This window comes from Anabrus simplex, chromosome 3, assembly GCF_040414725.1.
Source record: "Anabrus simplex isolate iqAnaSimp1 chromosome 3, ASM4041472v1, whole genome shotgun sequence".
Classification (NCBI taxonomy): Eukaryota; Metazoa; Arthropoda; class Insecta; order Orthoptera; family Tettigoniidae; genus Anabrus; species Anabrus simplex.
In genome coordinates, this window is record NC_090267.1 from 477,422,424 (window position 1) to 477,710,781 (window position 288,358).

Genomic DNA, 288,358 nt, shown 5'->3' on the forward strand with positions numbered 1-288,358 from the left:
AATATGTTACTTCCCTGCTGGCAAGCAGAGACGTTGCCATTGTAACCTGTAGGTTCGTTGTCGGTCACTCAATGCAGAGCATGATACCCGCAGAAAATAGTAATTTTCTCCGTCATTTGAAGAGTAAGGTAAATTATGAACATAACAAATATTTATAATGAAGAGACGTTTCACATACAGTCCACTGAGTTTACAGAAAATCAATAGTATAAGAGAAAATGGAGGAAAACCGTTCTGATTTTCCTATAAACTCCCCGTCGGTTCAAAGATTTTAAAATGAAATGCATATCAAAACATTCCCCGGGATGAGTATATGCTAAATATGACGTTTGATCGAGATCTATCCAGCCGTTTCGCTGTGATGGTGGAACACAAACAGACACGAAAAATAAAAACCACCGATTCGGTTTTGAGTTGACCTAAAACGGATAAATATCTGAAAAAGTGGTAAAACAAACGAAATTACAGATAGCGGACCCCTACAACTTTATATATACAGGGGGAACTTTAATAAAACCGACAAACTGCAGCGACTTATTCCTGACTGGAAACGGAGGAAAAAAACATGTCCTATGAACATGTGTCCGGAAATGCATCGTTGCGACGGTAGATGGCACTGACGAATGAAATTTTCTGTGACTACTTGCAGTGTGTTTCTTCTGTTGCAGATAGTGTGATTGAAGCAGCGTACTGTCGGAAGCAGAATGGTCCGGTATTCATGTCGGAAACAAGCCGAGATGGTGTTTGTGTACGGACAAGCCAATGGAAACGGTCGAGAGGCAGCACGGCTATACCAAAACAAGTACTCTCACAGACACCAACCACATCACACAACGTTTCAACCCATTTTTGGGCGTTTGTGTGATCAGACAGACCAACGTGCTGGGAGGCGGTGGACTGTGCGTACACCAGATCTGGAGGAACAGATTCTACAGGATATTAAGACGAACCCTAGTACAAGCTCCAGGCAAGTGGCCATGGTGAAAGCCAGACTACGATTATGTGTATCTCTGCATGACAACCGCTATTATCCCTATCACCTGCAACGAGTGCAAGGATTATCAGCAGCGGATTTCCCTCTACGGGAAGGAATTTGCCGATGGTTTTTGCTCCAGGCCATCAAAGTTATGGCACTTCTGTCGCCAGTCCTCTTTATCGATGAAGAAATTTTTACCAGAAATGGCATCGTCAATCTGCATAATCTTCATGTGTTGGATACAGAAAATCCCCGGGGAATGGTTGAAGCGTCTCACCAGCATTGGTTCGGCATCAGTGTTTGGGCAGGGATTCTTGGCGACCACACACTTGGAGGAACGTACCTGGACTTCCTGCAGAATACTCTGCCTGGATTGCTTGAGAAAGCGCCTTTGGCAATAAGACAGGTTATGTGGTTTCTGCATGATGGAGCACCACCTCACTTCCGCATTACAGTTCAATAACACCTCAACAACATCTTCCTCAGGCGCTGGATAGGACGCGGAGGTTCTGTTGCATGGCCTCCTAGATCACCGGAATTAAACTCCCTGGATTTTTACCTCTGGGGACATCTGAAAAGCGTTGTGTATGCTGAACCATTTCCTGATGTGTAGACCCTTCAACAGCGTGTTCACGACGCCTGTGGCGATATTCGTCGAGAGGCCGGAATGTGAGAAAGAACGAGGCAATTCATTATACGACGTCTGAACGCGTGCATTGCATCCCATGGAGGCCACTTTGAACATCTGCTGTGACGTGGATGAGATTCAGCTATGTACTGTGTTCCGAAACTATTTGTTGTCATTGCACGCACACCGTCCATTTCCGGACACATGTTCGTAGGACATTGTTTCCTCCATTTCCAGTCAGGAATCAGTACCTGCAGTTTGTCGGTTTTATTAAAGTTCATCCTGTATATAAGCATGGAAACGTCTAGAAGTCCAAACATTTATTTCGAGAGTTACTGGTTTGAAAGTGTACGACATATCTACAAACGGACTTCACCATAAGACGCCTCCTTCAGTGTTCTACATGGTTGTTCCTATGATATCTTCTCGTATCTCCTATATTTTTGGGATAGATTGAGTTAGAGTCATTGAATGGGGTGAAATTACAGATAGCGAACCTCCTACAACTTTATTATATAGATAATCTCGCTGCTGTAGAATCCGGGAGCTGACGTTGCCATGGTTACGGCAGTTCATTTCCTTATCCGATTCCTAGAGCAGGGGTAGTGTGGTGCCAATATCTCCATAACGGTTGGTTTTCGGGCCCGTAGCACTTACCGTGTTTTGTTCTTTGCGTCAAGGGGCTTAAACTGAGCTTTGTCTCGTCCTTGTATGACAAATTCGATATTTCGCCTATATTAGCCTATTATTTTTTATCTTCCCCGTGCCCCCCGGGAATTGTTTTGAAAATAAAATAGAGTCCATTTCCCTCAGGGATAACGTATATTCACATTAGTAGAACAAATTTTAGAATCAATCCAGTAGTTCCTAAGATTAGCCATTACATACAAACAAACTTTACCACTATATAATAGTATAGATAATTCCACAATTATGTCAACAAAATGTTTTTTTTTAATACGTTTTACAAAATGTGCACAAACAATTCAAATTTAGACCTTCAGGAGCATTGCAACTACCTGAACTATCTGAAATGAACGTACCATAAGCAAACTAAGTATTGGTGTTAGGTTATCCACTCAATAATGATACATTCAAACATATTCACGATAAACTTTTAGGCTTTCAGTGTTCAATCTGCAAGCCTCTGTGAACTTCCTAAACTCTGCCACAATCCTGCCTTTTGGCCTCGTTTAGTTCCATACATCTGATCTTTAAATAATTAGAAACTGAGGCTAACCATCAGCGTCAAGGTCTCCCTGTACTAATCTTACCTTCTATGACCAAGCCCACTATTCTCCTAGGTAACCCATCCTCCTCCATTCACTTCACATGACCCCACCACCGAAGCCGATTTATGCGTACCGCTTCATCAATAGAGTTCATATCCTATTCAGAGTACCCTCCTGCCATTGTTCCCACCTGTTTGCAGCAGTGATCACTCCCGCTACTTTCATGCCTGTTACTTCTAAGTTACAAATAAGATCTCCTGAGCCCATCAAGTTTTCACTCCCGTGAGGCAAAGTTAGTCTGAAACAGACTGGTGTAAAGATAGTTTTGTTCGGGAACTGACTTCTCTCTTAAAGAATATTATTCATCGCAGCAGCAAATTCACTAAATTAGGTTTGCTGCACCTTGATTCAATCTCGCTTACTATACCACCATCCTGGAAGAAAACACATCCTAAATACTTGAAATGATATATTTGTTCCACCTTTGTATTCCCAACCATAAATTCAGTTCTCTTAGACTTCTTACTCACTGACATCAAATTAGTCTTGGAAGGGCTAATTTTCAAATCACACTCATTGCACCTATTTTCAAGTTCCAAGATATTAGACTGCAGGCATTCAGCACAATCTGAACAAGACCAAGTCATTGGCATAGGCCAACTTGCTTACTACATTTCCACCTAACTGAATCCCTCCCTGCAATGTTATAACTTTCAACAGATGATCCATGTAAACTATGAACAACAAATATGAACGTTTACAGCCTTGTCTAACCCCTGTAAGTACCTTAAACCAAGAACTCATTCTAACATCAATTCCCACCGCAACCCAATTCTCAAAATAAATGCCTTTGATTGTTTTTAATAATCTAGCTGCAGTCGCATAATCCCCCAGTATGCTTAACATCGTTTCACTCGGTACTCTGTCATATACTGTACCTTCTCCAGGTCTACGAAACAAACGTAACTGTATACTCTCTCGTAGCATTATTCAGTTACCTGGCACATACTGAAATTCCGATCCTGACAGCCCCTTTGTGGTCTGAAACCACACTAGTTTTCATACAGCTTACTCTCAACCACTGATCGCACCCCCCAGTGGCGGTTTCTGGTATAGCGCAATGGAGCAATGAACCTCCAGTTTATAACAAATTTTATTCAACTACTTAATATTCATAACTCCCTTGTCAATCTCGAAACTCTTGCTTAGCCCATCTATCCGTAATATACACGTACTGGCTTTCAATTAATGTGAACTGCGCACGTTCCGTGGCTGGATACTTGTCTGGAATGAACCCCCTTGGAAGGAAATTTCTCCGTCCGTACCTGGGCGAAGGGAGTGGCGAGGTGCGGGGGGGGGGGACATCGGCCGGCACGTAGACAAGACCATGATATCTCAGAAACAGATATCCGTGGTTTACGCATGCGCAATATGCCACTCTCTCTAGTCGTGTTGTCGTGGGGTGTTGGGGCAAGGTCTGTCCAGACTGACCTTGTGTTGGGGTAAGTATGTGCCTGCCATCTTTTGCCCTTACAGGAATCCAACTACGTAGCAGAAAATAGTACACGTAATTAGCGCTAGTGTTGTAGAGCATCATTACTGCCAGCAGTCCCATTAAACTGGCAAATTCCAATTTATGTATTTTCCCAAATACATCAATATTTACTAAACATCTGTTAATTTGCCTTCTTTGGAATAATTACTTTTTTGAGAGAAAATTAACTTAAAAATCACCGAGGCAAAGAGTAGCGGGAATGTAATACCAAAGAAAACGCTAATTGCCTAGCCACAGGAGTTCTTAAAATTAAGTTTCCAACATTGCGAACATACATCCCTAAAGTTTACTCTGTTTTTCAAGTGTGATGCTAGTGTTTACAACAGTTTGCAATAGTTATCATAATTCGTAATATTATTGTACGCTGTGCAAGCGTGTGAGTGTTTTTCTGCTGTGTTGTGCCGTTCAGAAACTTAATTCTTAGGACATAAAGAAGTTACAATATTTTCTCCGTGTGTGTATTTTTGTGCACTGTAGTTGCGTCCATATTTTTTGTTCCCGGGAAAGGTAAGGAGCTACATAATGAATTTGAACAGTGATATGATACTTAAGAAGACATACTTTTCCTCTCTCTCTCTCTCTCTCTCTGTCTCTCTCTTGAGCGTAAACTTAAGATTAAGTGATGCCGGACACTCATTGCCTGATCTTGATATGACGAAGCATCCTAAAGTAAAAGTAATGAAATCGTGCGTAAATTCAGAATGGATTTATACCGTTTATAAGAATCGAGTGGATCTGTGGGTGCGAAATTACTAACATGTTGATTTGATTTCCTTTTTTATAATTCATGAGTGATGAAAGCGAAGGGACTTGGACCAAAGTCGGAGTGGTAGATATAGGATATTTGTCCAAAAATAATAATAAAGAAACACAGAAGTTCTAAATCTCATATGCTTGACCAGTTACAATTCGATCTCCTGGGAAGACACGATAACCATCAGTAACTTGACTGTGCTTATAGGCAGTCTGTGGAAAGAGACAATGACCAAGTACGGAAAATTCGTTACGTGCTGTGTAAAGTTCTGTGGCGCGTTTGAGATGGCATTGCGTGGGCATGACGAAACAAGTGAATCATCCAATCCTGGCATATTTCGAGGCCTCGTCAATTTTAGTTCTGAAATTGACGTTGCATTAAGAGACCGTCTGTCCAAAGCTACTGTTTTCAAAGGCACCTCGAAAAAACATTCAGAATGATTTGCTTTCGTGCATGTATGAAATCTGTCGTGAGAAAAAAGAAATCACCACAGCGCACTTCATATCGGTAATCGCAGATGAGACCACCGATATATCAACTACAGCACAATTTGTTATCATTCTTCCCAACGGTAAGTCAGTTGAAAGATTCTGGGGTTTCCTCTACTCTCTAGTCATGATGCTAAGACAATAGCAGAGTTTTTAAAATTTTCTTTGAGTGAAGTTGTGGATAATAGAGATAAGATGATTTCACAAGATTACGATGGAGCAAATGTAATGAGTGGTCACCATTCAGGGTGCAAGTTCTCATCAGAGAAGATTTTAGCCATGCACATTATATACACCGTTATGCCCATTCTCTGAACTTAGTCATGGGGCAGGTGACAGGGGGGAGAGGAGATACTGAGGGGGGAGATTTTTCCTTCTGTTGAACCCCCAGTGACAAAAGTCACGCGCCGCCACTGGCACCCCCATTCCAAAATGCCAGTGAACAACTTACCTGTTATACTGATCAGTGAAATAATTCGCTTTCATCCAATATTCCATGTTAATCTTATTACTCTACGAAGCCACTCCATCCCCTCCTTCCCACTATATTTCACCATTTCAGGTCTAATTTCATATATTCCTGCCGATTTATGACAATGGAGCTCATTTACCATCCTCTCCACTTCCTCAAGTGTAATTTCACTAACATCATTGTTCGCTCCACATGAGCCTGGTTGTTTGTGATGTTACCAGAATGATTTTTACGATGAGAAGATAATCAAACTATTCCTTCCACCTGACCAGTGATTTCCTGTGATCTTTTACGAGTTACCTGATTTGCCCAAAACACAATTCATTTACTTCTTCCCTCCCTTTCTAAAATTCTTTATTCCTGTCCAGAAAGGTTCCCTACAACTTAACCGATCCTTTCCAGTTTATTACCAAAATCTCCCCAAGACTTCTTGGATTTAACAATTATTTTGATTGTCTAGAAATATTCCAACTACATTAATTTATCTAAACGCCATTTGAAAATATCTCATTGAGACTCAGCAGTGTTAACTTATGATGCTGGTTACCATTGTTATTCTGTTTTAAGGATGCTAAAGTGTCAAAACTGTTCTGGAAACTTAGTAGTGGGTAAGGAACTGGTGTGTGGTAAAGAGCACGGATTAATCACAGTTAGGGCAGGATTAAAATATCCTCAGGAGTTGGCAGTAATGATTCCTTTATAGAGGTTACATGTAAGTTCATGCAAAAGCTGTTAAGAGAATGTTGGGAACTTTCCAAAACTAAAAATTCTATAGCCGTCAGCGTTCAGCTAAAAGTCTGTAACTGGCGTTTCTTTCCTGAAGCAACACTTTCAGAATGGACCCTCTATTTGCAGTAATTATTTAACAAAATATTTATAACCGAACACACAATCATTTTAAGAATTGTTTCAGATTCATTGTCATGAACATACATAACAATATGCACTACCACAGGGGAAGGAATCAAAAGTTGACCTCTATCAAGGTTCATTGTAAATCGTGTGGCATCATCGTCTGCTTCACTGCAATCTTTGTCAATTTGCAATACAGATCTACAATCAACACAATTTATTTTTTCAAAACAGAATAAAATGTATAACCTCCAACATACACAATTACAGGTAACTTCTCTTTGGCTTGCTGAATATCAGCATCATCAATGATGACTGGGAAATCATTACATGATTCTAAATTTTTTATTAAAGTGAAATCAGTATCAGTGGACATATCCGTGATGTTTAAAGGTCCAGTCTTTGTTTGCAAGAAAAAACTAACAGTTGACTGCAATTTTTTCAGTCTCATAAATTTGAGGAAGTGAAACATGATATTGGCCACCCGATAACTTTATATATAGCCTAAGCTAAATCTACTTTCCAAATGATCTGTCTGAAATATGACTGAGGCCAAGTTCATTTTGACAGTAGGATACAATTTCTGTAATGGCATATGTTGTTTGCTTCAAAGCAGTGTGTGTTTCTTTTGAAAACAAGTAACACAGTTCATTTTCTCCCATGTATCTAGTCAGTGAAGAAACTTGTTCAAAAACAAATGTTACATCATCTTCAGAGTTAGTGAGAGGATAATTGTAAACATCATTCAGACGAGCACCCTTGTACTTCGACTTAACATTCATACACCATGTACAAATGATCTTGATGAAGGCAGCAGTTCCTGTGAAGTTTGGTATGTTATATTTAGGACCAAGTTCCAAAAGATCTTCAATAACAAAATGATTAAATGTTTTAAAAACAATATTAACATTCTGTTTTTCTGAATTTCAGGGGGAAAGTGATTTGAACGTTGATGAATAACTAAACTTCAGAAGACTACTGCCTTTACAATGAACACGTTTCCTCAATGCTGACAGAGAAGCTATTTAAAAATGTATTTACACTTCTCTCACATTTATCGGGAAAGTCAGGAAAATACATGGATTTTTCATCATTTTTGGTTTATCCAGTTATTTCTTATACTTTTCAGCAAGTGCACAGGGTCAATTACATAAAATAATGGTCTAGTAGGCTACTGTCAGCAGGATGTGAATACAATATCTGGCATGATTGTGGTGATGAAAATTGAGACATTGCTTTCCCATTAATGGTATTGTTATCGGTAATGACACTGATAACTTCGAAATCCAGATCTTCAAACCCTAAAATTACCTATTGGATTAAATAATGTACCGTAATTGAACATATGATATGCATTTCACTAGTAAGATGTGAACTACGTCTTTGTATGCTGATGTTACACTACTTATCATAAATACATGAGCACTTGAAGACATTTTTGAATTATCAAATGCCTTTCCAACTATGTCTCCACCTTTATAGTCACAAAATGGTGTGATATGTATTTCATCTAACATTAAGTTTACTATTTTATCCTGGTCTTTTAAGAATTTTGATTTATACTTAACATACTTAAGGAAATTTGTTTCACTCTGCTCTTCCCCTGGACTGAAATTGTAAGACAAACAGAGCCGCTCGATAGTCACTGCATGAGGTAACATGATATTACCGCTTGACCTGACATACCTATATGCATGTGGAGATAAAGTGTAAAATAATGTTGAAAACACAAGCATATCACGTGAATAACAGGGCTTTTTACATCCCAGCAGAGCTATCTTTTCTTCAGAAAACTAACCATCATATTATTGTCTTTGTTAAATAATGGGGAGGATTTCAGTGCATTCAGGACATCTGTGAAAAAATCATTGATACTTTCACTTTGGATAAGATTACAGACCTGAAACGTATCCAGATATTCTATAATATTATCAGTAGTGTAACGGTTCAAATCCCGTTTCAAGCATTCACCTGTATTATTATTATCTTCTTTATATTATTATTATTATTATTATTATTATTATTATTATTATTATTATTATTATTATTGTATTATTATTATTACTGCTATTATTGTAATTATTATTATTGTTTGATTCAATTCTATAATCTAATTTCGCTATGCATTAATCATCGCTTATTTCATTGTAGTTAATTTATTGTGTACTAGCAGTTTCCCGCTGGCTCGGCCCGCAATGTACAAAATATGGTGTTGTTCGTTACTATCCTCACGAATATATTTGGAAAGTATCGGTTTAATGAAATAAAGCGGTTTCCGGAAAAGTGCGACCACGGAAATTTGCGAACACATCATTAAAACGAACCGCATCAATCCCTTACAGTGACATGACTTTTTGCGTAAACATAGCCACGTAACAACACCTGCTTTTGTTTCTCTATACTTACGGTACGCGTAACCATTATAATGAGCGGAGGGCCTATCCCTGATCTTGGTAACAATTTCCATACTCAGTATTGCTAACACTATGAATGTTAAAAATAAAGTGAACAAAGTACCTATAAAATGATATATCTTGCTCTTTACTCTGTCTATTTGTGCAGCTATAGACACTGCATGATATAATCATCTTTTTAAAGTAAAAGTAAATCAAGACACATAACAGGCATATATAAGGCAAACTTTATTACGATATCTTACGCGCGGACTATTTCTTGCCGTACAGAATGGCAGGTAGCTGACTTCAGTCTGTTTACCGGAGTCATTCATCTAGCGGTATATAAAGATACTACATCATTGGACTCGACAGTTACTGTAAGAGTATTGCACCACGTGTTGCAATGTTTTAAAAGGTAGTATCACAATTAATTTATCCATATCTGATATTAGGCAGAAAGTCTCAATCTACATAATTTTGATGCTAATACACACACACACATATCTATATATATAAAAAATTTATGCAAACTGAAGTCAGTCAATCCGGCCATTCTATCCGGTCGATTTCCTTTATTTTATTTTTATTTTATTCATTGGGAAATTGGATGGGTTCTGTACAGTGCAGTCCTGGCTTCTTTTCTGATGTCCTCACTGGTATTAAAAAAGATCAAGGCTCTGAAGAAGTTGCATTAATAGTAGACAGCATGTATATAAAGGAAAGAACTGTGTATAATCCCTGTTTGGGTAAATATGACGGATTCGCAGACTATGGAAATATTGATATTGAAGAGCCTGACAGTTTGGCTATCCAAGCATTAGTTTTCCTGTTGGTTGGTTTGAGGAAGTTTTTGAAGTGTCCAATTGGTTATTTCCGTGTGAATAAATTGGCAGGGGCAAATCTAGCAAGTTTAATCAGGGTTCGCCTAACTTTAACAGCAGAACATGGTATCTCTGTCTTGTCACTTACTTGTGATTGTTGTAATGTTAATGTTAAAGGTCTGAAGCAACTAGGGTGTCGATTTGAGAATACCTCGATGGACAAAAACCATCTCTTCAGTCATCCTGTGTTAGAGTACAATGTATATGTATTTTTTATGCATGCCATGTTCTCAAGCTAGCACGCAATGCCCTTGGTGACTTAAAAGTGTTGCACGACTCAAATGGCAATGCCATAAAATGGGATCATATTGTAGGTGTGTTTGAGATCCAAGATTAAGAGCGATAGAAGTTAGCGAGCAAAATGGCTGTCAGGCACATTCACTTTCATAAACACAAGATGAATGTTAAAATAGCTGCACAAACCTTGAGCTCATCAGTTTCTGATGCAATGATTTTCTTAAAGAACATAGGTATGAAAACTTTTTTTAGATTCTGATGGTACCATTCGGTTCATATAGATTTTTGATAGGCTTTTTGACTTAATGAATTCCAAAAATCCCTATGCTACTGGCTTTAACATGCCCATTTCTGGAGATAATTTAATTATGATGATAAAGGTAATTGATGACTCAATTGAGTATCCCCTAGGTTTGAAGACCCCTGACAGTCATTTATTGATAACCCACAGAAGAAAATGTTTGTTCTTTGATTTGTTGTTTCTGCTCTGACTCTAAAATCGCTAGCAGTAGATTTAATGACTAGAGAAAATGATAGATTTAGCTACTTGCTAACTTACGGATTCTTACATGTTCATCTTGAACTATTGTTTTCACGTATCAGAGGCAAGAATGGTTTCAATAACAACCCCGATGTTGTTCAGCTGAAGACAAGTTTGAGAAGAATTTTAGTTAGCAATGCCATTTTGCCCTCAAGGTATTCCAACTGTTTGACTTTCGGTGCAGAATCGGTTAATGCTTTCATTCAGTTGAAATGGAGGAGGTCTTCAAATTTTTCAGAAACTCTATTCACTGAACAACCTCTGGAGGCATTTGAAATGCCCTGTAACTTAGACAGTTTACAAAGAAGCAATTTTGTGTTATGTTGGTGGTTATATAATAAGGCAGTTGTACTCTAAAGTGTAAAACCTATTTTTAAGTGCATTACTGTGGACAACTGTAACTCCTGAGTTGCAAGACCATTGTTATTGCTCAGTTTCTGCATGTTATTCTTTCTTGGAGTGGAAGAATAGAGGTGGGTTAATTAAATCATCTGAAGACGTAGTGAAAGTGCTTACTATTTGTGAAAACATTTTCAGGTTGTTTGTTTCTGGTACAGAGGGATATTCCATAAGTAATAGGAAGAAGCTCGACGTATTGTTGCTAAGTACTGCCATTAATCAGTGGCGGCCGGTCAGTACGTGCTACCGGGCTCCAGTACGTAGCTTGGAACTGTAAGGAATATTATTTATGTACAGTACAATTATCCTGGTGCCTTTTCGTTATTTTGAGTACGATATGAATTTGTGTTTTGTGAAAATCAGGACGAGTTCTGTCGAACACCTAGCGCCGTTCTCCCGGGGAACAAGGCTCGTGCTCATGTGAAGTGAGCCCTTGCCTGTAGCCTGAAGGAAGCAATACGCAGGCGCAGCCAAGCTTGCAACACTCCCCCTAGCCGGCGAAGTATACCGTAAACCGGGATCAACTTTCACTGATCCGGTCTATAGTTACTTCCTCTCCCGCAAGGGGGTAGAATTACTCGATGTCTCCTGCTACCCTTATGTTCACGGCCGACTTGATGCGTCGCTCTAGCTAGCTCCTTGGAGCGCAGCGAGGGATCCAGTCGGCCGTGCTTATGTTGAACGTGGTAAGCGAACCTGCCACTAGAGAGTAGCATCGTCTGGGCTCGAAAGTAAAGCGTAAGTGGAGGCAATCTATCTCATACATGCTTATTAAAATATCCATCTACCTTTTGTGTCAAAAATAAGGAATTCGTAGGTGAGTCAAAGAATCTTTGACTGACCCTAAATGTTATCCCGCATTACAATGTAATTTACTCTGGTGAAATGAAATAGCATATGGCTTTTAGTGCCGGAAGTATCCGAGGACATGTTCGACTCGCCAGATGCAGATCTTTTGATTAGACTCCCGTAGGCGACATGCGAGTCGTGATGAGGATGAAATGATGATGAAGACAACACGTACACCCAATGATGGTTAAAATTCCAGACCCTGCCGGGAATCGAACCCTGGATCCCTGTGACCAAAGGCCAGCGCGCTAACCATTTAGCCATGGAGCCGGACATTTACTCTGGTAATAGGGGAGGTCTCAATGAATCAGTTGGTGGCTCTTTCAGTTGCTTTGTGCGGTTTTTAATCTCGCGGTTATATTACTGGTGCGTGTTTTTTCTGTCATTGGGTTAGTGCTAAAGTTTATACGAAGATTTATCAAATTATTTATCCACTGCAGTGTATATAAAGTGAAATTAAATTAGTGTTCTTAGTGGGGATCTATATTCCCACGATTCTATTTGCACTGATGTAAGTTGCGCCATTAGGTCAGTAAAAACAATATTTCTCCAATGAATTATTTATCTCGTAGACAGTTGTCGAAGAATTCATCTGCTTCCAAATTGTTTTTGTTTGTTCTGAGTTATAAATCGTGGGAAAAGTTTTATTATTATTATTATTATTATTATTATTATTATTATTATTATTATTATTATTATTATTATTATTATTATTACCAAGTTTGAAGTATGCGCTGTTCATCATGGCAATATACAGATTTAAAACAGCGTATTTAGCTTGTTTTTTGTAGCACGTAGGACGATTTTTTCACGAGCCGCCACTGCCATTAATTACATTTTTTCTGAGAGGTTAGCAATATTTCGCACATTTGCAGATGACCATGTGACTGATATATCATGTGAAGATAGTCACATGGTTCAACTCGTCAAAGTGGTAAGTCATAAGAAGATGTACAATATTATAGGGAAGGATCCACCTTTCAATACTCCGTAGTAAAAAGTAGTTACAACCTGTTTATTGGGACCGGTTTCAACACATTTCAAGTGTCATCATCAGCCAATTAACGAAGATCTTAAAACAACTAATATATTGAACACAGGCAAAATAATAACATTGTATCATATTGTAGCAATTCAGTTAATGTTCAAAACACAATAATCAGAGTCAAGAGAGAAAACAGAACATCACTATCTTGCGCCGAAAACAAATATATTTGAAGTTCATAAGCAGATCAAGTATGCACTTATGTAAAGTCGTTGCTAGGCAGGTCTTGTAGGCATTTGTTTCTCTGGCCGAAGAGTAAAAGGTGACGTGAATGAAGTCTTAGGAAAATAGTGTAGGATTTAATTTCGTCAAAATCAAAGTGGATATATAGGTTTTAAAATAATTTAAAACGTTAAAAAAGAATAAAGCCAAATAAAAATATATTAAAAAATGGGAAGAAATAATGAAAGAAATACGAGGTTCAACTCGAAACAACTTGCCGTAGTAATTGATAAAGAAATGATAAATAGAGAAAGGGGGTAGGGAACGTTTATTAGAGGGTGGTGATGGTGGTTATTGTTATTAGAGGAAATACAATTGGGCAACAATCCTTTATATAACACTAATTCGAGGAAAAAAGAGGAAGAGAACCGACACTTCGAAAAATGAAGATATCGGTTAAAGGAAGACAAGGGCCACGAAGGGCGTGAAAATGAAAGACTCCCTAGCCCTCGCAAACCTAATAGCATCGGGGTCGGAAAAGAACAAGAGTTGACCAAGGGAGGTCGGACAGGATAGATGAAAGTGAGGAGCCTGGCACAAGTAAGTGGAAGCAATGCCAGGACTCAGCTAAGGGCCCCGTGGTCGCCAACCCACGCTCCGAAGTTCAGAGCCCCTGGGGGATGGAGGGTGGGAAGGAAAGAGAAATGGAAGGGATCCGATACTTCGAAAAATGAAGATATCAGCCAAAGGAAGACAAGGGCCACGAAGGGCATGAAAATGAAAGACTCCCTAGCCCTCGGAAACCTAAAAGTGTCGGGGTCGGAAAGGAACAAGAGTTGACCAAGGGAGGTCGGACAGGATAAATGATAGTGAGGAGCCTGGCACAAGTAAGTGGAAGCAATGCCAGGACTCAGCTAAGGGCCCCGTGGTCGCCAACCCACGCTCCGAAGTTCAGAGCCCCTGGGGGATGGAGGGTGGGAAGAAAAGAAAAATGGAAGGGATCCGATACTTCGAAAAATGAAGGTATCAGCCAAAGGAAGACAAGGGCCACGAAGGGCGTGAAAATGAAAGACTCCCTAGCCCTCGGAAACCTAAAAGTATCGGGGTCGGAAAGGAACAAGAGTTGACCAAGGGAGGTCGGACAGGATAGATGAAAGTGAGGTGCCTGGCACAAGTAAGTGGAAGCAATGCCAGGACTCAGCTAAGGGCCCCGTGGTCGCCAACCCACGCTCCGAAGTTCAGAGCCCCTTGGGTGGGGAGGGGGGAAATAAGGCGGATCAAGGGGGGTGTTGCGGAAGGGGGAAGTGGCATGAGAGGGTATTGTGTAAATTGTGAAAGATTGATTCCTTATTTGTTGACTTCAGGTTATTTAAAAAGGAGATGAGAAAATCGAAAAGGGCATTGGGTTTCTCAGAAATATCATTCAGATTAAGATTTGGATTGAAAAACTGGTCAAGGTGTATAAAACAGTTTTCGGTGATGTCTAGGAGAGGGCCTTTATTTAGAGTGCTGAGAATTTCAATATCCTGGTTTATTGTAGTGAAAGCATGTTTTGTGTCATGTATGTGTTGTCCCACTGCCGAAAATCTGTTGTGCTTTATTGCATTAACGTGTTCAAAGTACCTAATTTTGAAGTTGCGACCAGTTTGACCTATGTAAGAAGAATTACAGTTGTGGCACTTAAAACGGTATACACCTGATTTAGAAAAGACACCTGTTCTATTTAAGGAGTAGGAGTTATGTAAAAATTCAAGGTTTCTATTATTAGTTCGAAAAGAAATCATGGTATTGTGTTTTTTGAAGACATTAGCTATACTATAGGTGTTTGTATTGAATGTGAATGTGGTGTAAGCAGCTGGTTTGGGAATATCTTTTAAGAGTGTTGTGTTAAGGCGGTGTCTAAATTTGTTAATGATTTGTTCAATAAAATAAGAATTATAACCGTTAAATTTGGCAATAGAGCGGATGATGTTTAGTTCTTTATTTAAGTTTTCATTTGATAGCGGAATTTTGAAGGCGCGGTTAACCATACTGTTGTATGAAGCACGTTTATGTGACTGTGGGTGAAAAGAGTCTTGTGTTATGGTATTAGCTGTATGTGTGGGTGTTCTATAAATCATATATGATAATGAGGAAGGTAATCTGTTTATTGTTATGTCTAGAAAATTAATTGATTTGTTTGATTCTGTTTCAAGAGTGAATTTAATATGTGGATCAATTTTATTGAGGCTATTAAGAGTAGAAGCTGCATTGAAAACTCTATCATCCAGTATAACAAATGTGTCATCCACATATCTAGCCCAAAATAATACATGTTTAAAGTCGTCATTGTTATCAATGAAACTGTGTTCTAAAAAGTCTAGGTATATTTCTGCAAGGATCCCCGAGGCTGGAGAACCCATAGCCAAACCATCTTGTTGATAAATTATATTGTCGAAGATGAAGAAGTTGTTAGTAACTACTAATTTTAAGAGGGTCATAAAATCATTAATTTCAAGTTTGCTTAAGCAACTATATGTATTTAAGTTATTTTCAATAATAGGAAATAATTTTTTGATATTAATACTGGGATACATATTGACAATATCGAAAGAGTGTAGAGAATGGTGTGGTTGGATTTTAAAGTTATTTAGTTTCTCAACTAGTTCTATGGTGTTTTTTACAGACTTATTCGATAAAAATTTGTAATTATTCTTAAGAAATTTATGAATGAATTGTGCTAATTTGTAAAGTGGGCTGGGTCTGTAATTAATAATTGGTCGAATAGGGACGTCAGTCTTATGAATTTTAGGGAGAGATTTAGCGGTTGGTAGGCCTGGATTCATGCTTAATAATTTTGTTTTTTCATGTTCAGTAAATAAGAAAGAAGAGTTCTTAAGGGTTTGTTTTAGGAGACGTTGAATTTGTTGGGTAGGATCTTTCTTTGTTATAGAAAAGGAATTATTACTGAAGAAATTTTTTTTCGGAGCGTGGGTTGGCGACCACGGGGCCCTTAGCTGAGTCCTGGCATTGCTTCCACTTACTTGTGCCAGGCACCTCACTTTCATCTATCCTGTCCGACCTCCCTTGGTCAACTCTTGTTCCTTTCCGACCCCGACACTTTTAGGTTTCCGAGGGCTAGGGAGTCTTTCATTTTCACGCCCTTCGTGGCCCTTGTCTTCCTTTGGCTGATATCTTCATTTTTCGAAGTATCGGATCCCTTCCATTTTTCTTTTCTTCCCACCCTCCATCCCCCAGGGGCTCTGAACTTCGGAGCGTGGGTTGGCGACCACGGGGCCCTTAGCTGAGTCCTGGCATTGCTTCCACTTACTTGTGCCAGGCTCCTCACTTTCATCTATCCTGTCCGACCTCCCTTGGTCAACTCTTGTTCCTTTCCGACCCCGACGCTATTAGGTTTCCGAGGGCTAGGGAGTCTTTCATTTTCATGCCCTTCGTGGCCCTTGTCTTCCTTTGGCTGATATCTTCATTTTTCGAAGTATCGGATCCCTTCCATTTTTCTTTCCTTCCCACCCTCCATCCCCCAGGGGCTCTGAACTTCGGAGCGTGGGTTGGCGACCACGGGGCCCTTAGCTGAGTCCTGGCATTGCTTCCACTTACTTGTGCCAGGCTCCTCACTTTCATCTATCCTGTCCGACCTCCCTTGGTCAACTCTTGTTCTTTTCCGACCCCGATGCTATTAGGTTTGCGAGGGCTAGGGAGTCTTTCATTTTCACGCCCTTCGTGGCCCTTGTCTTCCTTTAACCGATATCTTCATTTTTCGAAGTGTCGGTTCTCTTCCTCTTTTTTCCTCGAATTAGTGTTATATAAAGGATTGTTGCCCAATTGTATTTCCTCTAATAACAATAACCACCATCACCACCCTCTAATAAACGTTCCCTACCCCCTTTCTCTATTTATCATTTCTTTATCAATTACTACGGCAAGTTGTTTCGAGTTGAACCTCGTATTTCTTTCATTATTTCTTCCCATTTTTTAATATATTTTTATTTGGCTTTATTCTTTTTTAACGTTTTAAATTATTTTAAAACCTATATATCCACTTTGATTTTGACGAAATTAAATCCTACACTATTTTCCTAAGACTTCATTCACGTCACCTTTTACTCTTCGGCCAGAGAAACAAATGCCTACAAGACCTGCCTAGCAACGACTTTACATAAGTGCATACTTGATCTGCTTATGAACTTCAAATATATTTGTTTTCGGCGCAAGATAGTGATGTTCTGTTTACTCTCTTGACTCTGATTATTGTGTTTTGAACATTAACTGAATTGCTACAATATGATACAATGTTAATATTTTGCCTGTGTTCAATATATTAGTTGTTTTAAGATCTTCGCTAATTGGCTGATGATGACACTTGAAATGTGTTGAAACCGGTCCCAATAAACAGGTTGTAACTACTTTTTACTACGGAGTATTGAAAGGTGGATCCTTCCCTATAATATTGTACATCTGCTTATTTCTCTATTCAATACGGAACAATCATGAAGTTTTTAACTTTAAATGGTAAGTCATATGTATTACCAAGTAAGACATAAAACATACGGCCATCTCACTCTACAGAAGTGATTCAAAGAAATGCATGTGGCTTCAGGCAACATAGTAATAAGACTGTATTGTTTAAAGGACTGTGATTTTATGTAAATGCTGCCCTATAATCTGTAAGACTATAAACTGTTGCTATTATACATTTAAAAATCCTATTCTGTATCTTATGCAAATGCTGCCCTTCATTATGATAAATGTACACTCTTCGTAAAATGGTCTTAAGTAACATATACATCAGTAAATGCATTAAGTGAAGTTAGAAATACACATTTTACATGAATAAAAACAATACACTTTAAGAACAGTACTCACAAGCGCAATTCTTGTGGAGCTTTGACAGCTTCCTCCGCTTAGTGTTTTTATCCTCACCGCTGACATAACTCGTGTTCTTCATCTGCTTTCAGCACTTATTTAACACGACATTGTAAAATGTAGACAATAAACAATCCATCGCACCATTATTGCTACGCCCACAATAACGGCATTTAAAGCAGAACTCTTGATTGTTATCTCTCCCTAAAGCAGCTCAGGATAGAGAGAACAGAAATTTTTCATGATTTTCACAATCTAGGTAGTCTTCATATACCACAGTTCTGCAGACACACACAACAGAAAGTGATGGCACCACTAACCCACCTCTGAATTTCTTCAAAATAGGGATCGCCTGTTTCATTACTCTGCAGGAGACCTGAAAAAGTGTCACAGCCTATCCTTCTGGATATTGTCCTTAGTGTATATTCCCCCTGTGGGTGGGGGCGGTAGAATAACACCCACGGTAACCCCTGCCTGTCGTAAGAGGCGACTAAAAGGGGCCCCAAGGGCTCTGAACTTTGGAGCGTGGGTTAGCGACCACGGGGCCCTCAGCTGAGTCATGACATTGCTTCCACTCACTTGTGCCAGGCTCCTCACTTTCATCTATGCTATCCGACCTCTCTTGGTCAACTCTTGTTCTTTTCCGACCCCGACGCTATTAGGTTTGCGAGGGCTAGGGAGTCTTTCATTTTCACGCCCTTCGTGGCCCTTGTCTTCCTTTGGCCGATATCTTCATTTTTCGAAGTGTCGGACACCTTCCATATTTTCCCTCTGATTAGTGTTATATAGAGGATGGTTGCCTAGTTGTACTTCCTCTTAAAACAATAATCACCACCACCACCTTAGTGTATACCCAGAAATGTACAGCATATTACCCCTGACATCTCAAAATGCTCACCAAAATAATTCACATGATAAAAGTGAGTCTTTTTAACTTGTTTATTAGTTCCATATTGAGCCCAATATCATCTGTCTTGATGGAATCAGACCTCTCTAATAGGCTACGGCCAATCCTCATTTTTCCATACCATCAGCACCTCCACCGCAACCCTAAAACACCCTTAATCCTCATTTTCATCTCACTTTCAAGGACTTGAAGTGTAGTAACATTGTATATACAACCAATAAACCATAAGTACTGACTAAACCTTTTATCTAAGTTATCACTTTGAAACTTTCTTGACAGTAAATAATTTGCTTTCACTGTTCCAAACGAAAATTTTTGAGTAGGGCTTAACTCTTCTCCCTTTTAGTGCAAATAATAATAATAATAATAATAATAATAATAATAATAATAATAATAATAATAATAATAATAATAATAATAATAATAACAATTGTACCGGGCGGTACACCTCCGCGCCGCTGATTTAAAATTTGCACCAGTTGAAACTCTCCTACTGGAGGAAGCCTGAGCTTTAACTACAGCGCTAATTCTCAAGTTTTTCAGAAGATGTCACTACTTGTAAATTTTGAAGTGTTCTGAACAGTGTCATTTTCGATGTATTTTTGTTTTGTAGTAAGAAGTGTGAACATTCTCTTCTAGAGGACACTACTGAAGAACTACAATGGTGCACCCTAGTACGAAGTGAAAGAACTGTTTTCTTGGAGAAATTTTGAATTCATAAGTTTGTTCTTTGTTAAATTTCTTTCAGTTATTGTTTAAGTTGGCAATATTAACCCTTTCTTTCTGCCAGTTTTGAAACTGGCCAATCATAATTTTCTGTAATTAATTTTCCACCAATAATGTGTTTCTTCTTCATCTTGTGTAGGGGTTTTCTTGGTTAGCCAATAAAATTCTTGTGGGAGGGTGTTCTCATTCTTGAAACGCCTCGAACTTTCCGCGAGAGTATATAAACTGCTGATTTTCGGGTCTCCGCGCCACTTCAGTAACAGCTATCAGTGTGTAAATTATGTAGCAGGGGGCGGGTAGCGCCTCTTTCTTCGGGCAGCAGTTCAACCACCAGGTAATGGCCGTTTAATAACTTCTTTTCTTGCTAGCTCAGCAGTTTAACTCTCGGGGCAGGTCCGAAGCGTTTTACCATGTAACTTTCCCCTAAAATGTAAAAACACTTGGTATCTATTCTATCTTTTTAAACTACCAATTGGGATAGAGAGTGCTTAACCCTCTCGAGCTCCCACTCATATTGCTTTGAGGTGAACTTATTTTCACAACCGTTTCTTCCCTTCTAATGTAATGTAAATCATTTTCTTATATAAGTCACCTCTTTAGTATGGGATTAGCCCTTGCATAAGCGGCCTAGTGCCAAGTAGGTTTTAGTAAAATATATTAGGAGTGCAGTTGTGCCTCCCCTCAAGTTGGTGTTGTCGAGGCCATGTAATATTTCTGTTTCTTCACTTAATAGGCCTCAGTAGATTGGGTATTTGTACCCCTGTGTCTATGTCCTTGGAGGGCAGCTTGAAGGTGGAATTTGGTGTGGCCTTTGATAGGCTAGAACTTTGAGAGCGGGTTGCTCTTTCCAAAATAAAAATTTGTTTTGCGTGCCTCGAGGAGGCTTTACTGTGTAAAGGGGAGCAAGTGCTCCTAGGCATGATTGGGGTTTTCTGCCCCTTTGTTGAACCTTGTATAGAAGGAAAGTTGGGCTCATTGCTCAAGAATTGTGTGCCTGGCTCTCGGAGCCCAAATCCTGTAACTCTGTAATTGTTCATTCTCGAATAGTTGCTTTGCTACTCTGTACCTGCCATTCTTGTTATTTCTTGATTTTGCAAAGAAAATATAACCTTGTTAAATTTTAAATTAACTTTAATTTCGTAGCTTGAGACCTGTTCATCCCAGCACCTTCTTTCACCTCTACCTACCACGGACAACTCCGTAACATAATAATAATAATAATAATAATAATAATAATAATAATAATAATAATAATAATAATAATAATGTTATTTGCTTTTCGTCCCACTAACTACTTTTACGGTTTTTGAAGAGGGAGAGGTGCCGGTATTTAGACCCTCAGGAGTTCTTGTACGTGCCAGTAAATCTATCGACACGAGGCTGACGTATTTGAGCACCTTCAAATACTACCGAACTGAGCCATGATCGAACCTGCCAAGTTGGGGTCAGAAAGCCAGCGCTTCAACCGTCTGAGCCACTCAGCCCGGCCATTTTACAGCAAAGTTCGAATTGTTCCATTAAAAATATTAGGCAAGACAAATAGTGTGCTTTCACTGCTTACCTCACGATACTCTATGAGATTGTGAAGCATTTTAATATATTTATTTGTACACATTTAACACAACACTTCAAGAAGTGGTTCCTATATAATTTAATAAATATGCATTTAGTTGAGACCACTTTGATATTTTACCATCTGATAAACATGTCATTTCTTTCACCAACACCTGATAACAAATACAGTGACATTCATATTTTGATGTATTTTGAGTAAATGGGTTACTTTTGGCATTTTCTTGTTTACCATACTCTACATTTCCAGGCTCCTACCTTCAGGATCTTCCCTTTTAACACTTTTCGATGACAAATATTTTGGAAAATTTGGGATAATAATTGGACATGCATCAGGGAGAAGCCCATTAGGTTTAGGTGGTAGTATAGTTACGCTGACTTTACCATCGCAAATGTTATTCCCTGCTTAAAAATTTTCGTGTTTGACATGTTTTATGCATACGGCTGAATCCTTCCCAGGTTCCCAATTATCCCGTTTAAAATGACAAATCCATTTTTGTTTTAATTTCTCATCTGAATGGAAACTGAACGAGGTAACAAAACCTTTTTTAATGCTATAGTTGTTACGATACATGGAAACACAACATTTTCTGGGCACCTGCAAGTACAGGAAACATTTTATTAATAAGCCAAATTCAGTCCGCAACTTCACGAATAATAACGTTATTGATTTAACGTCCCACACACTACTTTTACGGTTTTTTGGGAGACGCCGAGATGCCTGAATTTTGTCCAGGAGGAGTTCTTTAACGTGCCAGTAAATCTACCGACACGAGGCTGACGTATTCGAGCACCTTCAAATACCACCTGACTAAGCTGGGCTACTCAGCCCTGCTTAGGCTTCACATTATTTCGATAATGGGCTCTACGTATGCTTATTCTATCACTTATCTTGTTATATATCTCGAATATATCCCTAAAAAATTAAACAAAACACGAGACGAAGTTCACTAGACATCAACATACACGGAGAGATCCCGCGTTTTCACCTTGGCCTCCACTGGACGTTGCCAAACCTACATGACTCCGGATTGTAACTGTAGTCGGCTATGGTCTTTCACTTCAAACGGGAGTCGTTGAAAATAAACCAGTCCGTTCGTTCGTTCATTCACCACCATGGCTCGTTCGGCAGGGTTCGATTGGGGCGGGGTATTCTTCTCTCTCCACTCTCATCCAATGTCCACTTTATTCCTGTCTTTAACTAATAGCTTGAGGAGGTCTCGTATCAAGTGAACTCCGTTCTTCTCCTTGGTCACCGGGATGGGTAGTTCAGGTGGTAGACAGCTGGCCTTCTGAGCTCAAATTGGCGGGTTCGATCCAGGCTCAATCCGGTGATACTTCCTGGTGTTCAAATAAGTCAGCCTCGTCTCGGTACGTTTACTGTAACTGGCATGGTAAAGAGCACCTGCGGGGCAAACTTTCGGCTCCTCTACAAAAAAATCCGCCAAAGTAGTAAATGAAATGTAAAATTAATATTATTATTAAATCCTCAGTCCACTATTCAAATACTTGAAATGGCCTGGAAACGAAACTAGGGACATCGAATAATAGGCAGATACGCTAACTCTACTTCACGCAGCTGGCTAATAATAATAATAATAATAATAATAATAATAATAGAACCATGAGTTAAGCCTTCCTGGCTGTTTAAAACTACCGCCGATCGCCTACTGTGACGTTATCTATGTTCTAGTAACTGAACTGAAGTTTCATCTGCAGGGACCAGATATCCTTCTAGTGTCTACTTTTTTAGTGAATCCTTGTTTTCACGATTTAAAAATTATTCGTCTCAGGTTCGTCATTTAATCTGCCTTCATTTGTTTTACTGTTACTAGCCCCGTAATTAAAATGATCTATCAATCATTTGGCATGACACTTAAATCCTATCCTCCAATCACAACTCTGCTTACTTATTCTTTCTAGAATTCGCTGTGGGATTGCTGTATAAGGAGTAGCCCGCCTGGTGGCCATGATCGTTAAGGCGCTGAAGTCTAAAACGGTCTAACACCGAGGTTAGCCGGTTCGAGTCCCGTTGGTCGAAAAAAATTTCACCATCAGAATGTTGGCCGGCAGGGTAGAGGAGGTGGTGGTATACAATTTCTAATCATTAGATTGCGTGCCAAAAGCCTGGATTAAATTCCAAACCTCTCCGCAGTGCTCATATGGAGTGAGGGCATATGACGCTGTTGATGGTGATTCGTCCGTCGGATGGGGACGTTAAGCCTTGAGCAGACCCCTTGGTGCTATTCGACAGGAGTAGGCTATGTGCCGGCACCGGGTTTCACCCTCTCCCTACTATCATATATCACGTCATTCATTTCATCTCTCATTAACTCCTCTGATGAGGTTGACGTCAGGAAGGGCATCCGGTCATAAAAAACCGCCACGACAAATTCATCTCACCTCATACCCGACCCCGTAGGGAAACGGGAAAAGGGTTGGAAAAAAAATGCTGTATAAGGAGTGAGTACCGGTATTTCTGAGACTAAGGTCTTGCGGAAGTGGATTATTGAGTCGGCTACGTAAAGGAGATCGCCTGAGGAGGAGAGGTTCAGCCAGACAGCATGAGGGGGCAGTTTTAACAAGGTAAGGCAGAATATTAAAAGTGTGAACTACCTGCGTATGAACTTAGGGAAGATTTCTACGTCTACCTTTAGAATGTAATCGTCAGTTTGCGGCTTCTTTAAACATAAATGGTTTTCTCTTTTCTAACTTAAATTGAATGTAAGTCTCTTTTACTAGTCTTCGGACTTACAAATGGGTTTCTCCACTGGGAACTTGTAAGGAAGCATGAGTCGGTACCCTCGTTAACTTCCTTTCAACTACGTTTTAGGTGACTAGATTTTACTATCCTCTAAATTTATATTAATCTCTTCGGCCTTTAATATTTCCGCCACTTAGTAACCCTGTAGCATGGCTTAGTCTCTGTTTCGGTGGGCCTCATGCCCAATTAGGAATTGTACTGTTTGATATTGTTGTTAAGGGAACATTTCCCACTCATAGGTTCTTTGTCCATATCTCTGTCATCTTCGGAAAACATAGTGGAAAAAATAAGTACTTGAACTTCTAGGTATACGTTAAATATGGCCAAATATGAGGCAATTGATGTGCCTCAAATGTGATCTTCAGTGTACCTGTAGTACAAATTCTGTTTTCGTGTGCTTCCCTCAATTGTCCTCCTTAGGTTCATCCGTCTAACTTACAAAACTGGGTACAGGGATTCAATGAATTTTAGTAGCTCTCCATTTGTCAGCTCTGTATCAATACCCCTTACTATACCAGCTGGCTGAATGTTCAATGACAGGATGAAAACATTCATTTTTTTCCTTTAGGACATCATTGATGAGAAAACGATTTGCAGTTTTTAGTACGAAAAGTTATCTGCATTCGAGTTATGCCCTTTCTAATGATTGATTTAATGCCTTCTATTTCCTTTTCATATTTTTTTCCCAATGCCATGAGATGTAGAATCCCTGCTGTCTGGTGGAATCCTTAGATCCATCAAAAACTACATATCAACCGGTATGACTGCTGGAATGTAGATAATTTAGAAACTCTTTACCAATCCCACGTTTTTGCACTGCTCATTATGCGAATTGATAGCTTGACTCTTTTGTTTAATACTATTATCTTTCTATAATTCAATAACTACTGTGATATCCATTCAATAAGAATGTTAGACTCCAGCTCCATTTGAGAACCCTTATCGGGAGGATGAGTTCTACTTCTACCGCCACTATCAAGTGGCATTTTTTAACTCTTCTACTTTATTTTTATTGCTTTTATCACCCACCCTGAATGTGTGAGGCGGGCTACCCAGAGGGCACTACCCTCTCTCCGGCCAGGCGAGTGGGCATGTTAAAGGAGAAGATAGGAAAGGTGAGGTGGATGCAAGGTATTGTAATATATTAGAGGTAGTTTTATACTGTTTTGCGGTTAAAAGGGACATAATAAAAGGAGTATAGTTTATTTGTTAGCTGACAAGTGGTGGTGGGTGTGTTTTTCATCGTTTTTGTTTTCTTCTGTTATGTATATTAAATACATAATGTAGGACATTTTACAAGAGTTACTTCTGAATTATTAGTGCAATTTTACACTCTTAGAATCAGGGAATGAATTGGAACGATGATAGGCACAAATACGCGAATAGGTTGGATGAACTTACGTGAACACTGGCTTACTAACTACTTTTGAAAAGGACTTAATTGTGTATACAATATACATACAATGATAGATGATACGATTCTGAACTACAAACTACATTGAATATGGAGAAGAAGTAACAATAGGTGGTACATCTGAGTGGTTAATGGTGAGGACAGCCATCAGGTTGTCTGAGTGTATAATAGATGGCCATTACTGGGTGGTGTAGGGTAAGGGATAAGTATTAACCTCAATGCAGTCTATTCTTGTGGAGGTGGCCAGTCTGTGGGTTTGGTGAGGATGTGGTGGTAGTGAAGTAGTGATAGAGTGTATAGGGAGATTTTAGGGTGTTTTATAGGAATTGTGATGTGACAGGGTTGTTCGGATCTACAGCCTTGTTGAGGAATCTCCGGAAGAGAAGGGAGACGTGGGTATCAAATTTGGAGAAGGGAAGATGTCGTATAGGCCCTTGGTATGAAATAAGTTAGGGAGTCGGAGAGTAATTTGGACTATTCGGCATTTATTAGACTGAAGGGGACGATATAGGTTGGGCTTGGTCTGGGACACGGCTGCCCAGGCGGGTTGACCATAAGTGACGGCAGAGCGGATAAAGGGTTTGTAAGTTGGGAGAAATAGTTGGTCTTAAGACCCCAGGTGGTGCCGGTAAGCCGACAGCTTAAATAATATATTTTCGAGGATTTGGTTTGCAGGTTCTGGAATTGGGGGTGGAATGTAAGGTGCTGGTCTATAGTAACGCCAAGGTATTTGACGGAAGATTGAGGGCGGATAGTGGTATCGTCGGTGGTGAGTCGGAGGCTGGCAGTATTGAGGGTGTTGGAAAAGCTCCTTTTAGGAGATCGGATTAGGATGGATTGGGTTTTGAAAAGAGTGATTCGGAGGTACCATCGCACACACCAAGAAGTAAAGGTATCCAGAAGCTTTGCAGGTTTTTATTGATGTTCTGGACGGACGGGAGTGGGACTAGGATGGCGGTGTCATCGGATAATCGCAGTATTTGAATGGGTGGTAGTGGTTGGAGAATGTCAGCTACAAAGAGAATAAAGAGTAGTTGGGAGAGGGGAACCTTGAGGAACACTTTCGGGTAAGGGGAAAGGTGGCGATAGGTGACGTTGAGTGATATACAGGTTGTACGGTTAATGAGATAGGCAGCGAAGGACCGAGTATAGGTGGCTGGGTGTGTGAAGAAGTGGATCTTGAAAATAAGGGTAGGCTGCTAGACATATTCGAAGGCCTGTGGGGACGGTCGGGCCAAGTTGTTAGCTATAGATTGGATGAGGCGAAGGATTTATTGAGAGGTGGATATTCCTGGGCGCAATCGGCATTTTGACGGAGATAGTAAGTTAAGGGACTTCAGGTATGGGTGCAGCCGGCAGATGAGTATTTTATCTAGGATCTTAGCAAGGATTGTGCTGAGATAGATGGGGCGGTGCGAGTCTATTTTGGATCGATGTTTTCCGGGTTTGAGGAAAGGAGCATTGTGGATCTTTTCCAGGAGGTGGGATAGAAACCAGAGGTATGTATGAATGTATAGATGGATGCTAGGAGCGTGGAGAGTCAGATAAGGGCTTGACGAATGTGTCAGGTCCGGATTTGGTCGGGATCTGGAGTGGTGACGCGGGTGCGGACTAGGGCATTCATTAGTAATATCGAAGGCGGTGATCGGGATGTTTAGTACGTGGTGAGAGAGTGTTTGAGTGTGTGAGTAGGTAAGGTTGAAGGGAGGGGAAGAAAGGAGATTATGGAAAAGGGCGGTATCGGGCGAGGATGAATAATGCTGGGGAAAGGGAGTGAATCGTTTGAGGAATTGGAAAGTTGAAGTGAATACCTCCAACTTTTCCTGGATGTGCAGTGGAGATGTTCCGTTATGGACGATAGCGTATGAAGGGGTGTTGTTTTGTCCAAGGAGGGAAGATAGCTTGCGTCAGTATTGAGAAGGTAAGGTATGTAGGGAATTGAGGGACGTGCAGATTTTGGACCAGGTTATCCACCGGTGAGTTTTCATGTGGTTGGAATATGTCTGGATGGTCCGACGTTGGAGGCGAATGAAGCAAGGTCTAGTGTACGGGAGAATTCGGATGGGTAAGACTGAGAGAATTTCTGGAGGCGCAGGAGCTTAGGTGGGAGTCTGGGTTTGGAGGGCGTATGGAGTGAGATGTGGATGTGGGTCGTCGAGGCGTTAGTTATGGAGGTATGGATGAAATTGGATAGGGTGTCTACGGATTGGGCATCTGTAGGATGCGGAGGTGATTGTGCGAGTGATTATATAATGTGGTAACAGACCTTACGGAGAAGGATTAGGACGTGGTGAGTGTGAGTTATTTGGAGAAAACGAGGAGGTGATTACTGCCGATTCTAGGGCGATAGGAGATATTTAGAAGGATGATTATGGTGTTGTGAGAAATTACGGCGTCTGGGATTGTTTGGGAAGAAGAATTCGGACCCGGGAGTGGAATTAGAGAAGAGTCAGTATGGTTTAGGAAGTTGTGGATGCGTTGGATCTCGCACGATGAGCGGCTATGTAGGTCGAGTTCTGCTAAAATTATGAAATGACGGGAAGCGGTGTGAAGATAGGTTATGAGTTCTATGAGTAGGGGAGTTATGTTACGGGAGAAGACGGTGGCGAGATGCAGGAAACGGGAACGGAATTATATGGTAGCAACATTGGATTCACGACTGGAGTGTAGAGGTGGTGGAGTTTGGATGCGTGTGGGGAAGTAAGGGCGTACCATGATGGCGGCACCACCCACGACCAATGCCATCTGAGTGGTCCGCTCTGTGGTGGGTGAAGCCATGTATTTGAGTGGGCTGAGTGTCATGGAGCATGGTTTCTCATTGAGGAGAACTGTTTGGGCAGGGTGCTGTTGTTGGAGGGTCTTGAGGTGTAGACGTTTAGATGAAAAGGATTGGATATTCTCGAAAATAAAGGAGATGGGGTGGGAAGATCCCCTTCTGTTGGTTGTACTATCCATTATACAACGGTCTCCAGGCGGTGAAATTGAAAATGTGTATTTAATCCCGAGTGAGTGATCTGAGAATGGAGGTTGAGGACTTGATTGGCGGCTGCCTGGAGGTGGGTGAGGATGAGAGAGCTGTGATACGAAAAACTATTGAGAAGGGAGAGGATAAAAAATCGGACTATGTCCTCTATGGAGGGCGGTACGAACTGAGAGTTGGCAGGTGGTGTGGGTGAGTCCACGGTTTAGATGGCAGCAATCAAGTCTGGATGATTTTATGGAGGTCGGGAATGGGACTTGCATAGACGGGAGTATGTTGGGTGGAGTTGGCCACAGGTTTTACAACGGGGTGGTGGCTGGGTGTTTGGACACTGGTTGGTAGGGTGGGGTAGTGTGCAGTGCCCACAGACCGGGTGTTGGTCCCGGCAATGAGCGGTTTTGTGCTGATTGTATGTTAGATAATGTTCGCATCGAATGGGCTGTGGTGGAAGGGCCTTGGAGGGTTCCACTCTGTAATGCTCTTTAAATATGGAGACTCCGGTTTTCATCAAACGATCAACGTCAGCAGTGGTTAGTAGAAGTACAGAGACCACGAATGTCAGTCCGGACGCATTTCTGATGCGGATCACTTTTGCAGGGATATTCTCAGCGTTTAATTCATATAAAATAACCTCATCAGAAATATCCGGGTCGACACCCCTGATCACACGGCTGAACCGACTGTGTCTGGGGGGAAGTGGTGGAGTCTTACTCTAGGGTTGCTGGAGGCGCTGGAGCGGGGAGGAAGAACCAAGTTGTATGGCCCCGATGGAATTGACCAGCGTGTGAGTTGCCTCCTCACCATTTATCTTAATGACATAGCATTTGATGTGGGCCGTATATCTGCTATCTCTTCACGTTTCGTATGAAAATAAGGGAGAGTGGGAATGCCACTCTTCAATCTGTTTATCCATTTATCTAAATGTTTTCATAAGTGAAGGATTAAGGAGATGGGTAAAGGATGTGGACAGTGAGGAGGAGGAAAGTGGTATGTGGCCTCTTGGCTAAGTTTTTGTGTACTGTATTGGGTTAATTAAATGTAGTAAATTTTTACTTCTTTTTTAAATTAACTTTGTTGTTGTGGTGGTATTGAATTATTTGTTGGATGATAAGAGTATGGTATAAGCGATTGGAAGTGGAAAGTATGAAAGATACCCACTTTATTTAGAAAAGATATAAATGTATAAGTGTATGTATAAGTGGTTGAAAATATGCTGTAAATGGGGCGGGGCTGAGGGGAAGTATAGAGCTTCAATTATGGCAGAAGGGGCAGTGGTTCTCTGGAGGGGGGGGGGGGGGGGGGAATTGTTTATACCAGAGTTTCAAGTGGTCTGAAAGTGAAATGCGTATTCAGTCCTAGGTGCGATGTCCGAAAATGCTGATTCAAAGTTCGGTTAGCTGTACTCATAAGTGAGCGAGTATCAGGAGGTGTTGAAATGGATGGATGTTATAAATGGCAATTGTAATAAATCTTATCGTGTCCTCTATGGTCGGTGGAGAAACTAATGAGCGTGTTGAGGTGGTGGGTTTGTCAATAATACGCGTAGGCGTACGAGTTCTTGCCTGTTTCTGGGAGGGGTAGGGCAGGCTTTGCAACGCCTCGAGTAAGTTGCATGTTTGCTTCCGCACGTATTGCAACGGAGAGGCTGGGATACGTTAGGGCATTTAGAGTGTCACTCTTTTCCATAACTAAATGATCTTGTCTACCCTTTGTACACACAAGTATTAATAAAAACAAAAGTAATAATCACTATAACTAACGATACCGGTACTCATAACCTCTAGGTACTTGTGTCACTATGTAAGGCACTGGGACCAACACTTCCGTAGCCAGAATCAATGATGATGATGATGATGATGATGATGACGATGAGAGCTGTACTTGCAGTTGTTCACGTCAAGTAATATATTCATATGAACAGGACCACGTGATGCATGATTGGAAGCTGGTTCTATTTCTAATATTCCTTACTCTTCTGAGTGAGATGTTCGTTCCTCATTGGTGGAGAGAACTGCAAAGTATTCTGAAGAATATGGCAACAGCAACGGCTTACTGACGGCAGTAAATTCGAGAATTACTCGCGCTTGCACAGATACGATAAAGTATAGAATAGCTTCTGCCAGTCACTTATTGCAACCTACAATTCTCACTGACTGACCGATCCGCCATATAGGACAGCATGCACTGAATAGCGCCCCTGGTTCATCAATGGAGTTTACCTCTTGTCCAATCGACTAATCTCGACCTATCACGAATCGATGATCAATAACACATGTTGTAGTAAATAATAAGGTTTGGTCTGAAGGGCTGTGTCAAACAGGATGTGTTGAAACGAATGAAATGGGTGTATTTGACTTTGCAGTATGTTGTGGAATAGATCAGTGCTTTTATATACATACGGTTTTATAAATGGATGGAGTATACTCAGATGAGTATAATCAAGTAAATTTGTGTTTTTTCAACGATTGTCATTTATTACGTCCACGTGTTCCTGTGTGTTTCGGTGCATATGTTAGATTTACTCGTGTAATTATAGTTCACATTTCTTCTATGAAGAATCGTTTTATTTTTTTAACACAATGTCTTGTCAATGGGAAGATAATGAATACTTGGATTTCAAAGAACTGGAGGAACAAATAACCCAGATTGTTGATAATGGTAACTTGGACGAGATGCTCCGAATTCAGCTATCTGAGCTAGAAATGTTGCAGTCGATGTTTTCTAACCCTGGAGAATTTTGTGTTGACGACTACAGTGTTATAGCAGATATAAATGAATTCGTGGATGGGAGATGCAATCTTTATCCACCTCGGCTAGATTTTACAATAAATTTATTCATTGATAAGGTATGTTTTTTATATTTGTTTAGCTCTGTTTAGTGTATATTATTTCTTTGGTTTATTACATGGTCAGCTTGTTGATATTAAGAGATGGTGTGCCACTGTGACATGATCATTTTGTTACAGGTAAAATTAGAAGTTTGTGTGAACCTTCCCCACGATTACCCAGCAACTGAGCCAGACATTTTTGTACGAAGTGACAAACTAAGTCGCAATCAACAGCATACTTTAAATGATGATTTGGCTAATTATATATCCACCCTTGACAGAGGTGAAATATGTATCTGCTCAGCGATATCCTGGCTTCAAGAAAATTCATCTCGGTACATTGAAGCCAAACCTGAACCTTCTGCTGTTACTATATGTGAGGAAGATGACAATTTCTTTACCCGATACTGGATTTACTCTCATCACATTTTCAGCAAAATAAAGAGGAGAGAAATATTGGACCTTGCTAATGAATATAATATTACTGGGTTTTCTTTACCTGGAAGACCTGGTATAATATGTGGTGAGGGTGCAGCTAGAGACTGCAGTGAATGGTGGCAAAAGGTGAGATTGAACGTTATCATGATTTTAACCTTTAACTATTGCTTATTAGAACTTATAGATTTAAAATAGCAGTTTAATTACTATGGAGGCTGAAGTCCTTGTTATTTACTTCCACGTGCTAATATAAAAAGATATCAGTTGTGCTTGCTCGCTGTCCATCTATGCAGCACTACTTGTGCATGCATTGATAATTGGTGTTCTAATAACATTGATTTCATAGGTTGCTTCCAGTCCTCCACCCGGGCATCCTAAGGGACATCAGGACTGCCAACAAGTGGCGATACTCTTTGCATGAACCATACGTTGCCCTGTTACTAACGGTACTTTGTGGTAAACCAGAATTTAACCAGTCACTGCCAGTAATTCTGCCACAAACAGTAGTTTAACTGTCAGTATAAGTAATTTTGTCACCATCAGTAGACCTAGCCTAACCTTTCTTATCAGTAATTTTGACACTGACAGCAACAAGTGTTAAGGTCATTGCAACCGGCCGAGTTGGCTGTGCGGTTAGGGGTGCACAGCTGTGAGCTCACATCCGGGAGATAGTGGGTTCGAATCACACTGTCAGCAGTCCTGAAGATGGTTTTCCGTGGTTTCCCATTTTCACACCCAGCAAATGCTGGGGCTGTACCTTAATTAAGGACATGGCCGCTTCCTTCCCATTCCTAGGCTTTTCCTGTCCCATCATTGCCATTAGACCTATCTGTGTTGGTGCTTCCTGGTGAACCATAATACAACCTGTCATTAACAGTAACCATCGGGGTTCATTAGGGATGCTAATATCTACTCTGGAGACATGCAGAAAGTGAGAGGGAAGATGGCATGATGTCGACGTTGTTACCATGGCAACTACCCATGCACTGTTCTAAGCTGCCAGCACACTTACCTACTGTGTAATACCAAATACAGTAGAGACAATACGCAACACTCTGGGAGATATCGAGGGACAGCATTTAGAGCTCTGTCTAGCGGAGTGACCTGGAGTTAATGATTCTGTCATAAGAGCACATGTATTTGTTTATGAAGTTTTTGGTGATATTTATGCGTTTGCAGTAAGTTGACATAAGTAAATAGTAGCATGTGTTATTTTATATCTCCTCTCAACATGAGTGGAAATTTATGAGCTGTGTTTGGCTTCAATAACTATGAAGTGCAGAAGGATTCACGGTCTTTCTTCCGTTTTCCTCGTGACAAGAAAATGTAAGTAAATATTGTGTTTGCATATATATTTTTCAAGTGACACGAGGTTTTTATAGTACTTCCTAAACTTATGACCTGCACGACCCATATTTTAAATGGCTTAAAATATAATAAGCATATTTTATTCTATAGTGCAGCAGTTAACCTTCAATACCGATGTGTTGTTGTAGGTGCAATCTGTGGGTTTTGATTTAATTCAGGAAAATGCATACCGGTATGCATATGTGTATGGCTGCTTGTGTTCCAAGTTACCCCATTTGGAATGCCATAATGCGTTGTCGATCACTGAAGAAAATATGGGTGACTTAAGAAATGTACATATTTTGTTGAAACAAAATGATGATGCAAATTTGCTTTACACTAATGTAATGGCAAGTATTGCTTATAAGGAACTTTTGAATGTTTTTGAGGCTAAATTTATAGATTTTCTTTCTGTTAGCATGCTTCAAGTTAAGAGGAAAATTGTCCAGCTCTTAAATGTTAATTGAATCATGTGTGTAAGGAATGTGCCAATATCTTTATTGACGAGTGTCTTAATGTGATGGTGCATTGTTTTTAAATGAGAAAAAAGACATATCTAGCCGTAAAAGTTCAGGCAGGAATGCTAAAGCTAAAAAAGTAATGCATAAATGAAAGATCAAGCCCTTTCACATCAGTCCATTTCACATCTTGATTATATGTCTAATTTCAGTCTTTAAATAATAACCTGTTAATTAATTCTTGATTTGTTTATCCAGGATTGGTTTATCAACTTTGAAGTTAATATTTTAATAACGCTTTCTTTCTAGACGTAATTTATTTATCCATTTCCGTATATGCATTTCCATTAATATTTGAATTTAGTGTGAATTTGCAGGTCATGCCACTAGGAGTGCCACTTGAGAATTGTCTCCCATTTTTATAAAGCTAAATCCGGAATGTCGCGTATTGTCTTTACTGTATTTGGTAATACACTGACTAAGATTTAAGTAAAGTAGTTATTTGGCTAATTAAAACTAGCATAGGTTCTGTTTAAAATAAAGGTCATTTTCTAACATGGATGAAACCCTAGCAACATATAAACCAAAATCAAATCCCATGGTGCAACAGCTCCGAACGGCCATGGCTTACCAAGCGACCGCTGCTCGGCCCAAGTGTCTGAAGATTGCGAGGTGTTGTATGTTCGGCACAACAAATCCTCTCGGGCATTATTCCTGGCTTTCTAGACCGGGGCTGCTATCTTACCGTCAGATATCCTCGATTTTAATTACGTAATGTAAAAAAAAAAAAAAGAGCTAAAATGTTTCCACCTATTTGGTACTCATTTATTGAAACCTAAAAAGTTACATATATATGATACTAGTTTGTCTTGTTAGAGAACATCATCAGTCAAAGTTAGAAAGTTAAGCCAAGACATAAATAATAGATACAATTTATAAAATAAGAGTGTGTTGATGACATTCGGTGTAAGACAAGTGTAGAGTTGAATGATAATGTTTTCTTCTTTAAAGGACTATGTTAAACACTTAAAATATTAACACTTGGAGACTCTTAATGTTTTCTTCTAATTGAAGAACGCACTTCTTACCGAGCTCGATAGCTGCAGTCGCTTAAGTGCAGCCAGTATCCAGTATTCGGGAGATAGTGGGTTTGAACCCTATTGTCGGCAGCCCTGAAGATGGTTTTCCGTGGTTTCCCATTTTCACACCAGGCAAATGCTGGGGCTGTGCCGTAATTAAGGCCATGGTCACTTCGTTCCCAGTTGTGACCAGTTGTAGACCTTTCCTATCCCACCGTCATCATAAGACCAGTCTGTGTCGGTGCAATGTAGTTAGATAGCGAGCTAGAATTGCAAAGAGCTCTGAAAATTCCTGTGCTAATTCTGTGAGGGTCCAAGACAGGAACCGCATTTAAGTGGAACAAGCCTTGGAGGAGGGAGTAGTTGTTCTTATTCCATTACATTATTTTTAATTTATGTAGCTTTTATATCGCATGCCTGAAATATTGGGATATAATCTCTTTTGAATGTTATGCTGATAACCTAGACTTTAGGCACCTTTAAATAACAAGCATAATCTTTTGAATGTTGAAAAGTCCAACATCGAAATGATAGTTGATTTTTTCTCTAAATAAACTCTAAATTGTTTTCTGTAACACATAATTTTGACCTCTACCAGGCTATGAACTGGAAGAGAATAATGTGTAAGGAAAAAGAAGCTAGCAAGTTAGAATCGGCAACAGTAGATTCCCTTCTTAAGTTTTCCACCTTTCAGGAAATTTCCTTTGAATCTGGCAAGGGAACTGTCCGTACTGTCATATCGAAATAGACAATGATCAAACAAATTGAAAATCATCCCATGGGTGCCAGCATCGTCTCAGAGTCGTGTCTAGAGAGAAATAGTGACAGTGAAAGTGATAGTGGAAGCAGCGACAATTCATCTGCATTATCTGAAAGAGAAGGCAGTACACCATTGCCAGGAACAAGATGTGTTACGGATCCGATTTTGAGCCCCGAGTCGGATTCCCGTCTATCCAGTGAAGAGACACTGTAGTCACCTAGCAAATTTACTAGTTCAAGCTATGCTTCCGGTCCACAGAAGAAAGTGAAACAGACTGTAGACCTTGTGTACAAGAGAAGAGCTGTAAATTTATGGTTAAATAAGGGGGGTAAGAAGCGGCTTTCATTAACCACTGTTCGCAAAAGTTGTTGTGAGGTGACATCACTACAACAAATGTGCAGGTGGAAGAACCAATTAGAATTTACATCAGTAATCCCCATTGAATACAGGAAATTGATGCATACAAAACTAATTTCAGCACATGTGCTAGTTGGTTGAGTCGTTTTAAGAAAATGTACAGAATAAAAAGAAAAATTATGAAATTTTTATTCTGTACGTACCTGCAAGAAGATGAAGTGAAAGTCGCAAAGAAATTTGTGGAAACGGCTATAGAGCGATTTTTAGACTACACCCCTTCTTCAATATAAAGTACTGATAAGAGTTGTTTTGTTTGCGAAATGAAAGCGAAAAGGACTCTATCCTTTGTTGGTGAGAAACATACAGAAACAGTTGCACAATCAATTACTGCACTCACCCATTCGTACACAATTATGCCTACAGTTAGTATGGCCGGTACTCTTTTCCCGAAATTATTCATTGTGCTACTGGAGGCAACCAGAGGAGTGCGACAGGCCTTGGCAGCCGGCACAATTCCTATCCTCGCCGCAAGTTGGGGGCTTCATTCATTCCATCCCTGACCTGGTCATTGACTGGAAAACAGGTTGTAGGTTTTCACTACTGGAGGCAACTGGAACTTTCGGTCCAAGAGTTTCCAAAGAAATGTTTCATGCCAGAAATATACTTGTAACAGCCACAAAATCAGGAAAAATGGGCAAAAAGGAATTAAAGTATTGGTTTAAAGAGTCCTTCTTCCTATTTGTGGAAGAGAAGTGTTTGCTACTGCTAGATTCCTGGACTACTATGAGAGCTATCTTGAAGACATTCCTCCAAGCAACAGTATAGAAATTCTCCAGATTCCTCCCAGCGCTACAGGGAAAATACAGCCCTTGGACAAGTTTTTCTTCCAGCAGTGGAAGGCTTTGTATTGCTGCTTCATAGACATTGTTCCAACTTGTGAAGTTTATCAGAGAAACAGCATACTGAAAATGCAGTCCTTCATTCATTATCAATTTTCTTCCCCACGGTTCAAGGACACGATTAAATATTTGTGGTTCACAACCAATTATACAACAAAGAGACCTCCCAAGTTTGAATTGCCTGCAAAATATTGCCTTCAAACAAGTAAAGAAAACTGTGAAGAACAATGTGGCCTCAATGTTCATAGTCGCTGTGCATGGTGCCAAAAATATTTGTGTTTTTATCATGCGATTAATGCACCTCATCTATGTTTCACATTCATTCCGTAACAATAAAGTGACCTCGGCGCGTGGACAACTGCAACTCCGCTGTGCGCTGCGCGAGTCAGCAAGAAGCAAGGGTTGTCCAGTATGCTTCGCTGTCACACAGATTTTGTATCAAGATTTCAAAACCTTCCCGTTTGTAATGGCAGCTAAATTTTTATACATCGCTATTTTATGGGTCTCCTCATGGTCTCTGCGAAATTTCATTGTCGATTTTGATATGACACTATGGACAGTTCCCTTGTGGGGAAAGGAAATCCAGGGATTGTCACATGGGTATGGGAATAGTATTAATAACCATTCTGAGGACACTTACTACTCTTACGTTGCATTATAGGTGGATGAAGAAGCAGAAGTTTTACAGCTATTTGAATGATCATATATATATTATTCTAAATATGTATGGTTAGTTTTGGGTACATTTTAAAAAATTAAATTTTTGTGATAATTTTTATTTCTTTTTCTGAGAGCTGGGTTCTTATAGCAGATGTTTTGTTTATCTTTTCAGGTGAAGGCTATGAACTGGAAGAGAATAATGTGTAAGAAAAAAGAAGCTAGCAAGTTAGAATCAGCAACAGTAGATTCCCTTCGTAAGTTTTCCACGTTTCAAGAAATTTCCTTTGAATCTGGGAAAAGGAAATCTAGGGATTGTCACATGGATATGGGTGAACTGTATAGGTACCTAGCAGAACATCAGTGCAGTTATGTCTTCAAGGATTATTTTGGTGTTGATGGTAAATAATTATATAAATATTTTCTTCAAATTATTTCATTGCATTTCGTTGTAAACTTTGTGTCAACATTTTTATCATCAGAAAATTGTGCAAATTGGAGGACAGTGGTAGCTGTTGCTGTTATACAACATCTGCAGCTATCAGTGTGATTTAATAGTCTGCATATTTGTCACTTTTTAAAGACTAACATTATTTTTCAAAATTTTGAGATACAGTAGTTTGTTTTGGACTGATATTACTATTTATTATTCTTCAACATTAAAAAAAAGGTTTAAAAACCAAAATTTGAATTGGAAATTAGATAGAATTGAAATATTCATAAATTATGCAGGGTATTCAAGAAGCATTATGAACTTGTGTGGTTGATAGAATGTGTCAAAAGGAGCAATCTTTGCAAATGAACCCATGTCTTGAGGTACTTCAATTGCAGGCTCTTGAAAGTGTAATCTTTAGTTTTCAAATTAGAGAGCTTATCATGTTTTAACTCGTTGGTGTACTAGTTTTGTAGCTCTTCACACGCCCAGAATTAGTATTAAATTTATGAGTCACAGCTACTTGTAGGTCCTCGTGCAAACTTTAATTTACCAGTTACAACTCTTTTTGTAGGTTCTCATGCAAACTTTAATTTCTGAAATGAAAGAGTCATCAATTTTAATTTGGATGTTTTTGTTGTTTCAGTAGATTTACATGGTGTGAAAAATTCTGAAGCAGTTAGAGATGTGCAAAGCAGTGGGATACATATGGCATTCATATCAGCTAAATAAGGGTCTTTTATAGGCCATAGAGTTGCCTGAGTAATATTGGAGCTACACCAATAGTCCAGATAATGAAATTTTTCTTGTTCGCCACCTATCTCCCCCCTCCATCAATGCCGGCCCCCCACCAACGCCACCCCCCACCGCGTGCATTTTTTTTTTTTTGTTTTTTCTATATCCCAGCCGTGGAACATCGGATTCTTCACTTTCATTCAGAATTTACTGATTTAGGTATCGCCTTTCTATGACATTCTTAGAATCTGCCATGAACACACCTTACTTCCCAGATCATAATGCATTTTCTTTTTTTCCTTCCTTTGTTTATATTCCAAATATGTACAATTTATTTTCAAAAGTGTTGATAATATTATTTCAGATTTAAAAAAAATGTATTTGTAACATGTACATGCAAATAAAAGGAAGTAAGTTCTGAAGAATGTGACCTGTATCTAATTTATGTACAGTAAAATATATGGTGGATAGGACAAGAATAACTTCAATTTCATTGCGTATGTAAGGGGGTTTTCCTGCAAGTTTTGTCACACTTTGTGAACCTGAACTTTTTTTCTCTCTTTATCGTCGCATGAACGTAGGTTGGCTTTCGGGAGAACTTTGATAAAAGAAAAAGTACTGGGACTGGGAAGGTTGAGGCCTTGGCCTTAATTTCAAAATAGTTGCGTAACAGGTCGCGCGCGGTCGATTTGACCGGGAAGTATAAAATACCAGTTTTTGTAGCAAAACTCATTGTATTATTAATGAAAAACATGTCCATGAAACAAAATACCAGTTTTTCTTGTAAAACACATTGATTTATCTAAGAAAATTATAGAAAATACTAGTTTTTAATGTAAAACACAACGTATTATTAAATAAAAGCATATCCATGAAACTAAAAACTAGTTTTTATAGCGAAACACATTGTATCATTGAAGAAAAACATATCCATGAAACTCACAAAACACTCCTGTACTGACAACAGCGGCCATGAATGGCGAACGTCAAGCGTCACGCACTGTGGAAACAACCAGGCGTATAGAAAAAGCTTTCCACTGACTGACTGGTGATAAAAGGGGGAACAGCGTATGTCAACACGCGTAGTGAACGAGTCCATTGAAAGGTACAGTAAAGGAGAAAGCTTTATACCGTGAAACTACAGTATTTAGAAAGAATAACAAATGTATGCACCCGGTCTAAAAGACTGACGTGACCCCCTATGGGTTAAGCTAGAGCTTGGAATTTACTTCATGTTTAGATGGGAAATCACAAAAAATCTTTAGGGCTATAGAAGGTAGGGTTCGATCTCGCCAATTCCTGAAAGAAACAGGCTAACTCTTAAAATTACATTTTTGAGATAAGTGCTGCCATCTGTTGTCTGTTATAGAACATTTTTTTTTAATAAACTAAACCCAAACCATCATATTAGGTAATATATACAGCAAGTAGGAATTCCTGCGTTTCTCAAAGTACTTTTTCAAGAATAGGCTAACAAATTGCTGCATCACACCTTCTCTCCAGTGGAGAGTGTAAGCAGGTAAGCAGTGTAGCCAATCTAGAGTCAAATACTATAAATGAAAAGTACATTTATACTGTAAATAACACTTACATTACAGAATGAAATGTTAACATGTTAATACTCGTACAGTATTCTAATTTTTAGGGACTAGTAGGTAATAAACCCATCAACTGTCATGTTTGAACTGTTTTTATGATCGTGCACTTAACTTAGGGGGTAAACAGACATGTATGTCCAACCTTTGTTCCTTTTCCTTATGGGGTTGGATGTTAATTGAGATTAATCTTTGTAAGGCCGCTATTAGCCGTGGGCGACTAGTGGCGCCACAAGTTGCCAGAGGATTTAAGTACCGGCGATCAGTGCCGCAACTTGTGAATAATTGCTCGGTTCCTACTGGGGAATAGTCAGTTGAGAGAATGGCGCCCTATGAAGAACTTCTTCCTCTTGCTCTTCTATTGAAAAGGACAAATCGAAGGGTCAGGAAAATGCGGAAACATTCTATATTTGTTTCTCGACTGACTAGAGGATTATATTATACATTGTTTGACGATCTAAATGAGGATGACAGTAAATTTTTCAATTACGTGCGCATGTCAAAGTCGTCATTTTACGAATTGCTCAGCTTTATAAAAGAAGAAATAATGGGAAACGACACGGGACTAAACAAGTGTTTCCCAGCTGAGCTGTAATTCACTAATATAGCCATATAATGGATCAGTGGTACTTGTAAATATAAACGATTATAGAATTTTTATGGCTATTACATATTTCCATATAAGAGTAGTGAACATTTTATAATACTCACATACCGGGTGAGTTGGGCGTGCAGTTAGGAGCGCGCAGTTGTGAGCTTGCATCCAGGAGATAGTGGGTTCGAATCCCACTGTCGGCAGCCCTGAAGATGATTTTCCGTGGTTTCCCATTTTAACACCAGGCAAATGCAGGGGCTGTACCTTAATTAAGGCCACGGTCGCTTCCTTCCCATTCCTAGGCCTTTCCTGTCCGCCCGTTGCCATAGGACCTTACTGTGTCAGTGCGACTGAAGCAAATAGCATTTAATGCACATTTGCTTTTGGGCTGTACCTTAATTAAGGCCACGGCCACTTCCTTCCAGCTCTTAGCCCTGTCCTATCCCGTTGTCGCCATAAGACCTATCTGTGTCGATGCGACATAAAGCCACTAGCAAAAAAAAAAAAAAAAAAAAAAAAAAAAAAAAAATAATACTTAGAGTATTCTTCTCGCCTACGGGTTTTGCTTTGAATTCTGGTCTTCAGTATTTATTTGACTTTCAAATAATGTTGCCATCTCGTTCATTTGATGTCTCCATGTTCAATAAATAAACTATCAAGGTAATGAAGAAAGATCATGGTTAGGTGGATCGCTGACTCAATTGCGTTCCATCTTCCGCATTACGTCAAGCTGGTGTGAGAACACGAACTTGAGTGACGTTTCCGTATGCGCGGGGAGGTACATCGGGCGACTAGTTGCGCCACTAGTCGCTCACGGCTAATAGGCTACATTTACTGCAATGCCCCGTCACACATTCGAGTAACTAAAAGTTGCCAGAGCAGTTGCCGGCTCAGATGACGGCTAGCAACTATTTGCTCAGTTGCGCCACTAGTCGCCCGCGGCTAATAGGCTCCATTTGATCCAGTGGTCCGTGACTCGCCAGAGCAACTAGTTACACCACTAGTCGCCCACGGCTAATAGCGGCCTAACGTAAAATAAAGTAAAAAAATACCTATTTAATACGGTACTCATTTATTGTAACCTAAAGTAGTTACATATATTTGAAACTTGTTTCGGTCTTGCTAGAGACCATCATCAGTCAAAATTATAAAGTTAAGGCAAGACACAAATTATAGTAGGTAAAATTTATAAAATAAGGGTGTGTTTTAGACATTCGGTGCAAGACAAGTATAGAGTTGAATGATAAACACTCATTATGATCATATTTGTTCTAGTGTAAGTTCAAATTAGAATTTTGAGAATAGAATAATTCAAACTATTTGTCTTGCACCGAATGTCAAAAACACACTCTTATTTTATAAATTTTATGTATTATAATTTATGTCTTGCCTTAACTTTATGATTTTGGCTGATGATGGTCTCTAGCAAGACCAAAATTACTTTTAAATAAATATATGTAACTTTTTTAGGTTACAATAAATGAGTGTTGAATAAGTGGAAACCTTTTAGCTCTTGTTTTATATTATATTGCTCTTTAGTATGGAATAATATGAAATTTATTACCTATGATGATGAATCTTCATAGCGAGTTTTTTACGGCTGGATGCACTTCCTGGCCAGGAAGGTTGACCAGATGTTTCATTCCAGGCTTGTGTTAATGTCATACACCTATCAATGTCATATATTACGTACACATGTTATGTGAACCTCTTAGACTGATTCTGATGGTTCGGTCAGCTTCCGCTTCGAACGCTAGCGCTGTGCCACGTCTGGGGAGCCATCTGGTGGTGAATGAACGTACCATTTCCACTTCTGTTTTAATGTCTAAATTTAAAGAGTCATTGTTTGAGAAACCTTTCTCGTGGACAGTCGAGGTTTTCTTCTGATGACGCAGAGCACAGTTCTCTGCAAAACGTAAAGAATTTCACCTTATTTTCTTGACACGGCATAAGCCCAAAAGCCTATACAGTATCATGTCTATGAGAATTTCTGCTCGAGTGCCTACTATAAAACAGTGCTTCTGAGAGCACGAACATCATATTGAAGCAATGCTGGGTGTTGGTTCATTTATAAATTGTTCCTTCTGACACTTCACTCGGCGCATAATTTTATCTAAATGGGTTCGAGCCCCACTGTCGGCAGCCCTGAAAATGGTTTTCCGTGGTTTCCCATTTTCACACCAGGCAAATGCCGGGGCTGTACCTTAATTAAGGCCATGGCCGCTTCCTTCCAACTCCTAGGCCTTTCCTATCCCATCGTCGCCATAAGACCTATCTGTGTCGGTGCGACGTAAAGCAACTAGCAAAAAAAAAAAAAAAAAATCTAAAGGCCTTGTATAATAGAAAGCTTTGAGTACATTGGGAACCAGGCATTCAAAATACCGTAGATTGGCTGTGTAGCACAGTGGGTAGAAGCATTATTTTGGTTAACCTATTGGAACCTGACTAATAGTCTAACCTGCAGGGACAGAAAAAACGATTTATTTTCGAGAATTCTGCTTTAAGTTTGTTTATTGAGAATCGGTCAAAAAGTAGCAGTTTTACAAAGCTATATATATCACTGATCAATACCTAAATGTTCATTAACTGTTTTTCAGTCTTCAGTAGTGGATCATCATGTGATATTTTTTGAAGCAGCTCTCCAGGTGAAGTGGAAAACCACACTTTTCACATAGCCACCTCACTTCAGACCTTATTTTATGAGCCTTGCACATTTTGCAGGGTCTAGAAGGATGTTTCTTCCTTTCTGTTGGAGGAATAGGCACTGAAAAATGTCCCCATACTTTTGCCTGAAGCCACAGGGGGCTGTCTTGACTGGGCGATCTTCCTTTTGTTGTTCTAGGCGGGAGAGCAACACTCCACAACAATCACTCGGCAAATGCTGTGCGAAAGTCTGTATAATGCAGCCACCTGCCAGTAACCTTCATGAATACAACATATGAATTGAAGATAGCCATATCCAATAGGTATAGCATTATCTTTTTATAACCCGTGATAGTCCGTCGCGTTACAGGGAAAAGTGCAAGGACTTGGTCTTGACGATCTGCAGTATTCATTTTCCTGTTTTATGTTCCAATACCCTTGGTTTTTTTTCATTACTTCTTCTCCTCCACCCCTCATTTTCTTTGAATTTTCACAACTTCAAAGTCCAAGTCCTTATCAACAGTTGAAAGCAAATGCACATCTTTTGTCCCTTTCCATTTTATTGCAAGAATATTATTAGCTGTCATACTAATAGCCTCACCTTTCGTCAGTTTTACTGTGCAGAACTCTGGAGGCATGTTCTTCCTGTTACAGCGTACAGTAACCACAGCATGAGCTCCATTCTCCAACAAGGTGCAAAAAAGTTCAGGAGAACTTGGTTCAAGTTTGCTTCCATTAGTTCCAACACTACTGCTTCTGATGCTGTTTGTCTTGTTCGGTATAAATTTGGAACTAGGAACAGTATCCAGAAGCACTTTCACCGGGTTTATAAAGTTTAATTCTGAACCTGGCTCTTTTGGAAGGATTGTATTGCACAAATGGGAGTCTACTTTGAAATTTCATAAGACTTTCATCAATACCTATATCTCTGTCAAGATTGTAGATCTGAAACTTTGTTTGCAAATATGAAATAACTAGTCTTATTTTACTTAGACAGTCATTGGGATCTGTAAACATGTCATCAGAGAAGTGCAGAAATCATCAAATTTGACAGAATCGTTAAAATGTCATAGTTTCTGAAAATATTTTAGTTTCTATAACCTTCCAGATAGGCCAGTACAACTTGAGTTTAGGTTTTCTTACCTGACTCATGAGAATCATCAGCAAAAAATATGCTTTTATCTCATCAACCGTGCAAAGATACCATTTACTGTCACATTTCAGATTTTTTCTCATCAAATTGTTCGCCTGGAAAGCAGCATAGTCATTGGTTTCTATCACAATCATTTCCCAGAACTCATTCCCAAGAAATTCGAAATACACATCTAATACAGATGCATTTGAGCCCAGTCTTCTCGAAACAACGGCAGTGAGACCAGAAACACCAGAGAATGGAATTGTTTTTGGTGTATTGGAAATGTTTGACCAATTTCATGTTGAAGATCCATCTCGTAAAACAGCCCCGCCACCTCGGTCTTCATTTACATCATCCGTGCTGTCGTCATCACTAGAATAATTTTCCCTAACACTATCAACATCACTATCATCATTAGGTAAGAAATATCACTGTCTTCTGAAGAAATATTCCTGTTGCCAGCATTTTGCCCCAGTGTGCTAATTTTGGGCTTGTCATCTATATTATCTGATACCCTGGCAAGCTTCAACTTTTGCAAAAGAGGCAAAAGTCTCTTATAGTGCATTGGCACTGCTGGTTGTTTCAAATAGCCTACGCAGTGGCCTCCACAATATGCAGTAACCATGCATCTTGGTAGGTGTGCTATTTACCAACTACCGAGCTCGATAGCTGCAGTCGCTTAAGTGCGGCCAGTATCCAGTATTCGGGAGATGAGGGTTCGAATCCCACTGTCGGCAGCCCTGAAGGTGATTTTCCGTGGTTTCCCATTTTCACACCAGGCAAATGCTGGAGCTGTACCTTAATATAGGCCACGGCCGCTTCCTTTCCATTCCTAGCCCTTTCCTGTCCCATCGTCGCAATAAGACCTATCTGTGTCGGTGCGACGTAAAGCCTATAGCAAAAAAAAAAAAAAAAAATAACCAACTGATGAGCCAAAATTAGCACACTGGGCCAAAACACTGGGAACAGGAATGAGTTAGCCTGAAAATTTATGATGTCCAATAACGGACTCATTAATTGGTATTACAGATAGGTCTTACGGCGGTGATGGATTAGGAAAGGGCTAGGATTTGGATGGAAGCGGCTGTAGCCGTAATTAATGTACAGCGAAAAATATGCTTTTATCTCGTTAGCCATGCAAAGATACCATTTACTGTCACATTTCAGATTTTTTTCCATCAAATTATTCACCTGGAAAGCAGCATAGTCATTGGTTTCTATTGCAGTCATTTCCCAGAACTCATCCCCAAGAAATTCGGAACACACATCTAATACAGAAGGATTTGAGCCCAGTCTTCTCGAAACAACGGCAGTGAGATCAGAAACACCAGTGAATGGAATTGTTTTTGGTGTATTGAAAATGCCAGCAGTGGGATTGAAATCCACAATCTCTTGAATACTGGATTCTGATGGAAAAAATTGTCAGTTGTTTTGAACGCTATTTTATTACCATGTTTCTTGAATAAATTGGTGATATGGTAGTTATTATTTATTTTACAGATTTATAGTTGGTAATATAGCATGTATTTCAATATTTTACATATAAGAAATAGAGCTTAATCATAATTTACATAACTTTACAATATACGCCTTTGTTATTTTCTTCATTATAGAAGTTGTAGCCTTTCAATTTATGGTCCGTACTGAGCATTCAGGAATGTTCCAACGATGTTGCAGGTCTTCAAAATTGCAGCCTTTTGTGCCACATTGTGAGTGTAGATGGGGAGCTGTAGTTTCATTAAATTTGCTGGAAATGGTTTTGGTGTGAGTCCAGTGGGAGAAAGGAGAAAAGGAAGGATTGTCACCGTGTCTTGTTTCCAGATCCTAGCTACTTCCATAGCCAGAGGAGTATATTTATTGACCTTCTCCCTGTATTTCTGTCTCATATTGTGGTCATTGTAACACATGCTGAAGAGATGTAGAGAACAAAACTGCAGCTTCAGTTCCCATTGGTAAAGTAAACTTGTATCCTCATCCTGAGGTGGTGCAGCTCTTTTTGGGCACACCCCCATTGGAGGTGAGCTGCATGTACCATTTCAATCACGTACCAGCCCTCCTGCCAGTTTTAAATTTCTGGCAGTACCGGGAATCGAACCCAGGCCCTCGAGGACGGCAGCTAATAACACTAACCGTTACGTTACGGAGGCGGACAGTTCCCATTGGTGTTCAGCATGTACTATATGTACTGTAATAAACTGAAAATCTATTGCAAGTACTGAGTAGTAGTGAAAGCTAAATACTGTATTCCATTTGAATAGCCCACAGTGGTTGACTATAGGTCATTGCACGTTAAGAAAACAGTATTTAAAATCAAAATCATGTTTAACCAATGAAACTAAATGTAAAGACGTTTTCAATCTTGATTGATTGGTCAAAGCCTAGATACTTATGTTTAATTTTTTCCCATGCTTTCAATTTGTTCATCAGCTGCAATGGTTATTCTTTCTGTCCTATACCATTGTCCCTTTTTAATGCAGTTTATTTTGCATTTGCTCATACCAAATTCCATGCAGTTGTCTGTGGAAATGTTTTCTGTAAAATTGATGTGGGAAGTCATTTGGGGTCTGTTTGTTGCATATAAGACCACAATGCATTTGACAGTGAGTTGAAAGTCTGTTTCAGCCTGGTATATCTTGAGTCATGTCCTAATATCATCATGTTCATATTATCAGAGATGCCAACTTTTAAGGGTTGTTGTCTGTAGTGGCATGGGTCTTCTGTGGGGTACATCAATCACTTCTTAGATGCTTGTGCTCTTTTCTTCTCCCAATAGTTCTTCATTCTAACTGATATCCTCCTCCTTTCCTCCTCTGATATCTGAATCGGTTTTCTGGTGTTGTTCTTAACTTGGAACCTCTTAGTTTTGTCTTTGGTCATGGTTTTGGCTGTACCATTCTTTAACATGAGTTTGGTAAAGTTAAGATCTCTCAGATCCTTTTCAACTTCCTTAAACCAATTGGGTTTAGCCTTTTTTTTGTAAAAGAAGTCAAAGATCTGTTTAGTTAATTTGTCAGGATTCATTCGGAATATGTGTCCATAGAAATCAATCCTCCTTTTCCTCATGGTATCCGAGAGTCTCTCCGACTTTATGCAGAGGGATTCATTTCTATAAAAAACTTGTTTGTTATTTGGGAATATGGGACCCATGATCTTCCTCAATATTTTCCTCTCCTTGATTTCCAGTTTCTCCATTTGCCCTTTCCTCCCAATGACTAGTGTCTCTGCTGCATAGAGTGCTTCCGGCTTAATTACTGTGTTATAATGCCTTATTTTGGTGTTCCAAGAGAGGGCTTTCTTATTGTATGTGTTTTTGGTTTCCTGGAAAGCTAGTTCCATTTTGGTCCTTCTCGCTTCTATTGGTTTCCCTTCAAGGTTGTTCCATTCAATCCATTCCCCTAGTTACTTGAAACTCTTCACCACCTCTATTTTTTGAGCTCCTACTTTAATTCTTTTAGGAGTGTCAAGTATATTCGTCATGATCTTTGTCTTTTCAAAAGAAATCTTAAGTCCAATCTTCCCCGCCTGCTCTTGTAATTCAGTGATTTGTTCTTTTGCTTCCTCCCACGTTTCTGTGAGCAGCGCCAAGTCGTCAGCAAATGCCAAACACTTAACCATGATTCCTTTGTTTTTTGTTCCAAGTCTTATTCCCCTTCTCGTTCTTGCATTCCATTCCCTCACAACTTTTTCAAGTGCACAGTTGAACAACAGAGGGGAGAGGACATCTCCTTGCCGGACCCTTGTTCTGATCTCAAAAGGTTCTGATAATTCGCCCATGAATCTGACTTCAGAGGACGTATTCGTGAGCGTCTCCTTGATGATGTTTAAAGTTTTCCCGTCCAAGCCAAACTCCTCCAAAATATTGAATGACGACTCTCTATCTATGGAATCATAAGCTCTTTTTTTTCATTTTTTTTTTAGATTTCCCACAGAGTGGACAGTCGTCACATTCTCCGTGTGTAACTGAAAAAGATCATACTTGTATTTTCCACAGAACATGTGATTCAGTGAAATTTTCCGTGGTCCTAGACATGAAAACACTTCTGTGTACTGCTTTTGGTAATACTGATGTGCTGCAGATCGTCCTTCTCAACGATTATTCGACTCTTCATTGTTCTTACTTTCACACAACTTATTATTTTAGTTTATGTTGTTATTAACTTTACCAAAATAAATGCTTGTACTACACGATATAAAAGTGCATCAAAAGCATGCAACGGAAGTAATAATCAGCGCAGGCAGCTCATTACTAAAGCATAGATAAACAGAAACCGAGCACATACGCTGGCAATTTACGAATATGTTCTGTTGGCTGTTAAAGCTGCAAATGTGTCTATTTCATAATTTTTTACCGAGCAAGTTAGCCGTGCAATTAGGGGCGCGCAGCTGTGAGCTTGCATTCAGGAGATAGTAGGTTCGAACCCCACTGTCGGCAGCCCTGAAGGTGGTTTCCCATTTTCAAACCAGGCAAATGCTGGGGCTGTATCTTATTTAAAGCCACTGCCGCTTCCTTCCCACCCCTAGCCCTTTCCTATCCCATCGTCAAGACCTATCTGTGTCGGTGCAACATAAAGCAGATGATATAGATGTTGATTCCCATAGGGAGAAATATTTGTCCCGAATGAGTAAATTTATAATATCAATATAAAATGGTCCGTTATTGGACATTATAAATTTTCCAGCTAACTCATGCCTGGTTGCCAGCGTTTCGCCCCTGTGTGGTAAGTTGGGTTCATCAGTTGGTAAATAGCACACCCACTCAGACGCATGGCTTGTGCATACCGTGGAGGCCACTGCGTAGGCTACTTGGAGCCACCGGCAGTGCCAATGCACTATGAGAGACTTGGTCTCATTACCAAAAAACTGATGCCTGCCTGGCCATCAGATGATAAAGATGTTGATTTCCATAGGGAAGCTGAAATATTTGTCCCGAATGAGTAAATTTATAATACCAATATAAATGGTCCGTTATTGGACATTATAAATTTTCCAGCTAACTCGCCCCTGGGGCGAAACGCTGGCAACCAGGAATGAGTTAGCTGGAAAATTTATAATGTCCAATAACGGACCATTTATATTGGTATTATAAAGCAGATTGTAAAAGAAAATCATTTCTTTATTTAAAAATTCATGTTCACGGGAGGAATGGAGAAATTATATAGAGCATTTCGATTTTGTGGAATCTGTAATAATCAGTACCGCATCTGTATTGCCGTAGTATATGTCAGAAAATCGTAGAAGCTACGGAAAATCCTTACTACTTGGCAACTCTGTATTATTAATGACCAGAGTTGACTCTCTACACCTGGTCATCTGACATGAAGGGCTTCAGTGTATGTCTGTGACTGATCAACATGTTCTTTGTTGTTATGAAGGAATTGTGTTTGTTTTTGTTGTAGGAAATTTAAATAGATGAGCGTATGCATTAAAAGAACCATTCGATAGAAGCATAAGATTGAAATCATGCAACATTATGTACACCTGTCTCTTATCACACTGTTAATATTAGCCAATGAATTCTCAGGAGTGGGTAGCTGATAATTGCTGTTAATCTTATAATTCATGCAGTGGAAAGAAGCCAGTAAAATATGTCTTAAAAAGTTAAGATTTATGGCATCTCCAGGAACCGTAAAAGTATTTAGTGGGATGTAAAGCCAATAACATTATTGTTAAGATTTATGGACCGTAATATATTGGAACATTCTTCCTAAGGCTCAGTGTGTATTTGATAAGCATATGACCTTGACTCAAACCTGTCCGGAGTGTTATTTTGCACATTTCAGTATTTAGATTAATAGCTTGGTATTCAATTTGTTGCTTATCACAGAATTTGGCATTGAGATAGTTCCACATTAAAAAACTAGCTGCCTCTGTGGATCAGCGGTAGAGTGTCGGCCTCCGGATCCCAAGATAGCGGGTTCAAACCCGGCAGAGGTAGTCGGATTTTTGAAGGGCGGAAAAAAGTCCATTCGACACTCCATGTCGTACGATGTCGGCATGTAAAAGATCTCTGGTGTCACATTTGGTGTTTACCCGACAAAATTCATTAAATCTCAGCCATAGACGCCCAAGAGAGATCCGGTTTACTCGGTCTGCCATCTAGTGGGGGCCTAGAGTAAAACGGAACGTCGAAATTGACGAGCAGACAGCCAGATGGCGTCAAATTGAAATGTCTGCACACGGTAGCTGAGGCCATACGATTATTATTATTATTATTACATTAAAAAACTTTACTAAAGGGCAAGTTCATTTAAATTCAAGATGGTGGGCATCATTAATAGTGTCCGACTCTGTGACTTACTGGTCAGCGTCATGCCTCAGAGTCCCAGGTTTGATTTCTAGCCGGTTTGAGGGATTTTAATCATTAAGAATTAATTCCCTTGGTCTGGGGACTGGGTGTTTGTGCTGTTCGTTACACTCTTACTTCTCGCACACAACACTACCCCCATCATGCTAACACAGCAGACACCACCTATCTTCATCAGACTGTCTATCTTACGTGGGCAGCAGCAGGTTTGTAATTATTGTAGCTATTCCTCCTCCTCCTCTCCCCTTAACAAGCTCCTACCGGGTCGATATATTTATGGCACTTCTCCATCTTCCTCTATCCTTCCACCATTCCTCTTTCATCATTTTTCCCAGTCCAGGATTCTTCTTCTTGCACTTCTCTTTATGGAATCAATCCACCTTGTTAGGTCTCTCTCCCGCTCTCTTTCGCTCGAACTTCATCTCCATCATCTCCTTTCTCACATCTTTGTTTTTCAATCTGTCTGTCTTTGTCTTTTCTATCATACTTAACTAACCTAACTAACCCCATGGTACTACAACCCTGAAGGGCCTTGGCCTACCAAGCGACCGCTGCTCAGCCTGAATGCCTGCCGATCATGAGGTGTCGGATGGTCAGCACGACGAATCGTCTCGGCTGTTATTCTTGGCTTTTTAGACCGGGGCCGCTATCTCACCATAAGATAGCTCCTCAGTTCTAATCACGTAGGCTGAATTGACCTTGAACCAGCCCTCAGATCCAGATAAAAATCCCTGACCTGGCTGGGAATCGAACCCGGGGCCTCCGGGTAAGAGGCAGGCACGCTACCCTTACACCACGGGGCCGGCTTTCCTATCATACTTAAATGTTTCATTTTGCTGGCTTGAATTCTACTCTCCTCCCTATCTGTCATTGTCTAGGTCTCAGCCGCATAAGTCAGTATGGGTGCATAATACATTTTGTGCATGATCTTTTTACACTTCTTTGGTACTTCTTTATTCCACAAGGTTTCTTACACCCTAGAAGAAAGCATTGGCCTGTTGCACCCTCTTGCTAATCTCCATGTCCAGCCTTGTATTTTTCATTAATTCTTCTTGACAGCAATTAGTACCAATATGAGGAGCTGGTGACCAGGATTTTGGACCCCTTTAAACAACAAGCATCATAGATTTAGGATTTTGGTTTGGAAGCAGTCCCTTGTTCATTTTATACCATTTTTTTAAAAGTTTATTTATTGTCACTTTAACTTAGAAAGTCATATCATGACATTCATAATTATACGTACAGGATTATTACATTGATTACATAGAGTTACAATTTCAAAAATAACAACAGTACATATTGATCAGATAGTGATTACATGTCATTGAATAGATTTGTTTGTCTAAAAAAACTTAATGATGTTTTTACACTGAGTATCTTTGTTGAAGATGTCACATACACTATTCTGGTTTAAATTACACATTTGTCTTTGTTGATCGTATAGATGACATTCTAGTAAAATGTGGTCAACAGTCTTTCTTTTTTGACAGGTGTCACATATTGGTGGAGGTTTCTTAGAGAAGATATGTGCATGAGTCAGTTTGCTATGGCCTATACGTATTCTAGTAATGAGCACTTGTTCTCGACGCTGAAGAAATGAAACATCAAATTTATCTGTAGATCCACGCCTGATATCATGGAGTCTTGTGGGTTGTTCTCGTGTCCACTCAGTTAACCACTGTTTTTGGATCTTTGTAGTAAGAAAAGGAGCAACATCGGTGTAGGGGATTAGAAAGTTTGGATCATGTACAAGAAGACGAGTTGCTTCTTTAGCTGATATGTCAGCTTCTTATTTGCCTTTTATTCCCTTATGTGAGGGAATCCATATTATGGTAACTTGCTGTCCTTTATTTTTCACAGTATTTTTTAAGTCTGCATTATATCTTGGGCTAATGTATTTGAGGATGATGCATTTTGAACGAGTTTTACTGTTGATAAAGAATCACTAAGGATTAAAAAAGGTTCTTTTTTGGGGGAACTCTTTATGGATTCCATAGCTTTCAGGATAGCATACAGTTCACATGGTGAATATGGAGCATGTAGCTGGTAGTGCATACTTCACTGTGTGATTGGGGTGGACAACAGCACAGCCGCTGCCATATTAAGTTTTTGAGCCATCAATGTATATAGGAGTGTGTCTGGGCAGACTTTCACACTTTTCAGATAGCATTTGTTTAAATACAGTACTATCTGTTGTTTCTTTATTGAATTCACTTACATCTAATATTATTGGTGGTGGTTCAGCTTTCCATGGAGGGAATGTGATGTCTTTTTTAGTTCTTGAAGCAATCGGGGGAAATGAAGAGTTAATTTTTTGCAAGTATTGTGTAAACCTAATGTGGAAGGATATATGTCTTTTTTGTTGCGAGTAATAGCGTTGAGGCTGATAGCGTGGGAAAACATAAGCATGTGCTCTGGAGTGAGGAGAGGCCGCTATCTTTACTGCGTAGTTGATAGTCAGTTGTTTTCTGCGAGTCCGAAGCGGAGGTTCATTAGCTTCAATTATTAAACTTGAGATCGGGCTAGTTTTGAATGCTCCCAAGGCAATCCTGAGAGATGTGTTTTGAATCGGGTCAAGCATTTCCAGTGAGGATGCTGTAACTGAATTATATATAATAGAACCATAATCCAGTTTGGTGTGAGTTATAGATTTGTAAGTGCACATTAATACATGAAGATCTGCTCCCCAGTTGTTAGCTGCCAGTGATTTGAGTACATTAATTCGATGTAGGCAATCTTTTTTTAGAGTTTTTAGATGAGTGTTCCATGTTAATTTTCTGTCAAAGGTCATTCCTAGTATTTTTCTTTCATTTACTATCTCAGTTTTATTTCCCTTGAGGTACAATTCTGGGCAGTTACTATCACTCTTTTGTTTGGAAAAAAAAGATGCATTTAGTTTTGGTTGAAGAAAAGGTAAAGCCTGTGTGTTTTCCCCATTTGGCAATATCTTCAAGAGAATTTTGTATAATTTTTTGGGTGGTTGACAGGTTGCGACCTCTACAAAATATAGTCATGTCATCAGCAAAGAGGCAAGTCTTTACAGGAGGGTTAATGCATGACGTGATGCCATTTATAGCTACTAAGAATAGTGTTACACTCGGAACTGAGCCTTGTGGGACACCATTTTCTAAACTGACTTCTTGGGACAGAACACCATTAGCTCGAACTTGAATGCGTCGGTCTTGCAGGAAGTTATAGATAAAACTGATCATGTTTCCCTTAATATTATGTTGCAGTAGAGTTTTAATAACGTGAGTTTTTCACACCATATCATATGTTTGTCCAACCCTTGTCCCGTTTCCCTATGGGGTCGGGTATGAGGTGAGATGAATTTGTCGTGGCGGTTTTTTTATGACCGGATGCCCTTCCTGACGTCAACCTCATCAGAGGAGTTAATGAGAGATGAAATGAATGACGTGATATATGATAGTAGGGAGAGGGTTAAACCCGGTGCCGGCACATAGCCTACTCCTGTCGAATAGCACCAAGGGGTCTGCTCAAGGCTTAACGTCCCTATCCAACGGATGAATCACCATCGACAGCATCATATGCCCTCACTCCATATGAGCACTGCGGAGAGGTTTGGAACTTAATCCAGGCTTTTGGCATGCAATCTAGTGATTAAAAATTGTATACCACCACCTCCCCTACCCTGCCGGCCAACATTCTGATGGTGAAATTTTTTTCGACCAACGGGACTCGAACCGGCTAACCTCGGTGTTAGACCGTTTTAGACTTCAGCGCCTTAACGATCATGGCCACCAGGCGGGCTTTTCACACCATATCATATGCTTTATGAATATCTAGGCAGACTGCAAGGAGATGTTGTCCGTAATGAAAGGCATCCAGGATTTCTGACTCTAATACTACTAAGGTGTCAGCTGTTGAGTGAAACTGTCGGAAGCCACACTGTTCTGCAGTGAAGAAATTCTGTTGTTCTAGAACCCATTTTAGTCTTTTATTTATTATTTTTTCCATTAATTTGCACATAGTGCAGGTTAGAGCTATTGGTCGATAGTTATCTGGTAACATGTGGTTACAGCCACTATACTATAGCTTTCCTCCAAGCTACAGGAAAGACTTTCTGTGACCAAATGAAATTAAATATTTCAGTGAGGAATGCTAGGCCTTCAGGAGGAAGTTCTTTCAAGAAGTCATATATAATATCGTCAGGACCTGGGCTTGTATTTCGACAGCTACTAAGTTCGAGTAGTACTTCAGTAATACTGATATTATCGTTGTAGCATTGGTCAGCACTTAGGTGAATGTGTGACTGTAAATCAGGACAATCTTCATGAGAGGATAAAAATTCTTGTTCATAGTTGGAATCACTTGAAATTTTTGCAAAGTTCTGTGCTAATGCATTTGCAATATCATGATGTGTAGTTGTAACTGATCCAGTTGTTTTATTGAAGGCTATGATACGTGAGGTGTTCCCAAATTGTGTTTTGTGGGGTCTGATGAGAAAGAGATGACAAATACTTCAGCCAGGATGCTCGTTTACTCTCTTTAATGACTTTTCGGGCTGCAACACGACTTTCTTGGAACTGTAATTTGTTCTGTAAAGTGGGATGGCGTTTATACTTGTAGAATGCTTGTTTTTTTTTTTTTTTTTTTTTAATTGCAACTTTACAGGAATCATTCCACCTAGGAACTGATTTTCTGTAAGTTGTATTGTTGGTCCTTAGAACAGAATTTTCTGCGGCTTTAAGTATGATATTGGTGAATTCTCTTACAATATAGTCGATGTTGTAATTTTTGAAATGGGTAGGTGGTGGTAATCTGTATAACTCTGCCTTAATATTTTCTTTGTATTCTTGCCAATTAGCATGTTTAGTATTCCATTTATTTGGGCATACACTTAGGTGGGGCTTGTTGTTTCCATTTATTATGATGGGAAAATGATCACTTCTGAAAAGGGTTTTGCTAGCTGATGATGTATATGTATAGACAAGAAAAGGTTCCACCTTATCAATACAATTTTATTATTGTAAGAACTAGCTTACAGGACCGGTTTCAACTTTTAAATAGTCTTCATCAGCTGTACATGAATACCTTTACATTTACATACTCAGGTTTGGAGTTATCTCTTTCAGGACTAAAATTAGTTTATAAAACCTAACTTGAGCCTAAATCTAAATTACAAGTACATTAAACACATTAAAATACACAGTACATGTTAAAATCCTTTAAAATAAATCATATAAAACAATTCATAGAAATGAATGTATGCGTCTTGCGTGTATCTATGTTCTCGTTTGAGTCCAATGTTGTAGATAATTCAGTGCTTGCGTTCATAGGCAATGCTGTAGCTCTCTTAGGAAGTCTTATTTTATATTTAAATATCTCCACACACCTGAATTATATATAACCATTTTACATTCAACATGCCCACTTTGGACACTTAGACATGATGCTTTCCTATGGCATCTCCCTTTAGAAACGGACATACCAACTAATGCTTGACACAAATGTAAAGGTATTCATGTACAGCTGATGATGACTATTTAAAAGTCGAAACCGGTCCTGTAAGCTAGTTCTTACAATAATAAAATTGTATTGATAAGGTGGAACCGTTTCTTGTCTATACATACGTGAACTATCAATACGGAAATGAAACTAGTAAATCAAGATGATGATGTATATATCTTTGCTGCATCTGGAGTGCTCAGACACAGATCTGTAGTACTAAAAGTTCCGTGCTGGATATCATAATGAGTAGGACCATTCGAGTCTATTAGGATCAAATTTTTAGAATCTAACAACGATTCAATTATTCTTCCTCTTGTGTTAGTGTAGAGACAGTTCCATAGGGTGTAATGGCAGTTAAAATCTCCTAAGAGGAGGAATGGTTTAGGAAGTTGATTTATCAGATCTACTAATTCATTTAAATCCATGTTCTGGCTGCTGGGCAAATAAATATTACAGATGCATAGGGAAAATGTTAGAAAGACTGTAACTGCTACTGCTTCCAAATTGGTTTTTAGTGGTATTTCTTTTTGAGAAACATTGTCATGTATGTAAGTAGCAACCCCTCCACTTGCATGAATAGGATTGTTGCGGTTTTTGTGATATGCTATGAATTGTCTCGTACTAGCTATGTAGTTATCTCGAAAATTAGTTTCTTGTAAGCAAATTATTTCGGGTTGGTGTTCATTAATAAGTTGTTGTAGATATTCGTATTGAGGGTAAAATCCGTTCATATTCCACTGCAGTATCCAAGAATTCATGATGGCTTTTTACAAATGTATTTACTAGATTTGATCCTTATCAGTTATTGGGATTGTCTGCTCTGGGATAGGCCTTATTGCTTTCTCCATTTATGGCAGTAAGTAGTTTCTTAACAAGTCTGGTACTCTGGTTGTTAAATTTTTTTTATCCTGATGGTAGGGGTATAGTTTATGTAGGGTCTCGATGAGATCTTCAACATGGGAAGTGTAAGATAATGCAATAGGTAAGATATATGTTGCTGATGTTCCTGTAGTATTTTCAAATAAACTTTTGAGTTGTATAAAATTAAGTATAAAATTTGAGGGATTAGCTTTTATTACTTCCTTAACAGGAAGTAGTTGTTCTTCAAGACTGAGGGGATTTAATACCATTCGTTTCTTCTTAGGCTGTTTAATGTCTTGGGTTTTATATGATCCTAGAACAGAAAATTCATTATCTGTTTTATCATCTCCCGAGTTAGAAGAATTATCTAAGAAGGAATTATTATCAGCCTTGGAAGTGTTATTTGAAGAGTCACTTGAAAGGAAGGATCGTTTTATTCCTTGAGGTTTAGTTATGAGTGATTCTTTATTTGCTTCAAATATTGGGACTGAAGTGTTCAAGTTCAAGGAGATGCCCTGTTGAGGGAGGTTTCTAGAGGAAGATGATGTGTCATTAGAATGTTCAATAATTTGCTGAGGGTCAGTAGTTAGCTGAGGATTCTTAGTTGCATTTGCTGGGTTGGAGGTGTCCTCCTTGGAGGAAGTTGAATGTTGATTAGGTAGCTGGTTGTTTACTTCTAGAGTCTCAGGTAGTGAGGGACATACTTGGGCCAGGTGACCTTCTTCTTTGCAAATAAAACAGGTGGGAATGTCTGACGAAGTGTAGATCCAATAACTGGTTCCTTCAAAACATATTTGTAGTGCATTCGGTAGTTTATTGAAATCGTCAGGTTTAACATATAGTTGTCGGCGGAAGCTAAGAATGTGTGTGAATCCCGGAATATTAATTTCAGCCTTTAGTTTGGATATAGATGACATTGGTTTGATACCCAGTTGTGTTGTAAATGTTCTTCAATGACTGTGTTGGGTAAAATAGGACATACATTGGATAATATCACTCTCTTGTTTGCGACAATTAACGGTCTGAGCGTGAGATCAATATTATTGATTCTAATTACAGGGTGACTGAGTGACAATTCCTGAACAATTTTTGTGTTTGATAGGAATCAGCAAATTCTTGAGTTTGAAATACGAGATATATAACATATGTTAGCTGGATCTGTCATTTTTCCTACAGCAAGGACGTAGTCTCTTATTGGGAATCCGTCGTGAGCATTAATAATAATAGCCTGTTCTTTTTTTTTGGTGTTAACTGCATTACAGATGCATAACTTATCTGGTACTGTTTAGGTATATTATGGGTAGAACTGTCGGTAAGGTTACGTGCGGACTGATTTCCTTGGTAAGAAGCCATTTCTTTGAGGGTGGAAGGCTTTGAAGCCTCCGTGAATTACGATGTTCAACTGTTGGTTATTGATATCCTAACGGTTTTCTACACGTAGAACAGAAAATAATCAATTTCACTTTGATTAAATAAAATTATGTCGAGTCCAGTCCTCGAAGTTTACACTGAGTCATAATACTCACATTTAGTCCAGTATTTGTATTGAGAAAGGACTTGAAGTATGTTTATTTAGATAAAAACCGGCACACATCAATAACACGTCTCTTTATACCATTGTTTTAAGTTATTTTATGGGAAGGTGGGGCATTGTGGGTTGGATCCACTGATTGTTTTAAGTTCATAATCATTGTTAATGTCATCTTTTTGAATTCTAGTCAGTGGATGGATTTTGGAATTATTTTAACTTTCAGTGTTATGAGTTGGATCGGCTGATTATTTTAAATTCATATTCATTCATTCTTCATCATGTTTTGAATTCTGGTCAGTGGATGAATTTTGGAATTTTAATTGTCATTACATCTCATCTCGTACCATTAGGGGCTGATGACCTAGATGTTAGGCCCCTTTAAACAACAAGCATCATCTTCAAGATCAAGTGCCATAACATATGAAAAGAGATAGACGTCAGTATTACAGGTAAAAGTTAACCCTCTCAGTGCCGTGCGTATTTGTTAGGTACTAGCCAAGAGTGCCACCCACTTTTTGTCCGATTTGCAACTGTCTCTAAAGAATTCATCTCTTTCAATTTATACCTATTCTCAGCGAAACTTTTTTCTGTTATATAAAAGGAATGTCCTTTTGTGGAACTTTATACCTAAAAACATTTATAGTTTAAATTAAAATATATCATGAATTTAAAAATGTAAAATTCAGTTAATGAAAATCCACGTTTTGAGGCAAATACATAGTTCTAAAAAATCAGTATGACACACTAACGTATGGTATTCTTTGTACTACAGCCTCTTGACTGTCATTTTGGATAAAATTATGTTATTTGGAGTGATAATAGGTCATAAAAAATAAAAATATAAGCTATAGGTTCAGCATCATGAGGAGGGGCATGTTTCGGTCCGGGTAACTTGAGGAAAGGGAGAGGTGGTATGGTAAATCACTGTCGCGGGTAACTTCACTGAATAATGGTAGTGTGTGGTATTGTTAATACCAATATTATCGTGGAAATCGTCATTACTTTCCGAATTATCTCTAACCTTGGCTATTGGTGGTGTTCCACTTACAAATTCATTTTCATAATCACTCTCACCGACTATAATCTTACTAGAAGTGTTTTCAACACTATTATGAAGTCAAGTTCTCTTTCTGACTCAACACAATCGTCATTCCCTAAACTATGTATGTAATCGGTTAGATCATCATCGTTTGTAAGTGCGTCGTCCTGTAAGTCTGCCATCACTGTTGATGTGCACAAGATCTGCAGACACGGCCTTCACATTTTAAATATTCATCACACAGAAACAAATAATTTTATGTGGCTCCTAGTGGTAAATTTAAGGAATACACACCTTCCTTGATAAAAATATACCGATATGTGCTACGATCTAACATAAAAGGAAGAACTACGGTTTCTAAAGGAGTCTGCACGAGGGATGAAATATAATTCCTGGCACTTTTGGCGAGTTCACAGAGGAATGAAAAATCATCCCTTGGCGCTCAAAGAGTTAAACATATATTTGTACCGTGCACAGTAGTGGAAGCTTTGATAGGTGCACTAGAGCCTCTTCATCATTACCAGGTTGATCAGTATACACATCCATAAGTTCCAAATCATTTTCCGCTACCGGAGCAGTAGATGTGCTCGACTGGGGTTGCAGTAGCCTGGAACTCATCTCATGGCGCTTGCTGCCCTACATTTTAGACGTTCCCTATAAGGCGCTTGGCACTCAGCAATGATGATTTTCAATTTTAAAAAAATCCAGACTGGCCAGTCTGTCCTCTTGAATGCGTTTTCAATCATTTTGAAGACATTTATTGTCTATATGTCATGGCATATTGAGCAAGAGACATTTTGCCGTATTTCTTTACACCACAATTTTCTCATATATTCTACTGTATATTTGAGTTTGATTTGTAATATACTTGTAACAAGAGCCTCCATGGCTCAGGCGGCAGCACACCGGCCTCTCACTACTGGGTTCCATGGTTCAAATCCCGGTCACTCCATGTGAGATTTGTGCTGGACAAAGCGGAGACAGGTATAGTCCTCTCCGTATAAGGACGTACCCTAAGGGTGCAACCTTACCCTTTCTCCCCTGTAATATTAAGATATTGATTTGTGGTTACTTTTCTTGCTGTTGGGTCTTTTTCAGTGTCGGTAACCATACAGTTTAGGGACCCTACTTGCCGATACGACGTCTTACATTTACCGTTAATCTGGCACGTTGGCAACGTTCAATCACTGCTCTAGCGTGAAGTGCGTGTTGCCACCGCATCGCTGTTAAAGTCACTAGTGATACATTTGCGAGAATATTTAATGCATGTTTTCTTTTTCTGTGGGATTGTAAATCTATTTGGCTAATACCAGGTAAGTAGGATTGTGGCATGTTCGGATAATGCATTTAATAACATAGTTTGTGTGAAATGATGAAAGTGCTCAAATACGTCAGTCTCATGTCTAGATCTACCGGTACATGAAATAACTCTTGCGGGACGAAATTTTGGCAGTAGAACTTATAACATTATTATTTTCAAATCCGCAGTGAACTTGAAAGCTGACCTAAATTCCGTTCACGGAGCTTGGCACATTAGTATTCCTATATGTTTCCTGATAAGCTTGAAGATATAACCAGCCTGCAGGCTGAAAATATGCCCAATAATCTATCTCCTTACTGGTTACCGGTATTGAAGAGAGAAGGAAATATTCGCGCAAAAGAAAGGGAAGTCATTGGATGTCTGGAACTTTCGAAAATCACACTGCAAAGACTGATTAAATAAATTGCATCGTTTAACACGCCCCTCTTTTCAAGAATATGGTTATAGTACGCCTACTGTATATCAAAATAAAGACAGATAATTTAAGTGAGAAAGTGTGTTTATTTCCTTAATTCCTCATTGAAGAGATATTCATAATTATCTTGATTTATTTCATCTTATCTTTTATCATTTACTAGGGTAGGAAAACATTCATTATCGGTGTTTACATTGAGGTTAGTTTGTTATGGTTATGTCTGATGATTTTAATATGTAACCAGGCAGATTGGCAGCAGTGATCAGCCATTACAAAAAAGAGAAAAGAAGAGCATCGGGCGGCAATATTTACTTTCTGGGGTATTTCCTTACGTGGCAATTACTATACTCCGGTTTTCCCTCTCATATTTCATTCCAGCAACACTCTCCAATATCATTTCATTTCATCTGTCATTCATTAATCATTGCCCCAGAGGAGTGCGACAGGCTTCAGCAGCTGGCACAATTCCTATCCTCACCACTAGATGGGGGCTTCATTCATTCCATTTCTGACCCGGTTGAATGACTGAAAACAGGCAGTGGATTTTCAGTATACTTGTAACACTTACCAAGACGATCAAGTGATACCTCAGTGTCCCAAGATACTTTAAATTTTAGCCCTGTGGCACTGTGATTAAGTACCTTAAGATAGCATCGCTACTGCATCACCCATTGGCGTCATACCAAAGTTAAACTCTTGTTGGGTACATTGGTCCTTTCTCTTTACAGCGAGATATTGGACACTGTCATTGCACATGTGGTCTAGAAATTATCTCAGTTTAAAACTTTAATTTTTTTTTTTTTTGTAATGCTCATCAGATAGACTATGCTAGATCAAAAAAACATGTTTCTCTTGATTTAGCCCAGTATTTCAGGGCATCTTTCTCTGATGCATTTAATAATAATAATAATAATAATAATAGTAATAATAATATCAGGAAACTTAAAACCATGTGTGTAATTATCATCAGCTTGTCTTAAATTTTGTTCCGTTTAAGGATCTTCATATGCTTAAATCTTATTACAGTATGTTCTTCGCAGAATAAAGAAAGAAGTTTGATCCGAAAAAATATGAATTGTTTGTTATTATTTATTCTACCTAGTTCGAGGACTGAAATGATGTATTAGTTGAAGTGGATAGAAACATTTTGTTTTTACAGCTAATTCATGTTATATATCTGAGTATGGTTAACGTTTTCCATAGTTAACCAGCTGTGTGTATAAGTAACCATGATTAAGGAGGAAGAGGAAAAACAGTGCTGTGGTACTCGTATTTTGTTAATGATACAAACGTATCTCTGTGGCAGTATTTTTGTTCCAGTACAGTGAGCATATAATGTTGAAGAGTTTGTCCTCATTACTCTCTTGACAGTCCTGTTAGCTTTGTCAGTGAGAATTAATACATACAGTATCTGATCAAAAGTATTTGGACACCTGCTGAAGACTGTCCTCTAAGTCAGTGATATTCAAACTATTTGGTTGGCATACTTCCCAAAATCCAATCGTTTTACCTTCGTACCCTCGAAGTACGAGCAGTGTTCTCCCTATGACCTTTTTAATGGGTGCACTGCCCTGCTGTTTTCACAGACCGCCTGGCTAACATAACCTAGATACATGTTTTAGTTATGTAATATTAATACATATTTGAGTCATTGGGTGCTCGATTTAAAATATAAATACTGTAAAACTGTTTATTTAAATGATAAATATTCATTATTGTGAGCATAATTGCATCACTTACATCGGAGTTTAAATGTTTAGCCTGATTCACACGTAGTGCCGTGCACGAGTGGTGTCTGGAATCGCATCCGAGCACTCGATTCCGCTTGATGTTGCAAACCAGTGTGGCACTCCACAGCAACCGAGTGGTAATCCCCAGTGTTTCATGATTATGAATGAGCAGTACAACACTAAAATAGGTCAGTTTTGCAGTAAATATTTAGCTGTCTGTGGATCAGTGGTAGAGTGTTGGCCTCCAGATCCCAAGATAGCAGGTTCAAACCCGGCAGAGGTAGTTGGATTTTTGAAGGGCAGAACAAATTCCATTCGACATTCCATATTGTACGACTTCGGCTTGTGAAAGATCTCTGGTGACACATTTGGTGTTTACTCAACAAAATGTACAAAAACTCAGTCATAGACACCCAAGAGAGATTTGGCTTACTTTGCCATCTAGTAGGCCTAGAGTAAAACGGAACATTGAAACTGACGAGCAAGCAGCCACATGGCATAAAATTAGAATGCTTGCACACAGTAGCTGAGGCCATAGGATGACAATTATTATTATTCTTTTGATTCGGCCATCTAAGGACCACGTCATTTCAACTGTTTCTTGCTGCATCAACATCCTCCCAGTACTAGCATTAGTTCTCAACGCGGTTGCTTCCTTTCTTCATTCCACTTCTTGCCTGTTGGAAGCTAAGTTTTCTCTTGGAAGCAGTGGTGTCTTGTTGGTTTCTATTTAAGGGGGGCACGTTACCAGATATCATTGTCTGTAATTCCCACTTCTTGTAAATCTTTGTCCACTGGTCTTCTTTTCAAGAAAGTAGGTGAAAATCCTATTTGTCACATTGGGTTCATTCCTGTTATATGGCAGTAAAAGGTAATTCTCCATTTCCTCATGGTGTCAGTTATTTTTTCCACATGAGTGTAAAGTTTGTGGTTGTGTCGTCTCCTATATTCCCCGTTTTCTTTTACTGGGCCGAAGATTTTTCTTAGAATTTTCCGTTCCTTCGCTTCTAGTTTCTCTATTAGTCCCTTCTGATGCATTACAAGGCACTCTGCAGCGTACAAGGCCTCTGGGCGGATGACTGTGTGGTAATGTCTTAACTTGGCATTATTTGTAGATATGGATTTCTTGTTGTAAATGGCCTTTGTTAGATTATATGCCATTTCCATTTTCCTGATTCGTGACTCAAAAGCTGCCTTCTACCGGGCGAGTTGGCCGTGCGCGTAGAGGCGTGCGGCTGTGAGCTTGCATCCGGGAGATAGTAGGTTCGAATCCCACTATCGGCAGCCCTGAAAATGGTTTTCCGTGGTTTCCCATTTTCACACCAGGCGAATGCTGGGGCTGTACCTTAATTAAGGCCACGGCCGCTTCCTTCCAACTCCTAGGCCTTTCCCATCCCATCGTCGCCATAAGACCTATCTGTGTCGGTGCGACGTAAAGCCCCTAGCAAAAAAAAAAGGCTGCCTTCTCAGAGAGATTGAAGTCTATCCACTCACCCAAATATTTGAACACTTTTGTTTGTTTGTTTGTTTGATTTTCCCCTTTCCTACATCTAGCTCTTTGTGTGCCTGCTTGATATTAGTGATGAATTCTGTTTTTTCACAGGAAATCTTAAGGCCTGCTTTTGCTGCTTGAGTCTGGAGTTCATTAATTTGTGCTGCAGCTGCATCTAGGAAATCCGAAAAAATTGCGAGGTCATCTGCGAATGCTAGGCAGTCAACTGTCAAGTTTTATTTTTTGTAGCCCAATCTGACCCCATTTACAGTCCTGTTAACATTCATTACTTTTTGCCACTCTCGGATGACTTTTTCGAGCACGCAGTTGAAGAGCAACTGTCTTACACCAGTCCTGACTTCGAAGGGCTCTGAAATTTCTCACCTGAATTTCACTTTGGAAGTAGTGTTGGTTAAGGTTTTCTGAATAATTGCTCTTGTTTTGTTGTTCAGTCCCAGTTCTTTCAGTATTTCAAATAGGGTGGGACGATCAATGGAGTCGTAAGCCTGAAGGTCACTACAAACTCTTTGTTTCTAAGCTTCACATATGAATAGATTTAAGGTTCATAATCTGTTCACCAGGCAAGTTGGCCGTGCGGTTAGGAGCGCGCAGCTGTGAGCTCGCATCCTGGAGATAGTGGGTTCGAACCCCACTGTCGGCAGCCCTGAAGATGGTTTTCCATGGTTTCCCATTTTCACATGAGGCAAATGCTGGGGCTGTACCTTAATTAAGGCCACGGCCGCTTCCTTCCCATTCCTAGGCCTTTCCTGTCCCATCGTCGCCATAAGACCTATCTCTGTCGGTGCGACGTAAAGCAAATAGCATAATCTGTTCGGAAATCCCCCTTGGTATTGTCCTAATTGTGGATCTAACTGTTCTTCTGCACTAGTTTGAAGGGCTTTTGATTGGATTTTGTAAGTCACTGCGATGAGAGAGATGCCACGAAAATTGTTCACGTTCTGTCACCTTTTTTTGTGAAGAGGGTGAAGCATAGCTTATGTCCAATCATCATTATTATTATTTATTGCCCTGAGGGATATTTTTTTATTTTTTTATGCTAGTTGCTTTACGTCGCACCGACACAAACAGGTCTTATGGCGACGATGGGATAGGAAAGGCCTAGGAGTTGGAAGGAAGTGGCCATGGCCTTAATTAAGGTACAGCCCCAGCATTTGCCTGATGTGAAAATGGGAAACAACGTAAAACCATCTTCAGGGCTGCCAACAGTAGGATTCGAACCCACTATCTCCCAGATGCAAGCTCACAGCTGCGTGCCCCTGACCACACGGCCAACTCGCCCGGTCCTGGGGGAAATAAGTTGAAATTTTATCATATTCATTTTTTTACTTCGTATTGCTCGCCCGCCTACTCATTCTTGCCACCCAGCTGACAAACATTTCTGAGGAGAACACCAACAATTATATTGCTATTATACCAGAAATAACTATTGATTGTTACTGGGCGCAAAATAATATTAACTATAATCATCATCATCTTGCGCAGGGTCCCTCCACGCACTGAAACATGAAAGAGTTGTGCCCGGGGATTTAAGGTCCAACGTCCTTCCTGATACTGCGGGATTTTCAACAGGAAATCACATCCCAGCAATATCACGAATCAAACCATGGTTGTCAGGATGATAGGTAAGCAGCTAGGCTGCTTCACCATCCTGTTCCCCAATAATAACAATAATGTATTGTATATAAATGTTGCTGGGCAAACAAAACCTCATAACTCCATCAGGGTAAAGTTTACAGAAGACCAGATCTGAGCAGTTAGCAATGGCCAGAGAATTATTCCTGGCATTTCCATTGCTTAATGATAGTCCAGTTATTCGACCATTGGTGTATTCTGTCCCTTCTCGGGCAACGTAGCAAGCCTTCACAAGACAGATGGAGAAACTTGGTTTTCTCGTGAGTGGAATTACGACAATTGTCATTGCTTAGCAAGAATACACACATACACACACGACTATTATAAATGCAACAATTACTACATCCACTGCTACTGGGAAAGTTGATGTAAATGAGTGGATTTTGAAATAAAAAATTAAAACAAGAGCATTGGAACATAAGTAAGGAAGCATTTTTACAAACCAAGTCAGTGGGAGGTACAAACCGACACATATTATAGAACCTGTGACAATAAAGTTCGGTGAATAGTCCTCTACTATCAACATAAATGAACAATGCATGACATTGACCTTACTGACCTTTGAAATAGTCCCCTCCCATACTCTGCACTGCTGAGTTCGGCAATACATGCCCTGGAAACTTTGCAAGAAGGTTGCCTTTGGGATGGTGTTCAAAAGCCTTGTCACGTTTCATTGTATGTCAGGAATATTGTCAAATTTCTTTCCTTTTAAAGCGAGTTTGATGCATGACTTTTCGGCTCTGACTTTTTTTCCGATGAGGGGATCCCGGAGAATACCATTCCATGCTTTGCCGTTTCATTTCAGGGTTGTACCTGAGACACCAGATTTCATCCTCAGTGACAATACAGTTCAAGAAATTCGGTGTCGCATCTGCCGTTTTGACAAAATCCTGTGGCACAAGATGAGAACACGTTTTCCTCTTCCCTAACTTCTGGATAATGATTTGCCGCACGGATTCACAGTTCATTTGCTATCATGCGCATAGTTAATCGCCGATCGTTTTTGATTAATGTCCTCACCTTCTCAGTGTTTTCGTCACTGACGGCGGTCGCCGGTCTTCCGCTACAGGGGTTGTCAGAAACACTTTCCCAGCCTCCTCGAGAATGGGCGAACCACTTGTACAAACACTTCAAGGACAGTGCTTGATCTTCATAAACACGAACCAGCATTGTATGCGTTTCTTTCGATGTCTTGCCAAGCTTAAAACAAAACTGTACATTGATCTTTTGGTCGTTTGTGTTCCTGTTCGCAGTTCAGAACCAACGCACTAAACATGCACTGTGTCAAACAGGTCTTACATGGCATACATACGATTCTCAACTGAACAACATTGGGAGCAGGTGGTCAAAATCTGCTGCTACTCAGGTGCATCATTGTGTCTCGCCAGTGTTGCCGGATCGACCGTTCTGACTTCATTCACCAAACTTTATTGTCACAGGTTGTAGAATGAATACGTTAAAATTGAATGAATAGTTCGGAAAGGGGACTGTGTGTAGTGGGAGACAAAAACACTCAGTCAAAACAAGATTTTATTGAAAATGAGCAGGCTAGACTCTTTTTGGAACTGCTTACGGAAAACAGTTAGAAGCTGCGATAAATTTGCGTATGACAGTTTGAATACCACTGCTCTACGTATTCCTTGGAACTCACCCCCACCTTTGTCCTTCATTACCTCTCAAACTGTGCAGGGAGACTGTCTACTGGGTGTTGGAGTGTGGAATATCTCTGTGGGAATGGCAGACCATTCCCCCTGCAGCGCTGTAGCAAGTGTAGTTTGTGATGTAAATCGTTGGAGTCGAGCAACATCGTAATTCTAATTCACCCCAGAGGTATTCGGCAGGATTGAGCTCGAGGCTGTGGGCTAGCCAGTCCATTTCCAGGACTTTATTGTCCTGAAACTAATCATGAAATGGTCACACTTTATGGCAGCATTATTGTACTGAAACTCACCGTGATCTCTGAACTATTCACAACATCATATCCTGCCTGTAATATGCTCTGTAGTATTATGAGGGGACCAAGTCCGTTCAGTGAAACACACAGCCACCCCTCCTCTACTGAATTTCACTATGGGCATTGTACAGGCTGGATTCTGGCATTCGCCACTCCCAAACCCTCCTATCTGAATACCACATGATATAACATGATCCTACCGGGCGAGTTGGCCGTGCGCATAGAGGCGCGCGGCTGTGAGCTTGCATTTGGGAGATAGTAGGTTCGAATCCCACTATCGGCAGCCCTGAAAATGGTTTTCCGTGGTTTCCCATTTTCACACCAGGCAAATGCTGGGGCTGTACCTTAATTAAGGCCATGGCCGCTTCCTTCCAACTCCTAGGTCTTTCCTATCCCATCGTCGCCATAAGACCTATCTGTGTCGGTGCGACGTAAAGCCCCTAGCAAAAAAAAAAAAAAAAATAACATGATCCTTCACTTCAAGTCATGTGTTTTCAGTTGTTGACGGACCAGTGGCTGTGCTTTGTGTTCACCGGTGAATTGTAGGGTTTTATAGGGTGGTGCTTGAGCCTTGAACTTCCCTCATATTTCCAGCTCTCAGCCACAAACCTACTTCGCTGGCGTAGCAGGGGGAGAGGTGATACTCCCACGTGGCGTGTCCCAGGTGGCAGATAGGGGGTTCCTAACCGGCTTGCCGGCAGACTTGAGGGAAATAAAATACCTCTCATGGACCAAACACACAACCCCCTGTGGGTGGGGGACACAGGCGAAGAATACACCCACGGTATCCCCTGCCTGTCGCAAGAGGCGACTAAAAGGGGCGACCAAGGGATGATTGTATTAGAACCATGAAACTACCTGTAATTAGTACCACCACGCGGGGAACACCATGGGTCGCTTTTACTTGCGCTTAGTACCACTATGTTAGGTACCAAATAGGTTTGTGATTAGTAGCAACAGAGTGCTTTGCCGGCTTCTACAGTACCTGTGATTTGTACCACTTTAGGAGCGACACCATGGTTCTGGCTTGCCTATGATTAGTACCCACTATATGAGGAACACCATGGGATAGTGCGGGTCTCTGTGGTTAGAACACATGTGAGGAACACCATAGGTTTGTGTTGCCTGTAAATGGCGCTGCAATGTGCGAAACACCATAGGTCTGTATTCCATGTGCGAATTTCATTACCTGTGAGTAGTACCATACTGTGTGGAATGGCACAAGTCTACACTACTTTTGATTAGTACCGCAACATGACAAATACCATGGTTCTACTTTCCTAGCGATAAGTACAATTATGAGGGGCCGATGACTTGGATTTTGGACCCCTTTAGACTAGAAGCATCATCGATTCAGTATTATGCTATAGTGCAGTCCCTTGGTCAGTAATATTATTGTTTCACGCCAGTTTCTGTGAATGCGAGACATTGCGGGTCGGATCCACTGATTGTTTTAAATTCATATCCATTCATTCTTCATCCTCACGTTTTGAATTCTGGTCAGTGGAGGATTTTGGACTTTTAATTTGTCATTCCATTTCGTTTCATTTCGTACCATTAGGGGAAGATGACCTGGATGTTAGGCGCCTTTAAACAACAAGCATCGTCATCATCCAGCACTCAGTCATGGTGCTAGCTACACAATTAATGACACTGAAGAATTCAAGGGTGATCGTGTCACACAATTGTCATACGATTTTTTCCGCACCTCCTGTTTTAACTTGTTAGTCAACAGGTACAGTTATCATATGTGACCTATCTGGCCGTGATTTTGTTGTGGCATCCGTTTCTACTTCACGATTACATCCCCAGCTGTTGCAGGCAGCTTGAGAAGGGCGGAAATGGCTCTGACTGATTTTTTTCCTTTGAGATGATGTGCTTCCGACGCCTGCTCAGAATATCATGGGTTGACAGAATAAGTAACAGTGAAATACTCCAACACCTGAACAAAGAGATAGAAGTCATGCACAGCATCGAAAAGAAGAAGCCTGAATACTTTGGCCATATCATTTGAAATGGTAAATATACGTAGATTCCTTAGCTAATCTTAGAGGGTAAAATTGAAGGAAGGAGAAGTAGGGGAAAAAAAGAGAATCTACGAGAATGGTATGGGCTCAGTACCCTGTCTTCTTTTCCTAGTTGCAGAGAACAAGAATCAAATTGCCCTGATGACAGTCAGCATCTAATGAGGATCTGGTACATGAAGAAGAAGAAGATGATTTCTTACTAATGTGGCATCCAATAACCATTCCATGTTTAAGTTGCTAAGCTCTCATGCTTCACCCATTCTTCAGGTATCTCTTAGCACTGAACAACAATGACTGGTCAAGCACCTTTTATATCAGCAGTTGCAGTGGGTTTCTTCCAGATGCTTTTGATCAGATAGTTATTGCACTGAATTGATGACGAATACTTGTGATCATTTTGGTCCTAGAAATAAACAGGATCTGTTTTCTATGTGGAGGATTGTCAAGGTTTTATGAAGTGTTGATTATTTTTTCATGCTGTAATTCAGTAGTTATACCGTCATATTTTCATGTACTATTAGAACTTTTCCTGACTCTTTAATAAAATGTTACAGTTTTCTTATGTTAAAATGGTGAAATCTATTCCATTTGTTTCAGCCAAAGCCAGATAGTTCTACTTTCCATATGCTACTCTTGGCTTGAAATACTCGGGAGGACTGTCTGCATTTAAGTGCCTGGGAGAGGCTGAAATGTAATTATTAACATGAAAAGGTTCATTTATTATCTGGTAAGCAATTTGGGAGGAAAATAAATGCTTTTTTTACAGTGTTAAAAAATTGCCAGTAACAAATTCAAAATTAAAAGCACTATTTTGATTTGTAGTATTTGATGCTGTAGCTGAAATCGTTCTGAGCTTGATTCCCATGGCACAGTTCTAACATAACAGTGTATTGATATGATTTGGGCAGACACATTGACTAAAAGTTCCGTAAAAGAGATCAGCAGTCCTCAACAAGCTAAAGAAGCATCTTGTTATTTTGCATGTAGAGCTGTCAATAATTGTAACTTTTTGTAGGTAATATCTGTAAGAAATAGAAATCTATAAGACTGGGAACTTGCCCCTGTGCAAGTTGTAATTACTTTTATGGCAGTGGAATTTATTTCTTCTGCTCGATCCCATTGTGATATTGCTTTGCCATTATCTCATGAAGTAGACAAAGGTTCTTTGAACTGTTTATGAAGACTGAGGTTAATTTTCTGAGATACCATTTCCATAGCATTATGAATTATTTTGTAGGTTTGTTGTGTATGGTTCATTATGAATTATAAGTTGTAAGCCATGTACAGATTCCATAAATGATTTTAAAACTATCCATAATGTAACTTCAGGAGAGAGATTTGTTTCTTGTACAACCTTCGTCAGAAAGTTTCGAGGCTGAGGTTGTGATTGTAATGAGATTTAACCACAGATACTTTGTCATCAGGTACCATGTGGCTGTGATTCTGCACAATTCTACTAAGTGGCAGGATGCAGCTTAGTAATGCAGGTGTTAACACTGTGACATTATAGTTATCTGGGTGGTTATAGAGCATGGATGTGAACATCAAGCAGCACTTGAGCATAAAATTCTGTGTGAAGTTAGGAAAGACTGCCATGGAAACCAGGAACTTTACTGAGCATTCTCCCTACCATTCACAAGACTTATATACCACTTAAACGCTGTTCATGATAATGACTGCTCATCGTGGACATGCTCGATAAGGTTTTCACGTGCATGCTGTCTTACCACCCAGGCAATAATACCGCTGCAGCATACACACCTGTGTTTTGAAGCCCCATCTTGCCACCTGGTGGAATTTCAGCCTAGAATCAGTTGAAGGTTGCAGGGTACCGTTCGACCTGCCGACAAAGTATCTCTAATTCTAATTAAAAAACATATTATGGAGAGAGCCATGGCCATGACCAAGGGAATGCTCGACATCAAGGACGTCAGAATCCTAAGTCTCCCTTCTGCCTTAAAACTCTTTGAAGCTAAAACCATTCCGACGCTATGTTATGGTATAGAAATCTTTTGGCAATATTACAGTGCAAAGGACCTCGAGAATCGGGAGAAAACAAGGACCCGTTTCTTTAATTTGTCTCTAGGACTGTTCAAATACACCCAATCAAGATCAGTATACGAATTTGCAAAAGAAACTTTCCTGATGGAGAACCTTTGAATAAGATTCTCACTCCCTTTCATGACCAACTGGGCAAAAACGTTGTGCAAGAAAGACGAGAGAAGAGGAAAACAATACGGCTGGAGTTTTATACCACAAATGCAATGCTAGATCGGTCATGAACAGGACCCAAACAAGACCTTTGTCATTTGACAATGGGATTAGTGGTGCATGGTTACCACCACAAAATATAACAAACAATCCATGAATCTCAACAGGACTGCGTTTGTGATCTCTGCAACCTGCCGTGTGACAGATATCATACAACCAACTGTAAAAAAACAAAAAGAACAAACTCAATCAGCTCCCATTGTAAGACATGATATTCTTTCTTTATGCACACTTGTGTGTAATTCTTACATTAAATTAATTCTAATTCTCATTAAAATTACAGCCTTGCTCTCAAAACATTCCGGACGAAGGTTGTATAGAAGACAGAATGTATTTTCAGTTGAATTGCCTTTCCATTTCATACATCCATAGTGAATTAAAAATGTAATTCAGCTTTTTTTTCTTTTTCTTTTCTTGTAAGCTTGCAAAAACATAGTGTTTTTTTTTTACCTTTATGTCAAGTGGGTCTTAACTATACAGTCATACTAATACTGATATTCTTTTTATTTATGACTTTTATTCAGCTTCTTTTATAATTGTTGTATTCTGGTTTTCCTGAGAGAAGAATAATATTTTTCTTGTTGTAGTGGAAAGAACCAGGGGCCTTAAAACTTTTCATCCGTGCATAACCGAATCTTTTAGACGGCTTTATTTGGCATATTTTAATTATATTGTATATTTTTGGGAACGTGTTTTCGAACATACTGACTGATTTTCTTTGATATTGGTACTCATTTTAAAAAGTTATACAGGATCAGTATACTAATTTATTTATTTAATGGAAAACTCATTAATATGTGTATTCAATACAAAATTGTAATTATTGACATTTTGTATTCTCCTTTATGAATGGCAAACACAATGTACTATATATTTGGTTGGAAATGAAATGATATTAAATACAAATTGAGTTTGAAAAAAAGAATTTCATTTGTAAAGAGAAACAGAGAAAGAGATATACCTGTGTATGTCCATATACAGAGTCAGCCAAAAAAAAATGTATACACTCCTTGTCAGACTGTATCTGGATATTGACATTGTCAATTGTTTTGAACTACCAGTATGTTGTAGTATTGTCTTTCGCCCAACAGTTGTCAGTACTTGCATCATGATAGCAGGAAAGCAAACTGGCTGAAGCACACTTGACGTTTGAGCAGCGAAAATGCATTCTGAAGTGGTTTATCAGATTTGATAATGCTGTTGAAGTGCAGCGTCAGTGGGGGAGGGAGTTTGAAACAGCATCTCCAATACACCTAACAGTAAAACATATTACTGATAAGTTTGAGACTCATGAAACAATTTGTGATATTCACAAAGGAAGATTGGGAAGAACGCGTACAGCTACTAGTCCTGCTTTGTCGGCTCTCGTATTGGAAAGGTTTGCTGTACTTCTCTACAGAAGTCTGCTATACAATGTGCACAGAAAGTGGGGATTAGCAGTACAAGTGTACGATGAATTTTGAAATCTGCTAAGTGCAAAGTTTACATCCCACAATTACTGCATACGCTTAATGATGACGATCCTGATCGTTGACTGCAATTTTGCAAATGGTATCAACAAATGGTAAGTCAAGGTGAACACTTTCTGACGAAGGTAGTGTGGTCTGATGAGGTCCAGTTTAAATTTAATGGAACAGTGAATCTATATAACAGTGTCTATTGGGCATTGGAAAATCCTCATGTTCTTATGAACAAGGCAGTTAGTCTCATCATTATCATCATTTCCTATTATCCAGCTGTAGCCGAGTAGGGGCAAATATGGTTCCTCTCCACTTTCTTCGGTCTTTCCACCAGTCCTCTTCCAACACTGTGTCCCAGTCCAGGTTTCTTTCTCTAATACTGCATTGGATTGTGTCCTTCCATCTCAATCATGGCCGTGTGCGGCCTCTCTTTATTTGCATTTCCATGACCTTTTTTGGCATTCTTTCCAAGAACTTCATTCCGGCTGCCTGTATTCGACTCTCATCCTTCTTTGTCATTGTCCAAGTTTCTGCTCCGTAAGTTGTTACGGGTACATAATACATCTTGTACATAGTTTCCCTTGCCTCCATTGGCACATCTTTGTCCCAAAGCATGTTTCTTACACTATGGCAGAAACAGCTTCCAGCTTGAATCCTCTTACTAATTTCTGCATCCAGTCAAGCATTCTCCATTAATTCACTCCCCAGGTATTTGAACATCTCCACTACTTCCAGGGGCTTGTCTGCAAGTCTAATGTGACCTTTCCCTTCTTTCTTCCTTCTAGTCATAACAAGAGTTTTACTCTTTCCTACACTTATTTTCAATCAGCATTCTTCGATCCTCCCATTCACCACATCTTCTTGAACATTCATGTCATCTTCTCCCCAAATCACAATATCATCTGCAAATAACAACATGTTCATTTCTCTTCCTCCATATGCTGCTTTTACTATTTCCATGATGTCATCCATTACTGTTGTTAACAGGATTGGTGATAGAACACTTCTCTGTCTCAGCCCACTGCAAATGACCTCAGCCTTTGTGGGTGAGGTTAACTTCCAAAAGTAACCAGGTGAACCTGACCCCCTACAGAGTGTGTCCCCAGGTGGCAGATAGGGGGCCCCTAAATATGTAGGGCTGGTTGAAATACCCAATACAACCCACGGACCAATATGTAGTGCAATTCCTGGGGGCTTTAAATACTGTTACACCCTCTCTCCAGGGGTCATAAATATGGATCTCCCCTTCCCTGGGTTATGGGTGAAGTCCTCAACGGCATCTGCGGCGGAGAAGATGAACTTCGGTATGGTGGAGATAGCGGAAGGGGCAAACCCGTAGCGTCTGTACTCCAGAGGAGCAGCTACAACAGGCTTCTGTCTCCATGTTAGGGGAAGCCTTAGTCTGAACCTGGCAGTAGGTATAAAATGCATTTGGGAATGGCGACCCCATCATAACAATAGCCTATATGGATAAAGCAGATATGTTGCCTCAGACAAGGCAGTCAGTCTACCAGGGGTAAATGTCTGGTGTAGACTGTCATGTACGGGCTTAGTAGGACACTTTTTCTTTGATGCTACTGTCACTGGGAAAGTGTTACGCACGTTAATTTTACCAGCTGTACGTGCGCTCTATGGGGCTGATGATGAGGTCTTCTACCAATAGGACAGGACACCACCACACTACCATGTAGTAATACGAACTTTCCTGGATGACAGTCTGCAGGGACATTGGATTGGACAAAGAGGGCCCATTGAGCTCCCTCCACGGTCGCCAGATCTTACCCCTACGGACTTTAACTTGTGGGGAACTGTGAAAGATCAAGTCTATTGATATAAGCCGCGCATGCTGGAGGCAACGTTGACCGGTGTAGTTGCGGCGGCTGCTCGTCATTCTGCAATGTGTCTGGCAGCCAATGGCGAACATTTTGAATATCTAATATAACCATATGCTTAACTGAAGCCAGTATTATATGTGTGATCAATATTTTAAATAAATATTAATAATAAAAAATCAATAGTTTTTGTTCAGTAAGGAGTGTATGCATTTTTCTGGCAGGCTCTATACAACTTCATCTGCATTAAAGCCAGAGTTAGAAGTTGGCTTTGAACACTGCCGATAACCTGTGATGGAGAAAGAACAAAATAATAATGATGTTATTGGTTTCATGTCCCACTAACTACTTTTTTTACATTTTTTTTGGAGATGGAGAGGTGGTAGAATTTTGTCCTCCAGGAGTTCTTTTATGTGCCAGTAAATCTACCAACATGAGGCTGATGTATTTGAACCCCTTCAAATACCACCATACTTAGCCAGGATTGAACCCATTAAGTTGGGCTGAGAAGGGCAGCACTCTACCCGTCTGAACTACTCAGCCTGACAAAGTACAAAATAAAAATAATTAGGCTGAGTTACAATTATCTGAGAATTATTTTACTTAGTTACAATTACAAATTGCTTTTCCAGCAAGTAATATTCCCAGAACACCGTCTTCAGGAAATTGCTGATGTATATATTTTTTTTTTTCATGGGCTGGAATTATATCAAAAATGAATATATATATGTGTGTGTGTCTCTCTCTCTCTCTCTCTCTCTCAGGGGTTTCCAATTTGTAGGGATCGAGGGGCACATTGGAAACCTTAGGCAAGATCGCAGGCCGCACTATAATAATGGGCCAATTTTCATAAAATTCTAAAAACCCAATATCTAGGGCACATTATGAGAGGTGAGACATACCAGCTATTACAACTTATCATTGAAGGTAAGATACAGGGGAAAAGGTCTTCTATAGGCAGGAGGAGGAATTCATGGCTGAAAGACATCTAAAGATGGCACAACTGCACTTCAAAAGATGCTTTCCATGCTGCAACATCACGTTCGGAGCTGGCTATGTGGACCGCCAACCTCCGCTAGGAGAAGGCGCCTCAAGAAGAACAATTGCATAAAAGAGTGAAATTAAAAATAAATACTATTATACCCAGGACAATTGAATTTGGAAGAAGAGCACAAAACAATGTCAGTTCATTTGAATTTTTTGACAAATGACAAAATAAACCAACCTAAAGACAAACTGAAACGAATATAGTTAAAACAAAATTGTGGGAGTAGTGTGAAGGGAACTATGATATTCAGTTGCAAGAGCCTATAATCTCAGCACTGCACTGTGTACCAGCCAGTACTACCAATGAGGGAAGAACAAAGATTTGAAACCACTTCTTACACCAATGGCAGTTAAAGTATTGCTTGGTATTGATAGCATGGTATGTTGCATAAAATGTCCACAGTAAGATTGGTATGGACCCCATAGCCATTTTTATAATGGTTAAGACCCAGCACTGGCATTTGTGAGGGCTCATTTTCCACTGAAGTTTGGATTTGAATTCTTTAAATAAAAAAAAATCTATTCAGGCTAAGTGAATACTTAAAAACACAAAATAATATTAAGAATGAATTAATTCTGACTTGGGTCTAAAAAGGGTATAAAATGAATACATTTTTTGAACGAGCTATAAAAAAAAATTTGTTAATTTTCTTTAGATTTCTTTCTTTTAAAAGCCTTCGCGGGCCGCAAAAATTGCTTCCCCATTTGGAAACCCTTGGTATAGACGTTAAGTGGCAATCTTCACTAAGTGAGACTAAACATAATACCTTGGAACTTTCAAAATATTGTTCCCAAGCAAAGTTTGCATTTCATACTCATGTTCGCATTGTTTTGACGGCCAACTAATTCAAAATATCCATTTATCTTTGTCTTTTCTTCCTTTTTCCTGTACTTATCTGCCTTTTGTCTTATATTACACTTAATCCTAATCAAGAGTAAAGATCTGTCAAATTTGCCCCTCAGTGAGTGTTAATGCCCATCCTCCTGGTGAAGATGGGAAGTAGAAACAGGGGCTTAGAAAAACTTTTGAGACCACATTGGTAGGGACCTGCGTTTTTTGCATTTGCGATAACACAGACTTTTTAAAAATATTTCCTAAAATGCTTGGGAAACAGTTACCTATACATAACATTATTAACAATTTGAAAGTTGGACAAATTTATTTCGTGAAATAAAATGAAATGAGACAATAACGGTAATATGTCAACTTTATAAATTTTATATGCATAAGTGTTTAGTCCAGTACTCATCATTAACAGAAATATCGATTCAGCACTAGTGGAAAAAGTGAAGTCTATTACATTCTTTAAAAATGAGAATGATTCAGTGATCACAAAAGGGTACAGTGAACTTCAAGAACAAATCAATCTGATCGAGAGATGAAAAGATAAATATTGTGAAAGTTCTGATTAGTTTGCTTGACAGTCATCCTGGGTTTAGTGGCAGAACTCTCCAGTCAGTGTGGTAACTGTGTGCTAAGGTTGACTGTGAACGTCTCTCTTCTTGCTACTCAGGAGTTTTGAGTGACTTGCATTGCAACAGGAAAGTGACAACATTCTCCTTTGACAGTTAGAAAAAAAATAATGAATTTTTCTTTCATATTATGCCTTCTTCAGTGATAATTGAATGATAAAAATGTGTGTGTCTCTTTGAATAAAACTACATATTGTTCTTCAGTAATTTATTTATATGAAAAAATACGTTTAAAATCCCAAAATATGATAACGTGATTAAAAATAATGCAAAATTCTAAAAGAAATAACATGAAATTCTTCACCTTCTTTGTGAGTGTAAAGTGGAAAGTCATATTTTTAATTGTTGTGTTTACTTTTTTCTTATATAAATTATAAACAGGAGAGTTTTCCACCTATTCAATACATATTTGTATTTACAATGTTATTTACATTACATGGGACTAGTTTCAATCCTACTCCGGGTCATCATCAGGCATATTTAAACATACACAATATTTGACGAAATCCTAAAACATGTTTCTAAGCAGTAAGAACCTTACGAATATATAATTTACAGCATGATGTGTGGTTGAATTAGGCAAGGTGCTATGGCACTCAAAATGTTGCAAATGAAAGTGAAATATTACGAGTGATATAGGTGAGCAGTATATAATACAAGTACACTAAACACGCTAAAAAGTCTGGGTATAAAAGTACAAATGAGATGATCTGTGTTGTAGGTCAATTTCAGTATGATTTTAGACCCATGGTGTAACGGATGGAATTCAGTAGGTCCGGGTAATACATAACGGTTGTGGACCGAGTGCTAAGGTACTAAGAATGAACACAATATATACATAACATGACACATATAACAAACGTATACAAGTATGTACAATGTTTGAGTAACAAATGTGTGGATGATACTCTCTAGAAGAATCTTTTGGCTTTTCTCGATTTTAATAGGTCCAATTTGAATCGAGAGTTCCACCCATTAATATCACCACGCGCAACGTCTACTTTCTTCTCAAGAAGAATTCTAAAACTTCATATACAGTCTGCACAATTTCAACAATCAACCATGCAACCCAACATAGCTTGGTTACTTAATATACCAAGTATCAAATTTTCTGCTTAAGTTGATACACTGTATAATCAACTCTTCACAGATTCTTCTAGAGGGTATCATCTACACATTTGTTACTCAAGCATTGTACATACTTGTATACTTTTATTATATGTGTCATGTTATATAGTGTTCATTCTTAGTACCTTAGCACTCGGTCCACAACCGTTATGTATTACCAGGACCTACTGTATTCCATCTGTTACACCATGTGTCTAAAATCATACTGAAATTGACCTACAACACAGAGCATCTCATTTGTACTTTTATACCCAGACTTTTTAGCGTGTTTAGTGTACTTGTATTATATATTGCTCACCTATGTCACTCGTCCTCCCCTGCGAACCGTGTGACCTTGCCGCGGTGGGGAGGCTTGCGTGTCCCAATGAAGCAGATAGCCGAGCTGCAGGTGCAACCACATCAGATGGGTATCTGTTGAGAGACCAGACTTAAGGAATGGTTCATCCAAAGGGGGGTAGCAGCCTTTCTGAAGTTGCAAGGGCAGAAGTCTGGATGATTGACTGATATGGCCTTGTAATAATACTCAACATGGCTTAGCTGTGTTGATACTACTACATGGCTGAAAGCAACGGGAAACTACAGCCGTAACTAACTCCTGAGGACATCCAGCTCTCTCTGTATGAATGATGTACTGATGATGGCTTCCTCCCGGGTAAAATATTCCAGAGGTAAACTAGTCCCCCGTTCGGATCTCCAGGTGGGGACTACACGAGAGGGGGCGATCATCAGGAAGGTGGATACTAACATTCTGCGAATCGGAGCGTGGAATGTTAGAAGTTTGAATCGTTGTGGTAGGTTAGAGAATCTGAAAATGGAGATGGATAGACTAAAGTTAGATGTAGTTGGTATAAGTGAACTACGTTGGCATGAAGGACAGGATTTTTGGTCAGGCAACTACCGAATTATCAACACGAAATCAAACATGGGAAATGTAGGAGTTGGTTTAATAATTAATAAGTAATAATAATAATAATAACTTAAATGTTTCCACCTTTTCAATACAAAATATTCACAAGATTACAAAATTATACGGTACTAGTTTCGACCCATCTAGGGGTCATCATCAGCCGTATTGGAGCAAAGATCATTTGTGGCGAAATCCTAAGACAATATTATTTTAAAGAATAACAAGTGAAATGAGATGTTATGGTAATAGTTAATAATACAAGGAATATTACCATAACATCTCATTTCACTTGTTGTTCTTTAAAATAATATTGTCTTAGGATTTCGCCACAAATGATCTTTGCTCCAATACGGCTGATGATGACCCCTAGATGGGTCGAAACTAGTACCGTATAATTTTGTAATCTTGTGAATATATTGTATTGAAAAGGTGGAAACATTTAAGTTATTATTATTATTATTACTTATATATTGTTCAATACGGACCAAAAACATGAAATTCATAACCATCAATAATAATTAATAAGAAAATAGGGCAGTGGGTAAGCTAATACGACCAGCATAGTGAAAGAATTATTGTCGTCAAGATAGACACCAAACCAATGCTCACCACAATAGTGCAGGTCTATATGCCTACTAGTACAGTGGATGAAGAGGAAATCGAAAGAATATATGAAGAGATAGAAGATTTAATACAATATATAAAAGGTGACGAGAATCTAATTGTGATGGGAGACTGGAATGCAGTGGTAGGCCAAGGAAGAGAAGGTAATACAGTAGGAGAATTTGGATTGGGACAAAGGAACGAAAGAGGAACTCGGCTGGTTGAATTCTGCACTGATCATAATTTAGTCCTTGCCAATACTTGGTTCAAACACCACAAACGACGGCTGTATATGTGGACGAGACCTGGAGACACTGGAAGGTATCAAATAGACTTCATTATGATTAGGCAGAGATTCAGAAACCAGGTGTTGGACTGCAGAGATTCAGAAACCAGGTGTTGGACTGCAAAACTTTCCCAGGAGCAGATGTGGACTCTGACCATAACTTGTTGGTTATGAAATGCCATCTGAAGTTGAAGAAAGGAAAGAATGCAAAACGATGGGATCTAGACAAGTTGAAAGAAAAGAGTGTGAGAGATTGTTTCAAGGAACATGTTGCACAAGGGCTAAATGAGAAGGCTGAAGGAAACACAGTAGAGGAAGAGTGGATAGTCATGAAAAATGAAGTCAGTAGGGCTGCTGAAGAGATGTTAGGAAGGAAGAAAAGATCAACTAAGAATCAGTGGATAACTCAGGAGATACTAGACCTGATTGATGAACGACAAAAATACAAGAATGCTAGAAATGAAGAGGGCAGAAAAAAATACAGGCGATTAAAGAATCAAGTGGATAGAAAGTGCAAGGTAGCTAAGGAAGAATGGCTGAAGGAGAAGTGCAAAGATGTCGAAGGTTGTATGGTCTTGGGAAAGGTAGATGCTGCATACAGGAAAATCAACAAAACCTTTGGAGAAAGGAAATCTAGGTGTATGAATATTAAGAGCTCAGATGGAAAGCTCCTTCTAGGGAAAGAAGAAAAAGCAGAAAGATGGCAAGAACATATCCAACAGTTGTATCAAGGTAAAGATGTAGATAATTTTGTTCTGGAACAAGAAGAGGCTGTTGATGCTGATGAAATGGGAGACCCAATTTTGAGGTCAGAGTTTGACAGAGCTCTGAGAGACCTAAATAAGAACAGGGCACCTGGCATTGATGATATTCCCTCTGAATTACTGACTGCCTTAGGAGAAAGCAGCATGACAAGGTTATTCCATTTAGTGTGTAAGATGTATGAGACAGGAGAAGTCCCATCCGATTTTCGGCAGAATGTTGTTATACCTACTCCCAAGAAAGCCGGTGCTGACAGGTGTGAAAACTACCGCACCATTAGTTTAGTATCTCATGCCTGCAAAATTTTAACACTATTATTTACAGAAGAATGGAAAAACAATTTGAAGCTAAGTTGGGAGAAGATCAATTTGGCTTCAGAAGAAATGTAGGAACTCGTGAAGCAATCCTGACTTTACGTCTGATCTTAGAGGATCGAATCAAGAAGGACAAGCCCACGTACATGGCATTCGTAGGTCTAGAAAAGGCATTCGATAATATTGATTGGACCAAGCTATTTACGATTCTGAAGGTGATTGGGATCAGATACCGAGAACGAAGAATTATTTACAATCTATATAAAAATCAGTCTGCAGTTATAAGAATCGAGGGCTTTGAAAAAGAAGCAGCAATCCAGAAAGGAGTGAGGCAAGGCTGCAGTTTGTCCCCCCTCCTTTTCAATGTTTACATAGAACAGGCAGTAAAGGAAATCAAAGAGGAATTTGGAAAAGGAATCACAATCCAAGGAGAGGAAATCAAAACCTTGAGATTTGCCAATGATATTGTTATTTTATCTGAGACTGTAGAAGATCTCGAGAAGCTGCTGAATGGTATGGACAAAGTCTTGGGTAAGGAGTACAAGATGAAAATAAATAAGTCCAAAACAAAAGTAATGGAGTGCAGTCGAACAAAGGCAGGTGATGCAGGAAATATTAGATTAGGAAATGAAGTCTTAAAGGAAGTAGATGAATATTGTTATTTGGGTAGTAAAATAACTAACAATGACAGAAGTAAGGAGGACATAAAATGCAGACTAGCACAAGCAAGGAAGAGCTTTCTTAAGAAAAGAAATTTGCTCACTTCAAACATTGATATAGGAATTAGAAAGATGTTTTTGAAGACTTTCGTGTGGAGCGTGCCATTGTATGGAAGTGAAACATGGACAATAACTAGCTCAGAAAGAAAGAGAATAGAAGCTTTTGAAATGTGGTGTTACAGAAGAATGCTGAAGGTGAGATGGATAGATCAAATCACGAATGAAGAGGTACTGAATCGAATAGGTGAGAGGAGATCGATTTGGCTAAATTTGACAAGAAGAAGAGATAGAATGGTAGGACACATCTTAAGACACCCAGGACTTGTGCAGTTGGTTTTTGAAGGAAGTGTAGGTGGTAAGAACGGTAGGGGTAGACCAAGGTGTGAATATGACAAACAGATTAGAGTAGATGTAGGATGCAGTAGTTACATAGAAATGAAAAGGTTAGCACAGGACAGGATGGCATGGAGAGCTGCATCAAAGCAGTCTATGGACTGATGACTCGAACAACAATGTCACTAGTAATATTTCACTCTCATTTGCAACATTTTGAGTGCCATAACACCTTGCTTAATTCAACCACACATCATATTGTAAGTTATATATTCATAAGGTTCTTACTACTTAGAAACATGTTTTAGGATTTCGTCAAATATTGTGTATGTTTTAATATGGCTGATGATGACCCCGAGTAGGGTTGAAACTAGTCCCATGTAATGTAAATAACATTGTAAATACAACTATGTATTGAATAGATGGAAAACTCTCTTGTTTATAATTTATATGTTATCTCAGTTCAAAACGGACCAACAACATGAAGTTCATAACCCTTGATACTTGTTTCTTATCCATAGTGTCATCTGGTGTAAGGTCAATTTCTTTTATCCATCTGCATCTAGTTGTAATATTTTTTGAAGCAAGATTGTATTGGACTAGCTGTTTCAGAAGTCGCCTGTCTACTGGGTGAATCAAATATAAACCAGAATTACTTTTTACAATTTTACTGAATCCACCAACAAATACACAAGCATAACATTTTTCTACACATTTTGACACACATTTTTGCCACCGAATTGGCAACTTTTTGATGGCATCCTCGAAAAAAGAAAAAGAACATGTGTGCAGACAATAGCGCACATAATCCTCTACTGCTGTATCATCATTATTGCCAAGCTAAGCCCAGGCAGTGAGCGAGAGATCCCAAGGGGGACTGTTCATTCATGGCTTTCTGTTTCTAGAGGCATTTAAGGGAATAGGGGTGACAACCAAGAAAAAAAAATTTAAAACAACATTCTGACATTTATTAACATAAGCATTCATTAAACAAACAAAACATCCTTGCTGGTGTTGAATACATTATTTCTTTCATGTTGTCTTGTCCTCCAGTATTAAATTACAACAACAAAATTAATCTTCATCCTTCCAGTCACAACGGTGAGGCTCTGAAAGTAGATCATGAGGAGGATTAGGCCTTTACTGCCTTTAAAGATTGTAAATGAAAGTATAGCTTTAGCCTCCTGCAATTTACAAATATATTTACAAAAGAAATCAGCTGGCAGTCGTCTACTTTCCAGTAACAAACAAAAATTAAACTAGTCTTCCTTTTAATTCATTAGAACTTCAGCACATGGTAACTGTTTGCTAATAACCAATTACGTTGCTAAAGGTAAGTAACACTCGCTAAATGCATGTAGAAATTCTACTATTACATCTGAGTCAACTCCAAAGTCTTAATGAATTAATTATTGTTATTATTAATAATTTTCAAAAAATTATCTCTTATATTCCATCAGATAACTCTCACTCTGATCATGACACACTTGTCAAATTAATTAATTAATTAATTAATTAATCATTCAATTATTATCATTGTTACTCGTTATCACCTTCGCTCAAATTAATTATTTCATTTGTAGACATTTAATCTTTACTTGCACAGTACTTTAAGTTTAGAAATTAGAAATTCTTCGGAAAATTAATTATAAATGCATTGAAAAATGTTATTATAACCACGTGTGAATAAATGGACTTAGTAATAAATTACTTGCCCTTGCTGAAAATGAACTAGACGATCTTTTGTCTAAATCAGCATTAAATAAAAATGAAATCCTAATCTAGTCATACTTGATGTTATTATCAGCAAATTGTTCCTTTAATTACATTTTTAACCCGGTCTCCTATTTTAATTTATTATTTTAGCGATTATTAGGTCTATCAGTCCTTCTAAAATATCATGAAATTAGATGACACGATCCTAAAGAATTGCAAGTGAGATTAGATGACACTCAATTCCATACTATTTTACAAAATTAAGTACAATTCCATATTACGAAAATTCAAGTATCACACGTAAGCAAGAGAAATTTATCGCGTGGTTCAGTTGATTTTTAACATATCTAAGTCCTGCATTTGAAAATTCATTCAAAGAACTACTACAACAACTAGTCCCATAGATCTCAAATTCCAGTCACACACATGTAACTCAACTACCATGACACCATGAGAATGAAAATTGAAATAATTCAAACTACTGCAAAAACTATTAGAACTATGATCTAGGGAAGAAAGATCATCTAGTTTTACATAGATGAGAAAGATATCAAATAATTAAGAATGGTACTCAATTGTTAGCTGCAGTTCGATTTCAGGTTGAAGTCCGTCATTCCGGCATTTTCCCGTCGGTCACCTTTCTCCAGCCAGAAATGCCTTACATGTTTAGTAAGTCATGGAAACACAGCAATAGACGTCCCACGATGAAATTTCGCTGAATCTTGTGGAAGAAGGATCCATCTTGAGGTTCACCACAGCGATCTCATGGGTTGAGTCTTCGCCACGTGCCAGTAATGTTAGACTGCAACTGAGACAATAAATATTAAAATTTTCACACACCAGTCGGATGTTAAATGTTCTCGTGGAGAAATGAACTTAACTTAGATCCATTAATTTTGCAGTACACTTCGTGAGCTTTATCGTAAATCACTGTAGGAAGTTATCAGAGTAGCCTTCCGTCTACACGACTGAATTTATTTCCACGTGGTCCTGTAGCACAGCGCAGAATAATCAGAGAATCTGCAGAGCAGAAGAGTAGAGTTCAGAGTAGCAGAGCAGAGAAGGATTTAATGCAAACACGAGGTTTTATAGCTTTAGCTCGGGAGGTGTGTCGTTTCTGAAGACGATCATTGGTTCAAGGTCTCTTGTAATTGGTCATGACTGTTCTGGAAGCTTGTCACCTCGCTGCTTGCTTGGTAATGTCCTCATTTACCACCTTAATTGTTTTGTTACGTACTAGCAACTTTGCATGGGAGCAGTTATGAATTTAAGGCGATGTGTTACTTTTAACCAAGCACTTATAACATTTGCTTGTATAGAAGATTATAGCAGTCACCATTTCGGAAGACTCTTGACCTGGTGTACGCATTGGCAAATCATGTGACATTCAACCAATAGCATGCAGTATTGACCTGGTGACTGCTCTGTAAGGTGCTGGTTCGAATTTCAGTGATCTATTTCCACTTTGTCAGTTTTAAGTGCTTTGTTGTTTGGAGTGTTGTGGTGTTATTGTTTATCAACTGTGAGATGGCATAAGAGAGTAAACGGCATACAGTATTACATAGACAAGTGTGAGAGATAATTTAGAGGGTGCATAGCTACTTCCTGCTTGAGAAGGAAAATGGCGGACCAGTGGACAATGTTGCCAAAGTTCAGAAGGGTGTAGCACGTGCTTGTGAAGTAAGGCTGAGAACTGTCAAGAGGATTGTCGACTCGTTTATTAAAATACAACATTGATCTATAAAACAAAGCATCAAGATTGACATATGTTTCTTTTTAACCTGGAGCTTTAGGGTTGACTTTTCTTACTTATCATTTTAAGGGCTTATTTGTCTCCATATTTTGGGGATGTTTAGAACCATCACATCCTCACCTTAGTTCTGAGTGACAGATGCTGTGATTCAAGAATCATATAAACCAGATAGTAAGCCCACGATTTGCTGCTTGTACTCGTGTTGGATATCAAAATGTAAAAAACATTGAATTATTAATGTACATATGCCACTGGACTTCAGAATGTCTCCAGATAATACACACCATTGTTTTCATTGTTTAAATTTGTAGTAATTGTTTTTGAATCACCTGTTAGTTTTTCCCTTTCCATTTTGATTTTTTCAACAGTCTGGAATAAACCTAGCCCGAAATATAATTTTCATCCAAGTTTGTCCATACTCGGTATTTGGACCCGCAAAGCTCATCCTAAGTAATATAAAAAGGTTTACGTTCTCATCGGTACACATCAGCGGGTAAGGAAAGGATGGGTCTGTAACTTGAGACTCTGCTAGGATGGGTCTGTAACTTGAGACTCTGCTGAGAAAATCTCAGTTGCTGTTTAGTCTCTCCCCTTTGGCTCCGAATCTTTCCCCAAATTCGCGACCGCCATCTAATAGTGTCATTAGTCTATTCTTCTTCTTTGTTCATATAGGCCTTCTTAAGACCACGTTATTTCAGCTGTCTTCTCTGGGCTTTGATCTTTGCCCAGTGCTCTTTCAAATGGAAAATTCTAAATTCCCATGGAGGGAATTAGATATTTTTCACCAATAGAGCATGTCAAAAATGTAAAAAACATATCAGATGTAAAGCTTTTCAGGCGTTTGTTCTATTAACCAGCGTTTCGTCTTAGGTATGACACTAGACTCATCAGAGTGGGATGTGTCAGACCCTACCCACTAACGCTGGGGTGTATGCTCTTTCATTCGTTGCTGGTGTTGCTCTTTTTTTTTTTTTTTTTTCCTCCGTCCACGTCTTTCCCGTCTTCAACTTTGGCCTTTCTTGAAAATCCTGATGGTCTTTTAGTTTCCTCCTGAGTGGGTTGCTTTCTTGTATCTCCTGTAGTTCTCTTTCCACTCCTAGAACTAAGTTGACTGGGTCTTCTTATCTTTAAAATAGGTAAAGATCTGGTTCGATAAACGTGTGGGTTTCATTCTTAGCAGGTGGCCTTAAATGCAATTCTCCTCCGCATGACATCAGAGGTCTTCTGGACGTGAGTATACAGCTCATAGTTATGCCAACGTCTATATATATCTTTATCTTTAATTGGGCCAAAATTTTCCTTACGATATTTCTTTCTTTAATTTCTAGTTTTCCTTACAGGCCTTTCTTCTTCATAGCAAAGCATTCCACTGCATACATAGCCTCTGGTCTTATGGCAGTGCAATAATGTCTGAGTTTTCCATTCAAGGATATGGACGTTTTGTTGTAAACATGTTTGGTCAGTTGATAAGCCATTTCCATTTTATTCATGCGCGACGCGAAAGATTCTTTTTCAGAGATGTTTGGTTCTTTCCACTCGCCAAGATATTTAAACTTATCTGTCCGTTTGATTGCCCCCTGGTTTACTTTTAGCTTTCTTGGTGCTGGCTTGATGTTAGTTATGAATTGCGGTTTCTCCAAAGAGATCTGGAGGCCTTCTTTTTCCATCTGTGTGTTGAGGTGATTAATTTGCTTTGTAGCCATGTCTAAAGAATCAGTACCGGGCAAGTTGGCCATGTGGTTAGGAGTGCGCAGCTGTGAACTCACATCCGGGAGATAGTGGGTTCTAACCCCACCGTCGGCAGCCCTGAAAATGGTTTTCCATGATTTCCCATTTTCACACCAGGCAAATGCTGGGGCTGTACCTTAATTAAGGCCACGGCCGCTTCTTCCCATTTCTAGGCCTTTCCTGTCCCACCGTCGCCATAAAACCTATCTGTGTCGGTGCGACATAAAACAACTAGCAAAAAAAAATAATCAGAGAAAATTGCTAGATCATCTGCAAAAGCTAGGCAATCAATTGAAAAGTTCATGTTCTTGTAACCCAATCTCACACCATTTTGTAGCCCATCGTTGATCATTTCTTTGCGCCACTTATGGATGACTCTTTCAAGGATGCAATTGAAGAGCAGCCGCGAGAGCCCATCTCCCTGCCTGACTCCTTTCTTTATCTTGATAGCATCTGAAATTCCTCCTCTGAACTTAACTCTCGATGTTTTGTTAGCTAGGGCCTGTTCCAATTATTGATCTAGTTTTGTTACCCAAGCCAAATTCCTTTAGGACTTGAATAAGAGTCATAGGTCTTCTTGAAGTCGACGAAGGTCACCACAAATTTCTTGTTCTGTAGTTTCAGATATGATAGGATATATTTCAGATTCATAATTTGCTTGGCACATGAGTGCTCTTTTCTGAACCCTCCTTGGTACTCTCCCAGTTGTGGATCCAGTTTTTGTTCTGCCCTAATCTGCAAAGCTTTTGAGAGAATTTTATAAGATACCAATAGGAGGGAAATGCCACAGTAATTGTTGACATCCGTTTTGTCCCCTTTCATGTGGAAGTTTCTCGGTTTCCCAAATCTTGTTAATGATGTCAGTCAATTTATCAATAATTTTGTCACCAGCATACCTTCACAATTCAGCAGTTATCGAGTCCTCACCTGATGCTTTGTTGTTTTTAAGAGACTGAATAATCTATTTGATTTCTTCTTTTTCTGGGTGGACATGTATGTTATCTTCTAATGAGAAAGTGGATATTGGAATTTCACAATTGAGAAAAGATTCAAAGTACTTTGTTAGAATCTGGCAGTTATCTTTGTCACTGTAAACTAGTTTCCAATCCAAGTTTTTGAAGTGTAAGCTTGTTGTATTATACTTGTTTAGATTGTGTTTGAAGGTTCTGTAAAAGTCCCGTGTGTTGTTTCTCTGGAAATCTTGTTCAATCTGTTTAGTTGATTCTTGTTGTAGGCACGTTTTACTTTGCGAACAGATTTTGCAGTGGATTGTCACTCGTTCACAAAGTTTTCCCAGTTATCTTGGTTCTTTTCTGAATTCCATTAGTCTATTATTATTCCTCATATAATTTATTTGATAGAGAATGTTGCTGCAAGGAGGAAGATACTTATTACTTAATACTGCTTATTGTAGATGCTTAGCATGCTAAAATAATAATAATAATAATAATAATAATAATAATAATAAATAATAATTATTAATTAGCCGGGCTGAGTGGCTCAAGACGGTTAAGGCGCTGGCCTTCTGACCCCAACGTGGCAGGTTCGATCCTGGCTCAGTCCGGTGGTATTTGAAGGTGCTCAAATACGTCAGCCTCGTGTCGGTAGATTTACTGGCACGTAAAAGAACTCCCGCGGGACTAAATTCCGGCACCTCGGCGTCTCCGAAGACCAAAAAGTAGTTAGTGGGACGTAAAACAAATAACATTATTATTATTAATTATTAATTAATAATAAATTATTATTATTATTATTATTATTATTATTATTATTATTATTATTATTATTATTATTATTATTATTATTATTAACAAGACACCAATTCAGGATTTGCCTGAAGTAGGTTGGGAAAGGTCTGACACAGAACAGAATTGGCACTAAAACTCACCATGGACTGAGTTCGAACCAGTCAATCTTACTTTCAAGAAAACTCTTGATGCTTACTGAACACGCATGCTTACTGCATTATCAGGCTTTGTGTTTGTCCTTATTTGTTAAAAAAAAAACAAAAAAAAAACTATAATTATGTCAAATTTAAGCATTTCAACAGAATACCGCATGCAAATAGAAATGCACCTCTGGTTGGCATGTGACGAGGGATGGAGCGACATCGCAGTCAGGGGAGGAGTTAAGACAGACCCTGTCGTCTCCTCTCTCCCTGCATGGCCAACGGCTTTCCCTACTGGTGACTGCTATAGTTTTTTTTCCTCCAGTAATGGATATGAAAAGATTTTGTCCATGAAGAAAACATTCTCCGCTGAGATCAATTCCAGTCACGCTCATGGCTAACACCGTACTTTGTTTATTGTCATGCCAAAACAAATTCTAACTGGGAATTACTCATTTGAAATCAAAAGGCAAATCTGAAAGAATCACAAGGATTATCCATATTAAGACCGCTTCTTGTGTGCCACAGCCATTTAAATTAGTAGCTTCAATCCAACAGTTTTTCAAAACGCTCACTACAAACCATGGCCATGCATAACTTTAGTGGTTGTAGATTATGTAACACGCTGCCTACTTTCAAAATCAGCTTGTGCGGTGGCAAGCTGGAAGGAGCTTCTTCATTATCAACTGCCGTGTATACTAAGTAAAATACTTGAACCTGGGCAGTGAATTTGGAGAAAGATGACTCTCTTTGTCTTTATGAAGTCATTACTTCTCTGTCCTGTGTCACTCGAGAATCCCTTTGTTGGTCAGTCTCATTGTTACATGATAAACACACTTTTTTAGTGCAATGTTCTACAGTCGGTCTACAATCTATTTTTGCTTTCCATTTTAACAAGATGGATTGTCATAGAATATAGATTAAGGAAAAATCACTTGCAGCTATTAATTATTGTATTGTACCATGTTCAACGAATGCTGGCCGAAGTTGTTGGTAGCTTACGCGCTGGCTCACAATCTACTCATTTGCTCTGTATGTAGAACAGTGGAATTGGTGGCGTGAGTAGAGTTGGAGCACAGTTAATTATCATTAATTGTTGTGTCTTCAAGTCAACAATCAGTCTACACTCCAAGATAGTGCACGTGCACATACATATTACTTTGCCCAGTACTCCAAGAACTGTTAGGTTCTTTAGTCTGTCAAAACCAACTCATGATTAAATACAATTTAGAAAATACCTGAAGAAGAAAACATGTAAAAAGAGGTTATACCTGAAAAAACAAATGAAAGAGCAATTTAATTAAAAATAGAATGACATGTTTCTCTTGAAAGAACATCATCATATTCTGTCAATTCAAACTCAATGATGTAATACACTAATGTTCATTAAACATCCTCTAATCATTCAAAACAAATTAAAATACGATCACCGAGCGAGTTGGCTGTGTGATTAGGGGCGCACAACTGTGAGCTTGCGTTTGGAAATAGTGGGTTCAAACCTCACTGTTGGCAGCCCTGTAGATGGTTTCCCAATTTCACACCAGGCTGTACCTTAACTAAAGCCACAGCCACTTCCTTCCCACTCCCAGTCCTTTCCTATCCCATCATCACCATGAGACCTATCTGTGTCAGTGCAACATACTCAGATCACTGTTCACAACAACAGTATATTACAAATGCACAATTGAACTGTTAAACAAATTAACTTTTATAAAATAATATTTTAGTGTATTTTTATAAGCATAATACGTGTTAATCTGAAATGTTTTTATAGACAGAGCAACCTATGTTAATTCAACCAATGACATATAAGTGTATTATGAGCCTAGGATTTTGCTAGCAATTTTAATCTTAGATATAGGAAAGCAACTGAAGATGCCTATAAAAGTTAGGCGAAACATGTCCCGCAATTAGATATTGTAGTGTCATATACGTAATTAATTCAAATCGCATAAAGTATTGAAAAGGTGGACTCTCAAGAGACATTCTTTCATAAAAACATAAAGCCAATTTAAAAAATCAATAATAATTATTATAACAATAAATGACTATAATAATAACAACAATAGATCATTTAAAACAGAGGAAGGTGAGTGTAGACATAGGAGGAATAAAGATCTATACAAGGATGAAGAAAATGAAAGGATGTCAGACACGAGCAAAAAGAGGAGAAGTACAATTTTTGGTCACATAATGAGGATGGATAACAGCACATTGACAAAACAAGTCTTCAACCATATTTACAAGAGCAAAAGGAGTAAAACAAACAAACAAACAAACAAAAAAAAAAATTAGAATAACAGAAGATATAATTAAAGACAGAACAACCTTCGGAAGTCAGATACAAAATTTTAAGGGTTTTCAGGAGAAGGAGAAAAGGAAAGGTAATAACAACATCTGGACACAAGAGGAAACAGTAAAGTGAAAGGATGAAAAACTATTGGAAGTCAATAAAAGAAAAATGCACATGAATGCACAGAGTTTTCCATGGTCCTTAGATGGCCAAAATCGAAAAGAAGAAAAATAGACAATAATTACAATTCCGCAAAGACTGATTATGTCACTGGAGAGTTATGTAACGGAAAGTTACTGGTAAACAAGCCAGCTGGCGCAACACCAGTCACAGCGCACTCCTAGGTGGACCATTGAGAAGAGATGAACCACGTGAGGATTACTTCATTTCAACAATTGTTAAAACAGTGGACACAGGTTTTAACATAAATGGTTTTATGGTTTTTAATAATATTAGTCAATTCATAATGAAAAAATTGTGATTTTTGATGGAATCTGATAATATTGATGAATATTGAATTTCCACGACCGCATTGTAATCGAAATTGACTTTCAGCCTACTAGGTCATGTATATGTACATAGTATGCATTGAAGAGATGTTAAGTACAGAACAAAAATGGCCAACCGGTCACCAGTGGAATCCGAACCCACAACCTAGGTCACCATAGCTCAATTGGTAGAGCAACCGATGCGAAATTGGGTGGTTGTGGGTTCAGATCCCACTGGTGTACGGTTCGCCATTTTTGTTCTGTACTTAACTTCTCTTCAACATATACTATGTATGTATACACAACCGATTTCAATTTGATGATATTCTTTCAAGAATGAATTATGTCAATGTATTTTTAATTAAATTGTTCCTTTTTCTGTTGTTAAATGTTTTATTTTTCCATATTTTCTCATTCTTTTTACCCATACAATAGTTTTGACAAACTGAAGAACCTAACAGTTGTAGATTAATGAAGTCGGGATATAATGAGACGTTCCGATTCGTCTCTTGCATGATGCTGAGTCTTCCTCAGAAATCTGAACAAGACTTGTGCTCCAAGACTTTCATGTCGCGGGAGTCATCCAAAGACTTACGCCCTAGGGTAACTTTCCTGAATGGTTGTGCCATCATGCCTCTTGACATAACGAGAACGTGGTCTTTGATGACCCCAGCGAATAAATAAATAAATAAATAAATAAATCTAGAGTCCCATAACTCTTACCTTGAAATCATTGAACGCCTAAGTGTAACCATCGTAACTAGATCTCTGTTTGCTTCTCCTATCCTTCGTTGCCACGTCTGTTCTCTGAGTTAACTTTTCCTCCTATGTTTGCTTCATATAAACCCAAACAGCGAAGCTAATTGTTATGCAGAGTTTCATCCATTATTTTTGTTCGTAACTTAGCTTTCATCTCTTCATTGCAAGTGTCCTTCAACCATTGTTCCCACCAATTTGCACCTACAATTATTCTGGCTACTTTCGTACCAGTAATAATAACAATGTTGTTAGGTTTACATTCCACTAACTACTTTTACAGTTTTCGGAGACTCTGAGCGGCGGGAATTTGGTCTGGAGGAGTTCCTTTTACATGCCAGTAAATCTACCGTAGCAATATGATGCTGGCATATTTGAGCACCTGCAAATATCACCAGACTGAGCCAGGATCAAACCCACCAGTGCTTCTAACACCTGAACCACACAACCCAGTAGTACGCAGAAGCATTGTGACTTCATTGTAACCAGTGAAAGTCTCCCTCCTTGCAGAAAGTTGTGTTTGCATATTCTGCTGTTTCTCAAAAGCTGCTGCACACATACTGATATAATTTTTTGCAGTGTTCATCAATTCTATGAATTAGCATAAAAACAAATATAAGGCATACAGATTCACAAGTAAATGCTAGTATACAATAAATGTAAAAAGCCATACCTTGTTCTTGCAGTTCATTCATTCTCGAGACTTGATGTCTCTTTGGTCTTCAGCTACCCATAAACTAGCATGAATGGAAGCTGTCTTAAAATATAAGGTCTGTGAGAGTATGGACCTGAGCTTGAGCTAGATACTTTGTAACAATACTGTTCCACTTTGCTAGAGAGAGTACTGGGGTGGGGGGAAGAGAGGACCCAGAAACTCCAAACAGGTGCTATTAGTTCTGGCTAGGATGACCAGATGTCCTCTTTTATCTGGATACTAGCAAGATACCCGTGCTTCGCTACGGTATTATACTGAAATTTATAATTGAATGTTGTTTTAGATATATAATCAGCCGAAATTCGCGATCTGAATCGTTTTCTGCGAGAATCCGCCAAAATTCGCGATCTGACTCGTTTTCTAATAGATTATGGCAAGTTTCCTCCCATTTTTCAATCTTTATTTCCAGCAATCGATTTCGTACTTCCCAGGCTAGGTCCAGGTATTCCACCCTGTCACTTGGGTCCCTAAATCTTTGCCATCTTTTCTTATAAGCATTTTTAATATGGAACAAATCCTTCAGGAGATCCGGCGTGGTGTCGTCTTGGGTGCCTTGGCGGTACTGAAACTGCGGCCAGACTGTATTCTTAGTCATTACCCGTCCAGGACCAGTTTCCACCGCGGTCCACACATTTGACGACGGTCCAGAACATTATTATTATTATTATTATTATTATTATTATTATTATTATTATTATTATTATTATTATAATTATAGGTGTTCTGGACCCCACAGCAAGATGCAAGACCGCTACTTGGCGGTAAATTACATCTGCTGCCATTGTTATTGTTGAGAATGTGACCAGCACCAATGTCGCGCGTAGGCAAGTGTGCGGGATTTCTGGCGATACGAATGACATACTTCCATGCATTATTGACCTTATTATAGAGGTGAACAATTGGACGGTCAATCTCATTCCTATCATTTATTTCAAATGTGTTTAAATTTTTATTCATATGCCAGGAGAATCTACTGTATTATAAGAACGTTCTCCGAAGGAAAAGTTGGCTGTTGAAAACGAACTCAGGAAAGATTAAAAAGATCGGTTTATGATCAGAATAAGTACATCGAAAATATACAGCCTGTTTCCAGTCATTCGACAGGGTCAGGAATGGAATGAATAAAGCCCCATCTAGCGGTGACAGTAGGAATTGTGCCGGCTGCCGAAGCACTCCTCTGGGGGCAATGATCGATGAATGACAAATGAAATGAAATATTGGACAGTGTTGCTGGAATGAATGATGACAGGGAAAAGCGAAGTATCCGGAGAAAAACCTGTCCCGCCTCCGTTTTGTCCAGCACGAATGAATATTGAGTGACCGGGATTTGAACCACGGAACCCAGCTGTGAGAGGCCGGCGCGCTGCCGCCTGAGCAACGGAGGCTCCTTATAAGTACATTATGAACAGCAAAATCAATTGGTCTCACCTCCTTTTACACCCCACCGCCGTTAAGTTTATTTAACCCCCCCCCCCCCCCCAAAAAAAATTAAAAGAAGGAGTGTTTCTTTATGTTTAAAGGAGATTCCAAACCCCAATGTTCACGTCTATTACCTTGAGTTTTGAGATGTAAGTATCCCCATAAAAATAATTCGCTTTTTTTACTTCCTTTCACACTTCTCTCCCCCCCCCCCTTAAGTGAATTTTCCGGCAAAAAATACTTGTTTCTTTAACAGTAAAGGATCTTCTAAATAGCAATTATCACGACTCTAACTTCTTCAGTTTTTGATTTATGTGTCCTCATGAAAGGAATTCAACTCCTTTCCACTCCCGCCCCACAAGATGGTTTCCCCCACAAAACGCGTATTTCTTTGTTTTTAAAGGAGATCAAAATACCAATTTTCACGTCCGTAACAACTTTAGTTTTTATTAGATGTATGTATTCTCATACAATTAAGTCAATCAATTTTAGAATTCTTTCCCCCCCCCCCCCCCTTTCATTGGATTTTCCGAGAATACGCGTTTCTTTATTTTTAAAGGAGATCCCATATACAAATTTTTAGTTCTGTAATATATTCAGTTTCTGAGATATATGTATCCTCATTAAAGGCATTCAACCCACTATTCACCCTTTTACACCCCTCCTATTGGGATTTACAGAAAACGAAAAAATACTTATTCCTTTACTTTTAAAGGAGATTTTAAATACCAATTTTTACATCTGTAAACTTTTAAAGTTTTAAGATATAGACACATTCATTTTAAAAATTCACCCCCCTTTTCACCCCCCATTATCCGGATTTTTCAAAAACGAAAGTATACGTGTTTCCTTATTTTTAAAGTGGATCCCCAATACCAATTTTCAGGTCTGTAATATCTTCAGGTTCTGAAATATAAGTAGCCTCGTTAAAGGCATTCAACCTCTTTTTCACCCTTTTCCACCCTTCCTATCGGGATTTTCCGAAAACAAAAAAAACGTGTTTCTTTATTTTTAAAGGAGATTCTAAATACCATATTTTACATCTATAAACTTTAAAAGTTTTGAGATATAGATACACTCATTTTAAAAATTCACCCCCCTTTTCACCCCCATGTTTTGGATTTTCCAAAAAAAAAAAAAAAAAAGTGTTTCTTTATTTTTAAAAGAGATCAAAAGTACCAATTTTCAGGTCTGTAATATCTTCAGTTTCTGAGATATAAGTACCGGTATTCTGATTAAAGGCATTCAACCCCCTTTTTTACCGTTTTTCACCCCTCCTATTGGGATTTTCTGAAAACAAAAAAATACGTATTTCCTTATTTGTAAAGGAGATTCTAAATACCAATTTTTACATCTGTAAACTTTCAAAGTTTTGAGATATAGATACACTCATTTTAAAATTCCAACCCCCTTTTCACCCCCTTAGCGAAGGAATATCCAAAAATCCTTTCTTAGCGAGCACCTACATCTTAATATGAATCTATGCCCAAAATTTCATTTCTTTATGTCCAGTAGTTTTGGCTCGGCGATGATGAATCAGTCAGTCAGTCAGTCAGGACAAGTTATTTTATATATATAGATGTCCAGGTGGATTATTTTGAAAACCTGAAATGTCTTCCTTTTTGTAGTGAATCTGCTTATTTTGGAGTAATCTTTGTTACTACTTCATTTTTACAAGTACTCCTTATTATGCGATGGCATCATCAATATTGTATCACTATATAGAAGTGCGATTATGGATAGTCCGCCTCTATGGTGTAGTGGTTAGTATGATTAGCTGCTATCCCCAGAGGCCTGGCTTTGATTCCCGGCTGTCATGAAATTTGAAAAACAAAAGGAGGTACAAGGACTGGAACAAGGTCCACTCAGCCTCGGGAGGTCAACTGAGTAGAGGGGTGTTTGATTCTCTCCTCAGCCATCCTCGAAGTGGTTTTCCATGGTTTCCTACTTCACCTCCAGGCAAATGCTAGGATGATACCTCACTTAAGGCCATGGTCTCTTCCGTCCCTCTTCCTTCCAATCTTTCTATCCCCCCCACAAGCCCCAGTTCTGCATAGCAGGTGAGGCCACATGGGTGAGGTACTGGTCTTCCTCCCCAGTTGTATCTCCCCGACCCAAAGTCTCACGCTCCAGGACATTGCCCTTGAGGTGGTAGAGGTGGGATCCTTTGCTGAGTCCAAGGGAAAAGCCAACCCTGGAGAGTAAACAAATTAAGAAAGAAAGAAAGAAAGAAAGAAAGAAAGAAAGAAAGAAAGAAGGAAGATTATGGATATATCAGTACATATGATTATTATAAGCGTGCCTTGTATTGTGGTAATGGACACTATTTACCATTCTATATATTGTATACTTCTCTCCCTTTCTCTGAAATGCCCCATTAGAACATTGTTATGTTAATGTATGACAGCTGACGTGACCAAGCAACAGGAAATCATCTGGATTTGAAGGCGGCCTGTTTTAAATGGATGGCGCTGAAAGTAATGTTGATTATTGTGATGTTGGAAAATGTATTCTGCATTTGGCTTTCAAATTGGTGATGTGAAATATTTTGATCAGTTCTGCATACATACATACATACATACATACATACATACATACATACATACATACTATCCGCACACTTTATCTTGGTGCATTTACATCCTAGTGCTGAATCGGTCGACCTCGGCGATCTTCGAGATTCATACTAGCAACCTTTGAAACACAAACTATGAATCGCTTAAGCATCGTTGTGCGACATCTGGCGTAAACTTTACGTACTGGTACTGTTGTTGTTTACACATCAAAGTAAAAGTATAGAATTCATGCTAGGAACAAGATTCGCATCGAGAGATATGTTTTATAATGTTATATAATGTGTATGTGACATAGTTGTTGGCTTAAGATGATAACGGTTTAGAAATTTCATATCGATCGATCATATTCTCGATTCAATTCAGATTTCATTTTCATTCAGTTGGCAGCACCAGGCAGCACTATCGATACCGGGACAGCTCCCTCCTTACTCCTCACCCCGTACACAAATGCATCAAGATAAAGTGTGCGGACAGTACATACATACATACATACATACATACATACATACATACATACATACATACATTATCATTATAGACCGTTATGCCTTTCAGCGTTCAGTCTGCAAGCCTCTGTGATTTTTACTAAATGGTGCCGCAATCCTCTATTTGCAACTAGTGCTGTGGCTTCATTTAGTTCTATGCCTCTTTCTTTAAATCGTTAGAAACTGAGTCTAACCATCATCGTCTTGGTCTCCCTCTACTTCTCTTACCCTCCATAACAGAGTCTATTATTCTCCTAGGTAGCCTACCCTTCTCCATTCGCCTCACATGACCCCACCACCAAAGCTGATTTATGCATACAGCTTCATCTATCGAGTTCATTCCTAACTTAGCCTTTATCACCTCATTCCGAGTACCCTCCTGTCATAATTCCCACCAGTTTGTACCAGCAATCATTCTCGCTACTTTCATGTCTGTTACTTCTAACTTATGAATAAGATATCTTGAGTCCACCCAGCTTTCACTCCCTTAAAGCAAAGTTGGTCTGAAAACAGACCGATGTAAAGATAGTTTGGTCCGGGAGCTGACTTCTTTCTTGCATAATACTGTTGAACGCAACTGTGAGCTCACTGCATTAGCTTTACTGCACCTTGATTCAATCTCATTTACTATATTACCATCCTAGGAGAACACACATCCTAAATACTTGAAATTATCTACCTGTTCCAGCTTTATATCACCAATCTGACATTCAGTTCAGTTCTTACCAACTGACATCAATTTGATCTTCGAAAGGCTAATTTTCATACCATTCGCATTGCACCCATTTTCAAGTTGCAAGATATTAGACTGCAAGCTTTCGGCACAATCTGCCATTAAGGCCAAGTCGTCAGCATAGGCCAGACTGCTTACTACATTTCCACCTAACTGAATCCCTCCGTCACTTTATACCTTTCAGCAGATGATCCATGTAAACTATGAACAACAATGGTGAAAGATTACAGCCTTGTCTAACCTCTGTAAGTACCCTGAACAAAGAACTGCAGCCCAATTGTCAACATACATGCCTTTGATTGATTTTGATAATCTACCCTTGATCCCATATTCCCCCAGTATGGTGAACATCTTTTCCCTTGGTACCCTGTCATATGCTTTCTCTAGATATCTACACAACTGTCTCTTCCTCTCATAGCATTTTTCAATTACCTGGTGCATACTGAAAATCTGATCCTGACAGCCCCTCTGTGGTCTGAAACTACGCTGGTTTTCATCCAACTTCCTCTCAACCACTGATCCCACCCTCCCTTCCAAGATGCCAGTGAATACTTTGCTTGGTATACTAATCAATGAGATACCTTGATCGTTGTTGCAATCCTTCCTGTTCCCTTGCTTATAGATAGGTGCAATGATTGCTTTTGTCCAATCTGTAGGTACCTTACCAACACTCCATACTAATCTTATTATTCTATGAAGCCATTTCATCCCTGCCTTCCCACTATGCTTCACCATTTCATGTCTAATTTCATCCATTCCTGTAGCTTTATGACAATGGAGTTTATTTACCATCCTTTCCACTTCCTCAAGCATAATTTCACCAACACATTTTCCTCCTCCCCATGAGCTCTGTTGTTCGTGACACTACCATGAAGGTTTCCTTTTATGTTGAGAAGATTTTCAGAATATTCCCTCCACCTCTCCAGGGATTCCCTGGGATCTATTATCAGTTCACCTGAATTACCCAAAACATCCTTTCCCCCTCCCTAAGATTCTTTATTACTGTCCAGAAAGGTTTCCCTGCTGCTTGACCTAGCCTTTCCAGTTTATTACCTGTGACTTCTTTTTGGATTCAGCAAGTATTTGTTTCGCTCTGTTTCTTTCATCTTTGTACAATTCCCTGTCTGCATCAGCCCTAGTGTGGAGCCGTTTCTGATAAGCCTTCTTTTTACGTTTACAAGCTGCTCTCACTTCATCATTCCACCAAGATATTCGCTTTTTCTTATCTTTACACACAGTTGTTCCTAGGCATGCTGTTACTACTACAGCATGTCTGTATACCACCCATTCTCTTTCTATATCCTAAACCTGCTTACTGTCCACTGTTCAGAACTTTCTACTAATTATATCCATGTACTTCTGTCTAATGTCCTCGTCCTGGAGATTTTCTATCCTTATTTGTTTGCAGACTGATTTCACTTTCTCTATCCTAGGCCTAGAGATACTTAGTTCACTACAGATCAGATAGTGGTCTGTTTCATCAAAAAATCCCCAGAAAACCCATAAATTCCTAACAGATCTGAATTTGAAGTTGGTTGAGATATAATCTATCATGGATCTGGTACCCCTGGCCTCCCATGTGTAGCAGTGAATAGCCTTATGCTTGAAAAATGTATTCGTAACTGCTAAACCCATACTAGCACAAAAGTCCAGCAAACGCTTACCATTCCCATTAGCTTCCATATCTTCCCCACATTTACTAATCATCCTTTCATATCCTTCAGTTCTATTTCCAACTCTCGTATTGAAATCACCCATTACAAGATCCTATCCTTGCTGTTGACCCTGACTACGTTGTCACTCAATGCTTCATAAAACTTGTCAATTTCATCCTCAACTGCACCCTCACATGGTGAATACAGTCAGACAATTCTCGTCCTAATTCCTCCAGTTGCCAAATCTACCCACATCATACGCTCGTTTATGTGCCTAATAGAAACTATGTTGTGTGCAATAGTTCCTGATGAACAGCCATATCCCAGACTCTGCCCTTCTCTTTTTAACACCCATCAAGTACACTTTATAATCTCCTATTTCTTCCTTGTTGTCTCCCCTTACCCAAATATCACTTACTCCAAGCACATCCAAATGCATCCTCTTTGCTGACTCAGCCAGTTCTACTTTCTTTCTTCCATAAGCCCCATTAATATTGATAGCTTCCCATGGAATTTCATTTCGTTCGTCAAGTTGTTTCCAAGGAGTCCAAGGGACTCTGTTACTAGGTCTGAGGCTTGCTTAAAATGTTCTATGCTAGGTAAATTCATGAAGCAGGATGCTACCCTACTTACACATAGTCCAAGTGAGCAATTCTCCTCTAACGGGTTAGGGACCACTGGTGGGGTGTATAGCCCTAGCCACCTGAGCACAAGGAAGGCCATGACTCAAAATATGTCCGACTCCCATTTTGTAGCAACTGGTATCCCTATTCTCAGGACCACTTATTAGGCCACTCAGCCGTTGCCCATGGTTCACGAACTAGGACGTGACTAAAGTAAAGTAAGTAAAGAGTAGTAATAACCCTGAAAATAACCAGTTACCTTGTAGTCAGAAATGGGCTAAATTGATTGTAGTTCAGAGTTATTAAAAGTTGCAGAATACCTTTTTCTATACTGTGGCATAATGTAAATGTAGAAAGAGTATTTTCATTGATCTCAGCACAATGGACTGATAATAGGAACCATTTCAATGTAGAATATGTGAAAACCCTTTTTATGGTTCAATATGCCTATAATCTAAAGGAATTTACATGTGTATCTTTATATATGTAAGACATGCCAAAACTCCTAAAGGCAATTTAATCTTCAGAAAAGTACCCATTATCATCATCAATGACGAATTCCAGCTGCCCAGGTTTGGTGGACAGTTCCCCTCCTTTTCTGTCAGTTCATGAATAATTCTTCTTTCACATTTGCACCCTTCTTCACTAAATCAGTCCATCTTTCTCTAGGTCTACCCACAGATCTTTTTCATGTACCCTTCTTGCAGTCATGTAGGTACTCTTACATGGTCAACCCACTTAAACCTTGCCTTCTATATATCTTGTAGTAGAGAGTCTTTTATTCCAATTTCTTCTTGGAAAATTTTTTGTTCCTAATTTTATCTTTCCTAGTATTCTGGATTGTGGTGCATAAGAACTTTATTTCTGCTCTTTGGAGCTTTGAGTTGACCTTTATTGTTATTTTTGTGGTAGTTTTCAGGCTATCTACTGTATAAGGATGAGGGTATAATTGTACTTATATTGTTTCATCCTGGTTTTCAGCAGTCATTCTGTGGTACTATAAATTGTAAGGATCTGATCTTGAATATACCATATTATGGTAGCCTAAGGGAATGTATTAGTGGAAGGTACATTTATGGATGAAGTCACAGGAGTCCTTTTGGATTGGAGGGTGCCAATGTATCTGAAATCCAAAATCTATAACACCATCATTAGACCAGTGGCACTGTATGGAGCCGAGTGTTGGCCAGTCACAAGGAGACACAAACAACAGCTGCATGTCATGGAGATGAAGGTGCTTCACAGGCCAATGGGACTCACTAGACTGGACCACATCAGAAATGAGGATGTACGGATGGCATTTGGTGTGGCCCCAATCCCTGAGAAAATGCAAGAGAATCGTTTGTGATGGTATGTAGATATTTGCTATGCAGAAATGGTTCTTCAGTTGCGAGAAGGGCATTAAATTTAAGTCCTGAGGGTTGCAGACAAAAGAGTGACCAAAGAAGCGATTGCTCAACACTCTGCGGGAGGACATGCACGTGGCGAAAGTCTCTCCTAAAGATACTCAAGACCACATCAATTAGAAAAGGAAGTGCAGAACAGCAGACCCTGCCATTAAACAGGATAAATGTTAAGAAGAAAAAGAAGTAGTAGTAGTAGTAGTTCAGAGATCAAGCATCAAACAGAAATATGTCTTCATCACAGTGATCACAGACCTTGCAGACTATATGTTGCTTTCACAGACTGCCATCAGTACCCTGTGCTAAATGGCCTGTCTGCTGAGTTCTTCTGTTCATCTATTTGTCCAGGATTGTTGGTTGCTGCATCAGGAGATAGATTTCTTCATTTTTCCTTCCCTCCCATGTTCCATTTTCCAGTACAGGATCCTAAGTCTTCTTTAAAAATTTATAGTTTTGTTTTTTTTCTTTCCTAGTTAAGACCATGGTTTCTTGTTGTAGATTCCCATCTGCTGCTCATTCGCTGATACTAATTTTGAGTTGAACACCTCTCTGAGTGAATACATGCATTACAATTTATGGATGTCATGTTTTATTGTATTGACTTTAAATGTCATATTAAATATTCCTTAAAAGGAAACAATTAGAGTTTCACCTTATTCAGTGTACAATACAAATCTTTAAATGTATAAATCTTTAACAAACAATTACATTAGGTACATGTTTTGGGCATGATTTTCACAGGTGAAAAAGGTAAAAATGCATGTAATGTAATTCTTTGTTAAAGATTTAGACATTTAAAGATTTGTATTTTATTGGATAGTACCGTGTCTGCCTCTTAGTGCAGGTCCTGGGTTCGATTCCTGGCCAGGTCAGGGATTTTTACCTGGATCTGAGGGCTGGTTCGAGGTCCACTCAGTTCACGTGATTACAATTGAAGAGCTGTCTGATGGTGAGATGGCGGCCCCAATCTAGGAAGACAAGGAAAACGGTTGAGAGGATTTGTCGCGTTGACCTCACGACACCTCATAATCTGCAGGCCTTCGGGCTGGGCAGCAATCACTTGGTAGGCCATGGCCCTTCGAGGCTGTTGCACCATGGAAGGGGTATTTTATTGGATAAGGTGGAACTTCAATTGTTCTCTTTTAAGGAATATTTTATTTGAATACATGCATCTTCTGGACAAAATGAAAGGAGGGATATCCCCAGGTTTAGATGAACTGAGTATTGAGATTGTGAAGGCAGCAGGAGAGGTAAGGAAACAGTGGCTTTAACGTGTGTTGAAAGTAGTATGGGAGGAGTGGAAAAACCCTGAAGAGTGGAAGAAGGGAATAATCATACACATCTTCAAGTAGAGGAATAGGAAAGATTTTAAAAATGATAGGGGAGTCACTTTGATATGTCACTATGCAAACGTGTTTGATAAGATTCTGGAAAATAGAATCAGAAATACGGTGGAGAATAGCTAAGAGAAGAGTAGTACAGCTTCAGATCGGAAAGGTCCACAGTAGACCTTATATTTGCAGTATTACAATTGCAAGAGCATCATTATGAGTGGAATAAAGATCTACTGACAGCCTTCTTGGACTTTTGAGAACATATATGATCGTGTGTGCAGAAACAAGGCATGGGAAGCCGTACAAAAAAAAAAAAAAGTGTCGAGAAGCAGACAATAGAAAGAGTGAGGGAGATGTACCATGGAAGTGTCAGTTGTGTGAAAGTAGAAGAGAGAACAGACTGGTTTGAGCGAAAAAGTTGATTAAGACAAGGAAATGTTCTGTCACCTTTGATCTTCATTGTAGTAATGGATGAGTTAATGACAAAAGTGGCAAGGAAAATTGGGGAAGGAATAATGAAAGTGATGATGTTTGCAGATGATTGAACAATCTGATGTGAAGCTATTAGCACTATTCTGTAAAATATAAAGTCCTTGTTACGAGGCGTGCTTAATGGGTGGATACAAAAGAAGGAAAAAAAAAAGTGAAGGAAGCAATTTGGGAGCTTTAACTCAGAGTCTTGGAATGTTCAAAGACTGTTTAGACCAAAAAGCATCCAGATAGTGGTTTCAGAAGTTAAACGTATGAACTAGATGGGGTTGCTGTACAAGAAATAATATGACTGATAGTATACACAAAGATGACTATATGCTATTCTGTGGCTGATGTGTGAATAAATATGGCCAACCGAACATGAGTGTGAACTAAACCCATAACCTTTGAATTTCTCATCGGATGTTCTATCATTGAGCTACAGTGACCCAGGTCATTCTTTTTTCTGTTGGTAGGGATCAGAGCTACAGAGCTGTCACTTCGGCACTGGTTTTGTAATTCATGACAATATGAGTGTCTCATTTTAGAGAATTGTTATTCACCCAAAAAGAACTGGTCTTCATATTCAGTTGCCTCCTCTGATGTTAAAGAATGATGCTGCAGCATAAGCTCACTGGACAAAAAATTAGTCGCCCTAGTGCGCACACACAGATGGATCGTTAAGCTTGTACAGATGGCTCAGCGAACGAGTCCTGCACTCGCATTGCACCTATGTGAGCATAAGGCAGTAGCGATCAGTGAGACATTGATGTTTCAAGCAGACAGTGTTCGTCAACATTGGATGTGACAGGATGTGACAGAGTAGCAAAAATCAGCAATTTTATTCGGCCGAGTTCACGGCCATACAGTGAGTAAAGTGGCTGGATTTGTTGGTGTTTCACAGCGGACTGTTCAAGGTGTTTACAAGCATTAGTGTACTACATGTGGCCACGAAACACGTCAGAATTGTGGTCAGAAAAATAACCGGACTGAGAGGGACCAGAGATGCATTTCATGGCTTGTGAATAAAAATTGCTTTCAAACCCAACAGGAATTGCTGCAGTCATTGAATGAAGGGCCATCCCAGCTTGTTAGCGAGAGAACATTGCGACAGGAACTGCATGCAGTGAACATTTGGAGTCAGTCACCTTGCAAGAGGCCATTGCTCTCACAGGCACATAAAGCTGCGCATCTTCAATGGGCTAGAAATCATCGAACGTGGACAGTAGCTGACTGGCAGAATGTAATGTGGTCTGACGAATATCGTTTTTGTCTGTATTCCAATGATGCACATCGTTGAGTGCACTGAAGGCCAAATGAAGCATTTTATCCTAGATGTGCAGAAGGTCAGGTTCAAGCCGGAGGCGGGTCTGTGATGTTTTTCTTATTATGAATTGGCTCGCTCACTGAGGTGACCACTAACATGAATTAGCATGTTTATTTAAACATTCTGGATGATCAGATATTGCCTTTCAGTCAACATTTGCATAATGAGTGTTATTGATACCCTGACTTTTTAAGATGACAACAGCAAGGTTCGGCTGGATGCATATGTGACTGATTTTTTGAACAATCCTCCACTCTATTACATCTCAATTGGCCTACAAAATCACTTGGCTTAAATCCCATTGAAAATCTGTGGGACATGTTCGAACAGCGGGTAAAACGTCGACATCAGCATCCCCTTAATTTCGTGGAATTGCTCGATCAAATCCTCAGTGAATGGCGTAACCTGGTTGTGACGTACCTGCACAACCTTGTGGACTCACTTCCTAACCAAATCCAGGTGGTTATCAAGTCCATAGGCAGAGTTGCACATTATTAAATGATATTTGTACTGATTTCTCCAGGGGTGACTAATTTTTTGTCTGATGAACGTATGTCCAACTGTATTTTTAACAACACTGTTATGTTATGAACTTAAAGACTGAACTTCAACGTTGATTATTTGTTGTCATGTTGGTAACACTTTTTATAAATCAGTCATCACTGATCTGCATTTAGGGCAGTCACCCAGGTGGCAGATTCCTTAACTGTTGTCTACCTATTATTTTTGTACATAATTGCAAATAATTTGGAAATTTATTAAACATGTCCTTATACTGTAAATGAATATTTGCCCCAATTTGTCCTCTTGAATTCCAATTTTGTCTTCATATTGTAATCTTTTCTAGTTTCATAAACACCACTCAAACTTATTCGTCTACTAATGTCAATCCACACCATCTTCTCCACTGACAGCTTGGAAAATACCACTTATTGCAAATCATAAACAGAAGTCTAAATACGCTACCTTCACCTACAAAAACCCCAGCATCTGCCAAATTTCAAATTTATTTAAAAAACAGAAGTCCAAGTGTCTTTTTTCAACTCACAATTCTAATCAGAGCATATTCTTCAGCTATGATAGTATCAACTCCAATAAAGATTGCTATTCTAGCTCTGGGATCTACAGACTCAACTGTGCCCATTGTAGGGCCTCTTACATTGGGAAAACAGGCAGAAGTTTTTCATCAGATGTTTGGAACATGTAAATGCTAAATGCTAAATGCTATTTGTTTTACGTTGCACCGACACAGATAGGACTTATGGCGACGATGGGACAGGAAAGAGCTAGGACTGGGAAGGAAGCGGCCATGGTTGAGGTAGACATGAAGCGAACAAAACAAATGATAGGGATTTTTTTTTTGCAAGTTACTTTACGTTGCACCGACACAGGTAGGTCTTATGGCAAGGATGGCTAGAAGTGGGAAGGAAGCGGCTGTGGCCTTATATAAGGTACAGCCCTAGTATTTGCCTGGTGTGAAAATGCGAAACTACGGAAAACATCTTGAGGGCTGCCGACAGTGGAGTTCGAATCCACTATCTCCCGAATACTGGATACTTGCCGCACTTAAGCGATTATAAATGACAAGGATGAGGTTAAGCATAGAGAGGGCAAAACAAACTATGAAAGCAGGGGTTTGCAACACTTAATGCAAACACAGCTGCTTCTGAAGACCTGTTGCAGACTGTTAGCATGAAGTTGAGACACAATGGGAATGAAAGACAAGTACATGCTCTGTTAGACAGAGGTTCGCTGAGGTCTTGCATGTAGCAGAGGACAGTGCTAGCAGGGACTCTCTAAACAGACAGGATGGCACACAGGTTGTTTTGTGGTGGATCTTTAGATATGAAATTTAACTCCAGAGTTGCCACAGTTCACTTACCCAGATCATAGAAGTTTTGAGTCAAAGCACGATGTCTAGATAAATTCCAAGGTTAAAATATGGCCCATGTATGGGCGAAATTAGCACTTGCATATCAAACGAGGGGATCAGTTATTGACCCTAGCGACATTATTGGTACTAACTGTCATATGATTGGTTCGTTTATTATGATTTTTGTCTCTGATGGATATTCTGTGGGTTGACGAAAATGAGAACCTAGAGACCATTAGCGTGAAGTTGAGACACAGTGATCACAACTAGAAAGAAGGAGAAACCTATGAGATGGATAATGCTAGGAGCGGAACAGCTTAGGAAGGTAGAGAGTTACAAGTATACAAGAACCTCGTTTATCCGGATTAAGTGGGGCCGGAACTGATCTGAATTATCGAAAATCCGGATAATCCGAAACAATTAAAAAGCAAATACAGTACATGTTATATAATCTATTAGCCGGGCTGAGTGGCTCAGACAGTTATGGCGCTGGCCTTCTAACCCCAACTTGGCAAGTTCGATCCTGGCTCAGTCCGGTGGTATTTGAAGGTGCTCAAATACGACAGCCCCGTGTCGGTAGATTTACTGGTACATAAAAGAACTCCTGTGGGACTAAATTCTGGCACCTCGGCGTCTCCGAAGACCTTAAAAAGTAGTTAGTGGTACGTAAAGCAAATAACATTATTATTATTATTATTATTATTATTATTATTATTATTATTATTATTATTATAATCTATTAACATAAGTTGTGTAATAATACCATTTTTCAATTGAACAAAAATATATACGAACACTTTTCTTACATTTACGACTATGTTTTATGCACTAAAATAATGTGCGAGTTTTTTCTGTTTTACATTTGTATAGCGTTTGCGCGCAGCACGATCACAAAGGCACTTTACTAACAACAGTTCTGCCGGTATGGTTTCAGTCAAGCATTCTAAACAGGCCATCAGTTTGTTCAGATGCACTGTTGCCTCTCCATGAGTCACTGTTTCTTCTGATGGAGCACCGGTTTCATTTTCCAATTCACCATCAGTAAATTAGTAGTGTGTTGCATTCAGAAGAGCGTGGGTTCGAATCCCACCTTGGCTGCACTGAGAATGGTTTTCCATGGTTTCCCATTCTCAATTCCAGGCAAACGCCGGGATGATACCCTTGATAAACCGTGGCCGAATTACTTTCAATTCCTGTCCTTAACTATCCTTGGCTGAAAAGACATTCAAGAATAGTCAACACCATAAAAGAAATATTATACAAGTAAAAATAAATTTTATTATTTTCGATCCGGACAAACCAGAAATCCGGATTAATGAGGGCCGTTTAAATGAGGTTCTTGTGTACCTGGGAAGTAAACGAGGTTCTTGTGTACCTGGGAAGTATTGTAGAGGTAAGTGGAAGAAATTATAAGGAAATAATCAAGTGTGGAAGACTTGAAAACTGTCAGAAGCATGGTTTGGAGCAAGGATGTTTGTCAGAGAAGCAAAAGATCTAACTTTGGATTATGAAGTATAGCTGGGACAAGAATGTTTTGTGAGTTGGCAAACATGGGAGCATCTGGTTACAGTATTTTGTTGCGTTGTTGCTATTGTTGTTTTTGAATGTGTAGCTGGGACAGACAGTCGGTAAGTAAATAATGCGGGAAGAAGAAGTCGTGTTTACATCGCATGTGCAAAAATGTATAAATCGCTGAGATTACGAAATTGACGAGAGACTCAAAAACTTGGACTGTGAATTTGGCTGCAATTTGCATGGAAGTTCATCCTGTAAAACTGAAGATACTGTTCAAGAAAGCCCTTTCTGAGAGTTGATGGTAACTAGTGAGTCAGACAAAACTGATGAAGGTATGGAATGTTATTCCTTGACTCACTCTTATCACAGTTCATAGTTTTGGATATCACTGAGCATATTTTACACAGTGTTGACAGTAAAAGGTAATTATCTGCAAATTCATAATTCCAATATAAATGGTCTGTTATTGGAAAAGATAAATTTTCCAGCTAACTCCCTCTTGGTTGCCAGCGTTTTGTCCCAGTGTGCCAATTCGGGCTCATCAGTTGGTAATTAGAACACCTACCACATAGTGGATGCTATTACTACTACTAAAACGTTTTAATTCCTCCCCTAAAAGGGGAGGCCCTCTTTTGACGGTAACACTGTCTCTCAGGCCAGGAGATGCACAGAGAAGGTGAGAGGGTTGGCGGCCATGGCCTATACTAGCAACTGTCCTGGCATTCGCCTTAGTGCAGGAGAATGGAAAAGCACGGAAAACCATTCCCAGGACAGCCGACGGTTGGGGCCAGTCGTGAGGTCCAGCCCTGTCCTGTCTCCCGAATGCAGAGGCATAGAGCCACGGTAGAGCCGTGGTCACCCCTCCTCTGCTCGATTGGCCGGTCGGAGTGCAGAGCTGTTGGACCACGGACCAGCCGTGCCACCTGTGGGCTGAGATCCACTCTGCATCCACCGACTTAGTGGAGGCCACAAGCAATGCCAATGCACTATGGGAGACTTGGTTTTTTTTTTATTTTTATTTTTTAATTCCTGCCTGTTAGGCCATCAGATTTTGATTCCCACAGGAAACCTGAATTATTTGTCCTGAATGAATCAAGTCATAATTCCAGTATAAATGGTAATATAAATGTACTCATTCAGGACAAATATTAAAACTGAGAGGACCTTTCCTCTTGGTGAAACTTACAACCTGACTTTTCAACCCGTTTACCATCATATCATAGCCTGCTGTTCATCTCACAGCATTGTCTAGGTTATCTGCAAAATTACATTGATGAGCCTCTGCTGGTACTGCCTTTTACAGCTTCTTTTTTTATTTTTTATTATTATTGATTATATACAGTCGTATCAGCACACACTTTATTAAAACATAACCGGTTTTCGGACATTAAGGTCCATCATCAGTGTTAAAATTTAAATTTAATTTCACATAGTGTGTTGTCAAAATGAGTTTAAAATTGTAGCCCTGTTGACATCAACTGTAAAAATAAGAAAAAGAAAACAAGTGTAAAATTATGAAATTAATACATATAAACTTACAATGTTGTTGTAAAAGGTATGGACATAACATAAGAAAGGCTGGCTTTTCCTCGTGCTCAGGCTGTTGGTCGAGTACTAACAAACGTTCAGCTTTAACTACGGAACCGCGCTGCAAGCACATGATGTAACGTCATCTCAAGGTTTCGTTGGAAGCACCTGATGTTACGTCAACTCAAGATTGTAAACAAGATGTTGCTTGCGACTGTTTCATTTAAAATTTTATCTGGTTCCCGTGTCTGCACCAAAAATATCTCAATGTTTCCACGTGCATTTAATTCAAACCCATAATTACCCTTAAAAATTAACTTCATGCCCTTTTTGATCCCTAAAAAGCTATGGTTATTGTTGTAAATGTGTTCCGCAAAAGCTGAATATTTGTTGTACTTTATTGCCTTGAAGTGTTCTTGATATCTTTGATTTAAGGTTCGCCCAGTTCTTCCTATATAAAACATTTTACAGTCGTCACAAGTGAGCCTGTATACTCCCGAATTGGTATATATATCTTTTTTATTGACACCATGTGCATTATGTATATGTTCTGATATTTTATTTCTGGTTCGAAAAGCTGTTTTTAGTTGAAATTTCTTAAATATATTTGCGATTTTAAAAACTTGACTTCCAAAATATGTAAATGTTACAAATTGATTACGTTCATGGATTTTCTTTCTTTTCTCATGGTTTTTCTTTTTGTCTCCGTTTTCTTTCTTACGTATAATATTGTCTATCATTTCTGGGTTGTAGCCATTTGCTTTAGCAATTTGTTTTATTATTCTAATTTCTTTCAGTTTGTTTTCATTACTCAAGGGAAGTTTTAGTAATCTATTAATGTAGCTGTTGTAAGCTGCTTGTTTGCGAGTTCGTGGGTGGTTGGAATTTTTATTGATGGTGGTGACGGCCTGTGTGGATTTCCTAAAAATATCAAAATCTATCCTATTGTTGGTTTTTGTTAATGTGAGGTCGAAGAAATTTAACTTTTTATCGATTTCTTTCTCCATAGTAAATTTAATGTTACTGTCAAGCAAATTCAAACAACCCAGAAATGTTACGGGAGTAATGAGGTCTCCATTTAAAAATACTACTGTGTCATCAACAAAACGGACCCATAATTTTATTTCTTTCTGATATGTGTTCAAGATGGTTTTCTCAAGATTAATTAAATAAATATTGGCTAAGAAACCTGATAGTGGACCCCCCATTGGTAAACCTGTGTTTTGCTGGTAGTACTTCCCATTGAATGTAAAGTAATTATTTTCTAATATTGGAGTTAATAAGTTTATCGTTTCGTTAATTTCTATGTGACTTAGTCTGTCTTGATTCTTTAAATTTTCTTCCATTAAGTCTATAGTCTCTTTGATAGGAATGTTGGAATACATGTTGGTCACGTCATATGATACCATTTCAGTTTCTTCGTTTATTTCTGTTGATTGTATTTTGGAAATAGCTTCCAAAGAATTCGATATTGAATTGCTATTTTCTAGTGTGATGTGGTTTTGTAGGTGTTTAAGTAAAAATTTAGATAATTGAAATGTGGGGCTGTTGCGACAATTAATTATAGGTCTAACAGGGTAATTCTCTTTGTGGATTTTTGGGAGAGACTTTAAAGTTGGGCACCTTGGGTTCATCGGGACTAATTTTTGTTTCTCTTTTTCGTTTATTATGAACTGTGTGTCCTTTAGGGTTTCTTTTATTTTTGTGTTTAAATTCTTGGTGGGGTCCTTCTTTATTTCCTTTATGTCGTTTGTTTCTATGAAATCAATTATTTTTTGGATGTAGTCGTCTTTATTTATGATAACTGTGACGTTACCCTTATCGACCAACAGCCTGAGCACAAGGAAAAACCAGCCTTTCCTATGGTATGTCCATACCTTTTACAACAACATTGTAAGTTTATATGTATTAATTTCATAATTTTACACTTGTTTTCTTTTTCTTATTTTTACAGTTGATGTCAACAGGGCTACAATTTAAACTCATTTTGACGACACACTTATGTGAAATTAAATTATAATTTTAACACTGATGATGGACCTTAGTGTCCGAAAACCGGTTATGTTTTAATAAAGTGTGTGCTGATACGACTGTATATAATCAATAATAATAATAATAATAATAATAATAATACTAATAATAAAATAACTACATCAGCACTATCAAGAAAATGGCTTTGATATTTTATAATGATCATAATTCGTTTTATAGCTTCAACAATGGCTGCATCTGAAGGGATTTAATTTGTTAAAATTTCACAGTCTACATCAATATAATCAATTTCAACAGAGTTTCCATTTACATGTTCAAGCAATTCCTCAAATGCTGCACACTTAATAGCTAAACCAGCATGGTGGAAACAATTTCTGAATAGTAACCGCTGACACATTACTCCATGCTTTATGAGAAAAAAATGGCTGACATTCCGAATATTGATAGGTACTCTGTTTAGATTTAGGTCTTGAAACTGTGGATCACGCCCTATTCCGTGGGCTGGAGTACTGATGTGGTGGTGTTAGGCAGAAACATCAGCTTGATATTCTTGAGGTTTTCAACATGAGGATAAGCTGGGCAGTTGAAACAGAATCTTTCTTTGATTTTTTATCAGCTCCCTATTCCACCAACAAAGCTCTTCTTCAAAAATGGATGACATCATCCAGGCTTTAGTATTTAATTGGTAGTTCACAGGAAGTTCCTTGATGTTTTCAAGGCACCTCAGGTTGTTAAAATATTGCAGCTGCAGTTTTCTTTCCTATGACCCGCACATATCCAGAGCATTACCCCTTTTCTGTTGTTGACATTTTACTACCCACACTTTTTCCTGTTAAAGTTTCAACTCAACTATTCTGTCCACCATTAATTGCAGTAGCGACGATTACGGGGTGGGGTGGCAGTTCCCCCCCCCCCCCACTTTCTGGAGAAAACATTCATTTTGATTCCATTTTAGCCAGCTGAAACTAGGAATTCTTGAAGTAACCAATTTGTTGCCTTATCAACAAATTCTTTCCTTTATTTTCTTTCATTCTTAACAAAATTAGTGGAAACTAAATGTGCTGTGAGGAAGGGTAGCAGAGGTATATTTTTTGGTCAAGGTCATGGACACTGAGGTATAATTCACCCGCTTGCCACTTGTTAGTTTTTTAGTGTGTAGTCAAATACTAAAGGATTTTTAATTGTATAATCACGCCGTACTTCTATTTAATTGTAATACATGTACAATATTGTTCCTTTGGTTAAAGTTTTATTGCATAGTATTGAATTAAAATCTCAAAAAACTATTATCACCGCACTTCAGTTGATAGACTGTCAATCTTTACCTCTCTGTCGCTCAGAGAGCATAAAAAACCATGTTGTAGCTGTTTTTTTTTTTTTTTTTCAGTTCTGCTGTATACCCCTCCCCCCCACTACTATATCCTTCCAACCTGCATACTTTTTGTCGTCTGTACATTTTTTGCCACCTAACTTCTAATTACCAATCGTCGCTACTGATTAACTGGTAGAACAGTCCAGCCTCATCACCACTGAAACATCAAAGGCAAATATTGGCATTTTTCATCCATGTCATCCGCCAAGATGGATTTATGGAAAACAGCTGAGGGGACGTGCCCCAAACTGTTACACTGAGCAGACAGCATTTGATGAATCTGCTACTTGAAAGAATAATGTACACAACAGAAGACCATGGTATATGGTCGGGTATTGTTCACGGGATTGTATTTGAAATCGAACCATGGCCAAGCAAAAACAAGCCGGAGGAAATTTTGTAACTCCAAAGTTAGCCATTCCACTGTTCTTTCTGGATCTATCAACTCTGCTTCTCCAGTTATCTTTCCAGCCATAATATCCTGCCTCTTCTCCCCACAGTCCAGGCACCCGTCCGAACACACAAATTCTCGAGTCTCGTCATGTAGCCTGGCTAGCTGCTCAGCTTTGTTCTTCAGCACTGGTCCACTAAGAGCTACTCCAGCAGTTCTCTGAATAATGGACCATTTCATCAATGCTTGGTCAACGTCATCTCAATCAGCTATATGAAGTTTTTGTCTGAGGCTAGTTTGTATCCAAAGCACTCACAACTTTGTTTTTAACAAAGTTACTCATAGCAGATTTACTCAAGCCATACTACGAGGGCAGATCAAATATAAACAGAATTATTATTAAAAATTTATTGCATCAACCAAAAAATAAGACACATACAGAGATCACTTTTCTACATAGTGTCCTGCCTTTGATACACATTTTATCCGTCGGACTAGTAAGTTTTTGATGCCGTCCTGATAGAAAGAAGAGGAACGTGTGCAGAGCCAATTGTGCACGAACTCTTCTACACTTGCAACATCATCGAACTCTTGTCCTCGTAGGTCTTGTTTGAGTGCTCCAAACAAATGGTGGTTGCAGGACGATAAATCTGGACTGTACAGAGGGTGGTCCAAAAATGTCTACTGAATTTCCTCTGGTTTTTCCTGTGTTGGAGCAGCATTTGTGGCCTTGCATTGTCATGGAGAAGAATGATGCCAGCGTTACTTGTTGCGATACGCAGCTTTTGCTTCATCCAAAAGATGACAGTAATAGGCTGCATTAACTGTCCTTTGTTTGTGAAGAAGAAAATCCACCAACAAAATGCCCGTGGAGTCCCAGAAAATGGTTACAAGCACCTTTCCACCAGATGGGCATTTTGGCCTTTGTCTCTTCGACGCCACTCCATGCTTGCTTGCTTGCTTGCTTTGAGTCTGGGGTGTAATGATGCATCCATGTTTCATCACAAGTCACAATACGATGCAAGAAATCCTCTCCTTTCTCCTCGTAGTGACGCAGGAGTTTCTGACAAATATCCTGGCATAAGATTTTTTGTTTCTGATTGAGGAGACAGGAACCCACCTGGTAGACAATTTTGTGAAATGGAGTTCATTTCGGACGATGATATGAACAATTGCATAATTTACTTCTATGGCTAAAACAATTTGCAAAATTTCTATTTGCCGATTTCATCAATAATGTCACGAATGGCAACAATGTTGTCTGCATTGATGGCTGTCTTCAGTCTCCTTTCATGAGGCTCATTTTCCACAGCTTCTCTTCCTGCCACAAATTTTTTAGCCGACTAGTACAGAACACTTGTCTGCAAAAGTGTTTTCTCCCCAAACTGTGCGCGGAGCCGTCTCAAAATTTCGGAAGGTTTGGTGCCCTCTTTTGCGAGAAATTTGATAATGATGCCTTGTGCAACAGACGTGTGCACCTCTTACTCTCTCATGGCGTACTGAAGCATCCCAGCTCTCCACTGTTGTTCGTGCAAGCAAATCCCTTCTCCAGACACCTACACTAACATCCTGGCAAAGCCCTGCTTCAGAATTATTACTAACAGCAGCGGTACATTCAAATTCCTGTTTATATTTGATCCGTCTTCGTACTAACCCATGTCCATTTGAGAGAGTCCACAATCTATGTTTGGAACTGTTAACCAAACTGAGCACCACATGTCTACTTTCGATTGACCTTAGCAAGCACATTCCATCTTCCAACCAGCGGGGATTAGTGACCCTGCGCTTGACCTTGGACATTCTCTGGACCCCCATTACCCTCCCCCCCTGCTGGTGCCATATTCTTAGCCATTCTAAATGTTATCAAGACAAGATCTTTTGCAGACAAAACATTTTTTCAAATAGTCAAGCTTATACACACACACAAAAAAAAAAAAGTCCGCAAAGGAAAAACTGTACTCTTGCTGTTAAAGTGACAATCATCCCTAGATGCTACGGTTTATTTCTCCCTCCTTGTACAGATTAGATACCTTTGAAATGTGGTTACATAAGATAATGTTCAGAATAACCCTGGACAGATTTCATCGTTGGCTGAACGGTCAGCGTACTGGCCTTCGGTTCAAAGGGTCCCGGGTTCGATTCCCGGCCGGGTCGGGGATTTTAACCTTAATTGGTTAATTCTAATAGCACGGGGGCTGGGTGTATGTGTTGTCTTCATCATCATTTCATCCTCATCACGACGCGCAGGTCACCTACGGGTGTCAAATTGAAAGACCTGCACCTGGCGAGCCGAACCCTTCCTGGGATATCCCGGCACTAAAAGCCATACGACATTTCATTTTTTTCATAACAAATAATTAAGTGTTAAGAAGAGCTAGAGTGCAGGGCAAGAGCTGGGAAATATCATCAAAGCCAGGAAAACAGCTTATTTAGGCCAAGTTCTATGAGGTAGAAAGTACAGGCTACACCTGATATTGGAAAACAAGACAGAAGACCAACGAGGAGCTGGTAGAACACTGATTTTTTTTTGCAATTGGCTTTATGTTGCACTGACACGGATAGGTCTTATGGCGACGATGGGACAGAAAGGGCTAGGGGTGGGAAGGAGGCAGCTGTGGCCTTAATTAACACAATGCGGACCGGTCCCAAGAAAACTTGCGTTTGCCTAGCCGAGCGTTGCGGACCGGTCCCGAGTTATCTCGTGTTAGCAGCAGACTGAACTTTAGTGCTATCTTTTGAGATATACGGGAACTGTTTGGAGGTCAAGGGTGATAGAACTCTGTTATGTATGGTTCTACACAATCGATAGTCAAATTTCTTTTCGAGTATTCTTCATATCATAGATTTTCTTTGCATTTCTTGACAACATGTTTACAAAGTTCGAAGAGCCATGCAAGATGGCAGCGCCCAGGGATCGCACGTGTTTAGACAAAGATGAAATTATTCGTGAATTATGTGCTGATACAGGCTCCGAATATCTTAAGTGATGCTGAATATTTAGAGTTCTATGATGAAATATCTTCTACCGGAAATGTTTCAAGTGATGACGAGGATATAGCCTTATCTTCAAGGTGTGGAACTCACGTAGTGCAGAACGAGTCTGATAATTGTGTTACAGGTGTAATTATTCTAAATATTGTAAATAATGTAGTGTTTTCTGACAACTGGGTTATTGACAACAGTGAACCTAGGCTAGAGGATTTTGGAGGTGCTCACAGCCGAGCGCCTCTACGCGTACGGCCAACTCGCCCGGTCATAACGAATCCCCTAAAACACTAAAGTGGACTAATGTCACTAGCAGAGAAATTAAAAAAAGATTGCTCTGTGTATATTGATAGAGCAGGTGAAGAAATCATGTCCGAAAGATTACTGGCCAACTGATCCCCTAATAAAAAAAAACCAACAACCCATATTTCCAAAAACTATGAGCCGAAATAGATTTCAAGAAATACCCTGCACTTCAACAACTGTTCAGGAAGGCCACTAGAAAAATACACAGTAGTCCTTCAAAAGCTAGTGAAGTTCTGACAGTTTATTGAATGCATGCACTCCAGCTTGGAGAAAGTGGCCTGGAACAGGGCTGTGCATGGGGTGAAGGGCACCCAGTCCGCAATGTGTTAAGGTACAGCTCCAGCATTTGCCTGATATGAAAATGGAAAAGCATGGAAAACCATCTTCAGGGCTGCCGGGAGTGGTGTTTGAACCCACTATCTCCCGAACACAAGCTCAAAGCTGCACGCCCCTAACCGTACGGCCAACTCGCTTGGTGAACACCAATATCATGGCTCCAAAATGTCAAAGATTGGACTTGCATCAACTACATCGAACAACTCTTCAGATCAAAAGAGGGGATTTCTCCAGGGTGATAACTAATGTCTGGGGGACCAGATATAACACTTGAAGAAGAAGATACAGTAGATGAAGTCCAGGTTCATTATAAAATATGCCTGTGTTCCTTGGAGGTATTTCCAAAACTTCGTCCAGCTGCAAGACACGTCTTCATGGATGGTTTCAAAATCGGAAAAAATTTAGGTTGCTCTTTAGTCACTGATAATGCGAGCATGACAATCTTGCTTCCTAGTGTCTGTATAGCATGCAAGGCTTTTCACCATTTTAGAAGCTCTGCAGTTTGCACTTGGTAATGAAAGAAACCACTTTCTCGTGTGTGCCTACTCATTTAAGTACTCTGTAGTCTATTGACACCTGTTTTCCGCAACACCTGCTGGTGCAGCACATTCATGACCTTCTAGCCAGGATGAATGATACTGGCACCAGAATCACTTTCGCGTGGCTTCCAAGCCACATTGGGATTGTGGGAAATAAACTTGCGGATAAAGCTGCAAAGTAAGCGGTATTTTTTCCTCCTAGACATGTGAATGTACCTGCTAGGGATATTTGTACCCAACTATGTTGAACCATCTTAGAGTCCTGGGAATCTGAGTGGCTAGCTATCTGAACTCCCAACAAGACGAGAACTATTAAGAAGACAACTACTGTGTGGCGATCCTGGCCTTCACGGAGAGGGGCTGTAGTTTTGTGTAGGGTGAGGATAGGTCCTGGAAGACCCCCACCTAACACACACTAGCAGATAATAGCGTTTACATCAACACCACAATTATTGAGAAATATGAGGGAGCTGAAGAAAGGGAGATACTTGTCTCGAGTATGTGAGAGTGGTTAATCAAGGAAGGATATGTAAATTTCAAATGTTCTGTTATTCAGGGAGCTTACATTCCCTTTTTGGCGTAATACAATATTTTTGTTTTATTTTATAATTCATTTTGACATTCCTTTGTTGAATAAATGCCGGCCCCTCTTACCCGGAGGCCTCGGGTTCGATTCCCGGCCAGGTCAGGGATTTTTACCTGGACCTGAGGGCTGGTTCGAGGTCCACTCAGCCTACGTGATTAGAATTGAGGAGCTATCTGACGGTGAGGTAGCGGCCCCGGTCTAGGAAGCCAAGAATAATGGCCGAGAGGATTCGTCGTGCTGACCACACGATACCTCGTAATCTGCAGGCCTTTGGGCTGAGCAGCGGTCGCTTGGTAGGCCAAGGCCCTTCAAGGTCTGTAGTGCCATGGGGTTTGGTTTGGTTTTGGTTGTTGAATAAATTATTTTATTTAAATTTTTTGTACTTAATTTGTTCAGGGAGAATGATTACCAGTTGTACTTCCTCTTAAAACAAAACTCACCAAAGCAGCCGCGGTCACCACTAAACAAAATATTTAGTGTGCATTTAAATGTAAGTGAATTGGGACCAGTGACTTTTGCTCACTACTACCGAGATCACTAAAACCAGAGTTGACTGTATTTTTTATTAATGATGTTAACGATGTATTGGAAACTGATTAACTTACCCTGTTCATCATTATCAACAAAAACACATGGTGCTTGGTGAATATGGATAGCAGGTTAAATAACAAAACATTACAAATTATAACAGAATACCCTGTAGACATCAATACTTGAATAATAGTCTGTAGGAAATATAAAGGAGATTTTCAACTAAATCAGGGAAATACACAATTATGAAAGTCTTTGAGTAGTAGTGTAGGACAATTTTATTTTGTTCATCTTTTATGATTGTATGATACTGCCACTGCCTGTCAAGTCTTATCATGCCATTCAAACAGTCTCTTAACTTGGACACTCACTCTTTCTTACACAAAATGCATCTTATATATAAGCAACAGTGATCAAACATCGATCACCGGAATAACTTATACATAGTTTTGTGATAAAAATTTGTAACTGGATCAAAGCACAAAACATAGAACTTTTACAACCAATAAAATATACTTTGTAGCTGCCTGAGTAAAGAGAAATCAGGAAGAATATATCACATTCACACTATTTTCCATTACAAGTAGTATCTTTAAAAGCATCTCACTAATTTTTTTCTTTTTTTTATACACGCTCACCATGGGTACTCAGATCAGCTTCTTATATAAGATTGCCATGGGCAAGAAACATGAATTAGAGCACTTGAAAAAAGAATTGGCTGATCTGACACAGGTCGTCATCACATTCAGAGCTGTACAAGAGCAGAAATAGAAGATGATGGTATGAAGTTTGGGAGAAAAAACAGACTGATTAGGAAACAATGAATGTAGTGTACTTGAAACAAGAATATTTTTAACCTTTTATGAACAATTTGATAGCACAGATTCTATCTGCAGAAATGTACTTTGCCTGCTATAAGCAACAAGATATATATTAGTGTAGAATGCACTACCGCCTTGCTTCATTATCATAATTCTCCTGTACAGCTAAACTCAGACAGCAACATGAACCATATGTCATCCACTTCTATTATGCCAAGACAGCCAAATTCTAAGCTCAAGTGCTGTTATAATATTCAACTACAATGACCTCACGACACAATACATACATTACAATATAAAACACATTTATCACATTATTTATACTAAACTATTTTTATGTTCTCTCTAGATTTTTTGCACATATTTTTTTAAACACCATTAAATTACTTGCCTTTACTTTTTTAATTCTTAACATATATTTTTCATCACTGTTTCCAGAACATAGTATCCTTAAACTCTTTGACGAACATATAAAAATATTCATTATTATTATATCTTACAAAAACTCATCTTTGCCTTAGAAATTGTTTTTAACGTCATTTGTACAAGGCACCAATATACACATTTATATAGAAATATATAAAAAATCATAAGTGTGTGCTCTATTCTGAAATTGAAATACAAAAACACATTCTTTAAAATGTTTTCTTCAATCAGCTTCAAGTACTGTCCTGATGTTGCCACCTGAAGGAGTAGATAACACACAACTAGCAGATAATAGCGTTTACATCAACATGTCACAATTTTTGAGAAATAAGAGGGAGTTGGGGAAGGGAGATACTCATGTTGATAATTTGCAGTGTATAATTTACATAAAAGTTTTTGATGTTTTGTTATTAAATTGGAGGTATTCATAGACCTGGATCAATAAAACTTATAGCAATTTCAAAGTATCAGTATTTGTATATATTTATATGAAATAGAATATTGTTGAGTTCACTACCATTACTTGTATTCTGCCAGTTGGAGTATATACATGACTGCTACACAACCAGCTTCAAGAATGATCACCTTGAGGGTTATTTGTCAACGTACGCTTCCTCAATGCTAGAAAAGTACATAATGGTCTGAGAGAATGCAGAATAAAGGGTGCCTTGTCTGTCAGAAGGTAAAGGTGTTATTCCTTTTTATGGAATAAACCCAAGTCAACAAGTGAGTTCGATATCACTCACATTCAACGTATGGTGTGATGACCTTAAGGAGGTTGGTAATGAAGCAGCAGTACAAATTATTCCAGGCAGTACCTATGACAGTAATTGCTGTCGACAGTATCACAAGACAGAAATCCTCCCTCACGTCTTGGGTCACTGCTCGCTCAGTGAAAGTTTAATTAATGCCAGACACCACAGCATTCAATCTCTCCTGGTCAAAGTTTGAAATAAAGTATTGCAGCACTAGTTGTCCACACAGAAATTTACGGCATCTCAACTACAGGCAGCAGTTGTCGAATAGATGTCATCGCCTTCGACGAAAAACATAAAGTCGGTATATAATCGACCCAGCCATCAGATTACAGACTGATGTGACACAGCTTGTAGAAGTCAACAAAGAGAAAAAGAATAGATACTGTACAATCCATGTATTCCCTACTATCTTGATAGATATCACCTAAAGAACTTCGAAGTTGAAGGACATGTGATCAGAGCTAGGGGCACGATTATGTCTTGCTTTGTCAACTTCTGTAACAGACTTGGAATCAACAAAGGTAATAATGTCATTTGCTTAACATCCAACTAACTACTTTTATGGTTTTCGGAGAAGCCAAGGTACCGGAACCTAGTCCCGCAGGAGTTCTTTTATGTACCAGTAAATGCACCTTCAAATACAACCGAAATGAGCCACTCAGCCTGGCTCAACAAAGATGTCACCCACACTGTCACTCTCATAGCATTGAGGGGACCTATCAGAATACTGAGAAATCTCTTTATGCATCCTCATGCTAATTCACGCAGTGTGCCACAATCACATATCTTTCTCTTTGACAATTATATTTCACTTCCTTTATTGCTAACTACTGTAAGCTATTAATTTATAAACTTGCTGTAGTATACTGGATCCTAGTGGTCACCTGAAATTTCTGGCAGATTGTTTAATGATTTAAAAAAATGTTTTTATGATAGTGACTGGAAGCTTCAGATACACAAACTGTGTATTAAACTAGATCCAAAATTTATAAGTTAACTGCCTAATAATAAGTTAGTATTTTACTATAAGACACTCTGAGAGCAAAGACTTCTTCACATGTAAATAATATAAATAAATACTGTATTAAAGATTATGACCGACAAGGGGAGTCTTAATGTGACAGACACTGATTCTGTTGAGCTTTCACAGATATAATGTAGATGGGTACAAAATCAATACCTATTTAGAAATTATCTTGAATGGACCTTTAATTTTTGAGATAAGTCATCATTCTCATAACATAACGATCAAGGTGCTGGCTTTGTAAGGTCTGCACGATGCACGATCTATGGGAGATGCCACACCAAGTGGAACAACCTCTGTCTGAATATACGAGGAGAGGAACTGAGGAGTTAAGTAAGTCTCTATTTTACTTTGCCATTTATCTGCACTGTACATATTCCAATAACCACTGTCTGGTACTTAACACACTGTTCCATTGCAACATTTGAGCTATTCAGTCCATGTTATGGAGGCAATGACATGAATGAGTAGTTTACACACGGAACACAGCAGAACAGTCTTCATTGCTGTCTTTGGCCAAGTAATTTCAGTATTGGACTTGACATTTTCACTCCCACCATGAATTAGGCTGCTTTTCACCCTTTATCTGAAAGACCATATGGTAACTAGTCTGTTATTTAACACTTTTTCACACCGTAAAAATTTTATCTTTCTTAAGCTGGTTAACTAGTACTCATGTATATTCCACATCCTCAGTACTTATGTAGGCTCATTTGATTGATAAAAATCTCTTAAGACTTTCCACACATGTAAACACTAGCTGCCAAATACTCTGCATTGCAAGGGAAATTACAGAGCAGTTTGCTAAAAAAGTAGGAAGCATTAGTTTTTTCTCTTCTTTCATTTCAAACACTGAAAACACTGCTGCAGCAAAAACTCTCCCAACCATTAAGTGCATTCTTCAAACAGCCTTACAAATTAAATATAGTGGATCCAGATATTTAAAAAAAAAGTGAACTGTACTGTGTGACCAGCACAACATTCACATCACAATCTCATGTAAAATAATATCATAATAATAAATAAATAACTACATTTTTTAAATAATAATAAGCCACTAAAATAATTCACTGTGCACACGCTCTTAACTGGCCTGATCAGACTGGACCCTTGGTCGGAGGACGAAACGGCTGGTTGAATTGGCAATATTAAAATAATGGGCCTATCCAACAATTTATAGTACTACAGGCAATAAAGCCCGTTGCAAGAAAAAATACAACAGGCTCTTCGAAGAAATGTTGTTGGCAATTTCTTTAACTGAAAACTCGAAATGCACACCTATTTCTACTGTAGGATTTCCTAATATGGGAAGAGTTATGGACCCCCTTTTGAACTTTATTCCATTCCGCTTTTTCAGTTTTAAAGTGATTTACCCTTTTTTTAAATGATTATTTTGGCATTTTATTTTTTCCAAAACACACAGATATGGCATCCTCCCCTAAGCACAGCTGAAATCGTGCTGACTAAATAATGCTCCTGAGACCTCATGTTATGTTGCAATAATGTGATGTTCTGTTCCAAAATATCTACTATTAGTCACTTTGCATGGTTTTTGTGATGTTCAGTATTTTCAAGCAGCTTTCTTTGAAGGTAAGTTTTAAAATTTAGGGGTTGTAGTAAGGATGTAAAGGAGAGGGCATATAAGTCTCTGGTAAGACCCCAACTAGAGTATGGTTCCAGTGTATAGGACCCTCAGCAGGATTACTTGATTCAAGAACTAGGAAAAATACAAAGAAAGGCAGCGCGATTTGTTCCGGGTGATTTCCGACAAAAGAGTAGCGTTAAGAAAAAGTTGCACAGTTTGGGCTGGGAAGACTTGGGAGAAAGGAGATGAGCTGCTCGACTAAGTGGTATGTTGATACCACACTGGGGCGAAACGCTGGCAACCAGTAATGAGTTAGCTGGAAAATTTATAATGTCCAACAACAGACCAACTACATTGGTATTATAAGTGGTATGTTCCGAGCTGTCAGCGGAGAGATGGCGTGGAATGACATTAGCAGGCGAATCAGTTTGAGTGGTGTCCTTAAAAGTAGGAAAGATCACAATATGAAGATAAAGTTGGAACTCAAGAGGACAAAGGGGGCAAATATTCGTTTATAGAAAGGGGAGTTAGGGATTGGAATAACTTACCAAGGGAGATTTTCAATAAATTTCCAATGCTGATGACATGGCAACTGTGGCTGAAGACATAACAGAACTACAATGTGCAATGAACTGGACAGGGCAAACAGGAATGAAATGAAAATTAATGAGGAAAAGACAGAACTAGTTGTATTTAGGAAAGGAGGTAAACTAAAGGAAACAGAGCACATATCGTGTAATAACGTCTGCCTTCGATGAGCAGTTTCAGATACCTAGGTGTAACCTTGCATACCACATGCAGCAGTTTCAGGATCCATATAAGAGCTAGAATGGTTGCAACACTGAAAGTGATGAATGATGTTGAGAACATCACACAAATTGCATTAGAGACAGCCAATGTGCTCTTTCAAGTAAAAGTGCTACCAGTGTTTACCTACGGTCTTGAGATCACAGGAGAATTTCTGAGTGAGAAGCAATTAGAAGATCTGGAAAAGATAAAATCCAGATACCAGAAGCGAGTCCTGAGTGTATCCAAGGCGACAATATTTCGACTTTTGTATGAGCTAGTAACAGAAACTTTCCTGACTGAGGACCTGAGATACAATCTTATTTTACCAGGAGGTGCAGCATCTGACAAACTAATGCATAAACTAAGAGGGAAAGAAAAAAAGAAGAGGGACATTTGGGACGACTTCTAACCATTGGAGGCCATGACGGATCGGAAATGGATGAAAACGGGCTACCAACTGAGACATATAGTAACGAGGACATATAGTAACGAGATTGGCTGTTCATGGATTCCATTTCAAGAAGTGTAAAAACAAAGTATTTCATGAACCAAACATAAACTATGTGTGTGTGTTGGCTGTGACCAAGTATGTGAAACTAAAAGAAAACAAAATTTCGAAAATCACTTCTGGCCTAAATGCAGTTCTGGAAAAGCAGCCTAAAATCGCTTGTTTCTTTTTTATTCAAATCCTAGCCAAATTAACTTATTTACATAATTCTTTCTGTAATGTTCAATACTCTCAGGTGTTTTTATTTGATTTTTTGAAAAATATCTACATTGAAAGTAGCTGTAAGGCCTTAAGTGAAACTCTGCAGTGACTCACATTAGTGCTTGTAATGGTGCTTAAGTGAAACAATGTACTGACTCAAATTAGTGCTGGTAGTGGTAGGAAAAGGCAAACGGCTAATCTAATCGACCAGATAACGATGATTAAAGATTGTAATTTTTAGGAATAAATAAAGAATATATTCTCATACTTCATTATATTTTATTTACCTAAAATTCATAGTTCATATTCCTAGGATGTTTTCAACATTGAGTTGCATGCCTGAAGGGCTAGAACTGTCGATTTGATGTTTGTAATTGTTGCATCTTCTTCTACTGCAAGGTATAAGTGGCTACACAGTGTAAATGTCAAAACTTGGTATAGTCCTGGACGTATCATATATGATACAATCAAAAATAACCCTAGAATCCCTCTCTAAAATATTCCAAAAATGCTGTTTTTAAATATATGTCGTATTTTGCCCCTTAAGATCAAACTGAACAGAAAAGAAATTAAGTACATGTCAAAATGCCCCTCCCCCATACAGTTTGCCTTCTCCTAAAATATTATTTTTGCAGATTTCTCATATTTTGTTATTTAAAAGCCCATTAAACACAAAAATGTTTTATAAAATGTCTAAATTTGACCTTGGGTCTTTAGAGGGCAAATAAGTTTCATTTGGTCTGCAAGTGGGGTGGAGTGGAAGGCAACACAGGCACTCATGACCGTGGGAAACCAGAAACAGATCGGCCAGTTAAGAGGGTGACCACTCTACACGAGTTCAGAACTAATAATAACATGTGCAGGACAGATATAGCAAAGATATATAATATACCAAGTCATATGAATACTAGGAACATAAAAGATTGCATATAAAATATCAATAAACTGCATAACACTACAATAAACTTATCAGTACAAAAGAGTAAAACAAATGATATTGCATATTACATTCTACCAAGAAAAATGCTCATTATCACAGAATATTACATCTAGTGGTTTGTGCAGGGGTAATTCCGATGTTAGGGATGGAAGAAACCTCATTCAGTATATATGGATAATGGCAATGTCACAGGGCCAATTAATGTTAAGACTCTCCATTACTTGTCCATTCTTAATTTATAATTTACACATACACAAACATTTTAAAAGAGGTTTATTGAGATTAATCAACCTCCTCCAATGAATGACATGCAAATCAGAACATATTTTGTACTTTAATAGCACTAATTCTGCCTTAATTAGATTTAATACTTAATATCACTAATTCTGTCTCAATTAAATTTAACAATTGCACATCATCATGTAGTATTTAGAGGTAAATTCTATAAAACAAAGTGGCAAGAAATTTTGAATTTTTTTCTGAAACAGTTCGCATAAAACACAGCGAAGAAGATATTCCATTCCTATGATAATTCACTAGTGTTGTGACTATATCACTTTCTGCCATTGGTAAACACTCATCAGACACCTAATACAAATAAGGACCAAATTTTTATGTCAAATTTTAATATGATTCAACCTACAGAAACTTCTGCAAAAAGTACCTGAATTGTTAAACAGGTTCCCTGCATGTGGCACTTCAAGGTTTAAAAATACTGTATGTATAACGAGTTCACAATTTTGAAAGGTTATCCTGACTATGGATATAAAACAACAGAGCCACTGGGAGGGACGAATATGACCTTCAGCGCATCATGCGGTCAGAAGAAGAAAAAAGTCTGACTGAAATTGTTTTGAACTTCTATTTTGATGCACTATAAAGAAAAAAAACATATAAATGTTCTTTGAAAATTTTTGCAAAATTGCAGGTATATGTCAAATTCATATCTACCATCAAAACTACTTTTAATATTCGTGGGTTATTTCATTTAAAAATATACACAAAAAACATAACAGCTGAAAATGATTTGGACATACTATTTCAAGAATAGCATTAAAAAATTCTCTCTTTCTTCATACATCTTGCATAGTAAAATATTTTCTCACATTGGCATGTTGTTTCAATTAACATTTTCCTATTAAGAAACAGGTATTACTCAATGTTTTGATTTTTGCAATCTATGTTCCACCACAAAAGAAAACTGAAAATGCTGAATAATATACTGATGCATGCCACAGATAGTCATTCCAAGCTTATTATTTTATTATTATTGTAATAGTAATCTATTTCAGCAAGAAATAGTATCTAATAAAAATTACAATCAAAACTCTTACAATACTTGTGTAGAAAATACAGTGAATATCAAACAAAAAGCTGTATAATAAAATCATATTAATGAATTTAAAAAAATAAGCTATGGTAATACGACTAATAATACCAGCACATCAGCTAGTGGTATTCAGCTAAAAATTCTCTAAATTCCAATCTTGGGTCATGAATTTATTAATGACACTTTTAAACTGTAAATTTTTTTGCCATGAATATATGTCATCAGTAATAACATTTATATTATTACCCATAGGTCCCCATTTTCTAGAAACATTACAGGAAATAAGCAGTTCCATCCCTAACATCAAATACTGCCTTCAAACCATCTCAGACCTGTAAATACAGTAGTGATACTAATGTGCAGCGATTCATTCATGCGACCCCACACCACTGTTTGGCAAGACCCATTTTGCCTTATGTTACAGCTATATAAATATTGTTAGAATATTTTGTCTCGTAAAGAGCCACACCACAAAATAAAACTGAATGTCTACTGAAATTTTTGGAGAGATTGTATTAAAACGCTGAGGTGTTATACACTATCTAGAGGAAATGGAGGTTCTGGCTAAAGGAATGGTCTGCAAGTCTTTACCCGAGTGAAGGCTGCAAGAAACAATGAGAAGTACAAACAATTTATACCTCTGTTCTAATATTAACAAAAATAGTCTCATTCTAAAGTTCAAAACACACATTCCTGAAATGGGGTTGCTTCTATTTTATAGCTTCACGTTTTTCAAAAAAGTTCATTCATGTGTCTAAATACATTTTACTTATCTGTCTTTATGTGTAAGGTAATGAATTACATTTCTTATTTTGGATTACTGTCACTAGATTTCAAAGCAAATTCAGTACAACTGTTGCATATGGTTAAGAGAGGAATAGATTACAGGATTTTTTTTTTTTTTTTTGCGCTGGTCCTCCGGAAAGGCCCAGGTCTTACAAGTTGACATTCATGGACGACCTATGCATCTATATGGATCGGAGCCTACCTAGGAAGAAATTTAATCTTTATGACAGCACAAACACTCAGTCCCCGAAACAGAGGAAATAATCAATGAAGATTAAAATCCCTGTCGTAGCGAGGAATCAATCTTGGGCCCCTTGAACTAAAAAACAGCTTGCTAACCAGTTTGTCACTCAGCCTATTGACTACAGGATAAGACATGTTAAGAGCTTCTCTGATCAAAACTAATATGAGAGGATTACTTATTTTTAATAGGCAAGTGAGAACACCACATAGCCAGAATAATTAGCAAGGGAGTTATAGATGTATTTATTATTACTGTTCCGTGGTGAATATTATGTCACTTCAGTGATTTTATATTGAGAGAATTTGAACCAAGAAGCAGCCTCGCCATGTCTTTCCTACTGGCGATATGAGAGCACGGGAGGTGCGGACACATCAGGCAAGCTGCTTAGTGACCGAGTGCCTGTTGAAAGATGCATTTGTGAATTGTGTGCTGTTCTGTTATGCAAATTAAATTATGGACTGTATTGGAAGCTGCTGAGGTATGAGTGATGCTGAGTAATGACAATCAGAGCAAGACTAGATGTTATGAAAGGTGCTACTCATAGAACCGGTCATGTTGCAATAGCACTTTCTGGTACACTGAGAGATGCAATGGCAAACTAACTCATTCCTCATTATGTATTTCCTTCATAAAGTAAGTAATAAATAACAAAATTCATGATTGTAAAATAGGAGAAAAAATTAACATTATGTTCCTAATGTAACTCGCAATAGATTTCAGAATATACAGTAAAGCTCCGATTATCCGCAAGTGTCACAAAATGTTTTTAAATGAACCTCAAAACAAAGGGAAAACAATTTTAATACCAGCCAACAACAGGGAAAATACAATAGGCCCTGCAGTGCGAAGGCCGAAAATTACTGATAAGTTTATTGTGTATCGTAATCCTACAGACCTTCTTGGAATTTGTGGACGAGTCGCAGGCTCTTGCTCTTTTGTTTTGGTCACGGCTTTCACATTCTCTGATCACTGACCTTGACGACTCAAGAGGGCGAGTGTATCAATGCACTCTGTCAAGCTCACTAACCTTCCCCCTCTATGAACATTTTCTCTCAGCCTGCCAGTGGTGTCAGTTGTCGGTAAGCATGCTTAGTGATCAGTCATGTTTTATGTTTCTTTCTTTGACAGTTCCAGGAGGTGAGAATGTCGACGAAGAGAACACAGAAGAGTGGCTGGAATGCGACATAAGGGAGCCGGAGTTTGAACAACTGACTGAAGTAGAGATAACGAACAAAGCAATGAAAATGAACGAGAACAAAGTGAAAGTGAAGAAGATGAGGCGCCTGCGCGGATGACGCACAAAACGGCTTTGCAGCACGTAGACGAATTGCTTCAAAATTTAGGGGAACAAGATGACGACGGACATCTGGAAGAAAAATTCATGTTAAGAAAAGTACATTCTAGAATAAAGGATACGTGTTTCCAAAGCAAGAAGCAAAAACGAGTGACAGATTAAAAAAAAAAAGGCAAAACTGAACTCTTTTTATTAACAGTAGAGTGTTTTTATTGTTTACTATTCTTCACTTTAGTGATTTAATACAGCAAAGGTTTCTGCTAAACTGTACATATTTTGTTTTTGTACAATAAAACAGACTTTTATGCTGAATTTGTTTTTCATATTTGCACCTCATTTTTAGTTTTCTTTCCCCCAGATTATCCACGGTTTTGGCAATCTCTGGTGCCCTTGCCACCCAATTCTGCAGATAATCGGGGCTTTACTGTATTCTTCATTTATAACTGTTAGGTTCTTCAGTTTGTCAAAACAAATTTGTGAATAAATAAAATTTAGAAAATAAGTGAAAAAAAAAAGAAAACATATAACAGATTATATCTGAAAAAGAAACAATTACTGTATGCAAGTAGGTACAATGCTGTTATATGCTTTTTTCCAAGTCATTTCTAAATCTATATCTATGAAATCAAAGGTAAGTTTGTTTGTTTGTTCATTATACAAATTTACATGCCTCCTCTGGTCACTACCAAAGTTTGCACCAAGGCTAATGAGGCACCCGGACGGGTCGTAGAGGTAGATTAAATGAAATAAAATTGGTCATAATATGTGAGATACGGGTAGAAAGTTCTATGTTTTGATGGCATTTTTGATACCAAACCTCTTACGGAAATAGACTAGACACAGGAAAAGCATGGGAGGAATATCTCAAATATAATCTAGCAATTTTTTCTCTGGAAAATGAACCTCAATTCCATAAATGAGTATCAAATGATTGCTTAAACATATCTGTCAACTTTACAAAACCAAAAATCAGGAGATTTTAATATGAAAATCAGTAAAAATCAGGAGATACAATTGGTCAAAACTGCGTATTCTACATGTCTTGCACAATACAGGAGTACTATGGAACTGTTGCTATACGAGGCTACAAGGCTAAAAATTACACATCTCTATTCCCTCACAGGAAGTATGTGAGTGAGATGATCAGTCTCTGATAAGCCTTCTGAAAATAGTATGAACTCATGCTCTACACGTGTGAATCAGTCATGTACTTAGATGCCATTACTTAGCAAATGCACAGATTAATATATTGCATCATGCGCCCGCACAATTATGTGAAGTCCAATGCTATTTTTATCAAGTAATAAATTAAAATTTGCCAGAATTGTCTCCAAATGGCTCCTAAAATCTTTACAAAAGTCACTAGTCGCTATCTTTGAAATTGTGTCACTAAATTACTAAAAAAGACTCCAAATATAGCGACTAGTCTCTAAAATCGACTAGACCGATGTGAACGAACATGAACATAGCACGCGAGAACAAGAGACTGACAATCGATGTACACATCGCGATATACAAGTTTCAATAAACATCGTACATTCGTGCGCATTTCTCGTATTAATACATGTTGATATTTCATCTGAAAGAGGCCAATGAGCGAAGGACTTCCGGCCACTGGCGTACAAAGCTGAAATGGCGGGATTTGAAAAAAAAAAGTTTGAAGTTCACCAAAAAATAAGCTAAAATCGGGAGAAATAACAGAATAATCGGGAGACAGGAAAAACTGTCGAAAATCGGGAGTCTCCTGCCTAAATCAGGAAAGTTGGCAGGTATGCTTAAAGGTAGCAAATTTTTCTCTATGATACAGCTATCACTGAAGAGGCTTACTATGAAAATGAGAATTGAGGAAGTTTCCCATTGCTTTCCTCATAAATCCAGTTACATTAAATATCAGTCAGCCAAGCCTACTGAAATGCACGTACTAACTGACCCTATGAGCGACATTTTTACACTGTTCACAACAGGGACTGGCAGCATCAGGAATGGCATTACTAATATCGCTCATACAGAGAACACCTTCATACTGTCAAAGTCAAGGATGCGATTGGGACAGGTCAACAAAAGTAACAAATTTTTTCTAGCCCAAACTAGAAGACAAAGTACACATTAGGTCTTGCCAGCAATGTAAAAGCAACCCCAGAAGAAAGAAAATCAACTCTGACAGTGAAAGTTAGAAACCTGTACCAGTATATACACTGTAGTACTAATGTACGGTAGTCAGTAGGAAAGAATTAAAATAGGGAATGTTCTACCATCGTGAAATCATTTCATAAATGATACATTGGGTACCATGTGGTTAGAAGCTGCAAATATGTGAATTATCATCTTTCAATTTAGTATCAATAAAACCTTCGTATGAGCACTAATGAATGGAAAAAGTATGTTTCAATATTTAGACAAAGCATACTGAAGCCAATGTGTTGAATTAATCTTCAAGTATAATTTTCACGGAGCATATAAAATATAGAAACCCAAACATTTCTATAGAATAAAATATTCAAGGAAAGTACGATGAATCTATGACATAGTGTTTAAGAATAGGTTGTATTTAGTTGTCACAGAAAGGATAGTAGTATTATGTTACCACTGATGCTTTCATAGCCCGTACTTGTAGACGTGATATGCGCAGAGAACTTTGCACTGCGTCTTCAGAAGAAAATCTCGACAATAATATTTATATTGATTTAATTTATATAATATATTAATTTAATTATTGTAGAAGACTTCCCCGTGAACAGTCGACATTTTCTTCTGAAGACATGGAGCAAAGTTTTCTGTGAAACAAAGAGTTTCACCTCATTTTCTCAACATGGGATAAGCCCAAAACTCATATTATCATGTCCACAGGATAATAGAAGATAATTTTAGATGAAAAGACTAGAAATTGCTGTCAACATGTAAGAAACAACATGGGAAATCTATTTTTTGGAAGAAACAGGAAGTAGACCTTATTAAATGGCACTGAACACAAAAGCGAGAATTACAGGCACAAAGATAGTACAAAAAAAAAGGTAATGGAAACACATTATGGAAGACATCACTTTTAGACATACAAAGTATGATTTAAAAACAAAAAAGGACCAATGCAGACAAAATATACAACCACCAGGAACAAAGGCGGCTTTCTGAACAGTATTCTTTGGATATAAAGTGACAGTAAATAAAAATAGTACAGGTTTAGTTTATTTCACATTCAATGGACTTTTCTCCAAGGTGAGACTCAGGAACGATTCTATGAGTAATGACAACACAATCTAGAATCGGGATATCAAGACCAAATCAGTATCTCAGCTGTTAATTTAGATTTTTATATTGCAAGTTCAAATGAAATGATTTTAGAAGTTTAATTGTCAAAGAAATTAAATATTTAGTTTTTCACAACCACAGACTTTCAGTTTACTAGGTCCTGTTGAGTACATATCATACATGCAAAAGAGATGTTAAGAACAAAAAGGGCCAACCAGACACCAGTGGAAAATGAACCTACAACCTTCAGATTTGACAGTGAGCTATAGTGGCCTTGGTCATTCTTGTTTTGTTGACAGGAATCTGAGCTACAGATCTGGCACTACGGTCATAACAACTGTAGAAAGCATCCTAGTCACCCGCTGGTTTGTGTACTTAACATATCTTCAGCATGCACTGTATGTACTTGAGACGACTTAATAAGCTGAAAGTCTCTTGAATTTTTTTGGGAATTCAGTTTTTAGTTAGACTGGTATTGTAGCATTGCGCCTTGCTGTGTTTGTACTTCTCAAACTCTCCAGACTCTGCAACAATTAACATATCAACAACGAGTAAGGACTTGCAGAGCAGATACCTGTGCACAATTACCAATTCCATACCTGGCCACAATCACTGTTTTCACTAACAAATAAAATACTCTACAAAAAATGTAATTACTGTCCGACTTCCCTTAAATAAAAACATAAACAAAGTTTTTTGAACTCAAATAATACTCATAAATGCTAAGACGAAGAGTGCTGATTCAGACCAGAATGATGGCTTGGTAATGTTCTTGCATGGGTATCCTGCTTAGGATACCCTGCATAAACAGAACCTGTATTTCTTCTTTTATCTACTGGAGGTGGAATTTTATTATCATGGAACTGAGGTGTTTCAGGTAGACTGCTTTTTGTTGATGGCAGTCGAGTACTTGATTCTTGAATCAGTCGATTGTTTTCCGCCCCTTCTACATGAGTTCTTTGTAAAACTGCATCAGAGTTACGTTTAACATTCTTATTAACATCAGATATTTCGTTCTCTGGTGCTTGTAAAGGAGATTTCTCCACTTTATGGTGATGATTTTCCTCAGGCTTTCCAAGTTCTTCTACATGCTTTGTGACTTCGTCTTGGTGCTCAGTTTCATAGTCATCATCTTCAAAATCTTCAAAATTCTCTTCTAGGTCAGAATTTTCTTCATACGGTTCAAACTCTTGAAATTCCTCACCATCACTGTCGTGAGGTATCTGTAGCTTATTGATCCGGGTCTGTACTATGTTGAGATGACGCAACACATAGTCTTCATTGGGAGCAAGACGATGCGCTCGAATCAGGCAGGCTTCAGCTCTCCGAAGATTGCCACGCTCGACGTACACCACACACAGATTGTGCAAGCCTTGGATATTCTCCGGATCAAGCTGCAGTATTCTTTTATAGCACTGTAACAAACCAACAGTTTGAATATTCACCTTTTGATAATGACTCTATATAGAAACAAAGAAGTAAAGTTATCATCAGGTATACAGGTATATGAGTAAAATTACACACAGAATGGAAGAGACTGAAATAATGGAAGAAGAAGAAGGTAAAGTAAGAAGAGATTTGGTCACAGTTAGCACAATTCTCAGTGATCATACAGGACATCTGGACAAAGCTCTTCTTTCCTTCTACCTATGTTTGCAGCCCAAGGTTACAGTAAAAGGTACATTGCAAATTCATGCTTGCAAAAAGACTTGCCAATTTTATACACAAAGCATGCCAAATTTGATTCAGAATTGAGCAATTTGCTTTATGTTGCACCGATACAGATAGGTCTTACCAATCATTACTGATCTGCATTTAGGGCAGTCACCCAGGTGGCAGATTCCCTTTCTGTTGTTTTCCTAGCCCTTTCTTAAACGACTGTAAAGAAATTGGAAATTTATTGAACATCTCCCCCAGTAAGCTATTCCAATCTCTAACTCCCCTTCCCACAAATGAATATTTGCCCCAATTTGTCCTCTTGAATTCCAACTTTATCTTCATATTGTGATCTTTCCTACTTTTAAAGGCACCCCTCAAAGTTATTCGTCTACTAATATCATTCCACGCCATCTCTCCATTGACAGCTCGGAACATACCACTTAGTGGAGCAGCTCGTCTCCTTTCTCCCAAGTCTTCCCAGCCCACACTCTGCAACATTTTTGTAATGCTACTCTTTTGTCGGAAATCATCCAGAAGAAATCTAGCTGCTTTTCTTTGAATTTTTTCCAGTTCTTGAATCAAGTAATCCTGGTGAGGGTCCCATACACTGAAGCCATACTCTAGCTGGGATCTTACCTGACAATTATATGCCCTCTCCTTTACATCCTTACTGTTGTTGTTGTTGTTGTTGTTTGAGTCATCAGTCCATAGACTGGTTTGATGCAGCTATCCATGCCACCCTATCCTGTGCTAACCTTTTCATTTCTTTTCATCCTTACTACAACCCCTAAATACCCTCATAATCATGTGCAGAGATATGTACCCTTTACTTACAATCATATTTATGTGATTACCCCAATGAAGATCTTTCCTTATGTTAACACCAACGTGTTTAAAATGATCCCCAAAAGGAACCTTCACCCCCATAAATGCAGTAATTAAAACTGAGGACTTTTCCTATTTGTGAAACTCACAACCTAACTTTTAACCCCATTTTTTTTCCCCCCATCATACTGTGCGACAGGTCTCGGCAGCTGGCACAATTCCTATCCTCGCCACTGGATGGGAGGCTTCATTCATTCCATTCCTGACCCGGTCAAATGACTGGAAACAGGCTGTGGATTTCATTATCATCATACCATTGCCTACTGTCCATCTCACAACATTATCGAGGTCATTTTGCAGTTGCTCACAATCTTGTAACTTATTTAGTACTCTATACGGAATAACACTATCTGCAAAAAGCCTTATCTCTGATTCCACTTCTTTACTCATATCACTTACATATATAAGAAAACATAAAGGTCCAATAACTGCCTTGAGGAATTCCCCTTTTAATTATTACAGGGTCAGACAAAGCTTCGCCTATTCTAATTCTCTGAGATCTATTTTCTAGAAATATAGCAACCCATTCAGTTACCCTTTTGTCTAGTCCAACTGCACTCATTTTTGACACTAGTCTCCCATGATCCACCTTATGAAATGCTTTAGACAAGTCAATCGCGATACAGTCCATTTGACCTCCTGAATCCAAGATATCTCTATATCTTGCTGGAATCCTACAAGTTGAGCTTCAGAGGAATAACCCTTCCTAAATCCGAACTGCCTTCTATCAAATCAGTTACTAATTTTGCAAACATGTCTAATATATAATCAGAAAGAATACGTTCCCAAAGCTTAGATGCAATGCATATCACACTGACTGGCCTGTAATTTTCAACTTTATGTCTATCACCCTTTCCTTTATACACAGGGGCTACTATAACAACTCTCCATTCATTTGGCATAGCTCCTTCATGCAAACATTAATCAAATAAGTACTTCAGATATGGTACTATATCCCAACCCATTGCCTTTAGTACAGTATTGTACCGGTAACGGCGGTACAAACTAAGTCCCCGTCATAGAAATTTTAAAACTTACGTGTTACGCTCCGGGCCGCTTACGAAGGACTGACTGGACGGCGAGCAACAGTTGTGCGCGTGTGACGTAGTGAGCGGGTGACGTCACAGCATGCCTCGCCGCACTACAGAGCCTAGACTGATGTAGAATGTTCTTCGAGTTTCGACGGGTAATAACTTTTCCCACGATAATAATTGAACAAATTGAACAACATCACCATATAACTTGATCCCTTAGCTATGTTCCTGCCGAATTTCACGTGAATCTGACTTGGGACGATAAAGTTATGGAACAAGGGGTGGAGGCCCGGATCAGATATAAATACGTACTGCTTCGCGCAGCAGACCAGTGTGTGTTCCAGCATGTTAGAGTGTGCTGCAGTGCGCTGCAGTGTGTTACAGCATGTTGCCAGAGTGTGATGCCAGTGTGTGGCCGGAGTATCTATGTGCACGCTAGACTGTAGTGTTCGCACAGTCGGTTCGCGGGCACCGTGATCGAGCGTGAAGCCGCTATTAAGTTTCAAGTCCGTGGACTTTAACCTAATCGTGTTGAATATGGACTTATGCAGATTTCTTTATACTGTGACAACTTTTTACTCCGATAGGACGTGAGATGAATTGTGTATCGTCTGGACATTATCTATTGACTGTTACTCTATACGAGTGTCTAAGACTCGCAAACGTTTTCGAGTGCTCGAAATTGAAGTTTTATGTTATGGACAGGACTTAGAAATGATTGCTCCTTACCGAGTACTAAATACTTCGAGTTATAAGACTGTGTTTGAATCCAAATTTAATTTACCATTCCATGAACTGTGTCAATATTTTAGGTCATGAACTGTGAACTGTGCATGTGTGAACAGTGCATTTCAATTCTAATAAACAGCACATTTCAATTCTGCGAACATTCAGTTTACGAACAGTCGAACCAAGGACTGTCAATACTCGATTAATTTCGTCATTTGATTTCATGTTATTTTCAATACGTGAATGAGTTCTAATTCACGAGTGGAACATCTTTATTTTCAATGAATTATGTTGAACAGTGCTTCAAAGAACTAAGTCATGCGGCATTACCTTACGTTGTACCAAGTGCCACAAACTTTAAGTGACTCTGTTAAACTCGACGATAAGTTTCGAGTGGACTTTTATTTTATGAGTATTAACTTACATGCATATTTGAGTCTAGTGGCATTCTTTCACTTAACACGGGACAAAATTGAGTGACATTTCAGCGTGTGATAAAGATACATTTTGTGTTTGAACTTTGTTAAAACCATTTATAAACGTTCCTCTCATCTGTGCAGAAGCAGCCTTTACATTAACTCGCCCCAGGGCTTAACGATGTTCATTCATGTTCACCATTCACAAGGACTACCTCGACGCCATTCATTAACGTCGCATAGATCTTCAAGACATCGAATGGATTTTCTAGAACTTCCATCGGGGGACGAATGGTGGTTCGCTGATATGGAAAATGGAGCTGCCGGAATCCAAGGACATCGCCAGCCATAGGACGAGGAACATTTTCTACTGTATCCGCTGTACAGAGGTGACATTACTTTCAATTTCTTAATAAACTCTGGAAAAAAAATTTTAAGATTTATTTAAACAAACCCTCTCCCTCTGTATGCACTTCAACGAATGGTACACGCCCTGTGTCTCATGTCTACCGAAGTACCACATTTACTGTTACAGTATATCCCCAGAAATCTTATCAATTCCAGCTACTTTTCTAGTTTTTAACTTTTGTATCTTATTGTAAATGTCGTTATCATAGGTAAAATTCAATACTTCTTTAGTATTAGTCACCTCTCCTATCTGGACATTATCCTTGTAACCAACAATCTTTACATACTGCAGACTGAATATTTCAGCCTTTTAAAGATCCTCACATACACACTACCCTTGTTCATCAATGATTCCTGGAATGTCCTTCTTGAACCTGTTTATGCCTTAAAGTACCTATATTCAACCTTCCATTTTTCACTAAATTTTGCATGACTGCCGATTATGCTTGCTATCATGTTATCCTTAGCTGACTTCTTTGCTGCATTTAATTTCCTAGTAAGTTTCTTAAATTTCTTCTTCCTTACACAGCCAATCCTAACTCTACAGAAGAACCTTGTTGTAAGGAATTCCCACTTTTAATGAAGATTTTTGTAACACCCAGCCAAATCGCTATAAGCACAATGTTATTTCAACCCCTTCAATGAACCCCAACATAAGGAAAGGTCTGCTTCAAAGGAATATATTTCACATAAATTACGATCGCACATCCCGTTGTAAGGAAAGTTTGCGATAAGATACTTCTTTTCTAAACTTGTTTTAAATGTTAATTAAATTCTGTTTTCACTTAATCTCTGTCCAAAGTTAATGGGTTAAATGAAAGTGCTCCTTTAGCGATGAGTGGAACCATGGTAAATTGGCACAGCCTCTGGGAATCACTGTTACCGGCAAGCAGCAATCACTGTCATGCTAGATGCTGTTAATTAGTTATGTCCACTGACTTGTGGATAGTACTGGAATAACGGCTGTGTGGGAGCGAAGTGTGATTTCCGGCGAGACTAGCTGTACGGCCTAGAGGTATGACTGACGTACGCGTACACTCCGCGAGACACAAGTAACTTCATGAGATATAAAAGTTTAGGTGGAAGGTCTCTTGCAAATTTCATGTGATTTACAGTGAAAGATATATTTCAGAAGATTAGAAGCAATTAGAAATTGAAAAGGCTACGGATATCGAACAAAATTAAGAAGTATTAAAAGAAAAATTACAGAATAAGCCTGAACCATCATCGATAGACCAAAAGTGAGAGTGTACAAAATGTAGAGCTGTTCAACCTCTACAAAAAATGTCTGTGAGGGCGTATACTTATCTCCAATCATTTGCCCTTTAGAGCGATTTTAGTTCACAGTTGATGGTAAAAAAAATAACACTTTTTAAATAAATAAATAAATAAATAAATAAATAAATAAATAAATAAATAAATAAATAAATAAATAAATAAATAAATAAATAAATAAATAAATAAATAAATAAATAAATAAATTTTCTAAAATTTTACAGCCAAATAAAGTGTTCAACCTCCTCTAGGACTCGTCAAGGATTAAAATAATCTTTAAAGTACATCATTTGCATGAACGGTTCAGGAGTTAGGACTGCTTTAGTTGGGGTGGGTCGCTAGTTAACCTTAAAATATCTATAAAAATGATTAAGTTCATATCGTACATAAAACCTGCGACATTTTTACCATCATATTTTATAGCATAAATGGTAATAAATTTAAAAATGTATAAATAATCCCATAATGTCCAGTCATTATCTCAAAATGGAGAATCTTCACTAACTATAGTTCAAGGGTTATGCCTCCCATGAGATCAGCTGCCTTAACCTATAGCCGTAGCCTTGTAACACCGGCTAGACATTTCCGTCTCGCGGCACCAATCGCTGCTTGGAGAGCGCAGACTGAAAAATATCTCCAGTTTCATTCACTGTTTTTGTTTCTGTGTTGGAAGTTGTGCTACGAGTTACACTTGTGCTTGTGATAAAGAGTTGTACTGTTCATTATGGCTGCTAAACGTAAGAAGCTGACTCTTCAACAATAGATCGACGTCATTAGTGATATAATAATTTACTCATTCGGGACAAATATTTTAAATTCCCTATGGGAATCAACATCTGTCATTAGTGATGTCACAGATGGCAAAAAAATATGACTTGGCACCCACTATGCTGTTTGGCATCATGAAACAGAAGAAAATAATGCTGACTGCGGAAGTGGAGTGCGGTTCTGGGGCAAAAATACGGAAGAATATTTGTTCTTTGCCGTAAGAGGAACTTAAGAAACATTGTAATAAAATGGTTTGAGGGAAAACGGAGTGAGAACGCTCCAAATAATGGGAACATACTTAAACAAAAAGCTCGAGAAGTCGCACTTAATCTGGATTTGGTCGATTTTCATGCTTCTAATACCCGATTTGATCATTTAAAAAACTGGCATTATCTTTCGTTCCAAAACATGTGCGGCGAGACTGCTAAAATGAATGATGATACAGTTGTGTACTGGAAAAAGAATACGTTACCTAAACTTCAAGGATATCGTGCTAAGGATATTTTTAACGCCGATGAAATGGGAATGTTTTACAATTTGCTCCTGTCTGAGATATATGCTGTTCGCAGAGTAAAATGCCATGGAGGCAACAAAAAGTAAAGAAAGACTTACAGTGCTGTTATGTGTTAACAGCGACGGGAGTGAAAAATTACCCCCACTAATAATTGGAAAATTTAAGTATCCAAGATGCTTCACACTCCCATGTAAATATGATTTTAACAAAAGTGCGTGGATGACATCGGGGATATTTCTAACATTTTTATGAAGCTTGGATGCTAAGATGGGATCGACAGGAAGGAAGATAGTGCTGGTGAGAGACAGATGTCCAGCTTATCCTTCAGATACATCTTTCCTGCGGAATATCAAAGTGGTTTTCTTTACTCCTAACTGCACCAGTCACCGGCAGCCTTTGGACCTTGGCATTATTCATTCTGTGAAAGTGAAGTACAAGAATGGCCTGGTTCAAAAAGCTATTTCTTTCCTTGAAAGATATGAGGAAATGAAACAATATACTCCAAGCCATGCATAGATTCGTAGCAGCATGGCAACTAGTCAATATGGACACTATTCAAAACTGCTTTGGCCATGCAGATTTTGGTGCTATTTCAGAAGTTTTTAATGAAGATGACACTACTGATGACATTAGGGAAGATTGGTCGAGGATTTTACGTTGAAGGGACTGAAATTTCTGGACAGTTGATCCGGGAAACAGTTTCTTCAAGGAACGGATAATGCAGGATTTTTACAACGTGGTTTAATTAGGATGGTCGCAGGATCATGTAATTTGAATGAATAATATGGGAAAACATGGTTTCTGGGAACGTATAATCGAGGTTTTACTGTACTTTCTTTTTTCTTCTCGTTTTCGGTGGAGTTCGGCTTCACCCTGTATAAACAAAGAATCTTGAAACTATACAGAAACTTCTTTTAAACTATGAAAAACTTACATTTTCTGCAGCATCTAAATCTTTGATGTTGTTAATATAAATGTCTCCCAAAAGGATGAGCCCCTTGATGTGATCTGGATGAAACTTCACTAACTGGTTGAGGAAAGGAGCTGCCTCCAGAGGACGATGGTCATCAGCCAACAGGAGGGCGAGATTAAACAGTGCACTACGGAAGTCTTCCTTCAGCTGGACAGCACGGCGAAACCAATGCTCAGCACCTGCAATGTCTCGATCATCCATCGCCAGCATGCCCAAGTTGAAGTGTACCCTCTCATTTGTAGCATCCTAGATACAAAGAATGACTCATAAATATACATTCAACAAATTCCGGATTAATTAATTCATTAATTAATTTGCTCTATATGTAATAATGATTTTGGTTTAATGTTTATGTTTAATAATGGATTTTATAGGGCATATAATACTGCATATATGCAAATAACACATGCACTTCTTTTTTGAACGTTGGCACTAAAAAAATACAAGTGTCCGCATTATTCCGGAAAGGTAGCTATTGCTTTTATAATTCCAGAATTCAATTACATTTCAGTGTTGTGTCTGGTGTCAGTTACTTAGTTAGAAGAGAGGTGTGAATCACGTTTTACATATGGCTGCACGGGCAACAAGTTCACGATTAAAGAAACACTTTGTGTTATTGAAGATGCAGAGAAAGTTAGAAATTGTGGAGCAGGAAGAAATTATGGTATCAACGAAAGATGTATTCACAATGGCACAACTCTAGAATTCAAGAAACAAACAGAACTGAGGACGACACTTATGGGACTGTACCGGGAGGTACACCTCAATGCTGCGCATTCAAAATCAGCGCCTAAATGAATTCCTCTATTGGTCAAACAATGAAACTGAAACTACACCAACTTGGAACTTTTAATCAGAAGATGTCACCACTAAAATATTGAGTAATTTTATTATTGTGAAGTTTCCTAAACTGACTGAATTTCTCCTAGTTTTGTTTGCTATACATCAAGAAGTTTGGACATTTCTCCACAGATGACACTACCAAAAAACTATGATCATGCACCCTGGTCCAAAGTGAAAGAACTTGTAATTTAAAGAGTTTTGTATTTCTAGGTTTTTGTAACTGATTGATGTTCATTTATTTTTGGGTTGGCAATATTTCCTTTTCCTTTCCACCAGTTTTGAATCTGGCCAATGAAAAATTTCTGTAATTAATTTTCAACCTATCACAGGCTTCTTGTTCGATTTTGAGTGTTACTTTTGAACTCAACCAATAAAATTGAGAGGGTGTGGCTAGTTTAATCTTGAATGATCTCGAACGTTCCCTGAGGGTTTATAACCTGCGGCTTTTCACATTTCTTGGCCAGTTGATCGTCATCTATCTGAGTGTGTGTGTTATGCAGGAGGCCTCTTTCGTCGGCAGCTGAACATCTATAAGGTAATGGCCACATAAACTACATCTTTCTTGTTGTAGCTACCTCCGCAGATTATTCCAAGGGGAAGGTCCGAATCTTTAACCATGTAACCTACGTTTCTAAAATGTAACTTTCTTCCGGCTAATGTCAAAATTTCATAAAATCTTTGACTGTAAATCGGGGATAGAGTGTGAATTACCCTCTTGAGCTCCCCTTCATCTTGGTTTGAGGTGACTACGTTTTGTAACTTTTTCTTCTGTAAGGTGTTAAAGCAATTTCTATACAGGTCACCTCAGTAGTTTGGGAATAGCCCCTGTTTCATTGGTTTAGAGCACTTTAGGTTTTTAAGTGTTCATTATCTTGGAGCGCTGTGTGCCTCCATTCACCTTGGGTTTGAGCCAGTTACCTAACCTGTTCTTTTCCATGAAGGCCCAGTAGGTTGGGTATTAAATACCCCTGTAAAAGTAAGTTCCATTTGTAAATGGTGTTTTGAGAGACCTTGAGATTGATGTAATGTTGCCTTGAGTAGGCAGTGAGGAACCGAGAGCCTGTTAGCTCTTTTTCAAGTTTTGCAATTGTAAAGAGTGCCTCTGGAAAGCTAGATAGTGTAATTTTAGGAGCAAGTGCTCTTTGAATTAGGGGATTTCTGCCCTTGACTAAATATGTTCTCATTTTTGAATTGTAAATTTGAGCTGGGAGCTCAGGAGTTGTAAAGTGAGGGGCTTGAAGCCCAGGTTCTGTAAAGTTCACTAGTCTTGTATTTTCCTTGACTTGTTTCAAGATTGTCATTGTACCTGATGTTTCATTGTTATGAAAAATTGTTAAGTTTGAAGTGCTAAAAATATAACCTTCAGTTTAAGTTTTAAATTAATTTTGATATTGTAGATAGACCCATTCACCCCGGCACCTTCTTCAACCTCTTTCTGCTCCACGGGTAACCTCGTAACAGGGACGATGGTAATAACAGTGATTTTCCGTTGGCAATGACAATGTAAATGATTAACAAAGATAAGGAAGCATGTAATTATTGACTTAAAAATTATACTGCACATATTTATGCTAAATTAAAGAAATATAACCTGCATGTTTGTGGAGAATCCTGCTTGCTGCTACTACAGCATCCGAAGATTATGGTGTGTTTTAAAACACTTAAAGCTTTAAAAACTAAATATCTGGTTCACTTGAATGGTATGGATTTTTTTAAGATCCGTTTGGACCTGCTATGGACCACGTGGTTCTTATCTCTAGCAGCTTTCTTCTTTGACCAGTACTCCTTCATTCTTGCATTCTTGCTCCTGAGTCCATTTCACTCCTCCTCCCGGACGTACTCTTTTTTCTGTTAGTAACTGGAGAGAGTCTGATGTTCGGATCAACGTTCTGTACCTATGCCTGTCATAAATTCACTGGAAGCAATGTCCAATTCTTGAAGGTTTATTCTGACGAGTCTTGCCCACTTGGCATTAGTCGCTTTCCCTCTAGAGTTGGTGTGGAAGATTCTGGAGGTGAGCCTCTGATTGTCCATTCTCATTACATGACCATAGAAGTTCAATCTCCTCTTTCTCATAAATGTTGTAATGCTCTCCAATTGTTGATACAGTTCGTTGTTGTGCCTGATTCTGTACTTGCCTCCTTCTTTAAGAGGGTCCATGATTTTTCTCAGGATCTTCCTTTCCTTCAGCTCCAGTTTTCTAAGTTACCCTTTTCTTACCATGTTTAGGCATTCTGAGGTGGATATTACTGATGGTCTCACTACAGTAGTGTAATGCTTGATTTTGAGGAGGGAGAGGGATTTGGATTTGTACATACTCTTACATAGGTGGTAGGCACTTTCCAATTTGATGCATCTGCTGTTCATGGCCTGATCTTCATTCATGTTTGGGGTTATCCATTCTCCTAGGTATTTGAAGGAGTTAGTCCTTTGTACTGTTTTGATCCCCAGTGGGATTGATTTGGGTGCATCTTTGATGTTGGTGATAAACTGTGTTTTGTTGATGGCGATCTTCAGCCCTACTTTAGGTGCTATGTGGATTATTCACATATAAACAATAATATATACGATAATACTGCATAAATATTGGGGAATGAGAACATATCACTCACGGCATTAGTGATGAAAGAAGTGCTCTAGTACAAGCAAACTCTATACCCATAATATTAAAAGAAGCATTTTGACAGATAGGATTGCATGGCGTTGCCACATTTTTGCATTCCTTTCTCCTTCCCCTCTCTTGTGGCTTACTTGTTCATTCATTCATTCATTCAAACTGCTGTGTTCCATTGCATATAACTCATAAGTGAGAGGATTGGGAACTCCAAGCAACACGAGCTAGTCAGCAGGCTTATTTCCATGACAACTGCAGTGGGTCTGTCCACGTTTCCATGGCAACCAAACCCCCTACTCCCCACCCAGGCAGGCAATAAACGGACCTCCCTCTAAGAACTGTTAGAACACATCTTTCAAAATTACAACCATATACGGTATAATGATAAAATCAATTATTAAGAAGGAAGCCATTTTTTCAGTGTCAAGAACAATTAATAGGACTTATAATTGTCCATTTTTTTTTACAGGTATGTTATAGTGTTAAATTTTCTGTATTGACAGACTGAAAAGCTTATGTTGCATCAACAACTACACAGTTATAAGGGTATACTATTACCTTCCTGAGTAACTTCAGCAAGCGTTCCCTGGCCACCTTACGTAACTCAGCCCGCCCTAGTTCCTGTAGTAAGATGGCAGAATTGAGCAATGCTTGTTCGTGTTCTGGATCAAATTCTAGGGCTTTGTCCAGGTACGCCAGAGCCTGAGAAGCCTTACCCTGTTCCAGGAACACCACACCTAGCTGCAATAGAAGAATGAAAACTCATTCAGTATTTAAAAGATACTTTGTTAGACAGGGTAAATAACTAATATTCACACCTTCAATCTTCAATATTTTACCATAACCCTGATGAATGTAACTGTTGCTGTATTGACCCTAATATAAGATGACCTTGAATTTATTTAAGGTATTTATGAGAAAAAAAATCAGTTTGGAACTATTCATTTATAGCATCTTTGTTTTCAAAATAATGTACATGCAAGCACAGAAATGGTGTCCCGACGTAAACAATCAACACTGCCCCACTCCAGTACTGGAAAGGAGGAGAGTGAGTGAAGGGGTAGTGTTCAAGGCCACTTCAGTACCGAAAAGAAGGGGAAGGGAGTGAACAGGTAGTGCTGCAAGCACAGTGTGTGTATTGCTATACATCCTCCACAGTGCCCATTTCAATCACAACAGCCTTGTAGCGGGCTGTCTCCCTGTAGCAATGCGTTAAGCGAGGAGGTGGGGGGATACCATGCTTTGTTTATATCTGGACACCATTTCTGTGCTCGCGTGTACCATACATTGAAAGTTTTCTACCATCTGCAGTCACTAATAACATGACAGTAATGCACGATTTTTCATTATCAATAGATAAAACTGCAGTAACATTAGTTGGCATTCAAAAAATACTGGAGTTTTATTCACATTTCTTATCTGACCAACGAGATAATTATTGGCTTTCCTCAGTTTTATTACGTAATGCCAATAGGCGACCAATTTATCAGAGTAATCCATTGGCGGGCATTGCACAACAATAGTGTGATATTGTAAAAACATTCCTGAAATTCCACATCATTCGCTTACACCACCCCAGACTTGCCTTAAATTCAGTCCACAATGCACCTGAATAGCAAAATGTGCTGGAGCCCCATCCTTGCTGTAACCACACATGACCCATGATTCCCTTGTCTTGAAGCTGAGGTATTAACCAAGATTGTAACATATGCAAATAAGATTTTCCATTCATATACCCATCAAAAAAAATATGGTCTGCACAAGTGACGTGATGATATCCCGGCCCATACCATAACATGAGGGGGTTCCATTCCAACTCTTGCACATAATGAGGATTTTCCTTAGACCAGAAAACCACATTCCTCCTATGTGAACTGCTAAAAACATGTGGCATGAGAGCCAGTCCTGAAGGGTTATCTTAGACTTCTTACATCAAGAATGAAGATCCGTCAAGATGGCCTTCAATGAGCTCCTCACACATCAGGGAAGTAGAAATAAGCTTGTCAAGCTGAGAAGAAATATGTTTTCTGTTCCTCCCTCTTCCAATGCTGATCACTCATTATGTCTTTCTGTATATAGCTTAACTTGTTGGAGTACTTTCAATCAATTATATTCGGCCATCTTTAGCAACATTCCAGGACACACTTGGGGTCATGTGCCCGCAACCAAACAATGTTACTTTTTTTGTTAATTCCTTATCATCACTTTGTAATGGAAATCATCAATGAAGAATTTCACTTCTAAACTTACATCTAGCTTTCTATCCTGGATTAACCCCTTGAGCAGAGAACTTGGTACACACTGGCTCACTCCCAGGTGGGGAGCGATTTCCCTGATTGAGGAAAATATTTAATTACTTGTTTAAAAACAATCTTAGACTAAAATGAACTATAGCAGGGCCCTTGAGTATAGTGTATTTAATTGTTTAAAATACTGTTATTTTATTTTTTCAATATTTTGTGCAAGAACGTACTATGTGCTTTCACACTGTGATACTGAGCTTGTTTCTTCCTAATAGCAAAGCTCTGGTTTTTGTTTACACAGTAACTTACACCTAAATATTTTAGGCAGTTTACTAACAATCACTGTGCGGAAATAAATTTTTCTGTACATTAAAATTGTAGATTTACAAGGTTTACATGTACTTAAAAGATTTATAATGGAATAAATTATAATACCAAACCAAACCCCATGGGGCAACAGCCCCGAAGGGCCATGGCCTACCAAGCAACTGCTGCTAAAGCCCGAAGGCCTGCAGATTATGAGGCGTCGTGTGGTCAGCACGACAAATCCTCGTGGTCGTTATTCTTAGCTTCCAAGACAGAATAAATTATAATACTCATAAAATTTTCTGTTATGTTGGTTAGCGCTTTTGAGGGATTTAGTTTATATACCTACAATTCATAAGTGACACACACGGACTATATTACACTACACCACAGGTAATATTTACAGTATTTACAGTCTTCACAGTGTTATGTCTTTTACAGCTGTTCATTATGATACACGCGGAAGCAGATCATGTTACATGCCCTGCCCTGGCTTCACATAATTTGTATGATTCCATTCCGAAACACGACAGTTTTCTTGGTGTGGAAACTTTCCACCCTAGCCACCATTTTCATAACAAGAGGTTCTCATCAATTAACACTCTGCCATCAGGAGTACAGGCTTCTGAAAATTTTGCTACTTATCTTGTATATTCTAGGAGGAATTTGTCCATTATACACCCCATTGTCAGAGGAATGTAAAAAGCTGTGGAGGAAAAATATAAAATAATAATAATAATAATAATAATACTAATAATAATAATAATAATAATAATAATAATAATAATAATAATAATAATAATAATGTTATTGGCTTTACTCCCACTAACTACTTTTCTGGTTTTTGGAGACATTGAAGTGCTGGAATTTAGTCCCGCAGGAGTTCTTTTGCATGCCAGTAAATCTAACGACACGAGGCTGACGTATCTGTGCCCCTTCAAATACCACCAGACTGAGCCACGACTGAACCTGCCAAGTTGTGGTCAGAGCCACTCAGCCCGGCAAGGAAAAATCTCTTCTGTGTCATCAGCTCATAAAAAATAGGAGTAGTCAACAAGTGATTGAGAGAAATATAATGCCCTAATTTAGGTTTCTGTACAATTCTCTGCGGCAAGAGTATGCCCATCAGAAGCTTTATTTCGATTTTATTTGTCCAGAGCAGGTATTGATCTCGACTCCTTCATTTCAACTTACTAAACTGGGTTTTATGTGTGATTTTCTGCTGGGCATCTTTTGTCTGTTCAGCTATGTTCCGACATATCTCGTCATCAAAAATAATTCAAATATTTGGCTTGAGTTTTGTTTTTCCTAAAAACTCTCCCCTTACATCATGATGGAATTTTGGATCAAAGCAGGACCTTCTTTGTCCATTTCCAGTCTAAGTTGATGAAGAAGTTGCACTGGTTCTAATATTATCAGTATTATTGTCGCCACTGTCATGATCGCTACTTGAACTGGAATCAAACATGTGTTGTCTCTTTCACGACTGCTAAACATTCGCATCAGCTGGGCCTGTACATTCCAGCCTGCAGTACTTGTTCCAGGTAAATTCCTGTCACTTACGAACTCACCTTTGGCAGAACTTACTTCACTAAGATCACTATCCTCCCCACTAAATGTCAACATTTTGTTTATCGTGACCTGTAAATCATCATCTTCTAACGGTGGAGGCCGGTAGTTCTTTCTAGACATTTTAGTAGAAAAAATGTAAGAAAAAGAACCAAATAGAACCCTGGTCTCTGCAGTTTGGAAGGAAATCATGAATTGTATCTGTACTATGGAACACATGCGTGTTATAAGAAATGTTGTGTTACTCGCAGTAAACACAACTCCAGTTGTGAAGGAAGAGCTCAAGACTGGGGATAATAAACCAGGTACACAGTTCCAATGTGTCATCAGAGAGGTCTGTTTAGTATCAGAATCTACAGAAATCCCTTCTACATCAATATTATTGAATCCATGGGACGATTAGGCGATGAGCTAAAGCTTCAGCACGAGGCTATTAGGCTTCAGGTCATTCTTGCCCGGACGTGAGTCATCTTCTTTATGGTGCAACTCGTGGATGACAGATTGGTTTTGCAAGAACGTAGTTGAAAAAATTCACATCAGAGGGCAGACTCATCCAGAATACGCTGCTGAAAAAAGAAATAAACCTCTGCATGAAGGTGACTAAGGGAAAAAATAAAATAAAATAAAAATAGAATCAGCAAATATACTTTATCCGCGTTCCCTGCTGTGCAAGCGACTTGTAGCCGTGGATCTCGCAGCATCGCCCACCAAACGAGTTAATATTTGTACACTTGTATGAGCTGGATCACTGACCAAAAGGTATAAAATGGCAGGGAGGGATTCAATTGAGTGGAAATGGATAATGCCGACGACTTGGTCTGAATGGCAGACTGTACTGAAAGCCTGAAATTAAATATCTCGGATCATAAAAAGAGTTATAGAGAGTATGATATGAAAATGAGCATTTCCTGCCTTACATTCATAACACCACAGATCGAATTGCAAGGTCCTCCTCAAACACAATATAAAAACCGTGTTAGGCACTGGCACTAAAATTGCTCACAGTCTGGGTAAAACCAAGGACAAATTGTCCCCACTTTTACATCCTGGGGTATACGAAATTCCCTGTACTGGCTGTAAGGTATACATTGGCCAAACATGCCGGTCCACTGGTACTCGTATCAAGGAACATGAAAGTAATATTCGTCTCAACCAGCCAGACAAATCAACAATAGCTGAGCATGGTCTATCATCGGGTCATGATGTCATGTTCCAAGATGTTCGAGCTCTTACCCACACTAGACACTACAGGTCCAGGATTATATGGGAAGCTGTGGAAATATGTAGAAATCCTAACAATTTCAACAGCGACACTGGCTATCAATTAAGTAATAACTGGTTGCCAGCCATTAAGGATTTACACAGGTAGTTCCCTTCCCTGTCCCTTCACTATTATTATTTTGCTTCGGTGTTTTCCAAATTTGTACGTTCCGCATCGCCAGATGTTTCATTCCAGGCTTGTGTCAATGTCATACCTTCATATGTGCATACACATGTTATGTGAACCTCTCAGACTGATTCTGATGGTTCCGTCAGCTTCCGCTTTGAACACTAGCGCTGTACCACATCCGGGGAGCCATCTGGTGACGAATGAACGTACCATTTCCACTTCTATTATAACGTCCAAATTCAAACCTCACTGTTTGAGAAGCCTTTCTCACGGACAGTCAAGATTTTCTTCTGATGACGCAGGGCAAAGTTCTCTGCGAAACGTAAAGAATTTCACCTTATTTTCTTGACACGGCATAAGCCTAAAAGCCTATATCATATCTATAAGCACGGGCCATGAAAGCATCAATGGCAACCATAAATGTTATTCACCCCCAAACTTAACAATTTAAAATAAATATTGGTAAAATAATCAAAACTTCTTATTGCAAACAGTTAATATAAATTACAAGCGTATGCTTTTACATTATGGCAAATTAGAATATTCAGACATTTCTTAAAAAAAAAAAACCCACATATTTACGGCCTGAATATATTAACTGCTTTGAAAACAAATGTAAATTCTGTAAAAGCTTTCTGTGAAGTATTACCATTAAAAACTTGTGACTGAGCTAAAATGTCTTGTATTCATGTCTATCTCTTGCCATCCTGAAGCTCAATAAACAATGTTGGTTGCTTTTATCATCTGAGGATGCAGTATCATTTCCAGTCTCTGTAAAAGCACCCTCGAATCCACTATACTCTAAATCAAGATCATCGCTACCCATTTTGAAACAATTAATGAAATGCAATTGAGAAAATTTGATGTCCCTAGGCATGTTCCCCACTTTTTCATGTCAGCTGGTGCTCTGCCAAGCAATGGTGGATGGAGGGCTCACTCACTCTGTGACAAGAATTTGTAAAGATTGAAGATATATGCCCTCTTGTGGCTACTTAATTAACTAGATGCAGAAAATGTTTATATTCAGGGTTATAAAATTGCATACTGTTAGATTGCCAAAATATTCTCAAGAGTTTTCATTTTTGGCACAAATATCTTGAATTTTAAGTTAAGAGTTTAAGATGCAATTATATAATAGAAAACTTACATTATAGTATATGTCTGGATTGTTGCTGTCATAGAAGAGCGCCCTTTCGTAAACCTCTTGTGCTTCTTTAGTACGATTCAGTTTGAGCAGTATATCACCACGGTTAATGTAGGCCTGTGTATAGTCAGCTCGCATGCTAATGGCTTGGCGGTATAGTAAGTCAGCTTCTTCTAGACGAGTTTCATTACGGGCAATCAAATTGGCTAGGTTGAGAAATACATTCAGATGATTCGGAGCAATTCGGGCCTGATATGATTCACCAGGCTTGGCTTTTGGAAGTAAGGATTTTGCCTGTAAAAAGAAACAAAGCAGATATTCATTACTAATGTTCACAAATGTGTTACAAAGAAATGACTTCCACTTTATGGTGGAACTCAAACAACATTGAAAATCTGAAACATGGCAAAATTGGATTAAAGAATCTGTTTACTGTGAAACCTTGATTATCCATTCCCGGAAACAACATTTCCTTGGATTATTTGTTCAAATTACGTGGTCCCGAGAAAATTCTAACTGAATCTTGTTTTAAAAATCCTGCATTATTCTCTCCTTGAAGAAACAATTTCTGCTTCAATCATCCAGAAATATCTGCCCCATCAACGATAAATTCTTGATCAAGCGATTTTCAAGACTGGCAGAATCAAACATAATGCATTCAAGAACTTTTGAGAATTGATACTAATGCTATGAACCGTATTCTTGAGTACATCATAACAAAATCTGTACTGGCAGCCTTGTGTACAGCACTGTGACGTCATGCGAGCCGTGCTATGTTGTACTTCTAACTGCTGTGACAATGTCCAAGTCGTGCCATGTTCATTCTGACACGAAACGGGAAATGAAAATTTACTGATCAAATGACAAGGGATGATTAAAAAAAAGCCAGGGTTTTGTCATTGTGTTGTGCTCTTTTGTACTGATAGATTTAATTTGTTTCTGGATTTTCTGTTTTCCGGTATTGTAAGTTTTTCCATGGTCCCTCCAAAAACGGAGAATTGAAGTTCCACTGCATATTTCAAGGTATAAGTACTGTATCCTGTATTTGAAGGTCTATTCAAGAAAAATATGTTTTCAGTTTTTTATTAACGGTTTCTGTTATTTACCGAGTCTTAGAAATGCTAAGCATTAATACATACAATTACAAATACAGAATAGACTCATTACCTTTAAGTAGGCATCTTCTGCTTCTTTGAACATTTTCAAATGATTAAATGTTCTACCCACATTGATGTGAGCTCCAATATCGTCTTCTTGGACACTGCAAGTAAACATGAGAATTTCATTAACAGAATAAATGATTGTGTAAACTGAGAAGTAAAGAGATAGATTACACCTGGGTAATAACAGTTTTTATTCACTTCAGCCTGAGGGATTGATTCATTGTTACCAAAGGGAAAGCTCTCTTCTTCTAACCACAAATAGGTTGAGAATATTTTTAAATTACCATTTTCCCATGGCGATGGAAAGGATGAATAAAGCAAATGAAGTTTTCCTTTTTGTCAAGACTCGTAAACTTGTATACAGGGTTTTCATTTCCAAACTTCCCAGTAAAAATAATGAATTTAATTAACACATTGGAGACGCCGTTCGTAGAAACTACGGGCGCGCTAATTCATTGCTGCTGACGGAGCTCGGAGAAACTACGGGCACGACTTCACTGTAGCCAAAAAATTGTAGCAGCCGTTTCAGCGAGCTGTGACTTCACTAGGATACTGTTGAATGCTTCTTTAGGCATAAAATATACTAGTTATGAGCATAAGTCGAGAGCTCTTCTTTCAAGGCATTGATAACACAGCCACGTTCCTACATAACCTAAGGCTGCATCATCGTTGACTCTCAGCTGTGAAATGGGCGGGAAAGTACGTTTGGTACATGCGGACAGGAAGAGTGTGTGTTCGAGAGGCAGGCTTGTTTGTGTAATTCTTGTGAATATTTAGCATGTCTAATTCAAGTGTACAAAAGTTCGACAACGAATCCGTAATGGATGTGCTTATGGTAGACACGACTTCTGGAAACGAAGATGAGGATAACAATTACACACTAAGTAAACGTCATGATTCTGGCGCTTCAGGCTAGTAAATACAGAAAATGAGCTAATTTCAAATTGGTGTGAAGTGTAACATAGTTTTATATCGCTTCCTTGAAGTGGGTTCAGTAATACTGTTTTATACCGCTTCCTAAAAATGTGGGTGTTTCCCATGTACCTTCAGCAACTCGATGCAACCCCGTCGTCAAACAAAGAACAGTGGGAATGTAAATTCCTGGTTGTAAACAAGGATATCGGTGCAAATTGACCAATTAGGTTACAATCTGTATTAGTGTGGTTCAGTAGATGTGCCCACAAAGTCAAATTTCGAAATATTAACCGAATTGGCATCCATAGCTGCGTCAGATTTTTTTCTCCTTTGTAAAACTTATTATATTCATAAATTTATATTTAAAAATTGCTGCACTACTATGATAATTAAAACTCATTTTTGTGTAGAAGAAAGTGCGATCTTTCTATGCATTCCAAAAGATGTTATTATCATGGCTTACCCTAGCAATGAAAAATTTTCAAAAACCATTAAAAATCCTGCGATTTCTGGAAGGTAGCACATTCAATGTTGAGGGAGAAGTTTAAAATCAGAATTAATTTCATTTTTGGTTTCACACCCTTGTTTGAAACTTCAGTCCGGCTCCATGGCTAAATGGTTAGCATGCTGGCCTTTGGCCACTGGGGTCCCGGGTTCGATTCCTGGGAGAGTAGGGAAATTTAACCATAATTGGTTAATTTCGCAGGCACGGGGACTGGGTGTTTGTGTTGTCTTCATCATAATTTCATCCTCATCACGTACGGGAGTCAACTCAAAAGACCTGCACTTGGCGAGCCGAGCTTGTCCTCGGACACTCCCGATATTAAAAGCCATACGCTATTTCATTTGTTTATTTTTGAAACTTCGAAGGACACCCCTATATTTTGATACAACTTCCCCAGTGCTGGTGTGACTTCTTTCTTAATGAAGGTTTTTTTTTAAAATAACAATAATAATTATTTATTATTATTTTATTCTGTTAACCAGTGTGCTAATGATGGGGCTCCTGAAGTCTGGAGATCCACCAGTCACACAATAAGTGAATTAATTTAGTAATGTTTCTAATATAAAATGTATCAACTCGTAGCTGAACATGATTATAATTGAGCTGTCGATCGATTAAATATTTGAATTAGTTAACGTAATGTCTTTAATCGATTAATCAAATTTTAACCAGGTTTGCACATTATCCTTGACAGCTTTGTTTAAACTTAATGAATTGTAGAGTGTGTGCTCACACCAAAAATTTTCGTACTTTGCTCTCTCAACTCCTAGAACGATATTTCTTGCATTATCAGCGAAAACTTTTCTTCCAAATCCCATTCATGAACTACATCTTCAAACTCTTCTGTGCAATTAGCGGCATTGTGGTTTTCTCTAACATGTTTAACGTAATCATGTTATGTTGAATTGCGACATACCCATTTGAATCAATAATAATTCTGATCTTTCTACGTTATACAACTTGCCATCTTTTTATTTATGTTTGTTTAATTAATTAAGTAATTAATTAATTTGTTTGTTTACCTATTTATTTGGTTACCGTGTCTGTACAGGGACGATAGTAAATGAGAAAAGAGAGCTTCCAGTAAAACCTTTTAGTGCCACGATAAGTACTAAGTGGCCTACTATCCTGCACAATCCACTTCACTAGTTTATTCGTAATATCAGTTTCCATATTAGAGCACACAGGCTTCACTATTAGGTGCTCTGGCTTTGACTGAGGAGATGAACTAGTAGTGGCATTGATAGATGCGGATACACTTTGGAAGGCTTAACTGAACGATTTTCTTTAAGTCCGGAAATTTCAATAAGATTACTTTGCATTGGTTCATAAGCCATACTTGTAACTGAAGTTCTCAAACACTGAATGAAAATTCTGAATAACCACCACACACGAACTGAGGGTTAAGTTATCACACTTTGTACTGTGTCTTTCCAGCAACTGGTATCCGTCCATTTACACATTACCTGGAAATTCCTAAATGACAGTCTCTTCAAGTACCTTCCCCACATCTATCAATTATGCTACTTCAGTTAGCAGTTGAGAGCAAAAGACAGTCTGAATTGAGAGGGGCAGTCTGTGGAGTGTTCCTCTGTCGAACTGAGTATCGTCCTGTTTGGTTGTCATCACGTGTGGCTCTTGGGACCAGCTGCTGTAGAAGGACATCAGGCGTTCTGGTGCAGCGTTACCAACCAACGTATGTAGCCTGCAGAGTTTCATCAGAGTGTGGACAGCGAACATCATCCTGAACGGCGAGATTGTTGTGCACGGGCTGCGCACTGTAGACTGTGACAATGCCAACGATGTGACTGAGCAGCTGAGTGAGTCTGTAGTGTAAGTGATTAGAGATTGTGTGTATCAGTGTAAATAAACTGTGAGAACTAAGTGAGAGAGAGCACAAACTGTGTAAGTGTGTGTTCTATACTACGAGTATAACCAAGCTTGATAGCTGCAGTCGCTTAAATGCGGCCAGTATCCAGTATGTGGAAGATAGTGGGTTCGAACCCCACTGAATATGGTTTTCCGTGGTTTCCCATTTTCACACCAGGAAAATGCTGGTGCTGTAACTTAATTAAGGTCACAACCACTTCCTTCCCACTCCTAGCCCTTTCCTGTCCCATTGTGCCATAAGACCTATCTGTGTCAGTGTGACGTAAAACAACTTCTTAAAAGAAATACTATGAGTAAGGGCCTTATTTTTTGGTGAAATAAAACTGTTGATTTCGGTGTTAAAACTAACACTATTTCGGTAGGTATTTCGTGAAATAAATTGTCATACTGATCGATGTTTCTTGTGACATATTCCTTATGGTATGGGGTAAATCTAACTAATTTTTCTGATTAGCGGTTTTAAAGTGAACACTTGTAATGTATTAAATTGTTATTAAACCTTAGAACAACCAAATATACAAAATGTTATAGAAATAAATACTGGTAGGCCTATATAAATCACTGAAACCTCGAAACGAAGTTAGGAATTTATACATAGCATACACTTTTTTGCCGGTCATGTGGTGTAGGGGTTGCGTGCCTGCCTCTCGCCAGGAGGCCCCGGGTTCGATTCGCGGCCAGGTCAGGGAATTTTCTCTCGACCTGAGGGCTGGTTCGAGGTCCACTCAGCCTACCTGATTAGAATTGAGGAGCTATCTGATGGTGAGATGGCGGCCCCGGTCTCGAAAGCCCAGAATAACGGCCGAGAGGATGCGTCGTGCTGACCACACGACCCCTCGTAATCTGCAGGCCTTCAGGCTGAGCAGCGGTCACTGGGCAGGCCAAGACCCTTTCAGGGCGTTAAGTGCCGTGGGGTTTGGTTTGGTTCTACACGTTTTTACATTTTGAATGACTTGTCTTCAAAGTAAAAACTACGCATGGTTTCAACATTCTCAGGATTCAGAGTTGTGCGACAGTCAGAAAGTATATTTTTGTAAACAAAGCAGCCCCTTTCACTGACCACATTAGACGTCGGAAACCATAATGCTTGCGAACACTTGGTGCAAATTTACTGTGGTCTCCTATCGAACCTCCTAAAACTTCACTAACAATGTCTTCTTTCTTCTCTTCTATCAGACGTGCTTTCACTGCATTTTGCAAAGCCATATATCCCTGGAGGATATTTATGGATATGCTGGTGCTGCCAGGCCAGGGATGAGTAACTCAGACAGTTAAGGCGTTGGCTTTCTGAGCCCAAGTTGGTAGGTTCAATCCTGGCTCAGTCCGGTGTTCAAATACGTCAGCCCCGTGTTACTAGTTTTATTGGCGCGTAAGGAACTCCTGTGGGACAACATTCCGACATCTCGGCGTCTCCGAAAACTGTAAAAGTAGTTAGTGGGACGTAAAAACAATAACATTATTACAACTCAGCCAGCACCGGCACAGATATGTCTTACGGCGACGATAGGATAGGAAAGGGCTGTGACCCTAAGGTACAGCCCCGGCATTTGCCTGGTGTGAAAATGGGAAACCACGGAAAACCATCTTCAGGGCTGCCGACAGTGGGGCTCGAACCCACTATCTGGATTACTGGATACTGGCCGCACTTAAGCGACTGCAGCTATCGAGCTCGGTGCGATTTATTTACAATAGGCCTACTAATATAGTCATATTTTATAATAAAGTCGGTATTATTTATCTTTCCTTTTATATTCATCCATGTCCTCATGCCAGGATTATGCAGTTTTTCTATAGAAATGCTGGTTTACATGAATGCTTTTGTTGTGTCTATTACAAATTGCTCTCTACCAGTTTTCAACTCCTTTGCGATGTGTAAAGTATCGCAGATTGTTATTTGCCGCTTAAAATTATGTTCATTTGCTTCATTCTTCTTCTTTTTGTATGTTTCTGATTCTCTACAGTATTTATCGCACGTGTCCCTTCGTTTTCACGTAATGCGAACATTACAGTACTTACACATTAGAATCTTTCTTGCAACATCAAATACATAGAACGCCTCACTGTTGTATTCCTCGGCCCTCAGAAAAACTGTTGTGACTTTAGTTTTCAGCATTTTTGTACTTAAATGCTGGACATTTGCTGATAAAGTTTCATAAGTGGTGAACTCTCACTGCAAAAGAGTATAATGCCCACTGCTGTATCTACAACCGATCTTGCTACGAACACAACGCCATTTGCTGTAATCGATAACAGATATCGAATTTTAATGATTGCCTTAGAGATCGCGGAACTGAATACACATACCTCCGATAAACAGGGCTCATCGCTTTGTGTGCATTTGTGTAGAGAATATACAGCACTATCAATCAACTGAGAAAGAAACTTCTATAGTCAAGTTCTCAGAAGCATTTAAACGTTTATTGGAGATCTTTTCCGATACGATTTCGCATTTTTCATACCAAGTGGGGTATATTTCGTGATTATTTGCGCGATTCGCGTAATAAATCAGATTTCGCGATATTTCGCGAGTTCATTTCGCTAAAATACGTTACGGTACGGTACCTACAAGGTCATACATAGGCTAGAAAGAAGATATGAAAAATTTTGTGCGTATCGCTATTACCAAAAAATACGGCCCCTAACTATGAGTATAAGTTGTGAGCTTGGCTATCCTGTCTGTGTAAATGTGTAGTATTAGTAATTAGATAATAAATCTTAATAGTAAAATGCTACCAGGTTCTGCCTTCATTTATTTACACAACCAACACATTACACTATTCTTGCTTGAAGAGTATACACCATTTTTAAGTAATTAATTACTCCAACTATTCTATTAAATAATATTCAGTAGTCTGTGGTTTTATTTTATTCAAGTGTGTTATATGATAAAGAAGTTAGCTGGCTGAGGCAGAGAAGGCATGCTCAGTTCACCCAGAATGACTTGGGTTTGATTACTCATCAAGAAGTCAAAAAATAAAATTTCGACCTCTGCAAGTACACGTGGCCATGAGGTTCACTCAGTCTACACCAAAAATGAGTACCAGATTCATTTCTGGGGACAAAGGTGTGGGCGTAGAACTAACCACTCTATCCCACCAAGTACCGAACTAAGCCCTTACCTTCCACCTCTCTCAGGACCTTCACAGCCTAATGACTGCTTTGTTTTATAATGAGAAAGAATGCTTTCCCAGAGCGTACGTGCAACGTATGTCAAGCTGACTGGCCTGTAGTTATCTGCTTTATGTTTACCACTCTTTCCTTTGTACACTACGGCTACTGCTGCAACTCTCCATTGTATAACGATGTACAGATATTGTATATCATTCACATCATGTGGGGGGGAAAAGAAAAAAAAAGTCCTGCTGCTGAGGGGGTTAGTGTCATGGCTTGGGAACTCTGAGGGACTGGTATGGTAAAAGTACAAATTTACTCCTAGTAGTTGCCAATTCTAAAGTTTCACCGAGCTCAATAACTGCAGTCACTTAAGTGCGGCCAGTATCCAGTAATCGGGAGATAGTGGGTTCAAGCCCCACTGTCGGCAGCCCTGAAGATGGTCTTCCGTGGTTTCCCATTTTCACACCAGGCGAATGCCGGGGCTGTACCTTAATTAAGGCCACGGCCGCTTCCTTCCAATTCCTAGGCCTTTCCTATCCCATCGTCGCCGTAAGACATATCTGTGTCGGTGCGACGTAAAGCAAATAGCAAAGAGAGGAAAATAAAATAAAATCTAAAAGTTCAAAATGCCAAAATGATGGCCAACCTCTGGTAGATGATGGCACCTCAAGAATAATTTTAACAATGTTAGTGATTATTGTATATGAAATTCTAAAAACCAAACCAAACCAAACCCCATGGCACTACAGCCCTTGAAGGGCCTTGGCCTACCAAGCGACCGCTGCTCAGCCCGAAGGCCTGCAGATTACGAGATGTCATGTGGTCAGCACGACGAATCCTCTCGGCCGTTATTCTTGGCTTTCTAGACCGAGGCTGCTATCTCACCGTCAGATAGCTCCTCAATTCTAATCACGTCTTGTGTGTCTGTTTTTTTTTTTTGTTTTTTTTTTGTTTTTTTTTTTTTTTTGCTATTTGCTTTACATCACACCGACACAGATATGTCTTATGGCGACGATGGGATAGGAAAGGCCTAGGAATGGGAAGGAAGCGGATGTGGCCTTAATTAAGGTACAGCCTGGTGTGAAAATGGGAAACCACGGAAAACCATCTTCAGGGCTGCCGATAGTGGGGTTCGAACCCACTATCTCCCGATTACTGGATACTAGCCTCACTTAAGCGACTGCAGCTATCAAGCTCGGTCTTGTGTCTCTCTTCTTGTGTTTCCTTGTGTATCTTGTGTGTTTGTAGTCTTTTACCACGTTTATTCAGAGTTATCATTTTGCCATTCCCTTTTCCTATGCATTACGTTAGGGCTTAAATATAACAACTGAAAAATACCAAGTTTAGTCTGATTAATTGCTTTAGCCTAAAAGGATTTAAATTGTTAAAAATAAGCTCTTACCTCACAGCCTTCTGGAAGTATTGCAATGCCTCCTCAAAGCGACCTTGGCTTTCGAGAGCATGCCCTACATTATTGAACAGCTTGGCATTACGCTGATTCACCTTAAGCCCAGCCATGAAAATAGTATACTCTGACTCCCAATCCAAGTTACGACTGTACGTCTTGCAGCCATGGACTAACAAAAGTACTCCAAGAGACAGCCAGGCCAGTTTCTTACACCTGGAGCAATAAAGAAGTCATAAGCAATGAAACTAAAGAAGTATTAAGTTGCACTTCATGTTACATATTATGTACAAAGGACTGCCGATCACACTGAAGATAAAGAAAAAGCTACAGTTAAAAATTAAGTATATAATAAAACAAGGGGGTGAATGATTTGATTTGTTGGAATACAGGGTCTCTCTTATAAACTCAGACTGAACGCACGGTGTTTGTACTCTGGGCTACGGCAGCTGCAGTATGGGAGGCGCGTGCATAGTTCTTGACCTTGCAAGCAGCCTGAACGTGTTCGAACTGGCAAGCATCAGTAGCCAGTCTAAATTTCAGCTGTTAACATGGTGAGATAGTTATCACTGCAACACCGTATTTTCGTATGTAAAAGTTCTGGTTTCATCTTAATGGCTGTGTAAACAGTCATATAACCCAGGAAGGAGGACACTTCCAGCATCTCTCATAAGGTAAGATTTCATTTAAGATCGTATACACGTTTAAAGCAGGGCGGCCGTGCGTGCCCAATGTTTGGCTGAGGCAGCTGCCATAGGGGAGAGTACAAACACCCTGCGCTCATTCTGAGTTTATAAGAGAGACCCTGTATTATACAGAAAATTCTAATGGTGTTTATGATAGGAAGATTGGTGTTGGGTGTGCTGTTAGTGCAAGATGAATAATTGGGCCTATTTTTTTTCGAGACGACAGTAAATGCAGAGAGGTACCAACATGACATTTTGACGCCATTCTTCCATCAGTTAACGGAAGAAGAAAAACTGCATGGGTGGTTTCAGCAAGTTTCAGCCCCTGCTCATACAGCAGAAGATTCCCTTCTTACAATCTCATAAGTGTTTGCAGACAGAGTGATCAGTGCTGGTCTATTTCCACCTCGTTCTCCAGATCTAACAGTGTGTGATTTTTACTAAAAGAAAAAGTGTATCCAACAAATCCTCACACATTGGAGGAACAGAAAGAATAAAAAAAGAAAAAAAAAAGAAATCAGAAACATTAAAGTGGCAGAACTCACTCGCATCAGCCAGAATGTGGTTACCAGATACAGTGCCTGCATAACGCAGGAAGGACGGCACTTCCAGCATCTTTGATAAGGTAAGATTTCATTTAAGATTATATACACGATTAGGGAAAGCAGGGCAGTCGTGCGCGCCCAATGTTTGGCTCAGGCAGCTGCCATAGCAGAGAATACAAACACCATGCGCTCGGTCTGAGTTTATAAGAGGGACGCTGTTTTATACAGAGTGGTCCACCAACACTTTATAATTCTTGAAGACATGCAATCCATCTAACACTGTTATTCTTCAGGATAGCTGCCAACAGGAAGAGGTTTAAAGTGGAACAGAATAGCGCCCACCCCCTGCATGGACATAGTCCTCCTCTTCTACGGCTGAGATCCCGGAAGAGCTTCCTGCGGACATCCGAGGTGCTTACTGTCTCACCAGAGAAGGCAAGGCTGGAGCTGTGAAAGAAGAGGACCCCTGACCTTTGTGGATGGATGCCAGCTGCTGAGCATACTGAGAGCTGGCTGCTGTGGAAGTTCCTGAACAGGCTACGATCAGGAGCGGAAAGATCTAGGGATAACCTGAAGAAATGTGTGTTTAGATGTGAACGTGGAAAATAACAAACCATGAGCCACATGCTTCAGTGCCCAAAATCTTGCACAGAGGATGATGTCCTACAAGCCACTCCGAGTGCACTGGACATTCAAAATACTGGGCATGCGTAATATCATCTCACATGTTATGTTTTGCATACTTCAAAACGATCTGTACATTAACTGTAAATTTGTATGTTTTTGGCTCGAGTATAATAGTCAAACCTCGATATTTCCAACCTCCATTAGACTAATTTTCAGTATCTCGAAGCGACTTAAATTTCCTGGCCGCCTGTCCCATTCTTCACATGTATTTATTTCTTTATTACAAGAAATTCGGTTACACGAATTTCTCAATTTCTTGAAGCAAACATTTCCTCCCTTAAAGAAAAAAATTCTGTAACTAGAATTTTGTGCAACATTAACTGTGGAATACGGCATTTGTGGTTTGTGAGGAGCAGTTAACAAGTAAAGACAGGATTAAAATGATCCTGGGCGCTAATATGATGGGAATTAAAAAACTAAAACTTCTAGTGATCGGAAAATCGGTGAAGCCACTCTATTTCTTGGGTGTGAATTAATTACCGGTCACGTAAGAAAGCAACCCCCGAAGTCGCGGATGACAAGCTCCATTTACAAATCTCGGCTGCATGGTATTGACAAGAAGTTTATTTATTTATTTATTTATTTCCTGCAAAATCACCCCAAAAGTAAACCATCACAAGGTACTTACCACGAATAAGACAAGCGACCAGAGGCCGTGGAAAGAATGAAAATAGCTATCACTGTATGGTTTCAAATACTACAAGAATGACACGTCCAGGAACCTTTGAAATAAATAAATATATTTAATAAGAGAAAGAAGTAAAATTAAAATAACTCTGGACTCAGAACATCAACAGGAATAAGAAAAAAAATTAAACAGGGAAATAATATCAAAACATAACTAACCTACGGTTCGAACCGGCCTAGTTTATTGGGACCCAATATAAATTTCATAACCAGCCTATCTTCTTAGTTATAAATTACAAATAAATTATGCTTCGGCTTAATTACCTTAGGTTGAGTTAAATACCTTCAACGTCATTTAGTTACTTGCATAAAATTAATTAAGTTAATCTTTCTTTACTTGTAAAATACACCAACCAAACGAGATACTAGGCGAGGAGTTTATATAAGGTTTCTAAACCTCGTGCAAAAGGAAGAAAACCAAGAAAATCCCGAAATAAACAAGGGAAAAAGGAAAAAATCAAGAAAATCACAACACGCGGGCGAACAGTGATACCAACCAATGGATCAAAACACATATAGATAATCGGCCCCAAAATTAAAGACAAACGGACTTAGCATATAACTTTTCAGACATCACCGGAGCATGAAAAATCCTTTTTTTCTTTTAAATCATCAATTAAAGCAATTGCGCACAAACGTCCATTACATTTTCATCACAATCATCATAATATCCATCCCCATGGCAACAACAACAATTCAAGTTCAGACCCGAGGGAGAGGACCAATAATAATTAGGATCACAACAATGCAATCAACAGACCGCACGAAAAGTTAAAAAAAAAAACAAATTCCCAGAGGGAAATGAAAAGCCAAAAGAAAAGGGGAAATAGCAGGCAAAAAAGAAAAATTCCCACCGGAAAACCTTACGAAAACTGCCTCCCTTAGTATCTCTCACAATCTAAAAACGTCTCCTCTAACTCGAGCTCAAGACATCACCTCTTTCCTTTTTTTTTAAAAAGGAAAATGCCAAGAGTTACCAGAACAAATATTACAATATTTGTACCACATTTTTAAGGGTTTCCAATTTTGAACAATTCCAAGTTTGAAATATTATACCAAACACGGGAACCGGTATCTAATCACAACACGCCGCCAAAAATGTTATTATTATAATTACAGCATTATTGTTTTTTTTTTTAAAAAAAATAAGGTTCGGGTAATTTTCGACATCGTATTTCCAGGAGAGGCATAGCATGTGTCACCAACTGATTAGCACAAACTCTTCGATGAAATTGTAACAAAATGCCGTTAGAAGAAAGGTTTCAAACTTACAGTCTTCCCGGAGGCGTTGAAGAAGAACGCTGTTACTTACATTAGGCCGAAGTTCAAACTAATTTAAGTTAGTAGCAATACAACATCTGCGATGCTCCAAAGGGTTATCCAGAGTACAAGAAATACATTAATTGGGCAATGTGACCCCAAATATCCACAGGATTAGCCTGGTACGATCTTGAAGTAGCACAACATAGCGGAGCTATGTACGCACGTCTGTTCGGCTTCCATGTTTACGGCAGACAACCTCTCTCTTGCACTCACAACGGTAAGCGGAAGTTGACTTCATTCCTTGCGCAGGAGGGCTGCGCAATAAGTTACGGTCCACCCAGAACTTGAACAACTCCTGGCAGAGAGTATTAACAAATAGTGACTTACAGCCACGACATAATTTCAAGCTGCAGAGCATAATAAGGTTTCAAATAAATAGTAACTTATCCTCTGTCGCCGTAGAAGGGAGCAGCTCATAATTTTAAGTTATAATAAGGATTATGTCCATATATCTCTCGCATGGAGAAAAGACGAAATATTTTCAACGGAGATAAACTCCAACTCGAAAATGTCAAACAAGGAGACAGTGTATTAATACTGTCTCAGAAAGATTAACAGTAACAAACAGAAGAGACTAATGGATGTTTTCCAAAGGTGTTAACGGAGCTATGTTTCTTGTTTAACTACTGCACGTACTGTATCCTGTCTTCTGAAAGTTACTATAATAAGGGTTATAATTAAAGTGATGTTGTAAAATAGAGTTTGTTTGTATATTTTAAAATACTGTTAAAAGTAATGTATTTAGTATAAACCCGTAGATACATATGATTCAATTATGTGCTATTTATGCTCAAAAACAGCATTCTCTACACCTCTACATTTTGATAACTTGAAATAAAATTTAGCTCCTGAGGTGATTCGAGATATTGAGGTTCCACTGTAATTCTTCAGGGCTGATATTGCTCGGCTTGATGTGTGTATATCAGCAATGTAAATTAAGCCCTTCCTGCACAGCTAAAAACTACATGCAGTGTTTGTGACAAAAAGAATGGAACTGTCAACAAACAAGTTGTTTATTGCTTGCTCTTATAATATAATGCAATTAAGTTAATAGATTGTGTGAAGTGATCTGTTGCTGCAGATCCTGGATGAATGCTATGAACTATGAACCAGAGATCATCATCCCCCTATCCCCCTCCTCCTATTTCCCCTTACCCAGCCACTGCCGGGTCAGGGCATTTATGGCACTTCTCTACCTTCCTCCCTCCTTCCATCATTCCTCTTCTATCATTTTGTCCCAGTCCAGGATTCTTCTTCTTCACTCCTTTTTATCGAATCGATCCACCTTGTTCTAGGTCTTCCTCTCATATATAGGCTATTGTTATGGTGGGGTTGCCACTCCCAGGGCAGAGCGACTTTAGGTCGCTTCTCAGGAGTACAGACGCCTTTCTCAAATGCTTCACTGAAGTACAGATGATGTTGACAGAAGAAACTCGCATTTTATAGAGCGGGCAAAAAATGAAAATTATTGCTTAGACCGACAGGAGAAAGTTCGTCCGTTTCCTCTTCCGGCATCTAAACTGCTGACCATGTCCTCTTTTCCGGTGAATTTATGTGTCATTTCCTACACAAAAGCTTCGCCCGTAAGCATTGGCTCCTACTTTGGGTGTCAAGGTTGGTGATGGCCACTTGACCTTCGGCTAGACAGTCGCAGGTAGTAAGTACCGTCTACTGTCACATACGGTAGCAGGATGATAGTGGCATGACTACATATGGATCAGAGATGTGCTACCAAAATAAAAGTTGAAGCAGAGGGGGCATGGGTTAGTACTGCAATCCCTGCAACCGAGGATGTGTGTTGTCTTTGTGGCAAGCACTTGTATTCTTTCAGATCTTCACTTTACAAAGGTGAAATTAAGTGTATCCTCCTAATTTAATACATCATATAATTCCATCATGAGATGGAGTAATCAAATTCAAACATGTTTTGACACGTTTGAGCCATCTACAGTGAAAAGGGGGGGGTTGAAGTAATTTACGTAATACAAGCCAAAAATGTGCCAAAAAACATAATGAAGGAACAAATGAAAAAACAAAAGAGAGACATGATGGAAATAAAAACAGCACAATATACAATATTTACATCATCATATGGAGCAATAAATAACTCGCTGCGATAAAATTAAGTGAAAACAGGGGTTAATACAAAACGTAATTGAATCTAAAAACTATGTTAACCTAAGAAGAAAAGAAATGAGAAATTATACAAATGGAAACAAACAATATAGCGAGGTTGCAGACCTCTTAGTCTACAAAATTTTGGTTTTATAACAATTCGAAACAGGATGAAATCACTGTGTCGAAAATTCAGGCCGAAAGTCTTCCTTTATAGGAACACCATCACATCGAATGGGCAGGGGGGGGGGGGGGGAGAGTGGGAGCAAAAAAGTTTGAGAAACCAAGCCTCGGGTAACGTGCAGGTGAATGTGACAAGTGATGGAAAAACGCCAATGAAAGTTAAAACTTTAGAACAGCAGCATTCTCAATTTCTTCTCAATCTAGTGGTCCCGTTCTCGATTATTGTTTCACAATGTTGGTTAGATGGTTTGCCTTATTTTAAAAGGACAGGAGGGCTGCAACAAAAGCTGAGAAGCTGTGTTAGAGAAGATGACAGATGCATGGTAAACTGTCAGTGACCATAGTGGCAACTATCAATGAAGTTCCAATCTGTAATGGAAAAAATGAGGTTGTGTGAGAAACTTGGGCTGATAAGTAAACAAGTGTAAAATGGGTGTGAAGAAATCTTTATACTTCAGATCTGCAAGTTTGAATCTTCTATGAAGATTTTTTAAAATATAGGTATTTGTAGCTTCATTTTATACATGTACGGCATAACTCAAATCGTCTACATGTATGTATATTGAGTATTCAGTCCGAAGGCTGGTTTGATCCTCAACAGCTCCGCCAATAACTATTATACATGGCCCAGGTGTCAATGAAGAGGCATACTAGGGAAACAAGGAGCGAGATAGTTTCCCGTTGCTTTCCTCGCTAAGCCAGAAGTTTCTAATTACATATCAGTATGACAAGCCCACTGACATGCACACACCAACCAAACCTATGCGAGACATTTTCACACCAATCTGGTCGCTTGGCAGGCCAAGGCCCTTCAAGGGCTGTAGTGCCAGGGGGTTTGGTTTGTTTGGTTTTGGTACATTCTTCTAGTCAAAACATTGATGCAATTTCGTGTATTACGACAATCCTCAGAGTATTAGCTTTACACAGATACATAAAACTTCACAGATTTATTTCATACCTCACGGTAATTTTGTATTTTATTAAGACAAGTAAAAGCTGCCAAATATGGCTTCCACCACAATATTTAACATTGTCAGTTCTAGAGTTAATGCTCATGTAGTGGAAGCCAAATAAAAATCCATTCTTAGGGAACGAGTAGGTATGTGATTACTAGGGCCTGGATTCATATGCACTAAAAACTCCAAAAATATGCATGCATATATGCACTAAAAATGTTGAATATGAATGAAAATATGCACTAAAAATAAAACAAAATACACTTACAAATGCATTATTTAATTTTAACTCGGTGCTAAATTGATAAACAGTTTAATTACTTGCAAAATGATGTATGCCAGTAGGTTATCAACTGTTTTTCAATGTTTTTGAAGGGTCAGTGACTTTCTGTTGTCGGACAGAATTAATTTATACGTTGAAAATGATCGTTCTACATTGACGGACGTAACTGGGCAACACTTGTATACTGACGCAGACTGCTTGGAAAATCATTCTGGTAAAGACTGTCTGATCCTACTTATGTAGTTGCTTAACCATTTCAGTCCTCGGTTTGAGTCCAACACCACACTGAGTGTCCTTTTAACTTTTTCTCCAATTTTACCAGGGACACAATTTAAATTAAATTAACTGAAGGGATTCGTGCAGGGGTGCACCGTGAGTTTCTAGGTCCTTAATTGCCATCTAAAGTGATGAATAATGCATATAGATGAAACTCATATCTTTATATACAGTTTCAGATTCAGATGTGCACTTTGTTTCACTAACACCTGCCGTATGACTATCATCAATACTTTTAACTACATCATTTACTTGATTAAATTTCTCCTGGTAGAATGATACTGCGGATAACCAAGTTCCCCATCTTGCGAGAACAGGTTCCGGTGGAAATAGCTGTTGTCAAAAGGGTCATTATCCGTTTACTTGATTGTATTGCGACAGTGAAAGCACTTTCCTTGATCGGGAAAGGCTTCTCGTGTTGCCAGTGGATGTACAACATATAGAGTTCTTTAGATTTTTCATTTTGTTCAGAAATCTTGGATAATCAATCACAACATAAGAGAAAAATATATCTGTATATGCACTAACCTTCAGATATGCATTTGCATATGCATTTTTTTTTTTTTTTAATCCGGGCCCTAGTGATTATACAACATCCGCTGTAGTAGGCATTAACAAAACAAAACTACAACTGTCTGGGTTTTGAACTTGTCTTTGTACAGCATGGTTTCATACCGATAGTGGTAGATGCTTTTGCCACTTTAGCTTTGGCAAGAACTAGCATGCAGTCGGAAGTCTGTAGTGTATACAGTATTTGTTCATAGTCTTAATGTATGCTTTCTGTCTTAACGAAAATTTTATTCACACTGTGACTGTTTATGCATTCATCAGAGATTCTATCCCCGAATTAAAATCGCAGGTAAAGGTTGTATGCATTCTTGAGTGAAAGCCCTAACACACTGTTGTAGTAATTCTATACAGAGAAAAAGAAATTTTTTAGCTTGTCAATAAACTATGGCCTGTAAAAAACTAAATTACAAGGGGCAGGTGGACCACAATGTATATTAACAATTCCTGGTACAGCAGGCTTTTTATTCCTTGTCAACAACTTTTATAATTTATAACTAAAATACACAGTTATAAGAAGCAGAGAGGGTTCTAAAGTGATTAATTAATTTAAGTCTTACCGTTTTTGTGCAAGTAAACTCCAACCATAGCCTACAAGCATACAAAGGCCCATGGAGGGAATGTAGAGAATTCTTTCTGCCACCACAAAGCCAACCGGGAAGAACAAGTTTGAGGCTGGCAGAAATGGCAATGTCAGAAATGCAAGACTCTGAAATAAGCAAAATTAAAACAAATTGAAAAAACACAGCATCATGTGTCCTTATTTTAAAAAGTTATGGAATAATGTGAATAATGAGGGCAGTGAAAGCAATGACCAAAGGTAGAGCAAGTAGAAAAGACAAATTCAATAGTGATATGATTAAGGCAGCAGGAAGCGGTGGACTACAGTGGCTATACCGAGCCCTCAATGCCATATGGAAGGATAAAAGGATACCTGAAGATTGGCAACAAGTAAGCATTGTACCATTGTTCAAAGAAAGGGAATAGGAAGAATTGTAAAAATTATAGAGGTGCGACATAAAGCCAATAGCAATATCGAATGCCTTTTCTAGATCTACGAATGCCATGTACGTGGGCTTGTTCTTCTTGATTCGATCCTCTAAGATCAGATGTAAAGTCAGGATTGCTTCACATGTTCCTACATTTTTTCAGAAGCTGAATTGATCTTCTCTCAACTCAGCTTCAACTTGTTTTTCCATTCTTCTGTAAATAATAAGTGTTAACATTTTGCAGGCACGAGATACTAAACTAATGGTGCGGTAATCAGAAGGTATATTCTACTGAATGAAGTTAAGCAGAAGACATATGGCATATACCCTCGACTACAGCCCTCTCTCCATCTGTTTCCTAAAATTTACATTGAAAAGGAGAAAGCATAAACTGACAAATGACTCATGTTATACACAGTCTCTGTTAAATAGTAGAGCAAGCCAAGCTGGGTGTGAAAGAACGCCAACATAATTTTATTTTAGACTATTCCACGTTGAGTGGAGTATGAGAACAAATAATGGGCTTAGGCAACATTCCACAGTACCTACATACGGCAATGTTTTAAACAGTCCTGGAAAAGCAAATGAGTGAGAATAGTGTGCGAGTCATTTACAGCAGCTATACACAGCGGACAAATGAGGCAAGCTAAGCCATTGGTTGACCGAGCACGCGCCAAGCTACGTGCCAACCACAAACATTACCAACGCCTCACTTTTAACACAATTCAATGTGCTATATCCTCAAAACTATATCTTATAGGATTTTAAAATGAAGTATGTTATGCTTCCTTTTTAGAGAAGGTCCATGCCTCATCAGCTTGGTCTACCATTTACTGGACATCCTGTATATTACAGTAAAGCAGATTTTTGAGATACCAACTGACATTACTGTTATCACAAAACCCTTTACTTACCATGATAATAACAGTCGACTGTTGTCTGTTTTCTGTGGTAACTGCAGTGTACACAAGTAGCAACAGAGCTGCATATGAAAAAACGACAGATAAGTTGCGACTATCTAGGAGTGATTCCACAAGAGGAACTGTCCCCATTGTCCAGTCACAGCAGAGGTCACAGGGAAAGAGCAGTAACCACAGGTTGACACTGATTAGATAATGATACGTCATTTGACGTACTGGTGTTGGAGCAACAGATGCTGGGTTATCAAACCTGAAAAAGAATTCATTAATTGTTAATATTATTATTCCTCCAGCCAACCAATAGTTGTGTTAAATACAGTTGGACCCCACACCTGTTACAACTAGATTCATCCAAGATTGAAGCTATGAACATTTTAAACATAGATTGCTATTGCATTTGTTGACTGTATTTTATCTTAAGTTTTTTATGTATCACTGTTTTTGTATGTCTTTCATCTATGTGTTATTTTAGCTGATGATGACCTCTAGGCTAGATCAAAACATGTTCTATGTAGCTTTTTAGACAGATCATTTATCAAATGGTAAACTTGTACAGAACAGGTGGACTTTATACAATTAAATATTTTTAGAATTTTATCTTGGGTATTTAAAGTCTATATGGAACAGGAATGGAGTTCATTACTTGTTTATATGAAAAGAATCAGAACAGATTCTAACAAAAGTTCCTTGAATGAGACTTCATGCAGTTGATTGCTTGAATCAAATAGATACTGGTTTTCAAGGTCTAAGTTATGATGGTTGATCTAGGATAGGAACAACAAAAGATACTGGAACCTCACCTGGAACACAGTAATACAGTATAATGGGCAAACCTTGCATTACTCAGAATGCCTGGGTACTTTATACTGAGAAACAGCTTTATCCAGGTAATGTGGGTCTACTCCTGTGTGCTACACAGGAATACGTTCTTATTCAAAACTTAACTGCTGGGTTGAGTGGCTCAAGATGCTTGAGGCCTTCCGATCCCGACTTGGCAGGTTCAATCCTGGCTCAGACCGGTGGTATTGGATGGTGCTAAATATGTCAGACTTATGTTGGTAGATTTACTGGCACGTACAAAAGAACTCCTCCGGGACTAAATTCCGTCATCTCAGCGTCTCCGAAAATTGTCATAAGTAGTTAATGGGACATAAAAACATTATTATTATAATAAAACTTAATCCTTTGGAATTCCCCATTTAAGGGTGGCTGCCCGGCCAGAATTACTGTGTTTTCTGACAGGCATTTAAATCCCAATAGATGCAGCAGCATAAATGTCACCCTTTAAAGAAAAGAACATAGAAGTTAAATTAATAAAAATATGAATGTGATTTCTTTTGCATTTCGTTTCTAAATTATCAGTGCGTATACATTCATACTCACCCTAATTTTGAATCTAAATATTGCCCAAGTTTCCTACACCATTTCAGTGTCATTGCCTGGTTTACTAACAGTCTCCTAGGAAGTAATTATCAATTTCAGGTAAAACAATCAAGCTTTCCCTTAATTGGCTGTTACTCCCAGCAAACAGTAGACCACACTCAGTACAGCACAAGGCCACACAAAGGCTTGCCAAGACAAGGATTGCCCAGTGAGGAAGTAAGTGCTCAGATGTGCCTTTTTTCTCCTTACTTTTTTTTTCTTGTTTATTTTCATGCACGAATTAAAAAAAAAGAATTATTATTAAAATGAAATGCACACATGTGCAAGAATTAAACAAAAGCACACTGTGTGCTTTTCTATTTACTAAAAAATTGTTTTTCATTCCAGATTACTTCACATATGAGACCATCTTATAACCCAAGCCTAACAATTCAACTTTCAACAACACAGCATGAAAACGTTCCCCTTGTGTACATAAGTTCAATTTTACTACACATCATTTTCAAAATTATCAGCCCATCAATGGAATGTATTCTACTATAAATAGTGGCAGGAAAATCAAGACTGTACAATGAGTTATTGTTTCATTAAGAACCTATTTGTCTTGCCAATCACAAGACTTTTTCATATTTTGATTAATGACTTAATTGCATGTTACCACTTTGCTGTTTAATGATACACAAAGATACAATATTGAATATATCATTATAGATTTTAAGTTTATTAAAGACATATTATTTTTTTATTTATTTTTTTACAATTTGCTTTACGTCGCACCGACACAGACAGGTTTTATGACAACGATGGGATACGAAAGAGCTAGAGTGAGAAGGAAGCAGCCATGGCCTCAATTAAGGCGCAGCCCCAGCATTTGCCTGGTGTGAAAATGGGAAACCATGGAAAGCCATCTTCAGGGCTGCCAACAGGGGGATTTGAAACCACTATCTCCCAAATGCAAGCTCACAGCTGTGTGCCCCTAACCACACGACCAATTCATTCGGTGAAAGACACATGTATTGTAACATCATTTCAAATATGTTTTTATCTTTACCATATAACTTTTGTTCTTTGCAAAGCTGAAGATATCCCCAAGAGGGAGAAACATATTCCTTTAACATTTTAAAGAATAGATTTTTAAAGTATTGAAAAGGTGGAACCTTTTCTTGATAAAATCATAAAACTGTTCAGAGTTGACAAACGGGTTAAATATAACTTATATTCCATACTCCAATTTTGCATTATTTCAAATATTGTGACATTTCTCCGCGATAAGTAGATGACATGAAGAGAACTCAAACATAAATAATCTCAACTGGAATACTATGTTTATAAATTAGGTGTGCTTGTGAAATACACACAGGAAAGACTGTCAACAAGATGCTGAGAGCTTGCCGAGTCAAGGGAATGCACTGTGGTTTCACGAGATCTTTCAAAATGTCCTTCAACACAGTTCTAATGACCATGTGTGCGTGACTAGCGTTTTGGAGCATTCAGCACGGCAGGCGAGTCATAAAACTAGAGCACTCTGGAGCACAGCACTAGGAATGGCATAGGGTTAAAACTTCTGATTCAGACTGCAATCACAAAAAACAAAACAGAAAAGAGTAAAATATGAAATAAAAATATGAGGTGTTAAGACATTTTAAGTGAGCCAAGCAAATCACCAAAAACAAGAAAACGGCAATTAAGATACTGATAATGTTTGTTTGGTTAAAAAGTGCACTACTCTTCATTTTTACTAGTGCAGAGAAGATAAGCTGGGATGATATTTTGAGGTGTAAAGTATTCTATCAGCTCAACAATTACCTTGCTTTGTTTGATATTTGAGTTTGCTGTTACACTTTTAATTTCCCTGACCCGTGCAGCTGAATGAGCAGTCGCTAATTGATTAATGTTTAGTTTTTCCTTCAGCAGATGTTTTATTAAGTCCTACGAGTTTATTGTGACCAAGAAAAGACTGGTCTGTAGTACGAGGTTTATTCAAGTTACTACACCTCCAATTTTTTTTCTCACTAACTAATCACACGAAAACTATGAAACTTGTGTTACTTCTCAATGTAATATGCCTACAGCCTTACACATTTTTCACGTCGATGCCATGATTCCATGGCCGCTGCAAACGCTTCCTTAGGGGTCTATTTTGCCCACTGGAAAATTGCTGATGCAACAGTAGCATGGCTAGTGAATGTTCGGCCATGGAGAGTGTCTTTCAACATTGGAAACAGCCAAAAGTCACTAGGAGCCAGGTCAGGTGAGTGGGGGACATGAGAAATACCTTTGAAGTTGTTTTCATGAAGAAACTGCTGCATCATAAACATCGATCCAAAATTAAATCCCATGCATAATCTTAATGAAATCCAAGAAAAAACTAACATCCTGGTTAACACAATAATCAAGGAAGTTTTTAAGCAAAGCTCAATTAAATTTATCACAACACGCATTACTGGTCCGTCCTCCCATACTTCCACTCACTCTTCCTCCTCTCATCCGCCGTTTCTCCCATCCAATGCAACATCAGAATGGTTGCCAGTCAGTGTGGAGGTCAACACCGACCCAACCTGATCTACACAAGCATAGGGCTGGAGGAAAGAGGATGTAAGTAATATTTTGTGATTCCTAATACTATCTTTAACCTCTACATCATTTTTGTGTTCTCATACTCAGCTTTTTATTTTCCGCTTTCAGATCCTGGCTTTACTAGTGTTCTCTGTGATGCATTACAACAGATCTTCATACACTTCACTCCGTTTTCCAGAATATGACACATTAGAACAACATCCAACTGTCTTCACTAGTTCTTAAATATGTCCTCCAGCTATGTAATATTGTACTAAGTACGCTTGAACCCACACTATCAATTTATTTTATCCAAGTTTATCCATGTACATTTTTAACAGTTTTCCATTTTACTTGTTGAATATATTTTTAATAATGAAACTGTGTACATTTTAACGTAAACTCCCATTGCATTTGTTGACTGTGTTTTATCTCGGATTTTTATGTATCACTGTTTTATGTCATATGTCTTTCTTCTTTGTTATTTTGCTGATGACCTCGAAGTCAGGTTGAAACATGTCCAAGGTATTTTAAACTACTATGTAACTTTCAAATATACCATTTAATAAATGGCAGAAAGGTACAGAATAGGTAATTGAATTCTTTTAGAACTTTGTCTTAGATATCCAGGATTGTGCATGCTGATCCCATGGAAATGCCAACTTTGGAGGCGATCTGTTCCACACTCATTCGGCGATCCTCAAAAACAACTTTCTCCACTCGCTTGATCATGTCATCAGACAGACTGGTGCGAGGCCGAAATTGTCTTGGTTTGTTGTCACACAACATTCTGCCTTCTTTGAACTGCCACACCCAAGAACGCACATTAGACACATCCATGACTCTATCACCACACGTCCACTTAACTCGCAATGAATTTCAATTGGTGTCACACCACACAAATGGAGAAAACGAATGATTACATGCCGATCTTGTAATGAAAACGTTGCCATTTTAAGTGTAAAGAACAGTCCTTGCTCTCGCTGCTGCCACTAGGGTTCTTTGTGCCATACAGTGCTGCCATATCTATCACGCATTGAGAAAGAGTGCCCACTTATTTGAAAACAAACCACATGTTTCTATCTGTTTCCAACTCTGAGAAAAAATTCAGAGGTGTTATAAATTGAATGCACCTCATGTACAGTATATTTTACAGTACCATTCTTTCTTCATAACTTGTACAACCCTTTATCTCTTTCTACAACCAACAAACAATATTTCTTAAATTCCCCCAACTGGATCAACATCAGGAATTTGCATGTGCACTGTATCGCCAATATCTGCTGAAGAAGAGCGAGAATTTCACAGTGATTTTAATTTCTTTGCTTGATTTTAAAAGTCCTTTCTATTCTTGCAGTGCCTCTGTTTTCATTTTTTTCTTTCTTTCATTTTGACAACAGAGTTCAGGAAATAAACCTTCATTACACAAGCACACATGGATAGCTTGCCGCTTACCCAGGCAAAGCCCAGATTGAAATTCAAATGAAATAATCTCCTTGTTTAATCCAAAACTGTTGGGTAATATCTGCTTTACCTGAATGAAGCAAAGATTACCTAGGCTTCTAGAGAGAGAGAGAGAGTGTGCATGCATGCGCGCATGTGTACACATGATTTCCAACACAGATAAGAGCCTTCACCACAGGAGGCAGTTCAGTGAAAGTTGTGCAATAGGGGGGGGGGGGGGGAAGTCTTCAATTCCTGAACTCCACAGGGAAAGCTGCACCTTCGGGGGAACAAGCTATTAGCATCAGGAATGCTCAATTTTGCTTGCCAGTTAACAGTGAGACTACTAAATAACCCAGTGTGCTTGTATTTTGCATTCCACACTGACCTGCCATTGTGTTTCTCCTATTATATGTATCCCTTTCTTATTCCCCCTTTCTCTTTCTTTTGCTCTGCCTTTATTTCTTTCAATGTTTTTTGTTAGTGATTTTTAGCATTTCAAATTTCTCATTTACTTTACAAAATAAATGGTTCTTAAAAATTCTCATCGCTAAACCTTGACTCCTGGGCGTAAAGTACATCTTTAGATTTTGCTGAAAAGATACCGTACAGGGGCATTTAAAGGAATGTATGTACTTAAAGGTAAGAACGTCCCTAACAGCGGCTGATATTGTAGGATAAGTCTATGAAATTACAGGAGATGTAAGAAAATACCTCACCAGCACTAATGAAGCTGCTGCTTCTGCTTTAGTAAAATTGAAAAAGTTACTGTATTTACTCACATATAAAACTGCATCGCATGTAAGACCCTCCCCCGCGAGATGACAAGCAGTCAACAGACCTCGTCATCCACTTTATGAGGGATAGTGGTCTTGTTTTGTCCTAGTGTATTTGTGTTAATTGCGCTTTTATCCCATTGACCTATTTTTGGTTTGCGTTGCGTATTTTAATATGTGTTTTTAACGTCTAACGTAAATTATATATATATATATATATATATATGTACTTCCAGGCAATGCCTTATTGCTTTGTTTCCTGTATTTTCTCTTATTTTATTAGAAAATAAGGTATTGCAAATTAGATCCACTGATTGTTTTAATCTCATACTCATTTTTTTTCATCACCATTTTATTTTAACTCTAGTCAGTGGATACATTTAAAAAATTTTACTATCATAAATATCATGTCGTCCATCTCGTTCCTTTAGGGGCCGATGACCTTTGATGTTAGGCCCCTTAAAACAACAGGCATCATCATCATCATCATCATCATCATCAGACCCTCCCCCAATTTTTGGTCAAGAAAAAGAAAAACAATCTTTTACCTCGCACATTAGACCCGAAATACAGGTAACTAACGATGCATGTTTTCTACAGAGTTCCTTTTACTAGGCATTGTATAATGGGAAATAATAAGCAATAGTTATTGCTATTTTCGATACGGTATTCCACGGAGTGTGCGGTATGAATTGCTGTTACCGTAGGTTACTTTACGGGTGACAGTACAAGAAAGTGCATTCTTTTGTAACAAGGAGAAAAGCTGTGGCTAGCTGCTGTTACAAAATTATCTCGGAAACCCCTGCCCCAAGGCCGCTTTCCAAACCAGCCAGTCACCTTGAGCCATCCCTCTCACTCTTGTCTTTGTCAATATACTTTATCAGGCAGTGATCGTTCAGTCAAATTACAGTAACCCGCTGGTAGTCACGGAAAGTTACGATATCACTGGAATTAGTTGTGTACAAGTTATTCTGCTTCTTTTACAGTAAATGTTCTTACGTCTGCCGATAAGAATGGTGTGTGGAATGCCGCCCGTGAATTCGCTGTTCAATCAACATGATCAGATATTCATGACAGTGATGAATGAAATATAACAACAGGTAAATGCAATTTATTTTTATTTTGAAACTTTCACCTCTAATAATAATGCATCTACTTTTAATTTTAAATGACGGATATCTCTAATGGGATTTTCCATTTATTTCAGACAGAGTGAACGTGAAATTAGGCCTACCCCACCATGCGCAGATACTTGCCGCAATTGCAGTAGATTTATATCAGGCTAATATTGTATAATGGTCCATAATTGTATGTTTTGAACCCTGAATAATACATTTTCTGTTTTGAAATATATTTTTGAGGATGTTCGTATGTTATTGGCTTTACATTTCACTAACTACTTTTACGGTTTTCAGAGCCGCCGAGGTGCCGGAATTTAGTCCCGCAGGAGTTCTTTTACATTCCAGTAAATCTACCGACACGAGGCTGACGTATTTGAGCACCTTCAAATACCACCGGACTGAGCCAGATCGAACCTGCCAAGCTGAGGTCAGAAGGCCAGCACCTCAACCACCTGAGCCACTCAGCCCGGCGTGACTAGTTATTTAAGGGATATTTAGATACACTCTTAATTTTTGAGATATGCACATAAGACCCTCCTCGTTTTTCAACATTAAAAATAGGATGAAAATTGGTTCTTATATGTGAGTATATATGGTATATTTGTCATCAAATTTTTCATGTTTCTGCTTCCATGCGATGTATATTGATTACTAGAATGTAACAATTACAATTGTATTTCAAAAAGTAAATTATGGATAAAAATTACATTTAAAAAAGTAATAAATACAAGTAAAAATTACTAAAAAAGTATTTGTTACAAGTAGTTTGATTACTTCTCAACTCTGATTGTGAACTACTGGATCTTATTTAATGTTCCTGTTGCAGCTGATGACTGTAGATGACATTTGTCGAGAGTTTAGTCACTAGAACATGGTCAATAGCAACCAGTGAATTATGATAAGAAATTAATAATTTACCTGGTAAATACAGGCAGTCTGGAACCCATGATTTGCAGTCTTATCATGAGGAGACATATGGTAGTAGCAGCCAGTACACTGAGACGCTTGGTACCTTCGGACTGCCATGACATGTGAAGCGATCCTTTACCACTTAATGCTGACCGCACCAAGCAGTGAAGATCATGCAGTCGCAACTAATGAACAAGAACAGAACATACTTAATCAATAGCCACAGCGTAGAGAGTGTGCACAAAGTCTGTATAAACCTACTCATTATTTATTTATTTATTTATTTCTATTGTCAGATACCCACTGTTATCGACTTTGATCGTTAACAGCAGATAAGAATGGCTGATACAAGTGATTATACGATTGAAGAATGTTTACTGGCCGCTATGTGGATTCATGAATGTAAAATTCGAGGAAAATCAATTAAAAATGTGAGGGACAATTTTGTTGCGTGTTTTGTGAAAGCAGCACCAAGAAAGAAGACGTTGTTGTATATATGTTCAGTCTTCAGCCCTAAGGCTGGTTGGATCCTCAACAGCTCTACCATCAGCTGTCATAGATGGCCTAGGTATCACTGAAAAAGCATACTAGGGAAATGAGGAGTGAGGTAGTTCCCCGTTGCTTTCTCACTGAGCCAGAAGTTGCTATTACATATCAGTCTGCCAAGCCCACTGAAATGCATGCACCAACCGACCCTATGAGCAACATTTTCACACCATTCATAGCAGGAACCGGCTGCAGAAGGAATGGCATTACTAGCATCGCTCATACCTCAGTCACTTTCATATTGTCAAAGCCAAGTATAAGACAGAAACAGATCAATGAAAGTAACAAAATTACTCTAGCCCATACCAGAAGAAATAGTGCACTGTAAACACTAGGTCCTGCCAGCAAAGACGTTGTTAGTATGGGAAAAGAAAGCTTTTCTAATGGGCAGTGTTCGCGACGTGCCGAGAAGTGGAAAACCATCCACCAGACTTCAACTTTGTGCTGACGTGGAAAAATCTATCGAGCATTCTTCGTTCAAATCCATACGGAAACCTGCGTCAGGGTTGGGGATACCGGAATCAACCATGAGGAAACACATTAAAGTGGATCTGAAAATGAGGTGTTGGCGTCCACTGAGTGTCAATGAATTATCAGATGATGATCTGGAGAGACGTGTTGATGCTTGTGGACGGATGTTGCAACAATTCCAAATAATGGCCCAGAAGTCATATTCACTGATGAATGAGCGATTTATTGCAGCTTCCATAGTTGCAATGTTTACTTTTGGGGAAAAGAAAATTCACTATTTTTTTTCCAAGAAATTGAGTGAAACCCAACTCACGTAATGATCTGGGTCAGAAGGACACAAACGCATCTGTTTGGCCCATTTTTAAAAATCGTTTTGTTAATCAGAACGTTACCTCCAGATGATTAATGACTGGCTCATCCTGCAGCTGCAAAATGCGAGAATGTTAGACGTTGTTTGGTTTCAACATGATGGGGTGCCGGCTGACTTTGCAGTGGCTGTTCAACAATGTCTGAACGCAGTCTTTGGGAATCGCTGGATCGGTCGAGGATTGGACAATGATCCAGTTTCCTCTTCCATGGCCACCAAGAAGCCCTGATATAACACCTGATAACACACTCTGGGGTCACTTCAAGGAACATGTGAGGAAGCAGCAGTATGATGGAATTGATGATCTGAAAAATGCAGTGCGCAAAGCTTTCCAGTGACCCCAAGGATGTTGCTTAATATGAACATCAGAACATGGCGGCGTAATCAAATGTGCAGAGACCATGGAGGGACACATACAGATGTTTTAGATTCCTAAGATGTACGTAGAAATAAAAATAAATAATGAGTATATGTATTTTTATATCATGTCAGTTTGAGTTTAATTTAATTTAATGTAGGTGTATACGGACTTTGTGTGCACCCTGTAGTAAATAAGAAAAGCTTATGACAACAATGAGATTAATAAAATGTGTAATACTGTAAAATATGTATGTGAAATGTACGGGAATATTAGGTAACACTAATTGTATAAAAGGGAATTTCACAGACAAGCAAGACACATAATAAGTGCTATTGGGATATTTTAATCATCATCATCATCATCATCATCATCATCATCATCATCATCATCATCATCATCATCATCATCATCATCGATTTTCTACTCCAGCAGGCTGGGTGCGGGAAAGAACCAAGCCTCCTCCATAAACTTCTATCCTCAAAGAATCTGCGTCATCTGGAGATGTTGCTGTGATCCATACAATTAGCACCATACATTTTCAACATACCTCTGTGAATTTCACTCCAGGTTTTCCTTTTGCATATAATAATCGCATGATACCTCGCTACTCCACATATATTAATGATGCAACCACAAGTACCATCCTTGCTCACTAGTTACTGCTGGACATTATCCACACTTAACAACAATTTGTATGTACTTAAATTTTCATATGTAACATTATTAGGTCCCTAGTACTTAATTTACAGGTTGTTCACATACATCATTTAATATTCACCTTTTGGGCTACTATTAGCTCATAGATAGCACACACTCCTGTGATTGTGATGCCTTGTTCTTTGCACAGCATTGCTGTAGCAACTGACAGCATGGACAACACCAGTGGTCGCCAGCCTGAAAACATTGGAAAGTATTGGTTATAGCATTTCATTCTTTGAAGTAAATGGACACTTTTCCTCACAATCAAATGATTACAATAGGGTCGTACCTGTTGCTCGTTTTCGTTTGGTAGCTTTGGTGTAAAATATGAAAGCTGCTAAGAAAAATACTGAGGACAAGGTTTCCGCTCGCCCAACAACACCTGTTACCTGTGGACAATATCAGAATATTAAGAATGATATAGCATGATAAATAGTGACAATAAAAACAATCAATTTCCTTCATAATAGAAACAAGTTTTTTAGACAAACTTTTATCAAATTTATAAAGTTAAAATTTAGACTTATGCCCCAAATTAATCTAGCATTTCCCACTAAGGGAACTTGTAAGTTGTACACAAATTCCTTGTCCCAACGTAACTATAATCAGCGCAAATGCTGGCTGGATCCTCAACAGCTCTGCCATCTGCTGTCACAGATGGCCTAGGCCAGTCAGTGGTTCTCAACCTTTGTGGGGCTGCGCCCCCTTTGCATTAGTAAATTATTCCATGCTTGATGGTTATGAATTTCATGTTTTTGGTCCGTATTGAACTGAGAATAATATATAAGTAATAATAATAATAATAACGTAAATGTTTCCACCTTTTCAATACAATATATTCACAAAATTACAAAATTATACGGTACTAGTTTCGACCCATCTAGGGGTCATCATCAGCCGTATTGGAGCAAAGATCATTTGTGGCGAAATCCTAAGACAATATTATTTTAAAGAATAACAAGTGAAATGAGATGTTATGGTAATAGTTAATAATACAAGGAATATACATACTAAGAGGTTTTTAACAAAGAATAAAGTATAAATGGGGTGTTGTAAAAATTATAATCATGGAAATCAGTAAGTTTCCAAGACAATTACACTTTCTCCCGCACCCTTCAGCCCCACCTTAAGCCCTCTTCCTAAGCCATATTTCATTTCAATACAAGAACTTACTGATTTCCATGATTATAATTTTTACAACACCCCATTTATACTTTATTCTTTGTTAAAAACCTCTTAGTATGTATATTCCTTGTATTATTAACTATTACCATAACATCTCATTTCACTTGTTATTCTTTAAAATAATATTGTCTTAGGATTTCGCCACAAATGATCTTTGCTCCAATACGGCTGATGATGACCCCTAGATGGGTCGAAACTAGTACCGTATAATTTTGTAATTTTGTGAATATATTGTATTGAAAAGGTGGAAACATTTACGTTATTATTATTATTACTTATATATTATTCCATGCTGCCATAAGGAATAATTGAATTACAAAACTACTTTTCTGTTAGGGTTACGGTAATATCTCAAAAATGTTTTATAATGATTTTATTAATTATTATTAATTATGAGTGCTTAATACATAATATTACATATTTCTAATGCAATCACTTTACAAAGAAAGTCATGAATAACACAATAATAAAACAAATGATAGTAAATATATTTCTGAGGATTCTACACACTGCAATAAACATATCAAACTATATCATTTTATTTTTTATTTTGTAAGGACTGAATTAATGATTAATGAGAGGGACGGCAATGTTTTACTTTTACAAGTTTTTAAAGGTTTGGTTCCAACTGGGATAGTGCATACATCAGATCACTTTCAATATCTAGCCGTGCCTGGTATATTGATTTGATGTAAGCCAACGTAGAAAACTCAGATCCAGATAGATATGTCGATGGAAACTGCACAATACAACTTGAAAATAAAAGTGTTAAAATGATTTCCTGTAAATCTGTCATATATTCATATTTATCAGTTGATTTATTAATTTATTTTAATTTTTTGTCATTTTATTACATTTCTAATACATGTAGAAAAATGTTTGTGTAAAAAATGATAAAAATGCAATAATTTTTACTATACTTGATGCTAAAAATTCTTGTTTTTTATGTTTTTTTTTTTACATATTTCATTACACAATTCATAAACACAAATTCCTTGTCCCAACGTAACTATAAAGTATAATAATTTTAGGAAAATGTTTTTCCCTACGTGTACGATTTAGTGGCGATAAAGATAACTTTTTGTAGTAAATTCCTTTCTTTGTCACAGCTTTTTACTGTTTAGTAAATTCATATGTGTTTTTCATTGCTCACCACGCCTCCAATGCCTCCCGAGGGCGAAGGGCGTGCCCCCCAGATTGAGAACCGTTGGCCTAGGCATCACTGAAGAGGTGTACAAGGGAAATGAAAAGCGAGGTAGTTTACCATAGTTTTCCTCAACAAGGCAGAAGTTACTCATAGAAGTTAAATGTAATGGAAAGGAACAAACAACAGGTGTTGAAGTCCACTCTCCTTAGTGAAAATGGGAAGCAGAAACATAATTTTTGGGGTAAGACAAGAAATGGATGTACAAGAAATGGGACTGATGAGGAGAGTAAACGGAAAACGGCAGAGTATGATGATGTGAAGACTGTCCTTGTCCTTTAGTGTTTTCATGTTTGTCTTGTCAACTTTTCCCCTTGTTTTATTTACCTTCAAGTGCTGACTTCTCATTGTGTTTATTCTTTTACACTACTTGCTCTCATTCATGTTCCTACCTTTCTACGAGGGTAATCCCAAAAATAAGTTCTCCTATATCTTTTATAAATACAAAGAACTGTTTATTTCTATAATATTTACATCATTTTAAAGATGGAACATTTATCAATTTTTCTACATAATCACCATTTTAGCTGAGGCATTTTTGCAGACACTGTGACAGTTTTTATATGCCCATGTCATACTAGGTCGATGCCATGCCGAAGAGGAAGCACTGAACCTCATCTTTCACCTCGTAGTCGGTGTTTGAATTTTCGTGGATTGGGCGAATAGAGATTCCGCCACTCATGTGACTGTTGTTTGATCTTTCGTCACTATGCAGACGAAAAGGACAACTGTTTGGACTTGATTTTACCGTGTGACAAAATATGGGTGTTTGCTGGACTGGGTGAGAGATGACATGCGGCTGACAAAACTCAGCCTGCAGGATGCTATGGATTGCTTGAAGTGGAGAAAACATTGCAAAATGGCTAACCCCACATAAATGGGAAAGTGCAAAGAAGATGATGACGAATAATGTGATTGAGTGTGCTATTTTTTATAGGTTACATTGTCTGATTTGTGCTGGGCTGAGTGGCTCAGACGGTTGAGGCACTGGCCCAACTTGGAAGGTTCGATCCTGACTCTGTCCGGTGTTATTTGAAGGTGCACAAGTACGTCAGCCTCATGTCAACCGATTTACTGACAAGTAAAACTCCTGCAGGACTAAATTCCAGCATCTCAGCATCACTGAAAACCATAAAAGTTGTTAGTGGGACATAAAAGAAACCCATTATTATTATTATTATTATTATTATTATTAGATTTGTGAATTTTATGCATTTTACAGGTGTTTGTGGTGTAATGTGAAATTTCATGTACATGATTAGTGTTACTTAGATTAAATGAGCTATCTGATTTAACATGTCGACTAAATGGAAAGCTTTCCTACATAATCACTGTAACCAAGTAAGTCAAAATCTTTCCTGCAGAGACTTCCTTCCCAACCCTGTATGCCTGGAAAGATTGAGAAACGTCTCATCATCATCATCATCATCATCATCATCTTGATCTTGAACCAGCTCTAGTTTCTCAGGTGTGGTGAATGAGCACTCTCCACTTATTTCTGCCCATGTAGGTTCTTGTAGACATGATATAGGCTTTTGGGCTTATGCCGTGTCAAGAAATAAGGCAAAATTCTTTACATTTTGCAGAGAACTTTGTTCTGCATCTTCAAAAGAAAATGTCGACTGTTCACGAGGAAGGCTTCTCAAACAATGAGGTTTAAATTTAGACATTACAATAGAAGTGGAAGTGGTAAGTTCATTCGTGACCAGATGGCTCAACGGATGCCGTACAATACTAGCGTTCGAAGCGGAAGCTGACGGAACCATTAGAATAAGTCAGAGGCTCACATAACATAACAAGTGTACACACATATGAAAGTATGTCATTGACCCAAACCTGGATTGGAACATCTGGTGATGAGGAACGTACAAATTTGGAAAACACTGAAACGAAATAACAATAGTGAAGGGACAGGGAAGGGAACTACCTGTGTAAATCTTTAATGGCTGGCAACCACATATTACTTAATTGATAGCCAGTGTGCCCGTTGAAATGGTTAGGATTTCTACGTATTTCCACAGCTTCCCACATAATCCTGGACCTGTATTGTCTAATGTGGGTAAGAGCTCAAGCATCTTGGAACACGACATCATGACCTGACGATAGAGCGTGCTCAGCTGTTGCTGATTTGTCCGGCTGGTTGAGACAAATATTTCGTTCATGTTCCTTGATACGAGTATGTTTGGCCAATGTATACCTTGCCACAAGTACAGGGAATTTCGTACACCCCAGGATGTAAAAGTGGGGACAATTTGTTCTTGGTTTTATTCAGACTGTGAGCAATTTTAGTGACGGTGCCAAACATGGTTTTTATATTGTGTTTTATACTGTGTCTTCCTCCATAACCTGATGCAAATCCAGACCTCGCCCAGCTAGGTCATTTCTAATTTGACTGATCCATCTCTTCCTTGGTCGATCTCTTGATCTTTTACTTTCGAGTTCATTCTCAAACCACACTCTAGTTGTTCCTTGTGGGTACATTATTTTTGAGATTACCAAACCAAAGCCTGGCTTCGACACTGATCTCACTATTACATAAAATCAGCTTCATGGTCCGTATCGCACTTCAATAGATTCACAATTAAGTATTTATTTATTTTCCACCTAGTCGATACAATGATTGCTTAAGGCAATTTTTAATGGTCAAAAGTGGTACATGTTTCGTATATTATCAACATCTTCAGCCACATAACACTGTTTAGATGAAAACTATATAAAATTGACAAAGTAATGCTTTAGAGGAAGTGTCCTTAAAATTAACATAAGATTGACAAGATTAAAACAAAACTAAGCGGTAATTTCACTTGGACAAGATGGCATATCTCGTCATTTCTTATTTTGTCCCTCTTTGTTTCCAGAATCATAGTTCTTAAGATCTTCATTTCCACTACTTGTAGTTTGCTGATCTTTCTCTTGGTTTGGATCATCTTATTCATTTTAATCTTAATGGAACGTGCTTATACCAAAAAAGTTTTCTCACAAGATGATAGAACTGTGCTATTACTACACTGACAACGGAAATGATGTACAGAGATTTTTGACCATCCTTCAAAAATTGACTACCTTAGCTGGAATCAAACCCGCAAACTTCGTATCATGAGTTGGACACGATCACTGATCCACCGAGGCAGCTTTTGTAACTTAATCTTCTAAACAACAGTTAAGGCTCGCTGTCATATTGTGATAATCAGGGCTAGAATTTTCATGACATGTCATTTTTTAATTCATTCACAACAGACATTGCTAAATTGTACAGAAATCCTAATCATAGTTCCCACATTGCAGAAATGCTAATTTATTAGGTCATTTTTTGCCATTTTGTTTATTTTGAGGTCATTTTATAAAATTATACATCATTATTTAGTCATTTTACAGAATTCATTAACTACTTTTATGCTTTTGTGTCATTTTCTTACATGTCTGAGGATTCTGAAGTAGTTACACGTGTGGTATGGGATATCGCAACTTTAAGCGAGGATGAATACTGAGATTTGAGAAATGAAATGAAATGGCGTATGGCTTTTAATGCCGGGAGTGTCTGAGCACATGTTTGGCTCACCAGATGCATGTCTTATGATTTGACACCGCGTCGTGATGAGGATGAAATGATGATGAAGACGACACATACACCCAGCCCCCGTGCCAGCGAAGTTAACCAATTATGGTTAAAATTCCCGACCCTTCCGGGAATCGAACCTGGGAGCCCTGTGTCCAAAGGCCAGCACGCTAACCATAATCTTTACAACACTTTGCCAATCTGGAGACTAAAGAAACTTTGTTCACCCCTTATTTCTTGGAAATGCCCACATTTCAGGAGAGACACCTCCAATTGGAGAAGTCTTCTTTGTAAACAGTCAAGATTTTCTTCTGAAGACGTTGAGCGAAGTTCTCTGCGAAACTTAAAGAACTGCACCTCGTTTCCTTGACATGGCAAAAGCTCAAAAGCTTATTATAATGTCTATAACATAACTATAGGCTATACCATCTTGATTAGTTCATTTAAAATTTATGGCATTTTTAAAAGTTTTCGGATCATTTTACTGGATTTTTGCCGTCATTTTATAAAACATTTTTTAAACATTTTTAGGTCATCAAAAGCCTGGATCTGGTGATAATGGATATGTGTTGTACATTCAAAATTTTTATAATTTTGTGTCTCAGCTCCCTCTAAATGGGAATGTTAAGAGGACTGCAGTTCCTGCTGGTCATGGCACTACTGAAAGATATACTCACAAAATAATAAATTGGTAATTATATGTGTACATTGTCTTCCTGTGGATGGGGGTGGGGGTGGTGGATAGAATAACACCCACGGTATCTTCTGCCTGTTGTAAGAGGTGACTAAAAGGGACCCCAGGGGCTCTGAACTTTGGAGTGTGGGTTGGTGACCACAGGGCCCTTAGCTGAGTCCTGGCATTGCTTCCCCTCACTTGTGCCAGGCTACTCCCTTTCATCTATCCTATCCGACCTCGCTCGGCCCACCCTTGATCTTTTCCGACCCCGGTATTAGGTTATTGGACATTATACATTTTCCAGCTAACTCATTCCTGGTTGCCAGTGTTTTAAGTTGGGCTCATCAGTTGGTAAATAGCACACCTACCAAGACACATGGCTAGTGCATACCATGGAGGTCACTGCATAGGGTACTTGGAGCCACCGGCAGTGTCAATGCACTACGAGAGACTTTGTCTCATTATAAAAAACTGATGATAAATTTAGTCATTCAAGACAAATATTTCAGGTTCCCTATGGGAATCTACATCTATATTACCTGGTATTAGGTGCCGAGGCCTAGGGAGTCATTTTCACACTCTTCGTGGCCCTTGTCTTACTTTAGCCGATAGCTCATCTTTCATCCCTTCCTTTTTCTCTCTCTGATTATTGTTATATAGAGGATGGTTGCCTAATTGTACTTCCTCTTAAAACAATAATCACCACCACCACCACCACCACCACAACTGTGTACTTTATTAAAAATATCTGGTAATATTAATTTATTTTATAAAAACTAGACCAATTTATTGTGCTCACTATGTGGCAGAATATGAGTTCAATTACCATTAGGAAGTAGAAAAATTTAGAAGTAGGTATTATATTTCTTGAAAAGCACGTCTTAGACATTCACTCGGCCTTCTCTAGGACCGAGTACTGGTATCACGTTAATTCCTGGAGACAAAGGTGGACAGATATAAAGTTAATTACTCTATCCCATTTAGTGCTTAGGTTACAGAAACTGGAAGCATTTATCTTCATTCTTCTGTAGACTTTAATGGCCTATACAGAGATGGTTTTACTTTACTTTTAAACCTGTGACGTTGTCTGAAACTGTAAAGTTCTGTGGACAATTATTTTTTCTTCTTCTTTGTTAGACTTTTTCCAATTATCTGGGCTCGGCACTAATGTGGACTAAGCCCATTTTGACCGGTGAAAGCCTTTCTTGATGTCAACTCTATATCACCATTATCTTACTTGCATTTTCTTGCATTGTTTCCTCCATTTCAATCGTCGGGGGATGGGTTTTGTGAGCTGCGTGTCATCTCTCACCCAGTCAAGCCAGTATATTTGATGTCCCCCCCCCCCCCCCCCTGAGGTTGGCGACCCTCCTGTTCAGTTGAAGGGCAGTCTTTGCAACAGAGGCGTCAGTGCTACAGCCCATACCATTACAGGCGTGATCACACACTTTCTCTGCGAGTGGGGGCAACCTTGAATTTCTTCCGCACATCCTTCTTCCTGAATGCAGGAACATATTCACTATTATGTGTTTTTGTTGTGGTAGATAGTGTAATGTGTTGTAAGTAGATGAAGATTTGTTTCAAGATGATCACCGAGCCAGAGGATTGAACTGTATGCCGCTAAAATCCTTGAAGCAGCTAGAAATCAAACCCAGAAGCCTCTGAACCTAAGGACAGTACACTGATCATTCAGCTAAGGAGTCGGACTTCTGTGGACAGTTGAAATTGTAAAAGCAGAAAACTGTACAAATTTGTGATGAATCTTTTGAAAATAAATTTGTTAATAGGATGTACAAATTGACAATATAATAATATGTAATAATATGAATTGGCAATATAAAGATTTTTCCAGGCATTTTGATTTATTGACACTAGAAGACTCATCATCATTGATTGTCTGATCTTTCGATCGAAACATTTCTGACCAAGGTCAGAGGATGAGAAAGTTCTGGGAGAAGAAAATGAAGAAATTAACTCAAATGTATTGATTTCAGTGCTCCAATATGGGCATAAAATATGTAAATAATAATAAATAATAGTTGACACTAGAAAATGTGATTTTTAAACTTTAATAATAATATTATTTTTATGTCCCATAAACTATTTTTACAGTTTTCAGAGATGCCAAGGTGCCGGAATTTCATGCCGTAGGAGTTCTTTAACATGGCAGTAAATCTACCGACATGAGGTTGATGTATTTGAGCACCTTCAAATACAACCATATTGAGCCAGGATTGAACCTGCCAGGTTGGGCTCAGAAGGCCAGCGTTCTACTGTCCGAGCTACTCAACCCAGCGATTTTAAACTTTCCACCTAGCTGAGACAGAAGGAAGGTAGATAAAAACGGTTTCTTAAATATGTATTTCATTTATAATCTCATTTATTTAAAAAGTGGAAATGCCCCAAATATCAATTGCTCTAACATATAATTATATGCCATACCTGATTTCTAAAACCTTGTGAATAAAATAATTTCTTTATGAGTTCGGCTATCTTGGTGATGATAAGTTATGACATGGAATGAAGACTTGACTCATTTTAAAAAGATATTAAACAATCAGGATTAAAATCCCAAATTATTCAAGCATTTCCAGCATGTTTTTTTAAAATTAATTAAAATTCATGAAGGAACATTGAGATAAGGTATTGCAAGGAACGCTGAAGACATCTGCATCAACGGAGAGTGCATCAACAAAATTCGCTAGGCAGAGGATATTGTGCTGCTGCAGATAGCAAAAAAGATCTTTAAGCCTTGCTGGTGAGAGTCAACACTGCTTGCAACAAGTGACAGCTCAAGATGAACATGGAAAGGACCAAGATAAAATACAACCCATATTAGCAGTGGCTTCGCATGATTAAAATATTTGGGTGTGCACACAGAGTAGACAGTAGATTCAAATGGAAACGGAAAGTGAATCAGCACTTAAAACTTCATAAATACATTCCCAATGTGCAAAAATCTTGTTCTCATCATACAATATCATGTAAATTGCAATTGTTTGGGATTACAAGGATGTTCACGTGCTCATGTGATCCGTAACATGAGACGCCCCTGCATATTAGAACAAAGAGGAGTATAATTCGTACAAGAACAGTGATCTGCATTGTTACCGTATGAATTTGGATGGGTGCACCATCATCGACCAACCAAAAATATTACCTACATTTACAGTCATTACTATAAAGAAGCATGCACACTCACCCTAAAAAAAAAGCTCTATGAGGTACAATCTCAGAAGAAATATTAGAAAAAATGTGAGTGATACTTACAGCTTCTGTATGGATAGGATGGACGGCAAATAGCATAGCGGCTACAAAACTTGAGATTTCTGGTAGAAACATGGAGCACATTCTGCAATGAAAAGAAATGAAAAAGTAAGACACAATAATAAAAAATGTTTAAAAGACACTTTGTGTGGTTTAAACAGCCATAAACTTAACTTTATGTAATACACAGACTTCATTGACAGGGAGGTGCATGTTAGGGGGCTTAAACAATGTAGTGAGATGGACAGCAGACAATGGAATAAATATAAATGGGATGAAAAGTCAAGTAGTAAGTTTCACCAAGAAGAAAAGTTCCCTCAATTTTAATTACTGTGTTGACGGTGAGACAGTACCTCATGGGGAACATGTAAGTACCTAGGTGTTAATATAAGCATATCTGCCAACTTTACAAAACCAAAAATCAGGAGATTTTGCTATATTATTATACTAATGTTTCAAAACCCGGATGTTGCTATACGAGGCTACATCTCTATTACCTCACACAAAGTATGTGAGCGAGATGATCGGTCTCTGATAAATCTTCTGAAAATAGTATAAACTCATGCTCCACACGTGTGAATCAGTCATGCACTTATATACCATTACTTAGCAAATGCATAGACTAATATATACCGGGCGAGTTGGCCGTGCGCGTAGAGGCGCGCGGCTGTGAGCTCGCATCCGGGAGATAGTAGGTTCGAATCCCACTATCGGCAGCCCTGAAGATGGTTTTCCGTGGTTTCCCATTTTCACACCAGGCAAATGCTGGGGCTGTACCTTAATTAAGGCCACGGCCGCTTCCTTCCAACTCCTAGGCCTTTCCTATCCCATCGTCGCCATAAGACCCATCTGTGTCGGTGCGACGTAAAGCCCATAGCAAAAAAAAAAAAAAAAAAAGACTAATATATTGCACGATTATGCTAAGCACAATGCTATTTTTATCAAGTAATAAATTGAAATTCGCAAGAACTGTCTCCAAATGGCTCCTAAAATCTCTAAAAGAAAGTCATTATGGTAGCGCTATCTTTGAAATTCTATCACTAAATTACTAAAAAAGACTCCAAATTTAGCAACTAGACTACAATTGACTAGACTGATGTGAACGAACACAAACACAGCACACGAGAACGAGAGATTGACAATCGACATAATGCGTCGCGATATACAGGTTTCAATAAACATTGCACATTCGTGCACATTTCTCGTATTCATAAACGTCGATATTTTATTTGAAAGCGGCCAATGGGCGACGGACTTCCGGCCACAGGCATACAAAGCTGAAATGGTGGGATTTGAAAACAAATGTTTGAAGTTCACCAAAAAATAAGCTAAAATTGGGAGAAAGAATAGAATAATCGGGAGGCGGGAAAAACTGTCGAAAATCGGGAGTCCCCCTCCTAAATCAGGAAAGTTGGTACGTATATATAAGGAATGATCTTCATTGGGGTAATCATATTAACGATGTAGTTAAGAAAGGTTACAGATCTCTTCTCATGGTTATGAGAGTATTTAGGGGTTCATATTTTTCGAGCTGCCAGTGGTGAGTTGGCATAGAATGACGGAAGAAGAAGAAGAAGGAGAAGAAGAAGAAGGGGAACAAGAAGGACAAGAAGAAGCTTGAGTGGAGCTTTTAAAAGTACGAAAGATCATAATATGAATATAAAGTTGGAATTCAAGAGGACAGATTGGGGCAAATATTCATTTACAGGATGAGGAGTAAGGGACTGGAATAAATTATCAAGGGAAATGTTCGATAAATTTCCAAGTATGTTGAAAATATTTAAGAAAAAGCTGGGTAAAAAATTGTAAATAAATGTAAATACGAGGTAAACAATTGATAGGGAATCGGCCACCTGGGCGACAGCCCTAAATGCAGATCATCGATGATTGAATGATTAATTGGTCAGATTTATGACTACCTAAATACAGAGATTCTTCACCTATTAACCTAAAATAGTGTTCTGACGAGGCAGAATAACAACCATATCTACTGGCAGAATCTAATTGATAGTCCAGTGCCATTTACAGCAGCGGACTGTGAGGGCCTGGCATGACTGATCTATTTCATCAACTCGTATGAGTATAATGTTGGATTTAATTTTTAACTATAATTTTTTGGACCAACAAAATTTTGAGGTTGAAGATAATGAATTTTGCTATACAGATTTCTTCCCTTGCAGCTAGATTATTTCTGAAACAAATAATCTATATGCTTGACATGATATTTTGTGAATCTTCATCTTCTTGAGGCGCCTTCTCCTAGTGGAGGTTGGCGGTCCACATAGCCAGCTCCGAACATGATGTTGCAGCATGGAAAGCATCTTCTGAAGTACAGTTGTGCCATTTTCAGATGTCCTTCAATTCAAACTTTGTTGTCATACACTTTGGTCTTTCCAAAACTGCTGGGCTTTCTAGTCATAGCAGCGTTCAAAGTATTCCTCCCCTGGCAGTGTTGCCAACTTATATTTTCAAGATCCGCTAATTAGTACTAAAAATCCGCTAAAATACTGCCAAGAAATCCTATCTAAAATAATGAGCAATAAAAATAAGCAATAATAATAATAATAATAATAATAATAATAATAATAATAAAATGTCTGCACTAACCTGATCTGCGAGTTTCACTGGGATTAACCTGCGAGCTGGCGAGCTAAATCTTGCAGGCGTTTTAGTGCCGGGTGCAAACTAGGTGAATCCCCTACCTCAAGGGCCACACACAGAACAGGCCAGTTCATTAGACGGTCTTCCTTCATGGCATAAATATAAATGCTATAAATGTCGTCATTGGTCAGCGAAGAGATAAGTACCCTTTCCCCACACATTATAAAATAATATATGATACCATGATCTCATAACATCAAATCCAAATAACGTGTTTTCCTCATGTGACTGCTAGCTCCTGACAAGAAATACGGAATAGCTCGGAGACAGACTGGAGTACAAATTAAAAAAAAAAAAAAAAAAAAGTAAAATGGAAAAACCTCTGAATTCTGCTATAATAAATGTAGAATTCCGCCAAAATATCCGCTGTCCGCTAAATGATATATTTCTCCGCCGACAGTCTCCCGATTCCGCCAAATTTAGCGGAAAATCCGCTAAGTTGGCAACACTGCTCCCCGGTGATCCGAATGGGGGAAAAGAAACTCTGGATAATAATTTTACGTTAAACAGAGCCATGCCATATGAACTTAAAGGGATATCCTTCAGGATCTTTAATGCAGTGGTTTCCCGTTGCCTTCCGCATCCTAATGCTGCTGAATAACAGTAGTATTTTAATCACTTCATTCAATGCCATCTCAGTCATCTTGTTCAATATTCATCCTGCTTCACCCTTTCCAATAGCACAACACACAACTTAAATACTTGAAATCATCTACCTGTTCCAGCTCTGTACCACCAATCTGACATTCAATTCTCTTGGATTTCTTATGTACCAACATCAATTTAGCCTTCGAAAGGCTAACTTTAATGCCATACTCATTGCACCTTTTTTCAAGTTCCAAGATATTAAACTGCAGGCTTTCGGCACAATCTGCCATTAAGTCCAAGTCGTCAGCATAGGCCAGACTGCTCACTACATTTCCACCTGCCTGAATCCCTCCCTGCCACTTTATACGTCAATCTTATGTTAATTTTAAGGACACTTCTTCTCAAGCATTACTTTGTCAATTTATATATTTTTCATCTAAACAGTGTTATGTGGCTGAAGATGTTGATAACATACGAAACATGTACCACTTTTAACCATTAAATTGCCTTAAGCAATCATTGTATCGACTAGGTGGAAAATAAATATATAAATACTTGTGAATCTACTGAAGTGCGATACGGACCATGAAGCTGATTTTATGTAACCCTCCTGCCATCGTTCCCACCTGTTGGTACCAGCAATCATTCCCGCTACTTTCACATCTGTTACTTCTAGCTTACGAATAAGATATCCTGAGTGCATTCAGCTTTTGCTCCCATAAAGCAAAGTTGGTCTGAAAACAGACCAATGTAAAGATAGTTTCGTCCGGGAGCTGACTTCCGTCTTACAGAATACCGCTGATCGTAACTGCAAGCTCACTGCATTAGCTTTACTGCACCGTGATTCAATCTCGCTTATTATATTACAATCCTGGGAGAACACACAACCTAAATACTTGGAATCATCTACTTATTCCAGCTCTGTACCACCAATCTGACATTCAATTCTCTTGGATTTCTTATGTACCGACATCAATTTAGCCTTCGAAAATCTAACTTTAATGCCATACTCATTGCACCTTTTTTCAAGTTCCAAAATATTAAATTGCAGGCTTTCGGCACAATCTGCCATTAAGTCCAAGTCGTCAGCATAGGCCAGACTGCTTACTACATTTCCACCTGCTTGAATCCCTCCCTGCCACTTTATACCTTTCAGCAGATGATCCATGTAAACTACGAACAACAAGGGTGAAAAATTACAGCCTTGTCTAACCCCTGTAAGTACCATGAACCAGGAACTCGTTCTGCCATCAATTCTCACTGCAGCCCAATTGTCAACATAAATGCCTTTGATTGATTTTAATAATCTACCCTTAATCCCATAGTCCCCCAGTATGGCGAACATCTTTTCCCTTGGCTCCCTGTCATCTGCTTTCTCTAGATCTGTGAAACATAAACATAAATATTTATTCCTTGTGTAGCATTTTTCAGTTACCTGGCGCATACTGATAATCTGAAATCTGAACTTTCATCAAGCTTTCTATTAACCACTGATCGCACCCTCCCTTCTAAGATGACAGCGAATAATTTGCTTGGTATACTAATCAATGAGATACCCCGATAGTTTCCTTTCCAAACTGTTTGAAATAGTCTGACCTGTTTCCACGTGAGAGGATATAGGTTTAAATTTCTGCTGCATTCTAGTGGACATATATTTCAATACAGGATGCTTCTCTATGTAGAATGATAGTATAAATCACCATCTCTTCACTGATATGAATGTTGACATCATCTGGTGAGGATTTCTATAATTCTTTCAACGCCTTGAAACCTCTTGCAACTCGTAATTACTTAATTCGCTGTCGCTTTGAATTATGATATTGTGTGACGCAGAAGGAGGGCACAGTGCAATTTGAATGAAAGAGAAGTAATTGAATTTTAATTAAACAGATGACAACAGCACTACACCGGACTGAACTGAGCAAAGTATGAGTGAATGCATAACATAAGGAATGGGAGGGGTATGGTTCGAGCGACCAAGTAATAGACGACAAAACACGCCAAAGTATATGCCCTGCTTTTCATTACCTAATTGTCCCAATAACCTAGGGTTTGTGCTAAATGAATCTTTGCTGGGCTGAGTGGCTCAGACAGTTGAGGCGCTGGCCTTCTGACACCAACTTGGCAGGTTCGATCCTGGCTCAGTCCAGTGGTATTTGAAGGGGCTGAAATATGTCAGCTTGTATCGATAAATTTAATGGCATGTAAAAGAACTCCTGCGGAACAAAATTCCGGCACCTTGGCATCTCCAAAAACCATAAAAGTACTTAGTGGGACAAAGCAAATAGCATTATTACTAAATGAATCTTTGAACTATTGTTCCCGGTACTTCTGCTTAACCGAGGCAACAATTACCCTAGTTTTCATTGCATTGTGAATCAACCCAGCAAATACAAGAACGTCACTTTAATTCCGTACAAAATGTGGAAGGTCTCTTCTCCATTACTAGATTGTAAAAATATAAAGTTAATGAATATAAACTACATTCTTTTAGGTCTCAGCCGTAAACATCTAATAATCTGAGTTAAACTGTTGTATTGGTGAATTTTTAAAGAGATCGCTGCGTTCCCTTAATGCTCACATCTGAATCACCTCCACTGGGTAAATCGGCTCTCAAATGTTTCCTGTTGCTGAGGGGTTAATGCTAAATGATAACTTCATTACAAGGTTTTGAGGTAAAGAAGTTATTTCATTAGAGTACAGTACAGTAAACTCCTGATAATTCACTTTGTGGTCAATTCAGGGGTTAATGCTCTCTGTGGCTCAGGCGGCAGCACATCGGCCTCTCATCGCTGGGTTCTGAGGTTCAAATCCCGGTCACTCCATGTGAGATTTGTGCTGGACAAAGCGGAGGCGGGACAGGTTTCCCTCCAGGTACTCCAGTTTTCCCTGTTATCTTTCATTCCAGCAACACACTCCAATATCATTTCATTTCATTGCCCCAGAGGAGTGCGACAGGCCTCGGCAGCTGGCACAATTCCTATCCTCGCTGCAAGATGGGGGCTTCATTCGTTCCCTCCCTGACCCGGTCCATGACTGGAAAACAGGTTGTAGGTTTTCATTTCAGAGTCTAATGCAGTGCATGTGTTAAAGTTGTTTCCAACAGCAAAGCTTTCTTCAGATGAAGTAAAGTCATCACATCCACAGAGAAATGGAAGTTTAATGACTGGGATTATGTTAAACTTTAGACCTTCATATATGAATGTAAAAACAAAAATCTTTAATTATGTCAATATCCCAAGTACTGTTACTATATAGATAAACGTTTTAAAAATAATAATAATACAAAATACAAAACAAATACACTCAAGATATCAAAAGATAAACACACTAGACTACAGACGAAAATCAACAAGCAGAGAATAGCAAGAGTGATTCCAGAAGCAGAAAGGAAATTACGTTCAGTAAGGATGAAGCAGTACTGGGCAGACAAAAAGAAGGAAAACCTCCATAAACCTGACTAAAGTAGTCCTATGTTGGCTAAAAAATTTAAATAAATAACTAAAGTTGCAAACCCCTTCTCTAAGAAGCCAAACCCCCTTCCATCTCCTCCTCCTACATATAATTTACCCATCGCCTTCCTTCATCACATTTCCTCAACCCGCCCGCATCTCTTGGCCAGAGAGAGGGCGTAACCCTCTAGGTGGCCCGCCCCACCCCTTCAGAGCGGGGAATGAAAACCTTTGTCTGTCAGTCAGTGTCTCAACGATGCACTAGCCGCCAGCATCTTGGAAAGGTGTAGCAATTCAACCGATGAGCCCACTGCTACACTGGGGCGAAACGCTGGTAATTTCTCGATTGTAAGGCCTAAAGAGCTTACATTTTTTCAACATTCGCAATCGATGAAATTAAATTACGGTTTCCTTCCGGGAACTTCATTTCTGATTTAAAGGCCGAAGGCAGGCATTTATACAAGTGGAGGCACATGTTTCCCCTAGTGCACCGACACTGCATTGTCCTACATATGAGGCTTGTAGTGGTGTTTGTATAATTGCATATTGAATGATTTTGGCATATTTTGTGCATATATGAAATGTTTTTAAGCATAAAAAGTATATAACTGAATATTTATTGTATTGATTCATATTTTATTAATTTTGGCATTTATCGTCTGTATACGAGAAGTATGAAAACATAATACTAACCACCTGGGGTACATGGATAAATGCTGCTCTCTTCCATACTGATAATTTCAATGACGTTAAAGAAGTTGTCTGCGGTCTAAATCCAAGTGTTGCTTTATCAATTCAACGTTCAGAGAACATTTTCAGAGAAATGAAACATTCCAGAGGGACTGGAATATACAGTAATACAAGCACATTTCAAAAATATACCCCATGCAACAGAAAAACCAGAGAAGTGTGATTTGTCTTTTCATGATTCTATTTCAATCCTTGAGAAAGTGAAAAGTGAACTAACTGTGCCTCTCGAAAATAAAGAAATACAGTGCAAAACTGTGCAGTGTCTTACAAAGAAATCCTGATTTCAATAAACAAATAACTTAAGATAACAGTGTACAACTTCAAGAATAAATTCCTCCAGAGCTTGGTAATGTTTACAAATGCTGCCCAATCACATCTGTGGATGTTCAGAGGCTCCTTTTTCGAAGACACTGAGATTTAGTTGTGATACATGTGTCTTCTTGTCTCAGAAATGTACTGATTTGACTGTATGGGGTGTTTGGAACCAGTCCCTATTCCTGGTACCTCTGCTCATTTAGTAGTATGTTACAAAGTGTGCATGATTTTAAGCAAAGGAATTATGGTGATTAACTATGCAGAACAAAAGTGAATAACTGAAGCATGCAGTGAAATGTAAAAGAGACAACGGAAGGTACAATTACCATTCCAGATTAATGACAGATGTCATCAACGTGTATCGGCTATCAACAATTGTTCTCTGTGACTTCAGAAAGGAGACAATTCAAAAGATACCGTATGTATTAAGACAAACAGAAACACCCAGCCTGTGAGCTATGGAAATTAAGCACTTGCAGTTAAAATCCCTGGCCCGGCTGGGAATAAAACCCAGGGCTCTCTGAACCGAAGGCCAATACACTGACCATTCAGCTAATGAGCTGGGCGAGTACTTAGGTTATAAATTAATCAACTTAAAATATCAACCTGGCTTACCTAAAATACATGAGGCAGACAATACTATGAAGAACCATATTCACCAGATGATACCCCATGGGTTCCAGCTGGTGGAGTGCATAGTTCCAACGAAATGTTAGCACACATAGTGGTCGGTAGGACTTGTGGCTTTGTTCCTGTTAAAACACAAAAGAAAAACTCATAATAAAATTAATTCATACAGTTATACTCTGCATGAATGGCAGCAGGAAAAACTAGCATATACTGTGGAACTTGACACAAAAGTCCATTTTGGCCAATTATACATACGGTGATGGCAACATCTGCTCTCATGAAGATGTCATATTTCGCCATAAGACCTACCTGTGTCGGTGCGACGTAAAGCCCCTAGCAAAAAAAAAAAAAAAAAATAAATAAAAAAAAAAAAATGTCATATTGGGTTACTGAAGAGAAGGGGAAGAAATTTCCACATGCCTGAATCAAGTATGGATAAAAATATTAACAAAGTACATTTAAGATATAATGCAGAAAATATGTTATTATGTAAAACAGGATATCCGTCATTCAAAGTACATAAGATAGCCTAAATCATATACACTATCTGATAAAAAGTATACAGACACCCTAGTATACTACTAAACAACAACAAACAATGCATCAAACAAGTACAGTATTCTGGCGTTTTTACTGGCTGCCCGGCTAACATTACCTAGATATCGGATAGTTACATAATATTAATATATATTTGAGTCATTGGGTGCTCCAAATTAGAATGCGAATTCTGTAAAACTCTTTATTTAAATGATATATCTTCATTATTGTCACATTAATTGACTCAATTATATTGGAGTTCAAATGTTTAGCTTCATTATCATGTAGTGTCGAGTGCGAGCATATAAAATCACAAACCCATACGGAACTCCTCAGCAACCGAGTGGTAAGCCCTGGTGTTACATGATTATCAACGAGCAGTAGAACACTAAAGTTCAAAATACTCTGTAATGTCTTATTCGTGATAACACATAAAATAGTATAATTTTGCAATTAATGTTTGTTTACCTGTCTAATATTATTGTTAATGCCCTGAGGGGAATAAATTGAAATTTTATCATATTCATTTTTTACATAGTATTTCCCGCCTGGCTACTCATTCCTGCCACCAGGTGACTAAACTTTCTGTGGAGAATACTGAAGTACACTGAAGAAAATGGAAATTGCAACACCCAGAAGGAGTGGTGCTACATTGCTGCAATTGAACATGCAGGACTAGTGTTCGGTTGTGCTTCGATGATTACACTTTCAGGTCCCTCTGACCCCAATTTTGGACAACAATCAATACAGGATGTGCCCACCACGAGCAGCAATACATTGATGAATTCGTCGAGGCATGGAGTCAATAAGGCCCTGGATCACTTCCTGAGGAAATGTGGCCCATGCTTACTGCACTGCACGGGTCAGTTGTTCCAGAGTTGTGGGTGGCTGAGGACGGTTGGCCAGTTGTCGACCCATCATGTCCCACACATGCTCAATAGGACTGAGGTCCGGAGCAGGCCATTCTAAGGTTGTAATGTCGTGCAGACCTTCTCTGGAGATGCGTGCAGTGTGAACCCGGACATTGTCCTGCTGAAACATCCCATTAGCAATGTTCGCCATCATAGGGACAACCACTGGATTGAGTACCCTATCAATGTACTGTCGAGCAGTCATAGTGCCCTCAACAAGCACTAATTGTGATTTCACATTAAAGCCAATAGCTCACCAGACCATAATGCTTGGTGTTGGTCCTGTGTGCCTCTCGACAATAAGATAATAAGATCTGGGCGGCCCCTCTCCCCGGTACATCAGCGCACACGATTCCGGTGATCACTGCGGGCAAGACAGAAGCGCGATTCATCACTAAAGACGACCCTATGCCATTCGTCGACCCACGTCGATCTTTCTCGACACCAGGCTAGCCTTACACGTTGCTGGTGTGGGGTCAATGGAACACCTTCTGCAGGGACACGGGCTCGTAAGCCAGCTGCACAGAGGCGATTACCAACTGTTTGTTGTGTAACGTGGGGTGCCACAGCTGCTCGAATTTGCGCTGCTGTTGCATGGGGTTCCATCCGGGACATCCGAATGATGCGGCGATCCTCTCTCACAGTTGTCTGTTGCGCTGGGCCTGTGCCAGGTCTACGAGTGCGGATACCTTTATTTGACCACTGCTGCCATACACGTACCGTAGATACCTGTCGGCCAACACGTGCAGAGATAGTCTTTAGCGATAATCCAGCCTCACAGAGCCCAATTATCTGAGCCCTCTCAAACAGCGACAGTAGTTGATAGCGTGCTCTTCTCTGTCGTCGAGGCATGTTTGACGGGGAATACTTCACTGCACAGACTGCAAGTCAACTACGCTACACCAGAGTCTGTATACTGGAGTTGATTCCTCCATGACCAATCACGTGGGCAGACCTGTAGCAACTCTGAAACTTTGATCGTTTACATACCTACATGGCATCATTCCATATCTTTAAAATCAACACAAATGACCAATGCCTTCATGGTGTTGAAATTTCCATTTTCTTAAGTGTATAAAACTTGCTCGTTCTCATGCCAGTGGCTTGGCCCTCTTGTAGGACTCTATGGTAATGTTGGCTACTGAGTTGTATGACGACTTGAAGCAGTGCATCTAGAAAATCAAATAGGCTTAAAACTAGTGTGAAAAAAGCGTAAGAGAAAAACACATAATCGTGTTGAAACAGAGGATAAAAACAGAAGTACAATACAGAGCTGGTAGTGAAATGATTAAAATCATTAGGATATCATTGCTACCAGAGTCAATCAGAATGTTCAAATATGAAACAAGTTGTGTGTTTTTCTCTTAGCCATGTTGTAACATTCTATGTTTTTTTCCACACTAGTTTTAAGCCTATTTGATTTTCTAAATGTAAATGTTGGTTCTTAGGGTACCATATATTTTTAAGGACACTAGGTTCGGGACCCCTCTAACTTTAGGCTAAGATTTATTTCGTCTGATGATGCTTACGACAGTTAAGTGAAACATGTTCCATCTTACACCGCCTGCTGTAATGTTTATTTCCTAAATATAAGGAAAGATAAGTATTGGAAGGTTGGTGTTAACTATTATTCTTATTTTAATGTTCATAAGCTGGTCTAGTACCGAGCGAGTTGGCCGTGCAGTTAGGAGCGCGCAGCTGTGAGCTTGCATTTGGGAAGTAGTGGGTTTGAACCCCACTGTCGGCAGTCCTGAAGATGGTTTTCCATGGTTTCCCATTTACACACAAGCAAATGCTGGGGCTGTACCTTAATTAAGGCCACAGCCGCTTCGTTCCCACTCCTAGTTATTTCCTATCTCGTTGTTGCTATGAGATCTATCTGTGGCGGTGCGATGTAAAAAAAAAATCTAGTGCATAGATACAGGCATTAATTCAATGCATACGCTGTATTTCTCGTAAAATGGTCCTATTCCTGAGTCATGCAGGGGATGCATAGTTTCTGAAGAACTTGAATATTTCACAGAATTGAACACAACGTATATTATGGAGAATATTAAGATCCTCAGTCTGAGAAATAGTTATCCATAGGGAGTGATTCAATTCTCATAGAATCATTCACCGTCTTACACCAATGTGCAAACATGACCAGATTTTCTGAGCAGTCTAACACCGGCAGTAGATCTCAATTCTATTGATGAGAATGTCTGGGTTGAGAACAACAGGTACTCACTACAGACAGTATTCTCCTTTTGGGTTCATGCACTGGGTTTATTGAATTACACAAAACATTTAAAAAAGAACACATTTTAAAAATGAGTCTATGGTGAAAAATATCTTGAAGACTGACACCATATCCATCAGTTGCAATATAATGTGCAGAAGAAAATTTTTATTAAGTAAATCACACTAACAAAATTTGAAACACTCATTAGAATATTAAGACAATATATTTGTAGCCATAAAACAGGGTGATTTATATAAACTGGTTGGTTTTCATAACGACTCCATTTCCGCCTGATAGTAGACTGAATATCTTCCAAAGAAAGAAAGAAAGTGAAAGAAAGAAAGAAAGAAAAAAGAAAGAAAGAAGGGAGCAAAGAATACTAGCTAGCAAAATTTCATAGCTCATTTGTTTTTTCAATGAGATAATTGAAACATGATATGCCCAATACCATAAGAAATGTTTATTATAATTAGATCTGAGATTTGTAATGGCAGTTTAAGCCAGTGAAGAAGAGTGGTTCTTGAAACATGTTTGGTGAATTGAAATTTTAATAAATTTCACATTAGTGTTGACAACGTGGAAAGTTATGTTTTCCATTCTTCTTCTCGGATACAATAACCGCAGACTGGTACAAGGACATTATCCTGCAATTTGTCAAGCAACCAGACGGCACTGAGTTAACTTAGTGTAATTTTCAGAATGCCTTTGCTACACATCAACCGAGTCTCTCACTCTGATCCGCAGCTTCTTTGAGGGCAAAGTAATCTCTAAGGATTTGTGGTCGCCAGATCACCGGACTTAACAACACCAGATTATTTCCTGCGGGATTATCTCACGGATAAAGTGTACTGAAATCGAGCACAAGCAATTGAAGGTTTGAAGACCCAACATCATGACTGGACACAATGGAATAGACAAGGAAATATTGCAGTGCCAGAAGCAGGGAGCAGGGAGAAAGATGGAGATCATTTTGAACACCTGCTGTTATGGTAAGCGAATCTCTCACAGTTTCTTCTTATTTGGAATGTAGTTGTACAGGGTGATTAATTTGAAAAGGATTAGGCGTGCTGGGAAGCGGAGATAGCGATCGCAGTGCCCGCCATGACAAGCAGGCATAATCGGCTCAAAGAAGTGGCATGATTACGCCTATAGAAACTAAACGAAACTGAACTCACCGGCTACATAGATGCTCTGGACAAATAAGTAAATGAATAAACAAATACATAAATCAACTAGGAAATTAAACTGAACTCGCCAGTAATAAATAAATAAATAAATAAATAAATAAATAAATAAATAAATAAATAAATAAATAAATAAATAAATAAATAAATAAAAAATAAATAAATAAACTGGAAATGAAACAGAACTCACCAGTATTTACAGATGATGCTGAAAGTGATCTCCTTCAGCTGCAATGCAAGCTTCACATCTTGTAATGAGATTTCAAAACACACTTTGTAGTTCATGGACACCGATAGAACGCGCAATGTTCCTAATTTCAGTTTTTAATTCTTCTGCAGTTTGAGGATTATTCCTGTAAACTTTTCCTTTAAGATTTTCCCATGGATAAAAATCACATGTGCTTAAATCAGGCGAACGAGGGGACCATAAGCCTTTACTGATGATCTGATCATCATCGAACACTTCCCGTAACCCTCACATAGAGCTATGCGTTCCCGTAACCGTCACATAGAGCTATGCGCCGTATGGGCCGTTGCACTATCCTGCTGGAAACAGCCGTACCTTTTCTCTTCTTCAGTCAGTTCAGCAAAAAATGGTTCCAGAATGTTGTGAATATAACGGTCAGAAGTAATCGTGTTCTGAAAAAATATTGGACCGATAATTCGTCGGGCACTGATAGCGCACCACACACCCACCTTTACATCGTGCAGAGGTCTCGGCTGTAAAATGTGCAGGTTGTTTGTAACCCAGATTATATTGTTCTGTGAATTGACATATCCACTCAAATGAAACCAGGCTTCGTCGCTCATAAAAAGAAAGTTCGGATCCACAATGCTGTCGTGGACACTATTCATTAGCCAACTGCAAAATAGTATTCTTGCATTGAAATCTGTAGGCAATATGTTATGGACTGAAAGAGTCCAATAAGATCATAAATGTAACAATTTTGTTGCATTACGAGCTGAAGAAAGTCAAATACCACTTTCCTGAGATACTATCCGAAGCGACTTATGTGGACTGACCTGGAATCTTGCCTGTATATCTTCTAAACTCTCCCGTATGAGAACTGTTCTTCTTCGCTTCTTTTTCTTATTGCTTACGGAACCAGTACTACGCCACTTGTAAACGAGCTGATGCATGTAACGTTTTGATGGTACTGTCGCACCGGGAAATTGTCTACGGAATTTTTGAAGGCATCTTTAAACTGGTTTCTTCTTCTTGCGCAAATAACACTCAACCAAAAATATTCTTTGCTCTATAGTGTATTTAAGCATCATGATAATAACCTTACAACACACCTTAAAAGTCCAATAGTTTCTAGCGAACTGAGGGACAGAGTGCTAAACAGCTACACGCTGGCAGTGAACACTTCTATCTCGCCAGTGTTGACAGAAGCCATATGGCGCTCGCTCGGGTTCCCACGGCATGCGAGCAGAAGTCTGAACACTTAAATTATTCTCCCTGTATCTTCATATCTACTACCAGACAGAAATGGAGTCATTTTGAAAACCATCAAGTTTATATAAATTATCCTGTATTAAGTAACCACAGAAACACAAATGTGTAGAGAAAGCAAATACACTCACCAGAAAAAAAAGAAAAATAGAAAAAACCCTACTTATTTCAGAAAAAATTTAATGTTAGTTCATTTGAAACATGGTAAAAATAAAATATGTCACAACAATATGGCATAAGTTAATTAGCCCATTTGAGAAGTTTCAGCATAATAAATGATAAAGAATATTTATTGATCGTGACAATCACAACAGTCCACCAACACAAATTTGGAAATGTCTAAACCTGGAGCTCTGCACAGTTTCATATGCAGTCCATTTATCCTCATGTTTTCAATACATTTCCATTTCCTCAGTAATGGGTATTACCACCTCCAGCTGCAGTTACGGTTGTGATTTGTTGAGGCATGCTCAGGATACAATCTCGAATATTCTCTTGTGGTATGAGCTCCCATTCTGCCTGCAGCGAAGCCCAAAGTTGAATTAGTGTGTCAGGGGAACAACTCCTAGCACATCTCCCAAGCATATCCCAGACAGGCTCTATCGGGTTTAGGTCGGGACTACGTGCAAGTCACACCATACACTCAATTCCAACTTCGTCCAGGTACTCACACACACAAACAGCAACGAGCATTGTCATGTATCAAGATGAAGCTCTTGTCGATGACAGGTGCTGAAGACACCACGTGATCCACTAAAATCTCCTCGATGTATCGGTGGGCTGTCAGACTTCCATTCTCGATGAACACAAGCTCCGTGCACGCATCAGTGATAATCCCAGCCCAGACCATCACAGTGCCTCCAATGAATGGTGTCCTTGCAAAGAAAGTACAGGATGAATAACGTTTCCCAGACCTTCTCCATACTCTCTCCCTTCCAATCGGTGCCCTCAAACAGAATCTGGATTCATCCGTGAATAGCACTGAGCTCCACCGCTCCACATCGTTTCGATGGGCGTTGGTGAATTGCTTCCAAGAGGTGTGGTGCTCATGTGTAAGCAGATGTCCTGTGGCGGGCCTCTTGGACTTTAAATCCGCTTCACACAATCTCCACCTTACTGTCCTTTCACTGATGTGATAATTATTAAACCTGTTGTTGAACCTGCATAACTAAAGATACCACAAAGGAAACTTGTAATATTTTTATGTGCCAGTTTTTCTGGCATCATCTCAGCACATTTGGCAACCATAAAGGGAGATTACCAGTCTAGAAAGCCAAGAATAACGGCCGAGAGGATTCGTCGTGCTGACCACACGGCACCTCGTAATCTGCAGGCCCTCGGGCAGAGCAGCGGTCGCTTGGTAGGCCAAGGCCATTCAAGGGCTGTTGTGCCATGGGGTTTGTTCCATTATGATATGCTGAAGATATTGTAGTCTGGGGAATGAACAACAAAGAAGTACAAGAACAACTTGATGTACTGAACAAGAAAATTGAAAAGTATGGTATGAAATTTAGTGCAGAGAAAAGCAAGACTATGATGATTGAAATTGTTGACAATTTCAAATACCTAGGGAGTGAATTAATACAGAACACAAGGATGGACACGGAGATTAGCAAGAGGGTACAATGGGGCAATGTATTCTACCAGTGTGTAAGAAACCTTGTCTGAATACGGAAGTACCACGGAAGTGCAAAATGATAATGTACAAAATGTATAATGAACTCATACCGACTTATGCAGCTGAGACCTGGACAGTGGCAGGTAGGGAGGAGAGTAGAATTCGGGCCAGCAAAATAAAATACCTAAGAAGTATAATAGGAAAGACAAAGACAGACAGATTGAGAAATGAAGACATGAGAAAGGACGTCGGAGGGTTTGGGCATGTAAAGAGGGTGGAGGAGAAAAGAGTACCAAACCAGATGACGAAGATGAAGTTCGAGAGAAAGAGAGCGAGAGGGAGACCTAGAACAAGGTGGTTTGATTCAATAAAGAGGAGTGCAAGAAGAAAAATGCTGGACAAGGACAAAATGATGGAAGAGAAATGGTGGAAGGAGAAAGGGAGGTGAAATGTCATAAATGCCCTGACCCGGCAGGAACTGGATAAGGGGAAAAAAAAAGGATGATGGTGATAAAATAATGGCATGTGGCCTTCAGAGAGGCTTGGTGCAGGTCTTTTGAGTTGATCCTGTATAGGCGACCTGTACATTAGTAAGGATGGGCCCCTACCTACGAAGATTTCTAAAGTTTAAGACAACACACACACCCAGCCCCCGAGCCATCGAAATTACCAATTAAGGTTAAAATCTTTGACCCTACAAGGAATTAAACCCAGGACACCCCCCTCCTTGGACCAAAGGCCAAACACGCTAACCATTTAGCCATGGAGCTGGACAATGATGATGATGATGAAAGTCACTTACAGCAGATTTTGACTATGTACCGTGTTAAGTCATCTGCCAATAACAAAATATAGTATAGTAAGGGCCTGTACTACGACTATCAGGTGAACAGCCAGATACGTAGGCTGCAGTTTTGCGGACTAGAAGTTAAATATTTTCTTGCGTACTACCAACGGATTTTAACGAGGGTATTGTAATGCGGAAGATGTAGTAACATTTTTATTGGGTTGGTAATAAGGTTACTGAAAATGTAGTGAAATTTAGCGTGGTGGTAGACGTGTTCCCTGGTGTTTTTGTTGGTTTAGCTCTATTCCTTTTGAAATTGTATTGCTAGAATCCAATATAAGAATCTTATTAAGGTATAATGTGGAAGTTCAGGTCGAAAACAGAATTAGGACTGAAATCTACACATAAGAAGAAATGTTAAAATTAATTAACTATACAATGAAACTGAACTGTTATAAAAAATAAAAAATAAAAAACTGAAAATGTAACCTGGACGCAAAAGTTAAGATTCAGGTTATATATCATTCTTTGTCTAGTACTATTTACGAGGATACACGTTACGGTGAAAGTAAAGTTTATATTTGTAATTAATGCCACTGATGCAGCGCAGGATCATTAATTTTATTATTAATTCAATGTATTGTTTGCTCATTGAATAAGTAGTTAGTTTCTTTCTTTTCAATACGATGTGAGAAAAGTAACTGGCAAGTATTTATACCACTTTAGTGTAAATACTTAGTAGCAAGTTGTTATGAAGTAAAAGAAATATAACCTCCTTAACATCCTCACTCGATGGATGAATCGCCATGAAGAACGTCGTACACCTTTACTCCATATGTATGTCGCGGATGGATTTGGCATAGAACCCATGCTTTTGACACGCATTCTAATGATTAGGAAATGTGTACTATCACCTCTAGTACCCTACCGACTAACATTTAGAAGGTAAAAAAATGTTAGACTATTAGGACTCGAACCCACTAAAAACTGCATACCATCAAACAATGTTGCCCTAACGACCATAGCTACTCATGAAGCTTGCTGTTGATTTGCTTGTGTGCAACTCATATAGTCAGTAGCAACAACTTGCCAGCTTGGGAAATCATTAAGAATTCTGTGATAGCTGGACAGAAAGCATGACATACTTTTAAAATATATACATAGATTACATTGTAACAACTTCGCACAGCATCGTGCAGATGTAGATTCACCTTGATGTGTAGCCATCTTGATTCTTACAGTAGCGTCCCCGATAGGAGCGTTAACTGCCTCTACAACTTCGGCATAGCTAACCTCGAGAATATTTTCCCAGATTGCACATAAACGAAAGTCGTAGTACGCGTTTTCAACCTAACTTCCACATAAATGTGCAAACTGCCACATAAATTTAAACCACACTTTTATCTGTCTGTTGTAGTACAGGCCCTTACTCTCATATACAAAGGTTGGTACCTTAATACAGCGGTACTTATGTATATACGTATCGTGTGATATAAACTTTATAATGATTAATATTGACAGTTATTATATGTAAAATAAGGCAATTCAATACATAAATATTAATGACAAATTAAGTATACAGTATTTTGTAAAAATCGGTTATATTCTCATTAAGACATTGGGTGGTGTGAATAAAAATGAGCACACACTCTTTACTCACGAATTTAGAGCAGGTACTCGCAGTGAGGTGAATAAAAACCGCCTGTCGGAAGCAGTCACTCACAGCAGACCTATGACCTTCAGCACACACTCCAGTCGCTCGAGTAGCAGAGTGGGCGCTCCAGATTTCTAGTGAATAAAGATAAAGCATGCACTCTTTCCGGTAAGCGCCTTCTCATGTTTCCTTGAACTAACTCTGTAGGTGACTCCAAATGATAGTGTCAAGTTCAATAGCATGGCAGAGGTAATGGGGGGGGGGATTAATCGGAAAAGAAAATTATATAAACTTCGCATTGAATCTTCTCAACTTGATTACAGAGTGTCATAAAGGTCCAGTAAGGAGCACGCTGAACAGCCTCCGTGGCTCAGACGGCAGCGCGCCGGCCTTTCTCCTTTGGGTTCCGTAGTTCAAATATCGGCCACTCCATGTGGGATTTGTGCTGGACAAAGCGGAGGCGGGACAGGTTTTTCTCCGGGTACTCCAGTTTTTCCTGTCATCTTTCATTCCAGCAACACTCTCCAATATCATTACATTTCATCTGTCAGTCATTAATCATTGCCCCAGAGGAGTGCGACAGGCTTTGGCAGCCAGCACGATTTCTATCCTCACCGCTTCATTCATTCCATTGCTGACCCGGTCAGATGACTGGAAACAGGCTGTGGATTTTCAAGGAACATGCCGAATGGTTAGCAGAGCATTTTCTTGGGCACTCCAAAGAAACAAACAAATGAAGAAAAAAGTAAATCTTCTTGCGTTATGTTGGTGACCCTGCGTTTCAGAGTGGAGTTGGTGAAGACATCTCGGAGAACTGTATAAAAAACATTTTCGCAGGTTTTGACATGAACAGAAATTAAAGCAGATTATTAGATAAAATTCCAACAAATGTTGCTTAGATGCAGGAAACCAAATCAAACCAAACCCCATGGCACTACAGCCCTTGACGGGCGTTGGTCTACCAAGCGACGAGGTGTCGTGTGGTCAGCACGACGAATCCTGTCGGCTGTTATTCTTGGCTTTCTAGACAGGGGCCGCTATCTCACCGTCAGATAGCTCCTCAATTCTAATCACGTAGGCTGAGCGGACCTCGAACCAACCCTCAGGTCCAGGTAAAAACTCTGACCTGGCCGGGAATCGAACCCGGGGCCTCCGGGTAAGAGGCAGGCACGCTACCCCTATATCACGGGGCAGGCCTTAGATGCAGGAAGCATGGGCTAAATGGCAAGAACGTTTGAGCTTCCCTTATGCTGTCGGAACTGTAGACTGTACTCATGTACAAATTCAGAAGCCACATGTTCATGGGAATGACTACATTTACAGAAAAGGCATCCCTAGCATTAATGTACAGGCCACTTGCAATGGAAAGGAAGAATTCAACCATTGTAGATGTATCATGGCCTGACTGTCTATGACGTCCGGCTCCATAGCCAAATGGTTAGCATGCTGTGCTTTGATCACAGGGGTTCCGGGTTCGATTTCCGGCAGGGTCGGGAATTTTAATCATCATTGGTTAATTTCCCTGGCACGGAAGCTGGGTGCATGTGTTGTTTTCATCATCATTTCATTCTCATCACGACGTGCAGGTCGCCTACGGCGTCAAGTCAAAAGACCTGCAACCTGGCAAGCCGAACCCGTCCTGGGATCTCCCGGCACTAAAAGCCATACGCCATTTAATTTCAGTTTATTACTCCCGAATTTGGAGGAACTCCGATGTTTGCAGAGTTATGACGTCTCTGTAGGAAGTCGAAGGGATGACAACTTCTGCAGATCTTACAACTTGCTTACGCCACGCCGACACAGATAGGTCTTATGGCGACGATGGGATAGGAATGGCATAGGAATAGGAAGGGAGCGGCCGTGGCCGTAATTAAGGTACAACCCAGCCTAGTGTGAAGATGGGAAACCACGGAAAACCATCTTCAAGGCTGCTGATAGTGAGGATCGAACCCACTATCTCCCGGATGCAAGCTCACAGCTGCGTGCCCTTAACCGCATGGCCAACTCATCCGGTCCTGCAGATCTGGCTCCTTAAAAATTTCATTCAATTGTCAATATATTATTTTCAACATAATTAATGTTTGTCAGTTACGTTATAGGCCTACCATTTTCCTCAATTTATTAATATCGTAATATTCACGCTATGATTTCCTACCTTTCAGACGGCCGATGGTAGGGTTATTCTCACCCTGCATCAGATTCATCAGCCACTTCTCCCATTATTTTACCGATATGCATTTGTTTCCCGTACGCCTTAATTCTACTTTATATTTCAGTCTTGTTTTCATGTTTTGTAAGTTTTTAGCAACAGTTGTTGGATGGAAATTCTTCTCCTTCTACCGCTTTTCCCACCTCTGTGGGGTCCTGGGTACGAATTATGTCGCACATGTGGATTTGTCCCTGTTTTACGGCCAGATGCTCTTCCTGACGCCAACCCTAGATGGAAGGATGTAATCATTATTGCGTGTTTCTGTGATGGTTGGTAGCGTAGTGTGTTGTGCAAATATGAAGAGGAAAGTGTTGGGACAAACACAAACACCCAGTCTCCGGGTCAGAAGAATTAATCAGAGGCGATTAAAATCCCCGACCCTCTGAACCGAAGGCCTCAATGCTGACCATTCAGCCAATCAGACACTTGTTGGACGGAAATGTTTAAGTTAAATTTAGCGAGTAGTTCACACTGAACTGCATTTATTGCACTTGTTTTCTTGTGCTTCTTGTCCGGTAACTGTGACTTTGAAAACATAATTGTATGTTCCTTTAAAATGGAGATAAAAGCGTACTGGAATTCCACACTGTCGTCTGCCATGTTAAGCACTGAACTACCCGGAAGGCCAGAAGTCATCGAAGTGTTATCATAGTCTAAGGTGTTATATACGCACATGGCACGTGCATGATCTTGATCAGTGACACTGAGTAGCTGCTCCAGACACTCGAGTGTACGCTGCGTTTCCGCTCTATATTTTTATTCACCACAAATGCGGAGTGGAAGCTCATTGGCAGGGAGACACTCAGGCACTCAGCGAGCAGACGCTCACTCACTTAGACTCATTTTTATTCACACCACCCATTAATTCATGGTACTAATTCAAGATACTTTTCACCACAGACTCATTTTTAAAGGGTTTTCTTTTGTTTAGATGTTCTGTGTATATCAATGTTTATAACTGTGCCAATTTTGACTATGGAATGGCTAAAAATGACCCAAGTATGGTTGAAATCAGTACCATGAATTAATGTCTTAATGAGAATGTAACCAATTTTTACAAAATATAGTTATATTTGTCATTAATATTTATGTACTGAATAGGTGGACCCATTTTACCTTATAGCATACATATACCATGTGTCAGCAAACAAACCCAATGTCTCTTGTCTTTACCACAACCAACCTCACGGTACATGAACGCTTCCATCCAGTGCTCCATACATGCCATACTGCAAAGATCAGCATCACCAGTGAGCTGGTGGTCTAAAAGTGGGTCTAAATGTGAGTAGCCACAATGATCTTGAAAGAGCTGGACAAATGTGGAACGTGTACATGGCTGAGAGTACAGCAGTGTCATCAAGGTCTTCATGGGGCATGCACGGAATTTGCATTGCTTTACAGAAGAGTGGACGGTGGGTAAAATTCTTCAACGATGAATGCCAATGTGTGGCCAATATGCCTTGGCTAGGCTGCCCTGGTGTCTGAAGAGGATGTGCAGGTTATTGATGCAACCTGACTGTGCTTCATATCCTGGAGGGCAGCCTCAGCATGAGAAAATTGCATCAAGATAGGTTCTACACCATTTAACAGAATTGCAAAAGTGGCATTACTTATTCAAAATACAACTGCATGTGGGTGTGGCAATGCTAGTGTTTGTTTATTGCAGTGGGTACAAAATAGTTGGGCAAGCAGTGGGCATGCCATTGGGCCAAAGAGTCATCACATGATTCTAGCAATACAGACAGGGCACAATAAATTTTTTGTAAAAAGACACTCTACATAGAAATTAACCAATGAACAATACAATAAATATAAATCCATGGAATCTTAGAGAGAAGGGAACCGCTGCACCAACAAGGACTAACTGAGTAGTCATAGATTTAGTGAAAAAATGTACCTGGCAACAAAGCCAGACGACAGAGCTCTGGACATAAACAAACAGTAGTTCATGGAACAGCCAAGTGCGATTGTTTTTTAAACCCATAATAATGATATGATGCTGTGTGAAACCACTTGGAGGCTTGCTTACACCAAATCATTATGACAGATGAGACACGGGCCTGATCGTACAAGTCAAAAATGAAATACCAATCTAAATAGTGGCATCAGTACGGATCCCCACGAAAATCAGCAGTTCACCCATCGCAGACTACTCCCATCACACCATACAGAGACAAAAGGTATACTATGGCTTACATATTGCAGGCAACAGGTTTTACACAATGCTGCTGACTGTAATGAGACTAACAAGACATTCTCACGGAGGTTTATATCAGTTTTATCAAAATAACACATATGAACTTTAAACTTACTTTATGAATAGGAGTTCCCCAGAAGTCATTGAAGAAGATATTCTTCAGTGGCATATGGGGTCTCAGGTCTCTGTTATCTTTGATGGCGCTGATGTCATCAAAGACAAAGCCACACTGGAGACTGTTATAGTAGCAAGCAAAGCAGGTCAGCAACAAAACCACTGAGAGGGCATGGTGGGCTGCCATCTCACCTGTTGAAATGTTACAGTAACATCAGATCACATTGACATTACACAGTGGCATTTAAAGTCCCTAACAAAAAGTAAAAATAACAAATAATATTCAAATGTAGGCAGAATGTTCTCAAGTCATTTGATTGGGAATTAACACAAGAGTATTACAAATTTTAGTATAATTTTCCAGCCTATTTTTTTTTTTTTTTCCAGATTCAGAACAGTATCTTATATGGTTTGATGATTAGTTTTATTGTGGTAGAAAAGTGACAAGCAGCTTATAGGTCAGTTTGTAGTGAATGCTATCATTTAAAATCATTTTAAAAGCATAAAAGTTCACCCTTTTATTTTCAATTTGTAGACAATGTAGGCCATGATTGTTAGGGCATTAAGTCTTTATGGTTTGATACTGTTCACTTACCAATTCAACCCCTGTCAGCAGAAAAAAATTACCAGCAGGATAGGAGATGTGATGGTATAACATTCCTAATCATAAGACTGCATTCCAAAAGACCGAGTTAAATTCCAAACCTCTCTTCAGTGCTCATATGGGGTGAGGGCATATGACGCTGCTGATGGTGATTTGTCCATCGGATGGGGACGTTAAGCCTCGAGCAAACTCCTTGGTGTTATTCAACAGAAGTAAGCTGCATATTTATTTATTTATTTATTTATTTATTTATTTATTTATTTGGGAAACCAAAACAGCGAGAAGCCGAATTACAGAGTTCCGCAATGAAAAACATATTTACAATAGAGTAGCACAAGGCAAACATAAAAAATAAGTGGAAGAACAATGACAAAAAAACATCTAACAATAAAAATAGAGGAAAAAATTAAAAACTAACAAAATAACTGTAGAGACACAACAAAACATAAAGGCTAAAGAAACAACGAGAAAAATTGAAGATTGAACGTAAAACGAAGAGAAGAACTTACAGCTAGGCACAGTAAAATAAATACAGATATAGCACTTAAGTAACAGAATAGTACGGTAATAAATAAATAAATAAATAAATAAATAAATAAATAAATAAATAAATAAATAAATAAATAAATAAATAAATAAATAAATATTATATTATGTACAAAAGAGAGGACAGCAATGAGAAGAGAAAAAAGGAATATGAAGAAAATGAACTAGGTTAAGTTAAGGAAGAATCGATTAAAGGATGTATACGATGAAAAAATGTCCAAGTTCCTGACAGAAGATAGAGTTAAGGAGGGTTGGTATGCAGATAAATAAACTTCTTTGAACAAGAGAGAGGCGGGAATACAGAATACGAAGGGGCGGATTAATCCTGGTTTTGCGAGTTGGAACATATAAGGAAAAGAAGGATGCAGGTTCAGGAGAACGAAATAAACCGTTAACAGAGTTATATAGGAATCTAAGGTCGGCTACTTTCCTGCGACTAGATAATGGGTGAAGGTTTAACTTGTCTAGTATCTGATTACTGTACAGCAAAATAAACTCATTCTCAAATTCCTCAGCATCATCCCTTGCCTGAAACTCATCACATTACTCAGTAACATGCTGAGTCATAATTACTTCCCAATTTTTTAAGAAGATTCCAAAAGTAGAGTACATAAGATAAATGGGGGTTTTACCCAGAACTGAGTATTGGCTCCCTTACTATTCAGTCTGTACAAGTATGATTTCCCAGTAACCAAATCCAGGAAATTCATCTATGCAGATGACATCGGACTGGTCATCCAACGCCAAGGCTTTGACGAGTCTGAGTCGATGTTCTCATCAGACCTCAAGATTCTAGACAATTACATAACGCAAATCTTCAGGACTAGGAAACAAACGTACGTTATACAGGGATGTCTGCATGAGAGAAGGTATGAAACGGGTACCATAAAGTAAGTAGGAACACAATAACCCATGTATTGTAGGGGATGAGTGAGTGGTTGCGTGGTTTGGGTCACGTAGCTGTCGGCTTGCATTCGGGAGATAGTGGGTTCGAGTCCCACTGTCGGCAGGCCTTAAGATGGTTTTCTGTGATTTCGCATTTTCACACCAGGCAAATGCTGGAGCTGTACATTAATTAAGGTCACGATTGCTTTCTTCCTACTCTTAGCCCTTTCCTAATTCAATGTCGCCATAAGATCTATCTGTGTCGGAGCAAAGTAAAGCAAACGGTAAAAAAAATTGTATCTGAAAAAACTCTTGCAAATTAGTAATACAGTATACTGTGCTGTATTTCTGCAATGTGCCTGTACCCACAAGAGAAAGTTGCTTTCTGAATCTCTCTAGTCAATCATTTGAAGCTTCAAAATTCTGCTGCAAATTTTAACGCTTTTGCTTCTATCATGGGTCCTGACCCAGGGACATTCTGACTCCTTATATAAACAAACCACTCTAGCGTTGCCTTGTCAATAAGAGCTCCACTATCACTTTGACACTGTTTCACCTGCTGTTTGTTGGCATTTAAATGCCAATTTTACATTAGTTCCTCCTGATTTTTCACAATTTCTGCTGCGTGTATCTTTACAACTTAAACACTTAGGACAGTTATCACACACCACACTTCTCACGTTTATGATAGTCTATTTATAATGGCTACCATTTCTTTTAGAGTTAAACACTTCCTCGGAGCAATGTTAAAACACACTAACTTACTAATGTAAAATTGAACACATCAAAAGCCTACGAGTCAATTTAAAAGTAACCAGACAGGTCCAACACTTGTCCTGTTTCTCTACGGGGTTGGGTATGAAGTGAGAAGAATCTTCGAAACAAGATTTTATGACCAGATGCCCTTCCTGACGTCAACCTCATCAGAGGAGCTAATAAGATGAAATGAATGACGTGATATATAATAGATGAATAATGTGATATATAATGGTAGGAAAGGAGAAGGTGAAAACTGGTGCTGGTAAACCTACTTCTGTCAAACAGTACCAACGGGTCTGCTCAAGGCTTAACGTTTCCATCCAACAGACGAATCACCATCAACAGTGTCATATGCCTTCACTACACTGTGGAGAGGTTTGGAGTTGAAATCAGGATTTTGGCACGCAATCTAGTCATTAAAAATTGTATACCACCAACTCTCCTACTTTGCCGGCCAACATTCTGATGGTGAAATTGTTTTCGACCAACGGGACTCGAACCGCCTAACCACGGTGTCAGACCATATAAACTTTATGCCTTAGTGATCATGGCCACCAGGCAGGTTATAAAATTAACCTGACAGTGAAAGTATGAATTCAAACATTACATTATTATATAATGGTATTATTTCACATAATCAATACTACTTGTTACAATTACAATGTATTTACATTAAAAATATACCATCTGCAAGACTGGTTTCGATCTATAACACTGGCCTGGGGGAAAAAAAAAAATTATCCCCGGTGAAAGGTTGAAAAGGTGAATTACCCTAATTTAGGTGTGCCGATTTCAAATATGTAAAATGTCTTTGCCTATCACATACAGTTTTTTTTTTTTTTTTGCTATTTGAAATCCAAATTTAATATATTGTAATTTCAATAGAAAACACCATAATAGAAAATATATGTGATTTTAATGGAACAAGATCAAATTGCAACGGAATATACAAAAAATTAACATATTCATTGCTAGAATGTATGAATCTCACTACAAGAACACTACTGTTTGCTACACTTTGATGTGAATGAACGCTGTGTTGATTTGCGTTTGTGTTCCTCAGTAGTATTATCATCTCGCACTAGACACCAACAGTAATCTGACATCATGGAGACGTCCCATCGCTGCTGAAACCTTCGTTCCATTTATTTTAGATCCTGATGGAACTGCTCGCCATGTTCCTCGCCGAATGCTCCTAATGAAAAGAATCCAGATGACTGTGCAGGAACTGTCATTTTAAGCTCATGTGGCAACTCAATTTCTGGAAGTTGTACAGCATGGTTTCCATAATCTGTTGGTAGTTGACATCTTGAACATTACCCAGGAATTTGCTTCAAACATCCTTGAATGTTTCCCATGCCTGAAGCTGTGTTTCGTTCATCGTCGTACTGAATGTCGGATCCTTCATAAGCTTCCGAATTTGGGGGCCATCAAAAACACCTTCCTTAATTTTGGCATCCGACAGTCTTGGAAATTTCTGACAGAGGTACCGAAAGCAGGGAGTGCCTCTAACCAGACTCTTCACATTCTGCTTAATAATTCCCAATCTAATATGTAAAGGGGGCAATAAAACAATTTGAGGATCAATTAATGGATGATTTACAATGTTTTTTTCTCCAGACATGAACTGTTTCCTCTTGGGCCACTCAAGACACTAACCAGTGACGATCCCTGTCCTGGGAGTCCCACTCACACAGAAAACACAGAATCTTTGTATATCCTCCTTGCTGCTCTAATATGATACTGCACACTTTTAAATCGCAGCACAGTAACCATCTGTGTTCATTGTAGTTCAGTTTCTGCAACACCATAGATAAATTGTGGTAGTTTTCACAAAGAGACGTTGAATGGGCGACTGGCACTGAAGCAAGTTTATTTCCATTGTGCAGGAGAACACCTTTGAGACTTCTTTTACCGGTATCAATAAACAGATGCCAGTCCTTTGCTAGGTAAATAGTTACAAGACAACAAATCAAGCCAGGGGGAGATCACAGCAAAACACAAGTTCACCATCGTGAACAAAAAACTGCTGGAATTCATTCTCCCGATTTCTGTAACAATATGGATTTGTCCCATAAAGTAAAAAATTTCTCTCTCTCAATCTTGATCCTAAAAGTTCACTCTTTTGTTTAGTGAGGCCTAGGTCATGCACCAAATCATTTAAGTCACACTGATTATAAAGACGTGGAGCTTTATCCTCAACATTCGGTACAAAGGTATCATCATCACCACCCTCCGCACTTGAAGATGACGAAGACACACTCTCTGGTAACTGTATTGGTGGTTTTGGGAATGGAATATCGGGTCCATGTGGTATGGGGGTTATGGCAGATGGAAGGCAATGTGCTTTTTGTTTTATGTATTGAACCTAGACACTTTACATACACAAAAATAACATTTGTCAAAATGATTTCTTTGCTCCCGCCAAGCCATTGGGATTTCGAAAGGCACTGATGACAACAGCCCATTGTACCATTGCCGCAGGTTTTCTACACACAAAATTCTTGTCCTGATCACCTACAGTAACTTCATGTTAAAATATGCCAAGTACAGGCTTTTTATAAATGGCATAATAGTTTCTTCTGCCTTAACTTGTATACTGGCCACATATATAACAGAAAAGAGTTTGGATTGTTCACACATTTTCACCTCCGAACATCATTATCACTTGGCATTTTAACACAAACTCACTTATTCACTAAATCGACTTCAAGTGCACGCTGTAACGTGCAGATAAAGGCGTGACACACGTTCTCATATTCTCCTCTCAGACTACAGAGAAACGCGATCTTGGCATTTTGACATTGTCTGACATTGCGCATGTGCGAACTGCAACTGTTCTAATTGTTCTGCCAGTGTTCCTGTATGATTACTTACTCCCTCCAAAACAGAGCACATACAATATTTTCTCTCAGACATGTCCATACCTGCATTCCATACAACCAATCCAAACCTCATTTACAACGAAGCTCCATTAGCATAAACATGAGACGGACTTGTGACAAATCTGTACGTGATATGAAACTAGTATTATTTTTTACATAAGGACACTAAATGTAATGTATATCACATACAATTACTTTTGCCGGAAAATCTTCGTAGGTCGGTGTAATTGATCATCCTCAGCTGCCTGAGAACATAAGATAGAATAACATATACAAATCATATACATATACGAATGTTTAATGATTTGTATACCGGTGCAATGAGTATGGTATGAAAATGAGCCTTTCCAAAACTAAATTGATGTCAGTAGGTAAGAAATCCAAGAGAAATGAATGTCAGATTGGGGATACAAAGCTGGAACTGGTAGATAATTTCAAATATTTATGGCGTCTGTTCTTCCAGGATGGTAGTATAGTAAGCGAGATTGAATGAAGCTAATGTAGCAAGCTCACAGTTGCGATCAACAGTATTCTGTAAGCAGGAAATCAGTTCCTGGATGAAACTATCTTTACATTGGTCTGTTTTCAGACCAACTTTGCTTTAGGGGAGTGAAAGCTGGGTGGACTCAGGATATCTCATTCATAAGTTATAAGTAATACAAATTAAAGTAGCAAGAATGATTGCTGGTACAAATAGGTGGGAACAATGGCAAGAGGATACCCAGAATGAGATAAAGGCTAAGTTTGGAATGAACTCGGATGAAGCTGTACGCATAAACTGGCTTTGGTGGTGAGGCCATGTGAGGCGAATGGAGGAGGATAATTTACCTAGGAGAATAACAGACTTTGTTATGGAGGGTAAGAGAAGTAGAGGGAGGCCAAGATGATGATTGTTAGGCTCAGTTTCTAACGATTTAAAGATAAGAGCTATAGAAAAAAACAAGGCCACAGAACTAGTTACCAACAAAGGATTTTGGCGGCGTTCAGTAAATTCACAGATCCTTGCAGACTGAACACTGAAAGGCATAACAAACTATAATGAAGATGTATGTATGTAAGCTCACTGGATAAAAAATTATTCACTCTAGTGAGCACGCACAGATGGATCCTTAAGCCTGTATAGATGGTGCAGTGAAGGAGTGTCATGCTCAATCACACGCACATTGCCCGTACGTGAGCATAATATGGTAGTAGCAATCAGTGAGACATTGACGTTTCAAGTGGACAGTGTGTGTCAACATGGGTAGAGGTAAGGACGTGACAGAGTGGCAAAAGGCGGCAACCATGTTTGTTCGTGCCCATGGCCATACGGTGCGTGAAGTTGCTGGATTTGTTGTTGTTTCACAGCGGACTGTTCAATGTGTCTACAAGCAGTGGTGTACTATATGTGGGCATGAAACATGTCAGAAGAATTGTGGTTGGAAAAAAATCCTGACTTAGCAGGACGAGAGATGCCTTTCATGGCTTGTGAATCAAAATTGCCTCCAAACACAACAGGATTCCTGCCAGTCAGTGAATAAAGGTCCATCCCAACCAGTTAGTGAGGGAACTTTGCAACGGGAACTGCATGCATTGAATATTTGGAGTCAGTCACCTTGCAAGCGTCCATTGCTCACACAGGTGTATAAAGGCACTGAAAGGCATGGGCTAGAAATCATCGAACGTGGACAGTAGCCGACTGGCGGAACGTAATGCGGTCTGACGAATCACGTTTTTACCTGTATTCCAATGACGCACATTGTCTAGTGCATTGAGGCCAAATGAAGCATTTTATCCTAGATATGTACAAGGTCAGGTTGAAGCTGGAGGAGGGGTCTGTTATGTTTTGGGGGTGTTTTTCTTATCATCGATTGGGCCCATTTATTGAGATGCCATAACGTGAACCAACATGTTTATTTAAACATTCTGAATGATCAGGTGTTGCCTTTTAGTCAATATCTGCATGATGAGTATGCTACTGATACCCCAAATTTTCAAGATTACAACAGCAAAGTGACACACAATGTGACTGGTTTTATGAACACTCCCCCATCCTATTACATCTCAATTGGCCTGCAAAATCACCTGACTTGAACCCCACAGCAAATCTGTGGGACATATTGGAACAGCGGGTAAAACGCCGAAATCAGCATTCCGTAGTTTGGTGGAATTGTATGATCAAATCCTTGGCGAGTGGCTTAATCTGCACAACCTTGCGTTCTCACTTCCTAACTGAATACAGGCAGTTATTAGGTCCAGAGGTGGAGTTACACGGCATTAAATTATGGTTGTAATAATTTCTCCAGAGGCGACTAATTTTTTCGTCTGGTGAGCTTATGTATGTTTGAACATGCTAGTAAACCTACAGATATGAAGCAGACATATCTGAGCACCTTCAATCAGTTCTTCTTGTAGCGCCTTCACCGGACTGAATTGGGACTGAACCTGCCAACTGACCTCGGAAGGCCAGTGCTCTACTGTCTGAGCTACTCAGTCCAGCCTCTCAGTATAAGAAATGCTTAAATGTAGTGTTCGAAATCAATATTACAGTGAACACACTACTGTAAACTTCAAATGTGACTATGTATTACCTATCACCAGCACCAGGAACATGATAGTAGGCACTCTTTAATAACCAGTCCAAAATTTTTTACCCTCCCTCTTCAACATATGCTCTTCAAAATACAATAGAATAGAAATGAAAGAAAGACTAGAAATATGTATACAGTTTTTACTAGAGAATAATTTGTGCAAGAGATTGCTATGTTCTTGAAGTTAATATTACCATGCAACACTGCCCAAATGCTACAAGATTATCCCAGAATATAATATTTAACATTTCTCTTGAGCTGGATATTTGGTACCGATGGAGTTTTAATTTTTTTAGGCTCCTGAAGGAACTTCTATCTGGAATCATCCTGAATTCACCAGCTGAGTAACATATTTGGCTAGATGTTCCCCCCTCCTAGGCTCAAGTTTGTAGGACAATTGGTTGACATTTAGAGTGTTTAAGTGTGGAAGATCAATATTGATAGATTAACTGACACAATACAGAGCCCCTTTTCTGTGCAAAATTTGAATGGGCCGACATCCCTTAAAACTGACTTTACTCAAACAGACAATAAATACATTGAATTATGAATTATTACTCTGAATCATTCAAATCTGGGATGAACTAAGTGTAAAATCTGAAAAATAAATTAGGCCTAATTTATTCTCTGTGTTTGTACATTAGTTTTCATGTCAATTGTATGTTTTTACATTTGTTTAGTTATTAGATGTATTACATTAAGGCTGAAGATGGCCAGCCAAGGCTGAAACTAGTCCCTAGTTTAGTAATGTAATCAATAATATTGCATAATATAGTATTGAAAAAGGTGGACCATACAACATTAATTTAATAATTATTATTGTGATATAATCTACTCCTGTAGAATAACACCAAGGGATCTGCTCAAGGCTTAACATCACCATCTGATGGACAAATCACCATCAATGGCACCATATGCCATCACTCCATATGAACACTGCAGAGAGGTTTGGAAGTGAACCCAGGCTTTTTTTGCATGCAATCCAGTGATCAGAAATTGTATAGCCTACCACCAGCTAACCTCTCCTGCTGGCCAACATTCTGATGGTGAAATTCTGTTTCAACCAACAGGACTCCAGCCCACATTACACCATACTGCATGAGACAGTTCTTTCCTTGAGGACACAATCTTTTATACTCTGAGTGGCACAAGTTGCATATGCAAATTTCGTCTGGCTCGTGAAAGTAAGTCTTTGCACATATCTTGTGAAGGTAGCCATGTTAGTAAATAGTTTAGTTTTTTGTTGGGACCTGTCCAGCTTGAAATTTAAATCTGAGTTAATAATAGGGAATAATGCCGAACAACAAACTGCTTTTCCCTTCGTTCTTTTCTATGAAAATTGCTCCTAAAAATCCTAACCTTAGTTATATGACAGATAATTGATAATATAATAGTGGGGAATGTAACGAAACATAAAAGAAATACAGACAAATGAATGGCAGGAAGGCAAAGGAAAATAGAATGAAAATGGAGATGAAGAAGAACAATGTGTACATACAATAAGAACAGAAAAGATGGAAAGAATAGGCAGAGGGATGACAGGTAATAGAAAAATATATCATCGGTACGAGTAGAAATGGATCAAATTTTTGGTTTCCTAGAGATACAGCATCAGACCTACCAATGTATAAATAGATAGAGAGAGAGAGAGAGAGACAACCAAAGAGTAGATGATAGGAAAACTTAAAACTGTCCACCTTTTCAATACAAAAATGTTATAGTTTATTTATAACATGTATTTGCACTTGGAACTAGTTTCAACGCTGTTTTGCGTCATCATCAGCCAAAATGTGGGAAATAGGCCAGCATGTAGGCATTTATATTACACAAGGCGTTACATTAAACAATACACATCTTACAAGGAGATAAAAACAGGGACGAATATAGAAACAAATGAATCGTTGAGAAAGCAAAAGTTATACATAATAAAAATAACCTTAACCACACATCTTGCAGTGCGAAAGTGTTCTACTTGAATGATTCCTGAATATAAAACACACGCACACACATTTCTGAAGAGCCAGCAGGCAGGACAAAGTAAAGTGAAACCTTAAGAGTTCTTCTGAGAAGAGTTCATCATTTTTTCTATGTTCCGACTAACTAATGAAGTCTCCCTTGAGTTCCTGATAAACATACACAACAGGAAATTCTCCTTCACTCTCAACAATAGCTATAAAGACCAACGGTAAAAATTTTATTTTAAATATTGTGCAGAGACGTGAAAGCATGATCTTGAACATGATATAACTCCTTCATATAACCCAATTTTTTACACAAGGTGTTACATTAAATAATACACATCTTACGAGGAGATAAAAACAGGGACGAATGTAGAAACACATGCATCGTTGAGAAAGTAAAAGTTATACATATTAAAAATAAGCTTAAACACACAACTTGCAGTGCGAAAATATTTGCCTTGAATGATTCCTGAATATAAAACGCACGCGCATACACTTCTAAAGAGCCAGCAGGCAGGAAAAAGTAAGGTGAAACCTTAAGAGTTCTTCTGAGAAGAGTTCATCATTTTTTCTATTTTCCGAATAACTAATGAAGTCTCCCTTGAGTTCCTGATAAACATACACAACAGGAAATTAGACAATACACGTCTTACAAGGAGATAAAAACAGGGAAAGTTATACATATTAAAAATAACCTTAACCACACATCTTGTAGTGCAAAAATATTCGTCTTGAATGATTCCTGAATACAAAACACACACGCACACATTTCTGAAGAGCCAGCAGGCAGGAAAAAGTAAGGTGAAACCTTAAGAGTTCTTCTGAGAAGAGTTCATCATTCTTTCTATGTTCCGACTAACTAATGAAGTCTCCCTTGAGTTCCTGATAAACATACACAGCAGGAAATTCTCCTTCACTCTCAACAATAGCTATAAAGACCAACGGTAAATTTCATTTTAAATATTGTGCAGAGACGTGAAAGCATGATCTTGAACATGATATAACTCCTTCATTTAACCCCATTTTTTACACAAGGTGTTACATTAAACAATACACATCTTACGAGGAGATAAAAACAGGGACGAATGTTGAAACAAATGCAACGTTGAGAAAGCAAAAGTTATACATATTAAAAATAAGCTTAACCACACAACTTGCAGTGCGAAAATATTTGCCTTGAATGATTCCTGAATACAAAACGCACGCGCACACATTTCTAAAGAGCCAGCAGGCAGGAAAAAGTAAGGTGAAACCTTAAGAGTTCTTCTGAGAAGAGTTCATCATTCTTTCTATGTTCCGACTAACTAATGAAGTCTCCCTTGAGTTCCTGATAAACATACACAACAGGAAATTCTCCTTAACTCTCAACAATAGCTATAAAAGACCAACGGTAAATTGTATTTTAAATACTGTGCAGAGATGTGGAAGCATGATCTTGAACATGATATAACTTCTTCATTTAACCACCTTTGAAAGTCTCTCTCTATATTACATAGCTTCATTAACACACCATTCTGTAGATGCACAAAATAATCTTGTAATCTTCACAGGTCCGGTATTCAGCTCGACAAGAATATAAAATAGGTATTAAGGAATATGTTGTTGAGAGTTTGGAGGTTGACTGTGCCAGTATTTGTGGTGTATTGTTGCAGCGTTACGTGTAGAGTGGGGGCAGGTTTCTATGATGTTTATTGCGGGACATGAGGCGGTAAAGCTATGGCGCGAGATGAAGAGGAACAGAGCGTGTTGGATAGTTTAGGTCTGGGGAGCGGCCATTGTTGGATTAGGAGGGGAGAGGGGAGGAGCGGTAGGGGAGGAGGAGTGGAAGGAGGGGAAGTATGGAGGGTGATATGGTGAAAGTGTGTGGCGTGACAAAGTATTATGCATAATCTGAAAGACAGATCTGTTTTTCGGGATATTCATGTTTTTGAAAAATTCAATGAGAAAGTCGAATAGGATCTTTGGTTTCTCTGAGATATCATTTAAGTTTAGGTTGGGATTGAAATATTGGTCTAAATGAATATAGAGGTTTTCAGTGACGTCTAGGAAAGAACCTTTGTTTAGAATATCTAATACCTCTTGAGGTATACTTCCCCTCCTTCCACTCCTCCTCCCCTACCGCTCCTCCCCTCTCCCCTCCTAATCCAACAATGGCCGCTCCCCAGACCTAAACTATCCAACACGCTCTGTTCCTCTTCATCTCGCGCCATAGTTTTACCGCCTCATGTCCCGCAATAAACATCATAGAAACCTGCCCCCACCCTACACGTAACGCTGCAACAAGACACCACAAATACTGGCACAGTCAACCTCCAAACTCTCAACAACGTATTCCTTAATACCTATTTTATATTCTTGTCGAGCTGAATACCGGACCTGTGAAGATTACAAGATTATTTTGTGCATCTACAGAATGGTGTGTTAATGAAGCTATGTAATATAGAGAGAGACTTTCAAAGGTGGTTAAATGAAGAAGTTATATCATGTTCAAGATCATGCTTCCACATCTCTGCACAGTATTTAAAATACAATTTACCGTTGGTCTTTTATAGCTATTGTTGAGAGTTAAGGAGAATTTCCTGTTGTGTATGTTTATCAGGAACTCAAGGGAGACTTCATTAGTTAGTCGGAACATAGAAAGAATGATGAACTCTTCTCAGAAGAACTCTTAAGGTTTCACCTTACTTTTTCCTGCCTGCTGGCTCTTTAGAAATGTGTGCGCGTGCGTTTTGTATTCAGGAATCATTCAAGGCAAATATTTTCGCACTGCAAGTTGTGTGGTTAAGCTTATTTTTAATATGTATAACTTTTGCTTTCTCAACGTTGCATTTGTTTCTACATTCGTCCCTGTTTTTATCTCCCCGTAAGATGTGTATTGTTTAATGTAACACCTTGTGTAAAAAATGGGGTTAAATGAAGGAGTTATATCATGTTCAAGATCATGCTTTCACGTCTCTGCACAATATTTAAAATGAAATTTACCGTTGGTCTTTATAGCTATTGTTGAGAGTGAAGGAGAATTTCCTGCTGTGTATGTTTATCAGGAACTCAAGGGAGACTTCATTAGTTAGTCGGAACATAGAAAAAATGATGAACTCTTCTCAGAAGAACTCTTAAGGTTTCACTTTACTTTTTCCTGCCTGCTGTCTCTTCAGAAATGTGTGCGTGTGTGTTTTGTATTCAGGAATCATTCAAGACGAATATTTTTGCACTACAAGATGTGTGGTTAAGGTTATTTTTAATATGTATAACTTTCCCTGTTTTTATCTCCTTGTAAGACGTGTATTGTCTAATTTCCTGTTGTGTATGTTTATCAGGAACTCAAGGGAGACTTCATTAGTTATTCGGAACATAGAAAGAATGATGAACTCTTCTCAGAAGAACTCTTAAGGTTTCACCTTACTTTTTCCTGCCTGCTGGCTCTTTAGAAGTGTATGCGCGTGCGTTTTATATTCAGGAATCATTCAAGGCAAATATTTTCGCACTGCAAGTTGTGTGTTTAAGCTTATTTTTAATATGTATAACTTTTACTTTCTCAACGATGCATGTGTTTCTACATTCGTCCCTGTTTTTATCTCCTCGTAAGATGTGTATTATTTAATGTAACACCTTGTGTAAAAAATTGGGTTATATGAAGGAGTTATATCATGTTCAAGATCATGCTTTCACGTCTCTGCACAATATTTAAAATAAAATTTTTACCGTTGGTCTTTATAGCTATTGTTGAGAGTGAAGGAGAATTTCCTGTTGTGTATGTTTATCAGGAACTCAAGGGAGACTTCATTAGTTAGTCGGAACATAGAAAAAATGATGAACTCTTCTCAGAAGAACTCTTAAGGTTTCACTTTACTTTGTCCTGCCTGCTGGCTCTTCAGAAATGTGTGTGCGTGTGTTTTATATTCAGGAATCATTCAAGTAGAACACTTTCGCACTGCAAGATGTGTGGTTAAGGTTATTTTTATTATGTATAACTTTTGCTTTCTCAACGATTCATTTGTTTCTATATTCGTCCCTGTTTTTATCTCCTTGTAAGATGTGTATTGTTTAATGTAACGCCTTGTGTAATATAAATGCCTACATGCTGGCCTATTTCCCACATTTTGGCTGATGATGACGCAAAACAGCGTTGAAACTAGTTCCAAGTGCAAATACATGTTATAAATAAACTATAACATTTTTGTATTGAAAAGGTGGACCGTTTTAAGTTTTCCTATCATCCATTCTCAGTTCAATACGGACAAAAATGAAGTTCTTAGGTTTAAATTTAAACCAAAGAGTAGTCGGGAAACAAATGGAGAAATGAGGGCCATGGAGGAAGAACTACATACACAGATCTATATAATGGTGGTCATGATTATTACTATAATGTATAGTTTGAGCTTAATATCTAGATGATGATAATCACGTACACTATGATGCCTGGATTACAGTGTCACTCGCTTAATGAGATCAAATGGTTCTTAGAGGCTCAACCAGGGTTATGACAGCAGCACTACTCTCTGAGGTACTATAATCCTCATACCAAACACGGCACTATTAGATCATCCTACAACATGCATTTAACGACTTCGTGTTAATCATGAAGGCTTAAGCAACTGTATGACTGCACCTTCCTTTTTGATCTGGCCAAAAGGAAGAAAAATAAATGTCTGCCAAAGACTGTCACACTCCTTTGGGGCAATGACTGATGACGTGACAGATGAAATAAAATGATATTGGAGAGTGTTGTTGGAATGAAAGATGGCAGGGAAAACCGAAGTACCTGGAGAAAAACCTGTCCCTCCTCTGCTTTGTCAAGCACAAATCTCACATTTAGTGATTGGGATTTGAACCACGGAACCCAACAGTGAAAGGCCAGAGTGCCACCGTCTGAGCTGTGGAGGCTTGTCTAATTTGTAATAGCAACTGTGTTATTTTGTGCGCTGTTAATAATAATGTTACTGGCTTTATGCCCACTAACTATTACTTTACGGTTTTTAGAAATGCCAAGGTGCCGGAATTTAGTCCCACAGTAGTTCTTTTATATGCCTGTAAATCTACCGTCACGAGGCTGATGCATTTGAGCACCTTCAAATACCACCGGCCACGATCAAACCTACCAAGATGGAGTCAGAAAGCCAGCGCTCCAACCATCTGAGCCACTCAGCACGCACGGCTTTGTGCACTGTATGAGAGGAATATCAGCTGTTTGTTTAAACAGAGCTGTATAATGTGATCCTTTTCATGTTTATACAGAACAAGCAGTAAAAGAAATCAAAGAGGAATATTTAAAAGGAATCACAGTTCAAGGACAGGTAACAAAAATCCTGAGATTTGCTTAGGATATTTTATTTGAGTCTGCAGAAGATCTTGAGAAAATACAATGAACAGGATGGACATAGTGTGGAGAAGGACTAAAACCGACCGACCAATCCAAACAAAAGCAATGGAATGAAGTTTTAACCCTGACAGTTACACCATATGATTTTTTGACCTGTCGTGCGAATGAATGCCATCTAGTCCTCATAAGGAGGGGAGAGTTATCCCCTCCACCACCTCTATTCTTTGTTCATTCCGTCTGGTAACTTTAACGTAACTTTAAAAAACAGGCTTTGAGTGGCACGTCTTCGAGATGTGTGGTGTAACTAAAGCGATATTTATAGACGTGTTACTCTCAGGGTTAAAGGAAGTAGATGAATACTGATACTCGGGGCAGCAGAAGCTAACTAACAATGGCATAAGTAAGAAGGATATAAAAGGCAGACTAGCACAACCAAGGATGGCCTTTCTTAAGAGCGAAAACTGGCTCACAGCAAACATACATATTACAAAGAAGTTTTTAAAGACTTCCGTGTGCAACATGGCATTATATGGAAGCAAAACAAACAATAACTAGTGGGGAAAGTAGGGGAATAGAAGCTTTCGAAATGACATATTAAAGATGAATACTGAGGGTCAGTTGGGTAGATCGGATCACAACTGAAGAGATACAGAATCAAATTGGTGAGAAGAGAATGATTAGGCAAAATTTAACCAGAAGAAGAGATAGAACACACCCTGAGATACTCGGAACTTAGTCAGTTAATTTTTTTGGGAAGTATAGGGGTAAAAACAGTAGGGGTAGACTCAAGGCATAAATATGAAGAACAAATTAGAATAAATGTAGGATGTAGTAGTTATGTTGAAATGAAAAGGTTTGGCACAGGACAGAATGGCATAGAGAGTTGTATCAAGCCAGTGTATGGACAGCAACAACAACTAAAGAATATGGTTAAAGAAGGGCAAATATCTTCTAAGGGACTAGGCAAGCTATTAAAAACTCTACACAAGTTTCCTGAGCACTTAGGTGGACCAAAGAAAATGTTTTATGGAGTCGTGTGCATTGAAGTAACAACAGTATTTCGTGAATGAGGATTCAGCTTCGTTAACAGGATAAAAAAGGAAGCAGAGACATCAATGTACTAAGAGATGTCATATAGTTGGCAGTAAATGGATTACCCTTAGAAGACTTCAACCCTGGTGTAGCCATAGACAAGTGGCATTTGTCAGGGCAGCGCCATGTCAGTGACCACAAGACCAAATACTCCAACTTCAGATAGGCAAGGTGCGAGGGGTAAGCCTACAAAGTAACTTTTCATTTTAAAATCAGCATTATTCAATCTACATCTTGATAATGGAACTAAAAGATTGCAAATTGGTCAAATAAATAATGGAGCAATGCAATACATTTTGGTTTATGCTAAACATCAACAAATTATTTGTTGGAACCTCTCAGCCCACCGTGTTCTGGCGAGTGAGAAATACTAAACATTTTTCGAGGGCTGCTACCAGATGGTAGAGAAAGTAAAACTCTGTTGGGAGAACTATGCCAAGTTTATAGTTAATTTTCTTTGGTAAACACCATATGTGTCACCTGAGATCTTGAACATGCCAACATCATACAACATGGATGGTTAACACCTTCCCTCCCATGGAGGAGTACGGTAGTTTAAGAATGCCGTCTCCTGTGGCCCATAGAGGAGTAAAGTCATTTAGCACTTGTTTAGTACAGCATGTTCTGATATGCTTGTGTTTTCAGAGACCAGAAGACTTCTACCTAGAGGTTTGTTTTTCTTCTGGTAGATGATTGAAGTATCCTCTTTTCTTGACACTGTGAACCCTCCCTTTGTGTTCTTTTACTCACTGCTTACAAGCCCATTTTGGTGCTTCTTAACTTGAGTGAAATAGCAAGTGATGGTGGTTGTGAAGTAGACAAAGCTTCAACATGAGTACATTTTGTAGGAATAGGGTGATTCCAGAAGAAGAAATATGTGATATTTTGCACAGTAACTATTCATGTGATGATCTGATAGCTTCAGACAGTGAAAGTGAGTGTGATTATGTGCACAGTGAAAGCAATGGAAGAAAGAATAATAAACTGGACAGGAATAATGACTCAAAGTCTTCTTTCTACCATCCACTGGCTGCAATTATGACATACATATGGGTGTAAATAAAAACAGTGAGGAAAATGATATTATGTCTGTTGTGAATATTTTTTCTATAATGATTCCTTTAATATGCACTAAAACTGATCATGCAGGGTAAAACTGACGGACGTAGAGATCACGGTTGAAGGAAACACTCTTGGCCGAGGTACTTATGGGATAGGACAGGGACTAGATTTGAGTAGACTGAGGAGGACAGCCGAACATCATGCAGACTTCGCTGTGATTGTGTCTTCAGTAATGGAGAAGGCACTACAATAAAAAGAAGTACTAACATAGAACTCAGCTGTCAAGTAGGTGGCTTTTAAAAATGGCTGGGCTCCACCAATGGCAATGTGCTCAGGCAGCTGATAGTGAAAGTATTAAATGGACTTTTTTCTGCTGTTCAAAAGCATTGTGCATTGAAGTAGGACCTCCAATTTCACATGGAATCTGAATTACAATTTTTACAACTGGCTTTACGTTGCAACAACATAGATAGGTCTTACGGCGATGATGGGATAGAAAAGGGTTAGGAGAGGGAAGGAAGCGGCTGAGGCCTTAATGAAGGTACAGCATGGTGTGAAAATGTGAATCCACAGAAAACCATCTTTAGGGCTGCCAACAGTGGGGTTCGAACCAACTATTTCCCAAATGCAAGCTCAAAGATGCAGAGGCCAACAATCTACTGTTGATCCTTAGAAACACCTATGAGTTTACAAAGTGTTTTCCAAACTGTAACCAAGGAACGCTGACGTGCACAGCCAACTCACTCAGTGAATCTGAATTACAGCAAAGTAAATTTTCATTTTAAAAAAATCCAACACAGAATGGCCAGGATCTGAACTGCGGTCACCTTGGTCAGAAGCCTGTGACCAAGCCACCTGGCTACCCTGCTCACTTCTGCCCTCCATTAATCGACTACAGTGAGCAGCAGCCAGCTGTACACTTCCCCATCCCCCTCCTCCTGCATACTACTATACTTCAGCGTAAAACATTTGCTAACCTAAGCAGCACTGGCCTGTGTATGGGGACCTACTGCCACGTGCGTCAATGTTATCAGACAGGCACGCATTCGATACAGTCCCCGTACCGCTCATCACCTCTCTCCCACCGCTGCACTCCCTACGCCAAGTGCACAGCTAGCTGCCGACATCTGTACTTCTGAAACTAATTTCATTATGGTCTGTATTGATGATTTATCACTCTTAACAAAGATGTGATATACTGTATTGGGTTTTGGTGATTGTGAATTACATATAATGTCTTTTCCATTTGTGATTAAGGCTGATGATGGCCCAACAGAAGGGTTGAAACTAGTCCTGATGTATAATGAATAAATAAAAACATATAATTTAAGGTATTGAACAGGTGGAACTATCCCTCTTCGTTAATAGTAATCTGTACCTCTGGTTGCTTTGAACCTGAGATTGGGATGCAGAGGCCAACAATCTATTGTTGATCTTCAGACAGATACGAGTCTATGAAGTGTTTTCCGAACTGTGGCCAAGGAAATAAGGTTGGTCTGAGAATTTGTTTCAAGTGGCCTAGAGAAAAAAAATCACAAAATGTACTCATACACAGCCCAACTTGTAGCATAATAATTAAACAACTAATGGCTTAATCTTATAATTCCTTATTAGGGAGTGAGTGTTATTGAAAAGTCATCTTTTATCCCTTTGCATTAGGATGTTGCCCAATAGTGCAGATTTTCATCCTGCAATATAACAAATGATAATATAACATGTTTTTACTTTGCATTCTTCTGCATTTTTTGTGTGTGTGTGTCAATTTGAAATGAGTCATTTCAACTTTCAAGAAGGTTTTTAGGTCATTATAAAATGTTTTTTTAACTAATGCATGTATTCTTTATTTTCAGATTGATGATAATAATAATAATAATAATAATAATAATAATAATAATAATAATAATAATAATAATTTTGTGTGGCTATTTCTAGCCAGGTGCAGCCGTAAAGCAGACCCTCCGATGAGGATGGGCGGCATCTGCCATGTGTAGGTAACTGTGTGTTATTGTGGTGGAGAATAGTGTTATGTGCAGTGTGGAAGTTGCAGGGATGTTGGGGACAGCACAAACACACAGTCCCTGAGCCAAGGGAATTAACCATTTAAGGTTAAAATCTCTGATCCAGCCGGGAATCAAACCTGAGATTCCTGTGACCAAAGGCCAGCACACTAACCATTTAGCCATGCAGCTGGACTAAACTTGTGTCCTCATCCCGAGGTGGTGCAGCTCTTTTCAGGCACACCCCCATTGGAGGTGAGCTGCATGTACCATTTCAACCATACACCAGTCCTCCTTAAATTTCTAGCAGTACTGGGAATCGAACCCAGGCCTCCGAGGACGGCAGCTAATAGTGCTAACCGCTACACTACGGAGGCAGAAGTCAGACTGATAAAAGTTCACAAGTGACAACATAAAAAATTGTAAATTTTTCTTTTGCTAAACATCTTTCATTACCAAGCAAACTGGCCAGAAGTTGTTGACAAAGAAGGAGTATGGAAAGGATATATAACTCGCAGTTTTGTGTTTCCAAGATATGTGCAGGAACACAATACAGAACTCTGATAATTAGGAGAAAGTATTTTCGAACGTGTCTCAAGCACAAGGAATGCACCTGCCTTCGCAACCGCCCCTACAGCCAGTCATTCACCCCTGCGTATCTCAAAGCCAAGAAAAAATGGAAACGAGAAGAGATTGGAAGCAGCAGTTATAGACATTTCTATTTCAGTGCAGAATTATCCTCCCAAGTGGAAAAAAAAAAAAAAAAAAAAAAAAAAAAAACAAACTGAAACCACTACAAAGTGTATTTTTAATTCAGCTAGTGAATGAGTTTGGAAAAGACATGTTTACAACAGACGGGTGTGTTTTATTTTGTAAATTGTGCAGCGTTAAAGTGAAGGTGGAAAGGAAGTTTGTTGTACAACAGCACATAATATGAGAAAAACATCTGAAAGCTGTAACAAGTGTGAAAAACAAATGTTCCCAGGTTCTTTGGGGGTAAAATGCTAGCACTAAATCCAGCAAATCATTATGTCCATATGTATATACATTTACAAGTAAATTAAAGAGATAATTATTCCTCTAAAAGCAAGAGCTGTGCAGTGAAGAGAACTGGGATATCTTCTTCTCCTTCTTTAGCGTTTGTCCTGCATGGTGGCAGGGTCCGCTGTGTGGATTCGTTGTCTCCATTTAATTCGGTTTCGGGCCATGTCTGGATGTAGTCTTACAGCTTTCAGGTCGTTTTGCACTTTATCGATCCATCGCTGTCTTGGTCGTTCCTTGGGCCTCTTTCCAGTGACTTACAATGTATATGATGACTTTACCAATGTATTGTCTTCTGCATATGAATAATAACACTGTAGAGGTTTCTGCCTATTCAATACTAAGATGTATTTACAATATTTTAAATTACATGGAACTAGTTTCGGCCCATCTAGGGGTCATCATCAGCCATATTAAAGCATAAACAACTCTTGGCGAAATCCTGAAACATGTTATTTTAACGGTAAGTTCAATACGGACCAACAACATGAAATTCATAACCCTTGATGTTGTCTTCTGCACGCATCACATGCCCAACAGTTTACAAATATTAATAAGATTTATTAGGATCAACCTATTCAATACAATTGAGTTTACATCTTATTATACTAAAATTTGATGGGATATGTTTTGCCCGTTATAAGGGCATCATCAGCCTTTTTACAGTCATACCTAAAAGACAAAATCAGGATCCTGATTGTTTTGGTCAAAATATATTATTAAGAATGAGTATTACAAAATGTGAAATTGTTATGAGTTCTTAACAGTTAAAGCTTGTTTAAAATGTTTGCGAAGAAATGAATAATGTTGGTCTGATATTGGACTGGTGATTTAAAATATTTTATAAAATAAACAGCTAGTCTATATCCACATAATAATAAGGTGGTCTATGGTTAAAGTTGAATCCTGAGTTGCAGTTTCAATGTACGAGTAAAATTCGTATAAAAGCAACCTGATTTAAATTTGAAGAAAAGGTTAAAATGGACCTTAGTAGCTTAATTAAGATGACATTGAAACTTTCTTATTGGAAACTTGTGATATTAAACTATAGTATGGCGCTGTGTAAGTGATGAAGTTGTTGTATCCATTAATCTCTTTGTTTACAAAATGGGTCCACGGTCTTCATACTTTTGTTGAAATTTAAAAAAAGCAATGCAACATAAGTAAGTATTTTTACACATCTAGTCAGTGGGAAGTCGGCCCCGTGGTGAACGGGTAGCGTGCCTGCCTCTTCCTTGGTAATAATTTTGTGTGGCTATTGCTAGCCTGGTACACCCCTTTGATGAGAATGGACAGTATCTGTGAGTTAATGTGGTGGAGTATACTGTTGTGTGTGGTGTACAAGTTGCAGGGATGTTTGAGACAGCACAAACATCCAATCCCCGAGCGAAGGGAATTAATCATTTAATATTAAAATCCTCAATAACATCGGGAATCGAACCTGGGGCCCTCTGAACTGAGGACTCCTAAGCCTGAAAATTCAACCATGTAGCCTGATAAAATGCAAATTTGTGTCCTTGCTTTTCAGTTCTTTTTAGGCTCATCCTCAATGGAGATGAGTTTCATGTACCTTCCTAACCACATGCCAGCCCTCCTGCAAATCTTTAATTTCTGGAAGAACCATACTATAAACCAAACCTGGCCCTCCGAGTATGGGAGCAAATTACCCCAACCGTTACACTATGGAGGTGGATAAGAAAGAATAAACAAGGATACATGAACATTTCCAGTGTTCACAGATCACACTCTGCTCTACAAATATATATATTTTTGAAATTTGTTCTATGTCGCACTGGCAGACAGGTCTTATGGCGATGATGAGACAAGTTCTAATGTATGAACCGTTTGCTGTGAATAGTTTCAACTCTGATGAGTTTCTGTGATCTTGGTTCAAAGAAGGAATTACAGATATATTGATGCCTGAGTCGATAAAAAATTTGTATTCAATTGTTATGTCCTTGAAAAATAGGCAGTGAGAAATAAGGCTCTCATCATGTACTGCCTCCAGTGTGGGGTGCTCTAATTTAACACACTGCTAAGGTTTAGAGTGGTCGACGGATGAAATGAACATGGGCTGGTACATTTCTTTACTCTTTCATGATATGTGAAATGATATTAGCAAATGGGTCCTCTAGGACTGAAATTCTGTTCTTTTTGAACTTGATCTATCTCATGAGAACTGGGAGCTTATTCGTGAGGACAAATGTGATCTTGAATGCAAAATGTTTATAGCTGTAGTCAGTTCAGCTATCTGTGTCTCCAATTGAGATGTGCGGTCATTTATAGAATCTGATGGCTGACTGCCAACATGCGAGGGTGGACATTCAGTGCTGTGTATATGATTAATTGACCCTGTGGATGAAAAATCAATGATCTTGCCTGCCATGATGGCCAATGTGTCAAGATCTCCCCTGCTTGTAGCTAAAATTGAGCTCACTGTCAGAGGAAGCCTCTGTATAAATGTGGTTTGAAGGAAACTGTCTTCCATCTGTGTACCTGCTAGTGTACTCATTTTTCTCAACAGCTGTGATGGCTTTTTATCTCCTATTTCTAACTGGTAACTTTACACCCTTACGACTCCTCAAATTCATGAATTAATCTGTTTTATTTTTTAGATCAGTAAAATGGGGTTGATGTCAGGGGTCACATTAAGAAATCTTATATCAGTTCTGAAACATCACTATCTATAGATGCAAGAACATGGCTAAGTTTAGTTGTATCATTAATCATTCCTATACCGAGCTCGATAGCTGCAGTCGCTTAAGTGCGGCCAGTATCCAGTAATCGGGAGATAGTGGGTTCGAGCCCCACTGTCGCAGCCCTGAAGATGGTTTTCTGTGGTTTCCCATTTTCATACCAAGCAAATGCCAGGGCTGTACCTTAATTAAGGCCACGGCTGCTTCCTTCCAATTCCTAGGCCTTTCCTATCCCAAATGGAAATTCTAAGTTCCCATGGAGAGAATTAGATATTTTTCCACCAATAGAGCATATCAAAAATCTGATAAAAAATTAGATGTTGGCTTTTCAGGCGTTTGCTCTATTAACCAGCGTTTCGTGTGGTAAGGGACAGCAAAATAACTGTCGGTAGCAGTCGAGTGTATGACTTCTATGTGCAAGGTGTGGATGTAATGGAGTGTTTAGAAGAATCCATGGAAGATATCGATAGTGATGACTTTCTTAAAGATCCAGACTATGCTCCTGACAAAGTTGACACATTTGAAAGGGGTAATTATCAGGTAAAATTATCTATAATTTATTCGCGTGAATAATGTTAAATGCTCCACATTAACATTGCTTACTTGCTATACACAAGCAGTGGGAACTTACCATGTATGTTTAATATGGTTACATGTAATTTAACTCTCAAACCTATTGTTTTCGTATCAATGTGGGTAGAATGAGTACAAAATGTGATCATACCTGCCATATATTCCATGTGAACATTTTTCTTGAATTAAAGAATCTGAATGGCATAAAAGTGACACAGTACTTCTTTGTTTTCTAGTAACATCAGCTAGTTAATACTAGTTAATACAGTGATTGTTGACAGAAATAATGTAATCAAGATGATGACAATACTGAAAACTAAAATGTTTCAGAGATGTAAACACTGTTAAGTGCATTCATTTATGATGCAAATAATACCAAGTACACATGAACATGTTAAAATTCTTATACTGAAATAGGCAAGTTTTAAAAACCCCCAAGTCCTGTAAAAACGTGTTTATTGTCATTGTATGTTAAAGGAATTAATTATGAGATTTTCCAGAAATTTCTTCTCCCCATTTCTCAAAACAAGTTACATGTCCCTCACCATTATTTACTCCTGAGCCCCTCAATTAATAATTAACTGTATCAGAATACCAAGAACATATATCTTTTTTTTCTTTAAGTACTGTATACCACTAGTTACTCTTTGGTGTCTGTCATCACAGGTTATTTCCAAAGTTGTTGCACCTCAGTCTGCTGGTCGCTACAACACAAAAGGAGAAGGTCAATACAGGCAATAGAAATGGCTGCGTTCCTAATCTTTAATCGTCTGTATTCATCTTGATAATTTTGTCACTTTAGTTTTCCTGTGCTTATACAGCTTTCCTTTTATCCTACTCTTCCCACATCAAGACTGAAGATCTGCCCAGATCCCACTCCCCTGATGAACCTGAGAAGCAGTAATGAGTTAATAATGTTATTGGCTTTACATCCCAATAACTACATTTTTACGGTTTTCGGAGACGCCAAGGTGCCGTAATTTTGTCCCGCAGGAGTTCTTTTACGTGCCAGTAAATCTATCAACATGAGGCTGACGTATTAGAGCACCTTCAAATACCACCAGACTGAGCTAGGATTGAACGTGTCAAGTTGGGGTCAGAAGACCAGCGCCTATAATGAGTTAGTCAGGGGCTGAGAACAAATGGATGTAGAAGCCTATCTACTTCAAGATGGCAGTGTATGAAGATTTAGAGATTGTCTTTGTCTCCTTCGTCGACACTGACCAGTCACTGTGTTCCTATTCATGGTCCTATCTTTCTACAGGGCGTATCAGAACTATACCGACAAAAAATCTGGGATGCTCTTCATGTTATGTTAAGAACGATGGTGCAATCAAATTGGTGGACAAAAATTTTTCTATTTGAGAAAATGAGGTTACTTTATTACTTCTGGGCATGCAATTCAAATTAACAAACTCGCCTTATTTGCTATGCCAGAGCGAAAGCCGCTGCCATGCTTCAAGGAGAAGGGGAGGGAGGGGAAGTGGGGTGTATGATGGATGGATGACTACATGGGAGATGGACAGTTTTGAACCTCACTACCTTCTTAGAAATTTCAGTGCCAGGAAAGGGTTGATGCTGCATAAACACTTAAATGTTGTAACATTTGAGTAAAAATTTATTGTAAACAGTCTATACAGTAGAGAAATCATGTTATCACACACAGTAATTCATTAACTGAGTAACTATAAACCATGAACCACATATTCGTCCCATCTATAACATTCAGTACACAGTGTGTATGCAATTTTTATTTTCGGCCAGGCTGAGTGGCTCAGACGGTTGAGATGCTGGCCTTCTGAACCCAACTCAGCAGGTTCAATCCTGGCTCAGTCTGATAGTACTTGAAAGTGCTCAAATACGTCAGCCTCGTGTTGGCAGATTTACTGGAACGTAAAAGAACTGCTGTGGGACCAAATTCTGACACCATGGCGTCTTCGAAAACTAAAAGAGTAGTTAGTGGGACGTAAAGACAATAACATCATCATTTTCTTCAAATACACATTCATCCTGAACTAACAGTACTGGCTCATTTGAACCTAGTCTTCTTCTTCTTCTACAGCTTTTCCCCTCACCTGTGAGGTCACGGGTGCGAACTGTGTCACACATATGGATTTGGCCCTCTTTTATGACCAAATGCCTTTCCTGATGCCAACTCTACATAGAGGGATGTAATCACTAGTGTGTGTATCTGTGGTGGTTGGTAGAGTGGTGTGCAGACCTAATATGAAGAAAATTGTGTTGGGGCAAACAAAAACCAAGTCCCTGAGCCTGAAGAATTAATCGAACTTGACTGAAACTCCTGACCCAGCCGGGAATTGAACCCACGATCCTCTGAACCCAAGGTCTCAATGCTGATCATTTAGCCAAGGAATCGGATGCACATCTGAACATAGTAATCTGGTATATCACAAAAAAGGTTCAAAGTTTCTCCATGATTCACCAAAGTGCTTTTCAATGAGTTTTAAAATATCCTCCAATTTCTGTTCATTCATGGCTACAGTCAACAATTTGTTCTACGTTGCACCAACACAGATAGGTCTTATGGCGATGATGGGATAGGAAAGGGTTAGGAGTGTGAAGGAAGCGATTAGCTTTAATTAAGGTACGGCCCTAACATGTGAACATTTGCATAGTTCTATAAGATACTGTAATATTCAGAGGGCTCAAGTATTGTTTCATGCTTTTGGAGTGCCTTTTCAACAAGCCCAAAACTCTATCGAGGGGCATAAATGAATGTCCGGTGATAGGATAAATAACTTCAATTCTATTTGTGTTTGAAATACTCTTATGCATGCAATGGCATAGCATTAAGATGACTGTCCCTGTATAGCATCTTCTTGACCAGATGACCAAGTATAACTCCCAGCTTAGTCATGAATTTAAAACTGATTTTAGCAACTGGAATGGGATGTACTCAGTCTTAGGTAGTCCAACTGAGGAGAGACATTATTTAAAATCCTTCTTTTGCTGTCCAATATGTGGTTTTCCCATTCATCTTCAAGTGAATACTAGGGCTGTGACCACAGTCATTTCTTTCCAATCCTACTCCCATTTAGTTAACATATAAACGCACAACTGCACACACATGCTTATGAGGCAGTTTCACACACATTAAGTACATGAGGCTGCTGATTGTGATGCCCCAAATCAATTTCAAGAAGCAAAGGTAACCATTAATACATTTTGGTAACTATACAAAGTGGTCAGAAACAATGTGAACTGGGTATATGAGCATTAGAGGATTGGTCATACTGATAAATAATTTGATATCTAGCACCGTGGTCATTTTATCAGATGCTGAATTTGGCCAATCAAATTGCCTCCCAAGTGAATTCAAATGGACTTTGTGAGGCAGTGTTGCTAAATCTGCTTGTGGCTTAAGACCAGTTTGAGAGCACCAACCAAAGAAATCGAGGGATTTAAACACCGACCTCCGAACTGACAGGATCGAGTCATAGCAAGTACGCTACAGTGACACCAGCTGAAACCCACACTGTGTTTGCGTTTGATACTGATTTCTCAGCATGGCTCTCAAGCAACACCGCCTTGCAATGCTTTTTAGAATTCCCCACAAAGAGATCTGATTGGCTAACTTCAGCAGCTGAAAATGACAACGGCATGAGATATCAAATTATTTTCTTCTAATTGTTTATCAGTATGATCGACCCTGTAACATTCATGTACCCAGTTCCCATTCTTTCCGACCACTCTGTAAGTGAGCGAGATGGAACATTAACCGTTTTAGGACTGGACATGTTTACGAAGAGAGCACTTAGATAAACCAGGTGTTGTGGTTAAAAACGACTAAAGCATATTTTGAAGATCTTTAATAAATCCATAATATGGGTTGTAATCAACATTATTGTCAGGCTCCAAGGCTAACTGGTTGGCGTGCTGGTCTTTGGTGCAAGGAATCCAGGCTTCGATTCTTGGCAGGGTCAAAAATTTTAACCTTAAGTTAATTGGTTAATTATTGATTGATGATTGATGTTTGTTGTTTTTATAAAGGGGCCTAACATCGAAGTCATCGGCCCCTAATGGTATGAAATGAGACAAAATGAAATGACAACTTAAAAGTCCAAAACCCTCCAATGACGAGAATTCAAAGCATGAGGACGAAGAATGAATGGATGGATATGAATTTAAAACGATCAGTGGATCTGACTCACAGTGCCTCACATAAACAGAAGCTGGCACAAAACAATAGTATTACTGACCAAGGGACTGCTTCTATAGCACGATGCTGAATCGATTATGCTTATAGTCAAAACGGATCCAAAATCCAGGTCAACGGCCCCTCATAATGGTATTTATTACTAGGAAAGTAGAACCATGCTATGTGTAATGTTGTGGTAATAATCAAAAGTAGCGGAGACTCGCGGTATTCTACACATTATGGTACTATTCACAGGTAGTGTAATGCACACATGTAAGACAGACCTATGGTGTTTCGCACATTGCGGCGCTATTTACAGGCAACACAAACCTATGGCGTTCCTCATATAAGTGGATTAACCACAGGGACTCGTACTATCCCGTGGAATTCCTCACACAGTGGGAACTGAGCATAGGTAAGGCAGGTCCATGGTGTCGCTAATCCCAGGTGTCGCTCATAAAGGGGTACGAATCACAGGTACTGTAGGAACCACCTCCTGATTCACACACTGCCGCTACTAATCACAAACCTATTGCGTACCTAACATAGTGGTATTGCGTGCAAGATGTTCCCTGCGTGATGGTACTAATTACAAGTAGTCTCATGGTTCTAATTGGATTATCCCTTGGTCAGCCCTTTTAGTCGCCTATTATGACAGGCAGGGGATCCCGTGGGTGAATTCTTCGTCTGCCTCCCCCACCCACGGGGGGTGGGGGGGGTGTTTGGTTCGCGAGAGGTATTTTATTTCCCTCAAGTGCGCCGGCAAGCCGGTTAGGACCCCCCTATCTGTCACCTGGGACGCGCCACGTGGGAGTATCACCTCTCCCCCTGCTGCGCCAGCGTAGCAGGTTCGTGGAATTGGTTAATTATTGTTTTGCTATTCAGCTAGAAAATATACATGCCCTACATGGTACAATTCGCTGCATGTCAAACACGATGTTGCACTAAATGAAGCATGCAAATTGATAACTGGCTGTTTGAAACCAACACCTCGTGACACCAAGACTTGGCCTGTTTGGCAGACACTCAACAGCATTCAAGCAACATCGCTAAATGCAAGGCTGATCTGAAGAAATGGCAGATTTCTGCTGAATGCAAGTGTGGTGTGGAACAGACTACACATCACCTGTACCAGTGTACACCTTGTCCAATGCATGCCAACTCTGCTAGCCATCAATTTTAATGTACATATTTGTTTGTAAGTGTTATAGTTGGAGTAAATAGTTTGCACATGTGCTTGTGATGCTCTTGACTTTATTATGATGATAATAATAATAATAATAATAATAATAATAATAATAATAATAATAATAATAATAATAATAATAATAATAATAATGTGCACAATGTGCAAAATACAAACACTATATTACAAAACTCTAGCCCTAGTTTTGTTATAGATATTTGTCTTTTACTGCAGATATTTGCATGATATCTTTCACAGTGTTCATTGCACAATTCACACATGCAATTTTCATATGGGTGATGAAATCTTTTATTTTGGCAAAACTTGTGATGAAAACCATGTATTGCACATCGCGTTATTACGTGTTGAAGCTCGTCATTTGCTTGTTTCCAATCATCCGTTATTATGGCGTCTGTTGAATTAAAGTCGTTCCAGATATAGCTGCATTTTTCTATGAGAATTTGGAATGTGTTCTCATAGACCTTAGTGTTTGACAGGTGTATCTGCATTCTGATGTCTTCTATAATGAAAGTTTCTTTTAGTAAGACATAGGTCAGTCTTGATGGCGCAGTCTTCCTGATACCCAGGATTTGTTTCATATAACAAGCTTTAACTTTCTCTAGCCCTATCAGGTCATTCATTTTAAGTTTATCCCAGATTATATGGATCCCATAAGTTGTTATTGGTGTTTATAGCTGTTTTAAATAGTATCATTGCAATTTTGCTGAAAGTTTTTGCGGTTGTTAAATGTTGTAAATTGCTTTTATCGGTGATTACAAGATAGTAAAATCATTCCGTATTGACGGTTTTCACTTTACAAAGGAAAATTTAATGTATCCTCCTATTTAATACATAACATTATGTATTGTTATGTTATGTACTGTTACATAGTGAATAGGATACATTAAATTTTCCTTTGTAAAGTTTTTTTTTTTTTTTTTTTTTTGCTAGTTGCTTTACGTCGCACCGACACAGATAGGTCTTATGGCGACGATGGGACAGGGAAGGGCTAGGAGTGGGAAGGAAGCGGCCGTGGCCTTAATTAAGGTACAGCCCCAGCATTTGCCTGGTGTGAAAATGGGAAACCACGGAAAACCATCTTCAGGGCTGCCGACAGTGGGGTTCGAACCTACTATCTCCCGAATACTGGATACTGGCTGCACTTAAGCGACTGCAGCTATCGAGCTCGGTCTTTGTAAAGTTTATTGCTGATGTTGTTCTTTCTCTGATATGATTGTTAAAAGATGCCAATGTTGTTTGAAGAGTAACTCTGAGATATTTGAATTTTGGTACTACTTCTAGAGGTTTATTTTGAAGGGTAAATCTATCTTTTGGTGAGAGCTTACTGCCTCTCTGAAAGTCATTTGTTTACTTTCATCAAGATTTATTAGTAAGTCATTTTCTAGGGCCCATGAAGTGAGTCTGTTTAGTACCTTCTGGAGTTCTTCTCTGTTTACATGTAACTGATTACAAGATAGTAAAATCATTCCATATTGACGGTTTTCACTTTACAAAGGAATGTTATGAATAATAACGATGTTTCAGAAACAAGATACAGACATATCAGGGGCTCCAGTAACCAGAAACAGTGATCAAGAAGAAACAACACTGATGAAAAGAAGGAAGCTGCAAGCAAAAGAATGAAGGAATATTGGCACTAACTGATATCATCAAGAGTTATCTGCGTGGTCCATAGTCGGCGATAATCAACACAATTAAAAAAAAAAAAAAAGCTGGCATGCAAGTCCAACCATTGCCCTGTTTCTCTACAGGGTCGGATATGAAACAAGATGAATTTTCATAGAGAGTTTTTACAACCGGATGCCCTTTCTGATGTCAACCTCATCAAAGGAGTTAATGAGATGAAATGAAAGCAGGAAGGGTGCTAGTGCTGGCGCATAGCCGCCTCCTGTTGAATAGTACACAGGGGTCTGCTCAAGGCTTTATGTCCCCATCCGATGGATGAATCACCATCAACAGTGTACGTTCTAACAGAACATGAACACTGTGGAGAGATATGGAATCGAATCCAGGACTTCTGGCATACAATCTAGTGATTAGAAATTGTTTGCCAGCACCTCTCCTACCCTGCCAGTCAACATTCTAATGGTGATTTTTTTTCCACTAACGGGACTCGAATAGGCTAACCCTGGTGTCAGACCATAGGGACTTAACGTTTTAAAGATCATGGCCACAAGGTGGGCATTGTTATTATTATTATTGATAACATTCACAATAAGTTGCGCTAAATGCTGCTTGTCGCTTAGTATAACAGAACTACACCTCCATAAGTTTATTGGCAAAATGAGTATTACACAAATGTAGGTTAAGGGGTGTTACAAGAAAAGTTTCATAACGAAAAGTCATAGAAAGAACAATGTAGGTGTACAAAGATTGACACTGATTCTTTTGCACAAGAGCCTGCTTAGTGTTTATATCAATATCACGAAATCCTCTCGGACAACTTACCAGTACAGTAGATAAATAATCTCATCAATAATGGAAAATGTAATTAATTCGTAACACAGCTTATTATCTTGCGTATATTTCAAACACATCACAGGGTCTCTCTTTTAAACCCAAACCAAACACAGTGTTTTAACTCTGCATTATGGCAGCCGCAGTATGGGAGGCGTGTACATAGTTCTTGCCCTTGCAAGCAGCTTGCACATGTTCGACCTGGCAAGCATGCTTTGGTAGTCTGAGTCTCAATGTAGGATGCTAAAGGGTTTATTGTGTCATCTATTCAATACATATATAATTTTTAAACATTTAGGAATTTATTATTAATTCCATTTGAGACATGTTTTGCCCTTCATTGAGGGCATCATCAGTCAAATTACCTCCTCAAGGCAAAAATCAGGTACCTGATTAGTGATTAAATTATGAACACTAAGATACATTACAATGGGAAAATTAAGCAACCAAGAAAAACTTGTTCACAGGTGATACAGTGTCCATGGACAAAGATGTACCGCTGGCAACGCACAGTGGAAACCTTGGGTGATTATTTCGAAGGTCTGTAACCAGTGGAGACCAGTCCTTTGTACGTAGTCTTGTGTATTTGCTGTCTATACCATAATAAAACAATGTTTACCAATGGCCTGTGTTCTGTCACTTTCCTACGAGAATCTCCTGAAGTCAGAATTTGCCTTCAGGCACTATGCATAAGTACATGCCCTATATTTCCAAGTGCATATCTTAGATTTTCTGTGTTGTCTCCTGTTCGTGAGAAAAAAATATAGTTGCCATGACTTATGACTCGACCCTTGTATAAGATTGCATAGGCCCTACGTGCTTAAAGCAGGGCGGCCGCATGCAACATAAGATTGGTTGAGGCAGCTGCCATAGTGCAGATTACAAACACCGTGTGTTCGGTCTCAGTTTATAAGAGAGACCCTGTATATAAATAAGACACTGAAAGCAGCACCTACGTCAACTGACTATACACTGAAATAAATGTAAACAAGTTCAACTAGACTAATTTTGTTCTACTTAAAATAAAAAATATTTAAATTCCATGCAAAAATGCATCAATAATACATCTACTACACCATGATGGATACAAGCTCATTAATATGGTAACAATTTTTAGGCTCTCAGTGTTCTCCCTAGGACCTTTTTAATTGGCACACCACCCTGCCGTTTCTACAGACCGCCCAGCTAATATAACCTAGATATGTGCTAATTACATAATATTAATACATATTTGAGTCGTTGGGTGCTCCAAATTAACATGTAAATACTGTAAAATTGTTAATTTAAATGATGAATCATTATTGTCAGCATAATTGCATCAATTACATTGGAAATTAAATGTTTAGCTTGATTATCACGTACTGTTGTGCGCGAGTGGGCTCTCGATTAACGTGGAATCACATGCGAGCTCTCTATTCCGCATGATGTCACAAACCTGTATGGCAGTCCACATATCCACAGGAACCGAGTGTTAAGTCGCTGTTACATGATTACTGGAAAGAGCAGCAGAACACTTGAAGTTCATGTTATGTCTTGTTGACGATACTATTAAAATAGTTCAATTTTGCAGTTAATGTTTACCTGTCTGATATTTTTAATGTCTGGAAGGGAATGAATTTAATTTCTTTCATATTGAAGTTTTACATAGTATTTCCCACCTGGCTACTCATTCCTGACACCCATCTGATGAAAATTTCTGGGGAGAGCACTGGGTTCTAATAGATTAGAATACGAACTATTTAGGCAAGTTGCAAGTATCCTCTAGCCTGCTCTACAGTTATGTTGGTGAGTTGCATGAATTTTAGGGGTTCTGACAGTTCATATCCCTACTATTTATGCAAGTATCACAGCAGAACTACTGTGCGGGCTAGATGATACTTGCAACTTGCTTAAAATAAGTTTGCATTCTAACCTATTACTGCCTAAAAATTGTTTCCCTACTCATTAAAGTAAATGATATATATCAGAACTCTGAAAATGGGTTTCAACATGCACATTGATAATCTCTTACTGAATGCAATTATGGTGCAGTATGCTAACCTCCAGTGGAGTATGCTGGGATAAAGACGTGGGCTACCACTAGACTTAGGTTACCGCTTTTCAATGGTTGGTTTAGTGAACGTCAAGCCTTCAGCATTTTGAGCTGCAGCCAATAGCCAACGGAGAAGTCTGCTGTGTTGTCGAGGCTACTTCACAAGCTACTGCCCTGGCCCGTGCTACTGCCAATATTTGGCACCTAATCAGTGGAGATGGTAGCCTAAGGTTTAGCAAACTTAAGTCTGGCTTTGTGGCTAAATGGACAGTATGCTTGCCTTTGGTCCGATGGCACCGGTTCAGTTTTCAGAATCAACCCCCTTATGCTGTTGATTTCCCTGGCTTTGGGACCGGGTGTTTATGACGTCTTCACCATTAATTTTATCTTCATAAGGTCACCACCAAGCCTATACAAATGTCATGCACCATTATTATTATTATTAATAATAATTTAAAATTTTTAATTTTACAGTGGTCGTACCCATCGTTCACTGGTTAATTAGCTTCCCTGGGAGATCAGTGATGGTGTCTGACCCATGATCACGGATTCGATTCCAACCAACAAAAGAGAATAGTATACCTAAAATATTGCATTTCATTTTAGCAGAAATACCTATAAAAAAGAAAACTATATTACTTCCATAACAGCAGACATTGCAGTGTCTTCCTACAAGGATGTAGAAGTAAACAGGATTTAAATACCAGCACTCTGTTATCTATATAATTAAGTCAGAAGTATGAGATAAGGAAGTGACATGGTGAGTAATGAATGGTTGATAGTTAGTTAGTGGCGATCTGACGGACCGAAGCCTAGCACACCTATCCCCGGGTCCCCGCTCCTATCAGGCCTACAGCAGTAAGCCGCTTGAGGTGAGTCGAGGGGAGAGGGACGCAGAGTCTGGGCTGCAAGATCAGTCTCAGATACCTTGCTGTCAGAAATACGTGCGACGTTTTTCTTCTCATTGCTTTCAAGTTTTGTAAATGGAACAATGTGTCAGATGCTTACATTATAATGCGTTCACATTTGAGCTTTGGGCTTCACTGATAGCCTTGGTAGCCCTCAGTTTACCCCACTGCTAACCTCCCATGTCAGTTTCTAACATTTTTGGATTACAAAATGCAAGATACATATTCACAATTGTTCATTAAGCCATTTAGCCTATAGAAAGAAAGGACATCAAAAGGAAGAGATAATAACAAACACAGTTCAGTGTAGGAAAGAGACAAAAAAGCTGTTTGATGTAAAGACTGACTTGTTCTTTTCTGTTTCCTTCCTATTTCTCCCTCTTTCCACACTACCTGTTATTGTGATGATCCAATTAATGCGTTCATTTTGATGTTCCTGTCTTTCATATATGGCTCGACAAGCTGTAGTACCCGTTGTTGACGGGACAATCATACAGTACGTGTAAAGTTATCTTTATCTAACTCCCCAGCTGCTTTCCGCCAGTCTTCTTATTCTCTTCATCCTCTGCTTTTCCAACATATGTGGGGTCATGGGTGCGAACTGTATCGCACATGTGGATTTGGCCATGTTTTATGACCGGATGCACTTCCTGACGTCAACCCTATATGGAGGGATGCAATTGCTATTGCGTGTTTCTGTGGTGGTTGGTAGTGTAGTGTGTTGTCTGAATATGAAGAGGAAAGTGTTGGGACAAACACAAACACCCAGACCCCGTGCCAGAAGAATTAATCAGACGCGATTAAAATCCCTAACCCGGGACTCTCTGAACCAAAGGCCTCATTCAGTCGGACCGAGCTACTTTCCACCAATACTCAGGCATAATACCAATATAACTTAGTTGGTCTGTTATTGGGCATTTTAAATTTTCCAGCTAATTCATTCCTACTTGCCAGCATTTTGCCCCAGTGTGCTAAGTTAGGATCATCAGTTGGTAAATAGCACAGTGGCCAAGACGCATGGCTAGTGCATACCGCGGATGCCACTGCGTAGGCTACTTGGAGCCACTGGCAGTGCCAATGCACTACGTGAGACTATGTCTCATTTTCAAAAATTGATGCCTGCCTGGCCATCAGATGATAGAGATCTTGATTCCCCTAGGGAATGCATGGTATGCACTAGCCATGTGTCTTGGTAGGTGTGCTATTTCCCAACTGATGAGCCCAACTTAGCACAATGGGGAAAATTGCTCCCAACCGGGCATGAGTTAGTTGAAAAATGTATAATGTCCAATAATGGACCAACTATACTGGTATTATAAATTTACTCATTCGGGACAAATATTTCAGTTTCCCTACGGGAATCAACATCTATATCATCAATATTCAGGCATGCTGTTTTACTTGGTACGCAGCAGTAATTCCATCTGTCGGAGATGACTGGCAGCAGAAGAAACAAATCACACCATAACAATGGTCAGTGTAACGTTATTGTTGATCTGTTTTATGAGCTTTTAATGTAGGCCTTCACATTTAATTTTCTTCCAACTCTGTGATATTAAGGCATCTAATGTAAGAGAGAGTCCTTCCTTCTCTTATGATTCCCTCTTGTCTTATTCGTCAAATGATTCTTCCTTTATGACTTTCTTATCACTTTTTATAATCATCTTCACCCTTTTCCTTGTTGATATAGACCGATGACCAAGCGATTTTACATCTTAAGGCAATCATGACAAAATCCATCGACAGTTAACATGACTGAACGATATTTCCATGTTAGCAATGCTCCACGTTGATATGGACTAAGCAACAAAAGTATAAATTCTATTACTGGTATCATAGTCAGTACAGTAAAACTGTATAAGACATAAATGATCACAAATTTAATTCTATATAACTTTAGTTATGTAGTATTTATCGATAGGACCAAGATAACATAGATATTTGAGAATTAAATTTTTGAACTTTCCCTAAACTACCATTTCACTCATCAGCGTGAACAAAATTATTTATAGCCTAAATCGTAGTGCCCCGTTCCCCAGCTTCAGATACCGATTTTCATTAAATTCTCTTTAGTCATTTTGTCGTGATGCGCGTACATACAGACAGAGAGAGATGACAGAAAATTATAAAGAGCACTTCCTGAGGACATGACAGATACAGAAATACCATTCTGTTTAAATTCCGAGTAATGTACAGACAAAACTCTTATTTTATATATATACTAGCTGATGTACCCGTGCTTTGCTACGGAACTCTACATTGTATACAGAATTCTAGGCTAGGTTGTGTACACGTTGTGCGCAAGATTGTATTAAATTGTATAGTTCTTGACGTTACCCTAGAAATGTGACGGGGAAGTCACGAAACGTCATTTCTCATGTGGAGACTGGGTTAGGGAATTTTCATTGTAATGGTAGGCCCACTTGCCTACCATCAGTCACAATGAGGTTGGGGAGTTTTCATTATAATGGCAGACACTCTCCACCTGCCTTTTTACATCCTCAGAAAGACTGTCTTAGGGTTTTCCCAACTGAAATTAACATAGGTCATTACAATGACGTCAGTAGGAATGGCGTGATTAAAATCAATGCTTTCATATGAAATACTTGATCAAATGAAAAACCACACATTTTCTCACTTTTAATGAAGAGTAGTACGCAGCCGATCTAACAGTCCTGAGTTCCAGAGCTGGAATGACCAAGCCGCAGACATCTGTGAACACTCTTTGTCCTTTCTCGGTGGTGGGGTGTGTGTGTGTGTGTGTGTGTTGAATAGAGGAGAATCCGGGGAAGAACTATGCCCTTTTACTAATCTGTTCCTAGGAGTACCCGATGAGTCGGAAAATCTCAATTCACTACACCGGCGGCGGAAAAATCTATCTGTCTTGGAGGAAAATTTTTTCTTCAAGACAGAGGAGAAACCCCCTTCTTCACTGCTAATTTGGAATAAAATCAATCTAGAATTTAATAAAAATGAAGAGGAAGAAGTTTTTCTTAAGAATTGTGGTACTATAAGTTGGAATAGGCTTGAATTGTAATTCTAGACCAGGTCATACTACTACTACTACTACTACTAAGTGAGCCTCTTGCCTTAAGTCTGCACACTGCTCATTCAAAACAGCACATCAGAATAGGGATCGAATAGCTGGAATACTATCATGAACCAGTGTGTTACGCACCATCAGTATCAGAAAATGTATGAACCAGAGGAACGGCATGCTAAAGAAGAAAGTTCTCCAACTCTCCAGCTATTTCCTGCCAACATTCAGTCAGGCTGTTATACTCGGGATGCAGTAGTTGTCCCATCTATCAGAGTTGAGTGGCAGCATAAGTGACAAAGTACATCACATCAAACAATGGTAAATGTAATGTTATTGTTGATCAATGTTACACGCTTTCGACATTGTAGGCCTTAATACCAATATTGGACATTATAAATTTTCCAGCTAACTCATTCCTGGTTGCCAGCGTTTCGCCCTCGTGTGTTAGGCTGGGCTCATCAGTTGGTACTTAGCACACCTACCAAGACGCTGGCTAATGCATACTGGGCAGGCCACTGTGTAGGCTAATTGTAGCCACCGGCAGTGCCAATGCACTATGAGACACTTTGTCTCATAAAAAATTGATGCCTGCTTGGCCATCAGATGGTATTATAAATTTACTCATTCGGAACAAATATTTCAGATTCCCTATGGGAATCAACATCTAATCATTGTAGGCCTTTACATTTAGTTTTCTTCTGACTCTGTGATACCATTCTTATCATAGTCGGTATAGTAAAACTGAATAAAACATAAATGATTGGAAACTGCATTCGCTATAACTTTTGTTATGTAGTACTTTTCAATAGGTTCAATGACATGAGTATTTAAGAATTAAGTGTTAGGCGCCATCTACTAAACTATAATTTCAGCCAGGGTGAATAAAATTATGTATAGCTTAGACTGTAGTTTCTTATTCCTGGACTCTATATTCTGTTAACCCATTTTCTCATGGCTCGGCGTTGATATGGACTTGGCAACAAAAATACAAATTCATGAATATCTGTGTTATAGCCGGTACGATAAAAATGTATAAGACATAAATGATCGGAAATTTAATTCTATATAACTTTACTCATGTAGTATTTATCAATAGGACCACTAATAATATAAATATTTGAGAACTGAATTTTAGGCCTTCCCGTAAACTACAATTTCACTCAGCGTGAATACAATTATTTATAACGTAGATTGTAGTGGCTCATCCCCCATCTTTACATACCGATTTTCATTAAGTTCTCTTCAGCCATTTTCTCGTGATACTTGTACATACATATATACAGACAGACATTACGGAAAAGTAAAAAGTGAATTTCCCTGTTACTGTGGACATGACCGATACAAAAATACCATTCTTTTCAATTTTATATATATATATATATATATATATATATATATATATATATATATATATATAAAAGAGTTTTATCTGTACATTGCTCAGAATTTGAAAAGAATTGTATTTCTGTATCGGTCATGTCCATAGTAACAAGAAAATGTACTTTTTTCTTTTCCGTAATTTCTGTCTGTCTGTATGTATGTATGTATGTACACGCATCACTAGAAAACGGCTGAAGAGAATTTAATGAAAATCGGTATGTAAAGTCGGGGGATAAGCCGCTACAATCTAGGCTATAAATCATTTTATTCACGCTGAGTGAAATGGTAGTTTAGGGGAAGGCCTTAAATTTAATTATCGAATATTTATATTATTAGCGGTCCTATCGATAAATACTGTATAACTAAAGTTATATAGAATTAAATTTCCAATCAATTATGTCTTATACATTTTTACCGTACCGGCTCTGATAACACAGATATTAATGAATTTGCATTTTTGTTGCCAAGTCCATATCAGCACCGAGCTACGAGAAACTGCGTTAACAGAATTTAATGAAAACCACTATAGAGTCAAGGAATAAGAAACTACAGTCTAGGCTGTAAATAATTTTATTCGCCCGAGATGAAATGGTAGTTTAGGGGAAGGCGCCTAAAATTTAATTTTTAAATACCGGTACCTATATTATTGGTGCTATCGGAAAGTACTACATAACAAATGCTATAGACAACACAATTTCCGATCATTTATGTTTCATTCAGTTTTAGTGTACCGACCATGATAAAAGTGGTATTTCAGAAGGCCTACAATATCAAAAGCACCAAACACTGATCAACAATAACTTTACATTGACCATTATGTGTTACTGATCAACAATAACTTTACATTGACCATTGTTTGTTGTGATTTCTTTTCTTATGGTGCCGCTCAACTGCGATAGATGGGATTACTTCTGCGTACCAAGTATAACAGCCCGACTGAACATTGGCGGGAAATAGCTGGGGAGTTGGAAAACTTTCTTCTTTAGCATGCCATTCCTCTGGTTCATACATATTCTGATACTGCAGGTACGTAAAACACTGGTTCATCATAGTATTCCAGCTATTCGATCCCTACTCTGACACACTCTTTTGAATGAGCTGTGTGCACACTTACGGTAGAGGCTCACTTAGTAGTAGTAGTAGTGGTGGTAGTAGTAGCAGCAGCAGTATGATCTGGTCTAGAATTACAATTTAAGCCTATTTCAAATTAAAAAACCCCAAACCCCATGGCACTACAGCCCTTGAAGGGCCTTGGCCTACCAAGCGACCGCTGCTCAGCCCGAAAGCCTGCAGATTACGAGGTGTCGTGTGGTCAACACGACGAATCCTCTCGGCCGTTATTCTTGGCTTTCTAGACGGGGGCCGCTATCTCACCGTCAGATAGCTCCTCAATTCTAATCACGTAGGCTGAGTAGACCTCGAATCAGCCCTCAGGTCCAGGTACCTATTTCAAATTATAGCACCACAATTCACTATATAACTCAAAAGTCAACCCTGAAAAGAGCCGTTTCTTAAGAAAAGCTTCTTCCCCTTCACTTCTATTAAATTCTACATTCATTTAATTCCAAATTAGCAGTGAAGAGGGGGCTTCTCCTCTGGCTTAGAGGAAAAAATTGCCTCCAAGTCAGATTTTTCCGTTGGCAGTGTAGTGAATTGAGATTTTCCGACTTATCGGGTGCTCCTAGGAAACAGATGAGTAAAAGGGTATAGTTTTGCCCTGGGACTCTCCACTATTCGCCTCCCCCACACCCTCCGCACCGCCGAAAAAAGACGAGTGTTCATGGATCACAGCTGTCTGCGGCTTGGTCATTCCAGCTCTGGAATTCCAGCAGAGTACTGTTCCTTAAAAGTGAGAAAGTGTGTGGTCTTTCATTTGATGGAGTATTTCATTTCATTGCTTTTAATAGCGCCATTCCTACTGACGTCATTGCAATGACCTATGTTCATTTCAGTTGGCAAAACCACTAAGAAAGTCCTTCTGAGGATGTAAAATGGCTGGTGGAGAGTGAGTGTCTGCCATTATAATGAGCACTCCCCAACCTGGTGGTGACTGATGGTAGGCAAGCGGGCCTATCATTACAATGAAAATTCCCTAACACAGTCTTCATATGAGAAAAGACGTTTGGTGACTTCTCCGTCGCGTTTCTAGGGTAACGTTAGGAGCTATGCAATTTAATACAATCTTGCTCACAACGTATACACTGCCTAGCCTAGAATTCTGTATACAATGTAGAATTCCGTTGCGAAGCACGGGTAAATCAGCTAGTTTTATATATATAGATAGATAGGCCCTCGGTTTCCCGTCTCCAATTTGGTATTGCTGTATTCGTCATGTCCACAGCAACAAGGAAATGCACTTTTAATTTTCCGTCATCTCTGTCTGTATTGACTTGTTAAGATTCCTTTCCTGCTTTTGTGCTCGTTCTGTGTTCCTAACCCTTTACTACGTGTATTCATCTTTATCTATTTTGTTCTTCTCTTTTAATGTGCTTATCTGGCTTTCCTCTTATCCTATACATTTTCCACATAAAGACTAAAGATAAGTCAAGATGGCCCCTCAAGCTGGTAAGTAGAAATGAGCTCGTCAGGAAATGAGAACTGGAACTGCCGAGGAGAGAGCCAATCTATTTGAAGATGGTGCAGACCGAGCAAGTTGGGTGTGTGGTTAGGGTTGCGCAGCTGTGAGCTTGCATTCAAGGCCATGGCTGTTTCCTTCCACTCCTAGCCCTTCCTTATCCCATTGTTGCCATAAAACCTACTGTATCTGTCATAATTTATGATTTTCATGATTTCTGTGTTGATTTCCCAGTTTCAGTAGCTTTAACTTTGTTTTGGACACTTCCACCTAATCAACTTTTTTTCTATCTCATTTACAGTAGAACTAGTTTTGGTCTATATCATTAAGTTTACATTCCTTTTCTTGGTGATGTCTTCAAGAATTAAAAAACACAACTGATATATGTCCATTTTGTAACATTATAAAATTTCTGTTGTTGTCCTGCAAATTTATGAACATATTAAAGTACAATTTAAAACCGTAATCTTCACTCGATATTTTACACTAATTTTAATAATGCCTAGTATGTTTTGCGCTGCTCAATTGTATCTTCAAATGATAGTAGCCTCTTGATTTTCACTATAATGCTGCCGATTGACAAGTGTGAATGTGTAAAAAAAATATGCACCAGCATGAAAATGGGAAAACAGACCATGTTTTATCACTGGGTTTCCCAAAATTGAATTTTGTAAAGGAACTCTTTCTTTCTAGTGTTGACCTTCTTGCTGGTGTGTTACAAGATGACTGACTGCTCATATAATACAGAATTTTTATCATTATTCCTAGTTTGTAATGTATGGTTCTTAAGGTTTTTCTCTGGGTACTCCGATTTTCCCTGTTAGCTTTCATTCTAGCAACACTCTCCAATATCATGTCATTTCATCTGTCAGTCATGAATCATTGCCCCAGACGACGGCAATAGGCTTCGGCACAATTTCTATCCTTGCCACTAGATGGGGGCTTCATATATCCCATTCCTAACCCGTTTGAATGACTGGAAACAGGCTGAGGATTTTCATTTGATTAGATGGAAGTGTCCAAAACAAAGTTAAAGCTCTGAAACTGGGAAATCAGAGATAACGCTCTTTGCAGATGATGTTATTTTGTGTAGAGTAATAAATAAGTTACAAGATTGTGAGAAACTGCAAAATGACCTTGATAATGTTGTGAGATGGACAGTTCGCAATGGTATGGTGATAAACGGGGTTAAAAGTCAGGTTGTAAGTTTCACAAATAGGAAAAGTCCTTTCAGTTTTAATTACCGAGTTGATGAGGTGAAGGTTCCTTTTAGGGATCATAAGTACCTAAGTGTTAATATAAAGAAAGATCTTCATTGGGGTAATCACATAAATGAGATTGTACATAAAGGGTAAAGATCTCTGCACATGATTATAAGGGTATTTAGGGGTTGTACTAAGGATGTAAAGGAGAGGGCATATAAGTCTTTGGTAAGACCCATAAGTGAGTGGTGTCTTTAAAAGTAGGAAAGATCACAATATGAAGATAAAGTTGGAATTCGAGAGGACAAATTGGGGCAAATATTCGTTTATAGGAAGAAGAGTTAGGGATGGGATTAACCAAGGGAGATGTTCAATATATTTCCAATTTCTTTGAAATCATTTAAGAAAAGGCTAGGAAAACAACAGATAGGGAATCTGCCACTTGGGCAACTGCCCTAAATGCAGATCAGTAGTGATTGATTGAATGAACACAGAAATCATGAAAATCATAAATTATGACAGACAGGTTTTATGGCAACAATGGGATAAGAAAGGGCTAGGAGTGGAAGGAAACAGCCACATGCCCTTGAATGCAAGCTCACTGCAGCACAACCCTAAATGCATAGTCAACTTGCTCGGTCTATTGTAAATGAGATAGAATAAAGTTGTATAACGCAATTTGTTAGTGTTGATTAGATGGAAGTTCCCAAAACAAAGTTAAAGCTACTGAAGCCTATCTATGTTGGTATGATGTAAAAAAAAAAAAAAATATATATATATGTGGAGATTGTCCTTTTGTGGGTATTTTCCTATATCTCCTTCTTCCTACATTGACCCACCGTTGTGTTTATCCTATTATGTGTGCCTGTCTTTCTATGCAGGGTATAGCAATAAGGTACGGTCAAATTTTCAGAACACCTTCCTCACATGAAGAAGAAAAAAATATATCGACATGGGTCTGGAAATGCTTTATTTCCACGTTAGAACTCATTATCTACAACTCTACATAGTATATTAATTATGGAAAACACACACGAACAGACCGTACCAACGTACCAAATGAAACTCTTTCTTACACTGAATGTTCAAAATGCCCTCCTTTAGTAGTGATACAGGCATCAGCCCGCTGTTGCACTGAATCCCGGAGCGCTAATGTATTCCTAAGATGACGTATGAGGATTGCAATATGCGAGTGATGTGGTCAAAGAATGTAAGGATTAATGGATTGAAAAAGCCTAAAGACTTAAGAGCTCCAATGTTTTTTAAAATTTGCAATCAATGAAATTAAATTATTGTTTCCTTCTAGGAACCTTATTTTTTTGATAAGCTAAAGGCAGGCATTTATACAAGTGGAGGCACAGGCTTCCCCTAGTGCACTGTCACTGCATTGTCCTACATAGGAGGCTTGCAGTGGTGTCTCAACGGTGCACTAGCGCCGGCATCTTGGTCTTCCAACTGATGAGCCCACTGCTACACTAGGGCAAAACGCTGGTAATTTCATGATTGAAAAAGCCTAAAGACTTAAGAGCTTAAATGTAAGGATTCCCTTGCAGATCAGGGTAGACAATTTTTGTTGCGGTCAGATTACCACAAGGAAGGATGCATTAGTTCTGTGTGCTGTCGACAGAATGCGAAAAATACCTCCTATTTATTTTCCTCATAGGTCTAATCAGTTGCTGCAGTGATGGTGCAAAATTTCATAATTTCTTTTGCTAGGTATAGCAAACCTGGGTTACGCTTACTGAAAATTGTACACTTTGGCGGCACACTGTTTCTACATCAGTTTCAGTGTTTGGGGAGGAATGACGGCAACGTGAAGAGGATAGACGACAAGCATGGAAGCTCCGTCAAGTTCAGTTCCGCCCTCTCCCAACCATTTCATGTGATCAGTGTGGATGTATGTTTCATGCCATTACTGGACTACTAAGTTACATGAAACATATTCACAAAGCTTTGCAAGTGTGAAAATGTAAACTGTTGAAGAATATGTTTACTTGGATACAAGTTGCAGCCGATGATGATGATAGCAATGAGCACTAATACGACATCATTTAGAAAGTGTAATCATGTGCTTAATGCTCATTTGTGCACTTCATGAGTACCTATCTGAGTAATGACATGTATTTTCAGGGAAAGAAGTTAGTTTTAATTGCTATGCAATCAGATGTAATTTATTATTTTAACCATTATGATTTGATTTTGGTACGCATTGACTTATATCTAATACACCACTGAAAATTACTGGTAAAGATCTATGTCCACCTTGTCAATACTATAAAATTGGGCAGGCATAAACCTTTATCAGTGATTTTCAGTGGTGTATTAGGTGCAACTCAAGAAGCTAACAGAAATTTCTGTCGCATGCAGTAATTTCATCAGAGGTCAATAATTTTTGTTCTACTGGGTGAGTTGGCCATGCGGTTAGGGGTGCGTAACTGTGAGCTTGCATCCGGGAGACAGTGGGTTCGAAGATGGATTTCCGTGGATTCCCATTTTCATACCGGGCAAATGCTGGGGCTGTACTTTAAGACCACGGCTGCTTCCCTTCCACTCCTACCCTTTCCCATCCCATCGCTGCCATCTATGTCAGTGCAACGTAAAACAACTTGTAAAAATAATTTTGGTCCTAACCGCTGTACATTCAAATATGTTCCTACAAAGAGAATATCATTAGATGTAGCCTTCACTCATCATCATATTCCAAACATCTTTCGAGACATATGGTGGCTACAGTGTTGTGATTGTGGTACGTTGGCATGTAGTGCATGATGTACAGCTGCTCACCATCGGTCACAGTGTTCAATCACCTGGATTGCTTGCTCCAGGTTGGAACTAAGCAGATTTCCTATGTCAGTTTAATAGGTTGGCAGTCTGCTATGTTGCTGCTAAAAGACGGACTTTCCCCGGACCAATTCTTCATATGGCGGTTCCGAATGATATGCTAAAAGAATGTAAGGTTTTTCCTTGCCAATCAGGGTATCTTTGTTGTAATCAGAGTTCTGCAAGGAAGGATGCATTAGTTCTGTGTGCTGTCGACAGAATGCGAAGCATACATCACCAGCACCACTCAAATGCATTGATGCAGTGGCGCTCAGCAGCGTGTAAAGTCCATATCTATGGACTTCACTCACATGTTAATTAAACAGAATGTATACAATGAAAGTTTCCTTATAGTGATGCTGAGTGGTTCCCAGTCGGCAAAGGTGTAAGACAAGGTTGTGTACTCTCCCTTTATTTATTCAACTTGTATGCTGAACACATCATGAGAGAAGTTGGATTGAATGAGTCCGCCTATGGATTTAAGATCGGTGGTATAAACATAAATCAATAACTTAAGATATATTGACGACACCACTTTGATCACTATCAAAGGGTAGAGAACTGGAATTAAAATACATTATAACTGCTGTGAATGGTGGTGTTGGACTATGCCAATTTTAAATGTATAGTCTGACATTTCATCACTGTTTTTGCTTAAAATATTGTAATATTTTATTGGCGGTGATATATATGCATTCATTTCCAATTTTAATCATGGCTGAAGATGACCTAATGTAGCAAGGTTGAAGCTAGTACCAATAATATAAGATATAATATTAATCTAATGGTATTGAATAGGTGGACCTTTCTCTCCCCTTTCATAGTGAACAACTGTCAATACGGACCATAACGAAATTCATAACTTATGACCACTTTGATAGCTGAAAATAAAGATGACTTGGAGAATTTCATATTTAAAGTTAAGGAGCAGAGCAAGACCAAGAAGAAAAAAAAGTCCAGAAATTAGTCGCAGAGTAGTTCTTACAAAGGCAGCATTCATAAGTCTCGGAGATCTTCAAATGCCCTAATGTGTCCATGGACACTAAGATCAAAATGGTTAAAGCTCTAGTCTTCTGCATAACTACACATGGTTGTGAAAGTTGGACCATAAAAAGAGGGCTAGGAAGCACCTTGATGCCTCTGGGTCTTGGTGCTGGAGAAGATTTTTACATAAACATTGGACTGCCAAGGAGGCAAATAAGTGGGTTATTCAGAAGATCAGACCCAATCCATCCCACGAGGTCTTTATTGAGAAGCTAAAACTGAGTTACTTTGGACACATAATGAGGAAGTCTGATTCTATAAAGAAAAACAATTATGCCCTAGAAAAGTGGAGGGAACACATCGAGATGAGGATGGCTGGCATGGAGATGAATAGACTCCATCAAAGAAGAGATGAAGTCATCACTGAAGGATCTGAAATGCCTTGCTGAAAGCAGAAAAACCTGGAGGCACTCCATTCATTCAGTTACCTAAAGGCGATGGTGACTTGATGACATACTCTTATTCATGGGTTAAATTAACTTCTATGTCAATAAATCCTGCAAAACTCCTCTGTCAGATCCCCCTCCTCTTAATTTAAAATGTTCAATTTCCAAATAAAGCTGAATGTTACAAGTGACTTAATTAGTCTAAATAATATTAATGCTCATAACTGGCTAACTAAAAGTAGGTTTTTCCTGACACCAGTGAAGTCAGCAATTATGACACTAAGATCAAAATGGTTAAAGCTCTAGTCTTCTGCATAACTACACATGGTTGTGAAAGTTGGACCATAAAAAGAGGGCTAGGAAGCACCTTGATGCCTCTGGGTCTTGGTGCTGGAGAAGATTTTTACATAAACATTGGACTGCCAAGGAGGCAAATAAGTGGGTTATTCAGAAGATCAGACCCAATCCATCCCACGAGGTCTTTATTGAGAAGCTAAAACTGAGTTACTTTGGACACATAATGAGGAAGTCTGATTCTATAAAGAAAAACAATTATGCCCTAGAAAAGTGGAGGGAACACATCGAGATGAGGATGGCTGGCATGGAGATGAATAGACTCCATCAAAGAAGAGATGAAGTCATCACTGAAGGATCTGAAATGCCTTGCTGAAAGCAGAAAAACCTGGAGGCACTCCATTCATTCAGTTACCCAAAGGCGATGGTGACTTGATGACACACTCTTATTCATGGGTTAAATTAACTTCTATGTCAATAAATCCTGCAAAACTCCTCTGTCAGATCCCCCTCCTCTTAATTTAAAATGTTCAATTTCCAAATAAAGCTGAATGTTACAAGTGACTTCATTAGTCTAAATAATATTAATGCTCATAACTGGCTAACTAAAAGTAGGTTTTTCCTGACACCAGTGAAGTCAGCAATTATGACACAGAAGGTTTGCATTCTCCACCATCGATAAGTTACACTCACATTGAGATGACTGACACACTCATACTTCAACATACACATAATGGTCATACATTTTACTACACTTGCAAAAGTAGATAACTAGATAAATAGATAACTACGGTTCTGGAACCCTTTGCTTTTTGGGTCTAGGCCTATATTGTATAAATAACACACATTGCTACAAACACTTCAGATTTCTTGTTTCCTCATCATTAGCTCCAAATTAAAGCTTAGTGAAAACAATCGTAACCTTTTATTAACACTATTTTTTATAATGGACTCTTGTGTTGTGATGGTCTGATTATGCACGCAAATACTGACGAACTATTGTCAAGGACGGTAATGTTTGGATTTAGAACAATACAGTCCTATTCTCCCCAATTTTGAAATCAAATGCCAAATTCTCATAATTCAAAAGCAGACCTTGTTAGAAACATGTGGATACACCTATCTAAAGAAAGAGGTATTTATTGCAGCCAATGGCCATATAAAATATAATGTACAGTAACTTATATGCACAGAATAATAAATTTTTTCATTAAAGATTCAGGTTAGAAGCTCTTAAATCCACTGAAACAGAAACACACAGATATTTTATATATTTCATGTGCAAAACTGTGTCAAAGTTTCATGTCTCTCCTTACACCATATTACATGATATCTGCTGCACCAATCCCCACATAACTTGCATTTACACTCTGTATGTGGTAAGTGGTACCTCGCTGTGCTGCAGATTCGGTAATGAAACCCATGCACTGCAAATCTGCTCAAAATTTGGGCCTTTCTGGTCTCCTAGTATCATCATATCATTTGCAAAGAAATCATCCCATATTTCTGTTCATTTATTGGTGATTTCTTTCATTATCTCATTATATTTGGCAGTAGGTGGAAGTAGGAAATGTGACCTCAACTTCTCAAGATAAATTTGTTCTCCTGCCAAGACATATACCATAAAAGTAATAATAATAAAATTATAAACTTTGAGGACATATACCAGACGAGACGGTGTGAACTTGGACACGCATAGTACGATCTAATGATATTAGATTTTGTAAAAATTATTTTAAATATAATTTAAACTAATGTTATGTGTGTAACAACACAATTTTGACTCATTCGGATCAATCTCCAAGAAGATAACCATATGTTTGCTCATGTATCTTCTGATTTCTGATCTTCCTTTACAACACCATATTTTCAAATTTTCAAAGGGTTTGAATCTTCCTTTCATGACTACAGCTTCACACTTAAATATTATCATACAACAGGCTTCAGTGCTCATGTACATAAATGAAAGTCATAATAAGCTATATTTTACGAATCCTTCTCACAAAATATATCATGATGTGAAGGACTACTTCCTAAGAAAGTGATAACTTGGGTGCTGCAAGGAATTGCATCCTGCTTACATTTTGCAATGTTGCTAATCTTCTTATCATAGGCCAACTGATGGTGAATGTAGTAAAGTCAATGCCCCTATAGAAATTATTTCAATAATAGGGCCTAGCCTATTCTGGAAGTGGGCAGCAAGAATCCATAAATAACTTGGAAAGAATCCCTCGCCTTCACTTCAAATAATCTTAAGCTAGTAGGTGCCATCTACTAGGACACACAGGTGTTACCTGGCTACCTTATTAGGTACAACATTTCACAGATTGAAAGTCAGTTTTTAATACAACGACCTTCAATTGCAAATAGTGTAACATTACATAATATTCAAGCATTAGGCAGAGGGAAACGAAATCAGAAAAATTCCAAGGTAGATCAAGCAGGATAAATAAATATGGTGGAGGACATCATCTGATCAGCTGCATGCTGTGGGGCAATTCTGATATTTCCCTCTATTTTAAAAGAACACTGCTACATTCTTCTCTTAACATATATGATTCTCGGCAATGTACTTAGGTACCTTCAGGGAAGCTAAAAATGTACCTAATAAATCCTAATAGTGCGAGACTAGGTTGCGCAAGTGAAACCCAAGAACACCACGATGATCAGTTTGTTTGGGTCACAAATATACGTTTGTATTATTTCTTTAAATGAACACAGGTCCAGCGAAACCGTAAAATATCATTTAAAAAATAATCTCCTGTAGGACATCACCAGGAATGTGCGGGTCAGAATTGTGAGTATCGCATTTAAATATTGCTGAAAAATAAATCTCAATGTTACATTCTGCGACAATACTATTGCATCGATACCGATCATCAGCCATCAAAGCACCAATTGGATGGGGGCGGTTAGTGTTTATAGGTCAACTGGGTACTTCCCCTGGAGCTGCAAATGCGTTCATCACATAACATCGAGCTCAAAACTGTATAGATACAGACGTAGTATGTAGGTCGTGTCAACAGTAGGAAACTAGCATTTGTGCATGCGATTTACAAGGGTTGAGAAGAATATCAACACAATAAATGCTGCTTGACTTGTATTCTACGAAATGTGCAAGATAACGAAAATAATTTACCTGTCACAACAATAACTGTAATAACAATTACAACTGGCCTGTCATCACCACTTCTTAGCCGTCAACTGTACACAAAACACCTTCAAAAATCACTACCGTACCGTAATGAACGAGACTTCGTATTCACAAAACCTCGGAAGGCAGGCAGGCTATAATTCGCTTTAATAAATCATGAGACTGTCATGATAGCGCTGGTTATCCAATTTTTGCAATGCTGTATGCATAATACACTTCATACATACTGAAATTATTAGCTTAATGTAATGACTAGAAATCGATAATAAACGATTATCATACAGAGAAAACAAGGATCTGTTTTCACTCTTTCACTTGCTGCAGATTATCAGTTCGCGAATAAATTCATAAATGACATTTACGGAACTCAGCTGATCATTTTTGTAATTTTGACAGCCAGTTACACACTCACACCGGTGCACTGCCTAGGCCTATGAACCCTCTCATGCAAGTCGGCACTCCCTGGAAAAAAAATTACAAAACCTACCGACAACCACACACCGTTATACACTTAAAAGCTGTATTCCATCCTCCAGCATACGCATTTTAAATACGATGCACTGATTTAACGGATAAAATTCACATTAAGAACAATGTATTTTTCCTCACTTGCCTTTGCGGTTGGGTATAGGCCTATTTAAGAGATCAGAGAGAAAAAATCAGACGATTTGAGGATACGGAACACAATTTCAGTTTAATTTATGACAGATATGATTGTTTATGTGACACACACGTTCACTTCTTTCGTTCGTGACACTCATGACGCTCCCGTAACGGTGTTATTATCCGATTTGAACAGAACAAGACGAGGCCGAGCGCTGGCGGCATCCCTAGCTGCCATACTGCAAACTGGTGGGTCACGTGACCAAGATGCCCCTTTGTGCTCAGACTCTGTACGCGCTTGCTCTGCCTGCCTGCGCTCTTTCTCGCGTTTTCCCCTTTTCCCTCTTTTCTATATTTTCCAGCCCTCACTAATTATGATCAACGAACAAGTGTTTTAAGAACGCTTCAATTTAAAGCAAGCTTTAATTATAATATTTACTAGAATGTTGATTTCTGTCAAGGAACTACTATGCCCCAACGGGAACTTCTTATGAGTTTATTATTTGTGTAGCGTAGGACTGAAAATATGTACTTATCCGACTGTAAGTTCTTCTCTCTTTCTTCCTTCCTCAGCGACGGATCCCACCTCTACCGCCTCAAGGGCAGTGTCCTGGAGCATGGGATTTTGGGTAGGCGGATACAACTGGGGAGGAGGACCAGTACTTTGCCCAGGTGGCCTCGCCTGGCCTGGGGATGGGAAGATTGGAAGGGATAGACAAGGAAGAGGGATGGTTGGTACCATCCCGACATTTGCCTGGAGGGAGAAGTGGGAAACCACGGAAAATCACTTCGAGGATAGCTGAGGTGGGAATCGAACTCACCTCCCAGGCTGAGTGGATCCCGTTCCAGTCCTCGTACCACTTCTTAAATTTCGTGACAGAGCCGGAAATCGAACCCGGACCTCCGGGGGTGGCAGCTAATCACGTTAACCACTACATCAGATGGGCGGCACGACTGTAAGTTTCGTTTTTATTTACAAACTTCTTATCAAGAAGTTCACTCAAGTTAATCTTCAAGGCTAAGACAATAATTATTATTAATGATACTGGTATGGTATGCTGTTTCAAGTTTATTTGAATGAGTGATTTGTTATTAATCTTACTTCGAAATAAATAGGACGAATCCAATGAAAATTGTAAGAATGTAATAGGTACGGTAGTATAAAATGTGATTCGTCCTCGACACCGTCGTTAAAATACATTTATTTCTTCAGCAACCTTAAAATAATAACGATTATTATTATTATTATTATTATTATTATTATTATTATTATTATTATTATTATTATTATTATTATATTATTTACAATTTTGCTTTATGTCGCACCGACATATATAGGTCTTACGGAGACGATGAGATAGAAAAGGGCTTGGAGTGTGAAGGAAGCGACCGTAGCTTAATTACGGTACAGCTTGATGCGAAAATGGGAACCCATGGAAAACCATCTTCAATCTTGCTGACAGTGGGGTTCGAACATGACGCTGAACGCAATGGTAAAGCGGTGGCCTACGTCTTTATTCACGCTAGGGATAACTGAAAACCAATGAAATGGAGAGGGCAAGATATTTGCAGATGTGTTCATGTTTAGGAATTTAAAGTTTAGTGATGAAAGGAAGATATGTAGATGAGGTCTTCAACCCTTCTTGATTTCCAGAACAAGATGCCAGCACTAACACGTCCATTAGACATTGTTCCCAAAGTATGAACCTCCAAAACCTCAAAATATTCTGGTATTTACGTGTCAAGTTAGCAGTCACCTGAAAGGTAGGGTAGACGGTAAAGCTCATTATTAGAGGACCGAACTTCGGACCTTCGAATCAAGAGGCAAACATCTTATCTGTCAGACCAGTGGAGATTTTACGGGTTAATAAATGTGTCTATTCATGATATGACATTTCAGTTCTTCCAATTTATTATTTGTGTACCTCTCTTGTGCGATTGTTATTGTTACGTAGAAGAAAAACAGTTTAAAAAAATACTTCCCTTCCGGATGTGCTACTTCGCCGGGGAATTCTAGTCGCGTAGCAAGTCAATTGTAGTACCTTAAGATGGCAGTACTATTGCGTCACTCGATGACGTATTACAGAGGCCAAACTGTTGTTGCTATATAGATACAATGGACCTTTCTCTTTAGTATGAAGTATTGAGTACTGTCGTCGCATGTGCTGTCTAGAAACGACTTCGATTTCAATTCTTCCATGTTTTTTAGCGTTCACCGACGAAAGCATGGTTCCGAAACTAAAGACATATTCTACGTCAAAATAATCTCAACTACCGTACTTCAAAATATATGTTTGTAAATTGAAGTCCCACTCTGCCAAACACGTTGCTCATTTTTCGTACGGTAAATTTTAACTCGCGAATTTCGTCATAATCATCATACGTTACATTAGATTAGATTAATTTTGTCTTGAACGATTAGGGCCCTTCCATGAAACCAGAACCAGATTGTGAGATATAATACATATACAAGAATAATCGGAAATAAAATTACTTACAACTTCAGTATTAACTTAATGGAATACCAATACAACTAATGATAGTAATGAAGTGATGGACGATTATGTTAATCACAGAACTCTACAAACAATATTAGTTTATAACAACTGAAACTTTACAACCGAACTCGGTAGCTGCAGTCGCTTAAGTGCGGCCAGTATCCAATATTGAGGAGATAGTGGGTTCGAGCCCCACTGTCGGCAGCCCTGAAGATGGTTTTCCGTGATTTACCATTTTTACACTAGGCAAATGTACCTTAATTAAGGCCACGGCCATTTCCTTCCCACTCTTATCCCGTCGTCGCCATAAGACCTATGTGTGTCGGGGAAAGCCAATTAAAAAGAAAAAAAAACCACCTTTCTTCTCTCCTAATATAATTATCCACTAAATAGTCACAGAACTCATCAAGGGTTATCTGCTGTTGTTTAATTATTATTTACTGTACTCTATATATTAGTCAACAGGCACGCATTTAGGAACTTGATTTAAAGAAGGCGAGGGGCGTCCGAACTCATTTGTCGACGAGATATTTTTTCTACATTTCGTGGTGTGTGTGTACAATATGAAGCAGTAGTAGTGTATTGTATTATTATTATGATGTCCGGATCCATGGCTAAATGGTTAGCGTGCTGGCCTTTAATCCATAGGGTCCCGGTTTCGATTCCCAGCCGGGTCAGGGATTTTGACCATCAATGGTTAATTCCAATGGCTCTGGGAGAGGGTGTTTTTGCCGTCTTCATCATTAGAATCAATCGTAGGTAGGGCCCCATCCTCATTGAAACGCAGGTCGCTTATACGGCGTCAGCTCGAAAACGTACACCAGCCCTCTTCGGAGGCCACGTATATACTTATATGTGAATTAGCCCATTTATTTATTTATTTATTTATTTATTTATTTATTTATTTATTTATTTATTTATTTATTTATTTATTTATCTATCGTATGATAAAACTCATCAGGACTACGCAAATTACTTAGAGGTGTGCACCTGCCTTCCTTTGTGCCCATACATCTTTAATTCTTTTACTGTGAGCTTCCTTTTCTGTCTTCAGACCAGGTTGTCCCAGTTCTTTTTTGGTCTTTCCTCTTGGTCAACTTGCCATTTGTGAATTTTGGATCTGAAATTTGCCCTGTTTTGGACATCTGTTGGTGTAATTCGTGCCTGTTTCAAATCAGGTTTGATTTTGCCAATCCATTTCATTTTGTCTGTTTTGGTTTTAGGCTCCTGTTTTCGTAGAATTCAACTGCTTGTTTTGTAAGTCTGTTTGGATGCATTCTTTTAATATGTCCATAGATTCTTAACCTGCGTTTTCTAATGTCACTGTGAATATTTGTGTATTGTTTGATTTCCTGTCCGCCTCTAAGTCGATATTGTCTATCGGCAAGTTTTAGGCCTAGAATTTTTCTTAATATTTTCAATTTCTGCTTTTCTGTTCAAAATGAGCATTTATGATCCCTAAAGATATTCTGGTTTAATGACTGGATTGTAATGTCTTCATTTTTTGTGCTTGGATATATTTTTTCTAGATATTTTGGGTTAGTCGGTATGCAGATTCCATCTTTTGGTATCTAATTTCATTGGTTATTGTTCGAATCCATTCTCCTGAATTGTTTCACCAAGGTACTTAAATTGTGATACTCGTTTAATTTTGCCATATTTTGTCTCCATCAATTTTGGTACCGTACTTGTTTGTTGCAGGTCATCTATTCTGTCTCTTCTACAGATATCGTTCACTCTGATTTTGGGCTGTTAAGATTGCTAGGTCGTCTCCAAATGCTACGCGATATATCACTAATTTTCCTCTGCCTAAAGTGATTGGTTGGTGAACTTTGAGGACTAACTTCTGTTTGCGCCATTCTTGTATTGCTTCTTCAAGGATGTAGTTGAAGAGTAAAGGAGAAAGTCCATCTTCTTGTCTTAGTACCGGTTTGATGTCATAGGGATCTGAGATTTACCCCATAAAAAAAAAAAAAAAAAAAAAAAAAACCACTGATTCGGTCTTGAGTTAACCTGAAACAGATAAATATCTGAAAAATTTACAAAACAAACGAAGTTACAGACAGCGGACCCATACAACTTTATTTATATAGATTATTATTATTATTATTATTATTATTATTATTATTATTATTATTATTATTATTATTATTATTATCATCATCATCATCATCTGTTTACCCTCCAGGTTCGGCTTTTCCCTCGGACTAAGCGAGGGATCCCACCTCTACCGCCTCAAGGGCAGTGTCCTGGAGCTTCAGACTCTTGGTCGGGGATACAACTGGGGAGAATGACCAGTACCTCGCCCAGGCGGCCTCACCTGCTATGCTGAACAGGGGCCTTGTGGAGGGATGGGAAGATTGGAAGGGATAGACAAGGAAGAGGGAAGGAAGCGGCCGTGGCCTTAAGTTAGATACCATCCCGGCATTCGCCTGGAGGAGAAGTGGGAAACCACGGAAAACCACTTCGAGGATGGCTGAGGTGGGAATCGAACCCACCTCTACTCAGTTGACCTCCCGAGGCTGAGTGGACCCCGTTCCAGCCCTCGTACCACTTTTCAAATTTTCTTGGCAGAGCCGGGAATCGAACCCGGACCTCCGGGGGTGGCAGCTAATCACGCTAACCACTACACCACAGAGGCGGACATTATTATTATTATTATTATTATTATTATTATTATTATTATTATCATTATTATTATTATTGTGCGGCTCCATGGGTAGATTGTTAGCGTGATGGCCTTTGGTCGCAGGCGTCCCGGGTTCGATTCCCGGTAGGTCGGGAATTTTAACCATAATTGGTTAATTTCCCTGGTACGGGGACTGGGTGTATGTGTCGTCTTCATCATCATTTCATCCTCATCACCACGCGCAGGTCGCTTACGGACATCAAATCAAAAGAGCTGCCCCTGGCGAGCCGAAGTCTTCGGACACATTCCGGCACTAAAAGCCATACGCCATTTCATTTTTCATCATTATATTATTATTATTATTATTATTATTATTATTATTATTATTATTATTATTATTATTATTTTACAATTTTTTAATTTTACGGCATTACCAGCAGTCGTACCCATCGTTTACTGGTTTATTAGCTTCCTCAGGAGATCAGAGGTGGTATCCAACCCACGATCACAGGTTCGATTCTAACCAACCAAAGATAACTCTAAACCTGAAAGATTGAAGTAAACGGGAGTGAATTACCAGCACTGTTATCTATATAATTAACTCAGAAGTACATACGAAGAGGAGCGCATGTGTCAATTGGGAAACTGCCGGAGAACTTATAGTCTTTGAGCTCTCTCTCCTTCGTTAGCAGTGGCGATACGACGGACCGAAGCCTAGCACCTATTTGGGCATAGAGAAGCAAGCCTTGCGAGGTGAGGCGAGGGAAGAAGGAGGCAGTGTCTGAGCTGCAATATCTTTCTCCGATACCTTGCACCAGTAGCGGCGATTGGGAATTAAAAGTGTGTGTGGGGCAGTGGCGACTGGTGCAGAAAATCAGTTGTGTGCTGTAACCCATCCCCCCTCCAAAAAATAAAAAAATATTGAGAAACATACTGGTACGCGGTCTTCAAGAGGCTCCCCACTGAGTTTTCCACACTGAACAAAAACGCAAACAACCCCAACACATATACACATTCCTCATAATCTATATAAATAAAATTGTAGGGGGTCCGCTGTCTGTAATTTCTTTTGTTTTGCCAATTTTTCAGATATTTATCCGTTTTAGGTCAACTCAAGACCGAATCGGTGGTTTTTACGTTTCGTGTCTGTTTGTTTGTCTGTTTGTCTGTTCCACCATCACGTCGAAACGGCCGGATAGATCTCAACCAAACTTCATATTTAGAGCATACTCATCCCGGGGAAGGTTTCGATATGCATATCGTTTTAAAATCTTTGAATACATGGGGGGTTTATAGGAAAACCAGAATGGTTTTTCCACCATCACGTCGAAACGGCTGGATAGATCTCAACCAAACTTCATATTTAGAGTATACTCATCCCGGGGGAGGTTTCGATATGCATATCATTTTAAAATCTTTGAATACACGGGGGGTTTATACGAAAACCAGAATGTTTTTTCCACCATCACGTCGAAACGGCTGGATAGATCACAACCAAAATTCATATTTAGAGTACACTCATCCCGGGGAAGGTTCCCATATGCATATCATTTTAAAATCTTTGAATAGACGGGGGTTTATAGGAAAACCTGAATGGTTTTTCCACCATCACTTCGAAACGGCTGGATAGATCTCAACCAAACTTCATATTTAGAGTACACTCATCCCGGGGAAGGTTTCGATATGCATATTATTTTAAAATCTTTGAATAGACGGGGGTTTATAGGAACCATTTTCTCTTATACTATTGATTTTCTGTAAACTTAGTTTACCGTACGTGAAACGTCTCTTCATTATAAAAAACTCGTTTTGTTCATAATTTACCTTACTCTTCACATGACGGAGAAATTTACAATTTTCCGCTGGTATCATGCTCTGCATTGAGTGACCGACAGACCGACAACGAACCTACAGGTTACCATGGCAAGGTCTCTGACTGCATGCCAGCAGGGAAATAACGTATTGCCATTTTCCTCATCATGCTTTTAAATTCGTGGTTGTTCCTTGAGTAGAAGGCAAGAGAGGCGTCAATCGGCCTATCTGCGGGATATTGGCGGAATATCGTTGGAGTTTACAACCGCCCTCGAATAGATTAAGTAATAACACCATTAGTCATCTCCTTATCTGTTTACCCAAGTATCACTGCGCCTAAATTTCTCCTCTGTTACCGCTTTATTATATCCATAACTCACACCAGCTTAATTTATTGAGGGGCTTTTGATTTTCCAATACATTCACTTGGCATTTACATATTTGTCGTTATCCGGCTGTCGTCAGTTATAATCCATTTTCTATTACTTTCAACTTTCTTAACTGTATTATTTTCTTCCTTAATTACGCCGTATGTACGCGAGTGCTACAAACTACTGGATGTATTTCCACCAAGACTCATATTTAGTATACACCTGTCCTGGATAGGTTTTAGTGCAAATATTGTTTCTAAATCCCTGAACTGACTGGGGGTTTATACGAAACCGAAACAGTGATTTTGCACTTCCACAAAATATACACAACCAAACTTAATGGAAATCTACCTACCTTGGTAGAAATTAATTTCTAAACCCTTTTTCTCATGTGCATCATTTCGATACGAGGATTAATAAGGGAGATATCATTAACGGACCGTTTTTCTGTACAAGTCCCATCGGACTTAACTCACGAGCGGGTGCGTGTAAAGTGTATTCCTTACAACTTGAAAACTACTGAAGACATTCGAACCTAAATTTATATTTAGCATCCACCTGTCCAAAGGTAGGTTTTAAACGTAAATAACATTTCATGTTCCGGAATGGACTGGCGGTTTATAGAGAACCGAAATGGTGATTTTACTCTTCCACAATATATACAGAACAAGACCAACCTGACTGGAAATCGACCAAACGTGATGGAATTCCACCTCTAAACCTTTTTTTCATGTGCATTTTTTCGTCCGGAGGATTAATAAGGGAGATATCATGAATGGTCACTTTTGCAGGTTAAGTCCAGCGGACATAGCCCAAACGGTGTTTTACATGGAGCAGATTCCTGAATTATATATCATAACGACTGTGTGCCTCTACACTGACAATTTTGACGAAATTTTCGTACAGCTTTCCGTTTAAGGGGTAATAATGACCATCTGCATAATTTTTTGGTTTAGTTTCCTGAAAGTCCTAATTTTTACCCGCCTCGCCCAAAATCCAGATTGCGGCATAATCTGCCAGAAGAAAAAGAAGATAATTGAAATTTGACAAAATTATACGTTTTAGCCTGCAATGAAAGGAAAACTACAAAGATCATTAAATTTTTCACTTTTTATCCCCGAAGAATATTGAAATATGCTGGCAATTTTAATGATGGTGCACACCTTCGGAAATTCCTATCACATAACGGATTGCACAATCTCCGTTCAATTTGGAATGATCTACAACCTTGGTCTTATGACTTTTTGCCGTATCTGTATCCATTTTGCGTTTGATTTTTCTCTATTAATCGATGTTAAGTCACTTTGGAATTTTCACATGCATAATTCATACGTTCAATTACTTATATGAAATACACAATCATCAAACTCTTCACGAAAATTGGCCCACCCAGTAGCCATATATCAGCCAAATGCTATGTAGGCCTACGTAGCTGTCACATAATTATCCAAAAAGTAATGTAATGTGAGATAATCTTACAAAAACTTTACCCTGTTCCACGGTTGTAACTCAATCTGACCCAAGAATAGACGACATATCATAGGACCAGCCATTTAGGCCACTAAATCCGGCGTGTCTTATGGTATAAACCTTTGTCGATATGACGTACGTTTAGTAGCACTTAATCTGTAAATGATGGTCTTCAATATTGTAAAGACGCATATACTTTTATATGTCGATCTATATATATTCACTGATGTCGATTTGTAGCGATCGAGAAAGGGTCTGTAATCTGTACTCCCCACACCGACTTTGACTGGCAGTAGGAAAGGGTTCCTTCTCCAACTCCTGTGTAACTGTCATTAGTAAGGAAGGCCTAAAATTGTAATGAATAGTTCACTTCTCGATTTGACTTGCAGCAGGCAAGTGAGCATGCAGTGTGTAAAACTCCCCAACCCGATTGTGTTTGGCAGTAGGCAAGGGTGCCCGCCATTATAAAGAAATGTCCTCATCTAAAATGTGACTGGCATTAGGCATAGTGGCCTGCTATTTTGATGGAAACTCACCAACTTGGTGTGACTGGCAGTAAGCTGGCTGGCAGTAGGAAAATGGGCCTGGCATTATAATGATAACTGCACAACTCAATTTCGAGTGATAGTACGGTAATTGCCTGCCATTATAATAAAAATTCCTCAACTGTAATCTGTCTGGAAGTAGGAAAGGGGGGCTGCCATTTTAACGAAAACTCCCCATATCGATTCTGTCCGCGTAGTAGGCAATGGGGCCTGCAATTATAATGTAAACTTCCCAACTCGATTGTGAATGGCAGTAGGCAAGTGAGCCTGCCGTTATATCACAAATCCGTAACAAACACTTTACATTGGAAACAACGTACGGGGACCTCCCCATGCTCTTTCTCGGATAACGCTAAGAGATGCAATTTTAAAACAATCTTATTTACTGCATGTACACTATTTACTTCGATATTCGAATACAATGTGGAATACCGTAGCGAAGCACGGGTACATTCGCTAGTCTCTCTATATAAAATAACTTGTCCTGACTGACTGACTGACTGACTGATTCATCATCGCCGAGCCAAAACTACTGGACATAAAGCAATGAAATTTTGGGAATATATTCATATTTAGATGTAGGTGCTCGCTAAGAGGGGATTTTTTGATATTCCGCCGCTAAGGGGTGAAAAGGGGGCTGAAATTTTAAAATGAGTGTATCTATATCACAAAACTTTAAAAGTTTACAGATGTAAAAATTGGTATTTAGAATCTTCTTTAAAAATAAGGAAACACGTATTTTTCGCTTTCAGAAAATTCCAATAGGAGGGATGAAAAAGGGTGAAAAAGGTGCTGAATGCCTTTAATCAGGATACCGGTACTTATATCTCAGAAACTGAAGATATTACAGACCTGAAAATTGGTACTTTTGTTCTCTTTTAAAAATAGAGAAACACGTAATTTTTGATTTTGGAAAATCCAATTAATGGGAGGGTGAAAAGGGGGGTGAATTTTTAAAATGAGTGCATCTATATCTCAAAACTTTTAAAGTTTACAGATGTAAAAATTGATATCTAGAATCTTCATTAAAAATAAAGAAACACGTATTTTTTGTTTTCGGAAAATCCCAATAGGTGGGGTGAAAAGGGGTGAAAAATGGGTTGAATGCCTTTAATGAGGGTACTTATATCTCAGAAAATGAAAATATTACAGACCTGAAAATTGGTGTTTGGGGTCGCCTTTAAAAATAAAGAAACACGTATTTTTTGTTTTCGGAGTCTCAATAGGAAGGGTGGAAAAGGGTGAAAAAGTGGTTGAATGCCTTTAATGAGGCTACTTATGTTTCAGAACCTGAAGATATTACAGACCTGAAAATTTGTATTTGGGATCTACTTTAAAAATAAAGAAACAGGTATTTTTCGTTTTTGGAAAATCCAAATAATGGGGGGTGAAAAGGGAGGTGATTTTTAAAATGAGTAAAACTTTAAAAGTTTACAGATGAAAAAAATGGTATTTAGAATCTACTTTAAAACTAAAGGAACACGTATTGTTTTGTTTTCTGTAAATCCCAATAGGAGGGGTGTAAAAGGGTTAATAATGGGCTGAATGCCTTTAATGAAGATACATATATCTCAGAAACTGAAGATATTATAGAACTGAAAATTTGTATATGGGATCTCCTTTAACAATAAAGAAACACGTATTTTTTGTTTTTGGAAAATCCAATTAATGGCGGTTAAGCAGGAGTGACAAATTAGGGTGAATTTTTTGAAGGACTATATCTACAGAAGATCTGAGAAACGTAAAATGTTACAGACGTAAAATGTGGGTATTTGGAATCTCCTGTAAATGTAAAGAGACACAGGTGATTTGTTTTTGGAAACTCCACTTAAGGGGAACTAAAAAGGGGTGAAATTTTAAAATGAGAATTTCTACAGTATATCTAAAAAAGACTTAACATGTTACAGAAATGAAAATGGTATTTTTTATCTCTATTAAAAATAAAGAAACGTGTATTTTTAGTTTTCGGAAATACCACTTGGTTGACGGGGGTGGAGGGGGGTTAAGGTGACTGAAAATGGTGTTGAATTCTTTTAATTAGGCTACTGATATCTCAAAAATGAAGATGTTACAGACGTGAAATTTGATATTTGGAATCTGCTTTAAAAGTAAAGAAACACGTATTGTCGAAAAATCCAATGAAGGGAGAGGGGGGAGTGGGGGTGAAAGAATTGAAAAATTAATTGACTTAATTGTATGAGAATATATACATCTAATAAAAACTAAAGTTGTTGCAGACGTGAAAATTGGTATTTTGATCGCCTTAAAAAACAAAGAAAACTGCGTTTGGGGGGGGGGGAACCATCTTGGGGGGCGGGAGTGAAAATGAATTGAATTCCTTTCATGAGGACACATAAATCAAAAACTGAAGAAGTTAGAGTCGTGATAATTGGTATTTAGAAGATCCTTTACCATTAAAGAAACAAGTATTTTTTGCCGGAAAATTCAGTTAGGGGAGGGGAGGAGTGTGAAAGGAAGTGAAAAAGTGAATTATTTTTATAGGGATACTTATATCTCAAAACTGAATGTAATAGGCGTGAACATTGGTGTTTGGAATCTCCTTTTAACATAAAGAAACACGCCTTCTTTTTTGTGGGGTGGGGGTGTTAAATAAACTTAACGGCGGTGGGGTGTAAAAGGAGGTGAGACCAATTGATTTTACTGTTCATAATGTACTTATAAGGAGCCTCCGTTGCTCAGGCGGCAGCGCGCCGACCACTCACAGCTGGGTCCCGTGGTTCAAATCCCGGTCACTCAATGTGACATTCGTGCTGGACCAAACGGAGGCGGGACAGGTTTTTCTCCGGATACTCCGGTTTTCCCATTCATTATTCATTCCAGCAACACTGTCCAATATTTCATTTCATTTGTCATTCATCGATCATTGCCCCAGAGGAGTGCTTCGGCAGCCGGCACAATTCCTATTGTCACCGCTAGATGGGGCTTTATTCATTCCATTCTTACCCTGTCGAATGACTGGAAACATGCTGCAGATTTTCGATGTACTTATTCTGATCATAAACCGATCATTTTTAATCTTTCCTGGGTTCGTTTTTAACAGCCATCTTTTCCTTCGGAGAACGTTCTTAGATTACAGTAGACTCTCCTGGCATATAAATAAAAATTTAAACACATTTGAAATAAACGATAGGAATGAGATTGGCCGTCAAATTGTTCACCTCTATAATACGGTCAATAATGCACGATGCGTCATTCGGATCGCCAGAAATCCCGCACACTTGCCTACGCGCGACAATGGCGCTGGGCACATTGTCAACAATGACAATGGCAGCAGATGTAATTTACCGCCAAGTAGCGGTCTTGCATCTTGCTGTGGGGTCCAGAACATATAATAATAATAATAATAATAATAATAATAATAATAATAATAATAATAATAATAATAATAATAATAATAATAATAATAATAATAACAATAATAATAATAATAATAATAATAATAATAATAATAATAATAACGAATACAGTCCGGCCGCGGGTTCAATACCGCCAAGGCACCCAAGACGACACCACGCCGGATCTCCTTCAGGATTTGATCCATACTAAAAATGCTTATAGGAAAAGATGGCAAAGATTTAGGGGCCCAACTGACCGCGTGGAATACCTGGACCTAACCCGGGAAGTACGAAATCGATTGCTGGAAAGAAAGGTTGAAAAATGTGAGGAACTTTGTCGTAATCTCTCAAAAAACGAGTCAGATCGCGAATTTTGGCGGTTTCAATCAGAAAACGAGTCAGATCGCGAATTTCGGAGGATTATATATAAAACGTTAAGCATTCAATTATAAATTTCAGTATAATACCGTAGCGAAGCACGGGTATCTTGCTAGTAAATAAATAAATAAATAAATAAATAAATAAATAAATAAATAAATAAATAAATAACTAAAAAATAAATAAATAAATAAATAAATAAATAAATAAATAAATAAATAAATAAATAAATAAAAGTTTTCTTCTAAGAACAGCCATCCCGAACGAATGGACTTCATTTCTGCACTTAATATGTTGCGACAGTGATATTTTCTCAACAATACGTCGAGTATTGAAACTGTTTGCTGTTTTACTGGTTACCATTGCCACACTAGACTGCTCTTCCTCATCCTTGAAATATTTAAAAGGTCATTTGCAGAATATGACTGCACGGGAAGGATTTCATGTGTTAGCTCTTTAGAATATAGGCCTACACACACACAAAAAAAAAAAACGTGTACGTAGAAACAATGATCCATGAGCTGGCCTAAAACCCACGAGACGTCTGCTATTGTAATCATCAGCATGAATACAAATGTACATATATACATTATCATTATAGACTGTTCTGCCTTTCAGCGTTCAGTCTGCAAGCCTCTGTGAATTTACCAAACGTCGCCACAATCCTCTACATTTCAATTAAATAATTGTATTATTTTGAAAGTTTTAATTTAGTGTTTCTAATTTCACAATATGCACTCAACATTATTTTATAGAAGTCCACAAATTTTAATATTTAATATCCCCTCAGAAAATAATTTCTGAAAATCATGCTAAAATGAGGGGAAAAGTCAAAAATATAAATCACACATACCCTTGGAAACTTATAAATCCTATAAGAAAAATTATCTACTAAAAAATTAATCTTAGTAAAATTAATGCTAATCTCACTTCATAAGAAATCGTTTGAGCCACAGCCCGTAGCCTTCCTAATCATGCATAATTAGAATTAGAGGATCATCCCGCAATTACAGTATAACAGTATAATCTCCTAAACTCGTACACACTAAAAAACAAAAAACAAATGAAAAATAAATGAAGTCGTCATAAAAGAATAAATCATTCAAGTCATCAAGGCTAAAAATAATCTAAAAATTGGAGAAAAATAGTACATCAAATAGTTTGATGCTATCGGATATGTCACTTTCTTAGAAAATTTTGATTCCCCTTCCGCAAAATCAAAGGGAGTTCGATTAGTTTCAGCTGGGTATTGACATTTTTAACACCTTCTAACTTCGTCTTCCATCCACCTCTGTTCTGTCGTTGAAGTTTGCCATCTCGCTTTCTAATACGGTGATTGACACTGGAATCTCTGTTCACACTCGTCCCAGGTCAGTAAAATTTACTTCTCTTCTTCTTCTTTATCTGTTTACCCTCCAGGGTCGGTTTTTCCGTCAGACTCAGCGAGGGATCCAACCTCTACCACCTCAAGGGCAGTGTCCTGTAGCTTCAGACTCTGGGTCGGGGGATACAAATGGAGAGGATAACGAGTACCTCGCCCAGGCAGCCTCACCTGCTATGCTGAACAGGGGCCTTGTGGGGGGCTGGGAAGATTGGAAGGTACAGGCAAGGAAGAGGGAAGGAAGCGGCCGTGGCCTTAAGTTAGGTACCATCCCGGCATTTGCCTGGAGGAGAAGTGGGAAACCACGGAAAACCATTTCCAGGATGGCTGAGGTGTGAATCGAACCCACCTCTACTCGGTGATTTCCCGAGGCTGAGTGGTCCCGGTTCAAGCCCTCGTACCACTTTTCCAATTTCGTAGTAGAGCCGGTAATCGAACCCGGGTCTCCGGGGGTGGCAGCTAATCACACTAACCACTACACCACAGAGGCGGACAATTTAGTGTTTCTAATTTCACAAAATGCACTCAGCATTATTTTATAGAAGTCGTCAAATTTTAATATTCAATATTCTTCTTTCGTAATCTGTTTACCCTCCAGGGTCGGTTTCTCCTTCGGACTCAGAGAGGGATCCCACCTCTACCACTTCAAGGGCAGTGTCCTTGAGCTTCAGACTCTTTGTCGGGGATACAACTGGGGAGGATGGCCAGTACCTCTCCCAGGCGGCCTCACCTGCTATGCTGAACAGGTACCTTGTGGGGGGATGGAAAGTTTGGATGGGATAGACAAGGAAGAGGGAAGGAAGCGGCCGTGGTCTTAAGTTAGGTACCATCCCGGCATTTGCCTGGAGGAGAAGTGGGAAACCACGGAAAACCACTTCCAGGATGGCTGAGGAGGGAATCGAACTCCCCTCTACTCAGTTGACCTCCCGAGGCTGAGTGGACCCCGTTCCAGCCCTCGTACCACTTTTCAAATTTCGTGGCAGAGCCGGGAATCGAACCCGGACCTCTGGGGGTGGCAGCTAATCACACTAACCATTACACCACAGAGGCGGACTAATATTTAATATCTCCTCCGAAAATAATTTCTGCGTGCGCCCCTGTCGCTAGGTATTGACAGTTTTAACACCTTTGTCTTCCACCCACCTCTGTTCTGTTGTTGAAATTTGTCATCTCGGTTTCTAATACGGTGATTGTGAATGGAATCCCTGTTTACACTCGTCCCAGGTCAGTAAAATTTACTTCTCTTGACACTACATATTCTAAAGCATCTGTGAGCAACCGCTGGTATATTGGCATGAAGCTTTCTTTTGACACGAGTGGTTGTTGCGCTGTTTCATGATTAATAACTGGGTGACAGTCATCGATCTCTTAGGCCAGCATTTCACCATCAGCTACTAACTGTCGACAGGCAGGAGATAGATCGATATCTCGAGTGTTATGTAGCTTGTCGGCGGTAGTTGGTCTCAGACACAAGGAGATCATGGCACACGTATTGTTCCAGTGAAATATTCACATTGTGATTGACACCCATCAAAATGTGACTCCACGGTCTAACAGTCTAGATCAGGGATGGCAAACCTTCACCGAATAGCGTGTCAATTAAGGTCTTGTGTAGTACTTTTTTCTGTCTAATGTGCCATCGGTCATTTCCTTTAAAATAATAATGAAATCCTTCATATGACTTCGTTTAGGTATTAGACTGCATAACGTACAGCGTGATTCAGCCACCCTTTCCAATGTAGTTGCTTGCAACCCACAACATTCATTCCCTCCCGAAAACATCTGCCCTGCCGGTATACTCAGACAACACAACCGGATATCTTGGTATTTACCGCCTCTCCGTGATAGGAAGCCGTAATGTTATACTCGTATTAAACACTGGAGGACATGCGTGTGCCTTCTAGATCATATATGAACCTGTCACGCCGGCGAAACACTAAATTTATACTGTGACCGTAGTAAACCTAATACTTGCTATAAGCTGCACGGTGTGCCGTACGGACCGTAGTGTAGTTGGTAAAGGCGTGGCGGAGCGGACTTGCATGTTCGAGTCCGGGGCGAAGGTTACAATTTTTTGAAATATTTGTTTAATACGTACCGCATGCAATGTAGGTTCAATACCCGCTTTCATGCAAATTGTGTGTGAACGAATGTGTTGTGCGCCTCTGTGGAGTAGTGGTTAGTGTCGGGCCTGCTAATTAATCGGCCCTTCTTAGCGTCACAAACACATTAATTATTATTCTTCTTCTTAATCTGTTTATCCTCCAGGGTCGGTTTTTCCCTCAGACTCAGCGAGGGATCCCACCTCTATCGCCTCAAAGGCAGTGTCGTGGAGCTTCAGATTCTAGGTCGGGGGATGAAACTGAGGAGGATGACCAGTACCTCGCCCAGGCGACCTCACCTGTTATGCTGAACAGGGGCCTTGCGAGGAGATGGAAAGATTGGAAGGGATAGACAAGGAAGAGGGAGGGAAGCGGCCGTGGCCTTAAGTTAGGTACCATCCCGTCATTTGCCTGGAGGAGAAGTGGGAAACCACGGAAAATCACTTGCAGGATGGCCGAGGTGGGAATCGAACCCACCTCTAATCAGTTTACCTTGCGAGGCTGAGTGGACCCCGTTTCAGCCATCGTACCACTTTTTCAAATTTCGTGGCAGAGCCGGGAATTGAACCCGGGCCTCTGGGGTTGGCAGCTAATCACACTAACCACTACACCACAGAGGCGGATGCACTTACTTAAACTTAATTAAAATAGAATGACATATTTCGCTCTAGAAATAACATCATCGGATAATAAACATAAAAAAATCGAATTAGTTTCAGCAGGCTGAAAAACCTAACAGTTATACAGAGTCTCCCATATAAATCCAGACTGAACACACGGTGTTTGTACTCTGCGCTACGGCAGCTGCCTCAGTTGAAGTTACGTCGGGCGCGGCCGCCCTGCTTTAAGCGTATATACAATCTAATACGAACTCTTAACCAAACCAAACCAAACCCTATGGCACTACAGCCCTTGAAGGGCCTTGGCCTACCAAGCGACCGCTGCTCCGCCTGAAGGCTTGCAGATTACGAGGTGTCGTGTGGTCAGCACGACGAAACCTCTCGCCGTTATTCTTGGATTTCTAGACCGGGGCCGCTATATCACCGTCAGATAGCTCCTCAATTCTAATCACGTAGGCTGAGTGGACCTCGAACCAGCCCTCAGGTCCAGGTAAAAATCCCTGACCTGGCCGAGAATCGAACTCAGGGCCTCCGGGTAAGAGGCACGCACGCTACCCTTACACCACGGGGCCGGCCAATACGAACTCTTACCTTGTGAAAGACCGACTCGTTGGCTGAATTGTCAGCGTACTGGGCTTCGGTTCAGAGGGTCCCGGTTTCGATTCCCGGCCGGGTCGGGGATTTTAACCTTCATTGGTTAATTCCAATGGCCCGGGGCTGCAACTCACATGCCACAGATAGCACTATCCTCCGTCACAATAACACGCAGTTACCTACACATGGCAGATGCTGCGTACCCTCATCGTAAGGCTGCACTCGGCTAGAAAGAGCCACACGAAATTATTTTATTACACCTTGCAAAAGATGCTAGAACTGTCGTCCTCCCTGGGTTATACAGGCATTGTATCTGGTAACCACATTCTGGCTGACGCGAGTGGGTTCTGCCACTTTAATGTTTCTGATTTTCAGACGGTTGAGGCGCTGGCCTTCCGACCCCAACTTGGCAGGTTCAATCCTGTCTCAGTCCGGTGGTATTTGAAGGTGCTCAAATACGTCAGCCTCGTGTTGGTAGATTTATTGGCACGTAAAAGAACTCCTGCACGACTAAATTCTGGCACCTCGGGGTCTCCGAAGACCGAAAAAGTAGTTAGTGGGACGTAAAGCAAATAGCATGATTATTATTATTATTATTATTATTATTATTATTATTATTGTTATTATTATTATTATTAATGTTTCTGATTTCATTCGTAAAGTTTTATTTCAGTTCCTCCAATGTGTGAGGATTTGTTCGATACATTTTTTTCTTTCAGTTTACCCTACAAGCAAAAATCACACTGCAAGAAGGGAATCTTCAGCTGTATGAGCAGGGGCTGAATCTTGTTGAAACCACCCACACGATTTTTCTTCTTCCGTTAACTGGTAGAAGAATGGCGTCAAAATGTCATCTTGGTACCTCTCTGCATCTACTGTTACCTCGAAAAAAAAAAAGGCATGATTATTTGTCTTGCACTAACAGCACACCACGGAGCTCGATAGCTGCAGTCGCTTAAGTGCGGCCAGTATCCAGTATTCGGGAGATAGTAGGTTCGGCAGCCCTGAAAATGGTTTTCCGTGGTTTCCCATTTTCACACCAGGCAGGTGCTGGGGCTGTACCTTAATTAAGACCACGGCCGCTTCCTTCCCACCCCTAGCCCTTTCCTGTCCCATCGTCGCCGTAAGACCTATCTGTGTCGGTGCGACGTAAAACACCTAGCAAAAAAAAATAACAGCACGCCAAACACCAATCTTCCTATTTCCCATTTTCACACCAGGTGAATGCTGGGGCTGTAGGCTACCTTAAATCAGATCACGACCGCTACCTTTCCATTACGTTTACACCATTAAGATTTTCTACACACCCATAGCGAGAGTTATGACTGTTCGCACGACCATTACCATGAATGCTGAACTTTTTACATACGAAAATGCGGCGGTGTAATGAAAACCGTCTCACCATGTTAACAGACTGGCGACTGATGCTTGCCAGGTCGAACACGTGCAGTCTGCTTTCACGGTCAAGAACCATGCGTGCGCCTCCCATACTTCAGCTGCCGTAGTACAGAGTACAAACACCATGCGTTCGGTCTGGCTTAATATGAGAGATCCTGCACATTTTGGGTTTGTGTCATGTAAATTAATCCGAAGGCTTATTTTCTTTGTGTTGGACAAATAACTGAACATTACATCTGTCATGAAAGACTTTCGAGTACATTTGGTGGTCGTTAATGTCGGTATTAAACGTGCTGTTTGTTTGCGTTCGGGATACGGTGAGCTCGAACTGGAGGTGTCGACGGGCAGTCTAGGCTGGCCGCTTGATGTCCGTTTTACAGGGTGCCCCTATTGCCTGCCTGTGTCTCGAGGCGGTTTCTTGAGTTTATGTTGTACTTACATACCTTTCGCCAACGGCCGTAGCTGTGTTGAAACACCGGATCCTGTGAGATCTCCGAAGTTAAGCAACATCGGGCGTGGTCAGGAGTTGGATGGGTTGCCACGCGCTGTTGGTAGGGGGTAAGGGAATGGAGGAGCGGAAAGGAACTGGCCACCCTACCGCACGTAAACTCCGGCTCAGGAACACCTCTGCGGAGGTTCGGACCTGCCTTCGGGCAGTATAACCCTTACCTACATACCTTTCGAGCCTGCCGATCAAGTTGGTCATACGGTTAGCGTTAGCGTTGCGCACCTGTGAGCTTGCGTTCGGGAGATAATGGGTTGGAATCCCACCGTCGGCAGTCCTGAAGATGGCTTTCCGTGGTTTCCCAGTTTCACACCAGACAAATGCTGGGGCAGTGCCTTAAATAAAATCACGACCGCTACTTTTCCAATCCAGCACTTTCCGTCACTGCGACGTTAAACAAGTATAAAAAGCAAAACAAAAAAGTAAAACAACCAAACCAAACCCCATGACGCAACAGCCCAGGAGGACCGTTGCCTACCAAGTGACCGCTGTTCAGCCCGAAAGCCTGCAGATTACGAGGTGTCTTCACGATGAATCCTCTCGGCCGTTATCCTTGGCTTTCTAGACCGGGTCGACTATCTCACCGTCAGATGGCTCCTAAATTAAAATTAGCCTACATAGGCTGAGTGAACCTCGAACTAGCCCTCAGATCCGCGTAAAAATACCTGGACTGGCCGGGAATCGAACCCGGAGCCTTCGGGTAAGAAGCAGACACCTACCCCTACACCGCGGACCAGCAAAAAACAAAAACAAAAAAGAAATACAAAAACAAAACCGAGCCCAGCGGGGCAGAGCAGCTCAGGTGGT

The 288,358-nt window shown here is 38.9% G+C and overlaps 2 protein-coding genes across 6 annotated transcripts; one reads left to right on the plus strand and one right to left on the minus strand.

Annotated features, from left to right (window-relative positions):
- The first annotated feature begins 30,973 nt into the window (after positions 1-30,973).
- Positions 30,974-157,745, plus strand: LOC136866537 (RWD domain-containing protein 2A). Of its 5 annotated transcripts, none has more exons than XR_011017946.1 (5): positions 30,974-31,539; positions 31,660-32,085; positions 37,692-37,917; positions 71,049-71,178; positions 157,645-157,745. XR_011017946.1 is itself a non-coding variant. In XM_067143595.2 (4 exons), exons 1-4 carry the CDS (start codon positions 31,273-31,275, stop codon positions 131,607-131,609), a joined length of 1,086 nt encoding a protein of 361 aa, XP_066999696.2. In that variant the 5' UTR covers positions 30,974-31,272; the 3' UTR covers positions 131,610-131,851. The 5 variants fall into 5 exon arrangements, 3 of the variants coding, with proteins under 3 accessions (XP_066999696.2, XP_066999697.2, XP_068082861.1); XR_010859559.2 differs by lacking the exon at positions 157,645-157,745 and adding an exon at positions 131,443-131,552; XM_067143595.2 differs by lacking the exons at positions 71,049-71,178; positions 157,645-157,745 and adding an exon at positions 131,443-131,851.
- On the minus strand, positions 135,222-225,974 carry LOC136866871 (protein O-mannosyl-transferase Tmtc3). Its single transcript, XM_067143965.2, has 15 exons — positions 225,899-225,974; positions 216,642-216,832; positions 201,735-201,871; positions 193,357-193,438; positions 183,755-183,854; positions 183,545-183,660; positions 181,031-181,206; positions 172,828-173,083; positions 171,485-171,633; positions 162,614-162,832; positions 154,792-154,885; positions 153,628-153,918; positions 147,531-147,713; positions 143,477-143,761; positions 135,222-136,269 (listed from the first exon to the last, which is right to left on the minus strand). Exons 1-15 carry the CDS (start codon positions 225,972-225,974, stop codon positions 135,577-135,579), a joined length of 3,048 nt encoding a protein of 1,015 aa, XP_067000066.2. The 3' UTR covers positions 135,222-135,576.
- Positions 225,975-288,358: the final 62,384 nt, after the last annotated feature.

Bases quoted from the DNA above. Each gene is read 5' to 3' on its own strand.
- LOC136866537 (XM_067143595.2), top strand. From the start codon at position 31,273: ATGTCTTGTCAATGGGAAGATAATGAATACTTGGATTTCAAAGAACTG. The intron at 31,540-31,659 runs GTATGTTTTTTA...ATTTTGTTACAG, and splicing joins TAAATTTATTCATTGATAAG to GTAAAATTAGAAGTTTGTGT. The intron at 37,918-131,442 runs GTAAATAATTAT...TTTCTTTGACAG, and splicing joins GGATTATTTTGGTGTTGATG to TTCCAGGAGGTGAGAATGTC.
- LOC136866871 (XM_067143965.2), bottom strand. From the start codon at position 225,974: ATGTGGGCTGGAGTCCTGTTGGTTGAAACAGAATTTCACCATCAGAAT. The intron at 173,084-181,030 runs GTAAATTATTAA...ATTCTTTTTCAG, and splicing joins AGACTGCCTGTATTTACCAG to GTTTGATAACCCAGCATCTG. The intron at 162,833-171,484 runs GTAAGACTTAAA...TTATTGCTCCAG, and splicing joins AGTTTACTTGCACAAAAACG to GTGTAAGAAACTGGCCTGGC.